The 203,316-nt window shown below is 36.0% G+C and overlaps 6 protein-coding genes and 5 pseudogenes across 15 annotated transcripts; 4 read left to right on the top strand and 7 right to left on the bottom strand.

Moving 5' to 3' along the window:
• Positions 1 to 3,902: 3,902 nt before the first annotated feature.
• On the bottom strand, positions 3,903 to 24,783 carry TXNDC15 (thioredoxin domain containing 15). Of its 3 annotated transcripts, none has more exons than XM_011362331.1 (5): positions 24,549 to 24,783; positions 9,626 to 10,116; positions 8,186 to 8,349; positions 6,138 to 6,268; positions 3,903 to 4,633 (listed from the first exon to the last, which is right to left on the bottom strand). In XM_011362331.1, the coding sequence occupies exons 1-5, from the start codon at positions 24,751 to 24,753 to the stop codon at positions 4,437 to 4,439; spliced, it is 1,188 nt and encodes a 395-aa protein (XP_011360633.1). In that variant the 5' UTR covers positions 24,754 to 24,783; the 3' UTR covers positions 3,903 to 4,436. The 3 variants fall into 3 exon arrangements, with proteins under 3 accessions (XP_011360633.1, XP_011360634.1, XP_023387698.1); XM_011362332.2 differs by having other exon boundaries at positions 24,592 to 24,745; XM_023531930.1 differs by lacking the exon at positions 24,549 to 24,783 and adding an exon at positions 10,921 to 10,938.
• Positions 24,784 to 26,438: 1,655 nt separating this feature from the next.
• On the bottom strand, positions 26,439 to 26,554 carry LOC111741156 (annotated as a pseudogene).
• Positions 26,555 to 35,042: 8,488 nt separating this feature from the next.
• CUNH5orf24 (chromosome unknown C5orf24 homolog) lies at positions 35,043 to 44,369 on the bottom strand. 4 transcript variants are annotated; one of them, XM_011362330.2, is made up of 3 exons: positions 44,070 to 44,369; positions 39,062 to 39,491; positions 35,043 to 37,351 (listed from the first exon to the last, which is right to left on the bottom strand). In XM_011362330.2, exons 2-3 carry the CDS (start codon positions 39,486 to 39,488, stop codon positions 37,311 to 37,313), a joined length of 468 nt encoding a protein of 155 aa, XP_011360632.1. In that variant the 5' UTR covers positions 39,489 to 39,491; positions 44,070 to 44,369; the 3' UTR covers positions 35,043 to 37,310. The 4 variants fall into 4 exon arrangements, with proteins under 4 accessions (XP_011360632.1, XP_011360631.1, XP_023387696.1 ...); XM_011362329.2 differs by having other exon boundaries at positions 35,043 to 39,491; XM_023531928.1 differs by lacking the exon at positions 44,070 to 44,369 and adding an exon at positions 43,965 to 44,042 and having other exon boundaries at positions 35,043 to 39,491.
• Positions 44,370 to 49,418: 5,049 nt separating this feature from the next.
• DDX46 (DEAD-box helicase 46) lies at positions 49,419 to 93,581 on the bottom strand. 3 transcript variants are annotated; one of them, XM_023531926.1, is made up of 23 exons: positions 93,380 to 93,581; positions 92,507 to 92,695; positions 91,005 to 91,148; positions 87,992 to 88,088; positions 85,956 to 86,121; positions 84,310 to 84,461; positions 83,430 to 83,543; positions 82,723 to 82,888; positions 81,911 to 82,031; positions 81,167 to 81,342; positions 80,112 to 80,233; positions 78,688 to 78,766; positions 76,891 to 76,973; positions 68,587 to 68,751; positions 67,916 to 68,078; positions 64,730 to 64,923; positions 62,902 to 63,039; positions 62,434 to 62,583; positions 59,308 to 59,484; positions 57,907 to 58,125; positions 57,445 to 57,589; positions 52,267 to 52,340; positions 49,419 to 51,226 (listed from the first exon to the last, which is right to left on the bottom strand). In XM_023531926.1, the coding sequence occupies exons 1-23, from the start codon at positions 93,394 to 93,396 to the stop codon at positions 51,179 to 51,181; spliced, it is 3,099 nt and encodes a 1,032-aa protein (XP_023387694.1). In that variant the 5' UTR covers positions 93,397 to 93,581; the 3' UTR covers positions 49,419 to 51,178. The 3 variants fall into 3 exon arrangements, with proteins under 3 accessions (XP_023387694.1, XP_023387695.1, XP_011360630.1); XM_023531927.1 differs by having other exon boundaries at positions 83,430 to 83,540; XM_011362328.2 differs by having other exon boundaries at positions 50,675 to 51,226; positions 59,311 to 59,484; positions 93,380 to 93,396.
• On the top strand, positions 66,538 to 66,656 carry LOC111741226 (annotated as a pseudogene).
• Positions 93,582 to 96,976: 3,395 nt separating the features above from the next.
• On the bottom strand, positions 96,977 to 104,074 carry CAMLG (calcium modulating ligand). 2 transcript variants are annotated; one of them, XM_011362327.2, is made up of 4 exons: positions 103,764 to 104,071; positions 101,621 to 102,081; positions 99,913 to 99,978; positions 96,977 to 97,602 (listed from the first exon to the last, which is right to left on the bottom strand). In XM_011362327.2, exons 1-4 carry the CDS (start codon positions 103,945 to 103,947, stop codon positions 97,411 to 97,413), a joined length of 903 nt encoding a protein of 300 aa, XP_011360629.1. In that variant the 5' UTR covers positions 103,948 to 104,071; the 3' UTR covers positions 96,977 to 97,410. The 2 variants fall into 2 exon arrangements, with proteins under 2 accessions (XP_011360629.1, XP_023387693.1); XM_023531925.1 differs by lacking the exon at positions 99,913 to 99,978 and having other exon boundaries at positions 103,764 to 104,074.
• Positions 104,075 to 107,522: 3,448 nt separating this feature from the next.
• Positions 107,523 to 164,245, bottom strand: SEC24A (SEC24 homolog A, COPII coat complex component). 2 transcript variants are annotated; one of them, XM_011362326.2, is made up of 23 exons: positions 163,854 to 164,245; positions 150,992 to 151,486; positions 146,414 to 146,584; positions 142,334 to 142,411; positions 141,620 to 141,780; positions 141,186 to 141,358; positions 140,312 to 140,414; positions 139,156 to 139,282; positions 137,351 to 137,460; positions 135,602 to 135,714; positions 134,307 to 134,425; positions 129,815 to 129,870; positions 128,502 to 128,708; positions 127,514 to 127,634; positions 127,042 to 127,200; positions 121,734 to 121,907; positions 118,782 to 118,892; positions 116,835 to 117,010; positions 114,786 to 114,923; positions 113,231 to 113,335; positions 112,816 to 112,908; positions 110,722 to 110,825; positions 107,523 to 110,460 (listed from the first exon to the last, which is right to left on the bottom strand). In XM_011362326.2, the coding sequence occupies exons 1-23, from the start codon at positions 163,948 to 163,950 to the stop codon at positions 110,346 to 110,348; spliced, it is 3,306 nt and encodes a 1,101-aa protein (XP_011360628.1). In that variant the 5' UTR covers positions 163,951 to 164,245; the 3' UTR covers positions 107,523 to 110,345. The 2 variants fall into 2 exon arrangements, with proteins under 2 accessions (XP_011360628.1, XP_023387691.1); XM_023531923.1 differs by lacking the exons at positions 107,523 to 110,460; positions 110,722 to 110,825; positions 112,816 to 112,908; ... (6 more) ...; positions 127,514 to 127,634; positions 128,502 to 128,708 and adding an exon at positions 128,811 to 129,418.
• LOC111741215 lies at positions 138,755 to 138,873 on the top strand (annotated as a pseudogene).
• LOC111741202 lies at positions 155,951 to 156,069 on the top strand (annotated as a pseudogene).
• A 3,744-nt stretch (positions 164,246 to 167,989) lies between the features above and the next one.
• LOC111741212 lies at positions 167,990 to 168,108 on the bottom strand (annotated as a pseudogene).
• A 2,306-nt stretch (positions 168,109 to 170,414) lies between these two features.
• SAR1B (secretion associated Ras related GTPase 1B) lies at positions 170,415 to 196,084 on the top strand. Its single transcript, XM_011362325.2, has 7 exons — positions 170,415 to 170,571; positions 178,790 to 178,865; positions 182,383 to 182,502; positions 186,077 to 186,142; positions 187,656 to 187,759; positions 188,769 to 188,900; positions 190,815 to 196,084. Exons 2-7 carry the CDS (start codon positions 178,808 to 178,810, stop codon positions 190,929 to 190,931), a joined length of 597 nt encoding a protein of 198 aa, XP_011360627.1. The 5' UTR covers positions 170,415 to 170,571; positions 178,790 to 178,807; the 3' UTR covers positions 190,932 to 196,084.
• Positions 196,085 to 203,316: the final 7,232 nt, after the last annotated feature.

Genomic DNA, 203,316 nt, shown 5'->3' with positions numbered 1-203,316 from the left:
CGTCCGCGTCTTCCCGGCCCGGCGCCGCGTTTCCTGCCTGCGCGGCGGCGGTGGGCGACTGACGCGACGCCGGGCTCCCTCCGCGCTCAGGCTTGCTTTCCGGTTCTGCTCTTCCGTGACCGCCTCGGGTCGCCGCACACTCGTGGACGGTCTGACCGTGCTGAGCTCCCTTCTGGGCGGTGGGGCAAGAGTCAGGGCTGACGGGAGGATGTCCCAGGCTGGGGCAGGAAGAGATGAGCTGCGAGTGGGTGCTCGCGGGGAGCAGTGAACCATAATGGTTTAGGGCAGGGAGCCGCGGGTTGGAATCGAAGCTCTGCTTTGAGGTTCCAAGGCCCTGGCATGCTGGCTCAGCTGTGTTTGTCTACATAAATCTACAAAAGCTAGCTCGGTGCTGTCTAAAAAGTACCACAAGCGGAGCACACTTTGGCACTACGGAGATACGTACTGACAGATCTAGATAATTTTTCTTTTTTAGAAGGATATTCTTTTATATACGTATTTTTTAACATTTTATTCTCATCACTCCTTTTCTGTCTTTTTTTGAGATGTAAGTCACGTAATAAAATTCAACCTTTACAGTATACAATTTTTAAAAAGTGCAATTTAGTGGTTTTTAGTAAATTCGCTTGTATCTTTATTTTACTAAATAAGCAAATTCATATAAGGAATTTCGCAGAAGATATAGCAACACGTTCGAGAATTTTTTCTAAAGGATGAGTCCATTTAAGTTTAACTTACTAGTTACAAGCAGTTAGTTTTATTTTCCATATGGACTTGGAAAAAATAGTCTTTTGCCTCAAAATAGCCTAAAACTCAGACTTGTGACCCAACCTACCTTCTTCACATTTGCCCATTTGAAGAAAACTCAGGGAGGAATCTCACTGGAGACCCTAATCAAATGCTACTGGTCTCAGACATTTTAACTTAAGACATTGTTTTCTTTGCAGATACCTCAGGTGGACAGAAACTGAGGGTGGAATTAAAGGTTGTATTTCCAATATTTACTTTGGCTGTTTATGATCATGAAAAGTGCTCTACAAACTTGCTCATAAAAGTGTAGGTGAGGTTAAGAGCAGGTAGGTGAGGTAACAAGTCCTGCGATAGTGTGATTTATAATAAATACATAGTTGGTCTTCCCTAAGAGTTGAGAGTGGTAAGAGATGTCTGTTATGTAAAAGGGTTGAGTTTTGGAAAGCACCTAAGGATGAGGGCTGGTGGCAGATAGAGCCCACCATGTGATTAGAGCGAACTTTCAGTCCCACCCTCTGACCTCAGGAGGGGAAAGGAGCTGGAGGTTGAATCAATTGCCAGTGGCCAATAACAGCCAATCATGACTCCATAAGAAGCCTCCATAAAAACTCAAAAGGACAGCTCAGCACCTTATCCGGAGTCTCCGTGCCAGGGAACCAGAATGTTTCCATGTGCCACCCTGCCGGGCCCCAAGCTCCGTGAGGACATAAGTTCCATTGTTCAGGACCTCACCGCCCTATCTCTTCATCTGGTTGTTGATTCCTATCTTTTAGTATCATTTGTAATAAACTGGTAATCAAGTGAGTAAACAGGTTTTCCTGAGTTCTGTGATCCATTCTAGCAAATTAATCGAACCCAACAAAGGGGCTCATGGTAACCTCTGATTTATATAGCCAGTCTGTCAAAAGCACAGGTAACAACCTGGGCTTGTGTCTGGAGTCTGAAGAGAGGTGTTAGGGGGATAGCCTTGTGAGACTGAACCCATAACCTGTGAAACCTGATGCTATCTCTAAGTAGTGTCAGAATTGAATTGAATTCTTGGACACGTGCTGATGTGAGTGAATTGTTGGTAAGGGAAAGCCCGCCACCACCACTACATCAGAAATCAGGAACCCCTTTCAATTCGCCCTCCTCATTTTCAATAGGTTTAATCATTCTCCTTTCCTAACACTGTATGAGGCTTCTCAGTGGTAGTCATGACAGCAGCAGCAGGATGCTGGGAGGGCCCAAAGTAAGTGACGGCCACCCCTGGGTGCTATGAATGCTCTGCCCTCATGAAGCTCGTCAATTAATAGGACTTAAGTTCCTTAGTAAAGATTTACTGGGCCATCCTCTAATGACAGGAGGGAAAGGAAGTCTTCTGACCCTCACTAGGTCACATAAGAAGGCATTAAACCTGGAACTCTTCCTTATTAATAGATAACGCCTTGTGGGGAATATCCTCCCCTGTTTCAGACTCAATGCATGCTCCTTTATGCCACTTAAGCATGTGGCCTGGAGCATGCTCCCAAGTTTCAGTATTTCGGACTCCATGGGGGAGGAGAGAGGTCCTTCTGCTGGGTAGACAGTTGGCTGCTGGGGGTACCCGCTAACCATGAGGGACTGCCGTACACTGTAGGAGCAGATCTTGCTCTGTCTCTATGTAAAACTTTGTTCCATTTGGTGCTCTACCTCAACACCAGTGCTTCCCGGCTGACCCTGTCTACACTTAGACCTCCCCTCCAAGGAACAGCCCTGTTCCACATTTCCCTCTGGGGGAACCCCATGTAGCTTGTCTCAGCTAAGTATCAGAAGCAAAGCCATGGTCATGCTGGGAGCCTTTCATCCCCCAGACTAGAATAGGGCCCCATTATCTATCAAAAGGCATGTAAATTCCTGTATCTTTAATAGGATAACTCCCACTCTGGGAATCTGCCCACAAGGAAATGAGACTATATACAATCATAGATCCAATAAAAGAATACAGGTAAGTAATGCTGAATCTACTCAAAGGCCTGTTATGTAGCCATGGTTAGGAAAACTGTTAGCAACAGTGAACTGTTTGTCATTTATTAAAAAAAAACACAAGGTGCTAAATTATAGCTATATTATGAGTACAATGATGGGAAACACATGAGAGAAACAGTAGAGGAAAATACATACCATGTTCACTTGGCATAGAGGCCATGCCATAGAGGCAAGGCACAGTACCATCCCACATGTGCTTGGGTCTGAAGCTGGGTCCCACCACTGGAAGCTGCATGACCAAGAGCAAGTTATTCAGGGCCTCATTTACTCTTCCATAAAATGAGGATACTGAATAGTACGCCAGTCTCACAGAGCTATTGTACAGATAGATAAAACAGTATATGTAAGTCACTTAAATCAGTACCTGGCACACACACAGCAATACTCGAATGTTGGTTGTTGTAAGAGGTGGAATTACTAGAGGGTTTTTTCCTTATATTTTAAGTACAGACATAGACATATGAAAGTTCAAATCTCAGCTTCATTAACTTTCTATGTGTGTAACCTGGGCAAGTTATTTAACCTCTTTGTGCCTCAGTTTGCTCATTTGTAAAATGGATATAATAACGGTACTGTTCTGAGCCACAGTCCCCTCCTGCAATGACTACCCCAATCACAGCTGTCCAGAACATGACACAAAGTTGTAATTCCCATTCATTATAACACTCTGAGAAGAAGACTCACTTAAGGTTCTATTCCCATAGAATTTAGGGTGCCTTATGAAATTAACTACTCTATCTAAAACACGAGGAATGATCAGTACAAAAGTAATTTATCATCATATAATGTCATATTTGAATTTAAGGATCTTTTAGAAACAGCTCTTCAAAAAATTCATATAAATTGCATGTTATCTCTTTTCTATATGTGTCCTAAAACTGGACTAGAATCAACTTGTGGGCAAGAATGGTGTTTTTATATTTCTTTTAGCTCTCAGTAAACCTTACAGTGCTAAGAACATTTTAAGGTTCCATTAGTACATGCTAGTTAGATAACTATGACTAAAATTTAGGCAATGCTTTAGCATAGAACCGAATATATAAGCTTTGGTTATAGTATTTACTTTCTTCTAACATCTGCCTTACCCGAAAACAACTTCTTAAACTACTTAAAATTCTTTCAGCGAAATTAGAGATCACAAACACTGAGGTATTTGACTCTTTTATTTTCCCATCAGTTGTTACTTGTAAGGTCACACTTATCAATTCTGGTTATTCTTCCCACAACACTTTCCTGCTTCTAGATTCAGAAATGGCAGATAAACAGAAAACCAACCTTCTTAGACATATATAAGGAATCAAGAGTCTTCTAAAACTATAATCTGAACGTCTAATTTCCGCCTTCTATGCAGTAAGCAGATTGTCACTCAATTCACTGTTCCTCCAGAATACATCTTCACATTTCAAACTGGATTTCTCCCTTAAAACATTGAATTATATTCAAGTAGTAAAAACAAGAATGGTGAATTCTATTGAATATTTTGCATTGGCTTATTGCAATACTAGTTAAAAGACCAATTTATAATTTTTTTACACATTCAACAGTTCGACAAATGTGCACAATTCTTTTAATCTGAAGTTATAAGTCAACATTTCACTGGAGAAAATGTGTGAAACTGCAGCATTAATTTCTGAAATGAAGGATTGAAATTCCTCTTTCTGGCTTCTTTCAGTCCATCCCTACTCCACATGTTCCTGCTCTTGTCCTGGAATTAGCCACCGAATACTCTCAGTTCGGATGGTAGCATACATAATAAAACTGATTAAAAAGAATAAAGAAAATATGAGCAACCAGTCCACGCTCTTTATCAACGTGCTGGGAAGAGGGCCCATTTGGTCAGCTTGAGTTACCACCACATTTTTCTTGGCTTCTATACCTGAAAAAGAAATCAATTGTTTCAAATCAGATAGAAAACACACCCACTATAGATCTTTCTGACGTATTTTGCATGGTATGCAAAATGACATACAGTCTTAAACACCACTAATAATATATCTGGGATGGGTTTCGCTTGCCTGTCAGTGTAATCTGTAACTTGCCTTTCTCCTCACCACATCAAAGGAACAGGAATTCATGCAGCTGTTCAAAGCTAAAACATTAGAATTTCTGAGAACTCATCAGAGGGGTCTTAGTGCATTGTAAGAGAACTGTCTTTTGTTCTCTCTTGAGACCAAAGTCCAACAAATAACCAGTAAAGCTACTCTCAGGAGTCTACAGGATGTTGTCACAGGTTAAGTAAAGCTAAATTCAAAGTGCCTTTAAAACAATTTACCAAAAGAATTATTAGAATAACTAACATCACTGGGATCGGTGATTACCAAATATGCAGTGACTCCTAAATTTCATTTGTGTCCTGAGTTTTCTTAGAGTACTGAGCAAAATTGCTCCCTCTCTCCGTATCAGTCTGAATAACAAGACCTGGAATAGCTAACAAGCCTTTTACTCCTATGAGATAACTTAGTTCTTTGCTCTTTAGTTTAGATATAAGTTATCACATTTAGCTTAACTTGTATGGAAGGTGTATTAAATTTGTATTTATTTCCAGTGAATATACTCCAGGAAGAAGAGGGGTATTCATAATTGAAGTGTTAAAGCTTTTGAGGAGTAGACTTTTCCAATGAAGAAAACTTCTTCAACATACAGTGTGCAAACTTTTACAGAATCAAAAATAAGGCCATTTAGTTTGGCAAATATTAAGGAATTAAAATAGCCTCTGCAAACATATCAAATAAATGGAATACTATACAGCAACAACAACAACAAAAAAACACAACTATATGCAACGATGCCAATGAAGCCCTCAGATATAATGGTGAGTGAAATAAGCCAGACACAAACAATCCATATTTTGTCTCCATTAAAATGAAGTTCAAAAACAGGTAACACTAGCCTTCTATGTTAGGAGTCACAATGGTGGTTACCCCTGGGCAGGGCAGGAGGGGTAATGCTGAGGGGGGTTGGTAATGTTCTTTCTGGATCTGACCACTGGTTACCCAAGGTGTTCACTTTGTGAAAATTTACCCAGTTCACTAATGGCTGATGCATATTTTTGAGTAAATATTATACTAAAATTTAAAATTATGTAAAAATGTATCTACAGGTGTATGGTATGTGAATTTTATCTCAGTGAAACTGTCTTTTTTTTTTTTTTTAAAGTATCTTTAATCATATTAAAATTACCTGTTCGTGTTATGCTTGCTACGGATTGGGAGACATTTAACAGGCTCATAATAGTTCATTAGAAAAGAACTTTTACATCTCAAAACCAATCTTGAATCCTTCACTTAAGGATGATGGCAGAGTAGAACACACTCCCACAAAGAAGGCACATACCCTCAGCAATAAAATGTCTTCTTTTACAGCGTATTATTTCTACATACCTGTCTGGTTAAAAATGAAGATTTTCAGCGTTTCCAATGTTCGGTCTGTATGATTAAATCTAGCCATTGGTTTAGCTCCTTGAAATAACAAGATGTTGGGAACAGCTACGGTGCCAAACCTGGTAGAAAGGCTATGAGAGAAAGTCAGAAAACCTGAATTAACAGTGGGCTTTCTCACACAATTACGATATCAGAATAGATGGCAATACATGAAAAAGGATCTGTTTTGTGTGACCTACAGATGTTTCTGATATTCAAACTGTAGACTTATAGTTGTTTCTGACCTCCCTTCCGTGGGTCATGGTTGGGGGTATTCCTGTTCTGCTGAGTTGCTTTCTATCACAACATGGAACGGCCCATGACATAATTATCCCACTATTTAAGTTCCTAATGCCAAAACAGAGCGGACCAGAAAATTCTAACTCATAGACAAAGCACACTGTGTCAATTTACTTGACAGAAGACATTTCATACTTTCCAGAATGCCCATCTCTCCCTCTCATAAAAGATTTAATTTATCGTAAGCAATTAGTTTGGGAAGTTGGCACAAAGGAATCTATGATCTAACCAACATACCGGGAAAGTTACAATTAGGTCAGGATCATTCGGAAGTAATATGACCTGAGCGGTTTTGTTTCACCTTTACATAATACAGAGCAGTGGTATAAGCTCGGAGTCATAACATTCTGGGTTCAAGCCTAAGTTCTGCCACTGTGTGAACCAGCTGTGTGACCTTTGAGCAGATTACTTATCCTCTTGAAGCCTCAGTTTCCCCCATTAGTAAAATGGTAATACTGGATCATCACAATTTTTTCTTTCATAAACATGCTTTAACTTAAATATTAACATATGAGGCAAATACATGTCCCATGCCATACAATAAGAAGTATCCTCCATTCTCCATAATTAAGGCCCCATACCAGGCACTGAGAAGGATGCATGGAGATGAAGGAACAAAGCCTGCAGGGAATGGGGGGTGGGCGTGGGGGTGACAGTACCAGACCCAAAACCAAAGAGCATTGAGCAAGTGCTGGGAACCAGCCCTGCCAGCTTGGGGACAGTGGAGGGCCATGTCAAAGCTGAACAATGACCTGGCCTGTCCTTTCCATCAGTCTGTTTTCTTGGGCCAGACCACTTAGATATTTCTCTGAAGCCCTTGTGGAAAATACTAATTTGTTTGCCATTTCTTTCTTCATAAACAGTTTCAGGTAAACACTGGCCGTTATCTTACCTACACCATAAATCAGTGGAGTATAAATTAATAAAGTTTTAATCAACCTCATTTTTCTCACCAACTTGACCATTGTCCAGACTTTTCACATTCATTCACACACAACATTTTGTTGTGACCTGCTAAGGAGCATCTAACTTAGGGAATGAGGGAACCACACAGTTTATAACCCAGGCACCATCACAGCACTTAAGGGAAATATGAAATATCTGAACAAAGCTCTCAGTAACTTATCTTATTGATAAATCTTTTTTAGACACTCATGTAAATATAAAACAAAGGTAAATGTCATTTTAAATGGCTAAATTAATAATTAATTTATTGAATGTCTACTAAGGAATATTCATGCAAGAATAAATATAAGAAAGAAGGAAACAGGGAAAGGAAGGGAAAAAATAAAATAAAATAAATCCTAAGGAGACACAGAACAGGAGTGCCAAGAGTTAGGCTGCCAGAGTGGGGACTTAAACTGCAAATGAAAGCCACAAACGAAGATCCTACCTGTGATACACTAATTTTGCTAATTCGGTCTGGCCAGGACCCTAAAAAAGTTCTCTGGCCCTCTCCCTGCCATCAGGCAGAGCCATCTTTAAATGCTACCACACAGAGAACAGTCCTCCTTCTTCTTAAGGGGCCTCCAGAAAGAGAGCCAACAGCTTCCTCAAGCGTTCAACACTCACACTTGCATTTCCCTTCCCACTCTCTCTGCAAAGGTCATGTCCACCTTCTCTGCTTTGGGCTTAACTAATTACAACCTCTAAATAACTGCCACCATCATCCCAAAGGATGAGATGGAAATCCCACAAAGGGAAGATACCTGCTGTGCTGAGATGCATCCAGTGCCAAAAAATGAAGAGCTGGAAATGCCCGGGGCAGAGAATTAAAATGAGGGGCCAAACTGGCAGAAAATCGGCACCAAGGGGTATAAAATAAGACTAGTGTGCAGTCACTACCGTTGGGGTTTAGAAAATCCATAAGGTCCTGTGGTTAAAAAAAAAAAAAAAAAAGAGTTAAAGTCAGCAGTAAATGTACATTTTTCTGGAAGGATACCCAAGAAACAGGAAACACTGCTGCCTCCAGGGAGAGGAGGTGGGGGCAGGGGTAGGAGGGAGACTGTAGTGTATCCCCCCAAGAATCTTTTGGATTTGGAACCATATGAATCTATCAGCAGAAAAATACTATCAAATGACAAGTTATGTACTTTCCTCTAAGCTTTCTTAATATTACTATAGAGCAATTTTCATATTTTTCATAATTTATTCATTCAAATACTAGGTATTCATAGGGTACAGGCCACTGTCCAAACCTTTGAATTGTGCATCTCACACAATCTGATGTCATCATTAAAGATGGTGATCTCTGGCCCAAACTATCATCTCAGTAGATCCAAGTCTGTACTAAGCAGTCGGATCAATGTATTTGGCCAGAGGTTAGTTCAAGTCAAGGGTGCATCATCCATGAGACCACTCTAACTCAGACTGCTTAAACTACTCACTCCTTGTCATGTGTACAACATTTGTGAGACAAGTCCCACAGAGCTGAGGCACAGTGTTTACCAGGTACTGAAGGGAGGGTGTGAGGCCATGGCTGACCTTGCATGTGCCATACTTGCCCTCATCTAAAATAAGCAACCAGAGCCTTCAGAGCTCAGATTTCTTCTCTCATATATGCAGCCTGCATTCATCCTGCTATCTGAGTTAACAATCCTACAGAAACGGTTAGTCATTATCCCAATATTCTCTTTGGAATCACCATCTATTCAACTAGCTGGAAAAACATGGCTGGGTGTGAGACAACTGTCTCAACTATCACTCCAGAATAAACACTGATTCAAACTCTTTGGAGTAAAGAAACTTTACATCAACATGACATACTTCCCAGGGGCATAACTAGTCTAAACAATGATAAATTAAAATTTTAGTAAATCAGATATGTTTAAGTGGCTCCTGTTATGATTCTGATGCCAAGCATCTGTTTGTCCACTGTGATTTTTACCATGAGCTTGGTGGTGAGATTATCCCAAGGATGACTAGGTTGAAGCTTCCCAAAAAGCATAATGGACATGAGTTATATAAAACTCTTCCTTTCTCTACAAACACTTCAGAGAGCAAAGTCCATTTTCACTAATGCAGCCACTAAACGTATCCCACTTACAATATGATCAAGATTACAACCCTCCATTTGAAAGATGATAGAGTATTAAATCCTAAAATCAATGTGCTGAAAAGGAGAAAAGCAATAAGTCATTTTTTCTTACCTGTGACATATTTAAAATTTTCAGGGTGAGATTTTCCAGTCCCGTGACGTTTCTCTCTTCACAGCTCACCTTGGGGGATTTCTGACTGTCGGTGTGATTGGAGTCCTCCATGGGGGCCGGCCCGGACCCCGCCACTTCCGGCTCTGTGTAATCCTCTTCTTCCCTATCCGGGAAGTTCCCACTAGTGCTGTCCAGAGAGAAGAGGCTCTCCCGGAGGTCACACCACGAGTCCGCGTCCCCTCCAGCCCTGCAGGTGCCAGCACTGGGCTCTGTGCTCAGTTTGTCCTCAGCTTCCCCAGGAATCACAGACAACATCGCCATGGGGTCGCCTTCGGTGTCCAGCCTGAGCATGGCATTGGCCTCTTCTGCTGAAGTGTCCTGGCTCATCCGGTGGTCGTGTGAAGGCTCCTCTTCACTCATGTACACAGCCCCCACCTGGAGAGGGGGTGCAGGCTGCTCCCCTGACCATAAGTGACCACTTTCCACTGCAACTAAAATATGCCAGCATGTTCACAGTCTTATTTGACTTCCAAATAAATGGACCTCAAAGAATTATGGTTCTCCTAAACAGGAAATTTTCCTCTATGGGGAAAAGTTATCTTGAAGAGGAAATTTAAGGAATTTACATCAAAAAGCTAATCAGCTCTTTGTTCTGCTTCTGTAAATATGCTTGCTGTTTGCAGGAGCTCATGCAAAAGCTCACTGCACTTTGCTGACTTGTAAATGTAACTGTTTGTACCATAGCATTCCCGGCGCCCGCCCCCTCCCCTTGAAGCACCTTGTACCTTGGCAGATCCCACTTCCTGTAACAATCTGTAACCAGCGGTAATCCATAACAACTCCTGTCCTTCCACCAATGTTACTACTTGCAACCATAGCAACTCCCTCCACTTTGTAATGGTCTAAGCTCGAATCAACCAATCGGCTCAAGTAATAGACTGGCATATAAGGAATGCTGCACTATAACACAGGGCCCAGACTCCTCAGAGCGCTAGCTCCTCTGGGACCACACGTAATAAACTGAATTCTCCTTCTCTCAAGTTACTGCTTGGTTTTTTGCTGGTCAGACTTTGGAGCTTTTCTGCAATTTTTGGAGGCCCCAGCGAGATTCCAACCACACCAGCCCCCTGAGCCGCCAGACCAGTGGTTCGGCCTAGCCGAGGCGGAGGGGAACCGAGACAACTGAGGAGGTGTGCCACCTGACGAGTATTCCAGGTTCTCTTTTGGATTGGCGCCCCGATTCCCAGTGAGGCTGAGACACCAACCAGACTCATAGGAGGGAAGGACCAACTCACCAGAAACGGCTGCAGGAGGAAAAGGTACCAAGGTAAGGAGGAAAGGTCCCGGGACAGCCCCCTTTCAGGTCTCGCCTGTCGGGTGTAAGAGGAAGCTGATCCCTTCCTGATCTTCAGTAAGAAGATATTAGTTAGGGAACCTGGTGAGTATTCCAGGTTCATCGGAGTCTCCAAAAGCAGGGGTGGAGACTGGGTCTCCCCGGTGGAGGAGACGTCAGGTTAGGCCAGAGGCCTTCCATAAAGCGGGAGGGCACCATTTAGCCTAATGTATGAGTGAGAGTTTCCTCAGCAGGGAGGCATCAGGTTGAGGCAGGCCCCCACTGGCTGAGTATACTGGTGGGGAGGAGTAATGTTTTGACCTGATGTGTGAATGAGTGAGTGAATGAGTGGCTTGGCCGATATGATCGATGAGATACGAGTTTGTAGCTCCACGGCTGGACACCCTTAAGGTCCCCTGAAGCCCAGAGACTTTGCGTGGGCTCATTGTGCAGTTCTGTGGTGAATGGCATACAGTCCAGGGCAGCATCAGACTACTGTCCAATCGCAAGTCACAAAGCTGAGTCCACTATGGCTAAGTGTCACCTAAGCTCCCCGCAAGGGGACAAGGCCAGATGAGCATCTGAATGGTCTCCTCTGTGGAGGGGGCACCCACCCTTGTTTGTCTTTTGATCACTGTTGTAGGGTGGGAAGAGTTTGGTCAACACTAAGAAAAGAGGGGAACTCCATCACTCTCCAGAGGGCAACCAAGCGCCCTCCACAAGTTAGCAGACATGTTAAGGAATGGTGGGAGGTTGTATGAAAGAGAGTGAATGAGTGACTGAGATGTGGTCTTGCTACAAAGCAAGAGTTGAGCCCCAATCTGCAGTTCCGTGGCAATCCTCATACGGCTTACGGTGGCCTCACTGGATCTCCATAAGGAGTTTACTCCACTGATCCGGGTCGGGGGTTTATACTGACCCACCAATGCTAAGAGGTGCCTGAAATCCCCGTGAGGGGAGTGGCTGGAGACGGGCGAAGCGAGTGGCATCCCCTCTGAATTTCCCAGACCCTATTCCCCATTCCCCCTTGTAGCGTGATAGTTGTCTGTTGAGGAAAGTACAAGAGGTACTCCTGATATATATGGTGGAAAGGAAAGTAGGAAAGTGTCTTGGTAACAAAAGACATAAGGTCTGGGGACTTACTTTGAAGGAAATTAAAGGAAAGGTGTTTGCCTCAGAGTTGGTTATTTCTGAAAGCGTGAAAAGAGGCAAACTGAAGGAATAAAGAAAATATGAAAGGTTTGCGGAAGTAGTAGGTTTGCGAAGGGAAGTCCTGAGGAAATTTTGAGAGGAAAGTGTGGAAGGTTTGTGAAGAGATTCTGAGGAGAAAATTCTATGTAACTAAGCTAAATAAGATTGAAAATTTAAATGTCGAAAGTAAACTGATGTAAAATTGGAATTGTATTCTAATGTTTTGTAGACTATTGGTCTGCCATTAATGTTGGGAAAAGGTTTTCTGAGTAGAAAACAAGGATTCTATATGTCATCAAAATAATTTCAGTGTTTTACGCTGCCTTAACCAGGTTTCTGGAACTTTAGAAAATATACTAACAATGGCCTCTGCACCCTATCTTCAAAGGAAGCTCTCTGCAAATATGGAGGGAGGTTCTTCTAAGCCAACTGTCTTAAATTATATGTTGAAAAATGTTAAGAAAGGTTTCTCAGAGGAGTACAGGGTCAAGCTAACCCTGGGAAAGCTTCGTAATCTTTGTGAGCTTGAATGGCCGACCTGCAGGGTAGGTTGGCCCCCAGAAGGGACCCTACACCTCCATACAGTGAGGGCAGTGTACCGGGTAGTGACAGGGACTCCTAGATATCTAGACCAGTAGCCATACATAGACACATGGCTGCAGATCGCTACTGTAGTGCCCCTATGGGTCTGGTTTTGTGTGAACAGGCAGGGAAAGAGTAAGGTACTAGTAGCCCGACCAGCTCAGAAAAAGAACAAAGAGGAGCCAGCAGAAATAATCCACCATGGGGACCCGGAGGAAGAACCTATCTTCCCACTACCATTCATCTCAGCGGTTCTGTCAGTCCCTGTGCAACTACTTTACTTACAATTGCCAGACAGGCCCTTACCATCAGTGCCTTCGCCACCCCAACCTGCCCCAGGGCTTCGGCCCGGCACCATGTCCTCTGCCAGGTTCAAGTTCAACTCCTCAGATCATTCTGCCTGGTATATGGGGCTGATGTCTAGCCAGGAGGCACAGGTCTGACTCTAGGGCCAGTTTCACAGCATGTTCCTAGTCCACGACTCCTCCACCTACCCCAGGGACTAGGTACTGTCTGTGTCTGAGAATTCACGAGTCTCCCACTACATCATCAACTTGTTGCCCAAGTTTGGGGACCTGGAATTTGGCCATTTGCTGGCCTTGCTGGAGTTTTATAAGACTCACTACCTGAACACTACCACCCTGATAGAACCAGCACCCAAGTATCCAAGCCCATCAGAATATATGTGGACTCTCAATGACTTTCCTGGAAATGATGCCGAAAAGTCCAAATTAGCCACCTCACAGTTGTCACCCAATAAACTTATTCGAGAACCCAATGATAGATTAAAAATAGTTAAAGAACAGTCCTTAGGACACAAATGAAAGTTTACTGTTCAGATTTTCTTGCAGAACGAGCAGCAGAAGAAAAGATTCATGAAGAAAGGGAACAACTGGCACTGCAGCTGGCAATTTTGCAGAAAGACAAAAGTATCTTTGAAGATGGAGACAGGCAGTCCTTGATAGAAATACAGAGCCATCATGGAGGGAGAGCCAGAGACCTAGACCAACGGGCCATACCGCAAGAGGTAAAAGCTGGGACTAGGAAACCTACAAACTCGATAAGAACACCAGAGACATGCCAGAGGCCAGAGGAGTCGCCTACAGAGTTCTATAAGAGACTATGTGAGGAGTTCCGGGTATATGCCCCTTTTGACCCTGAGGGTCACAAACCCAACGCATGGTCAACACAGCATTTGTGGCTCAATCCTTCACTGATATCTGCCACAAGCTTCAAAAATTAGAAAGGCTTTGCTGGAATTAATGCCACCCAGCTACTGGAGGTCACAAACAAGGTGTTTATAAACCACAACCAGGAGTCACAAAAGGTAATTGACAAATGGATGAAGCACAAGGTGTCCCTGTTAACAACTGCACTGGGGAACCCAGGTCCAGAACAACAGACTGCGGCTCCTTCATGGAAGAGAAAGGAACGAGAAGGAGACCCCCACTTCACTGTGACCAATGCACCTACTGCAAAGAAACCGGCCTTTGGAAAAACGAATGCCCTCATCATAGAAAAATACCTGAAAAGCCAAAAGAATTTCAATCAACCTCATAAAGGAAGATACCAGCCTAAGCCAACAGCTGGACCAAGGAACAATCAGACTAGGAACAAGCAGGCTCCCTGATCCTAGACCCCCAGCAACCTATGGTCACAATAAAAGTAGAGGGGCCAATCAATGACTTTTACAGTAGACACTCAATACCATGGCCAAACATCAAGAAAGGAGTCCGTGAGTTCCTAGGGGCAGCTGAATTCTGTTGAATTTAGATATCGGGTTTCTCTGAGATTTCAAGCTACTATATAAGGCCACAGATTTAAATGTAAAGATTCCCCATGCTGTAACTGAATTAATGAATAATCGAGGACATAAATGGCTGACCAACGCCATAAAAACTCATTATCAGGGACTGCTTTGCAAATATCCACGAGTCTGTCTCGAAACTACGAACATTGAACCCTGCTATGTTTCTGCCCACTGAGCAGGGGCCTCCCGACCACGATTGTGAGGAGGTCATGGATGAAGTTTACTCAAGTAGGCCAGACTTGACAGATGTTCCTCTTCAGGACCCAGAACTGGTATTGTTCACCGATGGGAACAGCTTCATCCATGAAGGACCGCGCAAAGCCAGCTACACAATAACAACTATTGATGAAGTAATCGGAGCTGAGGCCCTGCCACAGGGCTGGTCAGAACAGCAGGCCGAACTATGGGCACTCATCCAGGCACTGCGACAGGCTGAAGGAAAACTGGCCAACATCTACACTGACTCAAGGTATGCCTCTACTACCTTGCACATACATGAGGCCATTTACAAAAATGGGGGATTGCTGGCGGCAAGAGGAAAAGAAATCAAGAACAAAGGAGAAATCTTCCAACTGCTAGAGGCAGTATGGAAGGCTTCAAAGGTGGCATTCACTGCAGGGGCCACCGATACTTGCTTGGGTTGGTTTGCACCTACTCCAGAAGGGTTGAAGCCTTTCCTACGCACACTGAATGTGCACGAGAAGTAGCCAGAGCCTTACTGAGGGAAATTGTTCCAAGATACGGACTACCCCTCTGTATTGGATCAGACAATGGACCTGCCTTTGTGTCTGAGATAGTCCAGACCTTGTCCAAAGCTTTAGAAATCAAATGTAAGCTCCACATGGCCTACAGGCCACAAACTTCAGGGAAAGTTGAATGGATGAACTGGACACTCAAAACCACTCTAGCTAAGCTTTGTCAGGAAACCCAGTTACCGTGGATAGATATGCTGCCTTTAGCTCTACTCCAAACGTGATGCACCCCAAGACCTTCAGGCTACTCTCCTTTTGATATCCTTTATGGGAGACCTCTCCTAGTGATAGGGAAGTTAAAAGGAAACCCTCAATTAATGGCTGACCTAGAAGTGTCCCAACAGCTTCAGGCCTTAGGAAAGACCCTCTGTAGCATCACTCGGGAAACTTTAGAAAGAGCCCCTTTCCCTTTGGGGAACTGGGTTCACCCCCTTCAGCCAGGAGATGAAGTATGGGTTAAATATCAGAAAAAGGAGCAGCTCCAGTGAAGCTGGATAGGCCCTCACAGTTATATTAGCAACTCCCACTGCTATTAAAGTTGCAGGTATCACCCCATGGATCCACCACACCTGGATAAAGAGAGCAGCACCTCTGGAAAGCCAGGAGACTTGGACTGCAGAGTCTCTTCCTGATCAACCACTCCGAGTTACGTTCCAGAGGCAGCAGAAGTCCACCTGAGATCGTCGGCCCTGCTCTGGCCACCCCAGAAGCTGGCCAGTCTACACACAGCAGAAGTTTGAGGATTGACCATTACCACAGTTGGCTGAAACTGGCACAGACAGATTCCACCAACCCTCGTAAGTAGGAAACCAACATGCCCTGCTCCAGCCACAAACCGGAAGCTGGCTGGTCCACACGTGGCCAAAGCCTGAGGAATTTCATCGTGGGACTCCTTATAATTGGACACTGGGGAGGGAAGGAAATTAGGGCAGAGGACTGTGAGCTATGTATTCATGTCACCAAAGGAGGTAAGAGAATTTCCACTACTTTAATTTTCTATAGCTACTATGACTATCAGGGAACTGAGAAAGGGATCTGTAACTATAACTAGACTCAATATTCAATATGCGACCCAGGAAGTAATTAACCTTATGTATGTTACAACCCAAATAACCCTCCCACTGAAACAGTTTTCAAAATAAGGGTAGCTCTGAGGGACCACGGGGGAGGATGGACAGATGGACCCATGTTGGCCCAGACTAGAGTGAAAGAGAATCCTAATCAGATAATCCTAAAGTTTGATGCTTGTGCTGCTATGAGTCAGGGCCAATGGGAGGAAGGGAGATCCTGTGGATCTCTCAACTGGAAAGAAAGTTATAGAACAGAAGAAAAGTATATATGTCCCCACAGTTCATATAGAACAAGCTGTGCATATTGGTCATGTGTCCTATGGGCTACTTGGGAGAAAGACACCAACAAGATAAAGGTGCATTTAAGAAAAGGGGTAGCCTTATCAAACTGCACCACACATAAGTGCAATCCATTAGAGTTCATCATAACCAACCCCTTGAACTCCCATTGGAGTTCCAGATAAGTATTAACACTTGGCATTGATGGGACAGGCTAAATCCTTATGTTCAAATTCGTATCTGTATCATAGGTCGAGTACTAGCCCATTCCGCCCAAGTCTATCAGGTTTATAAGACCTCCTACAAGGAAGTAACTGAACCCTTACCCTCATCGCCACAATCAATCAAAAACTTATTTCTCAGAATGGCTGAAGGAATAGCTCACTCCCTGAATGTCACTTCCTGCTATGTATGTGGGGGAACACTAATGGGAGATAGGTGGCCGTGGGAAGCTACTGAATTGGTTCCCAACCAGGCAATGCCAGATATAACGGCCCCACATACCTCAAACAGTGGTCAATGGATTTTAGAACATACTATTATAGGACAATACTGCCTGGCCAGAGGTGGAAGAAATCTCAAACACTCAGTCAGAAACTTAGTTTGCTCAGGCCAATGATATTATAATGCCGCCTCCAAACGAAGCGTGTGGCAGGGAAACAGAAAAGAGAGAAATCCGTTGGCCAGATTCCCAAGGCTAACTAAAGCCTGGCATAACCCAGGCAAGATCCAAGACTGGACGGCTCCACGTGGGCTTTACTGGATTTGTGGAAGCAACGCCTATATCTGGCTCCCCACAAATTTGGAAGGAAGTTGTGTAATTGGCATGATAAAATCATCGTTTATCCTCTTACCTCTGAAAACAGGGAACAGCTTGGTCACCCGGTCCCACAACCCTTGCAAAGAGTGAAAACAGAGCTCTTAATAGGGGACTGGAAGGATGATGAGTGGCCCCCAGTACGAATAATCCAATACTATGGGCCTGCCACTTGGGGAAAAGATAATTCTTGGGGATATCATACCCCCATTTACATGTTAAACCAAATAATCTGACTGCAGGCAGTTTTGGAAATCATTACTACCGAGACTGGGAGAGCCCCGACTCTTCTTGCACATCAACAGACCCAGATGAGAATTGCCATCTACCAAAACAGGTTGGCATTAGATTATCTATTAGCAGCAGAAGGAGGCATATGTGAGAAATTCAATCTCACCAACTCTTGTATACAGATAGATGACCAGGGCCAGGCAGTTGAAGATCTTGTCAAGCAGATGACAAAACTGGCACATGTGCCCGTGCAAGTATGGCATGGATGGGACCCTGATAGCCTCTTTGGAAGTTGGTTCTCTACCTTTGGAGGCTTTAAGACCTTAGTTGGAGTAATACTCCTCCTCAGTGCCTGCCTCCTTCTACCTTGTCTATTGCCTTCTTGTTGTCCAGTCAGTTACCTCCCTCATAGAGGCTACAGTGGAAAGAAAAACTGCAGCTAAGATCCTTGCAGTGGAATTACTGGTCCCTGGCACTAGGAGATCAAGAGGGAGATCATGAGGTTAATGCCCTATAAAGAATCTAAACAGGCATCAAAAGGGGGGAATGAAGAGGAAATTTGAGGAATTTACATCAAAAAGCTAATCAGCTCTTTGTCTGCTTCTGTAAATATGCTTGCTGTATGCAGGAGCTCATGTAAGAGCTCACTTGCACTTTGCTCAACTCGTAAATTTAACTATTTGTACCCATAGCAGCCCCCGCCTCTTGTAGCACCTTGTACCTTGGCAGATCCTACTTCCTGTAACAATTTGTAACCAGCGGCAACCCATAACATCTCCCGCCCTTCCACCAATGTTACTACTTGCAACCATATCAACTCCTTCTGCTTTGTAATGGTCTAAGCTCGAATCAACCAATCAGCTCGTGTAATAGACTGGTATATAAGGAATGCTGCAACATAGTTCAGGGCCCAGACTCTTCAGAGGGCTAGCTCCTCTGGGACCGTGCATAATAAACTGAGTTCTTCTCTCCGAGTTATTTTGCTGGTCTGACTTTAGAACTTTTCCGCAACAATCTTTCCCACTAAACTATCTGAAAGCCACCCACGAGTCTCCAGGTCATGAAAAAGATCCTAAGGAGATACTAGATTAATGGATGTCGAATAAATAAGTCGACAAAAACATAGCTTCATGTGAAACCTGCTGCTTGCCGTGTAGCAGACATCCGATTGAGAAAACATAATAAAAACATTTTAACATTTTTGTTTGTTTGGGGAGAATATCCAAGACAACAGTAATTGCTTTATGGAAGATTCTACTATGGCAAAGCATCTTTGCACAACATAACAGATGACCAAGCCAAGGCACAAAAAGGTTCAGCATAATGCCCAATGGCACACAGCTAGCAAGCAGCAGAGCCAGGTCTGGGAGTGCCCAGCAGTGCAGGAGCCACAGCAGGGAGAAAAGGAGGGCTATCCTCCCATTTTGGAGCCACTAGTTAGGGCTTGGGCAAAATGCTCAGATTAAGGAAGAGTCCTGGGCAGTCTCATATGTCCATTTAGCAATCTCCACTCACGTCTACAACAAAGACTCTTGCCCTCAAACTCATTAACTCAACAACAGTTGCCAAACTCTATGCCAGACACTGACTAGGAGAAACAAATGAGCCCAGATGCACTCACACAAGCTCACCATGTGGCTGGGGAGCCAGCCACCAGCTGGGTAATGAGCTCTGCCAAGCCACAAGCATGTCACCAGAGCATGAACGACCAACTAGCTTCAGTGTTAGGGAGGAGTCTGGGGGCTTGGTAAGGTATGCACATTCATATATGGTCTCAAATAATATTCCCATGGAGGTCTACAAATAATTCAGCAATTCAGAAACATTCTCTTGGAATTCTACTTCTAGCTAAGATGGAGTGACAGGGGCCAGATTTATCCTCCCTCCAAAAACAACTCAAAAAGCAACCAAATATGTGAAACAACAGTTTCAGGAAACTAGCTATCAGGCAGTGAAGGACAGCCATCCCTGAGAAATAGGAGAAAAATGAGGAGAGCCCTTTAATCCTCTAGTTTACTGCCTGAACTAGTGGCTCAGGAGGGGAAACCGAGGCAGCAGACTCAATGAGTTGAGGAGATGGAGCTGAGGATCCAGGGAGACCAGGGATGGAGTTTGCAGGATGGAATACTAGAGATGAGAGAGCTGCAGAGAGGACTCTAGAGAACTGCAGAGCCCAACCTCCCACCTTGAGTATACTGGTCAGCACATGCATGTGAGTAAACTATACAAAGCCAGGGAAAGAACCACCCAGAAGGATTAGAGGCAATAGTACCCAACATTCACACAGAGCTGGAAATAGTACCTGTTCCCACCGGCTAGGCTGGCAAACTTCATATTTCCTGGGGCATGGGATAGAGTACACAAAAGGCCCTGGAGTGAGTACAGCTCTACTCGCATCTAGCAAACCTTAAAAGCAAGGATCAAATTGTTTTCAGTGGTTTAACTTTCAGAGGCTGGACTTAACTACCTCAGAACAAAGTTCAAGAACACTTATAAGAATATTAAAATATCCAGCACTGAAGGTAAAATTCATGTCTGGCATCCAAAAATTTCCAGGCATGCAGAAAGGCAGGAAAATATGACCAAGAGTGAGGAGAACAGTCAACCAAGTAAAACTGACCCAGAATTTGCACAAATGTCAGAATTACAAGGATATTAAAACAGTAATTATAACTGTATTACATATGTTCAAAAGGTTAAGTAGATATAGAAACATAAAATATATTTTTTAAAAGAACCAAATTATACTTCTAACAAAAACTATAATGTCTGAAATGAAAACTGCCCTGGATAGGATTATTGATAGATTAGACACTGCAGAAGAAAAGGGTAGTGAACTTGAAGGCACAGTAATAGAACCTATCCAAAATAAAACATACAATGAAAAAAAGTATCAAAAAAATTAAGAGATCAGTGACCTGTGGGACAATTTTAAGTGTACAGATAATTGTAATATGCAAAAGAGAGTAGAGTCGGGGCTGGGGACAGAAAAAATATTTGCAGAAATAATAACTGTTAAGTACTGGAAGAAAACTATAAACCTAGAATTCTATACCCAGCAAAACCATCTTTTAAAAACAAAAGCAAAATAAATACTTTTTCAGACATTAAAGCTGAAAGAATTATCACCAGCAGAACCACATGACAAGAATTTTAAAGGAACTTCTCAGGCAAAAGAAAAATGATACCAAATGGAAATACTGATTCACACAAAAGGAAGAAGAGCGCCAAAAATGATAACTGTATAGATAAATATACACAATTCTTTCTGAAAGTCTAGCTATGGAGGGGAAGAAAGACGGGGTAGTTGCTATGGGGAGGCAAGGGGCTAAGGGAGGTTTCTGTTTTGGCTTTAGGACATGGGAGAAATTCAAGAATAGGTAAAGCAGATGGGAAAGCAGATAAGGAGGGAGAGGTGACGATATAGGTTAGATATGGCAGAGTAAAGGGCTTGGAAAGCAAAGGTCAAGAACTTCTGTGACTCTGATCTAGAGAAGGGGCTAGGTGCCTGGGCAGGGAGCTCTGCCAGTTTGGTGGGAGTGAGATCACATTGGAGGTCTTTCTGTAGCCTTTGATTGATGAGCATGAACTACTTGAATAATCAGAAGAAAAAACAAATATGTTTGCTGGGTTGTCTCAAGACAGAGCAGGAAATGAAGCCAGGGAGGCTAGAAGTCTGGAGAAGAACAAATGGTGCTGGGATTGGGAGCCAATTCTACTCCCAAATGCCCTGGCTCCATAGAGGTATGCTCTCTCTCTGAACCTAAATAGCATTCTAGGGCCAATAAGTACACGGAGACTGCCAATACCCTGAAAGACTCTCAGGAAAAAAAAACCAGGGCAGAAATTAGCATCTGGTTCTCTCTATCATATCATCTTTATGCAAAAATGGATAGATGTCCCCCACAAAAAATCAAAAGGAATTCTGAGTGATGCAGAGAACTGGTATTTTAAGCTCAGATATGTAGCTTTTCCCTCCTGTGAAGATATTTAAGGAGACAGTACAGATTAGAAACAAAAAAAAATCATATGGCCTCAGGTACCATTGTTTTCATTTAGGTATTGGGAAGAAAGAAAACACTGAATTATCCCACACTAAGATAGAAATGACTTAGCATGCCAGAGCCATTGAACCCTCCCATGGTAATCCACCTTTTAAAAGAGATTGCTTCTTAACCTAAACAAACTGATTATAGCTTGAGCCATGTATAAAGTGAAAATTATTGCATTATTGGCAGCAAGGAAGATGTCTGGAGAACAAGGGTGAGGGCATCATGCCAACTCTGCCAGGGAGCCCTAACCTAGGTCAGCTCTTTCACACCGTTCCAGTTTTTCTCAAAAGGTTCGCTACTAGCCACAGGTTTTTTCACAATGGCTTCTGTAGCAGGGGAGCCAAATTTGGGAGTACCCAAAACAGCCAGTGGTTGGAGGAGCAGCAACCTATACTTTCCATAGAAAATACTCAAAGAAAATACCACTGAAATGAGGAAATTCACAGGGCTACTTGCAGATTAAATGAGAAAAGATGTGTATGGTCCCTGGCACATAGTAGCATTCCATAAATGGCTGCAACGATGATGATATGAGTGATGTTTATAATTCAAAGGGATGGATGGGAACACAACTAAGTATATTGATTCCTCTGTTAAATACATTAGTCATCCATCCACCTCTCCCATCCCCACTCACACCCCTCAGCCCAGACCACAGCCCTGACCTGAAAAACTGCTGTAGCCACCTAACTGATCTCCCTGGTTGGCCCTCTATTCCCACTCCTCACAGCAATCCAAGTGGAACTGAAAAGTTAAAAGCAAATCTGATCATGTCATTCCTCTGCTAAAACCCATTCAATGGCTTCCCTCTGCCCTGTGAATGAGTCTGCAATTCTGTGGCATGGATACCAGGCCCCTCATGATGGTCTCTGTCCACACTCTCAACTGGTACCACCAGACATTCTGGTCTCTAATTACTCATGCTTTCCTCCACCTACCTCAGAGCTGTCCTGAGGGCTGTTTCTCTGCCCAGGAAGCCCTCCATCCCCTCGTCTTCTGGCTGTTCCGACTCATCCTTCAGATATCACCCTAATCTTCACCTCTATAAGGTGAACTTCACCTCCTCTGCCCTCAGATCAGAGAGACCTCCCATTACAGCATCTAGTAATGCCATGAAACTCTCCTTAAAGCATTTTCCACTTTTGTAATTTACTTAATGATCTGTAGTCATTTAATGCCTGCCTTTCCCATCAGACAGGAGGGCAAGCCTGTTTCTCTGTCTGGCTCACCTCTGTACCCTCAGCGTCCAGCACAGTGCATGGCATATGGTGAACGCTCAGTAAGAATCTGCCAGTTGACTGGCTAGTGAGGATGGACATGGAGATACTGAAGCCAGGAGCTGGCACCTGTTCCTTGACACCTGGACAGACCTGCCACCTTCAGTTGCTAATCTGCCAGTGGACATATCCTCTGCAGAAAAAAATCCTTGGATTTTTCAGCCACCCTGAAAAAGAACCAGCTGGTGAAGATTCCACTGTCCTCACCTCATTCATGGCCTGGCCATGATGACCAATGACGCACCCTGTGGCCAAAGTTATCCTCAAGTCTGCATGAATGTGACCCTGACTGCAACATGTCAGTCCCCTCAGTCAGCCAGGGAACAGCACATTCAACTTGGGGAATTCGAGGAGAGCTTAATAAAGGGATCACCAATGTGTGGGCTGAGTGTAGAGAAAACAAAAGCAATAGTCAGGCACTCCAGGGCCAGCAACAGCAAAGGGCCAGCCACTCACAGACTTTAAGAGGCCAGAGGCAGAAACAGTCACAGAACTTTTTGAAACAGCTGTGACTTTCAGCAGACGGATACGGACAACCTATGATAACCTCTGAGTGAGGGAGCTGAGAAAATCAATACCCTGACCTCACTCTTCTTTCATTCCAGCCCACAGGAAGCCAGAAGGCAGGAGAGCCACTCAGGGCAGAGCAGGCTAGAAGAGGCCTGAGAATGATCTGGGAGACAAACGAGATATCCAGCACAGGCTGTCTCCTCTCTGAGGCCGGTGGTTAAGCTGTAGTGACAGAAGTGGAGTACAGAGGTCTGACTTTGTGAAAGCAGGCAGATACTGGCTTGAATCGTGGCTGCCTTCCCACCTGAGGGGTCCCTGAGAGCATGCCCGGACAAGCAGCGGGTTACTTTGGGAGTCTCCTGTGTTTTTCTCATCTGTCCTTCATTACAGGCATCTAAGAGTGGCCTTCTTAAGAAAATGGTTCAGCAAGGTGCAAAGTAAAGCGTGGGCTTTGGAGAGAGACAGGCTCTGCCATTTTCCATAAGTGCAAACTCAGGCAGATTACTTAGCCTCTCTGAGCTCAGCATCTTCATCTATACAATGGAGATACTAATGGAACCCATATCATAGGGTCGGTGGGAGGACTAAATGAGCTAAGGGAGGAAAGCGCTACTCATAGTTCCTGACTCCCAATAAGGGCGGCATGAATGTCGGCTATTCGTTATTACTATTATCATTAAATACAAAGTGCCTGCCACAATAACAAAGTGCCTCAGTAAGTGCTAATACACGGTCACTCCCGACTGACAAGTCGCCCAGTGAGGGGGCCTGAACGTGGCCGGGTCACACCCGGAGCTCCCCACCCCGCCGTTCCCCTCCCCGCCCCGCCACCTCCGCGGACCACAAGCGCGGACTACCCGGGGAAGGAGGTCGGGACAATGCGTGGAGAGATGCTAGCAAGAGGTGAGGCGCGCGTCGCTGGCCTTCGCGCAAGTAAAAGAGCGTCCCCGGCCGGGCGGACCTGCACTTGGCGCACCGCCGCCGGCCGCCCCCCCGCCAAGGCCCCAGCCCGCACTCACCCTCCAGGCCGCGGGCGGGAGGCCCCAGCACCCACAGCAGTACCTGCCACCAGCCGAGGAGCCACATGGCGCGGGGCGGGCGGTGGCCAGCACCACCACCCAGGCCGAAAGGTAACCTGCGTACGGCGACGCGCGTCACGCTCCCAGCCGGAGGAAGACTGAGTGAAGATAGTCCGGGAGCGCGGGCGCGGGCCCGCGCCGCCATCTTGACACCTGGCGGTCGCCGCGGGCGCCATCTTGGAGTCGGGCGGCCTGCCTCTGCCTTGTGGCCTGCGTTGTCTGTTGTTCGCTGTCGTTCGCTGTCGTTTCGACGCTCTTTAGGAGCTAAGCGCCAGACATTTCGGGTCAATTCGAATTTTTCTGACACCCCCCCCATATTTTGGGCAGGGTTTCTTCACGTGCGAATGGGGGCCAGGCTAGTGATAGCACACACCGCTCCTACTGGCGCTTCATTCCTGGCCGGAAAGGCCCAAAATCCTCCTAACAATGCCCCATCGAGATGCAAATCTTTGAAGCTCCTGTGTTACCCGTGCTACCCTACCTTGGGTTGCCAGATAAAATACAGGATGCCCAGTTAAATTAAATTTCACAAAAACAACAAACAGGTTTTTACTATAAGAGATATACGGAAATTCAAATGTAACTGAGTGTACCGTAAGTTTATTTACTGCATCTGGCAGTCTTAACCCTACTCAGAGCAGGAGATTTCTGTTGGTTGGTTGGTTTTAACTAACCTTCAAGGCAATCTCTCCTACTTAAACCACCCCCCCACGGCTGGGTCCCAGAGGTGGTGAAGCCACCAGGAGCATAAAGCTAGAAAAGGACCTATAATGAAGACAGCACGAATGGGGATGAGAAGTATACAACTGTGGAACTGCATTCCAGAGCAAAGGCACGAAGGGAGGAATCTGAGAGAATATTTTCAGAGGAAATGAAAAAGATGACCATCCTTGCCAGAAGTTAAAGGGGAGGGCCTCCTAAAAAAGAATAAAGACAAGTTTTGAGCAGCCACTAGTGCTAAGTCACTGTGGAGAGTGCAGCTTTCAAATTTATTTTAAGAGGCTGAAACAATAGAAATAGATTTCAAAGATCTTTATTTTGAACTACTGGTAAATATAGCAACGTTAAGAGAGCTTTTGGCTATATGGTGAATCCTGGCTTCAACGTTTATAATAGTATATGGTTGATCAGGTTATGTAACTTAATCTGTAAAATGAGGATGAAATTATATAGAGTTGTGAAGATTAAATAAGATGCAAAGTGATGAGCACAGTGCCTGATGCACAGTAAGCACTTCAAAATAGTAGTTATTACTATTTGGATATGATTCCAGTGGACTAACTATAGTCCTCTTGTGCTCATCACAGATTCTTAAACCAGAAAGATGAATCATCAATTTGACCCCATGGAGTATTCTTATATTCTAAATAGGCTGCCATGATTTTGCTATAATAAATTCTGAGGTGGGGCCAGAAGGATCTGAGACAATGGCCAACATGGGTGAAAGAGCCCACAGTTCTAGAGTTGATCACTACAGTTACTATTTGGCTAACTACCTTTCTCGCCCCCCAAAAGTGTAATACCAAGCCTTTCCTTCTTTAACTTATTCTCTCCCCATACCCTCCATACCCAATTCAAAGAAGCATGAAAAGCCAATAGGACAGGATTAAGAGGATTTAGTATTAATGAAAAGGTTGATTTGACTCATCTGGACACTCCAACGTGGATGCCCTGTGGTTACTACTCCTTCCTTTTTGTTATATCTTTTCCCTCCCTGTTTTTGTGCTTTGTTTGTTTAGTGAGATACACTTGTGTTAAAATTTTTGTCTTTTGGTAAATACTATATATACACTATCTTTTTCTTTTATTATTATTATTTATTATTATTTATGCCTACAGCACCTGGTCTTCCAAGGTGGTCTCCCATCCAAGTACTAACCAGGCCCAACCCTGCTTAGCTTTGGAGATCAGACGTCAGGCTTGTTCAGAGTGGCATGGCCGTAGACCGTGGACTGTGGCTCCACTGGGGCACAAATCCAGGACATTCTGCTTGTAAAGCAGACGTGCTAACAGCTACACTATGGAACCACGTCCTATGTATACACTATCTAATGACTGTTCAGTAAATGCAGTCAACAGGCTAGAATGCATATTTGACAGTCTCACCACCAGGTGGCACATGCACTTATTTACCATGAGAAAATTGCCCTAAGGTTTGTCTTGAAACTGATTTTGTTTGGGGGTTGGAGGGAGAATTGACATCATCCTTTTTCCTTTGGCTGAAATGAACTCTGCACCAACACCATAAGGCCCAGGATTGTTCATACAAGAGTCTGATAATAATTGGAACTGTTATGCACAGCTACACACCTGCACTCCTGGTGTTTAGTTTGTCTCTCTTGATAGGTTTGCCTAGACTATGTTAATCTGATGAATCATGAGGACCTCTCTTCTCTTTCTCGCTCCCTCCCTCTCTCATCAACAGACAAATATTTCCCTCTCTCATCAACAGACAAATATTTCCTTTCGTTTGGATCACTGTTCCAAAGATTGCCACAACAATATGCCCCGTCCCACATGCTGTTCTACAAGTAATTTTCCCACAGCCCCATCAGTAGGTAGAATCTAATTCTCCCACACTTAAATCTCATGGGTATGTGATTCACATATAACCAATAGAATGTAGCAATGTATGAAGTGTTCCAGTATGGCTTCTGGGGCTACGCAGTTTTATCCCTTTTTGCTAGAAAATTTGCACTAGAGCCCAGAGCCACCAGGTAAGTAGTTGCACTATCCTGAGGCTTCCATGCCCTGAGGAAGTTCAAACTATTTTGCATAGAGAAGCCTTGACACTACATGAAGAGAGATGCCCACCATCACCAGCTGATCACAGCCCCACTCTTCCAGCTCAGCCACCACTGGATTACTAGTGCCTGAGAGACCATAGCCAGAAATGCCCAGCTTGAGCTCCTCCAAAATTCCTGACCCACAGAAACAGAGATTAAAAAAATGTTGTTTGAAATCACTAATTCGTGGGTGATTTTTTTACTAGGATAACTTCATTTTATTTTGTAATGAAATACCTTCATATGAAGAGACTATTTCAATTAATTTAATCAGTACTTTGAGCATATATTCATAGTTCCAGGCTCTATTCCCATTCTTATCTTTTTAATGTACTTTGATGGACTTCAGTTGACCCAATGCATTCATTATTATTTCATCAATACTGGATATCCTTTGCAGCTAATAACAAAAGATGAACCTGAGCTCCTTCAATAATTCAGTATCCTCCCAAGATATTTACTTTAGGTAGATCAGAACAATGTATAGTAGTTAAGAAAACTCTAAAAAATATATCATGGGCTCTTTCCCAGCTTTGTCTACTTAGGACACTCTAACTTTCATTCCTAACCAAAATCATGCTTTGATATATATGAGATGCTATCTGATAAAAATCATAAATATAAACTTCAACTCTAATAGGAGACCTCTGCATTTCTAATCTGGGTACTAAGCCCTTGGCATTTATCTTTTCATTTAGGTGGTTTTCTCTCAAAGATTCATATTTGACTCCTTAGAAAAGTGAAGCACAGAGAAAATGGCTCAATGTTACATAGAATTTCTGACAACTGAGGCTAGAATACCAACCTGAATTCAAGACTTTTTATACTGTTGTATACAATCAGTAACTCATTTTAAATGGTATCACACTGTTGCTACTTCTGTAATAGCTCATGTAAATAAATATTAGATTTAAATAAATTGATTGTATTTAAAAGCCAATGAGAAAGAGCCTATTGGGAGGGATTTAAAATACAAGATAGAGGACAATCTCTGAGAAGAAACTGGAAAAAGCCATCCAGAGAGGGAAAAACTTCAGAAAGAGGAAGATCTCCTCCATTGGAATAGGAGGAAGGAATGAATGCAGATAAGCCATTTTCTGTCAGGAAGAAAGGTGGTCTGCTGAGAGGGCCCATGGTGATATTTAAGTATCTAAGGAGAGGGGAGAGTGGAAATCTGAAATAACTTGAATGGTGAATGGCTTGAGAGCTAAGAATACAAAGAATTTCCTGGTAGTGTTGGGGATCCAGCTGTGACTGCAAAGCAATTTAGAATGGCAAATGGCAGAGGTAAGCATTTTTCTTCAATAGCATTTATCAGCCCAGGAGTTATTGATAGTCAATAATTACTTCAGAATTAGTGTTTTGCCAGGCTTGTGTAATGGAAAGACCAGGGGGCAAGTTAGTTGAAAATAATGACAGTTGCTAATGTCTTTATCAGTATAGTTGAGTCTTACATTATTTTGAAAGGGAAATTTTCATGAGTTGGCTATTTCTTAGGTACACGAGTACTTAAAATAACAGTCATTTTTAATCAGTGTATTATCTATTGCTGCTTAACAAATTACCCCAAAACTTTGTGTCTAAAAACAGTAATAATCATTTATTATCTCATGTCATTTATAGGGGTCAGGAATTCCAGAGTGGCTTAGCTAGGTGGTTCTGTCTCAGGGTCTCTCATGAGATTCCAATCAAGATGTTGGCTGGGCTACCATCATATGAAGGCAGATCTGCTTCCAAGATGACAAGTTGACACTGACCATTGGCAGTAGGGCTAAGTTCTTAACTGTGTGCATCTCTCCGTAGGACTGTTGTGTGTCCTCATAACACAACAGATGGCTTTCCCCAGACCAAGTGATCCCAGAGAGCAATACTGAGACTGCGATATCTTTTATGGCCTATCCTCAGAAATCAGACGTCGTCATTTTTACAATATCCTATTGGTCACCATGTACAGTGTAGGAGAGTACTACACAAGGACATAAATGCCAGGAAGTGAGGATCATTAGAAGCCATATTGGAGGCTTGCTTACCACAACTAAGAAGATTTGGATTCCTATAGTATCCAAATACTGTTAACGCTTGATTATGTCATAAATAGTGCTGTAATAAATAAGATGAAAATAACATTAAAAAATACCTTTCCCAACCATTACTTAATGGTCAATTACCTACTTATCTAATATGCGCTTCCTTCCCTTTTCAATTCATTTCCTCTGATTTTTCTGAGAAGCGCTTGAGCTTACAACAGGATGTCATGTTTTCTTTGCTTTATCTTACCTATCATTTTTAAAATATACTTTTACAAAATTTTTTTTAATATAGTGTCATTATAAGGATTCTTTGTTTCAGTATCTTGTAAAATAGCGATTCTAGAAAATGAAGGAAATTCTTCTAAAACCCATACACCCTAAAATTCATTCCCTAAATTGTCTTGCTAAGTCAGAAGACCTTTTTGAGTCTGAGACATCTTGTCATACTAGGGTTAATGTCAAAATGATTGAGGAAACAAACTGGCTCTTACTAGCCAAAGATGGAACTATTTGTGCATAAAAATGAATTAATTTCAATAGACAGATACATCACATGTTAGAATCCATGAGTTCATACTGGTACAATTTTTTTTTAACTAAGCACCTTTAGAAGATGCTGAACCCACTCATTCAGAAAACTGGTAGGTAAAAGGAAAGAATTAGGCATTTATGTGCCTTTTTTGCACAGGTTTTATTTCAGGGTAACCAAATCTTTGATGAAGGGAAGATTTTTTGATAGAAATATTTGACCTAATTGATAAACGATAGAATTTTAAATTGCCACTTTGTAGCCCCTAATGAATTAAAGAAGCTAGGCCAAAAAAAAAAAAAATCAAAGGCTACTGTGATGGTTAATTTTATGTGTGAATTTGACCAAGCGAAGGGATGCCCAGATAGTTGGTAAAACATTATTTCTGGGAGTGTCTGTGAGGGTGTCTCTGGAAGAGATTAGCATTTGAATCAGTAGACTGAGAAAAGATGCAGGGGGGTATCATCCAGTTGGTTGAGAGTCTAAATAAAACAAAAAGGTGAGATAACACCAATTTGCTTTTTTTGCTTGAGCTGGAACTGGCATCTTCTCTTGTCCTCAGACATTGGTGCCCTTGGGTCTCAGGCCCTCTGACTCAGACTGGGACTGGGACTAACATCATTGCCCCCTACCCACCTTAGGCTTTTGGACTGGGACTTATACGATTGGCTCCCCTGGTTCTCAGGGCTTTGACCTCCTTCTGAATTACACCAACTTTCCTGGTTTTCCTGCTTGCAGATGGCAGATCATGGGACTTCTTGGCCTCCTTAATGTCGTGAGCCAACTCCTTCTCTGTTATCTACCTACCTACCTATTATCTATATTCTATTGCTTTTTCCACCCCCCTCCGGAGAACACTAATACAGCTACTAAAAGTGAAAAGCTGAAGAATTTTAAAATGTATGAATCAGGCTAAGAACACTTGAACCCAAAGATCAACTTTAATATCATAAAAAAAAAAAAACAATTATTATGGGCAAATTAATATGAGGCAATAGGAAGTGCAAAAGGCCACCTAAGATGACCAAAAAATCAAACTGGAATCTTGTCACTCCTCTAGATCTCGCTACCAGTTTACAGAAAATACAGGGGTTAGAGAATTTAAAATAGGGGGTGCAATCAACAAAATCTAGAATTTGGGGGAAAGTGACCTAGTTTCTTCAACAAATAAATTACAAGGGAGTAAAAAGAGAGATGTAATCCATAAATGAGACTTAGGAGACATATCAATTGAATGCAATTTGGGACCTTGTTTGGATCCTAGTCAAACATTTATGTGACAAAAATTCTTAAGAAAATATTAGCAAACCAAATCCAGCAATATATAAAAGGAATTATACACTATGACCAAGTGGCATTTATCCCAAGAATGCGAGAGTAGCCTAATGTCCATAAATCTATTAATGTAATACACCATATCTCTAGAATAAACCAATTGTAGAATGAGAATAAACCATAGATAGAGAAAAAGCATTTCACAAAATCCAACACCCAACAAAAGAACAGGTTCTGTACATTGAAAACTATAACATTGCTGAGAGAAATCAAAGAAGACCTAAACAGATATACCATGACCATGGATTTGAATATTGTTATGTTGACACATCTCTCCAAATTGATCTATTGGTACAATACGATTCCTAAAAAAAATCAGGGATTTTGTAGAAATTGACAAATGTATCCAGAAATCTATATGAAAACACAAAGGCTGAAAGAACCAAAACAATGGGTGAGGTGTTTTGGTATGTAAATTATGCTTCAATCAAGAGAATAACAACTAAAGAAGTTTTTTACAATTATGAGACAATCAGGACAGTTTTAATATTGTATGCCTGATTATATTAGGAATTACTCTTTAAAAGCATATTCAACATTGTATTGGAAGTCTTAGCCACAGCAATAAGACAAGAAAGAGAAATAAAAGGCATCCGAATTGGAAAGGAATAAGTAAAACTCTCGTTGTTTGCCGATGACATACTGTATATAGAAAACCCTAAAGATTCCACTAAAAAACTGTTAGAACTGATCAGTGAATTCAGTAAAGTAGCAGGTTACAAAATAAATATTCAGAAGTCAGTGGCATTTTTATGCAGTAATGATAAACTTTCAGAAATTAAGAAAACAATCCCACTTACAATTGCATCGAAAAATATAAAATACCAAGGAATCGAATTAACCAAGAAGGTAGAAGACTTGTTTTCAGAAAATTGTCATTAATAAAAGAAACTGAAGAAGATACAAATAAATGAAAGCATATACCCTGCTCATGGGTAAGAAGAATGAACATCATTAAAATGGCCATACTACCCAAAGCAATCTATAGATTCAATGCGATCCCTATAAAAATACCAACAGTATTTTTCAGAAAGCTAGAACAAAAAATCTTAAAATTTACATGGAGCCATAAAAAAAAAAAAAAACAACCGAATAGCAATGGCAATAATGAGAAAGAACAAAGTTGGAAGTATCACCCTACCTAATATCAAACTATACTACAAGGCTACAGTAATCAAAACAGCATGATATTGGCATAAAAACAGATACATTGATCAATGGAACAGAATAGAGAGCCCAGAAATAAATCCACGCCTATACACTCAATATATGACAAAGGAGGCAAGAATATACAATAGGGCAAAGACAGTCTCTCTCTTCAATAAATGGTGTTGGGAAAATTGGACAGATACATGCAAAAAAAAAAAGAAACTAGACCACCTTCTTACACCATTTACAAGAATAGACTCAAAACGGATTAAAGACTTAAATGTAAGACCCGAAACCATAAAATTTCTAGAAGAAAACATAGGCAGTAAACTCTCTATTACTAACAGGAATTTCTTTTCAGATATAGCTCCTTGGGCAAGGGAAACAAAAGAAAAAATAAACAAATAGACAGATAGTATCAAACTAAAAAGTTTTTGTACAGCAAAGGAAACCATCAACAAAACAAAAAGACAACTGACTGTTTGGGAGAAGATATTTGCTAATGATACATCTGATAAGGGGTTAATATCCAAAATATATAAAGAACTTATACAACTCAACAACAAAGAAACAAACAATCCAATTTAAAAATGGGCAGAAGACCTGAAGATACTTCTCTAAAGAGGAAATATAGATGGCTAATAGACATATGAAAAGATGCTCAAGGTTGCTAATCATCAGAGAAATGCAAATTAAAACCACAGTGAGTTACCGCTTCATACCTGTCAGAATGGCTATCATCAATAAATCAAAAAACAGCAAATGTTGGCAAGGATTCGAAGAAAAGGGAACCCTCATACATTGTTGGTGGGATTGCAAATTGGTAGAGCCGTTATGGAAAACAGTATGGAGGTTTCTCAAAAAATTAAAAATCGATATACCTTTTGACCCAGCAATTGTACTTCTGGGTATTTATCCAAAGAAATACAAAACAATAATTCGTAAAGATCTATGCACTCCAATATTCATGGCAGCACAATTTACAATAGCAAGATATGAAAGCAACCTAAATGCCCATCGACAATTGGATGAAGAAATTATGGTTCATATATACAATGGAATATTACTCAGCCATTAAAAAAAATTGAAATCCTACCATTTGCAATGACATGGATGGACCTAGAGGTTATTATGCTGAGTGAAATGTCAGACAGAGAAAGATAAATACCATACGATTTCACTTATATGCGGAATCTAAGGAACAAAAAGAACTAATCAAAAAGACTCACAAATACAGTGGACAATTTGGTGACAGAGGGGACAGGGGTTGTGGGGCTGGGAGAATGCAGTGAAGGGTTAAAGAAGTACAAATGAGTAGTTGATAGATGGTCATGGGGATGGGGAACACGGCAGAGGGAATGTAGTTATGAACTATATAGATGTCTAATGTACTATATACTTGAAACGAATTTAAATTTTTTTAAAAAGTGTAAGTGGTATCATGTTTATATTTTAGAAAGTCTTTAGTTTTAGATATATGTATTGAAATACTTTAGGATGCCATGATTTGGAAAATTTTGTTTCAAAATAATTGAGGGGGATAAAAATTAGATGGAGATATAGACAAAAAAAAAGATCTTGAATTTTTAATTACTAAAGCTTGAAAATGGTCAGTCACATAGAGGGTCATTACACTTTATATTTATTAAATTTTGTATATGTTTAAAATTTCCAAAATAAAAAAAAATTAAACAGAATTCTTAAAAGATTTTTTTCATATTCTTGTGACAATCCTATAGTTACTCAAAAATAAACTATCAGTTTCAGTCATCAGCCATTCTGCATCTGGCATACTAAGGACACATAACACTATGTAGTTATTGTTTCTTTATGGGACAGAGGAAGCACAACAGCCACATAAGTAGTTCCCAACATGATTTAAAAGCCAGCATCATCACAAGTTATGATCTTTTACCTGATATTTCTATGCTTATAGAGAATAAGCACAATCATCAGTTTTCCTGGTGAAATTTATCTAAAAACTAGCCCAGAGGTTAGGACTAAGCAGATGGGCTGTAGTTTCATTGGCTCTGTGCTAAAATTAATTAGCTAATTTGAGAGATGAAGCATTTCAGGATAAATAAAAACTGGCATTATATTGTTTAAGTTCTACATATTAAGGCATTTGTCTTCTACTACGGCTTCCTTGTTCAGTATGTGAGCTGCCACGCCATAAAGCAGATGCTCGATAATTACTAAGGTTTGTTGACTTTATTAAGCCTGTTGAAAGCTTGGGAAAATTACTAATTAAAATGGTTTTTTACTTAAATAATAAATTCTCTATATTCAAGAGTGGTTCCAATACCTGTTAGAATGGCTACTATTAAAAGACAAGAAATAACAGGAAAATTCAAAGAAAATAAGATCCATTTGGGGGGGCGCGGAATTCAAGAAGGGGAAAAAAAGATCCATTTATAAGTTAGGATTTAAAATTACAAATATATAAATATTACTATTTTGAGAAAAACAAAAAAAGTACAGAGGGGCAGATTCCAGAAAGCACAATCCAAGAAAAATATAAGATCCAGAGTTATAAAAAAAATTTATCATTTACCATTCCCCTACTTGGAAAATACTCTGCTAAGAAATAAAGTAGTAAACACAGTTGTTTTTTAAGTAATGACTTTATTAATAAATATACATCCATATGATAATGTAGATACAAATCATGAACACTACTCCATTCCCATACACATAATTGCACACGAGTAGCTCAAGTTCATGGACATAAAATCATACACAGTATCTATTCAGACTTTTTACAGCAGAGGACAGCGTGCTTATATCAGTTAATTGGTAATTATCTTCTCCATAATTATCTGTGGAAAAAGGAAATTGTGAAACTTAAAGAATCAAAGTGGTCTGATTACTATAAGTCACATACTTGATTTGCTATAGCATTAAATTTTCCAAAAATTAAATAGATTATATGTGAGAGTACAGAATTATCTACTTGGGAGTGGAGAGGAAAAAGCAAAGGAAAGATTTAGATACACCCTAGAGTTTAATAGGATATAGTTAAGCTATAATAAAAACAGAAACCTAATAGCATTAAAATATTTCATATCCAAGAAAAAAAAGTTTTGAACAACTGTTGAGAATTTCTATATTTCACTATAAAGGGATCATAAAGTTTTACTGCATATAGAGACAATGACTGACAGAGTAGCAGTTATCAATGGCCCCTGAATTGTTCTTTTAAAGCTTCTTAGAATATAAAAGAGGTTTTGTTGTTTTTTTTTCTTACACTGGATGGACTGGATGGATCACTTTTAACCTAATAAATGGATCCGGATAATTTTTTCCTCAATTCAAACCCTATTCTTATTTCATGAAAATATACATGTAGAGTCACACAAACATCAGTTTGGGATGAATATTACATTAACAGATGTTTATTTTAAAAAGCAAATAAAAATATAAAGAATTTTTTAGTCTAATTGAAACACTGATTTTAAAAATGTCCCAATATTAAAAATTAAGCAAATACTTTTCTTCCAATACAATGTACCAGAATTTTTTTTAATATCCAGTGCAAAACTCCAAAGATAGTATCAAAATCATCCCATACTAAAGATTAGTTATGCAAGATTATATGTCAAAAAATGAAAATTTCATCTGTCTTAGCTCCTTATGTTAATATAATAAATAAGACATGTTAAAATATTTTTTGAAAGAAAAAAGTAAAGCAAACTTTCTTGAACACATTATTTTCTGACCAACAGTTTTAATATAGAATAGTGAAACCTGTTTTGTGAGGAAGAAAATTACACAATATAAAATTAGCAATTTACCTTTAAAGGAATAATCATACAATGGGAGGAAAAGGCCAGTTTTCTCCAACTGATTATTAAAGTATAGGCATTTGTTTAACATGCTATTTCAGTGTTTATCATGACAAGAGACAGTGTTACAAAAGATGCACGATGTAATCTTTAGATTATAGAGAAGTAAAAATATTTTATATTTTAAAGAATTATCACTTAGATGTCTTTCTCTTCAGCATGGCACCAATAAACTGTTCACAAAGAGAAAAGGAAGTAGAATCAGATGCTCATCAGCATACAGATCTAATACTGCTCCCGTGAACAGAAAATTCAGCTTTCTAAACGATATTATCCCATCACAACTATAGCCATTTGCCTGATTTTTTTCCTGGGACATAGTTCCTGATATTAATAAACACTGTTATGAACATACTTCCTTTAGTTGATTTCACCATTTCATTAACATGTATACAAAATTCATTATACAATAATACACCTGCTTTATCTTCTGACACACAGCACAGCACCACTAAGTAGATGTGCTGGAGAATGGGGAAAGGAGGAGAATGAATGTAGGAAAGGCAAGGGAGAAAGGGAAGGTTATGTATAACAAAATCAGGAATCAAAATAAACTGAAAGGGCGATGTCAAACAGACATAGCAAAAACAACAGGCAACCAAGTCCTTGACAGCAGTTTATATTATCACAAGATAGAACATTTAATTCAACTGTTTTTAGGATCAAAAGAGGATTTCTAAGCAGCCAACTGCTGAACATCATCTTGAGAAATAGCTAAATGACAGATACGTAATAAAAGTGGGTAAACATATGAATAAAGATGTAAGCTTTTGTGTGTGTCAGAAGTTACACTGTTTTGAGTAAATTATTAAAATTTTATATTGTAAGCTTCTGAAAGAAGAAACTCTTGTAACAATTTAGCTGCCAGAATGTTACAACTGATTATGTAGTCATCCAAGATTGTTCTCTATGGTTTGTGCAAAGCTAACATTGTTGAGGTCACTGTCTTAGATGCCAGTGCACACAGTCCCCACATACAATGCAACACCTCTTACTGTAAAGAGCAGCATAAAGTCCAGCTCATTGTGTCAGGCATCACTGGAACACCTGAAGGCTTGCTGCTTTTTTCCTGATAAAAAAGGTACGAAACATGACATCCATTTGCAATCAGAGTTTGCATTAACTGAGAGCAAGCCCAAACAACACAATATGCGCCTTTTTAAACTTTTAATTATTTTAAAAGCTTCTGGGTCCTGCAAATCTACATAATAATCTCAAAGGCATTTACAATCGCAAATACATACATTGGAACTTTAAAGTTCAGTGGAATTTTCTTTCAAATCCAGAGTTTATAATAGTTTATTTAGAACAAACTCAGAATAAATAAAATGTATATTAACAAAGAATATTACTTTCGGAAATGGAGAAGAGATTTCCCTCTGTCCCTGATATACATATCTACCCAATACTTTTTTTCTTTTCTATTTATCTTGCTTCTAAAGCAAACACTTGGAAAAAATTTCCTTTTGGATGAAGTGGTCTCACTGGAGCCACAATTAGATTTTTAATTAAACTAACCAACATATTTTGTACATTTCATGCATAGATGGATTCCTGTTTATTTCTTAATGTTTGTGTTCTGACACTCAGAAAACTGCATTTTGTTTATATCAGTTTTACAGTCTACCATTCAATTCGTGTCCTTTGGTAGATATAAACCTGAAACCATAGTAAGTGCTAATACGATGGGACAATTTCTCAGGAAAAAAATAAAAAACATTCTTAATAAATGAACAACGATAATCTTTTAAGCGTAATGCTTTAAAACTATATGAAAGGCAAAATGTAGTGGATATAGCTACATGCAGACCTTAAGAATGTTTCTTTTTCTAATATATTAAATATGCTATTCTCAGAATGCATTATATTTCACCAAAAATGTAATGTGCAGTTTTTATTAAAAAGTTTAATTTTCTTGTAAATATGAATTGTTTGTAGTGTTTGGTATATATGCTCTTGGTATATAGGCAATTAAAAAATACACAACCTATCATTGGTGAAAGGCAAACACTAAAGAATTCCTGTAGGAACAATGGTTAAATCAAGTAATGTCATTTAGATCAATAAATAAGAAGCTGCTTAAACCTAGAACATTAAAAATAAGATTTTTAATATCTGAAGTCTATGTAAATGCCAAAGCATACAAATATTTATGTCCTGTCTTGTGAAAATAAATGTTACAAAAACTCACAGCCATACCTCAAAAAATCCTGAATCATTAGTTTGCTTTGTTCTTTCAGTTAAAAATACCTTAGATATTATCTTTATTATATTGTAGGCTTACTTCACAAACTAACAGGTATAAAGGTTTATTATTTAGCACATAAATCATCTATTTAGAATGGCCCAAAAGTAGTAACAAAATACAAGACACAACCATAACTCTAAAGGAAAAGCAAAAATGATTCAGTTAGGTGTTACACTTAAATCTATGTACAAATTCAATGCCACTGCTCATGCCCTGAGTGCATCTGTCAGCATATGGCAGTTTCTGAGCAAAAGCAAGGGGGGAAAAAACAAATGAGAAAACAAATTTGGAAAGCCCAGGCCATAAAATCGTGTATGGCAAAATAAAACCAAGAAGCTTTGGGATTATTCACAATCTTCCTTCTAAACCGGGCCTTCCTTTCCTGCCTCATTCACTCATTGGGTGGCTTGACTTCACTGCTGGTTTCCTCTACCCCATGAACTGCTCTGCCGTGCATCATAGGGTAAGGAAAAGCAGCAGTGCCACAGCCATAACCAAGGTCAGCAAGACGGGATAGAGCTTTAATGCTACCTGGAGGTCTCCCTGGGCTGACTTTGTATCCCGCAGCTTTGGTTGTACCCAAAGGTCTGCCTGGACTTGTCTTAAATCCAGCTGCTTTGGTGGTTCCCAGGGGTCTGCCTGTGCTGGTCCGGTATCCTGCTGATTTGGTGGTTCCCGAAGGCCGGCCACGCTTACCAGATCGATTGAGATTTTTCTTTTTCTTTAGTTCATCTTTTATCTCTATGCTTCTGCCACTTGTAGTCTGCAAATGCGTTTCATTTAATGGGTCTTGCCTCTGACAAGCCATTGGTTTGTGGCTGACTGTGTGGCTGTACTTGCTTTGCTGGGAGGAATATATGTCAAACTGATCAGCAGCTCTCATGGCATCTTCACTTAGGCAGGAAGGCTTGCCAGGCCCACAGAAAGCAGGATTACTGCTGGCAACAGGATGCATCATTTTCTACCAAAAATAAAAGACAAATATGCATAAATATACATAAACAAATACATATCTGTATGACAGCAGTCAGTGGGAAAATAGTCTGTCTTCCAACAACTATGCTACCTAAAATTAAGCTAACAGGCAGGACTCCAGACCGCTTAGAAATAAACACACATCGGCAAATACAAAGATACTTATTTTTCTCAATTTAAATACAAGAAGGGACAAATGCCATACAAACTCAACTATACTACTAATTTAGTAGCCATAATGTTCTCTCCTTAGGAACTGGAAATGTGTATAGACAGAAAAATCTGTTGTATTTTATAGGCTCTTTTCTTCTAGATTACTAAACCCCAAAAGGAACGCAAAAAAGACAAAAACTCTTATTAATATGATTGTTTTATTTCGGTTTGCTGAACATCCTTAGAATGTCTCCCTTTGAGCTTTTATTACATTTCTCACATGTATACTTCTGATCTGGTCAGTTTTCGCAAGATGAACACTTCCTCGTGATTATCATAATTGATTATTTATATGGAATCCTGAGTGTATGTTACACTTTACAAAAGATGGAATATGCCAAACAAAGAACATAATCTCTTGGCCTAAGGTACTGACTTCCTTCAAACTACTCTATCCAAACAGGAGGCAGTACCAAGAGTAACCAAAGGTTAAAAATGAATGAACATTTATACAAACAATTGAGATTTACAATACAAATATATGGGTAATAACAATAATAAAATACTCTCTATTTTGAAGATATGGTTATCAAGACAAAAAGTTGAATGTACAACACTGTTTTCTCCCTTGACCATAAATATGGTGTGGAACTTTTCCCCTTACAAGAGCTCTGTGACTTATTAACAAACAATCCAAAGTCTCTGTTTTGTCTGTGAGGACATCCCTGTGATCTTTTTTTCTCTTTATAAAGGACGTATTACAAACACCGCCATAACAAGCCAGCCCTAGTCATATGGTTAAGAAACATGGTAAATGAGCATTTACATATAATAGAGTATTGTATTTAAAAAAGGTAAGGGCACCAATTCAGATTTAGAGAAAGAGTCATAAATGTATATTAAGGCCTAGCCCCAAGTTGTTAGATGTTTCCCTATATCCTTCGTACATGCAAAACTGCACCAAAATCTCATGAAAATAGTTACTGCCAGAGGCTAAAAACAGATAATTAATGTGAGACAAAACCACTGTAAATTTATTTCAGTTTATAAAGGCAAAAGGAAATGAGAATCAAGTCATATAACTGAATTCTGTTAAATTACTAAGTATTTGCTGACAATCAACAGATATAGAGCTGTTGGCCATAGCTTAAAGTCTTAATTAACTATGAAGGAAAAACACCTACAATGAGAAGCTACTTGTTTATAGCAGAAGCTTGATAAAGAACATAAATCAAGACTAAGCTAAACAAAAATATTAAAAAGAGTAATTCTTCACTAATTCTCCAAAGATATAACAAGAACTAGTTTATTATCACTAACTCGAATTCTAATTTCAGATGAGAAATCAGGAGAGATCATCAAGATGTGTTCCAAATGTAATATTAGTTGAAAGTGAACAGTTTTTGAGTACTTTCTATGTGTCAGGTAGTTGTACATTATCTGACTTAAACATCACCACAACTCTTTAAGGAACATACTATTTTTAACTCTGTTTTACAGAAACTGAGGCACAGACTTTAAGCAACTCGCCAAGGTCACACTTAGGAAACGGTAAAGCCAAATATGAATTCAGATAATCTAACTTCAGAACCAACAATATCAGAATAGTATACCAGGGTTTCTCAATAGTAGCAGTATTATTTGGGTCATAGAATTCTTGGTTGTGGAGGGTTGTCCTGTGCATTGTAAAATACTTAGCAGCATCCCTGGCCTCTACCCATAGGTGTCAGTATCTAACCCTCCCTCAATTTGTGAGGACCAAACATTTCTCCAGATATTGCCAAATAGTCCTTAAAGGGCAAAATCCATCCCTTACAATGAGAATCACTCAGCTATGCTAAAATGAAAACATGGGACCCAATTTAAAATAGTCCCAAGTTTTTATTCACCTCTTTAGCTACTACCTCTTCACACATCCACAAAAACCTTTCTGTTGATAACATTTACAAATAGCTTTGTTTTCCAAAGTGAAGAAAAGCCCATGTTGGGATCTGTGAAGTGACCAACCACATTCCTCTCCCCTTCAAGTTATAAACTGATTGAGAAATATACACACAAATTAGATAGAAATCAAAACACTAGTTTATTTCCAAGAAAGCTGGACCAGAGACCAATTGCAAATACAAACAAAACAAAACACAGTCAGACCTTTGAACAGAAGATTATAAAAGAAAAGGTGACTCCTTTTTCAATTTTATTAGTCAGAAATCACCCTGCTGGAAAGCTCTAGTAAAAAATAGTAGAAAGGTCCAAGTTCTCTTCCGCAGGTGGCACAGCCAGTAAAGGGAGAAAATTTTCTTTCTACAATCTGTTTCACTGCTTTATAGTTCATGCCTTTTAAGTTCCTATCACTAACTTGCCAAAACCTTTCCTCTGGACCTTACTTTCTTTAACTTCATCTTCTCTTAATATATCAGAACACTAACCATCATCTATTAGCACTCAGTATATATGGAATCTGCTTATATTATGTTAGCCTTTTAGAGGCAAGATGCTGCCATATATCCTTTATTCAGATACAAACAAACTGGGGGGAAAAAAAAAACCAAACACACCATTAAAAAGTAGACCTGCAATTTTTTTTAAAAAATGCACCCATCTCCTATTCCTTTAATCTTTTCCAGGAATTTATGAATTAGGTTTGTATCATATTAATTTAATTCTGACGAAGCTCACATTTATTGAGGTCCAACTCCATGCAAAACACTATTCTAAGCACTAAAACACAAAATAGGAGTAAGGCTGTTTATTCCAATGGAAAGACAATGACACACTTAAAGAATATGTCTAAATGGCAAGTCTTCTATATGTTTTGTGATTTCCCCACTGCTGCCAAGAAATCGAACAGTATTCTGGCTTACTCGATAAATGAGTAACAACCTAGGTAAGAAATTTATTGACAATTACCCATGTCAACAGTTAACTAGAAAAGCAAACAAAGCTAAAACCAATCCTTATTTACTTTCAGATTTCAACCTGTTAAGACAGCAGTCAGCACCATTAGATCCTTGTGTGCATGAATTTATATATATTTATATGCATTATTTACATATACAAGCATTAATTCTATACTTAATGCTTCCCTACTCCCACTTCTGGGCTTGCCAACTAACTGTTCTTTCTTCAAAGACTCTTCCCATACTAGAGTTCACTGAGGGGTATGCAGGGCACATTTCTTACGAGTCAGAATGAATACTACATTTCCAGAAAGTTTGCACTAATGAAAGCCAAGAATTACAGAACAGACTGTGTAGACTACCAGAGATTAATTACCTTCTAAAATGATTCACTGGATGTAAGGGCGCCAGCTACGAGCTTCTATATATTTTAACTATGACTAAATTAGAATTTTTAAAGCATGTGCTAGAACCTGCCATCCCTAAAACTGTTTTACTGTGTGTTTAACCCCTCGAGTCTTTTGGTGAGCAGTTATTTATGAAATAAGCCCTTTCCCTTCTCTTGAATGTGGCAATCACTGCCAACATAAAGAACTATAACTATTTTTAGTAACTTCACAAAACATTCATGAAGTCTTCTAAACACGGAGAAAATTTTCATTTCAAGAATTCTAAGTCTTGCTCTCTTCCAAAGATCAAACATCACATAATTCTCAGAGATTTATTTCAGGTCATTTGGCTCTAACAATTACATAGACCCATAGACAATTTTACTATTCTAAATGAAAGTCCATTTGTGGCCCACCTCAATCACCCAGAAAGTCCATTCAGCAAAGGCTGAAACGAATGCCCGTAGCCACGCATCCTGCTCCACCATGGAAAGTTTTGATACTAGAACATAAATAACGGCCTTCTTTGTCTTCCCTCTACTCCTTAATTGTGCCCCACAGCGCAGTTTCGCTAGTGCAAGAATCCTTAGTTGACACGAGGCGTTTAGAAATGTATTTATTGCCTGTTATGCCCGAAAGAGATTATTAATGTATCGGCAATAACAACTTTGCAGATGATACACGCCCACACTAGAGAAACGGCTGTGTACCCTCCAATAATCAAGATTCCTAACCCGCTGTGGAGTTCGGCAAGCTGTAGAAGTCCACAGGCCGCTCCATCTAGACGTCCATATCGAAAACGGCAGGCTTTAATTTAAAGTGTGGAGGGAGGACTGCTGATTTTGACCTCTCTATGAAAAGAAAGGGTGACCCCCCCCCGACACACACACACTCACTCCCTCCGCAAGAGGAATTTCCCCCCAATAATGGCACCAAGCGCAGGCTAGGTCCGGGGCCCCTCCTCTTGCTCAGGGCTAGGCCAGAGCTCCTCTCCCGGACGGGTCGGAGACCTTTTCTCACCAGCTGGCAGGCCCCCTTTCTTGACGGCTCGTTGCCTTCTCCACGAGCGCCCGCGCTGGGACTCTGCTCCCATCCAAGCTGACAACCCCCCGCACGCCCACATACCTCAGCGGCTAGTAGCCCGGCCCCTCAGCGCGCCCAGGGGCTGCCCATCGGCTGGGAACCTCACGCTGGCGCCGCTTCCTTCCCAGCCCGCCGCCTCTGCACTGCGCGAGGAAGAGCCCAAGACAGAGGCAGACAGATAGAGCGGCGGCAGCAGCGAGGTGGACGATGGCTCTCGGCTCCGGCCGCTGGCTCCCGGCTCCGGCCGCGACCACTGCTCCCGGTCCTGCCCCGGACGCAAGAGGAAGAGGCCGCCACAGCCCTGTGCTGCTAGGGGAGGGACGTGCGCGAACTCGCGAGGACTACGCATGCGCACGCACACGCACATCGCGAGATCCAATCTCCCGCCGAGGAGAAGCACGCAAGCTCGAGGAAAGTAGCCTAGAAAGCCAGGCTGCGCTTGCGCTTCGTGGGGACCGTCGTGGGGACCAATAGGAGGGGGGCTTAAACCCGAGCTTCTTGCACGGAGCTGGGCTGGAGGGACCCACCAAAAGGGAAATAACTTGCTTATGCGGGTTGATTTTCACCCCAATTCTGTGATGCTAGAACTACTACTGAGCCCATTTCTCAAGTTACAGGATTAATAAATAGTGGTTAGGATTTAAACCCAGCAGCTTTGTTGTTCCAGGAAACTATGCTTTTAATCGCTGTTGGCACAAAGATTTAGTCTTATTGTGGTTGGTGCTCCCCAAAGAATGTTAACAGGACTCAGCCTCTACCCTTTAGTTGCTTATGGACGGGTAAGGTTGGACCGACTGCAAACGAAATAGAGAGAATTCAAATAATAGGTGTTTGGACCCTCAGGCCTCGATCATGTAATGAAAAGCCTCATTTTGTGGGACATCCTGTAACTTAAAAGGTGTTTACATCCATGACTTTAGAATTGTCATATTCGTCATTCCACCATCACAGGAAGGATAGGACAAGTAGTTTGGTTACAAACTCCAACCTTTTTTTGTAGTTATCGTGAGATTTTTGGCATATCAGTCACTCCATAGAAGCCACTTAGCAGAAGACATTAGTTTCCCCAGTTCTTCCTTCCATGAAGTTGAAGATGTCAGGAGAGTTAGGAAATCTCCTGAGATGAAGACACTTGTAGGAGGTGCGAAGAGGCTAGAAATGGGTACCTGTCGTTTTTGTCCATGCAATGAAGAACGTTTGAGAAGATAATCCTTAGCACTGAGTGCTACAACTAGCACAGTTCTTGGCCAGGTACTGCTGCCAGAAGGAGAGGAGGAGCAACAGTTTTACTGGATGAACACCCAAGCCAGGAGGGAAACCAAATTCAGGGCATAAAACAGGCAAGCCCATTTATTTTCTGGCAGGCTGGGTTTCCTAACATGATTCTAAATATTCTAACCAATTACTCCTATAAAACGCTAGAAAACAATACCATACAAACAATAGTATTATCTATAAAATACCAATATATAAAACAGCTAAAAAGTGTACACATGAGAGCATATTAAGTATCCTTTAATAAAACTTTAAAATTTTTCTGTAAGTTTTTATTTTTGAAGTGGAATTTGACAATGCATTGTAGTACTTCCATATCCTGACTATTCCAGATCTGTAACTAAATTTTTACCTGAAATGGCATTTGTACATAAAACCACTTAAGAAACAAACTTTTGTACTAATGAGGTCAAATTAATTTGCAGCATGTAGTAGTCAGAGCAATAGAAGTATTCATATGTTCCTGGCTTTGAATGCCTTTTTGCATCCTATGGTACCTTGGGCATGTCACGGCTCTTTCCAAGTTTTTGTATGTGTGAAATGAAGATTGTCCTTGCAGGGCTGTGAAATGAAATGAGCTAATAGGTAGAAATATGCACTTCAATCCTAGGTTTGTGGACAAGCAACAAGTAAATTCAACAGATATTTATTGACTGGAAGGCACTGGGGATACAGGTCAGATGTGGTCCCTCATCTCGGAAGTTTACCTTTAGTGAAGTGGACAAAACTCGGGTAATCAGAACACAGCGTTAAATGCAAAGATCTGGTGTTTCCTGATAATTTCAAGTTGGTCTTAATGAGGTGCTACAGTATGCACAATACAGGTACAACTAGTGCTGAATGTAGAGGCTTTTTCAAGAGTATAACCATTTATCATCACTTGTTATAACACGAGCACACTTTTAAACGTCACACTTACATGACTTATCTCCCATTTCTTCTTCAAGGGTGTACACCCCTGTAATACAATTTGGACACAAATATTTTTCATTCCTTCTCCAACAGCTTTAGTCTGGCCCAGTGAAGGCCAAATCATTTTTGAATGATAAATGGTGATTGTATAATGTGACTGGCCATAAAAGCAATCTATCTAGAACTGGGAGCTGGCTGCCTCTAAAGACCTTTCAATTGAGACAAGAAGAGTTCTTAAATACTTTCATTTGAACTGAAAGATATACATTAAAAAAAAAGAATCTCAATTTCTAGATTTTGGTTTATCAGCCACTGGTTGTCCTTGCTAGGTATACAATTTACACCAATATTGAAAGGCAAAGCAATATGGAAAAATAGCTTAAGAAACTCATTCCCGTTCACCCATCAATGGTAACAATACCAGTATTTATTGAATGCTCACCATATGCCAGGCACTGTCTTTGTATGCTTTAAGGCTTTGTATGTATTATTTTGCCTCATCTTCACAACAACCCTGGAAGGTATTATCATATCTCCATTTTATATATGAAAAAACAGATGTTTTAAAGTAAGCAACTTGCCTAAGGTTGTCCAATATATGTGAATTTATTTTGAATTATGTATATGAAGTTGTACCTATTCTGTAATAATATATATATATACACAATATACCATGTAACACCATATTATAAATATAGCCAAAAAAATTTAAAGGATGAAAATTTAAAATAAATAAAAGCCCCAATATATCCATCCTGCTTTCCAGTGGCTTACTATACACATGCCCCACTTTGGAGACCATTGCTTTGTATCACAGGAAGTCAAGATCCAAGAGCAAAAGAAACTGAAGATTATCAGTGGGTTTCAGACTTGGATATGTTTCACAGAATCATTACCACCCCAGACACACTTATAATAGCAACACCAGACCAATAAAAAGTTACAGAGGAACTTGTGCTCTCTTTGAAGCTCCCAGGCACTCACTCCTCTGCTCTTTCCTCCGGGCTTCTCAAATCTGAAACTTGGGCCTTAGACTGGCTTGGGGGATGGAGGACTCTTTTTCAAAAGTCCACAGTTTAGTTCTGGGAGTCTCAGCTCCCAAAGACTCTCTTTGGCAAAGGCAGAGGAAATACTGCCTTCAAGGATCCTTGTACTAGCTTGACTCAGATACCTGAAAGACTGCTAGGAACTTAGGAATGAAGGCCAAACACACCTTACCAGCCAAGGTTGCTAGAAGTGCCTGGAGTTGATAGGCTGCTAAAAATCCATCTACTATGAAGTGCCAAATTCAAATGACATGCTTTCCGTGGACAAAGAGCACATTTCTCATACTGAATCCTCATGTTTTCTTTATTCCACAATAGTCAAAACTGTAAATGAGGACTATTATTCAAAACATGGACTATCAGGTATTTCCATATATTAAAATAATTAGGATTTTTTAAATTATGAAACTAGCTTTTACAATAATGCTAATACTGTCTGAGAGTGTAACTCTGAGTTACAGTTCTCCAAAGGGGTTAAAACTTTTTCATTTTGTACTTTTCCCTCCACAACAAAATGAGGTTAATGCAAAGTTAGAATTTCTTTTTAAAGGCTTAAGCTTCAAAATCATGAACTCCTATAAGTTGATCCCATATTTGGAAGAGAACGGTGTCGAGAAAAATAATCAAAAGTAAATCCCTCACCAGTCATGTGGTTTCATAGTATGTACTTACATGTTAACACATACACCAGCTAAGCCATAAGGCACTAAAAAGGTGAGACCATTGATACTGTGGGGATTTTGCAAAGAATACATTTGTTTATACGTGTTCTTCACATTTCTCCTTGGATTCCTGCCTGAGGAAAAGCATAAGTTGATATATAACTTATAATCTCATATCAAATATCTATAATTGGTAACATATCAAAGAATCTTTACCTAGTGAGGGAAATGTAGCCACCTTCAGCTCCAGAGAGCTGGCCTAAGAGCAGAACATATGCTTCACTAAGCAGTGTGTACGAAGATGTTATACTTACTCTATGTTAAAGGCCCAACTCCAATGAGATTTTATTAAGGTTTTCTGATGGTTGTAACACCTAAACAATAAAAGTTAAGACAGCCTCTCTACCCCCATACACATATTCATCTCTACATATCTTTTTTAAACATTAACTTCAGTTTTTCATACCAGAAGCAGAAGGTATAAGAAAATGCCAGCAGATTCCAATTTTTACATAAAACTGAGTGCCAAAATGAGAACTGGTAGCTCTCGACTCAAATCTAAGAAGAGTGTTTTTATAGTCCACATGAGGCTAGCCACTCAGAATTCTTGCCTGCTCTAAGAACTTAGACTCCATTATCTACAAAGCACAAAAATGGAGCATTTTACTAAACAAAGTGTAGGTTCTTACCCTAGAGTTCATTTCAACTACCATCCCCTCCCCCTCAGCTCCTATCTTAAACAAGCATGATGTTATGTCACTAAAGGACATTAGCTGATGGTTTTATAAAGCAATGCAAAGCAGCATAGAGAAAAGAGCTCACACACAGCCAAGTTACATCTTTGGAGGCTTGGCTTTCTAGCTTGTGATTCTTAAGATGCTGATGTACTACTTAGAAGCAGGCCCCACAGCTGACTTCGTGGGCTTTTAAAATCCCAAGTACTCAAGAGCTGGGCTTCTTAAGATGCTGATGTACTACTTAGAAGCAGGCCCCACAGCTGACTTCGTGGGCTTTTAAAATCCCAAGTACTCAAGAGCTCAAACAAAAACCTCTTTACATATACAGAATGCCTGCCTCAAAAGAAAGCTTGCATTCAAGTGAACTGTGACTACCAGTTGAATACCATGCCTATACCAATAAGGCTGGTAAGACATGAAATATATCAAATAATAAAGTGTCTAAAAGGAGTCGGAGAGAATTTAGTCATTATTATTTAATTCTATACTTCCATTTTCATGATAAGAGTGTCACTGTAGTAAAATGCCAACCGGCACATGAACCTATTATTTTATCTATAAGCCTAATGTCTTATGCCAAATAAAACACCATAAAAGACTAAGAGGCTTCTTCAGGAAGGTATTTTTGGACAGAACTGTATATTTTGGGTAGCAAGTTGCTAGAATTTTAAAATAAAGACAGAGAATACAATACTTCGCTCACATGCCTACCAATGTAAACATTTATGTAAACAGCAGAAAACATTTCAGCAAAGATAATTTTAAGAAAAAGAGACTGAATTCACTTTATTTTATAATGAGTTTAGAAAACATGAGCAAATCTTGATATTGCATTAGAAAACAAATTAGTCTGTACATCATTCAATTTTTAAAAATCAATGTGACACTAAAAAAATGTAATAACAAAAATGTTTCGTTTTAGAATGAAATACTATCACTGGTTTATTACAACTAGATATACAAACATAAAGGTAGGATTGCTAAAATGGCATAAAACTTTGAATCTCAAAGTGATCCAGCAGGCTGAAAGGAGCACCAGTTGTCACCAATGTGGGACTGCCACATATTCTATCAAAGGAACAATTAGGTAATAAAAATAAGCAAATAAATAAATTGGGAGGGAAAAGGAGCCCAAGATGTCTGGAATTTTAGAGTAAATGGTTTATTTGGTTCTGTTGTTACATGTGTTTGTTTTGTCTTTTCTTCCTCCAAGAAAGAGAGTGATGTGAGGAACCCAAGAATATTTCCCAGTTATATCTTAGTTTTTCAGTAAGGATACTTGATATTGAAGAAATGATTGATACTCCTTGTCACTTTAACCACTTAATGTGATATTAAAATAATTTGTTTTTATGGTATACTTTGATTTTTTTCCCTAAAAACTCCAAGAATATTCAAAGGAACTTCTATATCTCTTAATTTAAGAAATATATATATTACTGAAACTGAAAATTTTCTTTTTCCAAGAAGTGAGAACAAAAATATAAAGTTCTAATACCAGGACTCTTGAAAAGAATATTATATCCAATTATAACAATATAAATTAGACTATTCAGGAAATATATGAGGGCTCAAAAATATAATTTATGATTCCTTATGAACTGAATTTCACTGAGATGCTTATGTCTAAGTCTAAAAACATGGGTATCATTATGTTTGAACGTTTTTGAGAAAATTCACAATGTACTCAATAATCCTAAAGAGAAATCAGATTAAAATTGGTAGGGTATTTATATGTGCAAATGTATAAACAAACACTTTCAGGAAGAAAAAGAAACTATATTAATATTTACAGGCTACAAATCACTTTCTTTTAAGGAAGATTAGAAAAGTTAGTAGCTAGGTGTAGAGCCAGAGGCTGTGAGGGGAACCTAAAAGTAGTAAATACTAAAACTCTTTGCAGTGTAAAGAAATGCAAAAGACTCTTATACTACAAATGTTTAATTTTATAAAACCAAAAAGCAGTCCAACTATTGCCCATTTACGATGATAAAAATTGAAACAAAAACTCTGAACCCATTTTGTAAAAATTCTATTATAACATTCCTAAATTCAGTTCACATTGTTCCACTGAGTCAAGTAAGATTTAAACTTCGGGGAGGACATAAAATTAGACAAAGAATTTTACCTTTTCTGAAGAGATGGTCACAATTTCATTGTAAGAGGGTAAGGTGAATAGCCCCTTAGCAACTTGTATACTTTATTACTTTCAACAGAAAAGTCCAAATATTTCCATTTTTTTAACTTCTAGAATATTATCTGGATATTTAAGATGGTGATATTTAAGCTTTACATTATAGGACATCATACTCTGAAAACAAGCCTGTTTTAAATATAGTTTGATAATTCTGAGGGTACTTACTGAAAGAAGATTTCTTTAGCAAATACTGGTTTCTTGTATTTAAAAAATCAGCAAGACAGAATTTTAAAAATCTTAATTTACAATACACTGTAAACTGTAGATGACAACTGCCACATGTATCACGACCAACACATGTAAAAAGTTTTTCCGTATGTTTTTATAAGACTTTGTATCTTCCTTTATTTGTTGGTTGATATGAATTTTGCTATAATGGAAAATAAAAGATACATGGTCAGAAAAAGCAAAACAAAAAACAAAAAAAGGAAAAGGAAGATAATTTCCTGTATAAAATATTAAGGTAATTTCCTGTACTAAATAATAAAACAATCAGACATTTAAAATAAAAAATGTTAACATTAGATGGAAGAAGAAAGAACTGTTCAATAAATAATCATTTCTCTGTTCACTGGACTACCTGACAACTATTTGAACCAACTTAATGGTGATGGCATCAAGGTTCTTTTTCTATCACTCCTTAGTGAAATAGTCTAAAGCACTTGATTTAAAGGTGGTTTTTCTTCTTCCTTCTTTTTTTGTACCTTATCTTTAAACCATTTATCTCCGCGAAAGAATGTTCTTGCAAACGGAATTTTAGAAAAGACCTTCAAAAACACATTCTTAGAGAAGGGATAGTTAATTTCCTTTCAAAGGGCACTCTTCCCCATGCACACTGTAAGAACAGTTTTCAGGCTTCAACTGATACTAAAGACACAGGGATGTGTCTGCCTCCTTTGGAAAGGTGATCTATAAAAGGAGCTTTTCCAAAATCAAATTAAGTCCTTACCTAAGTTTAAAAACACTGACAATACCTGTATTAGTAAAAATGTAGAGAAATTGGAATTTTCATACAATGCTGGGGGGAATGTAAATTGGAAAATTATTCGGTAATATCAAGTTAAAGCTAAACTACACATATCCTACAATTAGTAATTCTACTCTAAGGTATATACTCAAGAAAAAAAAATCACACTAATGTGTATCAAAGAGACATGGAAAAATGTTTACAGAAATGTTATTCAAAAAACCAAAAACTAAAATAACCCCAAAGTCCAACATATAAATTAATTGTGGTATAGTCACATAATTAAATACTACACAGCCATGAAAAAATAGTGATAACATCAGTGTGCTTCTTACTTTGTGAAAATGTGAGCTATGTTTATGATTTGTGTACTTTTCTATATTTACATTATAGCCTAATAAAACATTTACTAAAACAAATAAGTCCTTGAGGTTTTTACTCACCAGGCGGATCAGTTCTTCTTTTATGAGCCTGGTGATTTCTGCCTTTGCTTTCTGTACAGCCAATTCATTGGCACCTAGTGAGCAAGGGGAAAACATTATTCATATTACTAGAATTACACTGGATGTTTATCCATGTCAAGGAGGTCCAACAAGAATACTATAGGTGACTTTCCAGAATACTGTACTGCCTGCCAAGATAGCCTTTCAATACCTGGTGGAACATCGTCCACATTATATAATGGCTACTTATTATTCTCATTACTTTTAGAGTTTCAAATGTAGCAAGTGACGTCATATTACATGTAGTATTAATGGTTCTTTTATGTTGACTAAAAAGTATAAAGAAAAGATCAGCAATTTGTCCAAGAGAATAGGAAAAATTTCAAGGGAAATATAACTTCCTTGGTTCATTTATTTAACAAATGTTTCAGAAAGCTGTCATCTGAGCAGTCTTAAATATGAATGGAGGACTAGCCAAGCTGAAGGAGAAGAGATGACATAGAGGGTATTTTGCAAAGGGAACCACATGTACAATGGTATAGATTAAGAAAGGCATGCTTAATTACTGAAGCGTAAAAGTAATATACCATAGTTGGAAAACAGAATATGTAAGGACATAGCCAGATAGCAAAGTGGAAGAGACAGGCATTCACACAGTTACAGAAACATTCATTCATACGGTTATTAATTCAAGAAAAAGTTAAGTACACATCATGTATCGTGAGAGATTCGTTATACAAAAAACTCATTTATGCTCTTTATAACCTTGTAGACTACTAGAAAAAAGAACTTGTAAAGATATTACAACAGAATGAGTGGCGATGAAGTAGTCTACCAGAATAACTTTTAATATCACTTCTAAGAAGCTTTCCTCAGCAGTTAAGTATTTTTTCTTCATTGCTCTCACAGGACTGTGTTCACACCACCACAAAAACACATTTTTTAGGTAGAATGGACAAAATACTTTTTTCTGACTAGATATGAACAGTGAAGAAGAGGTACAAAGTAAGATGCTAAGAGCTGAGTAGCAAGTAAAGTACGATGTAATAAAGATTATGAACCCAAAAGGAAGAACAGGTGTTATCAGCAGTGATGGTGGGTGAAACTCAATTCTGAGATCACTATAATTGAGGTGCTCATGGGACATATAGTTGGAAAGGTGAGTAAGGCCAATGGAAATACGAAACAAGTTCAGGAGAGACAGATTTTAGAGAGCCATCAGGGAACATGTGGAGGGATCTGAAGCCAGGGGACAATGCTAGGGAGTAGGTAAGTCTAGAGAGGTAGCATAGCGCACACTAAGAGGAAAAGAGCTAGACCAAAGAAGTGGACTAAAGATTAAGGACTGGGAGTGGAATGTCAGAGAATAAAAGGAGAACTAGGGTTGCAATGTAAAGAACTACCTTTTAATCATTCTATATAGAAAACCAAATGAGGAAAACAATGCGCAAGAAATGTGAAAAATTTCCCCCTTATTAGATGTGAATAACCTTCTTGACCCCAGAGAGAGGAAAGGAGGGGTGGAGGAGAGAATGGGGAAGGAGAGGGGAGGAAAGAAGAAGAGGAAGAGGGAGAAGAAACAGTTTAACAATAGGAAGGAAAGGGCCTTGAGTATGGTTGTGAAGTCATAGCCACCAACGAAAACGTTTTTAAATGGGGGCGCTGGAAGGGAAGAGAGGTGGATGAGAGTGAAACAAGGGTAGAATCAAGAGCCAAGCCAGAATGAAAATTACAACCAAAATGAAATTCAGGAGGAAAATATGCTACCTGGCATAAACTGAAGTTTGTTGATAATTCCGTGCTATTTTAAAAAGAAAAATGACACTCTCACCTAGATCTAAATGAAAGAGTGATTTTTCTACTTTAGTTAGACCCTGACCATTTGGACTAGTTTAAATTTCTGACTTAACACAGCTTCTTTAGGTAATAGATTACATATGTTTATAAGCTGCCATGAAAAAGAGGCATTTCCTTTCATTGGTCCTAAAACAACTCTGGCTGCTTTTAAGGGATTCTCCACTAGTAAAAAGAGAGTCACAAAACAGGCTATAAATTATACAGGGTGGCTAAGCACGTAAGTCCTTCCTGTTCTCCTTCCCGCTGCCTGGTGGGAGGCCTGGAGCTGCTGAGCCATACAGAGCCTCCAAGGAGCCAGGCAGTGGGGTCCCTCCAATTATAGAACTAGAAACAGATGACACTAGACTCCTTGCAACACCTGTTTTCATCCTATTAGTGTTCAGTTGATTCTGTTGGAGTTTAAAAAACTAAAAGACTCTTTAAAATCTACTCATCTATGAAAATTTTTCAAAGATTTAGATCATTTTAATTATCAATCTCCAGCTCTTATTTAGTCTCTAGAATTTAAGATTCATTTTTGACAAGTCTCTAGAATTTAACATTCATTTTTCACTGGGAGGGGGGTAAGCTTATTTAGATTATAAAAACTAGGCATTATTTCCTGAGTACAAGTTGACAGTGAAAAGAAGTGACCAGAACCACTCTAGGTGGACAGAAAAGTCAATAGGAGCTGTGGATTTCTCAATTCACTTGAGAGTATAGGAGGTGTATTCTGATAAAATTACATGTAAACTAAACTTTGATATATTATACTATACTAAACAAGCATAATTACTTTTAAATTAATAAACTACATAGAGGATCCCTTTTCAGAGCAGTCATGTCTCTGCTTTAGCTCTTTATAAGGTAGACATTTAAAATACTGGTTTTGCTTAAATGATACTCATGATATTCAAGCTGAGGCTAAATGCTGCCTCTATAAAAAAAATTTTATCATCAGATTCCACTGGATGACATTGTGTCTCCACCCTGTATGGCCTCATGAACAAAGTAGTAAGGGACACCTGTCCAATTCCAAGTGCAGAAAGATGTCAGCGTAACTTTCTCTCCTTAAAAATCTGGATCCCAACAACTCCCCTATCACTACGAAATAAGGAACAGTCTCACGTGATTTAGAAACACACTGAGTCACTAGCAGACGAAAAGTCTTTCAGGATACATAAAAGGGTACCATTTAAAAACCTGACTTGAAATAGATGAGTCAGTTTCTCAGTCACAATCACAAACAAAAAAATGCAATTTGCCTAGTTCTGGACCCTCATCCTTTATATACCATTTAAAAACATGTATGAATCTTATTTTACAATAATGGTAGAATGGCAATAACATGGAAAATATAAAGGCTGCATCTGAGTTCTGTGTTGGCCACAATTCATCATTATTAATTTTAAAAAGCCCTATAGTGAGAGTGACACTGGTGAAAATGGCAGAGCAGGGAACTCCAAAAGCCTGTTCCTCTACAAAAGCAGCAAATAAACTTGGAAAAACTATTAAAATCAACTTTATCGGAACTCTGAAAACTAATCAAAAGTTTACAGAAACCAGGCAAACACTTATTAAAAAAAAAAAAAAGGCTTAATCTTGGTAACAGAACTTTTCAGTGTTTTAACTTTGACCCCATCAGGCATTTTTGGCCAGGAAACAATTTCTGTTTAGAGGTAAATGGGATGCATACTGAACATGTGTTTCTCTTGTTGTAGTCTTTATAAAGAAGCCACATAAAAACAATTAGAGGTCACTGATTAAAAGGAAAGTGACTTAAATAGGCACAGTACTAATTTATTTTCTGTGAAATTCTGTCTGTTTTGGCCAGAAAAGAATCAAACTCTAAAAATAATACCTAACATAATTAAATCATTTTAGTTTATCTTTATTTTACTATGAAGCTTACCTAAAATTATAAAATCTTCACAAAAATCAAAAGATCTACCAAAATATAACAAGAAAAAGTTAACTAGTGACACCTTTTTTAGAAAGTTCTTTCAGTGGATCTAAATCATCTTCCACTGATCTTTCCAACAACAAATTTTAGAGCTGAGCTATCTAATAGAGTAGCTACCAGCCATGTTGTTAATTTAAATTTATAAAATTTAAATAATTTAAAATTTCTCAGTCACAATGGCCATGTTTCAAGTGTTCCACAGCCATCACAGTGAGTTCTATTGGACAGTGGCTGCTTTAGAGAAATCAGATGGATATGCCTGACAAATATTTTGTGTCCTGAAGAAGCTATAGAGCTTAATAAGATGCGTTATTCAGAAAATTTATCAAGTGTCTACCACTGGAAATACAGCAGGTAACAGCCACTGCATTCAGAGTCACTGCATTCTAGGAAGGAAGACACAACAAGTAAAGATATAATGTCCATGTCATGAGTACTATGAAGAAAAACAAAGCAGGGAAAGAGCTACAGAGTAGTGAAGTAGGATCAGGTAAGGCTTCCTTGTTAGAAGTGATATGTATGATTCAAAGTACTAGACTGGTGTCTGAAATTATACAAGGTTTGGGAGCAGGTCCTTTGCAGCCATCTAAGCCATTTAAGTAGTGAGTATGCAGACTCTAGGGTTATATGACACATGGAGGAAATTTCTCCACAGCTGCAACAATAGTATTCAACAATTATTTAGTTCATTAAATAGATGAAGTGGATCTGGCTGGTCTACACTTAAAAAGTCTTATGAAGATGTTCAGGTTAAATATAAATGAAGGGAAGTGGCTTATTCTACTATGCAGTGGAATAATACATTAGGAAAATATATCAAAATGGAAACTGTCTTTTGAACTCATTCATGAATGTATGAAGGTTAAAAAGCAAACCACATCACTCTTAGATAATGCATTACTTATATCCTTTGAGTTATGTTGTTTATAGTTATTTTTTTAAAGGTATGCGTGAACTTTTTCATATGATTTTTTAATTAACATAATATATTTAATAGGTATGCATGAACTTTTATGGGAATAATTTCAGAGGTAATATTTGTTTAAACATTCATTAAGTGGACTATTAACATAGTTGATTTACTTTCTAACCTAAACTTTAGCCAGAATGTTCTACTTACTAGAAGCATAAACAGATAAATCCTTAAAAGTTCTTTTCTTTTATAGTGACTTTTGAATTTGACTGAACTGTCAAAACTGAAAGTCCCAAACAAAGATCATTCACCTGTACATGTACTAAACTTCTAAATAAAGACCTCAAATAATATATGAAACAACTTTTTATAGGCATTCCTTACTTTCAGTACTCTCTAGCACTGGCCTCACATTCTTTAGCTATAAAAGACATAACAACCTTGAAACAGAATCAACAGTACGTACTTTCAATTGCCAAGTAAATTTTCCTCTCTCCTTCCTTGGGTTCTTTGCCTGGTGGGAAGTATGTTCCTCTGATAGTAATTGCGGCTTCAGAATATTCACTGATCCTCTGCAGAGCTTCCTTAGAGGTAACTTTCCACCTAGCAGTCTATAAAAGAAAGGTGGGGGCGAGGAAGGGAAGAGGAGAGAGAGAATCACTTCATAACAGGGTTAAAAAAAACCTGGTGTACTGAGAAAGAATAGATTGTCTAAGGCATATTACGGTCAATATTAAGATGATAACACCTTCATCATAAATTCACTTAGATTCTAATGTACCTAGACCATTTTCGTAAAAATGGAATTTCTATTGTTGTCTCCCTCATCCAGATAAAAAGTGAAGTATCTATTTAAAATGTTCTTGGGTTTTAACTCACAAAGAAGAATTTTTACTCCAAAATAAAAAAAGTTTAAACTATTACTTGCCTGTGGGAAGTCATTGATCTCTAATTCTTCCTCATATCTCTTAAAAGATTCATTCTGTCCACCATCCTGTCTTTCTTCTTCTTGTTTCTCCAAAGGCACATAATTGAGCTTGGCATTGATCTTTTCAGCAAGTTGCTCTGCAATGGTTTTTGCAGATACAGTGGGAGCCAGGATGGTACCTCCTCTGAGAATTGCATTGGTGGCCTGTTGCATTACATCCTGCAGTTAAAGAAAACCTACAGTCAAATCTCAAATGAGGGCAGAGACAACATCAAGGACCCCACCACAAATTATTCTCTCGAAGACCACTAACTAAAAGCATCTTTCTAATGTAGAGTCCTAGCATATGTGCAATTTAGTATATATTTATAACTGATAGTCTGACATGTCTCTCTTACTTGGGTGAGAAAATTAAAGAACATTCAATTCTATATTAAAAGTTCTACTGGATCATAGATAATTAGGTAACTCAATATCAAATATAGTATAATATTTCTAAAATCATTTACATGCTTTACTGTATGTCTAACATGGACAGAATTCTTCCATGGGTAACACATGACTCATACCTCAAGTTTTTCCAACAGTGAAAAGTTACAGCTATTTGATTTCCCCAATAAAAGTTATTAGCAATATTAACCCCAGAGAATATTAGGTTAGGTACTAGAATCCCTGTTCTCAGCATAGGCTTTGGTAAACACTTCATGATAACTCACTCGCTAAACAAAACAGATGCAGAGATCTGAGGCTCCAAGCCCTGGTTGTGGGTGCCTCACTCAATTAGTCCACTAGCCTGTGACTTGGTCAGCCCAGCTTAGGTGTTACAGATCTCAACCTACACAGCCTACTGGAGGTCCCTGCAGATCCCTAAACTCTAAAAATCTTAAAAATAGTGAGCTATTCTTTGGAAATGCTATGAAAATTTACCCTTAGTTATTAAAACAACAACAAAAAAAAAACGCTCTGAAGAAAAGGATAACAGAAAAACATATTTTTCTGTTTAAAATCATGTTAGTTTCAGGCACGTAACCGGGCGTTTGTACTTCCAAGGAACGTTTGTATGCTCAATAAGCCACCCAATAAAAGCAGATCAAGAGAGAAAAAGAGTTATTTCTTTAAAATTATGGTAAGAGCAATCAAAATAGTACTTTATAAAACTCTCCATGCCTGACATGCTAAAAAGTCAGGCTTCCAGAGTGGGCATTAACACCTGTTAACCACACTAAAGAAATCATCCAAATGCAATGATCAAGGAATTCTGTATTCACAATAATGTTAAACTCTCACTAACTCAACATCTAGTGAACTTGTTATTCACTTCTGCCAACATAATTCCTGAAAAGCATTTAAATCAAAGAACTTACAGAAAGTATTGACTAAAACTCAGAACAAATTACTTAATACCTGGGACTCAATGCCCAAATTCTTCTGAGCATTGATTCTAAGAGCCAATCTCTTAGCAATTTCTAATTTCTCAGCATTTCCTGCAGTTGGAGCAGGAACACTGGATGTTCCAGGAGCAGCCATATCCTTTACTCTCTTCTTTGAGTTAAACATGCTTTCAATTTGCTCATCAATCTAAACAAGAAAAAAAAGGGTATTAAAAATACCAATTTAGGTATATCTAAGAAACTAATAAAGAATATTCCTACCAAAAATCTAAAATCAGACAGTTACATTTAATTCAACCATACAGATTAATAAGAAAATATACCAGCTGTTCATTAAGGGCGACATGTTTCATTTTTGAAAATCAGTTGTCTATGGTGAAAAAAGAGAAAACAGAGATACGGTGCTGCATAAACCACTTATGCAGATTCCTGTATGGTCCAGAAAATACATCCCTGTTCATCAAATGAAGAACGTATGCTAACGTATGCTAACAAGACAGAGCAGCCAATATGGTGCAGCTAGGACGCTCCAGAGCTCAGGCCCTGAGGACATATCGTACTGCAATGAAAGAGGCTGGAAGGTCAATAACTCAAGGCCAGTGGACAATTAAAAAAAATTAAAATATAGTCATCGATTCTTAGGGTGAATGGTACAAAAAGTTCCTAAGACAAGGCTCCCAAAATTCTCCCCAACTCCTAAAATGCAATTGGATTTGCCTAAAAAACTGGATAAGAAAATTGAAAAAGATGACTTTACTTGCTTTATTCCTTTGAACCAAGAAAGAAAAAAAAGAAAGGCTGGTTTCACCATCAAAGCAAGAGCAATGCTGAAAGCCTCTGCTCTCCAGGAATCACATGAGTCCTACCGGGACTGTAATCCTTAGCTTTGTCACATCTACCTCGTAAACTATTTGCATTTCCTTTTAAAGATGCCTTCTGGCCAACAATGATTGACACTGCCAACTAAAGAGATGCAAACCCCTTCATATACTCAAATTAGGCTAATAAGCCCTTATCTTCTAAATCTCAAATGCAGAGGAAATTCTGTTCAGGGTTTAAAATTAATTAGGTTAATTCTGAAAGCCCTTTTACTGAAATAGAAACAATCAACTTAGCTTCTTTTTAAAACATTTGTTATCTAAATTAGGGGTTTTAGTTATCAACTATTTTTAAACTTAACATTTAACTAAGTAAAACTGTTTAAAACAGCATACATAGCATTAAAATCCAAAACAAAATAATGCATAAAATCAGGAATGGGGAATGTGTGTGGTGTTAGTTGATGGGGGTAACTTTACTTTTGACTTTATTTACTTCTGTTTTGTTCTAATTTTTTTTTTTTTACCAAAATTATGTATTATTTTAACAACCAGAGAAACAACAAACATATTTCATATCTTACTGTGATATTTTAAAAAATGTTCTTTTCCCTTCAAGAGGTAAAGCCTGTCCTTGAGAGTGGGCTGGACTAGGTGACTTACTTCTAACAGACAGAATAAAACAGAAGTGCTGGTGTGACTTCAGAGACCACTCATAAAAGGCACAAAGTCTTCCTCTTTGCTCTCTCAGATCATTCATTCTGGGGGAAGGCTGCCGCTATGTTGTCAGGACAGCAAACAGAGCAGTAAAGAAGAGAAGCATGCTGCTAACATCAAAGTGAGTGAACCATCTTAGAGGAAGAGAGTTCTGCATCAGTCAAGCCTTCAGATGACTGCAGTCTTATGGGACCCTGAGGCAGAAACACCTGGCTAAACTGCTCCTGATTTCCTGATCTTTGGGAACTATGAGATAATAAATGTTAATAAATGTTATTGTTTTAACCTACTGAGCTTTGGATTGATTTGTTACACCATAACAAATAACTAAAACACTGACTTAACTGAATTTTAAACCAGTCTGGTATACCAGAAAGAAATGGCCCAGGCTTAATAGGAGACCTGGGTTCTGGTCCTAGCTGTATTTAATGACTAGTGTGTAGTCATGGACCAAATACTTTTCCTGGGCCTCAGTTTCCTCAAATAACAAAATCAGCTTGAATTCTCGATTTCCAAAATTGTGTTCTAAGCTAAAACTTAATACGGTATGTCAAAAAAATGTTTTATGATCAAAAATCAAATATGTTAGAGGATTTCTGGGTTAAACAAACTTAAACAAGCTTCTTTAATTAAGGACTTTTCACATCCTTTCATACGTTAATATCACTACTAGTGGTATATACTAGGAAGATTTCCCAAAATTATTTTATAATGAAAACATCTTTTTCTAAAGCTCAAGCTTTTGGGCGGGGGGAGGTTCCATAGAACACTGTGAAACCTTCAACTTGCTAAGTCCTCAGGATCCCTCTTCAATGGCTCACAAATGATTTCACAAGCAAAGAACATGGACTCTGAAGTAAGAATGGAATAGCTGTAAGGAATAAAATAATCCCTATAAAAAAGTACTTGGCACAGTGCATGGTACTTAGAAGCACTCAATAAATGTTGACTATTATTATTAATAAGGATATTCTATAACGATTAAATTTACAAAGATAAAAACAACATTAGTACCAATGCTGTTAAAGGTACAAGGAGCCAGGCACTCTTATATGCACTACAGTGAGTGCAAATTGGTATACTCACTTTATTGAAGGACAATCTGACAACGTTTTAAGACCAAATTAGATATACCTTTTGGCCTAGCGATTCCTTTTCTACACTCACCCTCAAGACTAGATCTAATGAATGTACAAAACAAAATGTGCAAGAATGAGAAAGGAAGTATAGTTTATAAGTACAGTATATTCCAAATAGTAAATATATAGAAACGATCCATGTATTCCAAAATAAGGGTTTGATTTATTAAATGGTAGAACAGCCATATAATGAAATATTACATAGCCATTAAGAATACTGTACTGAAATGCGAAGATTGCAACTACTGCTGAAGGTTATAAAGCATTATGATCTCATTTTTGAAAAAATACATAAATACAGGCACATGTGAATATATGTATAAATATAGAAAAAAGTTGGGAAGTGTACACACCAAGGTTTCCACTAACTGGCCATTGAAACAAGCATAAGGTAAAAACTCCAGTACAAAAGGAACAACTACTTCAATTGGCAAAAATGAGGCTCAGAACAACAATACTTACATCGACTGCAGCATCCTCATCATCTGAATCTTGCAGACCGAGAGCTGCTTTTTGTAACTTCTTCCTCTCATTAGCCAAGGCTTGCTCTGTTTCATCAAACTTGAATCCCTTACCAGAGAACCCACTACTTTTTTTAATTATTTTCCCTTCCTTTCAAGGAAAAAAAAAAAAAGTTTATTTCATAGTAAAAACTTTAATGTTCAGGAATTTATGGCAATTAAATATTTTCCAACGTGGTGTATGCCAATGTAACAGAAACACTTCATCAAATGTGAGAAAAAAATAAAAATTCTACATAGACTACTACTCAAAATACTAAGTTAAAAGGAAGGATTTTGTTTTCACTCCTTTTCTCTCCCTCTCTAAAGAGATAATTGGAAATAATCCTTTCAAGATTTATAATTATTAAATATTCAACGTTTAGAACACATTAAAAATCTGCATAAAAATGGGAGTTAAAAAACTCACAGCTTTCTGTTGATCTTTGAAGTCACTCCACAGTTTCTCTAGATCAGGAGGCACTGTAGTCCCTGACAACTCAAGAGCTTTAATGATATCACCAGCATAACGAGCTTGATCTTCTGTGATAAAAGTATATGCATAACCCTAATGAATGATGAAAAAGTGGAACTCTTAGACATTAACAAGATGAATCTTAGATCACAAATAAGATAAAATCAAAACCACCCAATAAATCCTCTTAAGACTGACTCCATTACTAAAGAATTTTAAAAAACCGTAAGAGTCCTACTAAATTCTTCAATGGTTCAAAGAGAAATATCTAAGTTTAATATTTAAAAATGAAATAAGCAAAACCAGAAAATGTCTAATTTCTTATACATAAGTAGAACTATATGTGATTTTACATAAATGCACAATTGCACTGTCATATGTATTGTTTAATATAGTATTTTTATCTTTTCCTTTTTTGCTTCCATTTCCTTCCTCCACTACCTACTGCACCACTACTCTACACCAGCTAACCCATTATCAACTTCTTAAAATGTAGCTTCCGATATTTTTTTCAGGACCAATAAAAGATATAAAATCATATATATGTACATATGTATACATATATAATGTTTTTATATACAAAAGTGAGTTGTTTTATATATTTATTTATTTCTGTAACAGTCTTGGCAAAATGAAGTCAGCCATGTTACCTCCCTGGGATTCTCTAAAGCCTAAGGCTTCGTGTGTCACCAGTATCTTTTTGGTTCAGACAAGAAAGACTGGAGTTAGAAGTATAGGAATAGCAAACCACAATCAGATTGCCATATTCACAAAATACTGTGCCCCCACCACTGAACTGTTATAAAATTTAAAACATGGTTTAATATTTTATTTCAGAAATATCCGGTCACTAGACTTGACACATCGTCTGCTTCTGTACTGCCCATGAGCTAAGAATGGTATTATGTTATTTTTAAGGTTGTGTACACATGTACACACACACACGTGTACATGACAGACAGCATATGTGGCCCCAAAAGGCTACAATTTTCACTACCAGGCCCTTTACACAAAAAGTTTCCCAAATCACAGAGTAACTCAAGTTAAAAGAATAAATACCATCACTACTTATTAGCTGTGTAACCTTGGGCAATTAACTTCTATGTGCCTCAACATTTCTCATCTATTAAATGGGAAGTAATATCATCCACCTCAAAGAGAAGATAAGGATGAAATGAAATAAAATATGCAAAGCACATCTGTGTCTGGCACTTAATCAGTACTCCATAAATATAACCTATTACTATTAACATTATTATTGCTTCAATATGCAGAAATGTCTAGGGTTGGAATATCAAGTATATCATCAATGTTTCCAACAACAGAATATTCTGTGGTATTCAAAAATAATTAGACCTATATACTTATCAGAATACATCAGTCAAAAAAACAAGTTTTATATATATATATATATATATATATATATATATATATATATATATATGTATTGCAGGGAAACAGGTATGAGTGTATTTTATGATCTCATATATTTTTAAAAGCAGTGAAAGATCCATGGGTATATATAGAAATTTGTAGACAAGAAAAAAACCTAAAACACAAACGGTTAACACCATCTGCCCATAGAGAACAGCTAGGTATCTAATAATTTTAACGACATTTATACATGTATATGTATATAAATGATGAACCTCAACTATAGTTGAACCTCAACCATAGTCTGATGATTGAGATTTTCAAAATGTCCCCATAACTCCTATTATCTACTCCTTAAAATACTAAAAAAACACTTATAGAAATCAACTTATTAAAAAGTTCTTTTTACTTTGTTGCCTGCTCTTCCAGTCCGTCCTGCTCTGTGCACATAATCTTCATAATGGTTGGGGCAGCTGTAATTTACTACAAGAATCAGATGTTTCACATCTAGACCTCGGGCAGCAACAGAGGTGGCCACGAGAAGTTTGCAGGTCCCATTCTTAAAGTCATTTATGATGCTATCTCTGTCATATTGATCAATACCTGTAAATTAAACATAAGTAAATTAAACTAAGAGTTGTAAAACCACATATTCAAACTAAACTCTCCACTTCCTCTGACATTCAGAGAAAGAAGTGGAAAACTGAGTAAAGAACAAATCCAACTTATACTGACTACACAGCCAACAATTACAATATAGAAAATAAAATACTAAGGAAATTTAATGGCAATATCAAAGGTTACTGCTATTAACTCATTTATGAACCTTCCAGATCTATGGATTGACTGTCCCCTTTCTTATATATAAGGCTTATAACTGCAGAAGCTCAATCTTAGAATCACTAACCTAAACCTGTTTCAGGAGCAACGGAAGAAAAGGCAGGCACATTTCAGACTATACTGGTAGGATTCAGAACTTCCTCCTTCTTCTGTAGGTTATTTAGAGCCTTACTACTCAGTTTTGTCCAAGGACCAGAAGCAGCATCATATGGGAGCCTATTAGAAATGCAGAATTTCAGACCCTACCCAAACTACTAAATCAGATTCTGCATTTTAACAAGATCCTTAGGTGATTACACATGCATACTAAAGTTTGAGGTACAATGGTTAAATATACCTAATTGGATCTCTCAAATATATTACCCAAAGAGCCTTAGACTGAGTGACAAAGCAGAGCATAAAATGCCAAAATGTTCTATTACAAGATGCCCAGGCTACAAATATATTTGATAATGGGATATCTAGGAATCTCTAGTAATTCTCAAACCCTGAAACTCATTTTTGCAGGAGATATTCTAAGATTTCATATAAAACCTAAGTTTAACATACACAGAATATTTAGCATGTATATATTAATATCAATTTTTAGTATTATCTAAAATTTGAAATAAACTCTTCAAAGACTGAATTAAACAAAGTACTTGGATCTTATGTCAAAGAAAACTAGGATACAAAAATCCTAGTACCCAAAAATCTCATAAGAAAAATTTATGGAATCAGTATCAATATACATCTAACCTTATAATTAAAACATACCAAAACTTTTACTTTAGCCTGAGGTATCCTGACTACTAACCCAACTGCACATATTTCATTCCATGGAACTGAATATAATATGCTAACTGAAGCAACCATTAAGCCTATTCCTTTTTAATGTAACCTCAATTTTGTTCACATAACCATCCAACACACAGCTACATATACCAAACCGGAGATGAACCTAATTCTGTCTTATGAGGTGAATTATGATTAGTGTAAACCAATCCTTCTCAAACTCTCAGCACTCAGGCCAGCTCTACACTCTTAAATAAATTAATGAGGAACAGACCTAGGGAGCTTTAGTTTATTATAGTTCATCTCTATCAATATTTAATGTATTGGAAACTAGAACTGAGGACATTTTAAAATACTTATTAACGTATTTAAAAATAACAATAAAGCAATTACTTGTTAAAAGTTTTTGTGAAAAATAACTTTCCCAAACAATAAAATAATTTATTAGAAGCATGGAATTGTTTTATAATTTTGCAAATTTCTTTAACGTCTGGCTTAATAGTAGTTGGAGTCTCCTATCTTCTGCATTCAATGTTTCACTATTGCCACGCAGCCTCTAGAAAACTAAACACTCATGAGATGAGAGTTAAAAAGGAAAATAACATCTACAGCCATGCTACCCTGAAGAAGCCCGATTCCATCTGATCTCAGAAGCTAAGCAGGGTCGGGCCTGGTTAGTACTTGGATGAGAAACCACCTAAGATGACCAGGTGCTGTAGGTATAAAAAATAAAAAAAAAGAAGGGATTGTAAGCTGACAAGGTCTTTGCAATCTATGAGTTCAACCAAGGGTTGCCTCGCCTAAAAAATAAACAAACAAACAAATTTTTTAAAAAAGGAGAATAACATGTTGGGGTTATTACAGAAATACTTTTGACTTCGTGAACCCCCTGAAAATGTCAGAGACCCTCAGGGATCCCAGCACATAAAACCATTGATCATTCCTCTTGCCTATGAATGATTTAGGCATAAGCATGTAATGCAATTCTGACCTAAGAGAGAAAAGTACAGACAGGGGATTATGAGAGAACATTTCCTCATTTATATAAAAAACACACATTTCCACTAATGTAGCAGAAACTCTTATTGGACCAACTCTCCTACAGATAATAACTATAAATTCTGGACAAAATATATAGGACAACTATCTAAAGGCACTAGAGAGTGACTAAAAGCAGGTAGAAACTGGGCGTTGATACTTGGAAAAATGTAATGATACTGGTTGAGGTTACAGAATGTTATTATTTATTTTAAACTTTGTTTTGACGGAGAGTAGGGCAGGCCCTGGCCAGCACAGGTAGGGAAGTCAAAACTTGAGTAGAAACAGTCTTACTGACAAGAAACAGAAGAAAGATTTCAAAACAAACTCAGGACCAGAAAAGAGGGAATAAATCCCAGAAAGAACAGAGTGGGCACACTCAATTATGTGTAAAAATGCTGCCCAAGTATCTGACCCCTAAACTACATATGCATGAGACAGAATCCAAGCACCCCAGCTACAGCTAACAAAAATTAAGAGATTTCAGATTTTGTCCATTACAAAGACTGAGTTTAGAATATGGGTCCAACTAAGTTAATGCCCTTGTTTAAAAATAAAACAAAACTCCCACATACATATAATGGTGATGTTACAAAGAAATTAAAATGTTATTTAAAATTTTTTATTAAAGCTCTAATGTGAATCATAAAAATCTCTAGGTAACAAGGATACAATGGAAAAGAATATAATATGAATCAGAAAATTTTAAGTTCAATTCTTCCTTAGCTAATTAATGGCCATGGAATTTGGTCAAACCAATGTATTGTTTTTTTGTTTTCTTTATTTCTAATAATACTTACCCCCACAGAGCTTCTGTGAATTAAAACTTAGATGATATAAATTTTAGTTCTAAATTAAGAGTAGAAAGTAAATAGTATCATCCTGAACACAGCACACTACTTGGTCAAGTTAAGTACTAAACAGAAATTGTATTAAATACTACCTCCGTGAAGAGACATGCAAGGATAAGATGCTCTCATTAAATCTTTCAAGAGACCATCGGCATGTTCCTGCTTATCCACAAATATAATGACAGATCCTGATTCTTGATAATGGCCCAGAAGCTCAAGTAACTTCAAGAATTTCTTTTCTTCTTCAATCACAATCTGAAAACACCAAATTGCACCAAGTTAATGGAATAAAAACAAATACATCTCTTGAACAAAAATATTCATTTTATTTGTGGCAAATGGATAAATAATAGCACCTTGCTATATCATTAGGAAAGAGCAAAAAAATATATATTGATTTTAATTAGTAAACCAATAAGACAAGAAAAATTTTGTAACTTTCAGAGTAAGAGGCTTGTAAATGATCAACTGTCCTCTCTGCCTCTTAACTTTACATCCTATTAACCAAAGAATATGATAGCTTATGGACATTTCTATCTACCAGCCCATCACTTATGGTGGGTGTAATTGAAAGAGCATTTTAGACAGTCAGTTCCATGGACTAGCATATTCAAGTGTATCTGGTAAAACATTAAAGACTAGAGTCGATGTATGCTATTTAATTTTAGAAATTATCTACCTACATCACAAACAATGATCCCAAAAGGATCACATACTGCTTAAGCATCCAGGGAACTGGGGATTTCCTAAGGACTGTACCCACCACTTGTTGCTCCACATCCGAGCAAACCACACTCCTGCCTCCAACCTGCACTTCAATGGGTTTACTCAGGATTCTGCGAGCCAAAGCCTCCATAGCTCTGGGAAAAGTAGCTGAAAACATAACTGTCTGTCGATCAGGACGGACATTATCCACAATGCGCATGACCTGAGAAAACATTATAAAAGTCAATATGGTGAGTAGTCTCCAAAAACCAAATGTTAAAACCAAGTAGAAAGAACTTTTGAGAACCTCTTTTCAGTGACTTTTAAACTTGTTACCTAAGAAGAATACAATTACACCATAATTTGCTCCTCCTGTAGTTTCCCTGTCTCAAGAAATGACAACTCTAGTCATCCACCTGTTTTGCCAAAATCTAGAAGCCATCTTTGACTATGCTCTCTCTTACTCGTCTCACACCCAAGCCATCAACAAATTCAGTAGTCTCAACCTTCCAACTGTTTCTAGGATACCACCACTCTCCATTTGGTATCACTGTTTTCCTTCATTTATTCAACACATTTTTATTGAGCAATCATTATGTGCCAGGCATTGTTCTAAGTGCTTGAAATATGCAATAAAAATAGTCAAAAATTTGTCTTCATGGAGCTTATACTCTAATGAGGTAGACAGAAAAATATATTGTCTCAAATGGTGATAAAAGCTACAGAAACAGAACAATAAATGTGGACAGACTGCTGAAGGGTTAGGATACAGGCACAAACTGCCTCAGTGTCCATGGAGCCCTGGAGGAATTAGGGAGTCATAGAATTCTTGTGGTAACTGGTTTAAACAAGGAAAAAAAGCTAATGATGGTTTCAAAGTAGGTAGTGGTGAATGGTTGGAAACTGGGAAGGGTAAAGGTTTTGCCAAGAATATAAAGAATTCTAGGACTACATTTTCACTCTAATCAAAGATTATATGAATTCTAAGAAAGGGACAGTCCGACCCAAGGCACTTGTAAATCCTGGGTTCCTGGCCTAAACCTCAACCATTTCATCTGGATCATTTCAACTGTCTTAATAACTCGTACCGCCTTTACTCCTGCCCAGTCTGAAATCTGTTCTCAACTCAGCAGCCAGAATGATGGCTTTAAAACATAGGCCAGTACTTTCTATTAAAGTCTACTGGTTGAGCACATACATTTACTTCTCTTCCCTTGAAAATCTCTGTAAAAACATTAATACAGGCATTGTTTTTAAAAACTGCACAAACCAACAAAGAAAATAAGACATGAGATGGTAGCAAGAATATGTTGATTAAGTGATACCTGACTTAGCAGACTCAAGGAAAGGAATCACTAACATGAGAACAAACTAGATTTTCAAGAAGTGGTTTCCCTCACACCCTCTTCAGGAGGGTCACTCTTCACCACCTGACCTTTACATAAAATTGACAGTCAACTTAAGTCCTCTTTAATGTTTTCCAGTAAAGTTCCATAATTTTCTCCAGCTATATCTTACACATCTTTTGTCAAGGTTTATTTTTTCATGTTTTTACAAATTATGTTTTTTAAAATACATTTTCTAACTCACTGGGAAAACAAATGTAGTAAATGATTTTGTTTACTAACTTTGTGTCCAGAAACTTTATTATTATCCATAAGTTATTGAGTCTTCTACAAAAATAGTCATATCATCTGCAAATAACACTTATTTCTTCCTTTCCAAACATTATACCTTTTCCTTGCTTCCTGTGCTAGAACCTCCTGTGAAATACTGAAGAGGTGTTAAGTATTTTACTTTGTTTCTTATGTTAAGTTTCAAAGTATGTTTGCTATAGGCTTTTTTTGTAGATACTCTTTATTAAAGGAGAGGTTCCTGACTAGTCTTAGTGTGCTGAATTTTTAAATCATAAGTGAAATTTCATCAAATGCCTTTTCTACAATTGAGATAATGGCATGGTTTTTTCCTTCTATTCTGATAATAGGGTAGATTATATTACTCGATTTTTCTAATGTTAAACCAGCTTTGCATCCAAAAGATACTAACTTCAGTATGATTTATTATCTATTTTAAGTATTGCTATATTTGGTTTCTTAACATATTTTTGAGGGTCTTTGCATCACTGTACATGAAACTGTAACTTCATTTCTTTGATGTTAATATAAATTACCATCAAACATAAATTACCATCAAATCCATCAATTCTAATTCTTGGTATCTATCTACTCAAGAGAAATGAAGACAGAGGTCCCAACAAAGACTTACATGCAAATGTTCATAGTAGCATTATTCATAATAGCCAAAAAGTGGAAATATTACAAATGTTCATATATCCAATGAGATACTAACTACTCAGCAATAAAAGAAATGAAGTATTATTAACACATGCTATGACATAGGTGAAGAGGTTCTCAAAAGTTCTTTCTACTTGGATGAAAAGGCAAATCTATAAAAACAGAAAGCAGATTGGTGGCTGCCTCGGGCTGGGTGGAAATAAGAAATGACCGCAAATGGGCACAAGGCATCTTTCTGGTGATGGAAATGTTCTAAAACCAGATTGTGGTGATGGCTGCACAAAGCTGTATGTATACTGAAAAACACTGTATTACACACTCAAAATAGGTGAGTTTCATGCTATATAATAAGACCTTAACAGAACTCTTTTAAAAATAAAAGTTTACAATGATCGTATACTTTGAAGTAAACTATGACTAGGAATATAATTATTCGTTCCCAGTAGAACTTGCTAGAAAAAAATAAAATAGTCAGGAACCAGTGTTTTCCTTGATTTCTTTAATAAATGTAAGACTACTTTAGTGTTCTTGTTCTTGTGTCTGGATAAAGCTTTCAAATATAGTGGCATACACAAACAGAAAAAAGCAACATGGAGAAAATAGACTTTGCAAAGAGATAAAAATTTTTAAAAATTACTATCGGTATCCAGAGAAACTTAAGAAATTTCTGCACCTATAAAACCAGAACAGGATGCCATTTAAAATACTCAGAGAAAAGAGCCTTTAGAAATCAAAACTATACAAGCAGAATTCAAAAATTCAATAGAAAACAGAGATGGAAAATATGTAAGAAAAATTAAGAATATTAAAGGATGAGTCCAAGAGATCCAACATCCAAATAATAAGAGTTCCAGAAAACAGAAGGAAATTATCAAAAAAGTAATTAAAGAAACTTTCTCAAACTAAAGAATTTGAAGTTTTATAGAATCCACCGAATTGTCCAGACAATTGGGTAAAACAAACCTACACTATAGAATATCACTTGAAATTACAAAACATTAGGGCGAAAGGAAAGACCTGAAAAGTTTCAAAGGACAAATAATACAAATTATATATAGAAGTTTAATAATCAGAGTAACATTGGATTTCTCAAGAAAAACAATGAAAACTGAAAAATTCTGAAGGAAAATTATTCTCACCTTAGAATTATATATCTAACTAAATGTCAAATGTGAGAATAGAGTCATTGTGCAAAGACTCCTATGCTATGTGCAAAGAATCCTATGCTAGCAGTGGGGAAAAGTCAAGCACTTATTTTCCTTATATAAAAGGTGGGATGCTAGAACTGATAAAAAGTCTGTTTAAGAAATTATCACATCAGCAGACCTCCACCTGACTCTACTCAACTAGGCAATGGTCCCTCTTTCGCCCAAGCAAAAGACATAAAGATTTAGTTTCTGGAGAGAATAAAACAGAGTATGTCTAAATGAGGGAACTTCATACACTGCTGAAGAATAACATTCTAAAAAGAAATGTATTAAAGAAATGCATCATAGATACTGAGACACTTCCAACTCTCCCTCTGGCTCTCTTTCCCAACTCCAGAACTAGCAGACAGACCTTCACACTGCAGGCAGAAGACTCACCAAATTTCTCTGGAGGAACTGGCTCAGCTCAATAAGACAGGCAGAAGATATTAAGATCCAGCTAAAAGACCCAGCTAGATGACAACAGTGAAGCTCAGAGTCAGCAAGTCCCACTCTGGCGCACGCAGCTTTGAATTTTAAGTCACCTTTTCTTTACTCCTTAAGAATAAGTAGATAACTACAAATTCCAGACATTTACAGAAAGCCTCCAATCTAAATACAGAGATCAGAACAAACAGAAAATCAACTTGGAGGACACAAACCCTATGCAGGTATAAGGCAATCTTTAAAAATGAGTTAACTAAGAAAAGATCTACTCTTGAGTTACAGAACTTTGGGGATCCCAACACAGCTAAGAAATAAAGGAGATCCTGAGAATGATGGAGATTGCAGGATGACAGCACGATGTCAGGTACAGAAAACAACAAACCCCAACTGGAACAGGTCAAGAGGCTCTGAAGAAACTTCTTAAGGAAGATGAGACTGATATGAAATTTTGTATGTCTCAGCTATTTGATAGGTGATTTATGTATCTAGAGTTTAAAACTGAATTAGTTTTAAGTATATACAGATTTAAGAAATCCAGCCAACAAATATAAAGACAATTATGAACTCCAAAGGAAAAAAAGTTACATAGAAAATTAAAAATAATCATTTACTATATTGCTCAGCTGTGAATAACATTTAGATGGTCATAACATTGCATAATGATCCAATTAAAAGCAACACAATTCTACTGGGGAAATAAGGGATAAAAATGATGCGAGAATGTGACAGAGGAAAGAAGAAAACAGTTAAAGTTATATACCATTGTGGGAAGTCAATAAATAATATCAAAAACAGAAAATCAAAAAGTAGAAATAAAAGTATACTATTCAGAGAAGAAAGGTAAATATCCAAACAGCCAGCTAAGCGATGAAAAAGAAGTATGGGAGGGACTACTGTTAAACTTATACGCATATGTAACATTCTTCCTTCCTAGAATGTTCACAAATGACCTTTTGCTTTCGGCATATGCAAAAAGGTAATGTCAAAGCATAAAAGTTTTCAGGAGAACCAAAGCTAACTCCTTCACTCATCATAATATGAACAGAAATCTTCCTAAGTTACAAATCCTATACTTCATATAACAGTCTACTGCACATGGGAGCTTAGGTTTACCTTATGAATAATAATTAATTACTGCTTAGAGTTGTGAGGATGCCCCTAGAATGACACCAGAGTAGTGAAACACTTTTCAGTTATGACTGGTCAGGGTTTTGATTGCTTTCTTCCTTTCACGTAATTACCAGATTGTTGGCTATTGGTGAGAAGAGGTTCCTGAAACTTTTCAATATGCTCTCCCTCTATCTCACTGTACGCAAATACTGTAAGTCAGCTATGGACTGCCAAGTAAGTCCATAAACTTCTCCTTTCACACTCATAGGCTAAAACAATACATCAGACCAATAAGTCACTTATGTTACAAAATTGGTAATTTTTCCACTTTTAATTAATTCAAAGTCTAAATCATTGGCATATGCTCCTTTTAAAGATATTCTGAAAGTTTATCCCACTCTGTCTTACACTTCTCTAGACAATATACAATGCAGAAGATAATTTGCTACAAAGAAGTTAATGATTTTACTCATCAATGTAAATATCACGACCCTAAATTTTATATCTCAAATGTGATCTTTGGGATATTGAATGTATGTCGGTAAAAACTACCTTGGACTAAATCATACTTTGAGATAGGAATAAAACTTGGGGGGGAAGAAAGTCCCTGTCATTACTTGCCTGATTATGTATCCTCTAATGTAAAGGATTATGTGACTTAAAAATAAGTTTAAAAATCCCTCATTTTTTAATACCTCAATTTCCTTAAGTAGCATCTATGTTATTAAATAATAACTGCTTATGCACTAAACCATTCACAGGCGGTCTGAACAGAGATGGCTCAGAGATGCTGAGGTGTTTAATCATCTATCTAGTTACTTATTTTTTATGCCAACTTGAAGATGGCATTCAAAGTTACAATAATCATCTATAAGAGAGTGAGATCCATAAGATAACTGACACAAGTACGGTGCTTTGCAGTGTACAACTGACAAGTATATTCATGGTCTCACTTTACTATGTGATTGGTATTTTAAAGAAAGTGAAAACTTGGAGTAAACTTTTTCAGAATCTTCGGCTCACTTCATTTTGCATTAGGCATAGGATGAACAATAAATTGAGGTCAAAATTCTAAACTTCATAATAAAAATAAAACATAAATGTCTTTTGTACTTAATAGGAATATTATTTACACCCTTTCAGCAAAGTACATATATCCAGCTCCATAATGGGTGACTTGAGCTAAAGATCAATTTCCATATTCAATCAATTTCTTCTCTTATTCTTTATTTTAACTAAATAAATAAAAAAAAAACTATGGAGTGATTTCTTTTGGAAAATCACTTCTTAATATTCTTTCAGATGCTAATTTCAATAAGATCCCAATTTTAGATACAAGAACAAATGGATTTCTAATCTACTCTTCAGTTGTATTTGCTTCTGAAAGTATTCTTCGCATTTTGTTCTAGTGCTTAGAAAGATGTTCACTAGTAAGTCTATAATTTTTCTTAAGTTCAAAAAATAATAATATAAATAAGGTTTAAGGTAGAGGCAAACTAAGCAATCAAGACATTTGTACCAGTTTGGTCTTCTAAAGAAATCCCATCATCTTATCCTTCACAATAAAACTTTTGTTTTGGCTCTGAGTTAAATTTAAAACAATTCACAAAAATCTACCTATGTGCATTTCTACCTACCAGCCTGTACGATATACACTGCCATGTAGAAAAGTGGAGCCCTTTACCTGCCACCCATGTCACACTACGATGGGTACACTTAGCGTAAATCAATACCCTGAAAGACATACACACATCAGCCATATTTTATTTAATTCTCAGTTTTCACTATTTTCTTCAATACAGAATCACATCTGGAGGCATACTGCTGCCTACCAACTCTTCTCTAGATGTAAGTCAGTGTGCAGATTTTCATTCAGTAGCACCAGCTTTGATTCGCATGGACATGCCTTTACTTGCTAAATGTCTAACCAGTGTTCCGTGGCACTGAACCCACACCCAGTTTCTTTAATCTCCTCTACAGCTCACAAAATAATTATTAACTTATTCCAAAATTTCTTCTCTTCAACAAGTTTTCAGTGATCAATAAATAAACAATTACTCGGCATTTCTCCCTCACGTATATACTTATGGCAAGGGAAGATTCACATTTTGCATTATCAATGAGAAATGTTTTGACCTCATTCTGGAATAACTTGATTTACTAGAAAGGCTTAATCAGACCTATATATTGGTAAGCATAGGACCCCTTTACCTACCTTAAGCATTATCATAAAATCTATGATTTGCCATGACATCAAAGGGTGCCTAGTTCCATCTTCCAGCTGATTCTTCGATCCCTCTACTCTTTTCACAAATGGACCCCTTGTCTCTATTCTAACACATGTATGAACAGCAAACTCAAGTCTGCCCTCTCCCACAAAGTAATATTTCATCTCCAAATAATGCTTATCCAGTCCTTTTTCACATTATCAAGCTCCCCATAGTTTCCCCACTGGGTTCCAGTTCTATTCCTTAGGACCCAACAGGTAAATTCAATACTTCATTTGTGTGAGAGTGTTTTTTCAAAATGTTAAAAGCTGCTATTAAGTCCTCTACTTCAAGCTAAATATTCCTCACTCCTTTAACTGTTTCTCATATGGTTCAAGAGTTACCATAATCCTATTTACTCTTTCGAGCTTCTCTCTTTTAGAATGTAGTCCTTAATTTTAAACACAATACATGCACTATCATGACAGAAAGTATGCTTTTGGAGAATATATGAATAACTGAAAAGAATGCACACGACTTTAACCTTATCCCTTTCCAACACCCCATTTCTATTACTGTAGTTTGTGATTTTAAAAAAAAAAGTTTTTGGCATCCATAGCACAGTGATAATTCACACTGCTCTTTCGCTAAGTTTATATCACTGAAATTTGATATCTGAGCAAGTAGCATGCATGAGGAATCTAAAAGTCTAAGCTTTTGGCTTCGGTTTTTCCATCTGGAGAATGTAAACAACATGTGCTATCTAGACCATGAAGCAGTTAAAGGCATGACTCAAAGCAACTTACTTGGAAGTAAACTGAAATTACAATGAAATTACAAAATATGAAAGCTCAAGCTTCTATTATTAGCATTCCAATTCTAATTTTACCAATGATGGTTTTAGATGGCTAAGGAAAGCCTGCACGAACACCTCTTGAACAAGTTTTATAAGGAATTAAAAACATAAATATCTATTTCAATTACATAAGTCCCCAACCTCCTCTACTATCATATAAGAGAAATGTGTGTAAGAATTTCAAGAAACCAAATATTCCATTGTCATAGCAATTAAATGGTTTATTTTATAGGTCAAAGCATTAAGGAATTTAATGATTACCTGTGGTTCAAAACCCATGTCAAACATTCTGTCAGCTTCATCTAAAACAACATATGTCACTCTTCGAAGATTAGTGACTCGACCTAAGATGAGGGGAAAAAAAAGAAAAAGAAAACTAAAAATCAGTCACAATTCATTTTATGGCTACCAAGAACATTAAAAAACTGTAAAGGGAACTAAAATGCCTGACTTAACCAGAGGGGTAAGTTAGGTATCTTTAAACAGTGAAAAGAAATTTTGGTCTACAATGTCTTAATCTAATGGCAAATACTTTCTGACAATGGGTATATGAGGCCCTTTATTTTGTCAAACTCGTCTCTTGCATACCATCATAGGGCCTGAAGAACCTGTAAAATTCAGAAAACAGCCCTCTCCAAAACACATCATAAAACTAAGACTGAGATGAAGCATCGAGCCACATCAGCCATTATCTGACAGCATCACCTAGGAAAAAACATATTAGAGATTACAGCGTATGTGTGGAAAGCAAGTTCCAGTGCTAACTATTTCAGATGTAGAAAATCTCTATATTACTTTATAACCTACTTCTATATAGTTAGAAACTTCTAATGGGCACATCAAAACATTAATGAGAAGCTATGCAACATCATTAGGTAACTAACATATTATACACAAAATACCAAATATATTACATATGTATATTTTTCAATACAAAAATACAAATCCAACTTTATTAAGTGCTCCCACTGGTTTAAATAAATACAAAAGGCTTCTTAGCCAGTGGAAATTAAATACATACACGGGAAACCCCTTCTAAAAAATTAACACAAGCATTCTATCAATGGTTGAATCAATCACCTGGCAAAAACGTGTATAGTTATTAAATATAAATCAAAAGGACAGATAATGGAAAAAGGTAAAATTAATTGAGATGAGTTTCAGGAGAAGACTTATCAATGCAGCATTGAGAAAAAACAAGGGATTATTTCACCAACATTCAACCCAAAATTTTTCATATGCTGTACAAGCGCAATGACTTATCAAACAATTTTGATGTCATTTTGGCAACTTCATGTAAAATTAGAATATATACAGAAATTCAAGCAGAATGCTATTAGAAACATGCATTACAGTTTTTAATACTCTATTATGTATATATTAACTACTGCAATGGAAACCTTTGAAAGCATTTTCTTCAAAAAATAGAAACAAGTCCAAATAAATGCTTTCTAATATTTAAGTATTTCATACTAACATCTGCAGCCCCAAGATTGGGAACAGCATTAAATTACCTACCTTTGATGGTTTAAGTCTCGGAAGCCCAGTTCTATAAATCTTGAAGGGCCTTTCTCCACAGAAGTTAAATAATGTCAACAGTTTAGTAACAGTTTTGATAGGGAATAATTTAACAAAGCACAACATATGAGCTAAAAACATGCAATATTACAAAAGATAAAATTTCTTGAAGCTGCAATATCTTAATTTTTCCAGTACTGTAAGAAAATACTAGCTCCTGTAGAGAAAAAGTCTAAATTTTACAATGAAAAAAAAAGATAATCCCCCACTCTATTAGAAGGAAAGTTAAACCAAAATTGGATTTAAAATCCAGGTAAGTGCTTAAAAGATGATGGAATTACTTCTGACAAGAAATTTTAATTAAAACTGCAAAAATATTTTGAACACTTGCAACAATGAGCTTGTTGCAATACAAAATTTAAGATATTACAGCTTTGAGAAGAAACATAGAAACCTTTTGTTGGTTTCTTGTATCTGCTTTAACAAAAATGTACAGAATTTAAAAAGGAAAAAAGAGAACAAAAAATACCCCGGACTTACCACTGTTAGCTGCTAACATGTCAATCATTCGACCAGGTGTACAAACAATAATTTCGGCACCTCTTTTCAATTCAGCAATCTAATAAAAAAGAAGAAATTTATAGTCTATTTATAACTAATGCTTATTTAAGAGATTTGAAAATACTACCTGGGGTCCTTGCACAGATCACTTATCCATAACCTAAGACAGTGAGGCCTAATTAGAAGACTCCATAGCTTCTTGCTTAATTGTTTAGAATGATGGAGCACTATTAAAGGAACAGGTAGTGGCAACATGACGCAACATGACCACATAGTGCTATAACTTTGAAGTCAATGAAAACCAAATATTTTCACCAATTTTGACACAATCCCTTAAAACCAAGAAAGGAACATGAGAAGTAAATAAAGCAATTAAAAGATCAATGTTTTTCAAAATGAAGAGTTGTTTCCATTAGTGATAAGTTATAATCAGCGTTTTTAAAATGGAATAGAATGAAAAATATTAGAATCTGTTAGACATAAAACTTTTACTTCAATTATGTATAAATATAGTATGCATGTACCAGGTTATTTTGTAAATAAATTTCTTATTCTAGGCTGTGGTCAAAAAAATTGACAAACTCAGAAAACTAAGTTCAAGTGTTTAAAATATTATTAGGTTAACAGAAGCAAATATTCCCAAAGTATGTTCTAGAACCTGAGAACACTAGAACACAGAAAGGTTTTGTGGTTAAATAAGTTCAAAAATGCCATTTAATTTATCCCATTTTTCTAGCAATACAATATATATTGGCTTACTAAAGACTAATAAATCTTGGAAAGAAATCTGTTATAATTTTGTATAATCCAACATTTCCAAAGCTTATTTGATCACAGAACCCAGGTTTTTCCTTTTCTAGTTTAAACAAAATATCCAATGACTATCATTCTTTAAAAGACACTTGAAGAAATGTCAAACTAGAAAGAGTGAATGAAGGTATATTTAAATAATTCTTGCTAAAAATCATTTAAGAATGCAGATGAAACTGACATTAATGCATCCCACTTATCACCACCTTTCAAAGATCCCAAGCAGAAGAGAGAAAATAAAGGCTGGTCCAATCTAGGTTCCAGGACAAACTATGTCTTCTTAACTCTTAAAGACTTTGGTCAACTTGCTTAACCTTTCTGAACATTTATCTGTAAAATGGAAAAAAAAAAAAAAAAATCTGCCTTCCTTGAGCAAAGAAAGACGAAGAGGAAAGGGAAAGCTAAGGTATCAGAACAACTCAAAAATTCCAAAATATTAACATTTACATTCTTACTATTATTTTCACACCTCATGCTTTTTCAGATTGTAGAAGCAATCACTATATAAAATGCTAAAACAAAAACTCACTTTTAAATTATTAAATCACTCAATTTAAGAAAATGAAAAATCTAAATGTTCATTTTATAAATACCTGCTCACTGATTCCTGTTCCTCCATAAACACAGACAACTCTAAGTCCCAAAGTCTTTGAAAATTTTTTACATTCTTTAGTAATCTGTAAAGCCAGTTCTCGGGTTGGAGTCATGATGACAGCTGAAAAGATAAATATGTTAAAAGCCTAACCACCAAAATTCTTAAGACTATGCTTTAAAGTGTTAAATTTAACTTCAGCAATAAAGTTTAAATCTCTTTGTCTAATTGTTGTTTCTGTTTTGTTTTCTGCACCTCTGAAAACCTATTTCAAAAGCTTTATAATAGTAGAGATTGTGGGGAAGGTTAATTTTAAGTAGATTTTAAGAACATGCTATAGGAAGATAAATCAGATTTAAATGCCTATGCAACCATCAAGAAAATACCTGGTTGAAAAGAATGCAAATCATTCTCAACTGCAAATCACAGAGCAAAGATAATCAAACGACTCACTGTGCCACTGAGCCATTCCACTGCTTCCGGAAACAACCTTGGTCTGAGGGGCACAGATAGAGGAAAAATATACTATGCCCTCTTTTTTTCAAGAGAAGAACTGGTAACAACTTTCCAAAACCCTATCCGAATTTGCAGAACAGATCTCTACCAAATGAATCAAGAAATGTGAATCTGAAGACTAAGTCCTGAATGAAATGCTGGCACTATACAGCCTTTTAAGGCCAAAAAAAGAAAATACATTTCCCTACAATCTTCTATGTTGAGTTTATAGATCCACTGATACTGGGATTAAGAACAAACCTCAACATAAAAAAACAGATAGATGCACGAGGAGTCTACCTGCCGAGTCAGAGTTTAAAAACTGAGCTGTGCCAGGAGAGGCTGTTTTTGTACTTCTGAGATGTCACTCCAGAGCTCTGAAGATTCTCACTCCACCTGCTGGTAAGGGGAAATCAGCCCCAAAGTGCCAAATTTATAGAGGAAATGTATATAAAGACATCTTTATGTTATAATTAAGAACAATATAAAGTATCAGGTCTTTCTGATTAACTGACAACAAAATCGTTATCTGAAAAAATAGTTTAATGAAAGAATTTGTACCTATCGGCCCCTCTCCTTCTTCTAATGACCTCTGATCCATGATGTGTCTAAACATGGGCAACAGAAAAGCAATGGTCTTTCCGCTTCCCGTCTTGGCAATACCAATCAAATCTCGTCCAGACATAATAGCAGGGATCGCCTGGGTTTGGATTGGTGTGGGCTTTTCATAGCCATGCCTTAAAAAGCAAACCAAAAGAAGACAAGGTAAAAGTTGAGATCTCTGGGGCTCTCAAAGTTCAAGAGTAAGATTTCCCAAAAATGTGGTATTTTCCATACAATGAAATATTATTTGGCAACAAGGAATAAAAACACTGACACACTCTATATCATGGATGAACTCTGAAAATATTATGCTAAGTAAAAGAAGTCAGTCACAAAAAACTACACTGGTACGCTCCCATTTATATGAAATAACCAAAATAGACAAATCTATAGACAAGAGGTTAGTGGTTGCCTAGGGTGGAGAAGAAGGGAGATGACTGACCATTAATGGACATAGGTCTCTTTTGGGGATGATAAAAATGTTCTAAAATTAGTTTATGGTGAGAACTGTATAACTCCGTAAATACACTAAAAAATCATTGAATTGTACACTTTAAAGGGTCAATTTTATGAAGCTATTTAAGAAAAAACAAATCAGTTTTTCTATTTGAGTAAAATTATAACCAAAGGAGATATTTGTGTGAAAGGGCTACTTTGGAGTGGCAAGACTTTGCAAAATGTGGACAACCACTATCTACTTACTTTTTGAGAGAATTTAAGATCTTCATGGAAATTCCACACTGGACCCAAGATTTAATTGGTTTGGGGCAACCTTTCCCCTTGACAGTAATGCCCTCCATTTCCAACCGAAATACATTCACCTCTACAAAACAAAATCCAGATTAAAAACTCTTATGGTTCTACTGGTGCCTTCTATTTTTCAATTAGGCACGGTAAGATTGAGAGCCTCTGTTTTTTTTTAGTGCTACCCAAGATTATTCCATAGAAAAGCTATAGGACAAAGCACTGAAATCTCAGTGAGTTAAAGCGATTACTGTTGCAACCAACTAGAGATGAAAAGAAGTATCTTAATTTCTACAACTGGCTTTTGTCTTAAACTGCACCAGCAATAAAAGACCAATGACTGACAAGTACTACAACCACTTCTTTTCTAAGCAAGAGTTGCCCAGATTATCCTTATTCTACCATTACATAGATTCACATTGGTTCCTAACACTCAAATCCCAGAAGGAAAAGGCTAATAACAGTATTTTATTTGTTAACCTCACATGGAAAGTATTTTCAATCATAAAAATCTCACCTACATAAACCAAACTAATTTTGTTCATTTTTTATGCTTCCAAAAACACATAGATTTCTCACAGCTCTGAATCTTTGCAGATGATTTTCCCACTTTCTACAATGACTTCTCAACTTCTAGTTCCCTCTCTCGCTTCTCCAGGTAAGCCAAGCAAATTCTCTCTACTCATGTATCAACTCACATTCCTCCCGGACAAAAAAGTGAATCCTTCTCTGTTCCCACAATAAGCAGTAAATGAATAAAAGCATTTTACCCTCTTGAGACATTTTTGCTAGCTCTGGAACTTCAACATAAAAGTTTTTTCTGAATGGTTCATATTCAATCTTTCCATGATCTACTGGTTCTAGAAGCTTTCTCTGTTTGGTTTGATAGCCTGTAAGGGCTGTCTGAAGATCAACTTCTTCCTCCTCTGAAGAGTACTACAATTTTGGGGGGAAAAAAAAAAAAAAGTAAAGAGTTAAATGCATTACTATTTTTTCTTTATATGAAGGAATCCTAGTTTTTAAAATCACCCTCTTCTAGAAAATATGTTTTGGCTTTTATTTTTTTACTTTCTGACTTTTTCAACTTTTTCCTTTTTTCTTTCCCCTTATAGAAAGTTATAACAATATAAAATAATAAAATAATTCTAATATGGCTTTAATGAAGTTTTGCTATATTTCTCCCTAGAGAAATCTTTATGTGCATGTTAATAGAAAGAAAATTCATTTTGACTTCCTCTCTTTCCTTATTTTGCGTTGAGATGAGCTGATGAAGGGCAAGGGGGAATCAAAATGTGGGCATACAGAGGGTCAAAGATGTCAGAATGCTATACCAACTGGATATTCAGCTACAATGCTACTGAGAATAGCAAGAATTCTCCAACAGTAGTTTGAATATAGGAAAAGCACATTTCCATCAGTCTTTCTAATAAATACTTCTAGGGTAGTATCATGAACAAAATCAAAACTGAAGAATTACCTCCATGGCATCCTGGTCATTCTCCATCAGCTCACCTTTCTTCTTATCAGAATCTACAACAGCTTTTTTGGTTGTCACAACAGTGACAACTTTTGTGACCGTTGGCCCGGACTTCTGAAATAAAAAAGGAATATAAAATATTTTGCAAAGCTGAAATACAAATTACATGCCAGCTGACACACAATGATAACTGCCATAATTTATAATTCGAATAAAAGTTGTTAGCGGCACCTTAATGAACACACAAAAAGTAGTCTTAATTTGTTTAAATGTTAAAATAAAATATATTCATGTTATTTTATAATACATTAATATGTAGTTTATTGTACAACATATAATTTTATATAATATTATGTAATATAATTTATTTAAAAATACTACTAAACGGTACTTTTCACTCATTTGACAAGCCAGACTCTGTTCTAGGAGTTTAGGATAAATCAATAAAACAGTAAAAGTCACTGCTCTTGAGGAGCTTTTATTTTAGAAGAAGGGGCAAACAATAAACATGATAAAAAAAAATTACATTCCATAATTTGTCAAAATGTAATAAATGCTACTAAAATGAAAAACAGACTAGGATACAGAGGATAGAAGTATGAAAGTGCTGAAGAAGTCTGGAGAGGACCTACTGAGAAGGCAACAAGAAGCAAAGGTACTGAACAAAGATGATAATGCTGAGACTGACTTCTGAAATAAGAACACGTACAGTTAAAATTCACTAGCATCTATGGTACTTAGAAAAAGTACTGGTATTTCTAGGATATGGGAGAAAACAAAAACATTATATAAAGTCATGCAAGTCAGTAGTTGGTCAATGTAACAATGAAATCAAGTTATTCAAGTAGGAACATAAATCTTTAAAAAGAAAATTCCATACCTTTTCATTTCCTCCACCACCTTTTACACTTCTCATATTAAACTTTTTTACTTCCTCTTTCACTTCTTCCATGTAAGCATCTAATGGATCTAACTCCTCACCTTCCATTTCATTTCCTTCCTTTTCAGCTTCTGCAGGATCATCTTCATCATCTTAAATTTTAGAAAACACTTCTTTGTTCACATTTCAAAAGGAAATACTTCACAATCCAACCACACCCTACCATTCTAACCTTTTCTCGCTACCCAAATATCCTGTTTTCCAATTAACCAAGGTACACTGCAGTTCGAATACTCACATTTAGAAGTTTTTAAATTAAGCATGTAGTTTTTAATAATGATACAAGAAACAAATTATAATAAATTATAAATTATTAAATTGACAAGAAGCAAAAAGGTTAATTATACCTAAAAAAAAAATAGATGTCCAGTATTAAATCTTGCAACTACACTACTAAAAGCAGAACTTCTTTCTACTAACTGATATGCTTCTTTTTCTTCCAATTAGCTTTCTTTAAATCAAAGAAAAAATAGTAACGCCTTCTTAATTCAAGACAATCTAACTTTTTCTACGTAACCAAGACATCACCACTACTTAAAGATACAATCCATTCATCTATTTGAACTACTCTGTGGAACTTTCAGAGAAAATAATTCATAGGAATTTTCTCAGAAAATGGAGTAAAATTCCTTTTTCCTATAAAATTCCACATTTTTCCTCCTTACTAAAACCTCAAAAGTTAAAATCAGCTATGGAGGGGAAATGTTAAGACATTAAAAAATGAGAGGAAAGACCTGAAAACATGCCCTTAATTTACTCTCATTACTAACATTCTTATTTGTAGTAAAAAGCAAAAAGCTATTTACTATGCCATAAGCACCCAACTCACCTCTCTAAAGTAAAACTAATGATCCTTACCGAACACTAATTTACAATTTTAAATTTAACATAAATATTTAAAGAGGCATTTAAAACCACCATATGAATCCAGCAATTCCAGTTCTAAGCATATACCCCAAAAAACAGAATGCAGGGACTCAAACGGATACTTGCACACCAATATTCACAGCAGCATTATTCACCATATTATTCACAGCCAAAAGGTGTAAACAACCCATATATCTAACAGATGAACAGGCAAACAAAATGTGGTATATACATACGATGGATTATTATTCAGCCATAAAAAGGAATGGAATTCTCATACATGCTATAACATGGATGAACCCTGAAGACATTATGCTAAGTGAAATAAGCTAGACACAAAGAATAAATATTGTATGGTTCCACTTTCATGAATTACCTAGATAGGCAAATTCACAGAGGCAGAAAGCAGAACAGAAGAACCAGGGATGAGGTGGGGAGGCAGCCATAGGATTAGGAATTATTTAATAGGTACAGAGTTCCTGTTTGGATGATGAGAAAAGTTCTGGCAATGGATAGTGGTAATGGTCACACAACACTGAGAATGTATTTAATGCCACTGAATTGTACACTTAAAAATGGTTAAAATGGTAAACACTGTTATATATATTTTTCCACAATAAAAAATGGCCTTAAAAATCCTAATATAAAATATTACTCATGATTCTAGAATATTCTACGTAAATTGCTATATAGACTATCAGTCTAACAAATGAATGTACCATCGTCATCTTCTAAACTCCATTTTTTCCCTTGTTTCATTTCTTCAATTTCCTTTTTCAGTTCCCCTATGTTTTCCATGGCCTTTTTGCGTTGCTCTTCTCGCCATTTTTCTACTCTTTCTTTTCGCTTTCTCATTTCTTCTTCCAGCTTATTTTGGTCAAAGTTCTTGAGGGGAAAAAAGAAAGAAAGAGAGGAAAGCAAGGATTAACAATTTCACTCCAAGTGACATTCCAAGTAATTTCTCCAATGTATAAAAGAGGAAAAAAAATAGATGTATATACAAACTCCTATATTAAGACCAGATTAAGATGTGTGTCTTTTTTAAATATATCCATGAATATACCAGCAAAATGAAATCACAAAAAAGCATTAACTAAGAAAGCAGATGTACTTCAAACACCATAAATTAATCTTTTTAGTTACAAGCAATATATACACATGAATTCAATTTCTTCCTCAAAGTAGAAACTAAATGAATTATCGGCAAAGTTCTCTACTTATTAGTTATTCTCAACTTTAAATCCTCTGAACTCCTCCAGGACTGGTTCAATAAAAAGCATTTTTTCAACATGATTAAGGATTAATCATGGTCTTCTGTAGCCTTCAGGTCTAAAGTTCTTAGAAACAGCCATTCTAAAGCCCTTATCAAGATTATTAATAATATTCTTAGGAGGGGACAGCAAGTCATTTTCATAGCCATAATCAGCAACTTAAAGATTAAGCATTATAAAAGTCAAAATTTTATATATATGTTACTATTATAGATAGGTATGAAAATATATATGTAAAAAACAGTCAAAGAGAATATTACAAAATTGTAATGGTGATGGTGTTTCAGGCACCTGGCATTACAGAGAATTATTTCTGATTTTCCAAATATCTTATAATACAGTTACATAATACTTATATTTTAAAAATAAATTTCTTAAACAAAAAAGCTTTGCTCTTGAATTTATATTCTTATTTTTAATATAATTTATAATATTCCATCCTCTGTAAAGATAAGCCCCAGAAAACTTGTGCTTTTTTCGAGGTCACCCAGTCATTCAACAGAAAAAAACTGGATCAGAAACCAGATCCCCCCTGACTGCTCCTGCTGTATTCTTTCTTAGCTATCCTGCTCAGCAAGCAGGTCCCAGCTCCCTTAAAAAAAAAAAAAGGAACACTAAAAACATAGAAGAAACACAAAATAACAAAACAAGGTATGAGTAGGCAATTCAAAAAAAGTGCAGAAGGTAATTAAACTTAAAATACATTATATATTATAAATTTATATTATGTTCATAGTATTTAAAACTATTCACTCACATATTGGTAAAAGTTAAATTTTGAAATTCTCATGTCGGCAAGGAAGCATGGAAACAGACATTTTCATATGTCTATATCATAAGTCAAATTATATAACTTTTCTGGAAAGCAATTTGATACTATTTACCAAATTGTTAAATATATATACCCACTGATAAAGCCATTTCACTGATACCAATTTACCTTATTCTATATTCACAAAAGGCATATGTACAAGGATTAATGCACCATTGTTTGTAACTGCAGATTGAAAACAACCTAAATAACCATCAAGTGATCTCTCCCTATCTTGTTTCTAAAGAAGTCTATGCAGGTATTTAAATTAATCAACCATATCTATGCATGCAGCTATTTAATGATCTCCAATACATAACAAATGAAAATAGCAAGGTATTCTACTTCTAAGTTGGATGGTGGGTATACGGCTGCTTATTATTCTTAAGACTTTATATATTGATAAAATAATTTATAATTTAAAAATGAACAAAAACAAGGTACAGAATGGTGTATATGGTATGATCATATTTTCTAAGTAAAAACAGATAATGTGTATAAATATGCAACTTTTATCAGAAAAAAAATTTTCTCATGGGTACAACTATTATGTTTATCTTTTATATGTTATTTATTCAAAATAAAACAGCATTAAAAAAACAAATAAGAACTTGTCATTGCAGAAAAGTTTGCTATTATATAATTATTTGATTATTTATGTTAGTAAACATACTCCGGCATCTTTTTCTTTTTCATCCTCCTTGTCATCTTTGTCTTTTTTCTTCTCTTTAGAACTTTCCCCACTATCTGTTTTCTCTTTGGACCTAGACCTACCAAAAAAGAGAGAGAGAGAGACATCATTTATTTGTTTGGAAATATTCATTTTAAAAAGACTTGTACTTTACTTTTTAGGTAAGAAAGAAACTTTCAAGAGTCAACTGCATTTTTATATTCCATTAATAAACACTTTGGAAATATAATGAAAAAATAATGCCCTGACACTAATTGCAAATATTATTAAATATTGTAAATTCACATAAGAAAAACTGGACATATTATATAAAAATTATAAAATTTAAATAGGAGAGGTAAAATTTAACAAATGGACAAATACAGCAAGACATTAATATTCTATAATTTATATATGTAATATTTGAAATCCCAATAGGTCTATATTTTGACCCTACCTATGGTATCTTAAAATGAATAAAATTTAATTTTAATGTTATCAAATTAGTTAATTTTTTTTTTATGATCAGTGCTTTTAAAAGTACCTTAGAAATCCTTTCAGATTTGGTCAAAATACCCAGAGATAAATAAGACATTCTTTAGTATAAACTTCAAAAATATTTTACCATCTAATTTACAGTTTTACCATCTAATTTGGTCTTTAATCTGCATGGAAATGCTTTCTGTGTACAGAATGAGGTAGGCAGTCCTATATCATTCTAGGATACCAAATGACCACAGCACCATTTATTGAAAAACCTTTTTCCCACTAATTATGTCACCACTGTCATTTATCAAATAACCATGTATGTGTGGATGTTTCTCAACTCTATATTGTTCCTTCTGATCCATTTGTCTACCCCCACACTAAAACCACACTATCTTAATTTCTATAACTTTATGAGAATTGTTGGTATCTTGTTGGCTCTTCAAGAGTGTTTGTCCTCTGCATTTCAAATTTTACAAGTTTTTCAAACACTTTTCTCTCCATGTCTGTTAATGACCTTTAAACATGAATATAAGTTGAAGTTAATAAAACACCTTCCCTGACTCTACTTAAATAAGCATGACTTTTCTCCTTTAATCTTATGAATATAGAGCATTACAAACTGATTTTCTAATGTTAAATCAATTTTCCATTCCTGGAATAAATCCAACTAGCTCATGATTGTTATCTTTTTTACATATTGGTGGATTTGGTGTGCTACTCTTTATGTTTAGATTGAATATAGACTATAATTTTCTTTTTACTAACAGCTCTTGTCAGGTTTAATTACCTATGTTCCTCTCAATTCATAAAGTAAATTTTTCTTCTTTCTTAAGTCTCTGTCAAAAGTATCATTACAGAGAGAAAAGACAAACTAGAGTAAAAAAATACATTTGCCACTCATATAACTGACAAAAAACAACTATTCAGGATTATTTAAAAACAAAACCAAAATCCTATCAATTCATTTTTTTCAATTACATTTGACATTCAATATTATATTAGTTTCAAGTGTACAGCATAATGATTAGACATTTATATAATTTACAAAGTGATTTCTTTGATAATATAAATCCATTTTTAAAGAGAGAAACAACACAATAGGAAAATGAATAAAAGATGTACATGTACTTCAGAAAAGAGGAAATGTAAATGACCAATAAACGTATGAAACGATGTTCAATCTCATTAGCAATCAAGAAAATGCAAATTAAAACCACAATGATATTGGTATTAGATATCTATCTACTCAATTAACAAAAACTAAAAGGACTGACAATACCAAATACTGGCAAGGGTATGGAGCAATTTCATATACTGCTAGTGGGAGTTTAATTAGTACATACTCTTTGGAAAGTATCTGGGATTACTTAGTAAAAATAAAGTTATGTTTATTCTACAACCATGTAATTTCACTTCTAGATAATAGACTCTAGGAAAATTCATGCACTTGTATACTAGGATTATACACACAAAAATGTTCATAATAGCCCAAAAGTTAAAACCACCTAAACATCTAGCTCAGTAGAATAGGTAAATAATGGTACATTTATACTACATAATAGTATTCAGCAATGAAAATGTACTACTTCTATAAGCAACGCAGATGAGTTTCAAACAACGTTGAGTAAAGACACAAAATACATGACTCATTCATGTAAAGTTAAAAAACACAGAAGTCTAAACTACTCTTTTTCCAGATACAAATGCAGCCATACAAATAAATTACCAGCACAGAAGTCAGGAGTGATTTTATCCAGGGAAGTAGACAGCTGAGTTAGAGAAGGAATGTGGAGGGCTTCTGGGGGTAATGTCAATGTTCTTGACCTTGGTGGTGGTTACATGGATGTTGCTTTATAATTATTTAATAAACTGCATGTTTATATTTTATTCACTTTTCTGAATTTACGTATTTTTTAACTTAAAATAACCCCAATGGGTATTATTACACTGACCTTGGTAAAATAAAAATAAAATTTAAAAAGTAAAATAAACAACATGGGGAAAATACTCATGACTAATACGATGACCATATATCAACCATCCTATGACACCACTTTAAAAACAACAGGCAAAGAACAAACCACTGACAAGAGAACCATAAAGAGTAAACAGATTATGTCTAACATAAATATTTCAAATCGAAACATGTACATTTACAAAAGCAAAGTCCACTCATCCTGAATAGCAGGAATGTATACCATGAATTAAAGTTATCTGCCAATCAATGTCAGAAATACTAAATAAATAATTTCAAAGGAAAAAACATAGTTCCTACAGAAATGTTTATGAAACATATTTCTGACCAATAGTAGGTATTAAATAAAGGTACAATGCATTGAGTGCAGAATCTAGTACTTTCCGATTGAATTATAAGCTTTAAAACCTATTAAAATAAAATTCAGCCAACAATTCATGATAGGAGCCAAACTCAGTAATTATTTTTAAAGGTTTTTTTTTTTTTTTAAATAAAGAATAAGGAAGACAGTTCCCAACCTGCATGACAGATACAGCGCAATGTTAACATTACCTATTCTCGGCTTTCTTGCTTTTATTGCCAGGACTGGAAGATCGGGATCGCCGGCCCCGGCTTCTACTCCTCGAGCGCCTTCTGTCTCGACTTCGAGATCTTCTTCGCTCTCGACTTCTGTCTCTCTCTCTACTTCTGGAACGCCTGAAAAGGGGACACTTTTCATATAGTCTATGATCAAGTGGAACTATTTCAGATTACGGTTCTGTTCCATCTTGAAAGAAGCTTCTTAATTTTTACCATTATTAAAGGAAGAGATTTCAATTAACTATCAAACTGGCTAAATAGGGAACAAGTAATGCCAATTCTTACAAGTGGTCAATGAAAAAATATAAGGATACTAATTTCAAATGATGTTTATTGAAAATCATGTCAAGTCTACAATAATAACTATTTGAAATCTATGGCCTATAATAGAACATCTAAATTTCAAAAACAGCCTAAACCTAAGTATAAGGATGGACAAAATGGGGCTGTGGAAAAATCAGATAGGAAGATAAGGAGACAAGAATACCTGTCTGCTGCTGCTACTAACTAGTGATATGATATGGAGCAGATGAACTCTCTGAGTCTCAGTTTCCTCATCTATAAAATATGGAGACTTCACGAGATAATCTCAAAATCCTTCTTGTTCCAAAATCTTGTGAGTCTACTTTCATACCAACAAAGTGAAAGACCAAATCTTAAATGACCAATTTCCCTTGTTAAAGTACTTAACTGAACTGTATGAAACTGTTCCTGAGACCACTTAATATGAAATTGAGGAAGCTGGCACTATCCATTGTCAAGGGTCAATATTTTCCCTGAGTACTATCTAATACCTTTCAAATCTCTCCTTCCAACGTTTGGAAAAAAAAAATTAAAGTTCTTTCTGTGATCAGTTCACAATAACTGTAAAACCATGTCTTCTTTCCTATTTTAACAAGTAACTTAAAATTTTGTTTATTTGTTTAATTTTTGGGTGTGTGAAAATTATTTTTATTTAAAGACTGTTTTTCACCCCCAGAAAGATTATGGCTGCTTGGCTGGTGCAAGGTCTACGTAATCAAGTAAAAGTAAAATAAAAATTAGGCTGTTCTTTGGTTTAAATTTAAAATAGTTTCAAACAGTAGGCAGGGCTTGGAGAGTACTCTGCCCTGTTTCCTTCTGTTGGCTTTTAGGCTGCTCTGAACACAGTGGTCAGCTTTCTTGAGACAGAATTAGAATAGAACCCCTTGATGGCATATTACTATACCTTTCGCTTCTTTTTTTAAACCTTTCTCAAGGGGACTTTCAAAGATTCTCTTTGGAAAACAGAAAATACAGCCTAAAGTCTCCAAACTTAAAATACTGCTTGAGGATCTTTGTTCTAGGCGAATCACTTCTGGACCTAATTAAACATGCTAAAGCAGAAGGTCTGTAAAGGGGCCACTAAATTCTAGTCCAAAACACCCTTCTGAAGAAGCCCAATTTAGCTGAGAAGGCTCAACTTATTATGGCTTATTTGGAAATTAATGTCCTACCTCAGACGCTTCCTGTCTCTTGATCGAGATCTTCTTTTATCCCTGCTACGAGACCTCTCTCTTCTTCTATCTCTATCTCTGCTTCTAGACCGTCTGTCATCTCCACGTTTACTTCTTTTGTCTGAGGGTGAGCGACTTCTAGATCGACTTCCCGAGCGTCCCCGTGATGCTGATCGTTTCCGATAGTGGCTAGAATATTAAGTTAAAGATTAAGTTTAGCAAACAGGTTCTACTTTATTTTATTTATTTAATTACATTTTTCCAAAAAAAACAAAAAAACCTCAGCAGACAAAATAAATTAGAGGAAAGCATGAACCTTCCCACTACAGCACATGTGAGGGGCTGGGGGAGAAACTGTCTTGAAAGGGAAGCAAAGTCAGTAAACAAAACAGACCAAACTCCTGCCTTTGGGCCCCAAGTAACTGGCATTCTGTAAAAGAAGAGACAACAGGCAAGTAAAAAAATATACATATGCCATGTGGTGCCGTAGAGAAACAGATGAAAGAGAATGAGAAGTAGGTGTGCTCTTTTATACTAGAGCAGTATGAGAAAAGAAAATTATAGTCTATACTCAATCTAAACATAAAGATAAACATATCGAATCCAACAACATATAAAAAAGATAACACAATCTACAATTACTCCAGAGGCACGAACTGGTGGACAGTAGTGCGGGGGAACCCTGGGCCTGTCGTCTGCCCAAGTACAGCCACTCCTTCAACCAAGATCCCCCAACCCTTTCAGTGGATTCGGGCAGAGCTGGCTGCACGTGGGGCCCGGCCAGGCCTGGTCCCGCGGCCACCTCAACTCCCGCCTCTTCCCCGCCTCCAAGGAAGCCGCTGGCCTGCTGGCCCGCTCAACGCGCCGCCTCACCGTGACTCCCGGCCCATACTATCGGCCGCAGGAAAGCGCTGGTCTTCGAGACGACGCGCAGGGTAACCGGACAAAGGAGAAGGCCACACTGCCCTCCGCTCGCTAGGAGAGCAGCAGCACTAAGTCGTGGCAGCAGCTACACAGCAGCAGCAGCCATCCGAGCGCGGCCAACGAAAACAGGACGTGCTGGCGCCGGCAGCAGGACGGAAAAGGCGCGCCGGAAGCTGCCGCCTCCTCACAGCGCCGCCTCTTGGCTGGAGGCTGCACAGCGCCAGCCTCGGCCCCCCGCATCCTCCCCACTCCAAAAAAAGCCTTAGTGGGATCTTCTCTGCACTGCCGAGCGAGGCCCCGCGCGTTGGAGCGATGCAGCGGGGCGCCTCACCCTTGCAGGCCCTAGGAGGGTCTTTCCTGCAAGGGTCACCGAAGCGCCATATTGTATCCTGGAGCTGTCCCAGGACCTATACTGACATCTGCCTTAACCTGCGTTAAGTGATGCTACAAACATCTCTATTCGCTCTCATTCATTTATGCATTAATTCATTTATATACATTATTTGTCTAGCGTGTGCTAAATTCCGGCGAGCTTACCATCTAGTGGAGGACATAGACATTACAAAAACACAAGCAAATGTAATATAACAAGAGATTCCACTGTAAGGGGTGCAGAAAGAGTTCCCTGAGTAACCTTTCAGAGGAAATTCGAAGACTGAGTAAGAGTTAACTGGGTAGAGAAGAGGACGAAGAACCAAAAATACATTCGCAAGATTATAATGGTTCTCAACATTGCCTGCGCTTGGAAGCTTGGGGGAAAAAAATACGGACACGTGCTCCAACCCAATATTCTGATTTAACTGCTCTAGGATGCTTCCTGTGCATTGGACATTTTCAAACTCTCCAGGTGATTCTGAAATACAGTCAAGGTTGAGAACAACTCACCTAGTGGGACGCATATGGAAATGTTGAGTTCTAGCAGAAAGCTGTAATGGACTTAGGGAAAGGCTCTCATTTACTCTACATACCTAAGTGCTAAAATTTTACTTTCTTACACCCGATAGAAAAGTTCTTGATTGTTGACGGTCATTGTATACATTTGTCAAAATTCACTGAACTCACTTTAAATGGGTGCATTTCGCTGTATATAAATTTTACCTGAAAACATCTGATTTTTAGAAAAATGAACCAAAGAGTTAAAGACTCCAAGATGAGCTTCTGCCCTTCCCCTATGGCTTACTGCCCACCCATGAAAGCAGTGCAGTCCATGCCCAGGATAAAGAAGGCCTGAGCCAATATATGACTGAATGGACACCAGTGAGCGGCAGATTTCAGAGCTACCGTAAATTGTTTGTGAGCTAAAGGTAAGGCATGTGGGTTTGTCTAAAACATATAGAAAACCACTAGTGACAAACAGTGGAGATACCTAGAGGTGGTCAGATTCTATGTATATTCCAGAGGCATCTCTCTAAACACTAGTTGGTAAATTGGATGTGAATTGTAAGGGAAAGGGAGAAATAAAGATGACTCCCTGGTTTTGAACACAACTACTATGGATTGTGCTAAATTTGTGGAGATGAGAAATGCGTGAGAGCCACAGAATTGGAGGGGAACAAGAGAAAATCAGTAAATTTGTTTTTGTGATATAATGTTTGAAATGCCTACTAGATATCCAGAAGGAGGTAACGGCTACATGAGGGGATATATGAGTCTGGAGTTCAAGGGAGAAGTAGAGGTTGGAGAGATAAGGGTCATAGCATTTTATAGAATATAATCATATGTGGTATTTGAAGCCATGGAACTGGAAGAGGCCATGCAGACATTGGTTAGAGCTGAAACAGATTTTTTAAATCTTGATTTTGAAGTGTAAAACTGAGACTTGTAAAACAAATTTAATCTTAGATCACTAATCTTTTTGGAATCTAAGCTGGAACCAGAACCTAGGCATGATACCCTGGCCAGAGCTCTTTTCAAGATATTGTTTCTAACTCTCCTTTAAATAAACACATTAAAGTGACAATTCAGACTGGCTTTTTAATGCCCACAATATATGTATGGTAAGTTCACAGCACTCCCAAACTCCCCAAAGAAGCAACTTTTGTCTATTAGCACAAGGGAAAGAAGTACAGGCATACCTTGTTTCATTGTGCTTTGCTCCACGAAGCTTCACAGATACTGTGGTTTTTGCAAATTGAAGGTTTGTGACAACCCTGTGTCAAGCAAGTCTATTGGCACCATTTTCCCAACAGGCTCAGATGATGGTCTGCATTTTTTTAGCTATATTTTTTAATTAAGGTATGTACATTTTTTTAGACATAATGCTATTGCACACTTAATGATCTAAAGCATAATGTAAATATAACTTCTATGTGGACTGGGAAACCAAAAAATTCGTGTGACTTGCTTTCTGGATATTCACTATATTGTAGTGGTTTGGAACTGAACACACAGTATCTCGAGGTATGCCCGTAATTATAGTCCACTATGTCTCCAATACGTCACTTTTAGCAAACAGTCCTGGCTTCCAAAGCAGATTTTGATTCTAACTACTTAACCCAGTTCTGAGTATCTCATAACCCCCTTACTGTTTTTAGCACCAACTTGTATACAACTAGTCAGATTAAAAACCTAATAGAAGATGTCACTTCTCAATAAGCATCCTTGTCGATCTAGTTTTAATCCATGTATATTTCAAGTCCCTGAAATTTCCAAATAAAAAATTCTTTTTAATTATTCCAAACACTAGGAAACTTCCATTTCTGTTTGATATTACTCAACACATTTCAAGTGGCACCGATTAACAAAGATATCTTACAACTCTTCTCTTTGAAATAAATTTGATAATGATCTCCAATTACTAAAACTCTGTATGTGTCAACTGGCTAATTTTTTTTTTTTTAGTATCTTCTCAGAGGTTGGGGGAAAGTAACAAATCCAAAAATGCTTTCCAATATTCTAGATGCTATGGAATCAGGAAAAATGTGTGCTTATAATCCTATCCTAAGTCAGAGAACTAGACTTAAATTATTATACTTACTCTCCATTATTCTGGTTCAAATAAAATGACAAAAATCAAGACTTTGTGAGTAATCAAAAAAAAGTATATATGTTTTTAATACCACAAGGACTAATCAAATAGACCATACAAAAATCTGTAAGGAAATGGAATACCAAGAGAAAAAATACTTGTTTCCTATTCTTTTAAGAAGACAAACCTTCAAAATATGATAGTGTTACCAAGTTAGTTAAAAGGATATTTATGCCATTGGGCTGCATACCTCAGTCAATTCTTCAAATACTCCTTTTATATATCTAAGCATTCTAGTCTAGTTTGCATAAAAAAAATACTTCTAAAAATTGAAAACTCAAAAGTGAAAATTTTCAACTCCGAGATTGGTAATAAAAAAATTTTCATAAATAAAAATTAAAATAAATAAAGATCTCACAAATACCCTCTAATTTCACATGTATGAACCTTAATCCTTTCTTTCACTAAAATATTTGCACTGGAGTAAAAATTAAGATGCTGACTCAATAATAAAAGATAAATTTAGCTACCTTATTCAGCCGTTATAAGTTAAAATGTGCAGACTTAACATTAGACAATTCAGTTTCTTTCGTTTTATTTTTAAAATGGCTCCATTTCTCAGGACAGAACAACACAAATACAAGATGCAGTCCCCAAACGCAGGGGGCTGGCTAGGAACATGTTTATCTGCTCCTCTAAAAGCACTAGCTCAGTCCCCAAAAGAAGAATTACAAATTTGAGAAGTTAAGGAAAGGTACAGACTAGGAATTCTAGTTAAATAAGAAAAATCAGTTAATGACACTGTGACTCTAGTCTTCACATCAGTATTAATACAAACTCAACCCTTTTAAATCAGGGAACCTGCCATTCTATCCCTAATTAAGTAGTTTTACAAACCCTATAAAGTAAAAGAATTATATAAAGGTGTAAACTGAGTTGCCTTCTTTAGAGACATTGCAATACAGAAGAGAAATTGTTTTTTGTAAGCTTCTGCTTCTGAGTTCTGCAGGCTTCATGGTACTTCAGAGCCCCAATAATTAAGCAGTTCGTGACAAAAGATAAAAGTGAAAAAGTAGACACAGAGATCTGTGAAAACTTCGCCCATTTTGCTGTAGGTATCCATTGATCGATTTATCACTTCAGCAGGAATTCCAGATAATAGAAGTGCAGCTGTTAGTACTGTTGTCTTTATCTTCTTTTCACCCTGTACAGAGAAAGACAAATAAATCTTATAGTTTTCAGAAGTCTTAAGCCCTATAAAAACGTTATCGGTGCTGCTACTTTGCTATATTTTGCTAATATACATGCTATTTAAAAACTGTTATTGAAGTTTCAAAATATCAATCAATAACATATTAACAAACATTTACTGAGCATATAATATGTCAAGAAGCAAACTGCTAGGCAGTAGGGAAAAAAAGATACCATTCTTGTTATCAAAAGTTTTAAAAAATGTCTTATCTTAGAGGCAAGACATAAACAACAATCTAAGATAGATACAACAGCATAGAAAAAACATTACTAGACAGGACATAAATAACTGCTAAATGAATGACATGGATAATGCATGGCATAGTGGCTCAAAGGAGATGAAACTTAATCCAGGGTTTTATGTATAAATAAAGCAGAGGGAAGGATTTTAGGAGGAAGTAGAATTAAAAACAGGCCTTCGAGAATGAGCAAGATTTAGATGGGTAGAAGAGGAGAAATCTTACTTTAAGTCTCATGACAAAAAAGTCAAAGGAGTGACAGGTATACTGGAGGACAGTGTGTAATTTGTACCAGAATCATAGGAACATTCTGTAGAGCCATAATTGCCAAGCAAAACAATCACACTTAATCATACACGCAAGAAGATATCACTGAACATTTATTTCCTAATGTAATTTTTCTAGTCTTATAAGACATTCAAGGCTGAATTTTCATTTATTGATTTGGTGTCACCAAATCTAGTCACACAGTTCAAAAATTTTTTAAATATAAAAAGCTATGGTTACTCAAGAGAAATCAAAGCCTATGTCCACATACATTGAATTGTCGTTAATGATATGTAAGCTGAAATGTGTAGGGGTAAAGTGTATATCTTGATGTCTATATCAAGAGAAAAATGTATTGAAAAGAGATAGAAGATTTGATACATGATAAATATAATGAAATGTTAATTATAGAATCGAGGTGGTTAATTATAAATGGGTGTTCAATGCACAATTCTTTCAACTTTTCTGGATTTAAAAACTATTTAAACAAAATGGTTTGTTGAGAGAAAAGTATACAGCAGTCTCTCTTCTTTCTCTGTCCTCCATTCACCTAGTAACCCATATACGCTCCTATCCCAAATAACCAGTTAATAAGTTTCATATAATATTCTTCCAGAGTTTACATATATATGTGTACATATATATATAAACAAAATCAAATATATATTATTTTCCTCCTTTTAACAACAACAAAAAAAAGAGTATACTATAGACCCTACTCTGCATTTTTACTTTTTCTCTTAGTATTTCTTGGCAAGCTTATCATTATCAGTACAAGAGCAGCGTCATCATTCTGAATTGTTATGCTATAACTAGTCACTTATTAGTAGACATTTAGATTGTTTCCAAACTTTCACTATTGCAATTAATGTTTCAAGAGTAAATTTCTAAACAAATGCTTTTATTAAAATTATACTTTTGGGGGTGGGTCAATAAATACACATCTGTATTATCGAAGAAATTTTTAAATTAAAAATAAAATAACATTTCTTTTTTCTCTCTTTTACTTTGTGTATTTGACATATTTGACCCCTCAAAAATAAACATTTCATATCTATTAAAAACAAGCATGAGGTCTATCAGTGCATTAAAAATCACTAAGCAAATTGCCCTTTCTCAGCAAAAAAACTCACATAAAACTCAATTACATATGTAGAGTTATCTTCTATGTCAGCTAAGCCAAGTCCCAAAAAACTGTGTATGTAGCTGTAGTCAAGTAGACCACGTAAACACTGACACTCTCCATGATTCTGTTCTGTCGTTTTGGCCAAATATTTTTTGCAAATATCAGGTCCTCAGCATTAAAGATAAAGTGCATTGTTATAAAGTGTCCACTAAGTAAGGAGCACAGTAAGATAACTGAACCCATTTCTAAATTAATTTCCTTTAACATAAACAAGATGTATTGCTAAATTTTTACTAAGCAGTTAAATTGAACATTTTTATACAAGTACTATTCAAACTTTGTCATGAGGTTTTTCCCCCAATCTGTGATGAACCAATAGTCTTGTAAAATACAATGAAAATGTTATGGCAATGTCAAATTACTATAAAAGTTTCGAATTACTCACTTTCTGAACTTAAATCATTACAACCAGAACAAATAGTTTGAAGATCAGCAATGGTGGCCAATCATACTTTGAGTAGCATTGATTCAGACCATAAGTATGAGAAAGTTTTTACAAGTTCTTAAGATTATTTAGTCATTAATCAATCTAAATACATCACCATAATTTAGGGAAAAAAATGTAATTTACCTTGGGAAAATATTTGTATAGTCCCATGTATGCAAGTTGTAAAGTAAGAAATGGAGCGAATATGGACTGTGAAGATAGAAGATACAATTATATATTTCCAACATCATCATTCAAATCATAATAAATCAACTTTAAATTCCAAGCAAAAGAACTGCAATAAAATATTTAATTTTAGTGGCTGAAAGCAGTCTTGTTTCTGCAGAAGAATAAAGAAAATAAAAGGATTTGATTTCCTTAACATAAAGCATGTTTCTCAAGTCAAGTCACATTCTTTAATGTCCCCAAAAATGTCTTCTCTCATAAAAACTTATCTTTTAAAAGACTTAAAGTATTCAATGGTGATACATGTATAATATATCATATAGTAACATCTCTCTTATCTAGAGATAATTAACTGACAATTTGAAAGCACACATAAAAGGCCTACTCAAAATAAATGCTATACATTCCTCAGACTTTGGGACAAGAACTTAACTCATATAGCTAGCTACAGCTCTAGCCCTCAAATGACGAGCTGTTCTTACTAAAGATGAAACAGCCTGGTTTTCTTGCTTCTCACACAGTAAAATAGAAAAGATCAAAATAATACTTAATTTATATTTAAAATTAAAAATATTATGAAGAGAGTGAAAGAGCAGACATTACTTAAATGGAAACAAGTGAAAGCAGTGAAAAATATTTGAAAATCTGACAGCAAAGAAAACCAGAAAGCCAAAAAAACCTCACACAAAAACAAGGCACAAAAATAGGACAACTTTAAAGCATGAAAGAAAGCATAAAGCCCTTTAAGACAAGAGAAAAAAAGCAGCTATGCATCTCACTAAATGCTGAAAGCTATAATGAGAATTTATCATCAGGGGGGAAAAAGTCAAATTTGTTCAACAGATTCACTTTAAGAAAAGATTTGTATAAAAATAGATTTTTAAAAACTTTTTTGTGTAATAATATAAATCTTAATTATCTAGAAAATTTACTTATGTTCCTAGTACTTGATAGGTATTTTTAAAATGTCTATTGAATGGAAATATCTCAAAGAGCAAGACATTGAACTATAGCTTTGCTTTTCTTCATTCCTCCACATACTGAAAACAATAGGACCAGTAATACCCAACTTTCGAAGAATAGCCATTGGCACATGAAGGTAGAACAAAAGCAGATTACATTTTATGATAATACTACATTATAAAATGTTGAAATGCCTTCTGAACCATAAAAAATTATATCATGTTCAAAACCACAGGAACTGCATTTTAATGCTTAGAATTATTAAAAGTCGTATTTAACATATAGTGTATGTAGGTACTTTACTCTTTGGTTTTAGAATTAAATTGCCTGGGTTTAATCTCAGCTGTCACTTAGTAGCTGTATGACTTTGGGCAAATGATTTAACTTCTCTGAGTCTTGACTGCCTCATCTATAAAACACAGATTCCAATGATGCCTAGTGTATAAGAATGAGGTTAAATTAATCAATATATGTAAATCACTTAGAATTGGTACCTACATGTAGAAAGGGTTTTGCAATTACTATTAGGCTCTGTATTTAAACAGAACATCTCATTCTGTAACTAAGGTAAATAGCAGTTTATAATATACCTCCAAATAGCCCCGTGAATCTGGTAAATATTAAGTTAATATCGGCAATGAATTCTATGGATTAAAAACACTCATTATTATAACTCATTTGCATTTTCCATTATGTTTCTTACCAAGTATCTGCAAACAAAAGCTCTGACTCCAAAGGCAAGAAGAGCACATCCCACCAATCTAAATATTCGGAAAGAGTCAAATTCTTCTGTTGTATTTCCATCCTCTTGATTGGGTTTTTCACTAATCAGCTGTTTCCTTAGCTTCATTGCTTCTTCAAATCTGGAGAGGTACTGTTCTAAGCCATGGCGAGAACCCCTCTGGACAGTGTCTGCTGTCAGGTTCCCTCTGTTCCGCTGCCGGAGCTCAAGGTTTGCGTCATTACTGCCCTCAGGTGGTTTAATGAAAGAGTCCAGTTTGTCTCCCAGCTCAGTCCCCTTTACCTCGGTCACATCACTCTGCTGGTCAGTTGTTCCTGTACTGACCGAATCACCCAGCACTATTCGCTTTGAAACTGAAGGAATAGTGAGAGAGTTCAGTTTATCACTGTCCTGCTGTTTTGATTTTGTTTCACTTTCTTCTTCTGAAAAAAGAAATTCAGAAGCCTTATGTATTACATACTGGCAAACACTTTTCATATTAATATTTTAAAATATGCCACTGAGCTAGAACTCTGAATGTAAATTAATACTGATTCTGCATAAAAGAAACTAGTTCCTTCTTCTACACCCTCAAAATATATCACCCAAAAAGAGCGTTCCTGCAGAGGATATAATCTAAACTTTGGGGTATAGTCTAAACTTTGGGGTATAGAAGACTAGTAGACAAACTAGAGAAGAGTCAGGAATGGAGCAAGCTATAAAGACCAAGTTTTCATGGATAAACATGTCCCCGAAGTATGACTGCATTGCCTGCTCTAGTTTATTTGGCTAAAAATAAAAAATTATTAAAATGTTCTGAAATCTGTATTTTAATGTTACATTTCTGAATCCAGACTCCTATCAGCATAGGGTGTGGCATATCCTACAGCTATTGTTTACATAATCCTTCTACTGTAGTCAGGGGTAGGGACTTGAGCAGTTTAAGGATGCAGTTCTGCTTTAAAACAAAACAAAACCTTACTGACAAAATTTTCAAAGCGAAAGAACAAGATATGGAATGTACCTCAAGAAAAAGTAAATATTTTCTTTGGAAAAGAATAAATATTCTATTAGTCATTAAAAGAAGAAATATGTCTTCTAACTATGGTTCTAGGAGAATCTGAAACAGCATTCTCATCTCTTTTAGTAGTTTTCAGCTGCAAACCTGTTAACTATCTTTAAGTTCAGAACCATATATCTAAATCTTCACCAAACAGAAGTCACAAGGATCTAAGGAGCTTGTAACCAGTGACTAAAGGCCAGTTACTAAAGAAAAAACAACGGAAACTTAAGAGAAAATTAGCACATTCTACATGTTCAATAAATATTCACATGAAAAATAATTTAAAGGAACTCACTGTACATGCCATTGGGGAGAAATGAGGAACTCTCATTAGGGTTAAATGCAGTTTCTGACATCAATCACACCAACCTCAGCACATTAGGAGAGAAGACCTCGAGTGGGCAAGTCCCACTGGTTGGGTCTATAAAGAATGATCGCTCCAATTTTTTTCACCTGTTTCAGAAGGCCTGAAGATGACAGTGCAGAGGGCACTGAACACAGACACTAGGATATGACCGTAAGAGTCCCTGATCCATATAGGGAGGACTTGGGGGCAGGTGAGTAAAGACAAGCTCATGTGGGCCGACAGAGTCATAGCAAAAGGCAAAAAAGGCAGAAACTAGGGAAGGCACTAGAAGGAAAAACATCTGGAACAGAAAGAAAGGAAAGCGATCTTCCTGAGATGCACAATAGTGAGAGAAGTCGACCTGGTTATAGCATGTGCGCCCTTCAAGAGGCGAAGGGGTGGGGAAGCAAGACGGGGTCGTCTTAGTAAACTAGGCAAAGGGCACGAAGGCAGAGGGATTCTGAAGCAAGGTCTGCGCAGCCCGAGGCGGAGGTGGGACCACCTCTGGGCGAAGCCTCCGGAAAATTGAGGAGAGCGACTAGAAATGTCCAGGGCTTGAGAGAGAACTTAGGACATAACCTAAGGAGCGGGGACAGATGGGGCCGTGGGGTCAGAAAGCAGGACTTGGTCAAAAAGATAAGCGGGGCGGAGGGAAAGAATGATCCTGAAGACTGAAAGAGGTGGAGGGGACACTGATGGGAAACGGAGGTCCTCACCCGCGCCGCTGCCGGGCCTGTGAAAGCCCATGATTCGGTTGATGCGCTGTTCCGAGTTCATGAGCAGCTTTCTCCGCCGCAGCTCGGCCCGACGCTGGGAAGCCGACAGGCCTGAGCCGACTGGGGCCCCCGGCTGGTCCCCGCTGTCAGGAGCGACAGTTACCAGCTCCATCTTCCCTTCCATAATCAGGGAGTGGCGGTGGTTGTGCGGGTGGCTGCAGCGGCCGAGCCGATGACTTCAGGCCCGGCCGCACGGTGCGCGTCCTCCTCCCACCGTAGACCCGCCTCGCGGGCTGGAGACTGCGGACTAAACATGCGCGCCACCTGATGGGAGCGAGCGGAGGCTTGCGCCGCCATCTTGAATGAGGGCAGAGCGGGATACTCCCATTTTCTCCCCCACGGGCCGCTCCTCTCCCGCCTCCACCAGGCCCCGCTACTGCCCATTCGGAAGTGAAGAAAGTCGGCACCTAGCCTGACCAACAGAAAAGAGATGAGAGCGAGGAGTACACTCATCTCAGATTGGTGCCAGAAAGCAAAATGGCGGTTGCAACGGCAGGTACTTGTTTCCATTGACCTTCTGTGGTCTCGCTTCTAGGCCTCGGTAATTACGTAACTCCAGAAGCGACGCTTTAGGAAGCGTGGCGTTTGGGATCTCTTCTTGGTGCTGATTCCTCATCCTCAACCGCTCGTCTCCCAAACAGGCCTGGTTGGTTGTTCCGGGCTTTCCTTACGTCTTTGTTCAAGACTTTGCCAGGGAAACTTTCCCAGTTCATTCTATTTAAATTGTCACCACCCCCTCTCTACACTCCCTCTTCTCTTTTTTAAAAATAATTTTAAAATTTCAATTACAGTTCACATACAATCTTAGATCCGTTTCAGGTGTACAACGTAGTAGACATTTATACAACTTATGAAGTGATCACCCCAGTAAGTCTAATACCTATTCTCTTCATCTGCCTTATTTTTTTCCTTAACCTACTCGCAAGCTAAACATACTTATTTTGTTTAGTGTCTATTTCTCGCTGGAATGCAAGCTCCATAAAGACAAGCAATGTATTTTGTTCAAGGCTGCAACTCCTAGAACAGTGTGAATGCTCAGCAGGGCCGACTTATCCATTAGGCCGTGTTGAGGGTCCACGATAGTCTTAGGAAACCAAGAAAATGTTTTTAACCTCTTTTAAAATTGTGGGAAAATATGTAATAGTAATTAATATATAATAATGAATCCAGGCTGGATTATAGGCATCTATATATCAACGCAGTCATAATATATAATTCTAAATTAGCTTTTACGGAGGAAGGAGCCCACAAAAACAAAGTGTCGAGGAACTGCAAATGCAGCGGTGGGACTCAGTAATGACTAAGAAAATGAGTAAATGAATGAAGGAATCGAATCTCCCGTCAACTCAGAGGTTGAAGCCCCCTAGTGCGCCCCCTGCAATGAAGCCGGCTACATAATCACGCTCAAAATCAGGAGACACGTGAAACCCCTCTCAGAAGGTTATAAAATACCATATTTAACTGTTAATCATCAATCCTGTCCTAGATAGTTTGAGGAAGAAAGTATACAAAAAGACAACTTATCTTTTGAATTCAACAGCATAAGGAACTCAAGTATAAACACTGAAATTTCCCCCTTGATTGGATGAAAGCTAAATCCCAGGGACATACCATAGTTAACAATTTTAAAGCATTATTAGATATTCTCCTGCATATGTGTAGAGATCTACATCTCTGAGGACCATAGTGTCTTTTTAAAAATTCTACAGTTCGAATCATTGCTAAGTAGTAACAAATGTGCAGAACTTGATGAGATACAATCCTGATGAGTTCAGATCAAATAAGTTTAAGGATAAACAAAATCTTATTTATTTGAGTCTATACAAGCCAAATGAAAATTTGGGTTCTTCAGATAGGTGTGTTGATGTATGATGGCTCATTTAGTCAAGTAAGAAAAGTGTCAAGATTTCATATTACACACTTATTTCTGAGAAACCATTTCCCTGTGGGGTTCTTGTAGTTTATTAATTGAATGTCCTAGTATTTCTCAATGGTACATGTGATTCTTTGATAAATTATATGCATACTTACAATTCTTGTATTAATTTCTATCTCCCTCACTATAGACTTTGTAACGGCAAACCCATCCTTTTTTTTTTACTTTTCCCCAAACCTAGCAATGAGAGCACTAGGTTAAAGTTACCTGAATAGTTGCAGAAATTTCTCTTTTAGAAGAAGTGTTCAAACTTGGCATTTTCAATGAGTTTTATATATAATTTTTATTAGATCCTAGCATTAAGTAGGCTAATATTAATACTTTATTAATAAACTGCAGGTACAAAGCTGAACAGATTGAGTGACAGGAGATAAAACTAGAATTCAGTTTCTGGGATTAAATTTAGGCAGTAAATTCACACTTGGGCCCCTCTCCACTCCACACAGCAATAACAGTTAACAGTTAAAGGAGAAAAACTGATGGGACTCAAAAACAAGAGAAACATCTCAGCAGACCAAAGTATTGGAAACACAAAGTATTGTGGAGCTGAAGTTTGGTGCCTATTGGGCTGTAGGTCCAGAAGCAGGCAATGGTAGCACATTCTATGGGTAAGTGGCACTCAAAGTGCTCCATATGACACAGGGACAAATAGGCCAAACTCACTACTTATCTGCCCTCCCTCCAAAAATATTTAAAAATCATTTGCTATTGACTTACATAGCCTTGGACTTCAACTTTGTAAGGAGGCAGAAGAGAGGGCAAACAACTAGACTTCCCCACTGGTGGTGACTGAAATGGTGATATCCCCAAATCATTGCAAGACAGGGGCTCTAAAACACCACCATTAAGTGCTAGTTTTGGGGATGGGGCCAAGAAGTGCAGCTAAAAAACCCATAGATAGGGAGAGGGAAAGTACTGACAGAGTGAGATGAGCTAAAACAAAAATGAAAACCTTCCCTCTCAAATGAGCCTACAAACCCAAATTCTAACAAATGTGAAGATATACATTTAAATATAGCCAAATTAAAAATTGGAATTCATTCTGGAAATAATTTTGTAGACGTTTTAATACATTATTGAACAAAAATGGCAGAAATAAACAGATGGATATAAAAATCAATCTTGGAATTGAAAAATGTAGTTATGCGATAGATAAGTATAAAATTCAATAGGTAAGATTAAACTCAAATCTGGACATAGTCACAAATCAGTGAAACCGTACATTTTGTAAGAATTCCAAAGGTAAAAAAATAGAGCGAATGAAAGAGAAGCAAATATTTAAAGAGCTTTGTATGTCACTTACACTTAAACTTTAAAAAATTAAAAAAAAATACATATAAAGTAGCTGAGAATTCTCCACAGTTGAAGATGGACAAGGATTTTTGGATTAAACAGTGCTCTGAAAAACGAGCAGGATTAACAATAAACTCAGAGTAGTAAAACTATAGAATAAGGATGAAAGAAAAATCTTAAAAGAGAAATTATTTTCAAATAAACAATTAGACTGACAGACAGTACACATTTTACCAATAACAAAAGGGTCCAGAAGACAAGTAGTATGTTAAACATATTTAGAACAAAAAACTTTTCATCTGGAATTTTAAAACCAGCTAGCCTTAAGGAGTGAGCATCAAGAATTCGGTTTCTAAACTCTTAGACACAGACTTAGATTTAAAACATCTTCGGCAATAGTTTATCACTGACAACCTGGATGCACCCTACTCACAAGTTATTCTTATCACTTTAAATAACTAGTCACTATATGTTCTTTCAATTAACTTTATTGAATAGCCAAACTGATAAGTTAGCACAGTTGAAACAATTATTTTTCATGGGTTACAAATGATTTTTCTTTTACAGGAATAAAACAGTGAAAATTACAAACTGTAGAAAGGAAGACAAATCTTGTCTCTAACATTTCAGAGTAGCAAGATTTAACAGCACGTTGAAGATCAATACATATTTGAATTTGAGAACAAGAATTTAATGTTATAATATTATACACTACTTTACAAAATTAAAATTTCCATATAAGGATTATATTTGTAATAGTTAACAAAATCTTGAAATCACATTTGATGGTCCCCTAGATAATAGCTGTTATGCATCTTTGATTAGAAGAAATAACTCTTTTATTCTAATTATTGTAAAACAGTCTATTAGACTCAATACATTAAATTAAAACAAAATATATGCAAACTAAAATCAATGGTAGAACTTGAGTGAATATTAATATGTCGGACTTACAGAAATGTTATTTTAAAAATCCTAGAAATTAGAAAAATAGAGTACTTTTTATGGTAGAACTGCCATGCTCAGATTTAAATACCAAGATTGCCCTTGTCTGTTACTTTAGTATTTGTAGATCTGTAGAAAATTCAAGGATCTTTCATAATTTACAACTACAATAAAAAAAAAATAACAGTGTAAATATTAGTTGCTTTACATAAAAAAGTAATAAAGATGAGATAGCAGGTAGTGCCCTACTGCAAAAAAAAAAAAAAAAAATCGAACTAAAAAAACACGTTCAATATTGCAAAAAATAATTGCTTAATATCGATATCTCCACAAGGTTCATTCATTCCCTCATTATCCAGAGAACAAATATTGTGAATCTTAAAGTTATTTTTCTTTTATGACCTGGCTATTATAAAATAATTCTGGATTGCACATGTTACACAATATCTAAAATAATCTTTTAAAGTAAAATTTTAAAAGTAAATTTGTGAAATAGTTTAACAAAGCATGTAGTAATAACAAGAGTCACACCCACTTAGGGATGAAGTGAGGCACAAGGAAGATTATTGTCCCTAGAAGCACAAACTTTTCCCTCTGGAAGATTCTTTACTACCATTAAGAAAGGACCTACAAATATCAACTTTTAAAATTCACATTAAGAAGAGAATTTTAGTTATTTTAAGAAACATCAGTGCATAATAATGACTGTTTCTTTAAAAGAGGGGAAATACAAATTAGCCATACTTTGAAAATTGCTTCCTAATAAATGAAGCAGCTTTCAAGAATATTTCCAGTTCAATATACCACTTGCATACTGAAAATAAACCTTAACACTGCTTAAGGGAGATGATATCTTTATAAAACACAAACAATTATTCTGATCCAGCTGACAAGCAGTAGTGTATCTTCTAGTGGGATCTGCTTCTTCCCTATCCCAGAACAACTCAGTTAAAGTCAGCTCATATTGATGTAAACCTGAAAGTTATTATTTCAATGATGATCATATGAGATCGAGATTGTAAACACATTTTCCTAACCCATTAAAGCAAAGAAATAATCTTTTCATCAAGTATTACACAAGAACATCTTTAAGAAGTTCATACAAGACAAGATGCATCTGTGAAAACTGGGACAAACTTTTAAAGATATTCCATCACAGCACTTCATGTATACAGATGTATAATTTATCTATTTGTAAACAAAATTCACTTAATGGTTTTGACGATAACATTTCTCTGGCTGAATCAAAAACAGAGTCTCTTGAGAATGTTCAGAAATCAAGTTTCTTTCATAAATTCAATATACTGGATTTGTGTAATCTTAATATCCATCAAATCAAAGAGCAGCATTCATGCTTTAATAAGTTTTAAGACCCAAGAATAAACATTTTATGAGCGGCTTTCAATTATTAAAATCCTTAGAAAAATGTTACTGATGCATTTGAGACAGCATTTAAGAAAACTTTAATTTCTTTATCTTCATTTCTCCAATATAACACTTTGATTACATATCACAGAGCAGAAATGTACCAAAAAAATCCCACTTGAAGGGTCAAGACAACTAGCTTTTCATCTCCCTATTATCATTGCCAGTCCCAATATTTTTAATGAAGACAACTCAGATTCTTTTCACTGTAGAATGCGATAGTGTGTTCAAGTCTTTTGCAGTCAAATCAGAAAACTACTTAGTTTTCACTTCAAATCAAGGTGACTTTGTTCTTCAAGTATAGAGAATACTGACAGATGTTACAGCTTGACTATATTGTCTCATATTCTTCTCAAGCTAGTTTGTTTACTCTAGTTTTAGTTAACATGATCCTTTTTCTTCCTTAAATAAGGAAAAAAAAAAAAGATATGGGGGATGGATTCTAGTTTTTCTACATACTTATGTAACTTTTTTATTTTAGAAGGATCATTATCAATAGATTTGTAACTTCCCTGCAACACTTAGTCTTGTGAGGTTTTAAATGTAGCAGCCAAAAATTCAGGAAAAAATGAGAAATATACATTTGGAACACAGAAGTCTTTATTTTACAAAATGTACTTTGCCTCTGCAATATTGTCTCATCTTATTTCAATCCAGAACTCAAACATAATTGGCAAAGAAAAAAAGGTATCCCATCATATGTAGATATATTTTGATTTGAAAAATACAGTATTTCAGAGTTGCATGTTTGATTCTTTGCTGTGGTCCTTTATTTGCTATAGGTTGTTGAAATCACAGTGAGAACATATAATCATCACATCAGTCCACAAACCTAATAGAAAAGGAAGGTATGATACATTCTCAGGTGTTCTGCATTATTGTGACTTTCCTTAGAAATAACCAAGTCAAATATCTTCATTTGTTCATTTATTCACTTGCTGTTGTATGTGCAAAAGAAATTCATAATATGATAATGCAGATTCTGTTCTGTCTTCTACCATGTTTTGAAGGAAGTTTGCTTTCATTGGACTCTCATCCCTTAGGAATAAAAAAACGTATTTATATACATTAGATAAAATGTGATGGTAAAATAAACAGTGGATTTGTCACAAGTCTTTTGACATACTTTTTACTAATAACTGGATGTAAAGCATAATTTAGTATTGTTTAAAATTTTTCCTTTTTTTCTATATTTTTCTAAAGGGTTTGCTTAAGCAACAGGTCACATATCTTTGACTCAAAACAGGTCCTTGCAAGGCCAAATTGTTTCACTATTAGCAAATGAAAAATTCAACTCACCTTATTACATAAAATATTGGGAAAAATGGTCTCTGCTCTCTAAGCCAAGAGATGAAAGCTATTGTTCTGGCAGATTCTGGTGTATCAAGTTCTGGAAGGTCTGTCTATTAAACAAAAACCAGCAACATCCAATTTACTCTACCCATATAGGTAATGTATCATCTATAATGATTCTCAAACTTTGTCATGTACAGTAGTCCCCCTCTTATCCATGGGAAATACAGTCCAAGATCCCCAGTTAATGCCTAAAACCATGGATAGTACCAAACCCTATATATACTATATTTGTTTCCTATACATACATACCTTTTCACTTAAAGAAAGCACTTCATGGCTTCTCTTTGGCATATCTGATGCCAGCATCACTACTCTTTCCGTTTTGGGCCATTAAGGAAAAAAATGGGCTACTTGAACACAAACCCTCTGATACCCTGACAGACTATTTGATAACTGAGACAGCTACTAAGTGACAGCTACTAATGGGCAGGTGACATATGACAGTATGGAGATACACTAGAAAAGAGAAGATTCACATTCCAGGCAATGGAGTGGGATGGCACAGGATTTCATCACACTACTAAAAACAGTACATAATTTAAAACTTATAAATTATTTATTTCTGGATTTTTAAGTATTTTCAGACCACAGTTGACTGTGGGTAACTGAAACCAGAGAGAGTGAAACCATAGATAAGGGAGACTACTGTAAATGAATCGCATGGGGATCTTGCTAAACTGCAGATTTTGATTTAGGAAGTATAGGGAGGAACTTGAAATTCTGCTTATCACAATTTTCTAGTAAGGGGTGGGCAAAATTCTTAAAAGGCCAGACAGTAAATACTTTAGGCTTGCAGGTCATTTGGTCTCTGTTGCAACTACTCAACTCTGCTGTGTTCTACTAAAGTAGCCAGAGATATATAAGTGAATAGACATGGATATGTTCCAATAAAACTTTATTCACAAAAACAGGTGGCAGGGCCCCGTGGACATAGTTTGCTGAGCCCTGATCTAACATCCTAACTCTTCTCTTCATTTTATTATGACATCTAGAATTAAATGATTCATTCAGGCAGTTGTTACAAATGTGACAATTTCTTATCTCTTCATTGCTTAAAATGTTGAGTCATTCAATAACCAGCAGTGTTACTCAAAGCCTGAAGGCTAGTGCTAATCCTAGCTATAATCCCAACATATATGTCTTTTAAATATAAAATTCTCTTAATGGCTTCTATGAATGAAATTAAACCCGTAAATGTGGGAAAAATGCTGACATAAAACACATATTCCAAAGTTGGTGACAAACTGATAGTAGGGACTACAAAAGCCCATGTTGTAATTAATTCTAACTCTAAAATTCAAAACTATCCAAATGCTATATACTTTTAACAAAAGCTTTCTCATGGATTAATTCAGTTGCTCCTCCATGCACAACAGCATTCTTATTTTACAAATGAGGCTGTTAATTACTTGTCCAAGGTCACAGAGCTCGTGATAGTCTATTATCACTTTCTTCAATAATCAATACTAATCCAACTGACTATGATCACAAGTCATTTGCTTGTGTGGCAATTAGCTTAGTTCTTAATCCAACAGCAGTTAAAGGATCCTGCCAAAGAACAATGAAAATATGTGCCCAAAACACAAAAACAAAAATAGCCATAACCCTAATGCCAGTTGGAGCAACTTATTATAATTTTTTTTTGCCATCAACTAAATGCATTATTTCCTCTGTAAAATAGTGTACTGTCACAGACACAAAAGAACAGGTAAGTCATCAGGGTGATCACTTCTTAAGTTATATAAATAATCACAATGTTGGACACCTAAAACTAATATAATATTGTATGTCAACTATAATTAAAAAATAAAAAAACATTAATAAAAGAGTAATCCATGATGCAAAAGAAAATGTACAATATGCTTTTAAAACATAAAATGCGTTATTTTCAATTGAAAGAGAAACAATCTATGGGAACACTTTTTTTGGCAAAACTTTTAGTATTATGCTATGATTTCAAAATGGGCTATTCATGTTTTTGCCAAATTTGAAATGCCCTTTAAGTCTACTACAATCACTATAATAATACAGTCTTACCATAGTCTGTGGAATTGATGCATAGTTTTGAACTCCTAGAACTTGGCTAAGAAAATTCTGTCCACAATTTTTTCCAACCCAAAGCATCAGTACCTGGAGGACAGGAAGAAAATTATTTTGAACTGTAGCATAAGAGTGAGCTAATGACTCACCTTTACCACTGAGGGTGTTTTAAAAAATCAAAATGCTGAGTAAGTTTAGTGAGACTGTAGAGCCTTCAACTGAACTAACAATAACTACTCTTTACCAAAATGAGATGTTTTATGCTTGGTTTAAAAGGCAGCTATGGAAGGAGAAGGTGGCTAATACAAAAATATATAAATTAAATAACAAATAATCTGTTCGGGAAGAAAGGTACTAAGAGGAATGAAGGTACAGTAGTCTGCAGAGAGAAGGATTGGATCAGACTACTCACAGAGCCTGCATCCATGAGAAAAGCTCCATCCCTGCTCAGCTTCTCCACTGAAAGCTGAAGAATAGGTGGCTGAGGTATGGTGCGATCATTGATGTTGAGAGCTCCCTGAGGAATTAAACAGAAGATTAAAGCTTTTAGATACAGGTCATATAGAGTCACAATCAATCAAAACTTTTTTACATAATTATTCATATTTAAATATAAAAATGAAAAAACATCATTTATCTAAACAAAGCTACTGTGAATCTCAATAAAGCCAAATTAACTTCTATTATTTTAAAAATTAATACAATAAATGCAATCAATATCCATGTATCTTAGATAAATGACAGTGAGATCCAAATAAAGTATGGAATTTAATTATAGTTGATAATAATGGCTGAATGCATGGCTTGACTCATGTGCACATTCTGAGAGAGGAATAAAAGCCTATTCAAATGAGATTTGAATAGCTCTCTCCAATTTCACATTTATTTATTAAGGCCAGAAATTGATTATAATTGTGAACTAAGAAAACTCATCTTTCTCTGGTGGTAAAGAAGGGAAGCTATCAGTGGCTAGTTTTACAGAGAAGACTGAAAGAATGAGGCAATGCAAAGTCAGTCGGAATCTGAGCTACATCTGAGTCTAGCTCTATCCTAGCCTTTTCTGTGGTTTGTTCTTGAGTCCCCTCCCTTTCTTTCCTAAGCTTATTTGCAACCAAGAATCCTGATAAATACAAACTGATATGCTATTAGTACTTGTCTTTGGGTGTAAATATGAATGATTTCTTTTTCTTCTTTCTGGTGGTTTTCATATTATAAACATAAAATATATTACATTTATATTTTTATGTTAATTTGCCATTTTTTAATGTGAGGACAAGGTAGGCCCAATTAGTTGAACTTCTCAAACACAGAATTAATCTTGAGTTATTATTTCTGTCATAGGAACTAATAATGATCTTAACAGTTTTCATTTGCAAAATTTTTACCTCAAATTTCATAGGCAATCTCTCCTTTGTATATGTAAGACATCTTAAATTCTTTAAACTCTGAAAGGTTTTTAACCAAAATATTACTTCCATCATATATATCCTAACTTGATCACAATTTTAGAAAGAAAGATTATGATTTCACACTTTCGTGCTTGGGACTTTAATTCAGGTAAATTTCCTACCAAAGGCAAATAATGTTACAACTTAGATAAATATACTTTCTTTAATTCAAGAACACTATTACACTAAACATTGACCTGTGGTGTTTCATGTAATTTCACTCGTAGGATACTCCTTTCAGATCAATTTATTTAAACAAATAAATCATAGGTTGTTCTGGTCAACCTGATAATCTCTTCATTTACTTAGATCTACTCTATAGATATGTCTTAAGGAACTTAAATAAAGGTACTATTTTAAGGAGCTTCCCAAAATCAAAACTTTTTTCCCACAGAACTAGCAAAGCAATAAATAAAAAGTTTTAAAACACAAATCTTTCCTCGTTTCTACAATGGATTCAATATAATTAAGCTTACAAACCTTCAAGTAAAAAATACTAAAAAAAAGAAGCAATTTTACCTCATCTGAGAGATTGTCAATTCTATACAAACTGGGATGAGTTGTGAGCATAAGGTAAATCAAGGGCTGGTTTTTCACTTGACACATAGCAAAAATGCGTTCATCTAGACGTGCATTTGTCCCAGTCTGGAATGATTTCTGTAAATAAACAAACAAACAAAATATCTTCCATCCAAAAATAAAAGATATTTAACAAATACATATAAAACTTTGCAAATATCAGTTGTTAAAAGAACATCTTCTGACAGAATTAGCAAATTTACTGTTATTCTTTGAAAAGTATCTTTTAAGAAGTCATACACATCTATTAAATTGCGGCCATATTTCCCCATAAAAGTCTTGAGAAATTAACTACCTAACCATGGCAAAGTCATTTGATCTCTCTGAAGTCTGTTTCCTTATCAGTAAAATAGATCTAAACACTCTATCTACCATACAGTAATAGTGATGTAAAAACAAACATCATCACAAGAATAAAGATTACCACAGATGACAAACTAAATACACATATGAAGAACCAAAGATCTAAATGTTCTATAAATGTTGAGTAATGATTAATGGTGGTTAACGGTTAACTATACTTATTTCTCCCACATTTAGAGAGATTAAACGACGGAACAAAGCTTACATGTCAACCAGGAAAAATAATAATATAAATGAGGACAACTACTTAGAATAGAGTTAATAAGTAATTGTGAGTTTTAACTGGTATATTAGCTTCATGGAGAATAATGAAGTTTTGAGGTAAAGTTTTAAGCACTCCTATTAATGGAAAAAAATAGAAAGAGGCAGAGAGATGACAGTAATAAAATTATGCTTTAAAACAAATGCATTGATTATAAAGAAAAGGCTCTTAAGATATTTTAAATTGGTATATGGGTAGTCACTAAAAGAAGAAAGAATAGTGTGGGAAATGAAAGAAAAGTTCCATTTTTTCACTCAGAAAATATTTACTGAGTGCCTACTATGTAGTAGGAACTGTTCTTGGTGCTGAAGTGAAGGAAAAAGACAAAAATCCTAGTAAGGGAAAATTAAATATTAAATATGTGATATGTCAATGGTCTTTCCACCTGAAGATGGAAGAACTTAGATTTTTAAATGTTAAAATTTAAATATTTATGTAATCTCTGTGAATTTATACTATATTCAAAAATGGAATCATATAATTTGAGTTGGATAAACTAGAAGTAGATTCAAAAGCCATTACTAATAGGGTGTAGCAGGTTGCCCTTTTCACCGGGTGAGACAACATACACCAGACGGGTTGATCTCAGATTTCAGAAAAGTATACAAATTGACAAGATCCAGCAGTCCTTGATCAATTCTGGAATCTGGGATGATTCTCTAGGTGATTTATTAACATGAGCTTTTAAATAAAATGTTATAAGGGAATGTTATCCTGAGTCTACAAGCTTGGGCATTATATTTTGGACACTGGAAAAATAAAATTTTCTTTCTTTTTTGGAGAGTCAGGCGTAGGGGCAAAGGGCAGGCAAAGGAGACAAAAAGGTATCAAAAGAAAAAGTGTAAATAAATACATGCATAAACAGCTACAGGACATAGAAAGAAAGGCAAATGCCAGAGAGATAACATTTGAGCTCAAAGACAAGGATAGGAAGGTGCAATGTAGGCTATGGAAACAGGCAGACAGGTATGAGAAGGCATATCTAAGATTAAGAAGTAGAATGTAGCTGAAATATTGCAGGGAACAGGAAAAGGGCCAAAAGAAGAGTCTCATGTGTGACTTCTTGTCCAGCAACAAAATATACAGTTCTTGTTTTAGAAAACTAGAAAACTGATTATCATTTGCCTCTTTGAAAATATCGGTGAATACTTAGCTTCTCTTACAAACCAGGGACATACTTTAAATCAGTATTTTGTAACTTTTAGTTACAAATCCTTCCAAAGTTCCATTAAGAGTTTCCGTCCCTGCTCTCAGAAAATTTAGCTGGCAGAAAGTTATATATACGATGTTTAGGGGAGTTCACAGGATAAAAATTTTGGCTTTTTGACATCTTCACTGTTAGTTTCTGGTTTTGATTCTCTTACCTGTTTAAGGAGAGCTAACACAAAGAGTGGAAAAAGCCGCAAAGAAAAAGGAACCATGAGTCCAGGCTGGTGGTTACTTAGGACTGAAGAACGATAAGCTGAAAGAGAGTCTATGACGGCATTCACTAGGGCGTCCCGAGCATCACTCAGACTGGCAGTCACAGACCTGTCAACAGCTAATAGAAGTGGGGATAGAGACAAAAGAAAAATTAGACACAACTACTCCAATGTTAAGAATAGAAAAAGTAAGTTCGTTAATTATATAAGTTCTCTCTCCAATTTATTACGTACACAAGGAGCCAAACATAGCAGTTAAAAGCACATATTTTGGAGAATCAAACCAATCTCTGTTGAAATGCTGCTCTGCTAATTCCTAGCTGTATGACAATTTGGCAATTAACCTTCATATGCCTCAGTTTCCTTATGTGTAAAATGGAAAACTATTTCACAGAATCTGAAGTGTTATTAATTTTAATCCATCATTTTATTTTGTATACTACTGAGAAAAACTGTAATTAAACATACATGCTTTCTTAACAGAGAATTTTTATCTTGTATTTATTAAAAGAGTTCTTAGAGATTTAGATGATTTCCATCATCTATCATGCCACTCTGTTTATATGCATTCTGCACACTAGAAAAATTTTAATACTAAAAACACTACTTGTTTTGAAAACTTCTGAAACTACAACTAAATTCAATTCATGTAGTACCAAAAATACACTCAATGAATTAATGTCATTAACTGTTATGACCAAATTTGTACATAGGCAAGAAAGAATGAAGACTACTATTACCTGCTCAACAGTAACTTCAAGACTTCATAAATTTAAGAAATTCCTGATTTTAAAGATTTTGATAAAACGTGAAAAAATGTGCATATTGGGATCAATCAAATTTAGTAACAGTGAAGCAAACTGTTGTGAAAACACAGTTGTTGATAATAATAAAAACCATAATGATTATATGCTATCAAAAATATTAGTTCAACCACAAAAAAAATAAAGGCAGTGAAACTCAAATTTCTTCAGTCACAATCTTTAACTTTTAACAACATGACACTAACATGGGGTTGGACCCTTTACCAAGCTCCATTAAAGAAAAAATTCCCAGTAAGAAATTCAAGAAAATGGATAAATATTTCAATTATAGCTAAATTTGAGTTTGAAGCAAATGGACCCCCTAGCACTCTTCCCTGAAGGATAAAAAGGGCAAGAACCGAAATGATGTTAAGCTCTATTTGAGAAAGGGACCAAAAAGAAAAAAAAGAAAAAAAAATCAAGAAGGCAACTAAATCTGATATGGAAATAAAGATATGAAGATATTAGTAAAATTTCTGTTAGCCCATGTTATCTGGCAAAGGCTGCTAACTTACATGTGACAGTAAACTGGTTTTCAATCCCAAATTCCAGAACTCCAAGTCTAATAATCTTTAGAGTACGAGCTCTTTTGTAATCAAACTTACAGAGCTCATAAAATAAAGCTACTAACCACTAATATTAAACATTAAATAAAGATGGTTATTTAAGTGCATAGTAGGCAGATTATGATACAGAAAGCAGTTTAGTAGTTGTCTAAGGCCAAAGAGGAAAGGAGGAAGAAGTAGACAGTCAACTGTTAATGGGGATGAGGTTCTTTTTGGGGTGATAGAAATGTCCTAAGATTAGATTGAGGTGATGGCCACACAACTCTACAAATATACTAAAAATAATAGAATTGTACACTTAAGGGTTAAGTGATATGGTATATATATCTCAATAAAGCTGTTTAAATATTAAAAAAAAGGCTATCTGCAGTAGATCCTTTATTCAAATAGTTACTTAGCAGGCATGCATGAGATCCAAAACACTGAAACCCTTAAAGTTAATTATTTAAAGAAAAAACTGTGTGGAGTTTTCTAATGTTATTACTTGCAAAATATTTCAAATAGGTGATAACGATTCTTACCCATATTGGCCAATAACCCTGAAATTGCTTGAACATCAGCTCCAAGGAAGACTTCATTCAGAGTTGAAACTACTGGCAAACACAAAGTATGAACACGAATTCTTCTTTCACCTTTAAGGAAAGCACATAAATGATAGTAAGAGACAACTATATTTCAAAAGTTTATATTAAAATCACTTGGAAAAAAGTCAATTCTTTTCAATTTAGCACCAAATACAGTTATATAGCAAGTAGAGATACTATCAAAACTTTAATGTGAAAACTCTAAAGTTTTATTTCTTTTATTTACCGCAAATTCGAGTTATTACTGAAAAGACAACAGGGATCGTATTCAAATGATGGTACTTGCGAGCTTTTTAAAAAAAATCTCTTTTCTGAACATTTTTGTTATTTTTTTGTAATAAAAATTTTGAATGTGTATATATATATAAAGACAACACTACTCCAACATGGGTTCTAGAGTTTGTTTTGATATTTAACATCCAGAGAAGTTTTATACTTTTTACTCTAATCACAGGAAAAATTTTTTTTATTTTTTATTTTTTAAGAAAACTATTTAAAAGAAACTAACAGTCACGATACTTTCTCTTTGGTAATATACCCACAACAACAAAAACCAATAAATACAAAAAACAAAAATCAAAACCTTCTGAGAACCATCAAATATGAAACATCATGTCAACCTTTTAAAAATTTCTGATCAGCAAGACCCTGAACACCAAAGAAAAAGAATAAGTGAAAAAATTAGAGATGATACCCATAATACAACCTGTACTGACACATAAAGACTAATGAAAGTATCTATGAGCACATACAAATTACTTTAAAAAGAGGAATACTGTCTGCAAAAAAAGGGTAATATTTTTGAGTTTTTGTTCTAGATATAAACAATGTTAACTAAAAGAAAAAAGATGTTTAGTCTATTACATTGGCAACAACTATACCCATACAAAACCAGAGCCTGGAATGAAAAGGACACTTTATTAAACCATAAATTGGCAAAATCTTTCTCAATAGCAATCTGGAAATATCATGATTTTCCTAAAAAGTTCATCTCTACATCCTATATTTCTAATTCTAGAAATCCATCTTAGGGAAATTATTAAAATTGACAAAAACTTGTGTACATGAATAAATATTATAATCATTTTACATGAAAACAAAACATTAAAACAACCTAAACTTCTAACAATAAGTATATGAAAAGATATCCAACATTAGTTATCAGGGAAACATAAAACCAAAAGAGATACCATCATACTTTAAATTGCTAAAAACAGAACAAAACAAAAACCTCAAACCAAAAACAAACAAAAACTACACACTGAAACAGCAGATGCTGGTGAGAGTGCAGAGCATCTGGAACTTTCATATGCTGCTGGTGGGAATGCAAAATGGTACAGCCACTTTGGAAACAGTCTGGCAGGTTCTTAAAAAGTTAAACATACACTCAACATATAACCTAGAAATCTGTCTCCTAGGTATTTACCCAAGTGAAATGAAAACTTATGCTTACACAAAATCTGGATGTATATGTTTACAGTGGCTAAATTTGAAATTGCCAAAAACTGAGAACAACCCAAATGGACCTCATCTGAAAGTGAATAAACAAATGAGGTACAATGGAATACTACTTAGGAATAAAAAATAACAAACTACTGGTAGATGCAACACAGATGAATCTCGAATGCACTATGCTAAGTGAAAGAAGGCAGATACAAAAATTATCTACTGTATAACTCCATTTATATGACATTCTTGCAACAGCAAAACTACAGGGTTAGAAAACATCAATGGTTGCCAGGGGCTGGAGATGGGAAAGAGGTTGACTACAAAAACATGAGGAGGTTTTGGGAGAACAGAACTGATTGTGATATCTTGACTGGAGTGGTGGTTACACAATACATTTGTCAAGCTTGTGGAACTGTACACTAAAATGGTAGACTTTACCATATGTCAAAATTATATGTTAATTTTTTTAATGTTAAGAAAAACAATAAGCAGAAAAGGGATGAGGATGTTCTTTGGTCAAGTTTTTAAAAAAGGCATCAAGAGACAGAAATCTCTCCTACTTTTACATCTATGGTATGTTGTATTAATTATAATCATAATAAAAAACTGAACTTCTCTAATACTAAAGGTTTTCATTCAAATGCCTTTATTACACACTTTTTCTATATTTAAGAAGCTGTGAGGGTAAGTAGACATAGCACAGAAACACTCCCGCAACTTTTTTTTTAAGGAAGTAAAGCAGAGTTAGAAGGTGGGAGTGTAAATCTTTATCATAAAAAAAATAAATTTAACTGGCTTTCATATCATCTTTATGACAAACATTATAAATAAATTACTAATAAACAAATTATACCCTTAAAAAATATTTCCTATCTATTTGAGCTCCATTAAAATGTAACTCAAGTATCACTTCTGTGAGGCCTCTCCTGGCTACACTATCTTAAAAGACCATCCTCTCAGCACTTCCTAAATGCTTTACCTGCTTTATATTTCTCCTCAATTACTATCACCATATAATATACTATTATTCTACTTATTTATCCTCTTATCTGTCTCCTCTACTAAGCTCTATGAGGAAAAAGATTTTTTAAATTCAGTTTTATTGACTGTTGTATCATCTGAACATACTTCAGTGCCTGACACTAAGTAGACTCTCAACAAATACCTGTTAAGTAAAATAAATACTAAACATCTTCACTTTACTAAGAACAGCAACAAAGCTCTTAAGGCCAGGAATACTCTTTTGGCTTCATAGAAATGAGTATCTCCAAAGAAGAGGGAGTTATCACAAGTCATAGAATATATAACTAAATCAAAAAACTTACCTCTGCTACAATATTGTTCTTACATTTAGCAATACTGTACTGTACACTTAAAAACTTCTCAAGAGGGTAGATCTCATGTATGTGTTTTTTGCCACAATAAAAAAAAACAACTTACCTTTGCTGGATGTATACAAGAGTGCTGACTGAAAGGAAACCAAATGAGTATCAGTAAGACTCTCTTCCACTGACATCTGTACTGCATACCCAGCATCTGGGTTTACATTAGGCAAAGACAGTAAATCTGTTGACCGAACAAAGAAGTTCCCATGGAAAGTATGGATGGAAAGACCTAGAAAAGAAAAATTTATCAAAGTGATTTATATACACCTACATATGGATATTGATATTTTATCCTTGTCACTTATCAGACTGGCAGAGAATAAAAAAGTTTAGATGTGATATTGTGGTTTATAATATATATTTGGTCTTTGCCCATTTCTGGCAAAGAACTCCTAAAACCCTTAGAATTTCCCAAGTAATAAGGAATGATAAGGGTGTCTTTTGCTATGTTAATGAGGTGACTTTTGGAAAGCACCTACGTAACATAAGGATGGGTACTGGTTGCCTGAAGACCTAACTATGTGATTAGAAGATCAGAACTTTCAACTTACTGGCTACCCGCCACCTACAGGGCAGGGAGAGGGGCTCTAGAGGTTGAATCAATCACCAATGGCCAAAAATTTAATCAATCATGACTATGTAATGAAGTCTCCACAAAAACACAAAAGGATGCAGTTCAGAAAATTCCAGGGTTGGTGGATATTTAGGGAGGGTGGAGCACTAAGAGCATGAAAGCTCTGTGCCCTTTCCCTTTCCCTACACCTTGCTTGCCCTTTACATCTCTTCCATTTGGCTGTTCCTGAGTTATATCTTTTTAACAATAAATCAGTAATCTAGTAAGTAAAATGTTTCTCTGAGTTCTAAAAGCCACTCTAAGAAATTAATGAAAACCAAGGAGGGGTCACTGCAACCCCCAATCTATACCCAGTCAGTCACAACCACAGTTAACACCCTGGAGTTGGAATTGGTTCTGCAGTGCACGTGTGGATTGGGGTACGGGGGGACATGGGGCACGCCGGGGGCTGAGGGAGGAGGAGTCTTAGAGACTGAGTCCTTTAACCTATGGAGTCTGATGCTATCTCCAGGTAGATAGTGTCAGACTTGAGCTAACTGCTTGGTGGTATGGGGAAAAGCAACCCACACATTGGAACTAGAAGCAGAATGTATTAGATTATACACAGTATTTAGTGAAGGTGAGGGAGTTGGTAAAAGATATCTTCTTAAAAGATAAGGATTCAAATTTTCAAAAACTTTTTTGGAGGATAAGTTGACATCTACTAAAATTCTAAATGAAAACGTCTTTGATCCTAGTGATTCCATATCTATGAATTTATTCTACAGATACACTTATTCAAGTGCCAAATTATATGTGTAAAAAAAAATTAAGCAGTATTGTTTTCATTTGTCATAAAAAAAAAAATCAGAAATACCCTCAATGCCAATCAGTAAGAAAATAACTAAATTGTTGATTTGTACATTCTACTGAATACTAGATTTAATGGATCTTCAAAACTTGCTGAAAAATTATACAATGTTATTTATGCTAATACACTATATATATTTTCCATGGAGAGGTACAGAAGTATGTAAATGTATAGAAGAGCCTGATATGCACACCAGAAGAGTAAGGCTGGAATGAAAGTGAAAGTACATGCACACACGACCTAATGCAAGGGGACTTTAGCTATATCAATGTTATTACTCTTTATAAGAACCAATGCATGTTTTGCTTATAAAATAAAAACCAATTTTAAAACAGTAATAATTAAAAAAAAGGATGTAGATCTGTATGTACAAAAATAGAATGGTATAATTAAAAAGAAGCCAGATGTAATTCCCATTGCTTTTATTTGAAGGCTAAAATATATGCTTATATATGCATGGGAAAACTTTTCAAAGGCATATGAGAAACTGAGATAGAACATACTAGGTTAATTTTGATTTTTTATTTTATATCTTTTTGTACTGTGCCCTTTTTTTAACTTTACCAAGAGCATATTATTTCATTTGTAATGAAATTTATCATAAAAGAAAAAGCAAAACTTAAGCAAGTAACCACAAAGATTATTAAATTAAGCACTCTATAAAGAAGGCAAACCTTGGTTTGTTGGTGGACCCCCAAGCTCTTTATGCAAAGTTAGATACATATAAAATAGCTTCTGTCCTGCCAAATAGAAAAAGTTTTAACATGTCCATCCTTTAGGATGTACATTTCCACTAATTTACAGCCAATATCTGCAGAAATAATCATTTTTAAGATCTATCAATCTTGAATAAATGGGATACAACAAATAGGCCCTTTAAAACAAACACTAAAAAACTATTTGAATTAATAAACAAGTTCAGCAAGGCTGCAGGATATAAGATAAATATGCAAAGGATTAATTATATTTATATAAAGAAGCAATGTAATGTAAAAAAATTCCATTTACAATTGCATCAAAAATATTTAGGAATAAATTCAAGAAAAAAAATACAAAACTTTAAAAACTATACAACATTGTTGAAAGAAATTGAAGACCTAAATAAATGTAAACACAAACCAAGTTTATGGATGAGAAGACTTAATACTGTTAAGATGGCAATATTTCCCAAATTGATCTACCTATTAATAAATGCAATCCCTATCAAAATCCCAGTTAGCTTCTTTGTAGAAGTTAACAAATTGAACCTAAAATTAACACAAAGGACCTAGAATACCACAACAATTTTGGGAAAAAAAAAAAAAAAAGCTGGGAGGACTCATACTTCCTAATTTCAAACTTATTAGAAAATTAGACTAATCAAGACAGTTTGGTACTAGACATAAGGGAAGCCATACAGATTAAAAGAATAAAATTCAGAATCCAGAAATGAACTCTCACATTTATGATCAAATGATTTCAGCAAGGGGACATAGTGCCAAGACAATTCAATGGGGGAAAAATAGTCTTTCGAACAAATGGTACTGGGACAACTATATATCCACATGCAGAAGAATGAAATCAAGTATCTATCTCAAATCAAGGACAAAAATTAACTTAAGTACGTCAAAGATTTAAATATCAGTATAACTATAAAACTTTTAGGAGACGTTGTAAGTGTAAATTTTCATAACCTTGATTAAGCAATGGTTTAATACTCTAACACCAAAAGCACAAACAGAAAAAGAAAAAACGAAACATCACCAAATCAAAAACTATGCTTCAAAGAATATCATTAAGTAAAAAGGCAAAACTATGAAGTAGAAAAAATTTTTGCCAATCATATACCTGATAGAGGCCTTGTATCTAAAATTATATAAAGAGCTTTTACAACTCAATAATAAAAAGACAAACTAAATTTTAAAACAGGAATATAATCTGAATAGACATTTCTCCAAAGAAGATATACTAAACATCAGAAAAGATGTTCGTCATTCATCAACAGAGAAATATAAGTCAAAACCTCAATAAGATATCACATCACACCCACCAGGATGGCTAAAATAAAAAAGGACAACAAGTACTGAAAAGAATGTGGAGAAATCAGTACCCTCAACACACAGTTAGTGGGAATATAAAATGGTGCAGGTGTGGAAAACACTCTGGCAGTTTCTTAAAGTTAAACATACAGTTACCTTATGACCCAGATATACATCCAAGAGAAATAAAAACATGTCCCAAAACCTCTACACAAATGTTTGTAGCAATATTATCCATAATGTCTCAAAAGTGGAAACAACCCAAATACTCATCAACTGATGAACAGATAACAAAATGAAGTATATCTATACAATGGAATACTACTGGGCAATAAAAACACATGAAATATTAAAAAAAAAAAAAGCAAAAAAGGAATGAAATACTGATAGATGCTACAATATTAACCTTAAAAACATTTTGCTAAGTGTAAGAAGCCAGTCACAAAGGGACTCATATTGTATGATCCCACCATTTATGTGAAATAACCAGAATAGAGACTGAAAATAGACTGGCGTTTCCTAAAGCTGCCAGAGCTGTGCGAGGGAGAGTAGAGAGGGTGGGGAATGAGTGACTGCTAATCAGTACAGGGTTTCTTTTGGAGATGATGGAAATGTTCTAAAATTCATTGTGGTAATATTGTGGTAAATATATTGAAAACCACTGAATTATACATTTCAAATTGGTGAATTGTATGGTATGTAAATTTTATATCAATAAAGCTGTTATAAAAAAAAGAAAGCAGAAACAGAAGGTTATTGCGGTAACTGCCTGGTTTTGCATGATGTTAATACCATGAGTTATTTGGGGATGTGGCAACCTTTCAAGTATTTACTTGATACCATATCAGTTTCACTCAATCACTTTTTATTTTTATTATAGTAATGGATAACAGATCACTTCATTTGGCACATGGTTTGACCAATAGATTTCAACATTTATCTAGTGGGCAGGTTTCTAGATCTTTAGCTTTTGGTATCTATTTTTTTCTACATATTTCATATAATCTTTCCACTTTAAAATATGATTGCTACATACTCTCTTACAGAGCAATGATATTTTATTTATTTATTTATTTATTTATTTTTGCACCTACAGCATCTGGTCTTCCTAGGTAGTCTCCCATCCACGTACTAACCAGGCCGGACCCTGCTTAGTTTCCAAAATCAGATGGGATTGCTGGGATCAGGCATGTTTAGGGTAGCATGCCTGAGCAATGATATTTTAAAATCTGAACAAAAGATCAGAACCAGGTTGATAATATGGACAAATGAAATATCAAGAATTATATAATTTCCCATTTTCATAAGAAAATACTTATCATTTAGCAGCCACAAAATATTTATCCAGGAAAACAAACTGGACATAGGCTTTCTGAAACAGACTATTTCCAAGCAACAGGTGGCATTGTATTTGGTAGCAGGTGCTGGATGAGAAGAGCACATATTAAAAGATCTCCTACATCTGGAGATGGATAGTAGTGATGGCTGCACAATGAGAATGGGTTTAATGCCACTCAACTGCATAGCTAAAATGGTTAAAACAGTAAATTTATGCTATGTATATTTTACCACAATTAAAAAAATTGTTTAAAAAATAAGATTTTCCACTACTACTGTTTAATAAGTAGAATAAAAATCCATGAGTAGTATGCTTTATTTTCTTTGGGGATGTGATCTTTTTTCATTGAGATATAATTCATTTACTATTAAAAAAAAATCAGTTTTCAAGTGTTCAGTGGTTTTTAGTATATTCAACAGTCCCCTTTTAAAAATTTTTTTCTTATTCCTAATTGCATATTCCATCAGTTAGTAAAATATCTTAGAAAGTAAATTTAATGAGATAAGACTAGGTGAAAACATATATTTACTGGTATCAAAAGCAACACTTACTCCTTTATTAATGTAAATAAAGTGCCCCCACCTTTGGTGCACCGAATCCTCATGACTGCCTCAAAGCCAATCTTCCGAGTGAGGTATCTCTGTAGTTCTTTCCGCAATTTTTGTACTTGAACTGGGTTGTGCTGATGGTGGTAAGAGGGATAGAAATAAACACTACCTGCTGAATACCGAGAAATACAACCTGAAAGAGAACATACCTCCTTTTAAATTTTGCCATTAATTACCATTACTGTACCCAAGTAACTACAGGCATTTAAATAAATCTTTCTGTAATCTCCCAAGGCATTGTCAAAAAAGAAAATTTAATTCCTTTAAGTAGTAGTATAGAAATTTCTCTATTATAAATGTTTAGAGTAGAAGGCTATAAGGTTTATAATAGACCAAACTAACTTTCCCAAGATAATAAAATTTCTTTCACTTTATCCTCTATTTAGAATACCATTATACAGATATCATTTTGACATTCGAGAAAAATAATCATTAGGAAAACTTACCCAATGAAGCTAAATCAGAATACTGTCCACTGAGAAGGAATAAGTCAACGGCTACCTGCTGACCAGAACAGTCCAAGGCTAATTTCTTATAGAAGTCAGTGGATGGTGTCAAGTGAATATCCTATTAATAATAAATTACAAAAAGAAAAAAATTTAAATCATTAAATTGTCATAAAATTTAAGTACCTATCTATAAATATCAAGGTATTAATTTTCTTTGGGCAGTCTACAAAATTCTTTTGCTTTGTAATATTTTCTAGTTTTCCAGTGAGAAAGGAACATGTATTGCTTATGAACCTTCCTTTTTTTTTTTGTTTTACTTTTTAAAAAATAAATCTATTATACTAATTTTGATAATCTATTAAATGCTTAGTATGCTAGTAACTGTTTTAAACAATTCAAATGTAATATATATTTAGTCCTTTCAACTATCATTAAGAGAGGGTACTATCATTACTTTCACTTAATAAATATAAGAAAACAGAGGGGCAAAGAAATTAAGTAGCTATTTAAGCTCACACATCTAAAAAGCAGTGGAACTTAGGCAGACTGACTCCAGGACAGATACCATAATCATTATATGATTTCACTCTCATAATCTTTGGAGAAATACACATCTCGAACTAAGTTTATACATACGAGGTGCTCAAAAGCCATCCATGTCAGTCAATATACTGAACTACAACTACTTTTTACTGGTCATCCAGGTTCTACTTTGTCCCTAGCAAGCATATTCTCTTAGTCTCCCTGTCTCATCAAAGCAGACTGCATTGCTAGTGGCCTGCTAAAGATCTAAAAACAAGGTAAAGGTGAATCATGTAGAAAATAATGTAATAAAATAGAAAAATCTACGTAAAAGAGAAACATTTTATCCATTTCCTTAAATTCTCTCCTCTCCACAACTGAAAACCAAATAACATACAAGCTGTGTGGTCAAAGGAACAGAGCACTAGCATAAATCTTATCATAAATTTGACGACCTTCTAACCTTAGCAGATGACCTTTGACTGGGTTCCTCTCGTGGTTTCAGGGCTCCCACTCCAAGAGTTGGGAGTTGTGTTTGAAAGACAGACATTCGACCACCAGTTGGGGACATCAGCTTAAAGGCAGCCTGAAGTGCAGGACCCAAGGCACTCTGGGTCTCCAGGGTCTTGGTGAACATTTGCGGCAAAGTTTTCAGTAAATCTTGGACAAGCTTGTGAAATAAACCAAGAAAACTCAAGAGTGTTACAATTAAAATTTTTTTCCACATAGTCAGTAACTAATACAATAGACAAGACACTGAGTCATGATGATGGTCAGAGAATCTACAGACAGTACAGTAAACAATGAAGTTGGTCAAATGACAAGAAAGCCATTTTAAATCAACATTATAAATTGGCAAGCAAGACAAACCAAAATTGGGGCCTTACAGTTCTTGCACATGCAGTAGTCCAGCAAGACTATAAGTCCAAAATGTGTCCAAAAGAACCATCACAGTTTAGAGATTTGATTTATTTTAATGCCATGAAATATGGCCTTCTCAATCACCTCTACACACTTATCAGTTGCAAAGTGAGTTTAATTCTTCCCTATTACAAAATCTAAAATATCCAGCAAATTTGCCAACTAGCAATATTACAACAAAAGAGGAAAAAAAAGAAACATAACTACCTATTCAGGTTAGGTTGTACCAATAAAGAGAGTTAATGTAAAAAAATGCTTTGCACTAATGCAAAGTCACCATTGCCAACAGCTGAGACCATAGACTTGCTAGTTAAAATGTTACCCCTACGGCATATATGCATGTACAGGGTAGACAACATCCCCCCTTCAGACACATTCTGTTCACCTCTCACTGTATTATGTCATGGCAATTTCCAGGCAGGTAATAAGAGTTTCTTCTGAACTGACCCCAATGACACTCTGTGAATCAGAAAAGCAAAGGGCACTGAAAGCAGACTACCTAAAGTGCTTCCATGTAGTGACCAGAAGCTTATCTCAGCAACCCTCCCAATTTCCCAAATGGCTGGCAAAGCAGATTTCCTTCAGGTTTTCTTCCTTAATGGAACAGGCTTATCTTCTACCCTACTCCAAATAACTTGCTACATTAGACTTAAAAGCAATCAGTTCAAGGGCAAACTCAAGAGCTATTCTTCGGATTAGCTAACAGCGAATTAACTAACAGCGAAATATAAAATGCTACAAGTCTAAGAAATGTCACAGAAAGAAGCAGAAAGAAATTTTTATTTAAGGTTCATTTCAAAAATACATTCCTTTAATATTTCAATTAAACATGCCAGATAGGAAAATGTGCCTTACCTCTTTACTTTCATTTAAATTTACTAGTAAGTTCTCTGGCATAGGTATAAATACATCTGAAAGAATAAATAAATATTTCATTTAAACAAAACTCGTTAAAGATGTCCCAAATACATAATACTGATATAATCAACCACTCCCATACTTACAGAAAAACAACCTCCTCCACTATTATAGCACTGTCTACATATGTTCAAAGAAGCATCAAAGAAGCATTGATTTAGGAATTTATTACAACTTTACTGTTACTGTGTAAAAGGTAAATAGCCTTCCAATTAGAAAATATTGATCTGTAAGCATTCTTAAGGTTCGTGCAAGTGCTTCTTAGTTTAAAGACAGAAATTCAGAATCCTGCTTTACGTTCTTGCTTAGCCCTAGAAACCAGCCAAAGAAACACTCATGGCATTAAAAAAAATATGGGACGAAGATGACACACGAGAATGCTATGTCTTTACACAGACATTATACAACCCACCAATAGCTCTGCCATTCAAATAGCAGATACTTTTTCATAAAGAAGGTGCCCACCAGTGCGTCTACTTATGGGGTTACAAACTCAAGTTAATCAGAAGATATGCTAACAAACACATCAGACAAACTTCTTGGGATTTAAATTTATTCTTGCTTAGGAATTATATTCCCTTCTTGGGGAGGAAGCAAACTGAGAAGGAAATGTGAGTGGTGGTGGAGGATTATGAAGGGTCTCACGTTCCACATTTTTGTACTGTTTTTTATTACAAAAAATAAGGCTCATTATGATTGTAAAAAATACCAACAAATAATTTGAAACATTAAAAGTATTTACTTTAGCTGTCATATAAAAACTCTAATTTCCTTTTTCTTTAAAATAAAAAACTTAATAGTTTTATTGAGATGTAATTCACCTTTGTAGAAGATACAATTGGTGATTTTTAACACATTCAGAGTTGTACAACCATCACCACTTTCTAATTCCAGATCCTTTTCATCCCCAAAAGAAAAAGCTCACCAATTTGCAGTCACTCCTTACTTCCCTGCCTACTCCCACAGCTCTAGGCGGCCTCCAGTCTGTTTCTGGACATTTCAAATGAATGGAGTCACACTATGTGATCCTTTTTGACTCATTCTCAGAGTTAGCATCATATTTTCAAGGTTCATCCATGTTGCTGCATCTATCAGTACTTTATTCCTTTTTTATTGCTAAATAACATTTCATTGTATGCCTATACATTTTATTTACCCACTCATCAAATGATAGCCATTTGGATTGTTTCCACTTACAGCTAAGTTGCTGTGATATTTATGTGTACACTTTTGTGTGGACATGTTTTAATTTTCCTGAGAATACACCTATTGAGTGGAATTGCTAGGTCACATAGTAACTATGTTTAACTTCTGGAAGAACTGACATACTGTTTTCCATTGTGGCTGAACCACTTTCCATTCCCACATCCTTATAAATACTTATGTCACTTTGTTTTTTGTTTGGTTTTTTTTTTTGCTATTTGACATTTAGCAAGGGATATTCCATTTTTCAGCTAATAAAATTGAGAGGCTAGACCACAACAGTGAATGCACAACTTGGCCTATCATCAGAATCACCTGTTCAGCAGATTTTATTTTATGCCAAATTAAGTATCTGGGTGAAAAGATTAGGGAATGAATAACTGATGTGACTGATCTTATGTGAGATTTAAAACCACCAAGACAGAAGGGGGCTCTCCTCAACTACTCCCCCTTAAAGAAGAACAGACAATCCTCACTGTGGATTCCATACTTGCGAATTTGCCTATTCGATAAAATTTGTAACCTCAAAACCAATATTCGTGGTGCTTTCAGTCATTCAGACATGCTCAAAGGGAAATTTTGAGTTTGAAAATTTTTGTGAGGTGGCATCTGATGGTTTTCATTTGCATTTCCCTAAAAACTCATGATATAGAGATTCTTTTCAAGTGCTTATTGGCCAATTGTATACAGATAATATTCAAAACTATGTTATGAATAGAGACATGTCTATTTAATGCCTTTGCCCACTTTTTGATTAGGTTGTCTTTTTGTTAAGTCGTACGAGTTCTTTATATAATTTAGATATAAATCCCTGATCTGATATGTTTGCAAATATTTTCTCCCATTCTGTGGGTTGGTTCACTTTCTTGATGGTGTCCTTTGAGGCACAGGTTTTTAATTTTGAAGAAGCTCAATTTATCTTTTTTCTTTTTTCTTGTTTGTGCTTTTGGTGTTATATCTAAGAAATTGTGGCCTAATCCAAGGTCACAAAGATTTACTTCTATGTTTTCTTCAGTTTTATAGCTTCAGTGTCATGCTCAGGTCTATTATCCAATTTGAGTTAATTTTTTAAATTGTGGTAAATTCACATAATATACAAAATCTGTCATCTTAACCATTTTAAGTATACAATTAAGTACAATCACAGTTATATAACCATTGCCATTTTATATTTTCAAACTTTTTCATCATCCCAAACATAAACATTGTATCATTAAATATAACTCACTATTCCTCTTTCCCCCCAGCCCCTGTTAACCTGTATTCTACTTTCAATCTCTATGAATTTGCCTACTCTTGGTACTTCATATAAGTGAAATCACACAGTAATTGTTCTTTTATATTTGGCTTATTTCATTTTGCATAATGTTTTCAAGGTTCATCCAAGTTGTAGCATGCATCAGGACTTCAATCTTGAGGATGAATATTCCATTATACGTATATAGCATATCGTTTATCCATTCATAAATTGATAAATACTTGGGTTGTTTCTATCTTTTGGCTATTGTAAATAATGTTGCTATGGACACTGGTATACAAGTATTTGTTTGAGTGCCTGTTTTCAATTATTTTAGGTACATACAAAAAAAAATAGAATTACTAGATCACAATGGTAATTCTGCATTTAACTTTTTTCAGGAACCGCCAAACTATTTACCACAGTACTAAATCATTTTAATTTTTTAATATTTATTTTCACCATCTCCCCATCCCCTCACCTTTGGCAACCATCAGCTTGTTCTCTGTATCTATGGATCTGTTTGTTGTTTTGTTTTTTTTTAGATTCCACATATAAGTGAGATTATACTTTATTTCTTTCTCTGACTTATTTCACCTAGCATAATACCCTCTAGGTTCACCCATTTATTTAAACGCCAAGACTACATTCTTTTTTATTGCTGAGTAATATTTCATTGTGTGTTGTGTGTGTGTGTGACATTATCATTATCCATTCATCTATCAAAGGACATCTAGGTTGTCTTCCATCTTGGCTATTTTCAGAAATGCTGCAATGAACACAGGAGAGCATATACCTTTTCAAATTAGTTTTTGCTTTCTTCGAATAAAAACCCAGAAACAAAACTGCTGGCCCATATGGCAGCTATATTTTTAATTTTTTGAGGATTCTCTGTACTGTTTTCCATAGTGGCTGCACCAGCACTACACCATTTTACACTACCACTAGCAATGCACAGCAGTTTTAATGTTTCCACATCCTTGAGAACATTTGTTATTTTCCATTTTTTGGATTACAGCAACACTAATGGATGAGAAGTAGTATGTCACTGTGGTTTTGATTTGCATTTCCTTAATGACTAATGACGTTAAGTATTTTGTCATTAGTTCATTATTGGTCATTTGTACATCTTCTTTGGAGAAACGTTATTCAATCCTTTGCCCATTTTTGACTTATGTTATTTTTTTGTTGTTGAGTTGAGGGAGTTCCTTACATGTTCTGGATATTTATCGTTCATCAGATATACAATTTTCATATATTTTCTCCCATTCTGTGAGTCGTCTTTTCATTCTGTTGATAATGTTCTTTGATGTACAAAAGTTTTTAATATTGATGAAGTCCAATTTATTTATTTTTTCTTTTGTTGCCTCTGCTTTTGGTTTCACAACCAGGAAATCACTGCCAAATCCAATGTCACGAAGATTTTCCCTTGTGTTTTCTTCTAAGAGTTTTACAGTTTTAGCTCTTAGGGTTTAGGTCTTTCATCCATTGAGTTACTTATTTTTATCTGGTTTAAGGTACGGGTCCAACTTATCTGGCATGTTCAGTTTTCCCAAAACCATTTGTTGAAAAAACTATCTTTTCCCCATTGAATGTTTTTGACATCCTTGTCAAAAACAACTGATCATATATGTGAGGGTTTATTTCTGGGCTTTCTATTCTATTTCATTGGTCTACGTATCTATCCTTAAATATCCTTGAATGAATGACTAAAGGGAAAAAGAGTTAATCTGAATTTTAACATCAACTTGTTTTTGTTGTCTTTTTCAGAATTCACTTTACCTCCATAACTCTGTTTCCTCTTTAATAAAATGAGGGGTTGGACTAAAGGACTCTTTCAATTCTAACAATCTTATGATCTTATACTTAAGGTTTTCCTCAATATAGTAGAATTATACCATACACTCCTAGTTGTCAAATATTCATGAAATACTTCTAGAACCAAAAATTCCTAAGACAGTTCAATAATTTTAAGTGTTTAATATATACCTTCAATATCTGAAACTATTAGCATCTGAGGCTGAGAGAGACCTTCCTGAAGACTGTAGAAGTGGATTGTACTATCAAATGTTATGAAGCCAATTTTTGTCCTAGTGTTGCCAGGAAGCCTAAAAACAAATTTAGAAGAGTATTTTATCACGTTTTCCCATACACACACATATATAAAATAACTGCTAAGAGTTACATATAAATATCTACTTTTATATTATGGAAATTGTCCCAACATAAGTGTTTAATCGGCTCAATGTTTAATTACCACTAAAACATACTGTACTCAAAGTGAAAACACCACGCATAAGTCAAACAATTAACAAAACCCAGCAATAATACAGCAGTTTGAAACTCATTATACCTATATAAATCATTTAAGAAATGGCATATAAAAATATTAGAACGCATATACAAAACTGTAGATGATTTTAATTTACAAAAATACATGAAAAATTATCATATGTCAACTCTAAAATGTAATATAAATTTAGGTAATGCATGTATCTTTAAAAAATTTTACCCATGCTTGGGTGAATTGGGACTCTCTCCAATTCACCCAAAAATACAAATGCTGGCAAAAACAAGGACGTCCCTTTCTTTCATCAAGGTGAGGGAGTTAGTCCATTTCTGATGAGATTTGGCCCTCCACATTCTTCCACCCACAAAAGAACACTATATTTCACAGAAAGGTCACACAAGCTTTTATAGGCTATACTAAGTATCTAAACACCATTTAAAGTATAGATGTTTTAAAAGATATATAGAAATATGACAATCAAATGTAATGTGTGAATACTGTCTGAGTTCTTATTCCAAAAAATGTTCAGTAAAAAGACTTTGAGATAACCAGGAACAAAAATTGAACTGGGTATTAGATTATACTATTAAATTATTGCTAATTTTGTTTGGTGTGACATTCATATTTTACTTAGGGCTAAAAATAATTCCAAGTATTTATGGCTAAAATGATATACTGATTGAAATTTGCATTAAATCAGTGTGTGCGTGTATGCGCACATGTATAATTAGATAAAGCAAGAACAGCTAAATGCTAAAAATGCTAAAGTTGAGAGATGGAGATCTGGAAGTTCATTCACTACATTCTATTTACTATATGTTAAAAAATTTTCCATAATAAAAAGTTAAAGTTTCTCAGAGAAAGCAAGCCCTAAAGTTCACAACTGATATAAGTAGGCTTTTAGAACATGATTTCACAGCAATTTTTTTTATATTTTGAAACTACTTATCCATTTAGTAAATAGTTTAAATTTAAGCTGAATTAAGATACTTACAATTCTAGATTGTCTAACAAACTCTGGCAAACTGAATTCAAGTATCCAGTTTCAACTGCATTGTGAGATACATCAAATACAAAGAGGTACACTGGAGGTTGAGGTGGTCGTAACTAAAGAAAAAAGGGATCTCATTAAGTACATTTAACAGGATTAAAATTATCATTTGCCATGTCCACATACAACAAAATAATAAAATAAGCATGATTTACAAAATAAGTGGAAATTATAATAAATAATAATGGATAAGAAAATAACAGAAGTTTAAAAAACAGGCAAAACTATATTGTTTTCAGATGCACACTGAGAAAAAGAAAAACGAGGATGTGATTGCCATAGTCAGAACAGTGTTTTCTCTAGAACAGGAATGTGAGGAGATGTGATCAGAAGGGCTTCTGGGCATATTGACTAATGTTCAATTTCTTGATCTGGGTGGTGCTAAAACAGGCATTTATAAGTACTTGGTAACCTATATATTTATGTTTTATAGACTTTTCCATATGTGCATTTTATTTCACAGTTTAGGGAAATTACAGTTCTGAAAGTGACAAATCAAGTTAGCCTGAGCAGGTTATTTAACCAACACATTTCAGCCAAGTTTCATTAAAAAAAACAAAACAAAACAAAAAAAAAAAAAACCATGACTATATTTTTAAATGTACAAATTCAAAGATTTGTTCTCAATTCAATAAAAAGCATCAAATAACCACAACCAGAGCTAGGCATGTAATGTATTAATTTTCATATTTTTTTATATGTATCACTTGTTGAATCATAGAATCCAGTAAGTCAGAAAGAAGCAAAACCGCTTGCTATAGGCAAGTTCCAAATTTAAAGAAATCCATATTTACAAAACCTGGTGATAAAAGAAAAGAAACCCAGGAAAGCCAAAAGAACAAATGCTTCTGCTTTTTCTGGTTTTAATTCAACAAAGGTACAGGTACACTGCAGAAAGCTGTAACAAACCACTAAAGTGTCGCAAAAATCTTTTCTACACGGAAATTTCTCTATGATGAAAAGAGATGGAACCCTCATAATTTCTATACTAAAATGGCCAAAATTGCTCAAGTAAAGAAATAAAGACTATCCCTCAAAAATATACAAAATGAAATATTAAAAGTTGGTGTTAAGTCGTACCTTCCTATTCCCTTACTTACAGGCAGTTATGGCATGGTAAGAGAGCGACCAAATCAAAAGCCCTGGATTTTAATGCAAGCTCTACCACTTACTAAAAGATATTTGGCAAGTCGCTTAACCTTAATAAGTCTGTTTTCACATCTGTAAAATAGGATTAATAGTATTTCCTTAGCTTACTTCAGGAAGTTGGTGGTGATAAAAAACATATAAGTGCTTTGTAAACTATGTAAAGTCTAATTAAACATTAGGCATAATTATTATTTTTAAAATGCAAGACCTCAGATACTCACACAAGTATATAAAAACACTTGCAAGAGGATGTTTATCACACCATTATTTGTAATTGAAAAAAACTGGAAGTGACTCAAAAGTAAATATGATCCCAATATAATATTGCAAATTTCTAGATGAACACACAAGAAACATAAGTGGAACTTTATATACTTTCACTTTTCACACTTAGCTTTATATACTAATTAACTAATTTTATAATGAACAAGTATAACTCTTCTAAATTTAATAACAAAACTTTGTTAAAGGAAGCTATATTGTTTTATTTAAAACCCAGTATTATGAAATAAATAAGCTATATAAAAAAAAATGAAAACCTACCATGTATTCTGAGGGAGCCATAAACTCAATTGTAGCATTTTGAACTTCAGGTCTTCTGTGAGGTTCACCATAGATTCTGGTCAATGGGTTGTACATGAATTCTTCAGGAACTATGTAAGTTAACAATATATAATGATAAAACTGCAAGAATTGAGTTTAATAAACCTTGTATTTGGCCATTTTCTTAATTCAGTAATTTAAAAATACTTCAATAGAGACTCTATGTTAAAGGATAAATATACACTTTGTTTTGAGCTTCATTCAAGTTCCCCATATACTGAACAATACTAAGTATGTCTTGCTTTTATAACTAAACTCTGTGATTTTTCTTTTCCTGATTTTTCTGTAGTCTAATATCCTCTTCATCTTAATTCTTGATAAAACTGCTTTCCTAAAATAGCTTGAAGAGATGATAAAAACTCATTAAAAGCCAATAATTTTCTTAACTCAAGACTAAACTTTGTCTTAAATTTCACAATGGTACAAGAATATTGACATTTGACTCAGAATATGTACAGACTCTGGCTGCTCCTAGAAAGCTATGGGAAGAATACTTCAAAGGTTGAATGAAGTCTAAGCGTTTGATGAATTTCACTGATTAATTATACTTCTATGGAACATCATGTTCCTACCACAAACAGCTCAGAGAGATAATTTTCTAAATTAATTATCATTGCATCGTTCTTCCCACCGTTTAGAAATTCGAATTCCTATACATACCAAAAGGCAAGCCATAATTCATGAAATGGTTCTGGGCTGCATATGAAAGTGACTTGAACCTTTATTACAATTTCATTTCATATACTGAAGCACATATACATAAGATTTCAAAGGTGTACCAAACACCATACATATATTTTCTGAATTATCATAGAGTAAAAAGAATGCTCATGCTCTAGTCTTACAATCCTGTACTGTACTCCTAAATAACACATGAACAGTAAAAATGGTTTTCAAAAATCTCTTCAAGTCCTCTATTAACCAAAGCTTAATGAAATTTCCCTCCAAGCAGAGACTTAGTTTTTAATGTGGGTATGGCATACCCTTTTTCTCTATAATCCTGTTAGAATTTTGTTAATTAGATGATAGATACTTCCTCAAAAACAGCTACTGAAAGAGATCTCCTCAGTTACTGAGAAAACTACATTCAACTAACCTAGCACTGCCCACCTTCCTTCATACATCAGTGAATGAAGCTAATGGCAGCTATTCTGTGAGATTTATTTTCTTATACCCTATAAAAAAGGTATGAGACAATTTTTAAATAAAAATATTTCTTAAATAACAAGCTTAATTACCATGAAATATGCCATTTATTATACACCCAATCAAATAACTGTAAAAAAGTGGTATCCAAGTAATATTGTCATCTTTTTTTTTTTTTGCTTAAAAAGTATATAATTAGTCTACGGCCATGCTACCCTGAACAAGCCCAAACTCATCTGATCTCGGAAGCTAAGCAGGGTCGGGCCTGGTTAGTACTTGGATGGGAGACCACCTAGGAAGACCAGGTGCAGTAGGAGTAAAAAATAAAAAAATAAGGGATTGTAAACTGACAAGGTCCTTGAAATCTGTGAGGTCAACCAAGGGTTGTCTCGCCTAAAAAACAAATATATAAATAAAATAAGGTATACATATGTAACGGTAAGTGCACTGAAAAAAGTTAACAGAAGTTATCTCTGAGTGGAAGAATTACAGGTAAATAAGACAGGGTTGTTTTGTTTTTTAAATTCACATTTGTATTATTATCTGATTTCCCTACAATGCAAGTAGAAATTTTTTACTGTTTTGAAAAAAAAACATACCATCATTGACTCGGTAACATAAGTTACACTTCCATCTCCTTTGATCAAGAAAGCTGACAAAAGGGTTGATGTACGTCCTGCATGAACGGCATCTCACAATTGTACTGGAGGTAACCACAGGCAATTGCTGAAAAAACAGGACTAATTTTTTAAAGGCAGTGATCATCATAACTAAAGGTCAAATATTAATCATACCTTCTAAGAGAGTACTGGGATGTTGTTACTTTGGAGAAAAAATCTAGGGTAAAAAGATATTCCCAAAGTACCACACAAAAAAATTACGTAGCAAAATATATTGATTTAAAATCCTATTGTTTTTCTCTGAGACTAGTCTCTTAAATATTACCTTTTAAAAGTATTTATTTTCTCATTAAACATTTACATTGCAAAACCAACACAGTAAATTTACCATGTATTTTTGAGATGGGTAGCAAAGAAAAGACCAACATTCTAAAATAAATGACCAATGAAATATTTGGAAGTTTCTTCATGTTACATTAAGAGGCTAAGTTCTCATGAAAGAACTGTCACAAAGTAAGGTAAAGTTAAATTATATTTAAATACTCAAACTTTGCAATTATGTTCCTATTTGAAGTTATCCTACATATTAAAAGTTGTAAAGTCTTAATGTTAAAAAAGAAAAAAAATCAGTAAAGGCAATTCAATCCTATCACCAAAAGAGGTTTGTTTTGGGAAAGTCAATTCACTTAAACATTGATCCTCTCAAGAGCATATAGTCATACGTCAAGGACCCAGAGCTTTAGGACAAAAGTGGAAGAGCTTTATTTTTTTTAACAGCTTCTTAAAGCAAGAAATTTTACTCCAAGAATGGCAAAACTGGGAGACCGGGTAAATTTATTTTAATGGGTAAATAATTTATAACTTTTTAAAATAATATGGTTCATTTATTTTCTTTCAATATTATCTCTATTCTATTCGGTACTTCTTGAATTTTTCAGCAATATGCTTATTTTACCTCATTTTGAATGTGTTCGACAATAAGATTTTTGGTTGAATTACAAAGGAATCTGTCAACAGTCAAATTCCTAAAGATAGCTTAAACAAATTCTATATGTGACACTCATACTTTTATAGAAAAGTTCTCACCACCAAGATAATTTTCCACAAGACATTTACTTTTACTAGTGAAACATACCACTAGGTCTTTGAAAGGATGAAGCAGCAGTCCCAAAGGAAGTTTGGCTTTATTCAGTAAGGCCTGAGTCTGAGGAATGCTAGTCAGCGTGCATCGAAATAATCTATATTAAAGTAAAAACCATGTGTCAGTTGTTGCTATGATTATTTTTGGGCAAAAAAAAAAAAAAAAAAGATTGAAAAGGTACACATTTTAACATTGGATCAGAACAAATAAAATATTTCAACAGGCCCTCTCTCAAATTTTATCCAATTTAAACATTTCAGAGACAGTCAAAAGTTACAACCTTCTATTATATAATTAAAATAAAGACTCTGCTCGTGCCTGAGATAGTCCAGACTATAAAATGACCTATTGTTTTTCTTTACACAAATCTAGATTATACTGGAATAACAAGGTGATGACCCAAATTTGCAAATGCAAAGTTTAGCTTTGCTGAAGGTTCTAAAAGATTATTTAAATATAACAAAATTCACCATAAAAATTTAAACTTAGTCAATTTTAAGGGAAAAAAAGAATATTACGTTTGTTATGAAAAACAATTAAAAATGAGAGCAAACAAAGGATTATATAGAATCAAATCCCCATACTTTGGACTTTGAAAAAACAGTGTAGCTACTAAAATGATAATGAATATCACAGTCTCATTAGAGCTTACAAGGGCAGCAATCAACCCTATTTCTGGACTTAGAACATTTTGAATATCACATAAGCAACCAACACAGTTCTGTCTTCTGCATACAGCACTACTTTTATAAATTAACATATCTGTAAAACTTGTTCATAACACATGAAGCTCCAAAAAAATCTGGAAAACTTTTTTTAGAACAAGTAAAATGTCACATTTAGTAAGGAACACTGTTTGAAGCCTTACTCAGGGTTACAGTTGAGTTTCTGGATATCTTCATGCAAATTTGGAACTGGAGGCTGCAAAGGCGTTGATGGTAGCATGTTTCTTTCTTGAAGAAGATTGACAACTCTTAGCCCTTCTGGCTGTAGACTTAATCCACTCATGCTTGCAGTTAAATGATTAGCACCTAAAGGAGTCTAAAAACACATAATTTCAAATTAAGTAGGCTTTACATGCCTTCGGTTGAAAACAGAAGTATATAAGAACTTGATTACTTAATTGCTCTATAAATAACAAAACTTTATTTTTTGTTCTGGAGATACGTAACAGAACAAAGGCCTTATGAAACATCCATTATCATTCTAATTGGTTAAAAATGTTCATTAACTTCCTAAAACTTTTCCATGTATATACAGTTTAAAACAAAAAGTGGAAAACAAGTTAAAAAAAAATCTTACCTGAGTAAAGGTCTGTGGCCCACTTGGGTAATTCAAGGAAGAGGGTGGCATTCCGATTGTGCTAGGTGGTGTTGTATTCTGATAACCAGGTGGTAAGGAGGGATATGAATATCCAACACTTCGGCTTACTGTAGGATTCTTATTAGTAAGCTGTGGTGTTGCTAGAAACAAGGTAACTTATAAGTTCTATTTTATACCTCAGAATACTTTAAGTCAACACATAGATACATTAAATTATAGGAATTATAACTCCGAAATCTTTGGGTTATTTCATACTTTCATTTACCAATTCTGTAAAATAAGACAAACACTAGTAACAAAATAATAGCAATGATTAAAATCTAGCTAATGCAGACTCTATAGCTACAAACACAAAAATAAGTTTGGTATAATTTTACTTTCATATGTACTAAACTTTGTATTCAGACTAAAATTCTAATTCAAAACAACTTAATGAAAACATACTAAATGTTCAATTGATTAAATAAATATAAATAGATCTAACAGATGAAAATACACTATAGTCATAACATAATATTAAAACCCATGATCTCAATTCTGAGGGGAAAGAAAAAACTAATGAAAAAAATTTGAATGCACGGACATAAAAAAAAAAAAATGCTAACAGTAGGTATTGCTACAGGACATGATTATGAAGATTTCCTGTTTCCTAAAATGAACACATATTAAAAAAAAACTTTCACAGCATCTCACCTAAGAAGCCACCGCCTTCGATTTCATCATAACTATTGTGAACCATCATAGATCCATTATTGCTATTTGATGTAATACCTAAGAAGAAAGTTTATTAACAATATTTAAATTAGAACAATTATTACAATTTTTGCAAGATTTGAGCTAATGTCTAAAATTTAAGATCGCTTTGCAACTCAACAACAAAAAAACCAAATAATCTAATTAAAAAATAGGCAGAAGACCTGAACAAATACTTCTCCAAAAAGAAAATACAGATGGCTAACAGACATATGAAAAGATGATCAAAGTCGCTAATCATCAGAGAAATGCAAATAAAAACCACAATGAGATATCACCTCACATCTGTCAGAATGGCTATCATCAATAAATCAAGGGTTGGCAAGAACACGGAGAAAAGGGAACCCTTAAACATTGTTGGTGGGATTGCAGATTGGTACAGCTGCTATGGAAAACAGCATGGAGGTCTCTCGAAAAATTAAAAATCGATATACCTTTTGACCGAACAATAGCACTTCTGGGTATTTATCAAAACAAAAACAAAAACACAATAATTTGTAAAGATCTATGCACCCCAATATTCATGGCAGCACAATTTACAATAGCCAAGATATGGAAGCAACCTAAATGCCCATCAACAGACGAATGGATAAAGAAATTATGGTTCATATATACAATAGAATATTACTCAGTCATTAAAAAAAATGAAATCCTACCATTTGCAATGACATGGATGGACCTAGAGTTTATTATGCTGAGTGAAATAAGTCAGACAGAGAAAGATAAATACCATATGATTTCACTTATAAGCAGTATCTAAGGAACAAAAAGAACGAATTAATCAAAAACAGACTCACAAATATAGTGGACAATTTGGTGATGACCAGAGGGGAGGGAGTTTGGGAGGCTGGGAGAACGGGGTGAAGGTTTAAAGAAGTACAAATTGATAGTTGATAGCTGGGCATGGGGACGGGGAGCACAGCAGAGGGAATGCAGTTAGCATTAATATGATGTCTAAGTGGAGGGCCAAGGGAGGGAGGGAGCAATTGGGCAGATCATTTTATGAACATTACAGATGTCTAACCAATGTACTGTATACTTGAAACTAATTTAAATAAATAAATTTATTTAAAAAAAAAAAACTTTTGCAAATGACAGTTTAAACCACAGCCTAAGAAAAATGTCATATATTGAAATAAAAATTTCAAACAATGCAACTTTTTCAATATACAAAACATGCAATTTAACAGATAATTTTATAAACTTCTAAAAAGGATGGTCCTAGACCTGAAACAATAAAATGCATAGAAGAAAACATAGGAATGAAACTCAAGGACCTTGAACTTAAAGAAGATTTTATGAATTTGACCTCAAAGGCAAGGGAAGTAAAAGCAAATATAAATGAATGGGATTACATCAAAACAAAAAGCTTCTGCTCAGCAAAAGAAATCGTCAACAAGGTAAAGAGACAACCATCTCAATGAGAAAATATATTTGCAAGCAACGCCTCCGATAAGGACCTAATATCCAAAATATACAAAGAACTCATACGACTCAATAACAACAACAACAACAACAACAACAACAACAACAAAACAACAATCCAATCAAAACATGCGCAGAGGACCTGAAAAGACACTTCTTCCTAGAGGACATACAAATGGCCAACAAACATATGAAAAGATGCTCCAGATCACTAGCTATTAAGGAAATGCAAATCAAAACCACAATGAGACACCATCTCACACCTGTTAAAATAGCTATAATCAACAAGACAAGTAATAACAAATGTTGTAGAGGATTTGGAGAAAAACAAACCCTCATACACTGCTGGTGGGACTGCAAATTGGTACAGCCACTATGGAAAACAGTATGGAGGTTCCTCAAAAAACTAAGAATTCATCTACCATATATGATCCAGCAATCCCACTACTGGATATTTATCCCAAAGACTTGAAAACCCATATCCAAAAAGATATTTGCACACTGATGTTCATAGCAGCATTATTCACAGTAGTCAGGACATGGAAGCAACCGAAGTATCCTACGATAGAGATTGGCTAAAGCAGCTGTGGTACATATATACAATGGAATATTTCTCAGCCATAAGAAGAGATGAAATACTGCCATTCAAGACCACATGGATGGACCTCGAGATAATCATGCTAAGCAAAATAAGCCAGACTGAAAAAGTTGAAAAATCACATGGTATCACTTATATGTGGGGTATAAACCTAAAAGCAACAAATGAACAGGACAAACAGAGACTCAGGGACATGAACAATGGACTAGTGGTTACCAGAGGGTAGGAGGTAAGGGAGAAGAGGAGAGGTAGACAGGATAAAGGGAGCCAAATATAGGGGGTTGGGGGAGCGTGAAGTGGGTAAAGTGGATCAAATACATGGTATTGAAGGAAACTAGACTTTGGGTGGTAATCATACATAGATTTTAAATTATAACATGCACCTGAATATATAGATGTCAAATTATAATGTACACCTGAAAATTATATAATTGTATTAACCAATGTTACCCCAATAAACTTAATTAAAAAAGAAAAAAGAAAAAGAAAACCAAAAAAATATATATATATATAAAAAAATAAAAAGGATAGTCCTATTCACCTGAAACTTACTGGATTTTGTTAACCAATGTCAGCATAATAAAAAAATAAAATAGATAAAAAAACTAAAAATTAAAAACATTTCAAAATAAATTTAAAAAAAGGATGGTCCTTTGTGGAGTTTATAAAATTATATACTATCTGAAAGATTTTAGCTGTTATGAGAGCAGCATTAAAAACCTCTAAGGAACAGTATACATTGAAAAAAAAAATCACCCAATCAATACTATTAAAAGGTAAAATAAAACTATAAAATCCTTATTTAAAAAATATGGAACAAAGTAGAATCCAGAATTAATTTGAAGGTGAAAAAAAATAAAATAAAATTTTATCTTATTCCCCCCGCCACCCCGCCCCAGTTTAAAGAGTTAAATGCCAGGGACATCTACTTATAAAGAACAAAAGTTTTTTTCTAGGTATATTTATGAACCCTAATTCAGATACAGAAGAACTAAAAAATCAGTAAATAGCACCAACCTCTAACACCAAAGTACAAAATGCTAACTTTAATAGCCATTATAATACTGAATAGGTAAGTTTAACGGTTTCAATAAAGTCAGTAAATTCTTTCCAATTCTCAAGATCATCTTGATACAGAAAAACTTAGTAAAACTGTTTATAGAAATAAACAAAACCATTGTACATATTTTTAATTGGTTAAAATTTTAAATATTTATTGTAGCTTACTTTTCAAAGTTATAATGTGGCAACCAGTGAGACATGGCTTTACCATTTGTAACTGTTAACACCATTCTTTCCAAACAATTCACAAGTTGGTATTTTTTCCTACTTACAATTCTTAAAAAAAATTCAAGTAGAAAACACAAAAATGATAATATTTATAGTATTTAGTACCAAGAATATGTCAATGGTTTTCCCCCTCCTGTTTTCCTATTTCCACATTTTTCTGCAATGGTTATTTTACAGGGAAAATCAAATTTCTTTACTAAATATTGTTTAAATTTGTAAACATTTTAAAGTTACATCCCAAGACAATGCTTTAAAATATTTGATTATTTTATATAAAACTTCAAAATGCTTGTATATTTAACTTTTTCTTTAGACTTGGAAGTATTTGCTATTTATAATAATAATGGCAATCAAAATTCTGCTTCCATGGAAAAGATTCAATAGATTAAAGGATAATTCTAACACCATGTCTAGAAGAGCAGAAATTCTCCTCTCTACTCCTTCTCCCAAAAAGCACCTAACTTTATAGCCACAGCAACAAAAAAAACTTAACAGCAGTGTTTCCCAAATACTAGTCCACAGCCCAGCATAGGCCAGTGGGATTCTGATGAACTTTTTTAAGTTCTATATTTCTGAAAGCCATTCCTAATCAAAACAACTAGATTTTCTGGAAAAATATGATTTGGATGCACAGAATTCAGATAATATTCATCCTTTTGGCTCTAATTCAAAACTTTAGGACTTGACTAGGTTTTTGCCATGCTTACCTTCTTGGTTGATAGCTGAATTAAATGAGGGCTGTGGCACAGCTCTATGTGATGATTTCTGAGGAGTGAGCGCTCTCACTGGAGGGGGTCCTCCGGTTGGAGGTGGCCCAATAGGAGCTCCTGGTTGAAAAGTGGTAGGCAGAGGCGGATTCACTAAGGGGGGTGCAGAACCTATGGAAACATTGGTTTTTCATGTGTCACTTAAGAACTTAAGGCAAAAGCCAAAACATCCTTTTAATAAATTTGAGTAACTTCCAAATTTACATTTTAATTATATTCACCAATAAATTACCAGAAATGTTAATTCTGCAGATTTATGACTTTTTAATTTATATGCATACTTTACACATTTCCAAGTCTCTCCTACCATGCTTCCCGTCAATTACTAAAGCAGTGTAAGTATAAAATCAGCATCAAGTCATTTATAGAGTGAATATAATACCCTGTTTATTAATTTTCATTAACTGATCAGTTTCAACAGGCCATGTCAAATTCCGGTTGAATTTAACATGATAAAAATTTTATTAATGGTCTATTATCCATTCAATTACTATCAATTAGGTTTAAAGTTAGCTTATTAAAACTACAAAGTATTGTGATTACTCTAAATTTTCCAAGTTTTATTTCATTTTGCTTCATTTTTATTGGGGGTATAACCAGTTGAAAATGAGACTGTAAATTTGTACAATGTTCAATAACCTAGTAACAAAAGTAGTTTACTTTCAATAATGTGTAAATACTATACTAAGGACAATCCCTAAGATTAAAAACCAGGAAATAATCCAAAGTTTATGTATATACTTTCTAAAACACTGCTATTCAAGAGGTGTTACTCTTGGAGAAATTCTCCTATATGATATCAAAAGTTCCAAAACCCACAACCACCAGTTAATTCATTCAAGTCACCAATATTGTTCCAATCTTCTCATTTGCCAAAGAAGAGAAACCAAGTTTACAAAGTAGATAAAATACTACTGGTAAGTATATGATTTAAATTTTCATTTGACGCTTCTTTTATCCTCTGAATTTGTAAATGAAAGAGGTAATAAATGTTACTTATAGTACATTCTACAGTTAACCTTGTATTCTGTAAACTAATACAAATATGAAAACTTTCAATATGCTTCTTCAATAGTGCCCAATTCTCCAGGACCAAATTGAAAAATTACTGTATTACTAACCCTTATAGCTCCTAATAAGACTAACCAGTGCCCTGTTGACAAAACTGAAGACAAAGATTACAACCACGTAACTCCCTTATCGAAGAAGCACCCACACGTATCTTTGGCAATACAGACAAGTCAAAGGTACTAAAGGGCAAGGTACATTACCAACTCAGCATGAATAAAGACGTATGACACATCTGGCCACAAGGATGTAACAACTTAATGTTTAACACAATACAATTGAGGTTATAGAGATTTTTCCACAGCTTTAAGAAAAATATTTTTGAACCCAGAAAATTTCATAACATAGACATTATTTTTTCAAGCTACATGATTCTTACTTATAATACTAATAACTAGAGTTTCAAAATCTGCCTTCTAAGATCCCTAAAGCTAATATAAGGATGCTAAAAGGTGGCGTATTCGGAAAAAAAAAAAAAGGAGAATTTTAATGTGGACTAGAAACTTCATGTAACGTACAGTTTGAGATCAGACAATCAGGCACCTACTATCAATTATGGTTGAAAAAACAGAGGTAGAAAATGAGAAAAAATTTTTAGAGGTCTCATAAGACAAAAGAAGGGTAGTCATACATTTATCTTAGGTTCATTTTATTAGTTTATGTATCTTTCTTGCTCCTTTTATATGGACACTTTCATAAGTTTCGGCACTTGGCTTATGTCCCTTTCACATCTATGCTGCAGTCGAGGTGCTCTACCTGAAGTCTTCTGTTATAGCCAAAAATATTTCAGATTATTGATCATGTGCTGTTAAACAAGAAGCTACATCTACTCAATTATATTTTGTGGCTTTGGGTAAATTATTCAAGCCTCAGATTTCTTGTAAAAGAGACTGTTATGAAGATTAAATAAGATAACACATACAAAAGTTTGGTAAAGTGCTAGAAAATAATAAATATTCGATAAATGTTACCTATAATTATTAATGAAGTGAAATTAATAGTCATTCATTTCAAGTGACTGATGCTCACTCATGGTGTCAAATTAATACGAAAAAAAGTAATCAGAAGAATTTTGGTTCTAAAATGGTGGGTCAGAAGATTTCTACAAAGAAATTTTTTAGAAGTAGCCTTAATCTGTACAAGGCCAAAATGCATTCATCAGGGCCAGTGGCTGGTCAAGAAGCTAAGAAAAATAAGCAGTTTCAACAGTTAAAAAACTACAAGCCTGATGAAGTGTTTATAGATGCAGACATACATGAGTATAAAAGGTAACTACTGATATTACTATTTCACTTGATTTTACTAGTTCATTTCTTTGAGGATGTCTGTTGAGCAGAATTAATCTGCAGATCCAAATATAGGATTTTAAATGCTTTTCAAAGTAACACTATTAATGTTGGTAAGTGTATAAGACTAATTTTAATAGCAAAAAAAAGGATAGTGAAATGAGTAAATGAACCTACTTTTGAACCAGATATAACCAAACCCTAAGTTTAAAAATAAAAAGATTGAAGTCAGTCTAATAATATATAGATTTCTTTCCAAACTGCTATATGGTTTCAACATAATCCCTTATCAAAATTCCAGCTATCTTTTTTTTACAAAAATTGACAAGTTGATTATAAAATTTTTATGGAAATGCAAGGGACCCAGAACATCTAAAACAATCTTTAAAAAAGAAAAACAAAGTTGGTAGCACATTTCCCAAATTCAAAGCTCACTACAAAGCTACAGTAATCAAAATGTTCTGTACTAATATAAAGATACATTTATAGATTCTGAACAGACAGTTCTCCAAAGAGTAAATACAGATAGCTAATAGATATATGAAAAGATGCTCAAGGTCACTAATCATCAGAGAAATGCAGGTTAAAACTACAATGAACTATCATCTTGCATCTGTCAAAATGGCTACCATTAATAAATCAAAGAACAACAAATGTTGGCAAGGATGTAGAGAAAAAGGAACTCTTATACACTGTCAGTAGGATTGCAAATTGCTAAAGCCACTATGGAAAACAGTCTGGAGGTTTCTCAAAAAATTAAAAATGGATATACCTTTTGACCCAGCAACTGCACTTCTGGGTATTTATCCACAGAAAACCAAAACAATAATTTGTAAAGATCTATGCACCCCTATGTTCATAGAGGCACAATTTACAATAGCTAAGATATGAAAGCAACCAAAATGTCCGGCAACAGATGACTGGAAAAAGAAGTTATGGTTCATATAGATAATGGAATATTATTCAGCCATTAAAAAATGAAATCCTACCACTTGCTATGACATGGATGGACCTAGAGGTTATTATGCTGAGTGAAATTAAGTCAAAGATAAATACCATGATTTCACTTACATGTGGAATCTAAGGAACAAAAATAACAAACTAATCAAAAACAGACTCATAAAAATAGAGGTTAATCTGGTGACAGCCAGAGGGGAGGGAGGTTAGGGGGCTGAGAGAATGGGGTGAAGGGTTAAAGTACAAATTAGTGGTTGATAGATGGTCATGGGGATGGGGAGCACGGCATAGCAAATGCAGTTAACATTAATGTAATGGCTAGGTGGAGAGCCAGAGGAGAGAAAGCAATTAGGGGGATTGTTTCATAAACTATATAAATGTCTAAACAATGTACTGTATACTTGAAACTAATAATAAATTTTTTTAATTAAAAAAAGAGATACACATATAAATCAATAAAATAGAATTCAGAGTCCAGAAATAAACCCTTACATTTATAATCAATTGATTTTCAACAAGGGTGCCAAGATAATTTAATGGGAGAAAGAATAGTCTTTCTTTCACTGTCCTGAGATAACTGTATGTCCACATGCACAAGAATAAGGTAGAACCCCTAACACCATATACAAAAATTAACTCAAAATTCATCAAAGACCTAAATGTAGAGCTGAAACTATAAAACTCTTAGAAAAAAAACATATATATAAATCTCTGTCCACTGCTTTCTGACTACAATTGTGTTCAGTACCATTCCTCACTCCGGAAGTATTATCTGTTTTGACTTCCAGGATCCTACAGTTTCTAAGGCCAAAAAATGTCTAAGCCATGACAAAAAGATAATCTCGGAGCAAGACCAAAGAGAGACCACAGGGATTGAGCTTCCCTAGAATACAAGATGCAATCAGTTAATAAAAATAATGGCCAATACTTAAGGAAATGGTTCTGCGTACATACCTGATTCCCTGAAATATAATGAGTAACTCAGAGAAACACAGAGGATATCTTCAGAAGAAAGAAGTAAAGCAGGAACAACCTATGATTTTAAGTTAACTCAAAGGTTAGAGGATTAATTTATTTAGAGATTAACAATGATTTTAAAAATTAATAGTGTTCTATATGGTTTTAAGGCTTGAAATATTAATTCAAGCATCTAAACAAGCAAAAGTTTCCAATTTCTATATTTTGAGCTGTCCTAAAAGAACTCTACCTGGTTTTATGAAGTTGTTTTGAAGTGAAGGATCTCCAGAAGAAACATATTGATGAGTTGTTGTCAAAGTTGTATGCCCGGACATACTTGGTCCAGATGATGCACGAGGATAATGGTTTGTCTGTGATCCTGCAGATGGATAGTTATGTTGCCAATTCAAAGGTGGTGGTGCATTGGCTCCAGGAAGAAAGCTACCAGAAGGCATTGATGTAGCAGCTGGGTTCTGAGAAGTAGATTGTGGCATTCGGGGAACAGGACCACTATGAAGTGAAGGTGTCACTGGATTAGAAGCCACAGGTGGTCTATAAAGAGTCTGCCCAGGTCCCTGATAATTACTTAATGGAGATACAGTCTGAGAACCACTGCAGGTAGACTGTCCAGAGACTGGATTCAAAGTTTTTGCCGGTATTAGATGAGGGTAGGATCCTGGTAGCTGAGAATTGTATCCTTGGCTCACTGACACTTGTGAAGACATCAGTACATTTTGGATAGGACCTTTCAATAAGAGGAGGAAAAATTAGTCTTGCAAACAAATAAAGCAATAGTTTTAAAAATACAGCGAAACATGGTATTCTTACAACTCAACAACAAAAACACAACCCAATCTAAAAATGAGCAAAGGATTAAATAGACATTCAAATGTATTTCCAAAGAGATATGTAAATAGCCAGTAAATACATGCAAAAATGCTCAACATTATTAGTTATTAGAGAAAAGCAAATCAAAACCACAATGATTTACGACCCACTCCAACGAGGCTAAAATGAAAAAGATGGAAAACAACAAGTGCTGACAACAATGTGGAGAAACTGGAACCCTCATGCATTGCTAGTGGAAATGCATAACGGTACGACTACATTGGAAAACAAGTCTGGCAGTTCCTCAACATGTTAAACATAGTTATCATATAATCCAACAATTCCACTCATTCTCCATAAAAACTTGTACATGAATATCATAACATCATTGTTCATAATAGCAAAAAGTGGAAACAACCTAAACGTCCATCAAATGATGAATAAACAAGAGAAGTAAATCCAGACAATGGAAATTTTTTTGCTTTTTGTTTTTGTTTTTTTTTTGTTATTTTGATTTTTTGGGACACTGGAATATTATTTGGTCATAACAAGGAATGAAGTACTGATGACATGCTACAATATAAATAAACCTTGAAAATATTATGCTAAGTAAAGATAAAGTCACAAAGGGCCATACATTATATAATCCATTTATATGAAAAGTATAGAAGAGGAAAATCCACACAGAGGTAGATTTGTGGTTGCAGTGGTTAGGAGGAAGAGGGAATGGGGAGTGACTGCTAATGGGTATAATGTTTCTTTTTGGGATGATAAAAATATTCTAAAATTGATTGTAGTGATGGTTGCATAACTGCGAATACACTAAAAACCACTGAATTGAACACTTTAAAGCTGTTATTTAAAAAACAATCATTAGAATCACCACTTCTACTCAGGAATATACTATCATTTCTGTCCATAAAATTAGACAAAAAAGGAAATAAGATGAATCTTTTTAAAATAGATGGTATTCATACAAACTTAATTTCTTTGGACTTTTTACATTTAAAAGATATAAAAAGAAAATATCTTCCCTTCATATCTCCTCAATCCATGTAACCAATGTACAAATGTCATCAGAATAATTTGAATCTTTCATAATTTCTACAATGCTTATACAAACATACATAAGCATATGTATATAGGTAAATTAGGAGGCCTACAAAAGCATATATAGCTATACAGTATGGAGTTGGGGGGAGGGAGTTAGTCTATATACATAGGCTCTACGAAACAAAAAATACGGGTACCTTCCAGGAGAAAAGAAATAGATCTAAATGTGTTAGCTACAGCATTGTTTATAATAATGAAAAATTGGAAACAAATTTTTTTTATTGAGGTATCCATCAACAGATTAAATTATAGATTAGTCACACAATAGACTACCAATAAAATGAACAGATGTACACCTACCAACAGGGATAAATTACAAAAAGAATAAAGAGAAAAAAGGAAGTTAGATAAGTATGATACCTTTCTTATAAAACTTTTTATCATGAAAAATTTCAGACTCAAAAATAAGACTGCTTTATGTAGTCTCCCACAAAAAACTGAAATGTTGAATGGAATTACATTTGATTATATATTTTGGATTGTTGACATTTTTATGATGGAAAAATTTTCTATTTAGAAACATGATCTATCCCTCCATGTATTTAAAATTTATTTTATGTCTTCCAATTATATTTCATGCTTTTTTCATAAAGATGTCTTATACTTGATTTAAATTAAATTGTGCTGATTTATTGCTTTGTATTTTGTAGCTTGTAAATACTAAAGGAAAAGCTATTGATTATTCAAAGTACCATAAATACAACTATTAGGAGAGATTTTCTTCAAAAAGAATTTCTCAAAAAAGAAGTCATATATAAGTCCACAAAGTCATATATAAGAACCACAAAGGTTCTTCTTGTACAAGAATGCTTTGTCATAGGGGATTAATACTATTTTTCAAACAGTAGATAACAATCCAATAATGGGTTATAAAATTAATATCTTACAAACTATCTTTTGTGTAATGAAACAGAAGATAGTTAATGAAAATATCACAGCACATTACATGTAATAAAGGCAAATATTGTGTAGTGTCATTTATAAATAGACATGAATATAAGAAACCCTTCAAAATGTCTTTTTATTATAGATTATGAAGTCTGAAAGCCACTTGACCAACTGATACCTTTGAGTTTTCCCTTATCTCTCATTTATTCCTCACACATCCCTTTAACTTTTACAATACCTCTATTATTTATTCCCTATACATCCCTTTTACCTTTCACACAGTATCTTTTAAAACATAGATCATATCAACTCCCCTCGAAAATTCCAAAGTCCTTATTTTGTTTATAGGAGCCTCTCTGTCCCTGGCTTCCTTCTTGTCTCATTTCCTACTTTCTTTCTTTCTTTTTAAAAACTATTTGACATTCATTTTATTTTAATAAAACAGTGCCAAGACAATACTTATGTTCTTTCTGATCTGGAAGTATACTGTATTCTTCTGATTCTATTTGTTTTTTGCTTGCTCTCCAGGCATATTTTAGAATAAAGTTCAATTTTTCTGTAAGGTTTGGTTTAACAGAGTATGTCAACTCAGACAAGTGGTCATTTTGAACCACATATTCACTCAATTTGTCTTTATTATATTAATCAAGCATGGTTCTTATCTTTTAGGCCCCTCCAGTCCTAATTTGATTATATTACTAATTAATAATATTTGTTCATCTGTATCGTCCAAGGAGTCTTTTTAACTGATATCTCTAACTCTGGAGAGGTGGCTATGCACCCTGTACTTAAGCCAACTTGGAAAAGATTTGCAGTTCCAAACAAACACACGTCTTTACAATTCTATCTTGTAACAGTTTATCACACAAAAATGGCTTAATAAATAATTTCCACTAGTGACTTAAAGCCCTTTTTAAATATGTATGATAGAATCCCTCTTGAGTTTAGTAAACATCTATGGTAAGGTCACTATGTCAACTGACATCAGTTACTCCATTTCATAGCCAAAACCCTTTACTAGGCTATTCAAAGAATTGTCTACTCCCCTTCCTCTCTACTCAGCTCCAGCCACACTCACCTACTTAATGTTCCTTCAACAAGCTTAAATATACCTTCACCATAAGGTTCCTCACTTTTTACTCTGCCAAGAACACTCACTCTTTCCCTAGATAATATCACTCCATCTCTTCATTCAGGTCTCTTTCAGGTCTAATCTCCTCAAAAAGGCATGGCCTTAAAGCCATTTTTAAAATACCACCTCTTTCATTCTCTTTCCTTCTGACCCTGCCTTATTTTTCTTTCTAGTGTTTACCTGACACTTATTTATTTATAGTGTGTCTACCTCACTTATAACATAAGCTCCATGAAGGTAGGGACTTTTTGTTCTTTACCATAGTCTCAACACCTAAAATGTGCATATCACATAGCTGATACTTAATGTTTGTTGAATGAATCAAATATATATCATAGCACAGTCTCTCATTTTGAACAAAAGAGTACTATCTGAGGAAAAGTGAGAATCAACTTTAATAAAGTCTAGTTTCAATTGCTTTAGTGATCACCTGATGAGATCCCTTAAAATTATTCCACAATATAGAACTATAATGTTGAATATTTAGGAAAAATTTAGTCCTAAAGACATTAGGTAGGGTAAGCATCTATATACCTGGGGGAAGTTGGAGCAGAGTGAGGGGGCAGCACCAGCAATGAGAGAATGGTTACATATAGGGAAACTGATCAAACAAAATGAACCTAGAAGTGGTGGGCCTCCATTGGGGTTATAATTGAAACTCATGGATTTCAATATATATGTAGATCCTCTAGCTCCATCTGCTGAGACTGGGAGCAGAGACATTCTAATAGCACTGATCACATCTAGTACTGAAATTTTGGTTTCTAAATACTATTCTCCACGGAAAGGATCACGGATGATTCCTGAGTTTGGAAGTACAAGATGAGCCTGCAACACCTTATTGTGCCAGAAAGCAAGAAACTGCCCAAGAATAATAAGACATGACAAGAGAACAAAGAAGACAGCTAGAAGCAGGCACCCACAGGCCAAATCTGAGACATAAACATCAAAATAAATAATGATAACAGATTATAACCCACTGAAAAAATAGTCCACACCAATATAAATGAATTAATTAAAAGACTAACAAGAAATGAGATATTTACATAGTCTCAAAGTACATCCCTATAAAATACTAATTACAAAAGGAAAAAAGGAGCAATTTTACTGTAGAGAAGCTTAGCAGACACCCCCTTAATCAAGTGATTAAAGTGAGCATCATCAATTGGACGTGGTTCCATAGTGTAGCGGTTAGCACATCTGCTTTACACCTCCTGGGTTCATACCCCAGTGGAGCCACGGTCCACGGTCTACGGCCATGCTACCCTGAACAAGCCCGATCTTGTCTGATCTCGGAAGCTAAGCAGGGTCGAGCCTGGTTAGTACTTGGATGGGAGACCACCTAGGAAGACCAGGTGCTGTAGGAATAAATAATAATAATAATAATAATAATAATAATAAATAAAGTGAACATCAATAACGGAAAAAAAAGAAATTATGTGCCACCTGATAGGATGTAATGAGAATAGAGCATCTGTTCCGTAACAATCCTGCTATCGTGCATAATCTGAGTCTAACCATGATGAAATATCAGACAAGCCAAACTGAGAAACATCTACAAAATGACTGGCTTGTAATTTTCAAAAGCACTTGGGTAATGAAAGTCAAGGAAAGACTGAGGAACCGTTCCAGATTGAAAGGCACTAAAGAGGCATAACAATTAAATGCTACGTGTAATTCTAGACTGGATTTCTTTTTTTTTTTTTTTTTTTTTTTCTATAAAAAGGTTTATTAGGACAACTGGTGAAACTTGAATGGGGTCTGAGGATTAGATGATAGTAATGTTGATTTTCTAATTTTGATAGTTGTAGTTATTTAGAAAAATTTTCTCATGTGTAGGAAATGCAAACTAAGTAGTCGCGTATGTTGGGACATCCTGTCAGCAACTTACTCTCAAATGGTTCAGGGAAAAAAATTCTTGATATACCTGCAACTTGTGTATAAATATGGGATTGTTACAAAATAGAATGTTTAAAGCAATCCAGTTATATTGTAGAGACCACAAATCACACCTACTTAATAAATGAGAAAGGCTAATAAGAACTTAGAGTGGCTTAGGGTAAAATTTCTAAGGACAGCGTCTTACCCAAAATCAAAGTGTGGTACATCAAACAACTTAAAAAGAAGTGAAAATTATGTATTCTGAAAAGCTGTTCTAGTAATGATAACAATACTGATGTCAGAGGTGAATGTGAAAAACTATACAAGATACCAATTCACAAGTACTAGGATGGCTATAATCAAAGACTGACAATAACAAGTGTTGTCAAGGATGTGGATAAACTGGAAGCTCTAATACAGTGCTAGTCGGGATGTAAAATGCTATAGCCACTTTGGAAAACAATTTTGTAGCTTCTCAAAATGTTAGAGAGAGAGAGATATCATATGATACATCGATTTCACTCCTAGGTATGTACCCAAGAGAATTGAAAATGTATGTCCATGAAAGTTCACAGTAGCATTATTCATTATAGCCAAAAAAGTAGAAATAACTCAAATGCCTATCAACGGATAAATGGATGAACAAAATGGGGTATAGCCAAACAATGGAGAACTATTTGGTCATAAAAGGAATGAAGTACTTGATACATGTGACACGGATGAACTTGAAAATAGTATGCTAACTTAAAGAAGCCAATCCACTTATATGAATTATCTAGAATAGGCATATCTATAGAAATAGAAAGTAGATTAGTGATTGCCTAGGGTTTGGGATTTAGAGACAAATGGAGAGTGATTATGAGTTCAGGGTTTGGAGAGGGGTAATGAAAATGTTCTAAAATCAATTTGGTGAGGGTTGCACAACTCTGTGAATATACTAAAACCAATGAATTGTATACTTTATTTAAATGGCTGAGTTGTATGGTATATGAATTATACCTCAGCAAAGCTGTTTTTAAAAGTGACTTAAACGAAAAAGAGGAGAAACATTCTAAATATTCATTAACTAATGAATGGATAAATAAAATAGGATTTATTCATACAATGGAGTATTATTTGGCAATAAAAATAAAGTACAGTTGACTCTTGAACAACACGGGTTTAAACTGCATGGGTCTGCTTATATGTGGATATTTTTTTTTCAATAAATACAACAGACATATTTCTCTTCCTTAAGATTTTAATAATTTTATTTTCCCTAGCTTTACTGTAAGAATATAGTATATAACACATATAACATACAAAAGATGTGTTAATCAGCTGTTTATGTTATCATAAGGCTTCCTATCAATAGTAGGCTATTAGTAGTTACATTTGGGAGAAGTCAATAGTTAATATGCAGGGTCAATTGTACTAATGAATACTACAATATACATGAATCTTGAAAATATTATGCTAAGAGAAAAGCAGTCGCAAAAGCTGATATATTCTATGATTCCATTAACATGAAATGTCCAGAATGGGCACATCTATAGAAATACAAAGTAGTTTAGTGATTGTTTACTGCTGGCAGGTGAAGGGATGGGGCACAGGGACTCAGTGATAATGGGTATGGGATTTCTTTTAGGGGCAATATTGTTTTAAAATTCAACTGTGGTTAGTGGCACAACTTTGTGAATATACTAAAAAAAACATTCAATTGTAAACTTTAATGGGTGAATTGTATGATATATGAATTGTATCTCGAATTGTTTTTAAAACAAGGAGAATAATTTATTCAATTCATATAAGTTACTTCTGGGAGAGAGAAAGGGGATGTGATAAGACTCATAAAGGTTTCAGAGGTACTGGTTAAATTCAAACGCAGTGAGTATAGAAGAGTTCATTTTATTATTTCTCTTTAAAGTTTTATACGATTTGTGTATTTTAAAATAAACATTTCAAAAAGAAAAAAGGTGCATGTAAAGAATTTAAATAAAATTATTTCATGAGTATAGAAGTAGAAAATTAATGTTTCTAACATAACATTTAAAAAAACATGCAAATATCTTTAAATACAAAGTTTAAAGATGCATGTGTTAGTAAAATAAAACATTAAATATTACGAATAGTCATCTGATTAATTTCATCCACAGTCCTAAAATTTGATACTTTCAAGTGACCTGAAAAAAACTGGAGAAGAAAAAAATCTTACTGGGAAAATGGAACATTGCCCTTTTTTAGATTCACCTTATATTTAAGCATATATAGTTTTTCAATCTAGAATGCTAAATGGACTAAATTTTATTGTCAAGATATCATCTTAACTTCTCTGGACACAAAATAAAATTTATCTCCCCCATAGAGCCTGGCACCATTCTAACCCAAATATTTGATTTGGTTCCCTCTCCTATTTAATTGTTAAAATTTAGGGGATTATAGCAGATCAGAAAAATCAGACTGGCAAAATCACACTCATCTTTCCAAACAAGAAAAAAAACAAAAGCAAAAAAACCCACTGGGACCAAAAGGAACAGTGAAATAAACTCATTTAGTCCTGGATCCCAGCAAAATATACTGTCTTCACTGAGAACATTTCAAGCTAATTTCTGAACCTATTTATAATCAGGATTTTTTTTTTTTACTGATCCCTAAAGACTCTGAACAAAGCAACATATTTATAAATATAAATATAAAATGTGGCATGGTAATCTGGAGAATTGTTTAAAGTATTTAAACGGTGACCCTTGGCTCGGGATCATTTTAAAAGAAGGAGACTAAAAGACTGCCCAAGAAACCACTAACGTGGAATGCTAAATCTGTTGTTTAGAAACTAGGGAGTATTCTGGATACCATAAGACTGACCTATACTCTGTACATACTTGGAAAGCAGCTAAACATTGTGACTATCTTACCATACACACAGGTTTAAAAAGGTTTCACTTTCTCTAAATTTTATTCCCTCAATGTTTATATAACTCATTTATATAGTTATCTTGAATCCTAGAAACAACACATAGGTAGAGAAGGAGAGAAGCATAAATAAGTAAGTTAAATTATATCTCTGGCTGATCTGCAAAACATCAAATCAGAGGGATATGTTCTGGGAAATTAACTACTTATGATTTCCCAGAGTACTTTGCTTATATATGTATGATTTATCAAACACTAATAGATGAATTACAGAATCTGCATATTCTAAAGGAGTCTAAAGATTCTGGTATCCTGAGAAATCCCAGGCTTAGAGCAGCTAAACGACTTGTCCCAAATCACACCACAAGTTAGCATAGTTCACTGAACTCCCAGTCATTTTCTATATATTCAAACTCCATACTGTGATACATATTCAATGTCTGGGACTTACTATGGAAAACTATCTAAAGGAAGGTCACTCTACAATCAACTTCCTGATAAGTACGAGGTCACTCTATATAAAATGTATATGGAAAGAGGCATTACAAAGTAGTGATTAAGAGGACTGACTAGAACAACTAAGATCAAATTCTGACCTTGAAATTTAGTAACTGTTTGTCCTTGAGCAAGATATTTTGAAAAATATTAACTAATATTTATTGTAATTATATGTATCCACCTACATAAAGAAACCAAAGAGAAGGTTCTGATCCTTGATTCAGGGACTAATTCAAGGTGCTAGGTCAGAGATAACAATCAGATAAATTGAATAACTGGTTAAGTAAGGCTGCCTAGGTTTAAACCTAGGTTCCACAAATCAAGGTTATTAGCTATGAGACCTTGAGCTAGCTGTTTGACCACTCATCTAATTATCTTTGAAAGTAAACATAACGGTTCTAACCTCATAGGGCTATTGTGGGGATTAAATGTGATGATGTATACAATGCAACCTAACACAGTGACTGAACACAGAGTAAGTAAACAATAAATGTTAGTTCTTATTGCTACCATTTCTCTTTCAGGAGCTCCCCATCATCAGCAGAGACAAACAAGAAGCTCAATGCCATAAGTTCTAACAGAGGCATGCAAAGAGTCCTAAGGGAGTCCAGTTACTTGCCCCACTGAAAACACTAAAGGGAACTCAGCCACAACAATCAGTGTTATAGACCACATGTCAATTTTATTCACGGCATGCTTGGATCATGACTAAAGACTTCCTATTAAATACACAATCATAAACATGGTTTACATCATAGAGAAACTAAAAGATATCTACATTTCTGTCATGCCTAAAATAGAGATATGAGTACAAGTCTAGCATTTAAACTAATGACCACCCCCCATACCCTATTGAGTTTTAGCTGATATTGTGCAAAAATCCACAAAAAAAATTTACCAGAAAAAAAGGAAGTTAGAAGTGAGCTCTAATCTTATAATGAATAAAGTCAATACATATTTAGTGACCTAAATTACAAAATATCCAAATATAAAACTTTCATTCAATAAAACTGGTAACTGCTAAAATGTGCTAGACACCATGTAAGGAGCTGCAGAGAAGATGCTGTGCAAAAGCAGATATTCTTGCCCTCATAGGTTTTACAGTCTAGAGGTTAAGGCAGATAATTATTTTATAAAATTACAATATACCAGGGGAATCTGGGTGAGAAAGGGCAAATATCCTTCTCAATTTATATGAGAAAAGGTGAGTACTACATAAATATTACAAAATACAAAATTAATAAAGCTATAGTTTCTAACTGCCTTACAAATGGATTCAAATAGTCATTAAAGCAGCTAATTCACAATGGGAATCAGGCTTTGCCTTTAGCCTTATTACGTGGTAATCAGATGAAGTCTTGCAGTTCACTATCAATTTTTGCAAAGGAAGTATGTGTACACAAATCTACAGATTTAGAAAAATCTGTCTAGGCAATTTTAGATTATAACTCAGTGTAACAATCTACCACAGAAATGTCTCCCTATGTGAGGAATTCTATAATATAATAATGATACTATACAATATGAAAGCGAGTTATAGAAAAACGAAAAACGTAATTACAGTAATCCCACCTGTACGATATGAAAGCAAGTTATAGAAAATGAAAAAGGTAATTACAGTAGTCCCACCTTATCCACAGTTCCACTTTCTGCGGTTTTAGGTACATTTGGTCACCCACAGTCTGAAAATATTTAATGGAAAATTCCAGAGATAAACAATTCATAAGTTTTAAATCGTACATCATTTTGGTACCTCACTTCATCTTATCATATAAGCATTGTATCTCACATCATCACAAAAAGAAGGGTGAGTACAGTACAGTAAGATATTTTGAGAGACATTAAAATTTTTTTATTACAGTATATTGTTATAACTATTCAATAATTAGTTATTGTTGTTAATCTCTTACTGTGCCTAATATTTAAACTTTCTCATAGGTATGTGTGTACAGGAAAAAAACACGGCATATATAGGGTTCATTACTATCCAGTTTCAGGCATCCACTGGGAGTCTTGGAACAAATTTCCACAGATAAAGTGGGTACTATTGCATTTGGTCTTTTGATTGTATTCCAAAAAATAACTGAAGATCCAGCTGAACTGTACTGTGTAATTTAAGCAAGCTACATTAAACCTAAAGCTTAAGAGTATTCAATAGAATATTTAAGCAGCAATAACTGCCTTGAAAAACTTAACCAAAAAAAAAACTACATTCCAGCACTGAACTTTTTTTTCACCTTCTAGAGAAATACCCTCCCCTCCAATTCTTCACCACATCCCGACTCTATTAATAGTGGGATGCACAATAAAGGAACCCAATAGAGCACATTAGCCACTTTACTGAGACTATTTCTACAAAAAAAACTTTAGAAATGGGGCTTATAAAAAGACTGTCAAAATTATATCTTTTAAAAAAAAAAAAGGTATACATTTATACAGCTCTATGATTTCCTGCCCTATCTGAATCCCCATTTGGCTCTGGACAACCTGTGTACAGGGACTGTAACCTGGGTTTTATTTTTCCAAGGACAAATGTCTGTTGGACTGGATCAAATCTACATAGTGACAACATCTCTAATGCAGCATATCGGAGTGGCTAAATTCCTCTGGCATTTCAAAATTAACAAAACTATACTTACATATAAGCTTACAAGCATATATGCAGAATTTGCCATTTAAAGTTCATGTAAAATTGCAATGTATAGATTATATCAGAAAAAGCCATAGACATATAACATTTTGCTTAAGTTTTTTGACCTTAAACTAAATGCCTTAAAATTTCATCTTCAGTGTAAATGTTAGTAAATAGCCTAGCATAAATGTAGTTTACAAGATGTTCCCACAAATTTGAGAAAGAACAATTGATTCAACTTAACACTATTTCAATGCTTACCCCCACACTTATTGCGTCTGCCTACTCACAGACATTTTTATAAGTCTTTGAGAGCCTTCTTTGAAAAACAGCTAGTAGTCCTCTAAAAACAATGTAAATTAACTATTTTAGTATTGGTGATCATCTCAATCTTCATATGAATTTTAGATTCCAATGGGCGATTTAAGTATTTTAGTATTCTAATTTTGTTTTCACAAACCAAGTATTTCATAGATAAATTGGTAACTTGGCAAGCTATTGGCAGAAAATCTCTTTTCTCTTTTATAACAATTACAATAAGCTTAGGAAATCACAATGCAAGGCAATTTAAAGAATCCTAGAGGAGGTGAAAAATATAAGACACTCCCACACCAAATGACAAACTTTAGTGCCAAATGCACACTTTTGTCAGAGGTTTCAGAGCTGTGGCTAACCACCTCCCAAGTGATGTAAAGATCTCTGGAAATCAGGAGATTCTCCCCTATATTTGGTTCTTCCAAAGCCGAAAAACTGAACAAATGGCCTAAGTAAAATTCGGGGAAGGTTCTGGGAAATTCTGAGCAAGCCCTAAAGGGGTCTCCCAAAAGTACAATCATTCATTCATCTTCGCAAATTCAGACTGCAGGCCCTGCGGAAGCAAAATGAATCGGATCCCAAACTCTGCTCTCTAGAAGACAGAGGGTGGCGCGCAGGGAGAAGGCACATAAACAATCATGAGCTTTGTATAACAGTTTTGAGGTATGGACCGAATCTATTTTTTACCCATGTATACCCAGGGCGTTACATACAGCAGCAAGTGCTCATTAATGGTTCGCTTAAAGAATGTATAAATAAATATGAAACACTAAGACAAGCTGAGAATTGCGGGGGCGTATTCGCCACGGTATCCCTGGCCCAGCCGCCCACCTCCCCAGGCTCCTCAGTCTCCTCAGGCGGCGGCAGCAACCAAAGTTCAGCTCGAGCCCGGGCCCAAGCTGCGCCCTCCCCCCGCCCCCGAAAGGCACTTACCGTTGGTGTAAGGAGACCCTGAGGCCGAGGCGGCCCCATTCTGGGCCTGGCGGCCAGTTAGGGCGCCGCCGGAGGCCGGTATGTCCGGGTGCGACATGACGACGGTGGTTATCGGTTTGGGGCTGGTCGGGGTCAAGTCCAAGCGAAAAGCTGAAAGACGACTGCTGGAAGCGAAGGGAAAGGGCTAACGACTTAGGGCTGAAGGCGGGGAGGAGAGAGGGCAGCGCAGCAAGCCCTAGGCCTGGCGCCGCATTCTCCCCAGCCCACCCGGGGCCACGCCGGGCCTGGGAGCTGAGTCTAGGGAGTCGGACCGGTGGGGCCGGGAACGCTGGCTGGAAGACGGCAGCCAAGCGGAGAGAAGGGAGGCCCGCGCCGGAAGTGTCTGTCAGCCGCCGGCCGCGCAGGCGCAATCGGGACACGTGGCACTTCCGGCTCCGGGCTGGCATTCGCCGCCTCAGTCGGTGCTTTTGGCTTTCCCCCAGGGGCTGCTCAGAGGCCACCTGACAGTTCTGGGTGTCCCGGCCCTAAGGACCGTGCTCGGCCTCGCCTGCCACGTCATTGACTCTCACCGCCGGCCGGAAGTGGCGTGTATCACTACTACGGAAATCCTCGCGGTTGTCATCTCGCCCGAAGGGCTAGGATGGAAATCAGGGCTTCACTAGCTGCTTTCGTGGGGTGGAACTGAGAGTTCCTCTCCTTGGGTTTTTGTGAAGTTTACTTGAGTCGACAGACGTCATCTTCTGTTGAGGTTACATGTCTGGTACTGAACCGATTAACGTTCATGGCAGTATTTCATTTCACATTTCATCATATTCCAGGTGTAAATTGTAAATGCATTTTTAAAAAAGGAGTGTTTAATTGTGTACGTGTGTTAAAAGCATAATCAAATCATAGAGAAGGCCTTTGCTTTTTGACCGGAAGATTCAGAAGTAATTTTAATTTTGAAACTCGCTAATTCATAGCATAGTCATGGCTAAAGTTCATTAATAGCACATTGAATAGCACGTTTAAATGGCAGTTTATTTCCTCTTCTAAGAGTTTACAGTAAGGTAAAATATTCTAACTTCCTTTCTGGACAAGCAGACTTTTTTTACTTTTGAGGCCAAAGAAAAGTAGAAACAAGTGATTAGTATAGTTAATGGATGATCTCAATAATCACCTTAGCTACTTTCATTCTAGGTAGATTTTTCCTGCTCTAAGCTGATGATAAAGCCCTTCTTTAAACTACAAATTTGTACTATTGATTGAAATGTCATGCCAAAGCTTTTGCAATCCCTGAAGGGTTAAGTACATCTTTAATATTAAATGCCTGCTGTGAAATGTTAATTACATACAAAATGAGCAAGACCTAAACTGCTATATCAGGCCTGAAAAGCAAACAGTAAGAATTAAAATAACTAAGTGTTAAAGTTTACCCTAACCCTATTTTATCATTTGCCTGAGACAGTAGCTAAAAATATGTTTTTTGTGTGTGGAATTCCACAGCTCCTTTGTACAAGATACAAGTAAAAAGGCTTCTTTAGAATGAAGGTACTTTTCATCAAACTTTTCAGTCCATAGTCCCAAACCATATATCTGCAAAACACTTAAAAAACACAAACAAAAGCTTCTCAGTGTTTTAAAGAAAAAAAATAGACCTCAGAGAGAAACTGAACCTTCCTTAGGTCAGACAGAAAATCAGGGGCACTCTTCAAATGGCCATATGTTTAAACCTGGTGTTAAACTTGCTTTAGTTTAGTTGGTTTTTTTTATGCAACTCCTTAATTATCTTGGCTTGTTGACCTTGGCACAAGAGTTCGATCTGTTTAAGTCAAACTTTCTTTGAACTTTGTTCTGTGTAAGCAATATCTCTGTGTTCAAAGAAAAAAAAAAACTGATGGAGAGGATTAGCCATTTTAGAAAGTAAATAATCTCACTGGTTAAATCAGATTTAAAAAACAAATAATTTGCTAATAAGTAAACAATGTTTTTTTCTAAAATGGTTCCACCCCTAAGAATCCATGTTGCTTTTATTCCCCCCAAAACTATGGTTAAGTCTTTAAAAAAAACTTTTTTGACATTTTCAGTGTAGTCAGATTTAAAATATTGAGAAGAAAGAGGGTTTTGATAGTTCTTTGGTTGGACAACCTATATCTACCCTACACTGCCATATACTTTTTTAAACTTATGTCAGTTATATATTCTACTTTTTTATCCTTGTTTTCTAGAACAACAGGACCCTTCTGCCACCATATACACCCTTCGTGTGTATCTATCAGATTTTCGTACATTATTTTCAAAACCTTATCCCTATTTAAGAAAATTATAAACAAGTGACACAAAAGTGTTTCAGTAAAGAGACAGCACTATACAAAGAATATTCCATTAAAACTGATTATTTATTTAGACCCCAAAAAAGGGATACAAGCATTTCTAATAAAATTTGCTGATATGCAGAAGTGGACGTAGGCTTACACCAGGGCCTCTTTGCCTGCCTGTTCATGACTATTGAATTGTCAGCTGATAAATGGGATTTTTTTTTTTTTACTTTTCAGGATAGGGGAAATTATTTTAGGGCTTTTAATTATTTTAAAAAGCTATTTCAGACAAACAAAAAATTTCAGCTACAAACAGGTTTGTTCTGAAACTTGTGGCTCCACTTTAGGAACAGTTCCTTTGGCCTCATTTTCCTCTGACAGGATATCTGTTTGTATCTGAAGTCAGTAGCTCTGAGGTTACATCACAAGTACACTTATCTCACACCAAGCCATTAAATCTCATTGCCTTCTTTGAAAACTTCATCTTTATGTAATTCTTGCTGTTCTCACTGCCCGCTAATTAGTTTTCATCATCTTGCACTTGAACTATTGCAATAGTCTTTCTGGGTTCCCTCTCTCCAATCCATCCTGCATGTTAAATTGAGCTCCTAAATACTGATTCTGTTTTTATTTTTCTGTACCCCAAAACCTGTAATTGCTCCCTGTGCCTGCTCCATCAAGTTAAAGTTTCTCTGCATGGCTTTTCTCATATTCTAAGTAAAATCCAAACCTTCCAGACCTGGCCTTGCTATCTGTCTTCTTATACACTTCCTCTCAATCACTCCACTCCAGACATACTTGTTATTTCTCTGGCTACTCGAGCATAAGCCTGCCTTTTACACTTTACACTTACTTTTATTATCTGGGATCTTCTTCCCCAAGACAACTATGTAGCTCAATCTCTCACCCTTTCAGCCTTTATTCCAATGTTACCTTATTGATGAGTCTTTCTCCAAACACCCTATAAAACAGCATATCCTTCCTGCTCACTTACCCTGCTTTTTTCTCCCCATAACACTGCTAATGATTGTTATATATTTGGGTCTATGTTTATCTTTCTTCAATGGAATACAGTTCTATACATATCCTGTCAATTCTAAGGGAATCATTTAAATTTCATGTCTGCCTCCTTGTTTAGACTGTCAGAGCGTAGAGACCAGAGACTGTGTCCTGTTCACCTCTGTATTATCAGCACTTGGCTTGAGGTGTTCAATGAGCATTTTTAAATGAACAAGTTTAAAGTGTTATCTTTTCCAACCTTCTATTCTATTTTGACCCTCATTAATTCACTACAAGTTCATATTGCACTTATAGCCTAAGCCACATCACTAGCACTTGCTTCAAAACTATGTCAGTCTCTAATTCTTTTATATTATATTATATTACCTTGTGCTCATTGCTGATTTCAGTTTTTAGTCTTGACCTGTTCCAGTACAACCCACACACTGCCGCCAGAGCAAACTTTCAAACACACAACTCTGACTATGCTCAAAATGCCCAAAAGGCTCTATAGTTTGGAAGTCAAGGTCCCTGATAGTCCAGGTCAAATCTATCCAGTCAGACCTGGTGCTTTTCCCATTTCCAATCTCTATTCCTTTCTCTGTGTTATTTCTTCATTATAATACATCATCCTTTGGGAATATCAATCCCCATTTTACATATGCGGGCTCTGAAACTTTGAATGGCTAGTAATGTTAGAATTGTAGTCTCTACTCTTTTTTAAAATTTCTTTTAATTTTCTTAATTTTTTAGGCGAGGCAATCTTTGGTTGACCTCAAAGATTGCAAGGACCTTGTCGGCTTACAATCCCTTATTTTTTTGTTATTTTTAAATTTTTTATGCCTACAGCGCCTGGTCTTCCTAGGTGGTCACCCAACCAAGTACTAACCAGGTCCGACCCTGCTTAGTTTCTGAGATCAGATGAGATTGGGCTTGTTCAGAGTAGCATGGCTGTAGACCTCTAGCTACTCTTAACTATTGTACCCTTAATTATTGTACTCTTAACTATTATATTCTATTAAAAAATGCAGCCATTAAAATTCACGAGTTAGAAGAATACTTAATTACATGGGAAAGTGCCCATAATAAATAATTAAGATTTAAATTTTAAATGTTTTACAAAACTACATAATATGATTATAACCTTAAAACTGGTTATATCTGTGAGGTGCAACTGGGGGTAATTTTTCTTTCCATTATGTTTTTCTTGATTTTCCAAACTTTTAAAATTTACTATGTATTACTTTTATAACAATAGTCATCAAAACAATTAGGAGAAAATATCCTATGTGTCTTTAAGGCTCTCCTCAAACACTGGCATCTCCTCCCTCTCTATTCCCTCACCTCCACCACCACTTTGTACTTTGTTATCCTTTTTTTCTCCCTACCTCCTTTTATAGTTGTAACCTAACACATCTCCCTGCCAAACAAAAGGTCCTCGAGGGAAGACTATGTCTTGCTTATTGTCACATTCCTCTATTCCTTGCTTATTGTCACATTCCTCTATTCCCCTCGAGGGAAGACTATGTCTTGCTTATTGTCACAGTCCTCTATTTTTGTGTTGCTGAAGCCAGTCGGAATCATAATTTAGATTTTTTAAGGCTAAAATTCCTGAAATATCAGAAAAGAAAGGTTATCCAGATAAGAGCTAAAGAGTAATCTTGAGGAGCCCAGTGAAATGCCTCAGACCATTTAATCGTGTTTATTAACCAAATAGAATTCAAGAGTAGGTGAGTGGAAAGGAGCGTAGAACGAACCCAGACTACGACAGGCTTTTCCAACTCAGACCAATTGACTTTAGGAAAATTATTCAACCCCTTGAGGATAAAATGTACCTAAGAGTCCTTCATGTTATGAATGAATCACTTGCTTGTGTATATTGAGCACCTATTGTATGCCAGGCACTGAAAATAAATTTCAGAGGGAGAAAGGTAGATCTAGTTCTTAATCTCAGGAAGCTTACAGAATGTCTGTTGTGGGAGACTTTATATAATGATACATATTGTGCAATTATAAGCAAGATAACTTCAATGATAAGGCAAATTGTCCAGTTGCTGGCTAAACCTGTAAAAGAGGACTTAACCAAGTCTGGGAGGGAAACTTTGATGAGAGAGGACTGACTATCTGTGCCGAGACCTGAAGAATGCTTAGGAGTTAGCTAGGTGGAGAGAAATCTGGAGAAGCCTTTCTGGCAGCAGGAATGGCAATTGAGAAGGGAAGACGCATGGATTGAGGCATTTCCTGAGGCTGGAGCAGAAAGACGGGGAGTCCAGCAGGGTCAGTTCCAGGCTTTGTTGGGAATCTATTTAATAACATTTGTCTCAGTCCCCAAACAGCTCCTCCTTCTGTCCCCATCACCTAGTATGCCAGGCTTGAGATTGTGGATGAAAAAGTTCTACTGAAAGTAACCTCGCAGGGTGATCCAATCATACATTCCTACCTGGAACAGGTCACACCCAGGTAGGTAGTCACATCCCAGGCATATAATTTCTTTAGTAAAAGGTTTATCTTTGCTTTAAGCAAGCCCTGTCCATTGCTCTTGTGCATCTGGGTTAACCACTTTTGAAATGCCAGAGTAATCTTTTTCAGACCCCTCAGAGGCATAACCACCCTCAAGGGAGCGTATCATCTTGTTATCTATTCTGTAATCCAATCCTCTCCTTGCTTTCTCCCACTTTCATTTAATCCTACTTAGTTTCCTCCTTAATTCCAAATGCAAGAAACCGCAAACTGTCATTCTAGAAGGCATTTTTCTCAGTCTGTTGAGATCTGGTTTCCAGATATATCTTCTTTTTGGCTCAAATACATTTTTCTAAAAATTCTTTACAGGTTTGGACTTTCTTACCTAGACAAGAACGATCTTGGAAGCACTGTCATCGCATTTCCATTCAAGGCACCAAAATATTCCCATTTAAACATATTTAAAGAAGGTAACGTTAATCCATTAGCAACAAACTGCAGTCAATAGTCTTTTTTAAAGCTCAACACCGATCATCCAATACATTATCTGGCATATAGTTACATTTTGTAAATCATTTGTAAGTTCAAGAAACAGCTGTACTTTAAAAGTGTGTTCTTAAAAAACGATGCCACAGATAATTTCTCCATGCTAGGTACTGGGTGTTTCCTTCTTTCCCTAGGCTTGCCGGCTCCTGAAGCCCTTTGGAGCTCCTGAAGCCCCTTGGTGCGGCTGTGGGAAGGCCAGCAAGAGCGCTCAGCCGGGGGATTGGCTGCAGAACTCCAAGGAGGCGGAACTTGGGGCGCACGGCCTTACAGTCCTCCGGACAGTCGGGAGTGAAGCACCCGCCGGCCGGAAGGATTTGATGCGAGCTGGGTCCGCGGCAGCCATCGTATCTTGCAGTTCGGTCTTGGAGGGTATAGGGCCGACACCAAGCAAAGAATTGTGTTCTCTCCAATCGCAGGTGAGGGATGGCCAATTCTCCTGGGACAACGGGAGGGCGGCAGCTGTGGACACCGGGAAGGCGAACTTTTGGGGCCTAGCACTCACCCGAGTCCCTGCCTGCGGCCGGGCGAGGAAGGGGCGCCTGTTTTCCGCGCTGGAATCAGGCGCGAGGCAGGATGGGTTCCTTTCCTGAAACGCAGGGACTTCTGTGATGGTTCTTTGGACAAAACACTACTGCTCTCAAACAGTGGGTTATTTCAGGAAAGAACGAGATGACTCTAAACTGCAAGCAGGCCCTTTCTTCCCCTTGGCCTCAGTTTCCTCACCTGCTAAGGCGAAGGCTGGGAGAATCTCTGACAGCGCAAGAGACTGTCGCGGCGTGTTGTTTTTATCTCTTTCAATTAGTATAGGGGCAGATTAAGCTTCTTTACTAGTAGTAGTTAATGTTTTGCCATAGTCCCACTTGAGTAAGAAAAAGATACACTATTGGGGGAAAACTGTAATGATTTATAAATTGTTCCAAGATTTTCCAACAAGGTAGAAATTTGTTTTGACAACACGAAAACTCTGACATCGTTGGAGAACCAAACTCATCAGGAGTTTAAGATATTTGGTACATTGGGCAAAATGAAGAGATCCTTTTATCTTGAAAAATTAAACCTAATATATTTGCATGTTCTTTATCAAGCTCTATAGTATTACCACGGGTCTTACTTTGAAGAATATCCTATGTTCAGGGTCAAATACCAGTTAAGAGTAAGTCTCATTGAACAAATGAAAGGAAAGGAACATTTATTGACTACTATGAGTAAGGCGCTAGCTATGCTCACAACAACCCACTAAGGAAGGTAGTAAGTATCATCTCTATTTTACAGATGAGGGATAAAGGAAAATTTACAATTTGTCAATAATTGGTGCTGATATATCGAAGCAATGTGTACGCCTGATATTGTTTAGTGTATTTGCATTCGTTAACAAAATATTTTGAAATTTAAGATTATAGTTTACTGGCTTTTTCTGAGTTTGCAGAGAAGGTGTTGCCTTTGTTTTAGAAATGTTAGACAAGTGTTGTCAGTAATTATGAAGATTAGCAGTTTAAATAAGGTACATTTTAACCTTCCTTTCTTTGCACTTCAATCAGAAAATTGAGATAAAAGATTAGGCTCTCAGAAATAAAAATCACTGCCACATCATTTGAAGCTTGCAAATCAGAATTCTATAGTAATGAGTCATTTCTCCACCCTTTTCTTTAAGTACACGTGGCCGAAACTCATTTAAATGATTTCTCTGCTAAAATTACTAAGCAAATAATTTTAAAATCAGTGTTGAAAAGTTTCTCTTCCTTGTGTATAGCTTTTAGAACAATTTTTAATTAAGAGTATTATGAGAATTGAATTTGTCATTATGTTGATTTTCATTTTCTTAATTTGGTATCGGCAAGTTCAGTAGTCAGACTCACAAATAACTTTTTCGTAATAATTTTTTTTTCTGTTTTCTCAAAAAAAATCCTATTTATATTTGTCACAGATTTAACGTTCTTTCAATCGAAAATCTCTTTTCCTACAGGAAACTTGAGTATATACTTTTTGTTGATTACATGAACCAAAAGGTCTTGTTCCGTTTTTATGATTGGTATGCATTCAATCCTAGAATGTTTTCTTGAGTTTTTAATTTGCATCACTGTTTCAAAACTTTAAAGACTATAAGAAGAAAATCTAACAATTTTAGGGGAAAATATTTGTAAAGCAGCATTGGCTTGAAACATTCAACATTTTAACTGTCCCTCCTTAGTGATGCATAAGGCTGAAATTCTACAAAACATGGTCAGAGTTTGGCCTTTTTTATATATGTAGTACTATTTGAATTCAAGAGAGAGGTGTATATAATTCCTAAATTAGCTTACAGATAGTATACTCATGGATTTTTAAAATATATTTTAATCATAAACCTGACACAATTAAGTAGAAAATTATGATTAACCACTTCTAGTGAAATTGTTTTACTTGGAATTGAAAGAAACTAGTCTAGTGCCTTTCTGGTGACAATCAATGATGGTGTTATTAATATTTAAAGTAAAATCAGAGTATCATTAAAACCTTTTTCATATTAGAAGTTATTAATATTGAAGTTAATTTGAACATTGACATTTAAAGTTGTGTGCACTGAATTTCAATTAATTTAGTCTGAATGAATTAATACCATCTTGTATAGTATTTAAGGTGTTTTCAGGTACATTATCATATTTATTGATTCTTACAACTCTGTGAGGCAAATGGTATTCTCATTATATGTAGGATGAAACTGGAGCTCAGAGAAATTGGCTTTCTCTGAATGAAATAATAGTGTTTCAAATGAATCATATTAAATCATATTTTTTAAATTCTAGAACAGGTACTCTATCCATTTCACTACATCTCTTCCATCCTTTACTTTCCAAAGTTATTAATGTATTGAGTCTATAATCCTATTCTGATGTTGTATTTGCCTCTTTGTACTATCATAGCTTTAATTTTCAATCAGCAGTATTTTTTGGAGTATTTTATTATGTCATATTATATGTATTTTTTTCTTATGTATATTTTTTTAAAGTTCATACCTAACTGGTTCTGCTTAATTACTTATATAAATTTGTTGTAACTATTAAAAGCCCATGTAAATTGTTTAGTTTGACTTTAATTTTTTTATAATAGCATTATCGAGATTTACTTCACATACTATAAACTTTATCTTATAAATACAATTCTGTGTTTTTAGTATATTCAAAGTGTTGTGCAACTATCACCACTATCCAATTCCAGAACATTTTCATCCCCCCAAAAAGAAACCCTGTGCCCATTAACAGTCACTCCTGGTTTCTCCTTCCCTTCCTGTTTGACAACCACTAATCTACTTATTCTAAGGATTGCCTATTCTGGACATTTCATATAAATGGAATCATCCATAGAGGTTTAATGGAACAAGGCTATAAGAAGTTATTTGTAATCTAAGAGATTCTCTTCTATTACACCCTTTGCACTGGTTTTCATGTTACTTGAGTAGATCACGTTTCTAATCTGCATAGGGATTTATTCTGTTTGGTGTTTGTGTAATAAATAAATCTGCTGACGTGTATATGTTTCCCTGTTCTTGACCTTTGCTCTTCACATGTCTTAATAGGGTGTTCATGGTGTTGTGTAACCTGTTCTCAGGGCTCAGGTATCTGTTTGTGGCTAAGTAACTTTTATTCTTAGGCATTTTTATCTCTACTTTAAAATGACTAATGACTCATAGCTTGTTTTAAAGTTCTTAGAAACCACAACTTTATAGAAATATAAATATCTCATTTATCTACTAAATCAGAGTTTCCCTGTAGACGTTATTAGATTATTTCTCGTGGGACAAATGTTACAGCAGCAAATTGGTACCATCCTTATGCAAAAAAATCCTTTTTCCTTCAAGGTTGACCTCATTCTACCTTCCATTAGTCATATCTCTCACCTACCAACAGTCATCTTGAGTGAGGACTTTGCTACTTGATTTAGTCTTGCTTACTATAGCAAGGCCCTCCATTCTTCTAGGTGATTCCACTGTCTGCCAGTGTAGATAATATATCCTGTAGTTCGGCTTCCCATGTCCTTCACCTCCATTTCTCTTCAGCTGTCTGCCAGAGCCAGGCCTTGGAGCTTGCCACCACCAAGATCCAATCCTCTCTAATTCTCCTCCACTTTGCTGGCAAAGTTCCGTGCACCTTTCACTTCTCTTACTTTTTTACTACATCTGTCAGCTTTTGCACTACAGACTTTCCCCTTCTTCTCCCAGTTCTATATTGTGAGAAGCCTGCCTGTGATCCTCACCCCACCGCCATTTACTGCTTGCCTTTATAACTGTCCACTCAGCCTGAACTTCTGATCGGATCGCTTCAACCTCTCTCACTAGTACTCAATTTCCTATTCCTCTTCTCTTTTTTTAGTCCTATCCTTGCCACTGCTGTGAATGTTTTTCAACCCCAGCCAAGCACTTGGCTCTTTTTAACGATCTTTTAACTTGAGCTTTTCCCACGCAGTAACTATTCTAATCCTCACTCTTTTCGGAATTTCTCTACATTTCTTACTTTTGGAGTCAGATTCCTGGCTCTCTTTCCTTCTAATCTTGGAGGAAGAGATGTGCTCTCAGCCCAGGCTCCTCTTGAAAGTTTGCCCCTTTTTGGTTAACTTCTTCATCTTTAACCTCTCCTTTCCACTAGCTCTATCCCTTCCGTTTATCAACATACTCATCTCACCCTTAAGAATAAAATCTTTTTGAAAGAGAAATCTCTCCTGACTGCCTCCACCTATTAGTCTCCTGTCCCATTCACTTCTCACTAGTAATAACAACCATATTTTAAATATTTTGTGCATTTTATCTCATTTGATCTTTACAATACCCTGAAAGATTCTGCAGAAGAAACTTGTAACTTGTTCAGGGTCGCATAGTTAATGAATCATGGAGACAGGCCCCCTTGTGCTTTGAGTGTTGGCCTTAGGCTCTCCTGTACTACTGTGCAAACTGCAGGGTGCTCATGCTCTCAACAGTTGTCTCCTTGTCACTAAAGCCAGCCGTGACATCTCTTTCGCTGTACTTGATGGGGCTAACTCCTTTCCTTTCCACTGTTGCTACTGTCTTTTCTTGTTTTATCCTTCCCAAGTTCTGTTGGTTCTTTAGCCCTATCTGTCCCTTAAAGACCAATGAGAACTCATTTTTTCCATAGTATTTAGCTGGTGCTTGAGGCAGGAGGATGTTAGGCAGAGATGGCAGGCGATCATTCTGATGTTGGGAAGGAGAATGGGTAGAGGTTTTAAGATGGTAAAATATAGGTCACCAGCAGTGAATGGCAAGCAGTTTACTTTGACCCAGGGAAAGCTACAAGTGGGGGGTGGGGGTAATATGTATTAAGCTTGGAAAAGTAGCTAGTGGAGGTTCTGGAATACTGGACTAACAGTTTGATTGAATCATTTCTCAGCTCACAAACTTCCAGTGGCTCTTTATCCACGTGTATAGGATGGCCACATAATCTCACACCTAAATCAGGACCCTTTTGAGAGTGAAAGGAAGCAGTACTAATAATTGCACTGAGATAACTTCTGAGACTCCCCAGCAAATTGGGAGTCATAGTCACCCTGACTATGCAACAAGTCAAGTCCAAGATGACATTTTGATGAAACCGTTCTGGAGGGCACGTACAATGGGTAGAAACAAACTTTGAAGTTAAGATAGTAGTTTAGGAATGTGACATAATGTTCTTAACTAGGCGTCTCGTAAAAATCAAAGAAAATTTGAGATTTCACTACATAAATCGATAGAATTGGGGAATGAATAAATGTAAGATGCGAGAGAGAAGAAAGAATTACATGTCAAAGTTGTGAGCTGGAGTGATTTCAAAATGATACATAATCATTTAAACAAATATAAACCTTTAAAACTTATAAAGCTTTAGAGAGCCACTGCAATGTAAGGGAAAGGACATGGACATGTAAATCAGAAAGACTCAGGTTTGAAACTTACATGTGCCAATCACTAATAATTGAGTTTTAGTTATTGTAGCTTCATTTTCTCCTGTAAAATGGGAACTATATTTACTTTGAAAGGTTGTTGGAGTAGTTAGTGTTGATATATATAAAGTTCCTAGTACTGTGGACCATATAGTAGAAGAAATAATAATAGCAGCTAATATTGAATGCTTACGCCATGTGCTTTGTGTGTATTAATTTATTTAATCTTCACAATAGCTGTCTTAAGTTGCTACTATTATCCTCATTAAGTTGCTACTATTATCATTATAAGTGAGGAAAGTGAAGTTACTTGCCTAAGGTAGATAGTAAGTGGGAAAGTCTTGGCTCCAGAGCGCCTTCTCTTAACCCCTAGACCATAACGCTTATGAGTTCAGCGAATGGCAGCTGCTTTTGTTTGTTTTGCTTTGCTTTATGAAATTGAAAGACTGAAACAGTATTTTTTTCTTATGTCTGTACATATGGGTAGCAACCATGAAGACTAGATGCCTAAATTTAGTCTCAGATTTATCACTCTGGCTCCTACTTCACTAATTATCAGCCATTGAGTTTTACTCTGTTTGCAGTTCCCTAATCCCAGTCATATCATCTAACAATACCTGACTTTTTGCTGTACGCATTCAGCTTCACATCTCTGCACATGTATAACCTTCACAACCTTTTAGCAAACTCTTAATCTCCAAGAAACTGTTCCTTAGCTGCACCTTGTCACCTTAGAACTATGTGAATAGGACTTTGGATGTAGAGACAAGCAGGACTCATGAACATACTATCCCTCTCCTGTTACATTATTTATTTTTATTATTCTGTTTTTATGCTCTTGTGATCATTAATCTAATAGTTTATGATTTATAATATAGGCGTTTTTTTCTTTGTGTTTGTATAAGTCTTGAAACTATAGGGTAAGTTGTTATCACCCTAGATAATATCCTATTCAATTTTAACATTTTTCAGTTAAATCACATTGGTGTAGACTAACATCACACTAGACTCTAACCTTTTTGAGAGACAGAGCCATACTTATCAATATTTGTATTCTCCATGGTGTCTAGCTGAGGACCTTAGATATAATATGAACTCTGAAAACATGTATTGAATTAAATAAAATATCTCAACACACCACTATATCTGATTCTCTACAGTGAAAATTATATTCTCTTTGAAAAACATGTATCGTACCTAAAAAAAAAAAGATAAGCCCCTTGTGTATATTTTCTCTAACTATAAGTTTCAATTTCTACGTGACCTAGACTGATAATAGGAGGTGTAATTTTCAACTAGAATAAAATAAGAACTTCTAAGATATTAGATTCTTGTATATATATGTTGCTGTTGTAGTCTCATTCTTTTATATACGGGTAGCAACCATAAAGACCAGATGCCTAAATTTAGTCTCAGATTTGTTTATCACTCTGGCTTGTGATACAGACACACGAAACTATTCATATTTTGCCAGTCTCTCAGTCTAATCAGGAATCAGCTGGTTTCAAGAACAAAATTCTGCTCATGCTAGTTGAAGTAAGAGTAAAGAAGAGGGGAGAGGCTAGCCAGGATCCAGGGAATCTCATGGTAAATACTGCTAGGCCTCTGTACAAACTGGAGGTTAGCTGTTTCTTTTTTCTGTCTCCTGCTAAAGGCAATGTGGTCTCAACACCTCATCCTCTAGGAATTCTGAGTTTGGTGGCCCGTCTATGTCAAGCTTGGCATCCATCCCACTGGAATGAGAGGTGGTTAAAGAAAAAAGTATTGTTTGTGTGTCATACTTTGTCTAAAGAATGTCAAAGATAGCACAGCCCTTCAAACTTTTTGGGTTTGGCCCAAGTTTTGGGCCTGAGGTTTTTAATTCAGCTCTAGAAAATGAACTTCGTTAATCTGATGTGGTCTTTCTTAAGAGGTTTTTTTTTCTCTTGTTTTCCATTATTAATGCTATTAGTTTATCAAGCACAAGTCTATTAAATGCTGAATTGAACTATACTCTGAATTTTCTACTATGATTTAAGAATTTTTTAACATTCAGTAATATGATTTAAATTTGAAAAATGTAAAGATAATAAGCCCAGAAGTTTACTGTTTGGTACCAACTATTGCAAAAAACCAACAGAAATAGAAAAAGGATTTTTACTCCATATGGGTATAATCAGACTTGGAACTTATTTCATTATCATAAACTTTTTTCTTCTCTGTTCTCCCTGCACTTCCTCCCTCCACTCCATTGTTTTGGTAAATATTCCATAGGCCATACTACTATATTTAATTTACTGTTGAACATGGATTATTTCCAAAATTTTTCTTATGTAACATGTTGATGCACATCTTTATATATAACGGTTTTTTATATTTAGAACATTTATAAAAGTAGAATTTTGGGGTCAAATGGTATCAACAGATATATTATTGCCAAATTGATTTTGAAAAAAGATTTGTACCAATTTACACCACCACTAACAATGCCTCTTTTACCATATCTTTTCTAGTCCTGGCTGTTATAATTCTTTTTCATGTTGATTACTTTGAAGGGGAAATAATGGTCCTAGTTAGTATTTTAGTGGCATTTTGTTATTTATGCATCAGAATAAATCAGGTTAGAGCAACCTGGATAAGAGTGTTTAATTCTTTGAAGTAAGGTGGTTGTAGGATTATTTAATGTTCTTCGCATTTATTGTATATTGATGTTTAATTTTGACTACTAAATTCAAAATGCTTTTTTTCCAGACCTTATAAGATTTGGATATGTCCTTCATATTTGACTGGATTTACAGTGGTTTCAGCAGTGTGCTACAGTTTTTAGGTAATGTTGGTCGTTCGTTCTTATTGTTATCCATTTAAGCCTACTTATGTAAAATTGTTTATTTGTTTAGAGCCTCTTTATATGCCAGTAGTTACGGATGCGGGCTTTAAAATCATACAAACATGTTATAAATAATGCAATCTTGGGTAAATTACTTTTTCTACATTAGCCTTAGCTTTCTTATCTGTAAAGTAACAATAATAATTCCTACTTCTTAAGGTTGTTCATAGGAATATTAGTAACAGGAATAGTTACCATTTATTAGCCAGTTTACCTAAGTGCTTTACATGCTCTGTCTTATTTAATCTTCATAGGAATTCAATGCATTATTTTCGTTATTATAAAAAAAAAACCCATGGTTCATACAGTGCCTGTGATATCAAAAATAGCAGTTTATAATCTTCTAAATGAGACTTGTTAATCCAGCAAGTGATCTTCCTCTCTTTTATAGATTTTAAAGATAGGGAAAATCATAGCCTCTCATTCTTTTATTGACACTTGTCACATTTTTTTTTACTGAAACAAGCTTTTGATTAACTTTTATGTTGGGATATATACAACTTTATTATTGGAATCATTAATGAAAATATTTCTAGTCTCCCATTTTCAAATTTTGCCCTAAGTTTAGTCTCCATGTAATCATCTTGTGAACTGGTAGAAAGAGAAGCATTTCACATAATTACAAAGTGGTCAACATAGGTTCAGATTGGCCACAGCCATACTTATGCAATGGTATCTCCTTTATAAATACTTATTTCTCCACAAGCAGAATAATAATGAAGGAAATTTTGTTTGGAAAATATATAAATTTTGTTTACTATATATTAAAAGGAAAAAATGTAAGATCAAATTTTGTCACTGTATTTCTTAGTTGAATATTAATATTTGCAGATTTTTAAAAACCAAGAGTTTATTTTTCTTTTTTGAAAACAAAATTTTTCACATTATTTTATGCTGGCCAAGTGTTAGATCTCTATACTACCTCTAAGATAATTCTTAAACTTTTTCATCAGACCAAAGTATTTTGTCACATATTTACAAACAACTGGGTCAGAAATAGGAGTTTTAAACTTTTTTATACTGGGATTTGGGGTTGTAACAGGTTGGAATCTGTTTCTCAATTTATAGAACAGTGAATCTATGCTGAGTTATGTTGAAAAGACAAAATAGATTGCATCACATTTGGGAGCAAGAAGGTTAATATGGCTAACATTGAGGCAGTGTAGAGAAATGAAAATGAACCAAAGCTTTCGGATCAGACATGGGTTCACATTTCTGATCTGATTTCACTATTTGACCAAGTTAATTCTGAGCTTTTGTTTTCCTTCTGTAAAAAAAGAGGATAATAATGCCTACTTCAAAGAGGTATTTTGAGGATTAAGTGAAATGATATATATAGGTGCTTAACAGTGCCTACCACAAAATAAGAATTTAGTTTAACCTACTTTAAAGATTAAAGTTTAAATGTTCTAGATGTTCCCTTTTGGAATCTTATCCAATACACTTTTACTATTTAAGTTAGGGTGGGAAGATTGATTACATTGGTTAGAAACAATCTGTGTAGAAACCTTTTAAGAATAGAAATGTTTAAAGAAATTACTATTCAGAATTCATAATTAAAAGACTAGTGTAGTATCCTAGCTCAAGTAAATATGGAAGACAGTCTTCCCTATAGAATCAGAATTGTTGACCAGTAAGTGATCAAAAAATTAGGATTTCAAAAGATTTACTTCTTAAACTTAAATGTGGATAAAGAACTAGGTGTTATTTTGGATGAACTTGTTAGAAAACGAGTAGCATGAATCTGTAATTGCCTAATGTCTTTAAAAGTTGTTTTGGTGACTGAGTTAATATTTTTTGAGCTGCTACTATATCCTTTGTTCTCATGTAATTCAATGGGCATTAGATAATTGAACAGATGAAAAATAAAGTTCAGTACCACCGCACACCTATTAAAATGTCCAAAATCCAGATACTGACACCACCAAATGCTGATGAGGATGTGGAGCAACTGGAACTTTCATTCATTGCTGGTGGGAATGCAAAATTGTACAGCCACTTTGGAATACCATTTGGTGGTTTCTTACAAAACTAAACATAGTCTTAGTATATAATCCAGCAGTTGTGCTCCTTGATATTTACCCAAAAGAACTGGAAACTTATGTCCATACAAAAACCTACACACAGATGTTTATAGCAGCTTTATTTATAATTGCCCAAACTTGGAAGCAACCAAAATGTCCTTCAGTAGGTGAATGGATAACCCATGGTGCATCCAGACAATGAAACATTATTCAGCACGAAAAAAAAGAGCTATCAAGCCATGAAAGGACATGAAGGAATCTTAAATGTGTATTACTAAGTGAAAGAAGCCAATCTGAAAAGGCTAGATACTATGTGATATCAACTATATGACATTATAGAAAAGGCAAAAATATGGAGACAATAAAATCTGCAGTTGCTGGACAGTGGGGGTAGGGTGGGATGAATAGGCAGAGCACAGAAGATGTTTAGGGCAATTAAAATAATCTTTGATATTATAATGGTAGATATATGTCATTATACCTATGTTCAAATACAGTATGTAAAACACCAAGAGTGAGCCCCAAGGTAAACTTGGGTGATTATGATGTGTCGATAGAGATTCACCCTTGGTTAAAAATGTACCATTTTTATGAGTGTTGTTAATAATGGGGGAGGCTTTGTTATGTGTGGGGACAGGGTATACATGGGAAGTCTGTGCCTTCCTCTCACTTTTATTGTAAACCTAAAATTACTCTTTTAAAAACATCTTTAAAGAAAAATAATAAAGCTCAAGATGGAACTTCACGGTAAATGCCAGTCTACTATAATTTGCTCAATGCTGTCTTTTATGTTTTTACCACTTTATCAATTCTTGGTTGATAGATCTAAAATTACGTGCATTTGTTGTTGTCATTGTTGCTTAGTTTTATGCAGTCTTGTGAATAGTTTAACCTTATTCTCAGGGAAATTTGACAATGAACTTAACTTTGCTGTAAAAACTCACTGTAATTTTTATTGTCAAAAATAATTGATTTTCTTCAATGAAAAATTTCTTTAATTTTTCTTTTGATCTAGCTTCATAAATACATGATGTCAGCGATTTAACATCTTGTATGTATAGTAGAGGATACAGTATCTACCGTTAAATGGTCAAGGGGATCCACATTTTGGCACTATAGCTAAGTTTAGGTAACACACACATTTATTGATACTGACAAAGTTTAGTTTTTAATTATTTGAATTTCCAAATCATAATAGATTTTAAATAACTCTTCAAAATTAAAAATAGGTTAGAAATCCAAGCTTATTCAGGCCAGTTTACAAAATCTTAAAAGTTCAAAAGTTTGACAGGTGGTTTTTAATCCAAAATCTGGAATAATGAGGAACAGTATCTAAATAACTAAACTTAATATTATACTTTTATTGAAGGTCATTTTATTTGTATAAATCTGTGTCAGATTCACTTTGACTAATCATAGCTCTCACTCTGCAGGATTATATAAGAAAACTGGTAAATTGGTATTCCTTGGATTGGATAATGCGGGAAAAACAACATTGCTACACATGCTAAAAGATGACAGACTTGGACAACATGTCCCAACGTTACATCCCAGTAAGTGTATTCTCCTATATGTTATTATTTTATCAAGTGATACCATTTCATAGGTGCTAACCAAAAGGTTTTTTGTTTTGGGGTGTTTTGTGGTGGATAAATTATGATCAAGTGATTTGACCTGTTCTTAAAATAGTATAGTAAATAATAGTGACCCAAGTCCCAGGGAGTATATTTAGATCTTGAAATAATACTCATATCTTCTTAGCACTTACTACACCCTCTTCAGTTAGAGGAATTAAAGTTATTGTCTCAGGGATTATGACATGATTAAGGTCTATTCAACCAAATATTGTTTAGGCTATAAATAGTCACCATTGTTTTGTTTACATAAAGTTCTTTCAAATTTTAAAACTGTACTATTTTGATCATTATTCAGTGAACAGATGATACTCTTATACTTTGCTGGTGACTCACAGCTTAACCAGTTATTTTTCTAGTCCTCACAACTTCAACAATATCTAATATAAAGACCATACGATTATTCCCCAAATAGGGCATGTATCGATACATTAAAGGAACATTTTAAAACAATTTAAAAATAATTTACTGTGCTTTAAGAAAGACTACCTGAAAGGCATTAATAATGAATGTCAATCAATACATACCATTTTGTGTATATGGTTATGTAATGGGTACCTTTTGAAAAAGTGAAGTCACAAAATTATTAGAAAGAAGCCTAACTTATAAATAACTATGACCTCACTTTTACTGCTGAAAAGACCATGACTCAAGTAGACACAGAATTTAAGGACAAGTTAATCCATAGATTAATTATGAAATAATGAGTGTGGCCTTAATAATGAGTAGAAAATTGAGAACGGGACCAAAAAGTAGATAATATAGTTATTTAGTTCAGTAAATATTCAAAGAACAAGAAAGAGAACAAAACAAAACAATGTACCACTTTATCTATAACAGTATTAGTGAAGTTGGAAAAGGAAGATTTCATAAAATTGATAAATCTTTTTTTATATTAGGAGAAGAAAGTGGGGCTTGGCAAATAAGATTCTGATACAAGAACAATACTGTTAAAGAAAAAATGATCATGGTAAAATTGAGTATATAAAATTGTCTGCAAAAAACAGCAGAATTGGAAGACACTACAGAGTGGTCTTATATTAGGTGTAAGTCATTTTTTAATTTTTTGATGTTGCTCTCTTATTTATTCAGTTAATATTTATTGAGCACCTACTTTATGTTAGTCATTGTTCTAAGTACCAAGAGTAAAAACAGTGGCACAAAATAGATGCTATCTCAACCTTCCTGCAGTTCACATTCATTTCAACTTATATTTTTCAATTAATCAAAAGTAACATTTATCTACCCTGTGATCTGGAAATTTCACTGCCAGGTATATTTCTAAGAGAAATGAAAACATATATTTATCAAAATCCTTGTACAAGAATGTTTGTACCAGCTTTATTTGTAATAGCCAAAACTGGAAACAACTCAGATGTTCATCAAAAAAAATAATGGATAAACAATTGAATTCTACTCAACAAGAAAGAGGAATAAACTAGTGATATACTATGTAGAAGAAGATGGTCACAAAAAATTACATACTGTATGATGCCATTTATATGAAATTCTGGAACAGGCAAAACTAACCTGTGGTGATGGAAATCAGATCACTGGTTGCTTCTGGGAGTGGAGTTGGGCATTGTCTAGGAAGGGACAAGAGGAAACTTCCTAGGACATTAACAGTGTTCTATATCTTAATCAGTCAAACTTGGATTTTTTAATAAAACGGGGAGTATAACCATACAGGCAGTTTGCCAACTACATCCAAACATTAACTTTTCCTTGTAGAAAGGAACACACTTTGAACACAGATTGTACTATTTATTCAGTTGGCACTCTACATACAGAATTTTTAACAAGATTAACTACTCTGGGGCCTTAGCAGTTATACTGAATAGTTAAAAATTACACTGAATGTTTCATTGTAATTGTAGGGAACTTCTGCTTTTGGCCATGAGGTAGTAACAGAGTCTGGAATTACCTTCCCACTGTAAACAACTAGAAAACTACAAAAATATATACTAGAATTGTTTTCGGATATTGAGCAATAGCTAGCACATGACCGTGATTCTTGAGAGAAGGAAAACAAACCCTTCTTTATTCAAACTTTATCACAGGAGATAATTTGCAGACCACAGTGCAGGAGGAAGAAACCCAAATATAACCCAGTAGTCTTGCCACATCGGGGAGGCTAACGTGACTAGAATTTGCTGGGTAAGAGTACCAGAGAGGAAAGAGCTCTGCAGAGAAAGAACTCCAGAAATTTTCATGGCTGAATACCATTCTGTGTATGCATAGGGTAAAACTCCACATGGCCAGTCAAAGAACAATTTCTAGAGAGAAAGCAATTGTATCTGAGCCATAAGCCAATAGTTTTGAGAGCTCACATGGGACTGGGAATTGTTCATGTTCCCATCAGCCAGAATGGAGAGACCTGGTTGAATACACAGGGCTTTCGATAGAGACTCCGAAGGATCATACTTTAGAAATGGAGTTAAAGTAGCCTCAAAGTAAAGGCTACTCTAGATCTGCCCTAACAAAACTTAAAAACTGATCTGCAAGCAATTTAACTGCCTGCCAATACAAAGTCCAACTTTCTTCAAAAGAATACAACAAAATCCAGCATTCAATCAAAAAAATTACTAGACATGCAAAGAAGCAGGAAAGTATAATCCATAACCAGGAGAAAAATCAATCAGTGGAAACAGACCCAGCAGTGACAAAGATAATGGAATTAGCAGATAGGGATATTAAAATAGCTGTTATGAATATGCTCAAGGATTTAAGGAAAACATGAACATAATGAGAGAAATGAAAGATATAAGACAGATCCAAATGCAGCTTCTAGAAATAAAAAATAGAATATTCAAAATGAAATTTCCACTGGATAGGATTAACAGCAAATTAGTGCCAGTACTGCAGAAAGAAAGACCAGTGAACTTAAGTCAATGCAATAGGAACTATAAAATGACACAGAGAGAGAAAAATGACTGGAAAAAAAAAAAATAAAAAGCACCTCAGTGACTTGCGGAACAATATCAAGCTGTCTAGCTACCCTATGAGGTCCCAGAAGGGGAAGGTAGGGACCAGAAAAAATATTTGGAAAAATAATGGCAAAATTATTTTTTACAATTGTATTAGTCATTAAAGACTGTTACCTGCAAAATATGACAGCCATGAGAGAATTCTTTATTTCATCTGTATCTTTTAAGGCGACTTGCAAAAAAAATTATTCAGTTGGAACAGTCACTTGAATTCACAACAAATTGTCTGAATAGATTAATATTTTTAGCAGGAGAAATAGAGAAGGAAAAATAAGTGTTGGGTTTGTGGTGGGTAGTGAATACTAGAATTGAATGTTACTATTACTTGTGTTAGATTGTCAGTATGAATTGGAGTATATCTAATTATAAGAAAGAATTCTTTTATCAGTTCCTAAATATTTTATTTGATCTTATTTGCAATTAAAGTAAATGAAACATTAAGTAGAAGTATATACCATGAATGAATTTCTGATTTGCATGTTGTAAAAATATTTTTTATTATTTAGCCTCGGAAGAACTAACCATTGCTGGCATGACCTTTACAACTTTTGATCTGGGTGGACATGTTCAAGGTAAGATTCTCCGTCTCTTATAGTAGCTTTGTTTTATTTCAACTTAATAAAAATGTGACCATTATGTTCCAGTGCATGAAATCTCACTCTATTCCAGGAAGGGCAGAATGGACTTAAAATTTAGGAATTATTACCCCCAGATAAATGCTTTAAAAGCAAAGAGTGATTTTCGTGATATTCCTAGTCAATTTAAGTCTGAATCGCTTTTGGTAGTAAACCATATGAGTAAATTGAGCCTCCATTCTCTCCCTGTTCCAATCTACCTCACACTTATTGTCGTAATCGTGTTACGAATATGTTACTGCTCCGTATGAAAAACCTTCAGTGGCTAACTCATTTCTACAAATTATAGTCCATGCTTGTTGACCTGGCATGTGGGATTTCTATGATCTGATTCCAGTTTACTTTTCAAGTCTATTTCCCACTATTCCCATTCCTGTTCTCTTTAGTCCAACAAAACCAAACCCTCTTGGTGTGCTCCCACCTCTGTGCTTTTGCTCATGCCATCTCCATCTGCACATGAGTGACCCACCTTCAGGGCCCAGTGTAAGTGCTGCTGCCTTTTCTGAGAAGCTGCTGCCAGCTTGGAGTGTTCTCAGCCATACTGCCACTTAGTGCATTTGTGTACATGTCTGCAAGTTTGGAAAGACTGTCTTATCTCCTCTCCCAGACTTTTCTGGGACTAAAATCCTGTTCATTTTTTATATCCTCAAAAGGACTTGGCAGTATCCAGCACAAAGTAGTTCATAAATAAAGAATAGTTCCAAGTGAGTGGGCATTCTAAAAACCTCATATGACAAATAGTTGAAAAGACTTTAAGTGGTCATGGCTAGTGAAAGCACATTTGAGACATAATTGTTTGAAATATAAAGTAACTTCTGGAATATAATGATTAGAGAGAATTAGAACCTAATGGAGCTTATCTGAAACTTCATTTCTATAATGTTTTTAATGTATGTCCTAAAACTGAAGTCAAAGAAAATAAGATACTTTTTTCTGGGGTATCTCAAAAACTGTTTTCTCCTCTAAAAAAGAATGTCATGGAAAAAATTACCCTAATGGTTTCATAGACTTTGTTATTTCTATTATGAGTAGAACAGTTTGCTTTTATTATTTTAATAAATACTAATTTCCTTCTGCCACTGACTCCAAATTTGTCACTGGCAAAAAAAAATCTAATAATCTAGAAATGTCAAAAAATGAATATTGCATATAAATATAATAACAGTTCTCCAGTGAACATGCATCATTGTCCATTGGTAGCAAATATTAATTATATCTCTAACACGGGAAAATGAGGACAGAGTAAAGTATTTGACTTGCCCACAATCAAGAAAAGCCTGAAATTTCTTCTGGAAAGATTTTGGCAACATTGAGTTAAAGATTATCTTGAATACATAGTCAAGTAGCAGCAGCTAAGGGGTAATTACACTTGATATCTTATTGGGGTCTCATCAAGCATCTGCTAGGTTTGACCAGCAAATAAAATCTAACTCCTGATTATTTTTATTAGCTCGAAGAGTGTGGAAAAACTACCTTCCTGCTATCAATGGCATTGTATTTCTGGTGGATTGTGCAGACCATGAAAGGCTGTTAGAATCAAAAGAAGAACTTGATGTAAGTTAAATAATTAAAACTAAACATAGTCGAATCACTCTGGTAAGCCTGAGGAAATAAATTGGAGGTCTGGGTATCTGAGTGCAGCTTTTTGCAGTCTCTGATTTAACTCCTGGCAATTTGTGGAGCTCAGTGGTTACTTAGAATGCAGAGTAACTATTGAGGAAGTACTAACACAGACTTCCTTCCTAAAGACTTGAGCTCACTCTGTGCAGAGTATGCCTTTGTAGTAAATTTCATGTCTGCTATACGCCAGTAGCGACTTGGTCTTGAGTCCCTTGTCATCCTAGAATGCCAGTTTCTTCAGGAGTTGGCTAGAACCTGGAAATCATATAACATGCTATCTTTGTCACCACTTCCGGGAATGAGCAGGGCCATGTATAGCTACCTTACCGCCCCTCCCCCAGATAGATGCTTTGTAAGGGGCTCAGGAGCAGTAGGCAAGGCCAGTGCCAAATGTGGGCCCCAGAGGGAACAGGTCCGTGATTTGACTGAAAGTTGACCTGACAATGCCTCTGCCCAGAGCCAGCAAACAAATACTTGTTCATGTGAAAAAGTCCAGGTAGAGTCTGTGGTCATGGAACAGGTTCAAGGAATTCTTGATCCTGTTTTATGCCACGCACTGTGCATATTGCGTAATTCTCAAATCAACTCCATAAGGTAGTTCTCTTTGAACTTCATTGAGACTTATTTGTCTAAGATGTCACAACTCAGAAGCAGTGGAACTAGAAACCATGTCTGCCCATTTTCAAGGTGTTGGCCCTCGTCACTTTACCTCACTGATTCACAGAGCAAGCAGAGTGACCATCTACAGAAAGAGCCTTAGGGAGAAAGAAGAATTGAGCTGATGGTTCATTGAGCTCACTTTAAAATGTTTGCCAAAGAAAGTTAGCAAAACTGACATTGTGATAGAGAATGAGTCCTTGATACCCATTTGGTACCTTGTATAATAAGCCCTTCAGATGGCTTCATATTAACATCTTGTTTTTCATTTTGTTATGTGTTTCAGTCACTAATGACAGATGAAACCATTGCTAATGTGCCTATTCTGATTCTTGGGAATAAGATTGACAGACCTGAAGCCATCAGTGAAGAGAGGTTACGAGAGATGTTTGGTTTATATGGTCAGACAACAGGAAAGGTAAAAGAAAAAAAAATTGTTTCACAAGTGTGAATATTTCATTCAGCACTATAAATGTCTTTTTATTTTATTTATTTATTTTGATCTTCTAAAATAGTTTATTACAACACTACCCTTAATGGTAATCATGCTTATTAGTACAATTGGTACAGTCTGGCTTTTTTTTTTTAACTGAGTTATAATTGATATATTAGTTTCATGTGTACAATGAAATACCTTCTTAAATTACTATTGTCCAGCTATAGTCCAAGCCCATTATCATGTGCTGCTTAAAAACTATCATTTACTCAACATCACTAATCAGGGAAATGCATATCAAAACCACAATGAGATACCACCTCACATCAGTCAGATTGGCTATTATCAAAAGGTCAAAATAACATGTGTTGGTGAGGTGTAGAGAAAAGGGAACCCTTGTGCACTGTTAGTGGAATTGTAAACTGGTGCAACCACTGTGGAAAAAAGCATAGAGATGCCTCAAAAAACTGAAAGTAAATCTACCTTATCATTCAGCGGTTCCACATCTGGGTATCTATCTGAAGAAAATGAAAACAGTAAGAAGAGCCATGTGCACCCCTCTGTTCACTTCAGCGTTGTTTAGAATAGCCAAGATATGGAAGCATCCCCGGTGTCCATTGATAGATGAATGGATAAAGAAACTGGTGCACGTGCGCAGGCGCGCACACACACACACACACACACACACACACACACACACACACACACGAATATCACATCACGCAATAATAAAAGGAATGAAATTGCTATTTGCAACATGGATGAACTTAGAATTATTCTTAGTGAAATAAGTCAGAGCAGGACAAATACTATATGGAATTAAAAAAAAACAAATGAACAAACAGAACAAAAACAGACTCATAGAAACAGAGATCAAAGGGATGGTTGCCAGAGGGGGAGTGAGATGAGGGGGATAGGTGAGAAAGATGAAAGCGAATACAGTCAATAATACTGTGATAAGTTTGCATAGTGACAGATGATTATTAGAATTAGTAGAGTGATCTCATTTTAAGGTATAAAAATATTGAATCACTAATATTGTACACCTGGAACAAATATAATATTGTATACCACCTATATTTAAATTTTAAAAAAACCTCATTTATACATTTGGGTCTTTAACATCCTCACTTGTTTTCTTTCTACCACTGAATGAGACCTTTTCTTGGTGATAAAAATGTAATGTTTATGGGAAACTAAATGAAAGCTTTCAAAGTTTTATTTATCACAAATTTTCAGAATTCGCTAGCAAATAATATACTTGAATGTTTAAGCATACCAGTAGTGTATTTAGGCCCCTAGTTCAGTGTTTTGGCCCTGGGTTCACCAGAAATAAAAATAAAATGTAAACTCGGGCATAGGAGCATTCTGGGGTTAATAATAAGCTTTAAGATACATTATTTTTATATCATTTCTACCAAGATGTGTTTGGGAGAGGGACCTTAGTATTGAAAAATCTCTTATTTTACAAACAATTTCCTTGGTTTACATATACTCTCTCTAAGTATAGAAATACCACAGTCTATGGAAGGAGACTCTTAACATAGTCTTTAATCTGTTTGTGTGTCTTTTTAATAACTCAATTCCTTATTAATTTTAGGAAAAGCTTTATTTAGTCACAAACCTGCTCAGAGAATGTTCGTTCTTAACATTTGTGAAGCCAGTTTGGGTAACTTGAATTTTTTTCCTAGTTAAAGATTATTTTCATTCTGTGTGCCTCACCAGTTCACCTCCTTCCCATTCTTTCCTAAAGTCGAGGAAGAAAAGGGGGCTTCCTGTGTGTTTAGGGGACTTGGATGCCAAACAGTTATGGCTTTATCAAAGTCACCTTTTGTTCTACTGAAGTTTTTATTTCATCATGGGGTCATCCAACGTGATGTCTGTCTTCTCTTCTAGGGCAGTGTATCTCTGAAAGAACTGAATGCCCGGCCCTTAGAAGTTTTCATGTGCAGTGTGCTCAAAAGGCAAGGTTACGGAGAAGGCTTCCGCTGGATGGCACAGTACATCGATTAACACCAACCTGCATCGGGTCCAGGTCTCGCCATTCAGGCCTACTCAGAGATTTGATTGCTGAACGTGCATAACTTGAATTCAATAGACTTTTGTTGGTTAGAAAACAGATGTTTTTTAGATTATTAATATTATATCAACTTAATTTGAGTGAGAATTCAAAACTGATTCAAGTAAGTTTGACTATCACAATGTTAGCTTTCTAATTCCATAAAGATAATTAGTTTTTACAGTTTATAACCTGACATTACCCCCAGCGCCATTTATAAAGAGCAACTTTCCAGCAGTACATTTGAAGCACTTTTTAACAACATGAAACTATAAATATAAATCATAATTAAAAGCTCATCATGTTAAATTTTTATGTACTTTTTTGGAACTAGTTTTTAAATTTTAGATTATATGTCCACCTAAGTGTACAGTTGATAATTAGCTTATTGATAATTGCATGATGCCTTACAGTTTTCAGTATTTTTTCTTATGCAAACGTCATGCAATAAAACAAACCCTCATGTTTGGCATCTTTGTTGGGCAAATGTTTCATTCGAATGTGTCTTATCTAGCTAGTATACTCTGAAATTTTGAGTATTTAATATTATACATGAGGTGGTGGTTTGGAAAGGAGATTGCTTCAGAATGTTTAGAATAATATTTAAGTCCCTCGAGGCTTTTGCATTTACCAGAAGACAAGTTGTGCTTGGTTATACTTTATACTACACTTATTTCTGAATCATGTGTATTTTTATTGGTAACACTACCATTACTAGTGCCAATAGGGTCCATATTGTAGTCCCTGTGGGCTCAGCCGTCTGAAGAAAAGCACATCTTCTGGTTCAACACAAGGTTGATTTTTGGTGTGATGGGCCTCTCTCTAGTTCTCAATTCCAGATGTCTAATTCTGAAGTGCTCCCGTCTTATTGGTGCCTGGTTTGTAATCTGTGCCTCTTCACCAAACGTAGTTGTAGGCACCAGTCTCCCAACATTTAGAGGTACTCCTTGGTCTCTTTATACTTCATGGTACTTCCCAGGGCAAGTGACAAGTAAGACCTTGTGCAGTTTCATTGTAGAGGCCTTGTATATCTGAGGAAAAAAGCCTGTTCTGCTTCAGTTGTCATTGAGACATGTAGGGATTTTGCCCCTGTCCTGTAGCTCTTTTGCATTCTTTGTCATGTTACATTTTGATAGAAAGAAAATGAATGCTTACATTTCATTTTCGTTTTTCTTAGTTGCTCTCAACTATCTCTTTACAGCACAAAGACTTTTATTTTTAGATATAATACTTACCATGTGATAGTGTCTGCAAGCCTCATTGATAGACTTACTTAAAATTTTTTTGGTGAGCTTTTTAAAACATTTTAATTTCCTAAGAAATTGAGTTTTTTCCATGTTTTTGAGAGTCCCATGATTAGTAAAATAAGATGAAGGATAAATGCCAAATATGTATTTTTAAAGACTCTCAAGCTTAAGATTTCTCTTGGTTTATAAACCAAGATTTTATAGTATACTTAACCAATTCCATTGAAACTAGATTGCTCCAATTCTATCAAGAATAACTTTAATACTAGTGTTTCTCTAGCTAGTGTCAAATCAGAGTCACTGTAGTCCTTTCTGTCATCAGTAATGTAACATGTGAGGCAGATAAGGATTGAGAAATACTGCTGGAAGGAATTACCAGTTTAAACTAACAAGGTCATTTCTTAACATGATATTTGGTTTTAGTAATTTGGCAATTCTGTATTTAACTTTTAGCTTCCTTCTAAACAAAAATAAAAGAGCTTCTTCCCTGCTTAGAAACATCAGTAGCAACATGGAAAAGGTAGGAAATGACATTTCAGCCTATTGGTTTATTTTTCCAGATATGTCTGAAGCACTCACTTCTGATGTCCTGACTGAACAGAACTAAGCCTTATTAAAAGTAACTGCCTCTCAATGGTATCTGTCTTCAGTACCTACAGGGACATGCCTTTCTTCAGGTTTTTCCTAGAATTTGTTGTGATACTTGAGAAGTTAATTATCTCATGAATTAGTATAAAGAAAAAAGCTTACTGGTTTCTCTCGAGGGGAAAAAGTGCTTTTTGGTACAAAATATCTTGCTCCAGAATTCATTCTAGTTCCGACACTGGGATCAAAGAAACAGAGTCACTTTATGGATCACATCTAAACTGTGGACATTTTCCCAATGATGTAAGGTTCAAATGGCCTGAACCCTTAGAAAGGAAGCTGTGCTTAGCAGCAACCAGCTCTCCTCCCAGCTCCGGGGATATGGGCCTGCAGAGTTCCCTAGCCATCGGGTTACCATCTAGCTCTGAGAGCTCCTCAGAGCACACACAGCCCCGCTCCCCTTCAAGAGACCGGCAGGAAACAGTAGAAGCACATGGGGAAAACTTATTCTGTGTGCCTGTGCAAGTAAGTGTATGCACCTGTGGAGTATGTTGCAGGTAATGGTCGTATTGGGGATATAGATTAATTTTGTATCTCCTACTGTAAAGCATGAAGATATAATCATTAATACTGTTATATATAAGTTAACATTGGATTCCATGTAAATCAGGCACTGTCCAAAAGATGTTTTAAAATCTTAAATCTTAAACTAAAAATACAAAGCCTTAGGCTACTTTTATATTTCAAAAAAAATTCTTAACCCCACACCTATTTCAATGACTGCTGTAATTATACTTTTGAGTAAGTGGTTAAATTAATTCTTTATCAGTGAATTTTTAGAATGGAGAGTATAGCATTTTTTTAAATTGAGGCATAGACATTTCCTAAAGTACAGTGGTTCCCCCTTGTTCATGGGAGATAAGTTCCAAGACCCCCCAGTGGATGCCTGAAACTACAGATAGTACTGAACCCTATATAAACTTTTTTCCTATACACATACGCACCTTTTCACTTTAAGGAAGCACTTTACGGCTTGGCTTGGCTTTAGCACATCTGAATGCCGGCATCATTACTTGTGTGCTTTGGGGCCATCATTATTAAGTAAAATAAGGGTTACTTGAACATAAGCACTGCAATACACAGTTGAGCCACCTGCTAAGTGACTGATAGGCAGGAAGTTTACACAGCGTGGACACACTGGACAAAGGGATGATTCATGTCCTGGGTGGAATGGGATGGTGTGAGATTTCATCACACTACTCAGAATGGCATGCAATATAAAACTTATGAACTGTTTATTTTCTGGAATCTCTAATATTTTTGGATTGTGGTTGACCGCAGGTAACTGAAACCTCAGAAAGTGAAACCACGGATAAGAGGACTGCTGTATATGAAAAAAATATTTTTCATTGCTTAAGTAACCTTATAGTATCTTTAAGTGCCAAAGAGGTATGAGTTCAGATATTGCCAGCATCAATCTAAATTTTAGTGTTGTGTGCCTGTGTATGTACAAATTTACGGTGGTTTACAACAAATAAGCGGAATATTATTTCTTTTCCTTAGTTTTCAACTGGCTCACTCTTCTCTAGTGCTTTCTAGTCCATAAACTACTTGTAAATCAATTAAATAGTGTAATAGCTGTGATAACAGCATTTCTTGCTTTCTGCAAAATGATTTGATCAGTCACATTCAAAACCCAGCGTTTTCACATGTTCCATCTTTAAAAACAGTGTACTTCTAGTTGACATGACTTGAGAGTTTCAGGAGAAAGGTTCACATTTTCTGAAACTGTATTTGGTATGTGACTCAAGGTGGTATTTCAGTCTTGTTAGTCACATGACTGAAGTTTGCAAGGATTTATTGCCAAATAAATTTTGACCATAGTACACTGAGAATAGCTAATATAAAGGGAAGTTTCTCAAAATATCTTGTGTTCATTGTATTTAGAGTATATTGTTTGGATCATTTTAAACATGTAAAAGTTGGTGAAGCTTTAAAAAATCTCCAAGAAAGCATTAAAAAAGATTAGCAAATACAAATTCCTTAATATAAAATTAATAGAGAATTAAAGATTTTCTATAAACCTTTAATATTTATGCTATAAATATGAGTTCAGAAAACTATATCTTCAGTGAAGAATTAAATTCTCAAAGCTACATGTTGATGCTTCTGGTCATTTCTATTATTGTTTTTTTGAAATGCAGATTAGTGCTTTGTAACAACAAAAGGAAAAACAAGAAGGAACCCTTGTAATGTGGGACTGTGCCCCTGTGTAATGTAATTGGGATTTTGCTAAAACCAAATTTCCACGGAACCCTACAAGCATCCCCTCATACCTGGGTAAAAAAAATCCCCAAGTATGAAGGGAATCTACAGTCTATTGAAGGTGCAGTTCTGAACCAACTAATTTTTGTCATTATAACTTAGAACATTAATATATTCAATACCACTGATTGATTGTTCAGGGCTTTGACCACACTTTTAAAAAATAGAATCCAAAGTAATCAAAGTAAACTAAGCAAACTTATCCAAACTCAACTTTGTTTCAGAGTGCACGCACCCCAAGTAGATTTAGCGCAGAAATGGGAAAGGCTTTTGAGTGCTTTTGTGCATTATTATTTTTGGAAAAGCTGCACTGGAGTGGATGAATTCTTTAGCATGCATTTCAAATAGGGGAGGGGAAATTAGGTTTAATTTTAGCTTTACGTTTTTGGGGGGTGAAAGCGGGTGACGGTTCTACAGTTTTTGACATTCAAGTTGTCTTTGGAATTGTTTCCATTATCAAGTATAAGGACTCACAACAGAATGGCCAACTTGACACAGGTTTCTGTATTCCCTGCTGCTCCTAACCTGAACTCAGTTGCCATATTGAGGCAAGAGCACTCGGGGTGAATGTAGTCAAGTGACTATAAGTGTGTTTTCCATGGTGAAGCCTTCAGTATTTGGCCGAATACAGAGTATGTGGAAGTGGTAAGCTGGTGATAAGTTTTTCATCACTAACCTTGTTTGCACTTTTGTACACCACTGCTTGCACTAGCAACTTAGTGTGAATTTTAACAATTGTTTTACAGTGTATACGGATTGTTAAGCATAATTTATATAAATGTTTGTTTACCTTTATGTATTTTACAAAGACCAACTACAATAGATGGTTGGTTAAATGTTCTTGAATTGTGTTTGTATGTTATTTTTATTATGTTCTATCATCTCTTCACCCCCTATGAATATGAGTGTCAGGAATAGAAAAATAAAATGCTAACCTGGTCTCTGAAAAACTTTAGTATCGAGTTACATTTTTATCATTCAATTGTAATTTTCATTTTGCTTATTAGAAATTTCTTGGACTTGGAAATGATGTGATAATAGAACTTTCTCTTTGTACGAGAATTCCAGGGAAGCTTTGCTTAAATACCAAGGCCTAGTTTGCCTTATAAGACTGAAAACTACTCATGGGCACACTGAAGTAAGACAATGCTGGCTCTGTTGAAGTGTGAAAAATAAGGCAACCAGTTGGCTTTGTCTACATCAAGGTTCCCTAGCTTTAATATACATCGGAATCTCCTGGGAGTTTTAAAACACACACAGGAAAAATATCCCACCAGATTGTGATTCAGTAGATCTGGTATAGTGGTGGAGGGCAGGAATCTGAATTTGTAACAGGCTCCTCAGAGTTTCCGATGCCAGAGTGTGGATTTTTCATTTAGGAGAAACAGTGATATAACAATACTAAATACTAATAACACTAAATGATCATTGGCCAAGCAATGAAGAAAAAACCATTTGGGTAATGATTATCAGAAGCTACGTTTGAGACTTATATCCAAATATAAAACCTTTTGCAGCCATCCCCTTTAGCCTTCCCACTATGTGCAGAATGACAAGCTTTGTGCTAGCTCTTTTAATATAACCAATTATTCTCTTGGTTCTATTACAGTCAGGCCAAAAATATAGAGATTTACCTATGGTTTCAAGTTTTTTTATATTAGTTTCAGGTATATGTTTATACCTTTGTATAATTTATATAATTTATGAAGTGATCCATGTGATTGGCACCCGTCTGGCTCGACACACAACTATTACAGTAATATTGACTTACAGTCCCTATGCTATAATCTAAATTCCCGTTATTTGTTGAATTGAAACTAAGAAGTAGCATTGGGGGAACAAATGCTAAGAAAATAAAGTCCAGTTTATTTAGCTCATTTTCTTAATTTACCTATATAATCTTCAATTAGACTATCTGATATTTGTCTCAAAGGCACAAGTAATGCAGGCGTCCCAGCCCCCAGCAGTCTGAAAAGCACCTTGTTGGGAATAGAGTAACTTCCTAAGAAACAATGTAAATGAAGCCCTTTGGGAACAGCAGCTTAGAAACCTAGTGATCAAAGACAGAAGTCCTAAAACAAAACAGAGGTCCTAAAACAGGCCCATAGTTTCAACTGGGGATTCATTTAAATGACAAAGGTCAGGGCCTATATTTACAGAGCCTCTTAACTTGATTTATTTGATATTAGACACCAAGTTTCAATAATTTTCCTGCAATTATTTAGTAAACAAAGTAAGCCTTGCTTTGGAATGTGGAATTTGATTTGAGACATTATGGTGAACAATTTAAGATGTTTATTAGTCAGTATAGCTTTAGTGATGGCAATATGCCACTACAGATGAGCCGATAATGTTGCAAAAAGGAACTGAAAAGCTTTCTTCCTTAACCGAATTGAAAGGGCTTGGGATAATGGTAACACATTCTCCAGTCAAAAAGCTTTGCATGTGGCATGTTACGTGGCTGTTAAAGAAGGGGAAGAAATAATTGGAGGTGAGGTATGAATGGAGAGAAACACTTGGTGTTCAAAATGGAAATTATTGTTCACTGCTTTCTTGAGCTAAAAGCAACTGAATATGAAATTTAACAGTGGAACTGTTAAATCACCTGGCTGAGTCCTGCTTCATCCAGGATTAGCAAAATCTCAAACTAGAGAGATTACAAACGTTACCAAATCACAGCACTATTTTTAGGGTCTCCTGACAAGGGCTAGAGTTTGGGTTGAAGTCTGTATAGAGCATTCCTTAGTTGGGAAGGCACACCAGACTGATTGCCCTCTGGAGAAATGGAAAGTTGCCTTCCCTCCATTTCAGGGACTTTACTTTTGAGACCCGAATGCCTAAGAGCCCCCCTTTTGAGAGCGCTCACCCTGTTCCGGGTGCCAGAGAGGCCAAATAGGTGGGCACTTGTCTGTTACTAGGGCCTCCACTGCATGGGACACAGCTCTGTCCACTCCTGAGGGAAACTATGCAATGCTTTCTTTCCTGACTGGCCACAGATGGCAGGGGCACGAAATTATTTAGAGAATAGCTGAGTTTTTATGCACCCCAGCTTTGGGGCCAGGCTCAGAATCATCAGTCCTCTTGCAGTGGCACCCCTGTTGGATTCTCTGGGGCTCAGTCTGCTTTCCTCCTTGGAAAAGCAGTGCCCTGCCACTTCTGATTACCTGACGACTGGACAGCCTTTGCCTGCTACTCCATGTGCCAGCGCTAGGCAGGAAAAAATATGGGTCAGGGTCCCTATTCACCAGGTTCTCTCTTTTTCTCCCACTCACACACAAAGCTTTACATTACAAATGGGAAGCCATTAGTTATCACCAGGCATTTAGCAAGTATTGTGCTGGTGTTGGATTCGGGTTTGGGCGCTTGGCCTCATCTTCCACCGGCCTTTCCTTCAGTCAATCAGCAGGCATTTCCTGAACACCAGCCTGCTCGGGGCTGGCACTGCATATGAAAAATGGGCAGAGAAATACCAAAGGCACCATGGAAGGCAAAAAGGCCCCAAACACTATTGAGGAGATTTCAGAAAGGGCACCAGAGTTCAATCTTAAAGGAGTACAAACTAGTTAAATGGAGAAGGGCAAGAGAGGATATTCCAAGCAGATAGAACGGCAAAGGCAAAAGCATGGCAGGAAGGGGTACAGTGTGACTTGGGGGCTAATAGAGCTTAGTGCCTGAAGAGGTGCTGTGTGGAGAACACGTGAGAAGACAGGAGTGGAGGGGACGCCTGAGGCCTGCACTTCTCCCACCTTTCAACCTGCTTTTCATCTGGAATAAGCAGATTATTTCTAACACCAATTCCGAAAACAACATTTTTTGATGTGCATGACCATGTTTTTCAAGCCAAGGGAAGAGGCAGCGAGCCACCAGAATAGCCCGTTCATGAAGCCATCAGACTAGGATCGGAAGGGACACGCTATTGGAAGTCGGGACCATCTGGATAGACACGTGTTCTTCTCAAAATGACGTCACTGACCATTGAGCATGTGCACCAGAATGTATGTCACAGAATTAGAATGACCAAAAAAAAAAATAAATAAATGCGAGTATCCCAAATTAAATTACAGCAGGCCACGGGGTGGAAGGAAGAGATGAAAGAGGTTAATCTGTTAACAACTGCAGGGCAAAACCAACAAAAGACTGCTTACATGCCTGAGTGTACGTTGGAACGCTGATTTAACTTCCAGGTGGTTCTTTCTCAGATCACCTAAAGAGCTGAGTAGCCAACCACCGGGTACCACAAAGCACCAGGCACAACAAACCACAGATCACCAGGCCACGGCTCGCTAGTACCACAGATCACCAGGCACCTCCAATCTTGCTACACACGACCTTTCCAGACTGTTGCCCTCAACCAGCCCTAAAGAACAAACGTTTCTTCCTTATGGACTCTGCACCTATCCTACAACTAGCCCCGCTTTGCCTTCTCCCATCCACCTTATCTATAGCCAATGTCAATTCTTTCAAAACGACTTACATCTTTCGCCTCCAAACTTGACATATAAAGGTTCCCGTTGACTCCGGGACATGTTGTCTTCTCCGCCCAGCCCTGCTGCTGGCGGTTCAGGCTGTGTGCCCCAAGACCCGGTTCCTTTTCCGGCTGGCATGTGGCTTAATAAACCCTTTCTTTTAGAAAAGCTTTCAGCTGTGAAAGTTTTTTGTTTAACAGGAAAGATGCTGGTTTAAGGTAAAACTAAAACACATGCTGAAGATATTGAAACAACAGGCATTGCCAACCTGCAAATCACCTGGCTGAGGCCTGGCGTGGGGTCTCTGAGGATACTGCTGGGAGAGAGGTGAGCAGAGACAGCATCTGTCCCCTCTGACCCTCTTCTCCGCAAACCCCTGGTCTGGGGCTGCTCTGTGGAACAGTGTGGAGATCTGGAGGTCCCATCCATCAAGTGGTAGCAGGGAATGGAAATAGGGAGGGAATGCCCTGTGCTCTCATCCCCTAGGAAAGTACTGAAGTTGAAAAGTTGAGGGGGTAGTGGAGGGCATCTTAATTCATCAAACAGCCCAAGGGCTGCCCAGTGGACAGTAGATTGGACTTGACCTCTGTGGCATCAGGGCACGGGAGGACCTATGAATAAAAACACCAAGTTTCAAGGAGACAATTATAGTTGAATTTAAGGAAGACCTTTTTAACACAGATGGATTAGCAAGGAGTTGCTTTCAAAATGCCAGGCTCTCTGTCACTAGAATCCAGAGGCTGTCTGGAGAAGGTGGTCAGGCACTAGCTTCCACACCTTGAACACCACCCCACCCCAAACCCTGAGGAACGAGGATTGATGGCGCAGGCTGGTGTCGATCCCATACCCTTTCTTGACTAGAAGGAAGTGCTCCTGGGGGGAAGAAGAGTTTGATTCCTAATGCCTCTACTTCTCCCCTTTGACATGAGCCCATCTGTGAGTCTTAATGTTGGGTTGAGGCAGTGGTCAGGCCCCCACCAGACCTCCTGCCCAAGCCTCATGGGCTGCCTTCAGCAAGCTAATGGGCACAACTATTAAGGCTGGTGTGTGAGTGCAAGGCTTTGTATATCAAGCACCTGTCACCAGAAGCAGGCAGTCACCCAGAGCCCAAAAATAGTTCGGAATACTCGCCAGGAAAGGGTTATTTTGCTGAGTCATTTTCCCCCCTTGACTTCTCCTGCAAATCCTGGCTGCTCTCCCGAGTTTCATGAGGATCACAACATTCAATCCTTAGCAATAGAAAGTTGCTTCTTTGCAAAAGGGGGTGGGCAGCAGGATGGATGTCCTTTTGAGCTACCTCCAGGCTCTTGGGTTACCAGTCTTCAGGTGTACAGATGTCCACCAGGGAACCTAGAATGCTGGGAAGGTGGGTGTTTCTCAGGCCCAGGCAGGGTCACATGGGCTGCTTCCCCGATGAGCACTAGCTGTTTGAAACCAGCCCTTACCCCAGCCCTACCTGGGCAGCTGCAGATGGCCAGTCCCTACTCTGATCCCAGACTCCAGTTGTCCTGGTTGGGGGTAGGGAGGCACAGGAGAGCTTGTAAACAACGGGGTTTTACCGGCTCAGATTCTAGGAATTGAGAGTAAATAAATTCCTCTGGCCTCCTGCCTCTCGTCAGTCTGCCTGCTGTCAGAATCTCTATTTCTAAAACCCCTGCTTCCCCATCCTCCGACACCTTCATTAGCTCCCCATTTTGCCCACCTCACACCCATGCCCACTCTGCGCCTCTCAGCCACCCAGCTTGTGGGCCCAGCAGGAGCTCTCATCCTCATTTAATCAGTGAGGAAACTGAGGCCCAGAAAGGCCCAGAATACAGTTGCCAGTTCCCCACTGTTACCCCAAGGCCCACACGATTCCCTTTCCAGTCACTTTCTCCTTCATGGTGTGTTCATGGAGGAATTCTCTGGACCCGAATGGCCACATGTGGCTAATGTTGGCTGAGGATGGAAGGAAAATAAGGAGATCGCCCACTGAACACAAACCCCTGGACCCGGGGCAAGCCCGTCCTAGAATTGCTATTACCCGGAACACAGAGGCCCGCAGCCCCACCAGTGAGGCCTCAGCCCCATTTTCCAAGTCCGGAGGACGGTGCCTCACCTTCCTTGCAGCACCTTCAGGCTTAATCCTGTCACCATCCCAACCATACCTGGCATCTCATCCCATGATCCCACCCAAGGCTACTGTTATGTGCCTACTGCACCCTCTTCACCTAGTAAGAGATGAATCAGTAGCTGATGGCATTCTGATTGGCCGAAGGCCCCAAGATGAGTGGGTAAATCTTCTTCTTTCTCTCCCTCTGCCCAAGTCTAGTCCGGAGGTTCACCTAGCCCCCTCTGCCAGCCAGCCCCACCTCACCCAGCTGGCCCAAAGTTAAAGGGTTCAGCAGGTTCTCACTTGACTCACTGACCACGTCCTCTGACCATGGACCCTCCCCCAGGATCTGGACTTCAGAGATCTCAGTATCCCCAACTGCTTCTCCCATTGTGCAGATAGGAAAACTGAGACGCAGCAAGTCAGTGGCAGAGAGAATACTTGAAACCCGGTCTCCTTATTCCTGGGTCAGCCATACTTCCCTATAGCCTTGGAGAGAGGTGTTTAACAATGATAAAAAGAAGCCTGAGTTTGAGTTTGACTTGGGACCTCAGGGAGTCACGGGTGCCCCAGGAAAGGCGGAAGCCCAATGTGAACCTTTTCCTTTTTATTGTTTTACGATGGATTGTTTTTGCTTAACATTATATTTGTTGCAACAAAACAGTTGTCCATTATTAAATGTAGCAGCGATTTTCCTCCCTGTATACTATTCTTTTTTAAAAAATTGTGGCAAAAAACCCACAAAACATAAAATTTACCTTCCTCAAAACTTGCAAGTTTACAGCACGATATTGTCACCGACAAGCACACTGCTGTGCACCAGATCCCCAGAACCCTGCATCCTGCCTCTTGCGCCCATTGAATAACTGGAATCTCTTCTGCCCCTAGCCCCTGCCAATCACCACTCTACTTCCTGTTTCTACAAGTTTGAATACTTTAGATACCTCATATAAGTGAAATTGTGCAGCATGTGTCCTTTTGTGACTGGCTTATTTCACTTAGCACAATGTGTTCAAGTTTCATTTGTGATGTAGCATGTGGAAGAATTTCCTTCCCTTTCAAGACTGAGTGATATTCCATTGTATGTATCTACCACATTTTCTATATCCCTTCATCTATCATTGGCCCCTTGGGTTGTTTCCAACTCTCGGCATGGTGAATAGTGCTGCAACCAACGTGAACCCCAAGTTGGCAAATAAACGGACATTGGGCCCCAAATAGTTCTAGGGAGCAGGATCCCTTCCAAGACACCTCGGGGTTCTGTTCAGCCTTCGGTTTGGATGCGAGATGCAACGTGGGCTGTGGCACAGTGAGACAGGGCAGGCTGAGTTCTGTCTATCCTGGCCACTGGCCACAGCCACCTTTCCTTTGCTCTCACACTGCAGGAGTGAGAGTTTTGAGGATGCGAGGACAGTCTTGGATCTGCTCCAGTTTGTACCCAATGGTTAATCACTCGCCAGCACCAACCTCTGCCTTGGACACAGTGTAGTGGAGGACACGAGGCCTCCCACAGAATTGCCAGGTAAAATACAGGATGTGCTAAATTAAAGCATTATTTGTTGTTTGTTTGAAATTCTAATTTCACTGGGCATGCCGTGTTTTTATTTGCTAAAGCTGGCAACCC

This window comes from Pteropus vampyrus, unplaced genomic scaffold, assembly GCF_000151845.1.
Source record: "Pteropus vampyrus isolate Shadow unplaced genomic scaffold, Pvam_2.0 Scaffold74, whole genome shotgun sequence".
NCBI lineage: Eukaryota > Metazoa > Chordata > Mammalia > Chiroptera > Pteropodidae > Pteropus > Pteropus vampyrus.
This window is presented reverse-complemented; position numbering and strand designations above follow the sequence as displayed.

Excerpts from the sequence above, each read along its gene's own strand:
- TXNDC15 (XM_011362331.1), bottom strand. The coding sequence starts at position 24,753 with ATGGCGGCGCGGGCCCGCGCCCGCGCTCCCGGACTATCTTCACTCAGT. Across the intron at positions 8,350-9,625 it reads AAATTTTAAATATGTCACAG|GACCTTATGGATTTTCTAAA; the intron begins GTAAGAAAAAAT and ends TTTTAACCACAG. Across the intron at positions 6,269-8,185 it reads GATGCATCTCAGCACAGCAG|CCTTTCTACCAGGTTTGGCA; the intron begins GTATCTTCCCTT and ends TTTCTCTCATAG.
- CUNH5orf24 (XM_011362329.2), bottom strand. The coding sequence starts at position 39,488 with ATGATGCATCCTGTTGCCAGCAGTAATCCTGCTTTCTGTGGGCCTGGC.
- DDX46 (XM_023531926.1), bottom strand. Across the intron at positions 84,462-85,955 it reads GAGTTTAGAAGATGACGATG|ATGATGAAGATGATCCTGCA; the intron begins GTACATTCATTT and ends CTAAAATTTAAG. Across the intron at positions 78,767-80,111 it reads GAACAGGAATCAGTGAGCAG|ATTGCTGAATTGAAAAGAGG; the intron begins GTATTTATAAAA and ends CTTTTTTATTAG.
- CAMLG (XM_011362327.2), bottom strand. The coding sequence starts at position 103,947 with ATGGAAGGGAAGATGGAGCTGGTAACTGTCGCTCCTGACAGCGGGGAC. Across the intron at positions 102,082-103,763 it reads CAGGCCCGGCAGCGGCGCGG|AAGAAGAAAGTGAAACAAAA; the intron begins GTGAGGACCTCC and ends TTCTTTTTTCAG. Across the intron at positions 99,979-101,620 it reads CTTTTGTTTGCAGATACTTG|TCCATATTCGCTCCATTTCT; the intron begins GTAAGAAACATA and ends CTATCTTCACAG.
- SEC24A (XM_011362326.2), bottom strand. The coding sequence starts at position 163,950 with ATGTCGCACCCGGACATACCGGCCTCCGGCGGCGCCCTAACTGGCCGC. Across the intron at positions 142,412-146,413 it reads TTCAGCTATCAACCAAGAAG|GTATTACATCAAATAGCAAT; the intron begins GTAAGCATGGCA and ends CTTTCTTCTTAG. Across the intron at positions 110,461-110,721 it reads CCAATATTTTATGTAATAAG|GGATGAGAGTCCAATGAAAG; the intron begins GTGAGTTGAATT and ends TTTATTCCTAAG.
- SAR1B (XM_011362325.2), top strand. The coding sequence starts at position 178,808 with ATGTCCTTCATATTTGACTGGATTTACAGTGGTTTCAGCAGTGTGCTA. Across the intron at positions 178,866-182,382 it reads CAGTGTGCTACAGTTTTTAG|GATTATATAAGAAAACTGGT; the intron begins GTAATGTTGGTC and ends CTCACTCTGCAG. Across the intron at positions 187,760-188,768 it reads AATCAAAAGAAGAACTTGAT|TCACTAATGACAGATGAAAC; the intron begins GTAAGTTAAATA and ends TATGTGTTTCAG.